The sequence below is a fragment of the Chiloscyllium plagiosum genome, unplaced genomic scaffold (genome assembly GCF_037043375.1).
Source record: "Chiloscyllium plagiosum isolate Xiang-an unplaced genomic scaffold, Cpla_swu_hap1 HiC_scaffold_11, whole genome shotgun sequence".
Taxonomy (NCBI): Eukaryota; Metazoa; Chordata; class Chondrichthyes; order Orectolobiformes; family Hemiscylliidae; genus Chiloscyllium; species Chiloscyllium plagiosum.
The window spans coordinates 80,963,781-81,226,239 of record NW_028270149.1 but is presented as its reverse complement, the minus strand read 5'-3'; the positions used below and the strand labels follow the sequence as shown (position 1 = coordinate 81,226,239).

At 43.1% G+C, this 262,459-nt stretch overlaps 1 protein-coding gene and 1 long non-coding RNA gene across 5 annotated transcripts; one reads left to right on the top strand and one right to left on the bottom strand.

The window, feature by feature from the left end:
* Window positions 1-129,381: 129,381 nt before the first annotated feature.
* Window positions 129,382-248,433, bottom strand: LOC122557087 (sodium- and chloride-dependent neutral and basic amino acid transporter B(0+)-like). Of its 4 annotated transcripts, none has more exons than XM_087992232.1 (16): window positions 248,401-248,433; window positions 239,732-239,791; window positions 203,942-204,095; window positions 192,491-192,622; window positions 187,223-187,390; window positions 177,781-177,919; window positions 171,591-171,723; window positions 170,672-170,812; window positions 165,003-165,231; window positions 148,622-148,747; window positions 144,577-144,695; window positions 144,152-144,251; window positions 143,289-143,398; window positions 141,948-142,118; window positions 138,465-138,572; window positions 129,382-130,961 (listed from the first exon to the last, which is right to left on the bottom strand). In XM_087992232.1, the coding sequence occupies exons 2-16, from the start codon at window positions 239,780-239,782 to the stop codon at window positions 130,908-130,910; spliced, it is 1,935 nt and encodes a 644-aa protein (XP_087848358.1). In that variant the 5' UTR covers window positions 239,783-239,791; window positions 248,401-248,433; the 3' UTR covers window positions 129,382-130,907. The 4 variants fall into 4 exon arrangements, 3 of the variants coding, with proteins under 3 accessions (XP_087848358.1, XP_087848359.1, XP_087848357.1); XR_015758697.1 differs by lacking the exons at window positions 239,732-239,791; window positions 248,401-248,433 and adding exons at window positions 134,011-134,137; window positions 225,159-225,316 and having other exon boundaries at window positions 129,383-130,961; XM_087992231.1 differs by lacking the exons at window positions 129,382-130,961; window positions 239,732-239,791; window positions 248,401-248,433 and adding exons at window positions 133,114-134,137; window positions 225,159-225,316.
* On the top strand, window positions 196,979-199,564 carry LOC148148853 (uncharacterized). Its single transcript, XR_015758699.1, has 3 exons — window positions 196,979-196,999; window positions 197,991-198,199; window positions 199,499-199,564. It is a non-coding gene; the product is annotated as an uncharacterized LOC148148853 (long non-coding RNA).
* Window positions 248,434-262,459: the final 14,026 nt, after the last annotated feature.

Here is a 262,459-nt window from a genome sequence, read left to right as displayed (position 1 = left end):
CCCCGTGTCTGTCTGGGTTTCCTCTGGGTGCTCTGGTTTCCTGCAACAATCCAAGCAAGCTAGATGAATTGGCCATGCTAAATTGCCCGTAGTGTTCAGGGATGTATAGGCTAGGTGCATGAGTCAGGGGTAAATATAGGATAAATGGGTAGGGGAATGGGTCTGGTTGGGTTACTCTTTAGAGATTCGATGTAGACTTGTTGGGCCAAAGGGCCTGTTTCCACACTGTATGGATGCTATGATTCTATGACTCACAGCTTTTGGCAGTGTTGGGTACTTGTTTCCCTGATAATAGGAATAACCAGTCAGGGAACTGCACAATGCCTTCTTGAAGTCTTTATTGCAGAAGTATGGCGTTAATGGTACATAGCAAGGTGATGCAAAGCACATTTGTCTGTGTTTTGCTCACATTCTTATACTTTATTTCTTCATTCTATGCTCTCCCTTTACCTAATCCTCAGCCTCCACTTACTCCGAGTACTTCTAACCCATCGCATTTTACATGTCCAATCACAAAATGTTTCTCTATGTCCCTGCGATTATCTGTTAAGTTAAGCATGACCAAAACTTACTCATCAACACAACTTGTTCTGACTGTGATTGCCAGATGTTTCCTTTACAGAGTACTCGATGTTTTGCTTGTCAACTGTACTGCTGGAGTTAGCAACCGAGAGAATTAAAAGTTCTCATAAAGTTATAGAGCACGGAAACAGACCCTTTGGTCCAACTCATCCATGCTAACCATGTTTCCCAAACTAAACTAGTTCCACTCGCCTGCATTTGGCCCTTTTGATTCCAATCACATCGTACATTATGAATCATTACCCATATGCAGCAGTCAGTATTCGCTTCTCCTGATCAGATGCTTCAAGATGTCGTAACTTAGGCGGGTTAAGGGCATGAGTAAAACAACATTTGATACATACATATAAAGCAAGAATAACAACAAGAAAGATGTTAATCTCCTGGAGGATAGATGTTTCAAGTGATCCTGACCAGTTGTAGCCCAATTCTACATGGTACTTGAAGGGAGTTGTTTAAGTTTGTCGACCTCCTTGTGAATATGAGCAGCTGAATTTATGATCTCTTCAGGATTGGCCAGAACGTAGGGAGAACACTCCTTTCCTAGGTGGGCACAGGTCCCTCCTTTCTCAGATAGTAGCCAATCCAGGGCCATCCGGTTTTGTAATGTTGTTCGAATAGCAACCATTTCTACATTACTCTTATCAAGGGCTTGGGAGGTTGATAGGAGCGTTCAAATGCTGAAAAACTGTACCTTGTCAATTCCCACTTACCTCTGGTGCCATTAATTTCCACCCAATATATCCCTTTCTCTGTGGAAGATGTGGCAGCCATGTGGGATTCGTTCTGGCGAGTGACCCATTCAGCCACTGCAGATACATTAAGAGGTATGTGTCTAAGGGGATGTCATCCTTTGAATGTATGGGAATATGAGAGCAAACCCAGCAGCTGGAGACATTCGTATGTCCAGGATAAACATAAGACATGAACAAAAATGTATTCACATTCAACTCGTGCCTGACAGTGCATGTTCATGTGACCCAAGAGATCAAGACAATTACGAGTCCCAAAAATAAAAACTTTGTTACGATGGGGCAGGAGTGTTAGCCCTTTTGACATGTGATGCATGAATCCAAGCCTTCCTGCCCTGCATATTCATGGCTGAAGGTGTTAGGAGAAGAACTTGATACCGACCTTCCCACTTGGCACCCAACGGTTCTTTGTGTATTTTCTTAATGAAGACCCACTTGCCGGGAATGATGTCGTGAACACCTTTAGGGGAATCTCCTCAAGCTGCTGACACCTGTTGGGAAGCAAAATGAACAGAATCGGTTAGATCCTGAAATACTTTAACAATAAATCACTCAATAGTTGACAATCTGCTGTTCTAAGATCAATTGTACCAGGTAGAGACATGAGTCTACCAGTTACCACCTCGGAAGGGCTCATACCTGTGGTTTGATTAGGATCAGCTCAAATGCTACATCATACCAGAGACAGAGCTTGAGGCCAAGACAATCCTTCCTAATGATAGTTAGCCAAGTGTTGGTTCAGAATCCAATTTGTGCGTTCGACAAGTCGCAGTGACTGAGGGTGATTAGGCCAATGCAATTCCCACTTAATATTCAGCAGTCTCTACACTTCCTGGCACAATGTATCTGCAAATTGAGTCCCTTGGTCCAAATCTATACAACTTGGGAGTCCCCATCGGCGGATGGATTCCTTACAGAGGGCTGTAGTGGTATGATTGGGCGTGGCTTGCCGAGCGGGAGATGCTTTCACCCAGCTTGAAAATTTGTCAACAGTGACTCAAACCTCTGAATATCCTTGACATTTTGGTTGGGATATCTAAGAAGGGCCCGGCAGGTGCCGGAGGTCTCAATTGTGCAATCACTGTGGTTGGTCTAGGATTATTTTGGCATGTTGTGCAACGATCTGCCACAAATAGTGTATGTTTCTTGAATCCTGTTCCTCACTAACTCTTTTGGAGCCTTGCCATCATCTGTAGTGGAAACAAATGTCCCCACCAATAAATTTTCTGTGCCAGAAATGTCATTAGAATACGTGGTTTTACCGGTTTATTGGTCTCTCTGCCTTCAAACACCATCATCACACAATTTCAGTCCTACTTCAATCCATGCCCACTTTTCTTCCCATGAACACTGTCCCTTCATTGTCTTTAAGTCTTGTCTCTTGCTGACTAAAGTCTGCAATTTAGGTGTTACTGGCTCTTGTCAGCCACTACCTTCCGAGGCTGCCTTTCTAGCAGCTTCAAAAACAGCTAGAATTCCATGGGATTTCCTTTATTATGGACTTTACAGTCTAAAATGGAGACTTCTTGTGGTAATTGTACGGCATTTTGGAAATTATGAACTTCCCCCAATTCTAATTGGGGTTCCTGCAGCTGAGAGCACTTTGCTGTGCTGAAGTGCTTGTTGACAGACCTCCCTGGGCTATGACTTCATGCAGGCTAGTAACAGTCCAGCTGGCATTCTGTGTCCCATTCTCAACAAACAAAGATATGTCTATGAAGAGAACTCAGTCTGGATTCTGCAAGGGTTCCTTGGCCTCCCGAGCAGCTGCAGAATTTCCACACAATCATGTTCGCCTTCGACCTAATCAGTCTCTTCCCCTCCTCCTCCTCCCCACCCTTCCAACTCTCCCCCCCCACTCCCCCCCATTGGTTCTGCAGGGTTGGGAGCAAAATTGGACTGAACTGGCGCCAACAAGGTGGAGGTTGGGAGCTTCCAAGAGGGTGGGAAGCCTGATTCATAGACAACATGGCAAGGACTGTGTGAGGGCACTTCACAATCAGTTTTTGATCCAATGCAGGATGCTGTGGCTATTACTGCCTTGGAGGTACCTTCCATAGCTCTCAAACGGCTACCCCATCCCAGTGCCACTGGGTCCAACCGAGCGTACAGCTTTCATATAACTGACCTTTTCATGTACATGAAGAGTGAAAAGGTCTCCTGTTATTTGGGATACCCAAAGCTGAGGCTGTGCACACAGCAGATTTTAATTTTTGGAAGGCAGAATGCTGCTTTGGGGTCAGTCTCCTTGAATTCACTCTTTTCTTTCAGGAGATCATTCAGTGACTGAGCTAAATGTGCATAACTACCAATCCAGTTTCAATCGAAATTACAATGACCTAGAAAAGATCTGAATTCCCGAATAGTAGTGGGTATTTGGCTGTTCAAGTAACGGCTGTCCAGTCCTGCCTTATTTCATGTTTTCCTGCTGAAATCTTTTGTCCCAGGTATTCTACCTCTTCTTGGGCGAGTTGCACCTTCTTCAGGTTTGCCTTAAGGAGTACAAACGATCAAGGAGAATGCGTAAAGCTGCCCTAGGCTGTTCCTTAGTCTGGAATGCTATTTGAATATCATCCACATACTGAATCATCGTGGATGTTATCAGAGGCAATTCCCGCAAATGATCTTGCAAAGCCATGTGGAATACAGTAGGGCTACTGTGAAAGCTCTGCAGCAGATGCATCCAGATATACTGTCGTTGTTGGCTGGTAAAAGCAAACCATGGTTGTCCCTCACAGGCCAAAGGAATGGACCCAAATCCGTTGGCCATGTCTATCACTGAAAAATATTTGTATTCAGGCGAAAGAGAATTAAAAATGGCACAGGGATCTGCAACCAAGGGTGCTTTTTGGTCAATGCACTGGGTCACTCTCCTGTAATCTACTGTCAGATGTGAAGTTCAGTCTGGCTTTTTAACCAGCCAGACTGGACTGTTAGATGAACTATGGACTTCTACTGGTATACCTTGTTGCTCTAATCATTTGATTACAGGTAAAACATCAGCAATGGAAACAGAACTAATGGAGTATTGTTTAGTACATGATGGGAGAACTCCAGGAAAAGTGGATCATCTTTAAGAGGCTGCAGTCATTTTTGTCCATTGCCCAAATGGGATGATTCTGCCATTCGTCCTGTTTGAGATGTCGTATTGACCAAATAACATGGCCATTCTCAAAGTGTAACAGCAAATGTATTGAGTTAATACATCCATCGCTAATAAGGCCTGTGGTATGGGTCTAACCCATACAGATGTAAAAATCTTGTTGGCTTCAATCTTATTGGCAGAGGCTTAGTTTTCTCAAGTCTTAGTTCTTTCTCCCCTACTCCTACAGCAATTCTCCGCTATCCCTCCAAAGGTAAATCATGTCCATCAATTAAGGGTAAACATGTTCGTTCTGCACTAATGTCAAAAAGGCAGTCAACTTTCCTATCACCCACCCCATCAAAACATAGCAGCTATCCGAATGGTTCTCGATGGCCGTGAAAATAATGGGCTCAAAGATGGAGATGGGTTGCTCTAGTGTTTTGTTAATGAGTTCTTTTACCTGAAGTTCAGTACAGCGCTGGAGCTGTTCCAATAACATAAGATGCTCCTTCAAGGACAACTTCTCCCATCCAGACACTTCCTTATCCAGTTTGGGGGCCTGTTTTTGTCGGTATTTCCCTTTTCTGAGTTGCACCTTTTAGCCAAATCACCCTCTTTTCCACAACTGTAGCACTTCTCTGGGTTTTTCTCAGTGTTAGGAGCCTCTATGGTCTGCATGGCTCTGAGCTTCAATTCTATATTTGCCTGCAGACGATTAGCTTCCTCTATTACTTCACCAAAAGTGGGTGAGCTTTTATCCAAATCATGACATTGTACTTTTAACATCTTAGCTAGTTCAAGCTGTAAGGCTGCTCCAAAAGCAGCCTTTACTGGGACCAAACTTCCTCCTCTTTCTCTGGGTTGTTATTAGGAGCTAGACCAGGAAGCTTGATCCAGACATCAACAAATCTTTCTGCAAAGTTTTTAACATCTTCACTTCCATTCTGTTGGAATGCAGGTAATTTACTCCAAACAGTTTTAGATGGTCCAAATTCTTGCAGCCAACTGTGGATTGTCTGCCAACTGTCATTTAAAGTCTGTCCTTCCTGTCCCATGTGGTTGTTAACCCTGGAGTACAATGTTTGTCCCGCATTGTTCCCCATTATGGCAAACAAGATTAGAACTCCATCCATAGAATCTCAGGTAGATATTTTCTTGAATTTTTCTAACCCTTTCCATGTTTTCATACCTCCCTTCTTCAGGTGTGGTAATTCTTTGGGCCATCTTTCAACTAGTTTGTCTCATGGATTAAAATTGGATAAATTGATACCTTATCCCAAACCTCTCCCTCAATCTTAACTTTTCTTCCCTTCTGTCGTTTCCTCCATACAGGCCTCATAACAACAGGAGGTGCCTCTTATCTTCTGAACTGCTGGATGTGTCAGAACTTCCCTCAGGGCAGTGGGCACCACTGATAGTATGAATCTTATCTGGGCCATCACCTGGAGGCAAGGGTTTTGGATACAATGGGGCAATCAGGTAGGGAGGGGGTGATGTGCGTGACGTAGTTTTAGGTGTTCTAATTCCTTTTGAGTTTGTGAATGTGGTTCTCTGTGGTTTTTAATTCCTCTCAAACAGGTTTTATTTGCTCTCTTAGACTATGAATTTCTCTATCATAATTCAACTTTTCAATTATTTCTTGTCTCTATCTGAGTTGTTGTATTACACAGGGTGACCAGCAAATTTTCTTCTTATTTTTAGATGGGTAGTCTTTCTCCAGACCCATTTAATATCATCCAGGGACCAGTGTCCCATGGAGGTTCTATACTTTTGACAAATGTTAGTCAGAGTGGTAGAACGGTCAAATTGTTGTTCAATATGTTCCCTTAATTTCTACAAGACTTCATCCTCAACAATGTCAGGTGCTGCCTGCCCACCTTTAACTTTGGTAGGTTTTTCAAATTTAGACATTATCCCTGGATTTCGGGTTAGACTTGAACCAAAATAGACTCTCTAGGAGTCATAGACAAAGGCTCCCCTTTTTCTGTCCTATGTCTCAGATCGAAATTGTCCAGCAGTTTCAGATCGCGTCAGACAGGGAAAATCTCAGACCACCACTTCCCCCCTTTGGATGTTTATTACATGAGGAGTCCTTACCTCTCGGTGTCGATTAGACTGAAATGGTTTTCAAAACCTCTTCCCCTTTATCCTTTTGCGATCCTGCTGACTACGCCTAGTTGTTGGGTACTCATTTCCCCGATAGTGGGCGGCACGGTGGCAGTGGGCGGCACGGTGGCAGTGGGCGGCACGGTGATAGTGGGCGGCACGGTGGCACAGTGGTTAGCACTGCTGCCTCACAGCGCCTGAGACCCGGGTTCAATTCCCGCCTCAGGCGACTGACTGTGTGGAGTTTGCACGTTCTCCCCGTGTCTGCGTGGGTTTCCTCCGGGTGCTCCGGTTTCCTCCCACAGTCCAAAAGATGTGCAGGGTCAGGTGAATTGGCCATGCTAAATTGCCCGTAGTGTTAGGTAAGGGGTAAATGTAGGGGTATGGGTGGGTTTCGCTTCGGCGGGTCGGTGTGGACTTGTTGGGCCGAAGGGCCTGTTTCCACACTGTAATGTAATCTAATCTAATCTAGGAATAACCAGGCAGGGATCTACACAATGTTTTCTTGAAGTCCTTATTGCAGAAGCATGGTGTTAATGGTACATAGCAAGGTGACGCAAAGCAGTTCCATCTGTGTTTGCCTCATTCTTATACTTTATTTCTCCATTCTATGCTCTCTTGTTTACCCAATCCTTAGTGTCCACTTATCATCCCATTTACTTCTAACCAATCACATTTTACATGTCCAACCACAACACGTTTCTCATTATTCTGTGGTTATCTGTTAAGCAAGGCATGACCAAAACTTGCTCAACAACATAACTCGTTCCTACTGTAATTGCCAGATGTTTCCTTTATGGATAATTCACTTGCAACCAGTTTCATGCCTGCGGCTAATGTTTGAATTTCGATTGTCTCAACACAATAATGTCTTTCCTTTACCCTTCTCAGACTTACTCACATGAACTCTTCTGTATCCCACACAGGGGCTCCCCAATTTCAGAATGTTGGACTTACAAATGCGAGTAATTATGAACATAATCCTGTATTGATTTTCAAGTTTGAAGACCTGACATTTCTTACACTTATGAATGGCTGCTTCCCATTGTCCTGAATTGTGCCATGACATGTAAACAAATTGACTTGAGGGCTGCCTGTATATTCCCCTCTTACCACGTCTGTGCTTTTTGATATGCCATTAAATATCACAGTTGATCCCTTGACGCCACCAGATAGTTTGACACCCTTTGCATAAATATTGGCCCCAGTGCAGTTCAGACTATCCCAATGGTACAGCTGCACCTTTCCCTATTGCAAATGGCCCACAGATCAGAGTGCATTTCTCCCACACCAGTCTTTCAGCCGTATACTTGTCTTCCTCATTGGATGTAGCCTATGCTAATTTACAGGCGAGTTAGGTAATCATCCAAAGGGTATAATCTTCAAATTCTGTAATATGCTGTTACCTACATAGACCATTACCACTGGACCCTCCCCCTATCTTTGAAAATAGTTTTTCAACTCTGAGTAGATGTCCGAAACCCTGGTACAATAGCAGGCAAAATAGCCACCTCATACTGAAGATTTGTGCTCCAGAATTTGCCGCTCCCCTAGCCAAGCTGTTCCAGTACAGTTACACTGGCATCTAACCGACAATGTGGAAAATTGTCTGGAAATAAAATGCAGGACAAACCTAGCCCGTCCAGTTACTGCCCCATCAGTCTCCTCTTGATCATCAGTATAGTGATGGAAGGTGTCATCAACAGTATTACTAAACAGCACCTGCTCAGCAATAACCTGCTCAGTGACGCCCAGTTTGGGTTCCACCAGGGCCGCTCAGCTCCTGACCTCATTACAGCCTTGGTTTAAACATTGAAAAAAGAACTAAATTCCAGAGGTGAGGGGAGAGTGACAGCCCTTGATATCAAAATTGTAGCTAACTGAGTGTGGCATCAAGGAACAGAAGAAAAACTGGAATCAATGGGAATCTGGGGGCAAACCCTTAGGTGGTTAGAGTCAAACCTGACACATAGGAAGGTGGTCATGGTTGTTGGAAGTCAGTCATCTCAGCTCCAGGACACTTATGCAGGAGTTCCTCAGGGTAGTGCCCTAGGCCCAACCATCTTCAGCTGCTTCATCAATGACCATCCCTCCATCATAAGGTCAGAGGTGGGGATGTTCGATGATGATTGCACAATGTTGAGCACCATTTGCGACTCCTCAGATACTGAAGCAGTCCATGTTTAAATGTAAGAAGATCTCGACAATATCTAGGTTTGGGCTGACGAGTGGCAAGTAACATTGACCACCTCCACTAAAAGTCAGTCTAAATACCACCCCTTGACAGTCAATGGTGTTACCATCACCAAATCCCCCACTGTCAACATCCTGGGGGTTACCATTGACCAGAAACCTAACTGGACTTACCATATAAAAACATTGGCTACAACAGCAGGTCAAAGACGAGGGATACTGCGGTGAGTAACCCTGACTTCCCAAAGACTGTCCAACATCTACAAGACACAAGTCAGGAATGTGATGGAATACTCCCCACTTGCCTGGATGAGTGCAGCTCCAACAACACTGAAGAAGCTTGATACCTTCCAGGATAAAGCAGCCCACTGATTGGTATTACATTCACAACCATCCACTCCCTCCACCAACAATGCTCAGCATCAGCAGTTTTTATGATCTATAAGAAGCATTGCAGAAATTCACTGAAGATCCTCAGACAGCACCTTTCAAACCCACTATCTGTTTCATCTCAAAGAACAAGGGCAACACCACCACCTTCAAGTTCTCCTCCAAGTCATTCACCCTCCAGTTTTGGAAATATATTGCCATTCCTTCACTGTAACTGGTTCAAAATCCTGGAATTCCCTCCCTCAAGACATTGTGGGTCAACCCACAGCAGGTGGACTGCAGCAGATCAAGAAGGCTGCTCACCACCACCTTCTCAAGGACAACTTGGCATGGGCTATAAATGTTGGCCCAGCTAGCGACACCCATATACCACAAATGAATAAAAAGAAGTGTGATAACGAGAGTTCAGAGTTCCTGTTGGAGTAAAAGGTAAGGCTGGTAGGATTAGAGAACAATAGATGAATAAAGATATTGAGGTTCTAGTCAAGAAAAAAAGAATCATATGTCAGATAGAGACAACTGGTTTCAAATAAACCTCTTGAGCAATATAAAGAGGGTAGGGGCATTCTTAAGATGGAGATCAGGAAAGCAAAGAGCAGAAATGAGATAGCCTTGGCAAATAAGGTTAAGGATAATCCAAAGAGATTCCACAGGTTCATTGGGAGAGCTAGAAAGGGTCATGAAAAAGCTTTAGTGGGTAAGGTTAAGGATAATCCTAAAGCATTCTACACTTATGTGAGGAACAAGAGGATGGCCAGAGTGAGGTTCAAGCCGATCAGGGACAGTGGAGGGAACGTGTGTCTGGAGGGGAGGTCCTTATTGAATACTTTGCTTCAGTAGTCACTACTGGGAGGGAACTTGATGTTTCAGAGGGCAGCATGAAACAGACTGATATGCTAGAATAGGTTGATGTTAGGAAGGAGGATGTGCAGAAAATTTTGAAAAACATAAGGATAGATAAATCCCTTGGTACAGACAGGATAATTCTTTGGTTACGACAGTAAGTGAGGGAAGAGATTGCTGCACCATTGCTGATGATTTGCCACTGGAAGTGTAGCAGGTGATTAGAGGGTGGAAAATACTTGTTCGAGAAAGGGGAAAAGGATAATTCTGGGAACTACAGATCCGTCAGTCTTATGACAGTGGTGGGCAAATGCTGGAGAAGGCTCTGAGAGAGAGGATTTATGATTATTTGGAAAACCGTAGTTTGATTAGAGATAGTCAGCATGGCTTTGTGAGGGGCAGGTCATGTTTCACAAGCCATATTGAATTCTTTGAGGATGTGATAAAACACATTGATGAAGGTAGAGCAGTGGATGTGGTATACATGAATTTTAGCAAGGTGTTTGATAATGTTCCACACAGTAGGCTCATTCAGAAAGTAAGGTGGCATGGGATACAGGGAAATCTGGCTGTCTGGATAGAGAAATGGCTGGTCCATAGAAGACAGAGAGTGTGGTGGTAGATGGTAAGTATTTAGCCTGGAGCTTGGTAACCAATGGTGTTCTGCAGGGACCTGTTCTGGGACTCCTGCTCTTTGTGATTTTTATAAATGACTCGGATGATATGAAAATTGGTAGAGTTGTGGATAGTGTGGAGGGTTGTTGTAGGTTGCAATGGAACATTGATAGGATGCAGAACTGGGCTGATAAGTGGCAGATGGAGTTCAACCTGGAAAAGTGTGAAGTGATTCACTTTGGAAAGTCAAATTTGAATGCAGATTACAGGGTAAACAATAGGATTCTTGCCAGTGTGGAGGAACAGATGGCATAGTGGCTTAGTGGTTCGCACTATTGCCTCACAGTGCCAAGGACATGGGTTTGATTTCAGCCTCAGGCAACTGTCTGTGTGGAGTTTGCACATTTTCCCTGTGTCTGCATGGGTTTCCTCTGGTGCTCTGGTTTCCTCCCACAATCTAAAGATGTACAGGTTTGGTGAATCGGCCATGCTAAATTGCCCATTGTGTTCAGGGATGGAGGTTAGGTGCATTAGTCAAAGGTAAATATAGGATTATAGTGTTGGGGAATGGACCTGGGTGGGTCTTTCGAGATTCGATGTGGACTTATTGGGCCGAAGAGCCTGTTTCCACACTATAGGGATTCCATATAATAGAAAAAAGATCTTGGGGTCCATGTCCATAGATTTCTCAAAGTTGCCACCCAAGTTGATAGGGTTGTTAAGAAGGTTCATGCTGTTTTGACTTTCAATTGATTTCAACCACCTGATGAAGGAGCATCACTCCGAAAGCTAGTGCTTCCAATTAAACCTGTTGCACTCCAACCTGGTGTTGTATGATTTTTAACTTTGGCTTTCAATAACAGGGAGGTTGAGTTCAAGAGCAACGGGGTTAAGCTGCAGCTCTACAGAGCCCTGGTTAGACCACACTTGGAATATTGTATTCAGTTCTGGTCACCTCATTATAAGAAAGATGTGGAAACTTTAGAGAGGGCGCAGAGGAGACTTACCAGGATGCTGCCTGGACTGGAGGGTATGTGTTATGTAGAAAGGTTGAGGAAGCTAGGGCTTTTCTCATTGGAGTGAAGAAGGATGAGAGGTAACTTGATAGAGGTGTACAAGATGTTGAGAGGCATAAATAGGTTGGATAGTCAGAGACTTTTTTTTCCCATGGTGGAAACATCTATCAGGTGGAGGCATAATTTTAAGGCAATTGGAGCAAGGTTTATGGAAGATGTCAGAGATAGGTTTTTTACACCGAGACTGGTGGCTGTGTGGAATGTACTGCCAGCAATGGTAGTAGAGCCAGATACATTAGGGACATTAGGCACAACATCAGAGAACATAGAACATTACAGCGCAGTACAGGCCCTTTGGCCCTCGATGTTGCGCTGACCTGGGGCCTGTGCTGTAGTGTTCTTTGTACTATGATACCTGGTCAGTCTGGACATGTTGGAGCAAAGGAGAAAGTGAAGACTGCAGATACTGGAGAGTCAGAGTTGAAATGTTTGGCTCTGGAAAATAACACCATCCAAGGAGCAGGAGAGTCAACGTTTCGGGCATAAGCCTTTCATCAGGAAACTACACGTTTTGAGTTGGAGCCAAGGGTTTGTTTCCACGCTGTGTGACTCTCTGACTGCGTGACTCTTATCACTTACTACACAGCAGATATCTGTCGAAAGAGTGGCATCACTTGTACCCATACCATCTTTAAAAGGCCACTGTGCTCCCATGTGAGGTTTGCAAATCTGCACCAGACCTTACAGGCAACACTGTAGCATAACAGCTCCAAATCCGTGATGGTCATGGCACATCACTGGAGTGCACATTCAACCCCATTCTCTCAGCCCCCTCACTGTCTAACTAGTGGGCCACACCGTTCATCCCATCGGAGTAACCAATACTCTTACCCTCAGTGGCCTGATTCCTCAATTGCTGCTTAGTTTTGCATTTCTTGTCATTGTCCAGTAAGGGAACACCACATATAGGTCAGCAATTGGACAATTCCAAATATGACCTTTCATTGTCAGACTGTAAATGAGAACACAAACGAAATGAATACAGGCTGCTGTGCATACATATGAAATGAATCAAATGCAGGCATCTTGACATTGACAGTTCTCCATGGTGGGCTGTACTGAGCTGTCATCCATAAACTGGGTGTCAAGTCAGGCCCTGTCTGTTTTGTAGTCCTCACTGTTGTTGAGTCCTGTAATCCTTTGCGAGTGTTTGCTCCAGCTCAATGTCCTCATCCTTCTCCTCAGAAAACTGCTTCTGCTCCCGCAACTCCTCAGCATCTATCACATCGCCTCCATGTTTGTTCCAATTGTCCAAGATGGTGCAGCACACTCCAACTGAACTGGGACCATCTCTCAGACTGCTCCAAGCTATGGCAGCCCTATTCCTAAGAGCCTTTTCAGTTCAGGGAGTTATTAACGCTGGTGTGGAGGCCAGTTTCTGCTTCATCTTAACAAAGGCGGCCTCCTGCTCAGGTCCCCAGTCAATCTCCTCTGAGCTAGCCTGCAACACCACTCTCCCCCAACCACCCCTCCACCACCTTGGTAAGGCCTTGCAGGCGTCTGGCTAATTTCCTGCAATTTTTGTTTACAAAGTTCCTGCAATAGTTATATAGTCCAATAATTGTCTTCTTCCTTTAACAGTAGCTGTTTCTTTTTATTTCTGGTGTGATATTACAACTACATTGCGTTACTTGTGCTTCCAGGAGGATCCAGAATAAGATAGGTGAGTCTGCAGCATAGATTGGTACCTGGGACTTTAATGATGTGGCCATCTCGGACACATGGACAGAGCAGGGTCAGGAATGGATGTTACAGGTCCCCAGGTGTAAATCTTTCATTAAGATCAGGGAAGGTGGTAAAAGAGGGGGAGGTGTGGCTTTGTTAGTCAAGGACAGAAGGAACGTTTGACTTGGAATCATCTACTGAGGTGGTATAGGCTGAGGTTAGAAACAGGAGAGGAGAGTTCACACTGCTTGGAGTTTTTTATAGGCCTCAGCAACGTTCCAGGGATAGGGAGGAGAGGATTGGCAAAATGATTCTGGGTAGGAGTGAAAGGAACAGGGTGGTCATTATGTGGGACTTTAACTTCCTCAAAATTGACTGGAAATGCTATAATTCTAGTATGTCAGATGGATCAGTTTTGTCCAATGTGTGCATGAGGATTTCCTGACAAAGTGTGTCAAAGGGATGATAAGAGGGGAGGCCACACTGGATCTGGCCTGGTTCATTACTTGGTAATGAACCAGGTCAGGTGTTTGATTTAGTGGTAGGTGAGCACTTTGGAGAGACTGACCATAATTTGGTTACATTTGGTTTAGCGATGGAAAGCGATAGGTACATGCCACAGGGCAAGAATTATAGATGGGGGAAGGGCGATTGTAACATGATTAGGCAAGACTTGGGGGGCATAGAATGGGTAGCAAAATGCAAGGGATGGGGAACAATCGAAATGTGGAGGTGGTTTAAAGAACAGATATTGTGTGTCTTTGATGTGTATGTCCCTGTCACGCATGGAGGAAGTGATAAAGTAAGGGAACCATGGTTTACTAAAGAAATTGTATCTCTTGTTAAGCAGAAGAGGGAGGCTTATGTGAAGTTGAGACGGATGGCTCAGATGAGGCGATGAATAATTACAGATTAGCTCGGAAGGCTTTAAAGAGTGAGTTAAGAAGAACAAGGAGGGGGATGTGAGCAGTCATAATCAGGTAGAATAAAGGAGAACCCTAAAGCTTTCGAGAGGTATGTGAAGAATAAAAGGATGACTAGGATAGGAATAGAGCCAGTCAAAGACAGAAGTGGGAAGTTATGTGTGGATTCTGCGGAGATCGGAGAGGTGCTTCACTCAAGAAAAGGAGAATACTGTCAAGGAGAAGACTGAGATATGAGCTCTTGGACTAGAAAGGATTGAGGTTCGTAAGGAGGAGATATTATCAATTCTAGAAGGTGTGAAAGTAGGTAAGGCCCCTGGTCCAGAGTGAATTTGTCTGAGGATTCTCTGGGAAACTAGGGAGGAAATGGCAGAGCCTTTGGCCTTGATCTTTGAGTCATCATTGTCTACAGGTGTGGTACCAGAGGACTGGAGGGTTACAAATGTTGTGCCCTTGTTCAAGATGGGTAGTAGAGATGACCCAGTTAATTATAGAACAGTGAGCCTTACATCTATTGCAGGAAAAGTTTTGGAAAGGATTATAAGAGATAGGATTTATAATCATCTAGCAAGCAACAATTTGATTGGAGATGGTCAACATGGTTTCATCAAGGGCAGGTCATGGCAGTTTTTTGAGAAGGTGACCAAACATGTGGATGAGGGTAGGGCAGTTGATGTGGTGTACATGGACTTCAGTAAAGCCTTTGATAAAGTCCCACATGGTGGGCATTTGGAGAAAATGAAGAAGCATGGGATTGAGGGTGATTCAGCAGTTTGGATTAGAAACTGGCTTTCTGTAAGAAGACAACAATTGGTGGTTGATGGAAAATATTCAGCCTAGGGTCCGGTTACTAGTGATGTGCCACAAGGATCTGTTTTGGGACCACTGCTGTTTCTCATTTTCATAAAAGACTTGGACGCAGGCATAGGTGGATAGGTTAATAAGTTTGCAGATGATACCAAAGTTGATGCAGTGGACAGTGTGGAAGAATGTTGCAGATTGCAGGGAGAACTTGGATAAACTGCAGAATTGGGCTGAGAGGTGGCAAATGGAGTTCAATGTGGATAAATGTGAAGTGATTCACTTTGGGAAGAATAACAAGAAGGCAGAATACTGGGTCAATGGAAAGATTCTTGGTAGTGTGGATGTCCAGAGGGATCTTGGTGTCCATATACATAGACCCCTGAAAGTTACCACCCAGGTTGATAGTGCTATTAAGAAGGCATATGGTGTGTTAGGTTTTATTGGTAGAGGAATAGAGTTCCAGAGCCAGAATGTCATGCTGCAACTATACAAAACATTAGTGTGGCCTCACTTGGAATATTGTGTACAGTTCTGGATGTCCCATTACAGGAAGGATGTGGAAGCATTGGAAAAGGTGCAGAGGAGATTTACCAGGATGTTGCCTGGTCTGGAGGGAAGGTCTTATGAGAAAAAAGCTGAAGGACTTGGGCATGTTCTCATTGGAAAGAAGAAGGTTAAGAGGGGATTTCATAGAGGCATACAAGATGATCAGAGGGATAGGGTGGACAGTGAGAGTCTTTTTCCTAGGATGGTGATGACGGCTTGTATGAGGGGGCATAGCTGCAATTTGAAGGGTGATGGATTTAAGACAGATGTCAGAGGAAGTTTCTTCACTCAGAGAGTGGTAAAGGCATAGCATGCCCCGCCTGTCAATGTAGTTAGTTCAAAGTTTGTGCGAAGATTTGTAGCTCAGGTGCTCGTTGTTGTGGTTCTGTTTGCCGAGCTGGAAGTTTTTGTTGCAAACGTTTCGTCCCCTGGCTAGGCGACATCATCAATGCTTGGGAGCCTCCTGCGAAGCGCTTCTTTGATGTTTCCTCCGGTGTTTATAGTGGTCTGTCCCTGCCGCTTCCGGTTGTCAGTTTCAGCTGTCTGCTGTAGTGGTTGGTATATTGGGTCCAGGTCGATGTGTTTGTTGATGGAGTTTGTGGATGAATGCCATGCCTCTAGGGACTCATAGCAGAGGCAGTTATGCCAAGGTTAGAACAAACAGTCCTACCACAAATTCAACCCAAACTCTGGGTCAGATATGTCGATGACACGTTTGTAATCATTAAAAACACGGAAATAGAAAAAACACACCGGATCATCAACGCCACACTCACAGGAATCCGATTCACGAGAGAAGAAGAAAAGGATAGCCAACTGCCATTCCTAGACGTGATGGTACAGAGAACACCGAACGGAGAATTCACGACAAGGGTATACAGGAAAGCCACACACACAGACCAAGTCCTAAACTATGAAAGTAACCACCCCAACACACACAAACGAAACTGCATCAGGACACTATTCAAAAGGGCCACAACACACTGCAGTACACCAGAACTGCAAAAAGAAGAAGAGGAACACCTATACAAGGTATTCGCCAAAAACGGATACCCACGCAACTTCATCAACAGATGCCTAAGAGAAAGACCACTGAACGAGGACATACCACAACCAAAAGGACTAACCACACTACCATACATCAGGAGCATCTCAGAACTGACAGCCAGACTACTGCGACCCCTAGGACTCATAACGGCACACAAACCAACAGCCACGCTCAGACAACAACTCACCAGAACGAAGGACCCGATACCCAACATGAGCAAAACTAATGTAGTGTACAAAATACCATGCAAGGACTGCACAAAACACTATATAGGACAAACAGGAAGACAGCTAACAATCCGCATACATGAACATCAACTAGCCACGAAACGACACGACCAGCTATCCTTAGTAGCCACACACGCAGACAACAAGCAACATTAATTCGACTGGGACAACACTACTATCATAGGGCAAGCCAGACAGAGAACAGCCAGGGAATTCCTAGAGGCATGCCATTCATCCACAAACTCCATCAACAAACACATCGACCTGGACCCAATATACCAACCACTACAGCGGACAGCTGAAACTGACAACCGGAAGCGGCAGGGACAGACCACTATAAACACCGGAGGAAACATCAAAGAAGCGCTTCGCAGGAGGCTCCCAAGCACTGATGATGTCGCCTAGCCAGGGGACGAAACGTTTGCAACAAAAACTTCCAGCTCGGCGAACAGTAGTTAGCTCAGCCACATTAGGGGCATTTAAACAGTCCTTGGATAAGCACATGGATGATGATGAGATAGTGTAAGGGGATGGACTTAGATTAGTTCATAGGTCAGCGTAACATCGAGTGCCAAAGGACCTGTTTTGCGCTGTATTGTTCTATGTTCTATGTTCCATCCATTGCCATTGACAACTGGCTGGAGATTACTCTGTGCCTGTTTAAATCCTTGTCTCTGCATACCTTTGTCAGAATGACAAGTCTTTATATTTCTTATTGGGAGAATTCTTGGGAAGTGATCACCTTCATTGGACACAAAACACACTCCCCTTGTTTGTGACCCACCAGCTCCCTGTCAGTATGTGTTCCCTGTAATAGCTGCTGCTAGTTTCTTAATATTCGCTGGGTGATTTGCTGCTCTTTTGCCCAATTGAGAACTCTCTTAATTTGTTTGTTTTTTTTCATCCTCCAGTTCTCTATCCACAGACTGTTTCACCCAATAGCAGTAAAATGATATTTGCATGAATTTCTAAAGAAAGCATTCTCCATTCCATGTCAAGCAGAATCGATTAATTAGTATTGATCAACTACGAAAGAGAGGGGGTATAACTCATGCCCATAATTAAATCACACGTCGCTCCTTCTCCTGCAAAAAACAGTTACACTTTAAGAGGGAAAAAAAATCTCCTCTGTTAAATTTGCCTTTTCTAATTCGTCTGTCAGCTCTCAGATTTTAGGACCTGCTGTCAGAATTTGGTTCAAAACAAATTGCTTTTCCAGGATTCCAAATTTCCTATCATTTGCAATTTCCCACAAAGTATTTTTACAATAAGGAAACCTTATCATCCAGAGTTCGAGATTCACTCACTTGTTAAAACAATATTTGGAAGTTCATTTCTGGCGAGTAAATGAAATTCCAAACATGGGGACATTTTAATTTCAGAAATTACCATCTCCAAACACAACACAGAGCCAATTCTAAACAGTAAATTTTTACCCCAAGCCTTACAAACCAACCTTTTAAATCAATATTTTGTTGCAGACTTCTGCTTCACACAACCACTGATAGGTTCTTAAACAGACATTACACGAAACGTACTTGTCCCATACTTACACAGACACAGCACACCTTTAAATCACCATACATTCCCGAAATGCAAACTAACTTCAATGCATCCCCAAATCTCAAACCTTAAAGAATGAAAACACAAAGATTGCACAAGACAACATTTCGCAACCAACAAACCAAGGTGCATTCAAAACAGACCACAATGAGTTAACCCTCCTACAAGGTTCAGTGAACCAGAGCAGTGAGTCAGTCTTCACCCTGCTCTCTCTCTCTCTCTCTGTTACTTATGAACACTGCAATATTTCAGTCTGTTTCTGTGCTTTTTCCGTTCTTTGACCCAGCCACCAATCTTTTTGCTCTGCCTTGGACCCCTCACCATTTCAATCATGTACTGCTGTGTTTTTAATCATGTTTTTATTGCAGGCTGGACTTTTCTAGACCCCAGCCCATTGTCCACAGTCTTTCCCTGCCATTTTTCTGAATTTTGTGCCTGCAGCACGCTCTTTCTCACGTTGTTTCATGCTCTCTCGTGCTGGGTACCCGCTTCCTCTATGTCTGTGATCCTGACTCCTCCCACTCGCTCCAGTTTAGAAGTTTGTTTTGTGCTCTGGCTTCAGATGTCCCCCACCAAGTGCCACATTAGCTAAAAGTTTGGTAAATAAACATACTCACCCAAATCATGGCCCAAGGTGCACAGGCTCCAGGCAGAACACCCTGCTTGCAGCGCCAATCTGTCAGTGCTTTTTCCTCCAACTGGGACTGAAGACTCAGAAGACAGGCAGGCTTCTGGAAAGTGGAAGATTTTTATTCAAATAGAAACTGGTTAATGCAAGGAGAGGGCCAAAGGATCTACCCTGAATCTGGTCTTGACATGAGAAATCAATTTTTTCCATTAATCTTTGGCTGAGATTGGAAAATAGATCAATGATACATCCTGATTTTAGTATAAAAAGCAGTATTTTTTGTATATGTTCTGTTAATAATCACTTATAAGCTGATCACTATGTTCCTCCCTCTTACTTTGTATCCCCAATCCTATGAGACACCTAATCAATGATGGGCATTCCTGTGGACAGCACCAGGTTCCTATGATCTCACGATGTTCAGCAGACTCTGTAGTCTCGATCTTTCTATGCATCCTATTCATTCGCATTCCCATGTTACTCAGCTGGACTCTTTCGGATCTGTCTCAGGCAGGCTTAACTCTAAGGATAGCTCGAATTCGGTCACTCATTGTTTTCTATGAGCTGCATTTATCAAATTCAGTTAGTCCTCTTATGTTTCCCATCATCCTAATCATATGTGAAAATACAGAAGACAGCTAGTTTTAACTAATTGCTATAAGATTTGTAAGATTAATTTCTCTTGTAAAGTTAGTTATGGGTTGTGAGCAATCTATTTTGTTCAGGGCATAAAATAAGTCATTTGCTAAAGCCAGTGAACTTCACATGTCGTTCTAAATGCTTTCCCTTTAATACTTTTATGAAACATTGGTTATATGTATCTATTTTATATTGAAAACTGCCCCTATGATTCTGAAGAATCTTGAACTAGAACCTATTGCTTAATATTGAAAGTAATTAATTTCAAAGAAATGTTTACTGCAAAATAAATTGAGCTGTTGTTCTGGTAGCTGCTTAGGGGGTTAATAGGTTGTATCTTGCAACTGTGCTTATTCATTTATAGGGAGAATTGCCCTTTCATTTAATGTGGCTTTTGTTACTCATTTATTACCTTAGGTCATATCAGAATTGTTTCGAATGGGAACAAGCTGGGTCCTTTTAACTGTCCTTGGGTGGCTTGGTCATAGAGTGGCAAGGTGGCTCAGTGGTTAGCACTGCTGCCTCATAGCACCATGGTCAAAGGTTTGATTCCAGCCTTGGGCAACTGTTTGTGTGGAGTTTGCACATTCTCCCCATGTCTGTATGGATTCTCTCTGGGTGCTCTGGTTTCCTCCCACAGTCCAAAGAAATGCAAGTTAAGTGAATTGGCCATGCTAAATTGCCCATAGTGTTAGGTGCATTAGTCAGAGGGAAATGGGTCTGGGTGGGTTACTCTTCAGAGGGTCATTGTGACTTGTTGGATCAAAGGACCTGTTTCCACACTGTAGGGAATCTAATCTAATATTTTATGTGTGCTAGCAGGCTGTTTTGCTCAGTTTCTGTCTGCCATTCTGTTTTAAATCCTGCTATTTGATTTTACTTTCTACTTATCAGCCATTTTGTGTTAACAGACATGGGCCACTCTATTCTGGCCAGGTAACACCATCAAGTGGGAGTGGAACAAATCACAGCAACAAACTATGCACAGGAACAAGCAACAGCAATAAGCAAGTTGTACAAATTAAAAACTATTTTGACCCTGAGAAAACCATCCAGCTGGTCCAGGGCACCAGGCTGCTTAGTTTTGGTGCAGTTAGTATGCAGAAGGTGAAGGTAAGTCACCTGTCAATCACCATCATGTCTAGGAGATCACTAATGTTTGTAAAGCTTGATTGTTCACAAGAAAAGCACTCTGGATCTCACTGAACATCTTACATGCTTCTCTATTTATGTGGATGTAGGTTTGAAGTAATAATAGACCATTAATAAACCTATTCAAGAACCCACTTACAAAATCACACACTTATATGGAGCATTGGAAACTCAAACAATTAGACCAGGAGTTCCATGACAAAAATTTGAAAGGGAAATATGAGATTACATTTGATGACATTGTGCCAAAAACAGCCCCACTATTGGCTGCTGAACAGCCTCACTAAATTAACTGGCATCAAAGAGGCAAAACACCAAAACAGGTGTTTGGGTTTTTTTTCAAAATCATCCCTAGAATGTGGGCATTGTTGGTGAGACCAGTATTGCCTATCAGTAATTGCTGTTGAGGAGGTGGTGGAGAATTATCTCTTTGAGCCTTTGCAGTTCCTGATCTGGAGGCAGACTGACAATGCTATTTGGGAGGAGTTCCAGGGTTTTGACCCAGCGACATAAATCGAACAGTTACTTATTTCCAAGTCAGGATGCTGAGTGTCTTGGAGGGTAACTTGCAGGTGGTAGCATTCACACGTACCTGCTGTCTTCCCAATGGAAGTGGACATGGGTTTCAACCATGCTGTCCAAGGTGAATTTCTGCAGTGCATCTTGTCGATAGTACACACTGCTATTACTAAGTGTTGAGGGGAGAGGGAGTGAATGTTTGTGGATGTGGTGCAAATCAAGTGGTTACTTTGTCCTGGATGTTGTCAAACCGCTTGAATGTTTTTGGAGCTACACCAGTTGAGACAAGAGCAGTGTGCTCCATCACACCCCACTTACTCATGATGTATTGCAGCTCGGAATGGGACTACTTGGCCCCACCGTTTTGCCGCTCATTACTTTGGCGCTGAGCTGTTTTGGCGCCAATTCAGAATAAAAAAAAGTCTTGTAGAGCCCATAAGAAATTCGTTTTTGTTGCATTGTAAGAAATAAATCTAATTCTTTTGTATTCATTATTTTTAACCTATTCATTATAAAAACGAACTTCTACGTTTTGCTACATTTCTCAAACACTTATAGATAACGGTCGTGTGAAAATTTTGGTTTGTCTCTCTTGCTTAGAATGTTTTCAGCCATTTCTGGTATGGGCTCTACAAGAAAATAGAAAGAAAATTGTATTACAGCTTTCCAATGTGAAGATAGATGGGCTGAAGTATCATCAAGGCAGTAGATGACTATTAACAATTGTTAAATGAGAAAATGATTACAAAACGAGATTTCAATCTACAGCGGGTCATTACAGCTTTGACTATCAACTCTTGCTAGTTGAGAAAACTACATCGGGTCGTTAGTCATCCTCTCTTCTTTAACCAAACAAGACGTTTTTTTTATTCTGAATTGGTGCCAAAACAGCTCAGTGTCAAAGTAATGAGCGCCAAAACAGTTTAGAGCTAAAACGGCCGGGTCAACTGATCGGCACCAAAAGGGCGGCGCCAAAACGTACCCGACCCATTGCAGCTATGTAATCGTAACATTGAGAGAGGGAGGTGTTCACATGACAAACCATGTGCTGCAGAATCTTAGCAAGATTCAAAATGAGTTCATAGTTCCAACATCATCTAATCTCATGTAGGTTGGCACCTGCATTGTCATTCTCCAAGCAATTTCACAATATGTTGTAGAAATAAAACTGGAAGGTCATCAGCAAACAATCCAAACAGAGAGCTTTCAAAAAAAGCAATGTTCCCAGATGTTGATCATCAATGAAGAGGATGCCTTCCATCATGTTCGGTGGCACTATTATCATACTAAATGGGATTGACTTCAAACCACTTCAGCAACTCAAAACTGGGTATGCATAAAACATTGAGGGCCATCAGCAGCAGCAGAAACATAAACAGAAAGTACTGGAGAAACTCAGCAGATGTGGCAGCATCTGTGGAGTAAAAAGCAGTGTTAAACATTTTGAGTCCAGCCATCCTTTGTCAGAACAGAAGCAGCAGAATTCTATTTAAACGCATCGGCAATTTCATAGCACTGCATATCATTTACTCTGTCATTAATATCAAGCCAAGAGTCAACCCAGGTTCATTGGAAAGTGCAGTGGGGCATACCAGGAACAGCACCAGCCATACCTAAAAATAATGTGTCAACCTGGTGAAGCTAGCAAAGACTTTTACAGCAAAGTGATCAGAGCTGAGCAAACCCACATCCAACGGATCAGATCTAAACTCTGCAGTCCTGCTACATACAGTTGTGAACAATGGTCGATAGATTAACAACAGGAGGAGGATACTGCAAAAATATTCCTATCGCCAACAATGGAGGAGCCCAGCACATCAAGGAAAGACACAGAACTGGAGTATTTGCATCCATCTTCAGTTAGAAATCATAAGTAGAGAATTCATCATGCCCTTTGCCTGAGGTCCCGTGCAGCAGAGGTGCCAAGTAACTCCAAGTGACGTCAAGAAATAGCTGTAGACATTGGCTAATGTAAAGGTTATGGGCCCTGGCAATAATCCAGGGAGACTGAGATTCTGAATTTGCTGCAGCCCTAGCTAAGCAATTCTGGTACAGCCATAACAAGGCATTTTTCTGCCATTGTGGAAATTTGTTCAGATCTCTCCTGTCCACATAAAGCAAAACAAAACCAACCCAGCGAACTACCAGCCCATCAGTCTACGTTTGATCATCAGCAAAGTAATCAAAAGTTGCTATCAAGTGGCAGTTTCTCAGCAATAACTCACTCACTGACACCCAGTTCAGGTTTCTGCCAAGGTCACTTATCTCCTGACTTCATTACAGATTTTTCCAAGCATGGACAAAAGACCCAAACTCTAGTGTTGTGGTGAGAGTGACTGCCTTATCATCAAGACCCCACTTAACTGTGTATGCGATCAATAAGCTGCACAAAAACTGGTGCCACTGTGAATATGGAGGAGATGCTTCCCAGCTCTAGCAGCAAAAAACATAGTTGTGGTTGTTAGAGGTCAATCATCTCATTTGTGCAACATTCACACAGGAGTTCCTCAGGTTTGTGTCCAAGGCAGAATGGTTTTTAGCTGTTCACATTGAACATAGAACAGTACAGCACAGGAACAGGCCCTTCAGCCCACAATGTTGTCCTGGACATGATGCCAAATTAAACCATTCCCTTCTGCCTGCTTTCCATTCCTTGAATATTCATATGCTTATCTAAAAGTCCAGAAATGCCCCTATTGTATCTGCCTCCACCACCATCCCTGACAGCACACTTCAGACTCCTACCACTCTCTGTGAAAAAAGACTTGCCCCTCACATCTCCTTTGAACTTTCCCCATCTCACATTAAATGCATGCCCCCTACTATTAGACATTTCAACTCAGGGTTGTTGGTCAGAATCTTTTTCCCAATCTATCAAGTTTCCCCTTAGCCTCTGCCGCTCCAGAGGAAACAACCTGAACTTTTCTAGCCTCTCCTTATAGCTCATGCCCTCAATTCTAGGCAGCATCCTGGTAAACCTCTACTGCACCTTCTCCTAAGCCTCCGCATCTTTCTTGTAATGTGGCGACCAGGACTGAACTGAATACTTAAAGTGTGGCCTTATAAAGCTGCAACATGACCTCCCGACTCTTGTACCCAGTTCTCCGATCAATAAAGGCAAGCATGTCATACACATGTTTCATCAATGACCTCGCCTCTAGCATAAGATCAAAAGTGCTGCTGTTTACGGATGATTGCACAATGTTCAGCCCCATTCATGACTCCTCAGAAACTGTACCAGTCTGTATCCATATGCAGCAAGACCTGGACAGCATCTTGTACATGACATATACTGCCATCACTGTGTAATGGCAAAGGGAGAAAATGGTGAAAGTGCTTAATGTGGTGCCTGTCAAGTTGGCTGCTTTGTCCTGGATGGTATTGAGCTTGTTCTCTGTTTCTGGAATTGCACTCGTCCAGGAAAGGAGTTTATTGTATCCAGTTTCTCCACCTGTTTCTTGATTTGAAGATATCATGATGTTTCTTGATTGTGTCTTAGGTGAAGGCCGATTTGGATCACCTACATGACACTTCTGGCTGAAGAGGGTTGCTCAATGAGGCTTAAATATTCTATGAATAACAGCAACCTGGAATGTAGTTCTGAACGTTTTAACCACAGTTTTACAATAACGAGAATTGTACACTCTGTTTTGATGCATCTGCAATGCTAAGTATATAACCTATGACCTTCCCATTTCATAAACCACATATCTGCTTTTTGTCTGTTTCTGTGGCCCTCTTGCTCCTGATTTCTCTCTCTGTTTCGTTGTTGTTGTTCCTGGAACAGGACTCCATGACGAACAGAACACCTTGCAGAAACCCTGGATTCGGGCTTGAGACCCCAATTTAACAGAAGCTGAACTCTATTTAAGTAATTTCCTTTTATTACTTTTGTAAATTGTAACTCAAAATGCTGCTGGATTGTGGCAACAAAACACTTTTCACTGTCCCTTCAAGATATATGTTAACCTCTCTTCAAACGAAAGCAAAATGTTTTGAACTCAGATTAGATTTCTGCCAAACATCTTCGAGACTGATGGTTATCTTTTACAAAACAAATTGTTCAGTGTCTTTTCAGAACTGTAAAACAAGCTTCTGATAAAAATATTGCCAAAAACAGCATCTTTAATTTAAAGTATAAATCATTGTGATGTCCCACTTTCTGGGTGCATGGTTGTAAATTGAAAATAATATACTGCACAATGACAGTCACATGTAATATTTCTAAACACATGGAACAATACCCAAAACAAAGGCTAAAGTTATTTTTGGTTTCGTCCATAGAATGTACAGACCTTCAAATAAAATTATACAACCTTTTACAAGTTCACATAAAATGAACTGGCTTCCTTTCCTTTCGCAGTTTGTGCTGTTGTCTGAACATATTGTTACTTTTCTCATAAGGGCATTTTTCTTTCATTGATGGTTGTAAATGTTGACTCCAAGGCTCGTCCCTAATTATTCTTGAGTTGAATGGTTTGCCGGGCCATTTCAGAGGCAGCTGAGTCAACTGTATTGTTGTTGCCATGGATTTGGAATCTCATGAAGATGACAAATTTTGTTTCCTTTAAGACATGAGTGAACCAAATAGGTTCTTGCAACAATTTGTGCTTGCCATATCGTGATTATTGCAGTCAATGGTTCGATATTCCAGATATAATCATTTAAATTCCACCAGCTGTCAGAGATTTTAACCTGCTGATCCAGAGCATTTCTGTGGTACGTGAGAGTAATTGTTCAATGACATTGTTCCTACATCAACATCTCCCCACTTATAGAAGGGACCATTGTGTTGCAGTGGCTCACAACCCAAAAAGCTTTAGTGATTCGAGGGTAACAAGTCGTAACCTGTGCCCAATGACCCACTTCTTAGACTGGACCATCGCTGCCCATTCTGACATATGCCCACCTCCCCTTGAGGCATTTTTTTCCTGTTATATAATGGCATAAATTTCAGTCCAGGCTGGTATAGTACCGATAAGGAGTTACATGGCAACATGACATGTGAAAGTCTGGCATAAAAAAAGTTCTCGCTTGCAGGCATTTTCACAGTGAGTCAAGTTACAAGAGGGATGTGGTACAAAATAGGATGATATAGTAGGGTCCGGGAGCAGAGTTTATTAACAGTGACATCTCCATGGTCTCCCCAGTGGGGCTGTTTCGAGAACCAGGGAGAGCATCAAGAAGATATAATGTACTGGCATGGGGAGGGGGGAGGGGTTTGGGGCAGGAGAACGGTTGGAGGAAAATGAGCTGAGTTCTCTGTCATCAGTTGGTGTTCTCTAGATGCTAATTATAACTGAAAAATGGCTTGGACAATGCCCAGGGTGCTGGGCATTAGGATATTGAAGGGACAAATATATGAATCAGGCTTTTCCTAACTGCAGCTACATTTCATTTGCAGTAATTTCATTGTCCATTTGCAATGTGTGCAGTGTGAATGTGTTTAATGTGCAAATGCTGGTCAAAAGGTGATTTGCACCAAGCCATTGGTGCTGGCTGATTGAACTTTGACATCTTATTGATACAGAAGTTAACAGCAATGATGTGAAAAAAGGCAAACACTGGACAAAGATTACTCAGTACTTGTGAAACCTGCAAGAAGGTTGTGGGAGGCAGAAACAATTGTTTCATTATCAGTCTGGTAAATTTAGTGATGATCTGTACCGAATGCATTGATGACTTTCATTGTTGATGTGGATCTGGAATGGGAAAGGGACGAAGCACTGAAGGGACATCTGTTTTGTTGTGATGTGTTGGTCACTCAGCTGGGGCTGAAACTGCATCAAGTTGGTATCGATGCTGGGGCTGAAACTGCTGGAGATATGGCATTACCATGGTGCAGGGTACCTTACTGTCTGGAGGAGTGTTTAAGCCCTCATCTGAAGGTAATAGCACATTAACTTTCCCAGAGTTCAGAACCTCTTTTGCTCTGTTTCCAACATTAGAGGTTTCCACGGGGGCATCCTGCACATAGCTGACGATGGGATGTTGTTCCCTGTGCCCTCCTCCCGAAGAAGAGAAAGGTGGATGCAGGTGTCGCAAGATTTATGACAGGCCCAGGAACAACAGCACAGCCCAATCAAGGCTGAGAGAACCCCAGTTCAGGGAGAGGTCAATAGCAAAATGCTCCTCAGGATGTACGGTGTCTGAAGGAGGCCCAGAGATTTTCTGGTCCTGATCCATTTCCTGGGGTTGACTGAGGTGCAGTGTCAATCATTTCCAGAGACAATGTGATGACACAGAACCAACTGCTGGAGCGAGACCTGAGGGCGGTTCCAGGAAATGTGATAGACACTTGGAACATTGATGTGACTGGCTCCTGCCAGGGAGTGGTGGGGTACCCTGTGTGAGACCTCAGTCCGTGCACCGACAAATCTACCAGGACAGTGACCAATCCCATCCATTCAAGCTCACTCCCATTTAATTTGCTCCCCCCTTGATACGGTCAGTGCTGCAGCCTGGGCTGCATAAACCTAGCTGGCATCTCCCAAATGCAGGGTACCATTGACTGGCCAGACATAGCACTGAGAGGGCAGTATCACAAAACTGTGGAATTCATCAATGGGAAGGGGTTCCATTCCATTAATGTTCAGGTGATCTATGATCAGTGTAATCATTTCCTGGAGACAAGTGCCCATGACACTGGCAACAACACAAACCATTCAGAGGCTCAACCTGTACCCCTGTTGTGTTTAAAAGCCTACGAATGTTACCAGATTGGTTACTGGGGGAGAAGAGTTACCCATTAGGACAAGGTTGACACCATTAGTCAATGGTGGAAACCATTGACTAATGTGAGGCACAGATATAATGCTGCCCAAGCTTCAAGCAGGGCTGTAATAGAGCAAACTAAGAGGCTCCTGAAGATGTGGTTCTGCTGCTTGGACTGCTCTGGGGGGTTGCCACCAGTATAGTCTGGACAGTGTGTGCCACATCATCCTGATATGTTGTATTCTGCACAATGGGAGCAGACAATGAGTGCTAGATGCTGAGGAACGAGGCAAATGGGAGCAGCATTCTGAGGAGGATGGTGTCCATGAAGTGGAGGTGCTGGTGTTTGACTCGGGTGGACAATGTCAAAAGTCACATGACATCAGGTTATAGTCCAAAGATTTATTTGAAATCACAAACTTTCAGAGCACTGCCCCTTTATCAGATGAAGTGACTTCCTTGATGAAGAGACCTACACTCCCAAAGCTTGTGAGTTCAAATAAACCTGTTGGATTATAATCTGGTGTTGCATGACTTCTGATGGTGTGGAGAATGGTGGGGACATTGAAAAAAAGGAAACTCCATAAGCATGGCAGAGTTCAGTTGAGTTGACTTGTTAAGACGTTATTGGTATGATCCTTTCATTGGCAGAGCTAAAGAAATTGTAACACAGGATGAACTTTATCAGCGTAAAGTTATGCCCTTTGGAATGAAAAATACACTGGCAATATTTCAGCAATTGTCCAACAAAATAATTAAAGGGCTTGTAAATTATTCTGTTTACATCAACCAACTTGGCATTTTTAATCAAAACTGGAAAGAACATTTACACCATTTTATTGAATCATTTTGATCAAGTTCACAAGGCCAATTTGGTTCTAAATTTAGCTTGGAATGAATTTGCCAAGGCAAAGGCATCTTTTTAGGACAAGGCTAAATCGCCCCTAAGGAACAAAAGTATTGTCCTTTTTTTGATATTTTGATGCTTAAGACGATGTGTGAAGTTTTAGGTTTTGCTCCCATGAGTGCATTCTATCGGACGTTTGTTCTGAAACTCAGCACTGTTGTTATACCCTTAACAAACCTGTTGAACAAAAAGCCAAATAATTTGAATGGATGTAAGATCTTTTGTAAATTTGAAAATAGTGCTGTCAACTGCACTAGTTTTATGACTTTTATATGACTTATTCAAAACTATTCAAACGAGCTGTTACAGAGCAACAGGAAGAGGCCATTTAACCCCTTTAGTCTGCTCCTCTTGGTGTTCCGTTGTGGATGGCAACTCCATCAGTGCTACACTGGGGAGATAAAATGAAATAATGAAAGGTGACCACTGTGTGAAATACTCATGAAGGAACATGTACACATTTTCTGTACCCAGTCATGTCTTTCTCTGATAGGCTCAATCCTTTCCTTAGTTATCTTCATGCTCTTAATGTACTGCTAAACATCTTTGGATTTTCCTTCATATTTCATAACTTCCCTTTGATGTCCTATTTTTTGTTTTCACTTCAGCCCTGTACATTCCTGAAATAACTGCACAGAAGCTGGTATCCTGTCTCCAAGTCACCCTGACATGTTGATAGGGCTTTTGCCCGAAACGTCGATTTCAAAGCTCCTTGGATGCTGCCTGAACTGCTGTGCTCTTCCAGCACCACTAATCCAGATGTCGATAAAGATGGCCCTGAGCTTGCAGTTACCTGCCACCTCAACACCCCACCACGCTGCCAGGCCAACATTTCACTCTGAGGCGTGCTGCAGTGTTCTAGTGAGTCTCAACGTAAGCTGGAGGAACGTGGTATCTTCAGAACTCAATGTTGAGTTTAACACGTTGAGAATATGATCACGCCCCCTCCATGTCGTTATGGCCGCACACTGATACAGACACACACACACATACACTGTTAGATACATAGACAGACAGACACACTCTCTTGTATGGGTTATTATACTAAATAACACTATGATGATACTAAACCTTTATTCTCTAGAATTTAGAAGGTGGTTGGCTATCTGATTGAGGCCTTCAAGATATGACATGAAAAGATAGGATAAAGAAAAAGTGTTTTCACTGGTTAGAGATTCTAGAACTATGGTGTACAACTGAGAAATAGGGCCAGACCATTCAGGAGAGATGTTAGGAAGCACTTCTCCACACAAAGGGTGATAGATGTTTGGAACTCTGTTCCACAAAGGGCAGTGGATGCTGGATCAGTTGTTAGTTTTAAGTCTGAGGTAGATACATTTGTTAAAAAAAGGCATAAAGGAATATGGGTCAAAGGTAGTTGTATAGAATCAGGACATAGATTTACCATAATCTCATTGAATGGTGTACCAGGCTTGAGGGGTTAAATGGCCTACTCCTGACCCTGTGCTCTGATGTTCTTTCTGTAGGTTGAGGTTGTTTCCAAACTACTAACCAATTGCTGCTAATTAGAGAACAACACAATGTTTCCAAACTGGGAGAAATCTGAAATAAATCAAATAGTGCTCAAGTAACTTAGCATTTTCATACAATGCTTTGATACTGAAGGGAGGTGCAAAAGAGACGAGTGCTGTGCTGCTGACAAATGATAATGAGAAGTGGGTTCCAAAGTGGAATAATTTGGGACTTGAAATCTTAACTCTGCACAACTCTCCACTGACAGAGACTAGCTGAGTACCTCCAGCACTTTTTGTTTTTCATTTAATTACTAAACATGAGAAAAATTAGTCATACAAAATCATCCATGTAGAATAGAAATAAGAGCTGAGGTGAAAAGAAAAAAGATTATTCGAATTAGTCTCTGAATTGTTCATGAAGAGCAGCTGCTGGAGCTTTTTTGAGTTGACTAGATTAGATTCCCTCCAATGTGGAAACAGGCCATTTGACCCAACAGGTTCACACCGACGCTCCAAAGAGTAATCCACCCAGACCTACTTCCCTCTGACTAATGCACCTAACACTATGGGCAATTTAGCATGGCCAATTCACCTGACCTGCATGTTTTTGGATTGTAGGAGGCAACCAGAGTACCTGGAAGAAACCTGCGCAGACACAGGGAGAATGTGTAAACTCCACACCTACAGTTACCCAAGGTTGGAATCAAACCCAGGTCCCTTGTACTGTGAGGTAGCAGTGCTAACCACTGAGCCACTGTGCCAATAATACCACTAGACCATCTTCTTCCTATTTGTACCTGTACCATTAACATTGGCAGATCAATAGTCAATTTTTGAGATTCTTGCATTAGAAAGCTGATATTGCCTTGTCTTGATTCAACTTTCAACTCTTGAGCAGTAATAAGAGTGAGAGATCGCATGATTTCTTTACCTCTGGCAGAGAGGCACTTATTGGCTGTTCTTAAGCTATGACTTCCACAGAATGCCAGAGACCCTCCAATCTATTGCAGTCAAATGTTAACATACAAAACATTGTTAAAACTTTAATTTTTAACACCTTTATGTACATTCTTTGAAGGGCATACCACAAAAATGCCTGAAAGAGGATGCTCCCTTCCAAGAACAGGAAGGATAGTTAGCCATCTCACTATTTCAAGTCTGTCTCTGAAGTTTTTTTTAACATCCTCAGGTGTTAGTCCATTAATATGACAATGAACTTTGCCAGCCATCACTGAACATACACCTGCAGTTAGGTTGTCTTGCTAGCAGCCCTCTTTTAAAAAGCACATTTTGGGATTAAAGGTTATTATCATCTGTAACAGTTTGAGATTCTGAACCTTTGTTGTAACATAGTCCTGAAACAGTTGCCATAACATAATTACAGTTTGATAATGGAAGTTCTCAAACTGATGCAATTAAGCTGCAAAAGAAATATTTAGCAATGTATTGAATAATGAACACTGAAAAAAAAACTCAGAGGCTGATTAAACTGTGTTACACACTTTAAGGGACTCAGCATGATTCATTTACTGGTGAAAGCTGAAACAATTTTCACCCATGTTTGGCCAAGTGCAAACATTAAATGTTTTGAAACAAAAGTGTTCTCCTCGAAGTTTGCCTTAAACTCCTGAGCAAGTGAAAGAGTTATTGTCGTTGTCCAAAAATGGATCAGAGGGAATTGGTTTTAACTGTTTTTTTTTGTAGAATGAGCATCAAACATGCAGAGGACAGTGTATTATCAAAACAGGGCAGTGAACTTATGTGAAGCTTCAAGCAATGCTAGTCATTTGAAAATTTCTGTTGCTGTGAATTGCAGAGTCTCTGCACAGGGTTCAGAAAGTTTCCAAATTACTAACAAATTGCTGCTAGATAGTGAAGACATTGTTTCTGTTATAAGGAAAGGTTTTGCTTTTGACATGAGATTGTTTAGTCTGAAAAAGTTTAATATTTGTTTTGTTTATTGTTTCTCTCTCAGGCTGCTACCAGTGACATATGGCTGAAGTTGAAGTGAGGTAACTGGTCCTCAAAGATGGACCACTTGCTCTCAATGATTGGCTCTGCTGTGAGAATAGGCAATGTCAGGAGATTCCCTGAGCTGGCTTACAGAAATTGAGAAGATACTGTGCAGAAATGCAGAATACAGGGTACAGAAAGGCAGAAATACATTATTAGATTTATAAAGATATTAAATTCGATGTTTTGTACTTGTAAACCTTACAAGGTTTGAGTGTCGTTGGGAAAATGGGAGCAAATTGGGAACAATGAATTCAATTTTGCAGCTTTAAATTGTTATATTTATCAAATACTTTGGTGAAATATGGATGATATGGCATTAAGTATAATAAAGTACAACAATGCAACAAAGTGACAATAAGAAGTGGTATGAATGAACATTTGTTATGAAGACAGTGAAAGGCAACCAATTGTGTGGAACCAAAGACATCTTTAAATCGGACCAGATAAATCTGCCTGTGATCTTTTCAACTGATGACATTAGGAAACCAGTTGGCTTCTTAAAATCCTCCATCATCTCTTACCGTTTTTATTTTCAATTCAAAACTTTCCAAATGTATTAACTTCAATTTTGCCATTTGTCTTGATGGGATTTGACCCTACAAGCTATTGATACCTACCCCAGTGCCAGGATGACTGCACTTAATCAACATCTCCCAGATTCCCTTACCTGGTTTACAAAATTGGAGGAGATTCTGTTTACCACTATGCGACTGACAATGAGTAACTTCAGTTACGTGAAGAGGTTGGAAAAGTTTGAATAGGTTCCATTGTAAATAATCTGAAGGCAGGCTGAAGAGAAATGATTCCATTCAAAATGTTGGTGTGATTTGGAACACACAATCTTAAAAGGAAGCTGATTTCATGAATAATTTTAAAAACGAAGTGGGAAAGTACATGTGATTCAGATACATGCAGACCCACAAACAAAGAGCGGGAATGTCTGATGAAGCATGACTGTTCTTTCAAAAATAAATCACTGACACAATTGGCCAAATGGCTTCCCTTGATGGTGATAATTTCAATGGTTTTGAATTTTTGACAAGCTGAAAAGCAGGAAATGAAGTGAATATTCCATTAATCCTTTCTAAATGGGAAAGACAGTGAGTGTGATCTGCAATAATTGCAATATGACCTTTGATGTAATCCCTCAGTGTGACCTGTTGCTTTCATCTTTGACCTTGAATGATCTCAGGGACCCCTTTTTCTATTTGTCCATGGGATATGGATGTCCATGGCTCAGCCAGCAATTATTGCCCATCCTTATTGGTCAGAGGACAATTAAGAGTCAACAGCATTGTGGGTCTGGACTCACATGTGGGTCACACTAATAGGGATCGAAGAGTTTCTTCACTAAAGGGCATTCGTCAGCCAAATTTATTTTTAATGATAACCAGCATGGTTGCCACTGGGCTGGCTTTTTACTGAATTTAAATTTATTCATCTGCCATGTAGGAGTTCAAATCCATGCTTCTCAAATATTGAGCTGGGTTTCTTGATTACTAGTCCATTGACCTTACCCTTATGGCCTTCATTACTGAGATAGCTTATTATTACTATAATAAGATCATCAAATAAACTCCTCTGTTGCTGAACCTCTAATCTATTGTTACTAGTTTTGGCCAATCCCTCATTTTCTACCCTTTATACTCTGTGTACAAACTGATGTAAGACGTGTTAACTCACCAATTCTGGGATCACTGATATACATCAGTTATATAATGCCTAATTTTTAAATTCTGATACTATATCCAAATCCCACCATGGTTTCACTCCGCCTAACCTCCACAATTCCATGCCACCCCTCAACTCCCTGGGAATTGTGCACTCTTCTAGCATTGGTCTTTTAAGTGTCCCCGATTGTAATCACGCTTCTTTCAGTGCTGTGCACTAAGCCACCTGCACAGAGTTCGGAATTTCCTCCTTAAACTGCATCTCCACTTCCCATTTCCTATTACCTCTTTTCATTTCACATTATCCTGTATCAAATATTGAGATCTTCAGAACTTTTCACCAATTAACTATTGAGCTGGCTAAGACATTGACATTGGTCCCTGTGATAAACTCTATCACTCATTAACAATAGTCTGAGGGTGAACCTCAGGAACTTTGGTATAATATTTTACACTAAAATGAGAGTCCTATTATATCCTATCATATCCCTGCACCATCAATAAGACAAGTGTTTTCCCATCTGTGTAACATCACCAGATTTTGTTTTGACTCAACCTCTCTTCGCTAAAACTCCTATGTGATTGTTACTTATAGATTAGACTAGATTCGATTAGATTAGATTCCCTACAGTGTGGAAACAGGCCTTTTGGCCCTACCAATCCACACCAACCCTCTGGAGAGTAATCCACCCATACCCATTTCCCTCTGACTAACGCACCTAGCACTATGGACAATTTAGCATGGCCAATTCACCTGACCTGCACATCTTTGGACTGTGGCAGACCAACAGTTGACATTTATCCTTGGTCATCCTGTACCCTGCTCAAACGTGAATTAAGTAAAACCACTACAGCCCATGCCCTCACTCACATAAAATCATTATCTGCTTCCTGTGTGTTCTTGGTCACCTCCATTAATTGATACCTCAGTAACACCTCAACTTTAAATTTCTCATTGTTGTTTCCAAATTTCTCCATGGTCTTTTCCCTCTCTATCTCTGTAGCATCCTCTTGCTATACAAATCTTTTGATCCCTTTATTCCTCTTATTTTATCCATTTGAACATCACCCATTTAAACATCTCCATCATTGGTATACCTGCCTTTACCTGTCTATACCCGACACTCTGGGATTCTATCCCTAAATGTTGTTATCTAACTCTCTTGAACACATTTCCTTCCCTCTTTGACATTTACCTTTAATAATGATCTCTTCTACTAATCTTTCAGGTCAGCTGTCCTTGTCTGACCTTAAATGGGCACAGTGTCAAGATTTGTTTAATGTTGTTTTTTGTTAGTAATTTTGGAACTTTCTAATGGGTGATTGAACACAATAATTAATAATCACTTCAACACATGTGACTAACTTATTTTTTTTGAATCAACCTGTTCAGAAATGTTATTACACATCTCTGGAGCAGGTGAGACTTGAACCCAGATGTCCTGGTTCTTGGGTAGGGATACTACCATTTGAACCATAAGAGCTCTAATTAAGGAAAGCAAACATGGATTCTTTTAATTGGAAAATTGCATAAAAGTAAATGTTTGGAGGTTCCTAATGTGAGACAGGATGGGTGTGCTGCATATAAACGTTCAAAATGTATTTGATAATGGGCATATTCCTGATGAAGGGCTTATACCCAAAACATTGCCTCTCTTGTTCCTCAGATGCTGCCTGACCTGCTGTGCTTTTCCAGTGCCATACTTTTTCGACTATGAAATTAACTAAGCAACTTTAAACAAAGAAGATGTGATTTTCTTTTCCTTTGGTCCAGAGGAAGCTAAAACATCAGGTGACCCAGAGACTAGTAATAAAACTGCTCTTCCTGATATACTGTACATCAATAGTATGGACTTGGGTGTGGAGGACACAATTTTAAAAATTTGCACAAAGTTGACCAAGGTGTGCGGAGGATGATGGTAGATGTCAGGAGGGGATTTAAGGTTGATGAAGTGGGCAGACATATTCGAGATGAAATTTAATCTAAGCAAGTGGCAAGTGCCTCATTTTACTCTGATTCTGTCTTTGGTTTGGTGTCAAATCCTGAAGGTCCTTAAAATCTTTGGAACTGTATTTTCTTTGTATGTAGGACATAGGAACATAACAGCAGGAGTCGGTCATTTAGTCCATCAAGTCTATTTGACCATTCAATGAGATCATGGCTGATTTGTAGTCTAACTCCATACATGCTCCTTGAAAGTGGAGTCACAGATAGATAGGATCGTGAAAAAGGTGTTTGGTATTCTTTCCTTTATTGGTCAGAGTATTGAGTACAGGAGTTGGGAGGTCAAATTGCGGCTGTGCAGGACATTGGTTAGGCCACTGTTGGAATATTGTGAGCAATTCTAGTCTCCTTCCTATCGGAAAGATGTTGCAAAACTTGAAAGGGTTCAGAAAAGATTTACAAGGATGTTACCAGGGTCGGAGGTTGAAAGGTGACCTTACAGAGGTTTATAAAATCATGAGGGGCATGGATAGGATAAATAGACAAAATCTTTTCCCTGGGATGGGGGAGTCTAGAACTAGAGGGCATTGATTTAGGATGAGAGGGGAAAGATATAAAAGAGATCCAAAGGGACAACTTTTTCACTCACAGGGTGGTACGTGTATGGAATGAGCTGCTAGAGGAAGTGGTGGAGGCTCGTACAAGTGCAACATTTAAAAGATATCTGGATGGGTATATGAATAGGAAGGATTTGGTGAGATATGGGCCAGGTGCTGGTAGGTGGGACTAGATTAGGTTGGGAAATCTGGTCAGCATGGATGAGTTGGACCGAAGGGTCTGCTATACATCTCTATGACTCTATGTACCATAAACCTTAATAGCTTTGCTTAACAAAAAAATGTTTCTATCTCACATTTAAAATTAACAACTAATCAAATTCCAAACATCTACCACCTTTTGTGTATAGAAACATTTCCTCACATCTCTTCTGAGTGGTCTTTCTGTAATAATCCCTCGTTCTAGAATCCCCAATGAGTGGAAATAGTTTATCTTTATCTACCTTGTTTCTTCCTATTAATATCAATTCTCTGATCTATCAAATGGATCTAAAAGCTTTTCTTTATCTGGTCGAAAGGTTGGTGAATATTGTGTATTGGCTGATTGTTGAAATTGTTGATAACATTCTTGATCTGGATAATCATCAGGCTTATGATCTTCTTGTATTGCACTTGCTTGATTGACATTTTTGTTGATTAAAGTTGATGCCGAATCTTTGTCATTGTCAAGATTGTTGCTGTAATACAAAAACTGAAAGTTGTTGATGTTTCTGCTGTTTTAAATGCTCTCTGCAATGTAAAGTTCAATTTTCTTTTAGTATTCTGGCACCTTCACTGAAATTAACGAAGATATTCCTTTTCGGAGATGGCTGAAAGGTTTCCAAAGATCTGGAGGAAAAACATTGTCAAAATACCTTCACTTAATAAGAGTCTAATGCTGTATCAAACATGGCTGCCATAATATTGTTCACACTGATTTCTCACAACAAATTTGACACAATGCAATTTGATTTGCATTCCTTTTCTTCGTCCAATATTTCATACTTAAATGAATAAAATCATTAAAACATATTAATTGCTGAATAAAACTTTACATTTGTCATTCAAACAATCATAATCATGAAAATTTCATGAACTTCTCTGACAGAGCTCTGACATTTCAAACTGCAATTTTGTTATCCCTTCTTTTCAGAGAAATCACTTTTGTTGTCTGATATTCAGCTTTTTCTCGTAAGAAAAGATGGAGGATGGGAGAAAATTGTGACTGTAAGAGTTCCTCCTTTTTTCAGTGCTGGAGCAGATTTCCTTGAATTCTTATCGCAGTAATTGCTGTTTTATAAGCTGTTGCATTGTTTTGGAACTTTGTGGAAAAGAAGATCAAAACAAAGATACTTTTAAAATGGGAGGAATTGAGAGAGCAGGGGCAACATTGAAGCTGAAAGAGGGAGCAGTCAACCTGAACAACTGTCTGCCTCTGCAGTTTAGTTTCTAATATCTCTGGACATTAGAGTTTGGTCTGAAAAAACTAAAGAAACACTGAAATTCACAGCTGACCTTGAAGGAAACTCTGGAGAACTGCTCACAGCAGGGGAACAGCCAAGTATTTCTTTTAAAGACTAACCCTACTGTTTTTCTTTGTAAATTTACAATAGTTTGTTTATATGTTTATTGAGATCTGTCTCTTGATTAAACTTACTTAAAATATAAAACATAGGTACCAAGTTACCGTGGAGCAGTGTTTTCAGAGCACTGAGACTGCTATTTTCTGGGTCTGTAGTTTGTTAAGGTGCAAAAATGGTCTTTGGTAGAGTGATGTGCTCTTCCTGTCAGATGTGGGAGATTAGGGAGAATTTTAATGTTACTGATGATTATGTTTGCAGGAAGTGTATTTGGTTGCAAAACCTATTGGATCACGTGAATAGATCAGAGAGGCAGTTAAAGGCAATGAGAAATTTACAGGAGCAAGGGGGTGTGAGAGATGGCAGTTTTCAGGAAGATAGAAAACCCCCAGATACAGTCAGGTAGACAGGTAATCTCCAGGAAAGGTAGGAGCGGGTAGACAGGTAATGAGAGATCTCCTATGGCTATCTCCATCTCAAACAAGTATGCTGTTTTGGAAAATGTAGGGAGTGATGGACTCTCAGGGGAATGTGCACTGACAGCCAGGATTCTGATATCGAAACTGGCTATAATGTAATGAGGGGTATGTCAGATTCCAAGCGATCGATTGTGACAGGGGACTCTCTAGTCAGAGTCACAGACAGGCATTTCTGCAGCTGCCAATGAGAAATCAGAATGGAGTGTTCCATCACTGGGGTCATGGTCAAGGATATCTCTGAGAAGGTGCAGAATATTCTTAAAGGGAACAGGGACCAGCAGAACATCATTGTCTACACTGGTACAAATGACATAGGAAGAAAAATGGACAATGTTCTGAGGAGGGAATATAGGAAATTAGGCAGGAGGTTAAAAAGTAGGACCTCGAGGATAGTAATATCTGGATTACTTCCAGTGCCACATGCTAGTGAGAATTGGAATAGGAGGATGGAGCAGATGATTGTGTGCCTGAGGAGCTGATGCAGAGGAGGATTCACATTTTTGAATGATTGGAATCTCTTCTAGGGGAGAATTGACCAGCTTAAGAAGGACGGATTGCACCTGAATTAAAAGGGGATGAATATACTGGTGGGAAGATTTGCGAGAGGTACATGGGAAGATTTAAGTTAGTGAGGGGGTAGGACGCAGGGAGATAGCAAGGAAAGAGGTGAGTGAGGCTGATACAGTTGGGAAAAGGACCAAGTCAAACAGTCAAGGCAGGCTGGAACAAAGTAGAGAACGTGGTGGGACTGCATTTATTTCAATGTGAGAGGCATGTCAGGTAAGGCAGATGAACTCAGGGTTTGGTTGGGAACATGGGACTGGGATATTATACCTATTACAGAGCCATAGCTCAGGGATGGACAGGACTGGCAGTTCAATGTTCCAGGGTACAGATGATATGGGAAGGATAGATGGGGAGCAACAGAGGAGGGGAGTGGCATTTTTGGTTCAGGAGAACATTACGGCTGTACTTAGGGAGGATATTCCAGGGAGTACGTCCAGTGAAGTTATTTGGGTAGAACTGAGAAATAAGAAAGGATGATCACCTTATTTGGATTGTACATCCCAGTAGTCAGCAGGAAATTGAGAAACAAATTTGTAAGGAGATCTCCATCATCTATTATAGGGTGGCAGTGGTATGGGATTGTAACTTTCCTAACAAAGACCGGGATTGCCATTGTGTTACGGGCTTGGATGGAGAGAAATTTGTTAAGTGTGTACAATAAATTTTTCTGATTCAGTTTGTGGATGTACTGACTATAGAGGGTGCAAAACATGACCTTCTATTGGGAAATAAGGCAGGGCAGGTGATTGAAGTGTCAGTGGGGAAGCACTTTGGGGCCAGGAACCATAATTCTATTAGTGTTAAAATACCGATTGAAAAAGATGGGCCTCATCTAAAAGTTAAAATTCTAAATCGGAGGAAGACAAATTTTGATGGTATTAGGCAAGAACTTTCAAAAGTTGATAGGGGGCGGGTATTCACAGATGAAGAGATGGCTAGAAAATGGAAAGCCTTCAAACATGAAATTACGAGAATTCAGAGACACTATGTTCCTGTTAGGGTGAAGGCTAAGGCTGGTGGGTGTAGGGAATGTTGGATGATGAGAGAAATTGAGAAAAAGGTGGACGCTTATGTCAGGTACAGAAAGCAGGGATTGAGTGAATCCCCAGAAGGGTACAAGGGCAATAGGCATATACTCAAGAGGCAAATCAGAAGGGCAAAAAAGGGACATGAAATAGCTTGTGGTAGGTAGGGAAATACCTCAGTATCTTTCTAGGAGTTAGAAATGGGGAACTCAAAATGGGCCTCTTCAATGGCAATAATTTCAATGCTACCAGTGTCACTGTAGAACTAAATTGCATTCCCTGCAGTTCCCATCCATTTATAATGGCTGAAGGCCATCTTGGTGAGGTCATTAGTAAAGGAATGATGAGTGTGTTAAAATTGCGTGAGGGATGAAGGTTCAAGTGAGGGTAAATTTAACATTTTAAATACAAAACATAAAATAATATTGCAGAATAGTGATGTGGGTGACAAAGTGTGACAGAGAGGGCCAAAGAGGACAATGTAAGAGTGTATCAACAAATGGGGTAAGAATGTGGAAAACAGCAAACAAAGTATAGAGTTATAGACTATTTTGGTGAATGTTGAAAGCAGTAATACCGAGCTCGATGAATAGATGAGATGAGATGAATATTAACTTCACCAGCTTCAAAATCTCTCAACTCCTAGCCTTATCCCATCTCTATCACCTCCCCCTGCTCCTCGCCTTCATGACCTACCTAACCTGTCCATCTTCCTACTCACCTATCCGCTCCACCCTTCCTACTGACTGATCACGATAACTCCCTACCTGCATCCACCTAATCACTATGGTATATACCCTTCCTCCAGCCCCACCCCTGTCTTTCTATTTACTTCTGAGCATCAAACAACCCCACCCCCCCCCCCCACCCAACCACTACCACCACCACCACCCACCAAGTCCTGAACAAAGGTTTCAGCACACATCATTGACTTTCCTGCTCCTCGGTTGCTGTCTGACATGCTGAGCCTTTCCAGGTTCACATCTATTGACTCTGGCTTCCAGTATCTGCAGTCTCTACTGTCTGCAATGGATGAGTATGATTTAGTAACTATTACAAAGGCACGGCTGGAAGGTAATCAAGGCTGGGAAGTGAATTTAAAGCTCACTTCACATTTTTGAAGGATAGGCAGAAAGAGTACAGAAATGTGATAGCTCTGTGAAATAGTGAGCTCAATGCAACTGTGAGGGTCTGAGACAAGATCATTTCTCAAGACATAGGATCAGGCTGGGTAGAGATAAGAAGTAGTGAGAAAATTAAGTCTTTAGGGGAATAATTTTTGGTTTTAATAAGAAATAATGCGGACTTGTAAGACATCATGCAATATTAATGAGTAAACTTGATCTTCATAGAGATTGGGCAAAACAAATTGCCAATGTTGACGAGGAGTTCATGGACGAAAGCATCCAAGGAACAGGAGAATCGACGTTTTGGGCATAAGCCCTTCTTCAGCCCTTCTTCCTGAAGAAGGGCTAATGCCCGAATCATTGATTCTCCTGTTCCTTGGATGCTGCCTGACCTGCTGCGCTTTTCCAGCAACACATTTTCAGCTCTGATCTCCAGCATCTGCAGTCCTCACTTTCTCCTCTCCAAGGAGTTCATGGAGTGTGTTTAAGACAGTTTCTTAGGACACTACATTGTGGAAGCAACTGCCCACAGGATAATTTTAGATCTGGTAATTTGCAACAAAATCTGATTGAGATATGATCCCATTGTAAATGATCGTAGAAGGAAGAGTGATCTTTACACCTGAGACTAATAGGTTGAAGGGAGAGATGAGAGCCTTAAACTTAAAAAAAAAAGATCATTCAGACTGATGGAGGACAAGTTTGGCCCAAAGTGGACTGGGAAATAAAGGGTAGGAGGTATTTCAGCAAAGATATTCCATTGAGAAATAGCGACTTTTAAATAAAGGTAATTCATCTGTAACTAACTAAGATAGGTAAGAGAGGAAACACAGCCTTTAAACTCAGTCAGTATTGATGGTGGGAAGGGCCTTCATTGCATTGCACTGAGGCTCACAGCTATAGGGCTGAGTCATGTGTTTTACTTGGTTCTGTGTTAGGCACATAATGCAGTGAAAGCATACTCTCAGCACGAAAACCCTTCAGGCTATAGAACAATGCAAAAGGCAGCAATGATACACACCACAAATGATTGTTCACATTTGACAACTTCATCCTTGGACTGGGACTCTGTTCATACATCTCCCATAGACATTTTACACTTTAAATGTTACAAAAGCAAACTTAAACTGTACAATCGAAAAGATGAATAAAAATAGCTGATACAGAAAGACTAGTATAATGTGCTGTAATACTTGTTGCAGTTCCTCCAGTTTGATAAAAGATGACCATGAGCAGCCTGTGTAAGATAATAAGATGTGTATCTAGCTCCCAAGCTTGTTCATTGAGCTAAGGAGCCATACAAAGCAATAGTTAGGACACTGCAATAGGAGGAAATGCTGCCAATGCTGGAATTCTGAAATAAATACAGTTATTGATGGAAAAACTGAGCAGGTCAACATTGTTTTGTGTAGACAGAGCTACTCTGCAATTACACATGAAAGAAGTGCAACTATCACTGTATTCCAACAGATGAAAGGCTTAACAGACAACCAATTTTTCAATGTATAATTTCAGTTACATCACACTAAATTTTTGCTATAAATTCTGTGTTAGGATTGAGCCCTCCACTATCACCTGATGAAGGAGCATCGCTCCGAAAGCTAGTGTGTTTCCAATTAAACCTGTTGGACTATAACCTGGTGTTGTGTGATTTTTAACTCGGAAAGGTAACTGAGAGGAGCTGGGGCATTGCGGCAGAACATGAACTGATCAGGAAAGGCACAACTTAAAGTGGGTTAGAAAATTGCACAGCGGTTCTTATGACAGGATTATGCAATCAGTTAAAGGAAACAATATTGATCAGAACAGGTCAGAGAACAAGAGGGGAATGAGGGACCTTCAGACACATAGACAGGCAAGCAGCAGAGGGATACAGACCGTGTGTAGGAAGACAGGATTAGTTTAGAATGGCACCATGGTCAGCATGGATATGGTGGACTGAAGGGCCTGTTCCTGTGCTGCTCTGTTCTACACTTTGCCATGTCTTGCCAGAAACAGTGACATCACAAATCAAATCCAAGCATTAAAAAAGGGAATGGGATAAATATCAGACAGGGTGGAAATCGGAGACTTGCACGGGAAAGGGCACCTTAGATTGGATTTCTTTTTTACTTCTTACCAAGGGTTGGCACAAATCCAAAGGCTGAAAGATGAATTACTTAGTCGGAATTTATGCTTCCAATTGAGTCAACTCCAATTATTCATTTTAATTCAGGCACTTAACAAATTGTATCCAAGGATATTTGACCATATTCATCAATTCCATTCTGAATTTAGTCTGAGTCAGCGTATAAATAAAGGTGTTTGTACAGCAGCTGAAAAGCTGAAGCATAAATCCAACTTCTTCAAAAATACTTGCAGGGCTATTGAAACCATTTGGTGTTTCAAGAGATATAAACCGACTAATCAGAAAATGTAAAACAAACATTATCCACAACAATAGAAAGGTGCCTGAAACAGCCAGGAGTAAAATGATGGATTTTCTTCGGCTCTCCATCTCTGGATCAGCGTGTTTCTCGTTGTTACTATCACCCCGAAGCCTCCTGCGAACTTTACCAGCCACTAAAATGTGTTTGATGGTCAGAGAATTGAGCAGAAGAACCAACAGAAGTGGAAGACATGGGGTTAAGATCGAATCCAGCCACTCAAACACCTGCCATCCGAGATCAAAAGCATAGTTTGGACGTATAGCACAAAACCATGGCACATTATTATACGTGTCTACAGATGTGTAGACAAAGTACACAGGAATATTTTTTGCACAGAACAGAGTGCATGCAACTGTTATAACTGTAGCTGCGGTTTTCCCTGTACAGTATCTTAATCTCAGTTCCTGGAAACTAATGGCCACGAAGCGATCAAAGGTGAAAGCGACTGTTAACCAGAGAGAGCTGTCAGTAGATATATACAGTAGAACAGTTTTGAGCCTACACACAACAGTTATATCCAGGAAGCAATATGGAAAATAAATGTTATTAATTTGAGTCAATATCACATCAAAGATTACCACCATTATATCCGCTGCTGCCATGGCAATCATATAATAAGTGATACAGTTGGAGAGACCACAGCTCCCTCGAGACAGGATGATAATGGCCACCAGGTTGACTAGTGGGAAAGAGAAACAAAGGGATTTAATGATCAGGCTTACTGCTGGCTGGTTGATGTGACAGTGCTGCTGCATCAGACATTGAATTACATTGTGCAATCCTCACCCACCATGCACAACAAGTGTTTGCAGAAACAATAATGATTGATGTTCTTCTTTCTCTCTGTCTTCCTTAAATAGCCCTGACAATGCTAATCAACATCTCAACAGGAAAGAAGGAAGTGTACCTTAAGGAAAATGAACCTCAGACACAGTCTCAAGCAGCTGATCTAAGGCTTGTTTGGGAGGGAGAAATTTCAGAGTGTGTTAAAGAGGTCAGAAAGCTCAACCTTACTGATACAGATGAACAGAAAGACTGCAAACCCAACACGATTTGGTCAGTAACACACAATGGGAGGCATTGGATAAAAGTACAACATAACTTTTCAAATCTAGCCACTGTTTTAACATCATGAACAAAGCAGAAAATGCACACAAGATTCACAAACAGCAAGGAGATCATGTACTGTGTCCCAGTAAGGTTTTGAGTGGGGAATAAAGATTAGCAAAGGCAATGGATGGAATTGCTGCACTATTCTTCAGAATAGGACTCGAGGATCTTTGTAAAGCTCCTGAGAGGGCAGACAGTGCTTCAGTTTGACATCTTATCTGAAAGACAGTGCCTCAGGCAGGGCAGCTTTCTGTCAGGTTTGTGCTGGGAGGGCCAGCCTGCATGAAATGTTGATGGGGATTCGAACCTGCAACCTTTTGGCTCAGAGCACGGCGTGTGCTATCTGAGTCCCAGCTTGACATCTTCAGTGTAATATCCTTCATATGGAAAGAGGAACTGAAGATCACAAGAAACTAGAGCAAGTTCCAAGATGAAACAGCAACATGCATGATGTAAATCCGGAAGGAAGGAGCTGAAGTTCTGGAAAGTCACAGCAGTTCGGTTAACACCTGAAGACAACAGAGACACACATTTTTCTGTGGAAAAGCCTATCACACATTTACTAACAAAGCTTTCCTATTTACCAGGTACACCAACAGCCGCAAGAACTGGGTAGTAAATGTCTTCGATCTGCAAAATGATCGGCCGTCTCATTTTATTTTGAGGAAGGATGTCAACCTCAGCCACAGGCACTGACTCCGTCTGAAATAATAATCCAAATGCTGCAGAAATCTCCTTCTTATCCCTGAAGAACTCTCCCTTAACACTCCCATCACCTTCCCAGTGAGACTATTAGTTCTCGTTGCTGAAACGAACACATTTAGTCAGGCATGTTGAATGCTCATTAGTTTGCTGGCAGAATGCTCATGGGTGAAACAATTTTGTTCTTAACTTCTAATTGTTGATCTAAGGTGTTTTGACCAAACCTGCTATTTATTGTCCATCTCTCTTTGTCCAGCAGTCCTGGAGAAGTAGACCACCTTCTGTGTTCTTTGAATATAACCGAGTTGCTTGTAAATCAACAATGTTAACCACACTGTCGTGGGACTAGAATCACACCCAATTTGACCTCAAAATATAAAAAAGCTGTTCGATACTCTCATCGCAGGTAAAATGTCCGTTTATTAAGCAGGTCGGTTGTTCACCATCTCAGCTGGTTTTATCTCATCGTTGATGTTGAGTCAAATCTTGATTTGCTGACCTGGTTGTGAATGTTGTCCATCAATTTCCTACTCAAGCATTTAGCTGTGCAGCACACTTATCTGACTATGGTCATTGCTTGGTGCGGTGAAAATGGTAGTTGCTAATTCATCAGCCAAAACCTGAGTGTAGCCCCTGTTTTACTGCCCGCAGGTGCAGACTGTCCTGGATTGCAAAAATAGCAGTTTACCTGGTCATGATAAAATGGCTGTTCCTGGGGAGGTTTGTCGTGTGCACATGTTCAATGCTATGTTATTCAGGATGGTGACTACACACAAAGAGTTTTCATTGGCTGTGAGAACCTTCAGACATCTGTTCGTTGTGAAAATCACATCATTGCAAGTCTTGGTTTCTAATTTCTCAACCTGACCTGATGACAGGGTTTACATTCTCTGCACGTTCTCTAGTGTGTCTCTGTCTTTTTATAATAAACAGATTGAAACTTTGTGCTAGTGTGGGATGGATTAAGGGAATTTCTATGATGTTCATCTGATGACGACACGGAAAACTGGAGAGGCATGCAAGGCAGTGCAGGACTCTCCTGTGGCTATTTCCCTCTCTAACAAGTATACTATTTTAGATACCGTTGTAAGGGATAGCCTCTTAGGGCAGCATAATAACAGCAGCTCGGCTTGTGGCACCATAACAGGCTCTGCTGTAGACCAGGTTGGGCTAAGTCCAAGGCAAGTGTTTATAGTTGGGCACTCGTTAGTCAGAGGCATAGTCAGTAGCCATAATCGAAACACCAGGATGGTGTGTTGCCTCCTTTGTGCTTGGGTCAAGCACACGCCTCTGAGTAGTTGCATGAGGTTATTGAGGGGGAGGATGACCAACCAGAGGTCATTGTACACATTGGTATCACTGAGATAGGTAGAAAAAGGGATAGGATCCTGAAGAGGAGTTAGGCAGAAAGTTACAATGCAGGATTGCAAGTGTAGTAACGTCTGGACTACTTCCAGTGCTATGTGTTAGTGAGAGTAGGAATCAGAGGATTTGGTAGATGAATGTGTGTGGCTTGAGAGCTGGTGCAGGGGGCAGGGATTCTGATTCTTCGATTATTGGGATCTCTTTTAGGGCAGAGGTGACCTGTACAAGGCGACAGGTTGCACTTGAACTGGAGGGAGACCAATATCTTGGCAGGAAGATTGCTGGAGCCACTTGGGAGAGTTTAAACTAGTCTGGCAGGAGGATAGGATCCAAAGTAGTGCAGAGATGAAAGAGAAAGTTAAGGACAGTACAGAGGTTAATGAGAGCAAGTTAAGTAGTAATGGCAATGTTGGTAATCCCAGTGCTGATAATAGACAGGGCAGGCAAGCCCATGGCATGAAGCAAGGGAAGACTGGGTTAAACTGCATTTATTTCAATGCAAGAGGTCTGACAGGAAGGACAAATTAACTCAGGGCATGGATCAGTAAATGGAACTGGGATATTATAGCTATTACAGGAACATGGCTGTATGTGGGACATGATCGACAGCTCAATGTTCTGGGGTACAGATGCTATCGGAAGGATAGACAGGGAGGCAAGAGAGGAGGGGGGGTTGTGTTTTTGATTAGGGAGCACATCACGGCAGTACTGAGAGGTAATTCTTGAGGGTTTACTCACTGAAGCTATAAGGGTGCAACTGAAAAATAAAAAGGAGATCACTTTAATAGAATTGGCGCCCAAATTGTGAGTAGGAGATTGAAGAGCAAATATGTCAGGAGATCGCAGTTAGCTGCAAAAATAATAGGGTTTTAATACTAAGGGGTTTTAAGTTTCCTACCATCAACTGGAACTATCGTAATGTCAAGGGATTGGATGGAGAGAAATTTGTTTAGTGTGTTCAGGAAGAATTTCTCATGCCCGACTAGAGAAGGGGCAAAACTTGACCTCCTCTTGGGAAATAAGGCAGGGCAAGTGACAGAAATGTTAGCAGTGGAGCAATTTGGGGCCAGTGATCACAATGCCATCAGTTTTAAAATAACTATGGAAAAAGATAGGTCTGGTCCACAAGTTAAAGTTCTAAACTGGGGCAAAACCAATTTTGATGGTCTGAGACAGGAACTTTCAAAAGTTGATTGTCTGCAAACAGCCACTTCCAAAGGGATGCCTGATAAGAGGGAAGCTTTCAAAAGTAAATTAATGAGGATTCAGAGCCAGCATGTTCCTGTTAGAGTGGAGGGCAAGATTGGCAGGTGCAGGGATTCCTGGATGATTCAAGTCATTGAGGTTCTAGTCTACATAAAGGAGGCATGTGACATGTGAAGGCAGCTGGGGTCAAGTGAATCCCTTGAGGAGTATGGAGGGTATTGGAGTATACTTAAGAGAGAAATCAGGAGTACTAAAAGGGAATGTGAGATGGCTTTGGCAGATAAGATAAAGGGAAATCTAAAGAAATTCTACACATTCTGGATGTAGGTTTATTCGCGGAGCTGGAAGGTTCATTTTCAGACATTTCGTCACCATACTAGGTAACATCTAAACGTGAGCCTCTGGACGAAGCATTGCTGATGATTCATGCTTTCTATGTATATGTTTGGGTTTCTTTGGGTTCGTGATGTTATCTCCACGGAAATGACTGCCAGACTATGCAGACCTCTTGGCATCACGGCAGCCCACAAACCCACCACACACTAAACAGCATCTAATGAACTTGAAAGACCCTATACAGACAAAAAGCAAAACTAATGTCATTGACAAAGTACCGTGCAAGGACTGTAACAAACACTACATTGGGCAAACAGGCAGAACACTAGCCACCAGGATACATAAACATCAACTCGCCACAAAACGATAAAACCCTCTCTCACTAATATTCTTACATACAGATGAAGAAGGACACCACTTTAACTGGGATTACACATCCATCCGAGGACAAGCTAAACAGAGACATGCACGAGAATTCCTAGAAATATGGCATTCCAATTGGAACTCTATCAACAAACATATTAACTTGGACCCGATTTACCACCCCCTGAGAAAAACAGCAAATGACATCACCGTAGGAAATAACATCACCACAGGAAATGGCATCACCAACCCAAAGAAACTCAAACATATAAATAGAAAGCAGGAATCATTAGCAATGCTTCATCAGGAGACTCACTGAAGATGTTACCTAGTATGGTAACGAAACGTCTGAAAATGAACCTTCCAGCTAAGTGAGCAGACCTACATCCAGAGCCTTAACCTGAGCTACAAATCTTCTCAAAACCTGCTAGATTCTACAAGTATACAAAGGGCAAGGAATAATTAGGGAGAGAATAGGGACTCTTAAAGATCAACAAGTGTGGAATCATGAGGGATGGGTGAGATTCTAAATTAATATTTCTCATTAGTATTTCTGGTCGAAGAAAGTATGGATGTTAGGAAATTTGCGGAAAAAAATAGTGATGTCTTGAAGAGTGTCCACATTACAGCAGAGGAGGTGTTTAACCACATTAAAGTAGATAAATGTTCAGGACCTGATGAAGTGTATCCCAGTACTTTGTTGGAGGCTAGGGAGGAAATTATTGGGCCCAAAGCAGAGATATTTCTATCATCAACATCCATGGGTGAACTGCCTGAAGATGTCTTGAAGAGTGTCCACATTACAGCAGAGGAGGTGTAGGAAAGCTTAACCACATTAAAGTAGATAAATGTTCAGGACCTGATGAAGTGTATCCCAGTACTTTGTTGGAGGCTAGGGAGGAAATTATTGGGCCCAAAGCAGAGATATTTCTATCATCAACATCCATGGGTGAACTGCCTGAAGATTGGAGGGTGGCTAATGTTTTCCATTATTTAAGAAAGGTTGCAAGGAAATTCCTGAGAAAATTGCAAGGAAATTCCTGAGAAGTGTAGACTGGTGAGCTGAACCTCTGTGGTGAGTAAGATATTTGAGGGAATTCTGTGAGACAGGATCCACAGCATTTGGAGAAGCAAGGACTCATTTAGAATGGTCAGCATGGCTCTGTGCATTGGAAATCATGTCTCATGAATTTGATTTGAGTTTTTTGAAGGGATGGCCAGAACGTAGATGGGCAGTGTTGTGGATGTTGTTCATGTGGACTTTAGACAAGGTATTGCATGTTAGGTTGTTGAGTAAGATTAAATCTCATTGGATACAGGGAGCGCTGGCCAATTGGATACAAACTTGGCTTGACGGTAGAAGATGGAGGATGATGGTAAAGTGTTGTCTTTTAGATTGGAGGCCTGTGATCAGTGGTGTGCCACAGTGGTTGGTGCTGGGTCCATTGTTATTTGTCATTTCTATAAATGGTTTGGATGAGAATCTAGCAGATACGGTTTGCGGATGACATCAGGACTTATGGTACAGCAGACAGTGAAGGTTATCCCGGAATGCAGCAAGATCTTAATCAACTGGATTAGTGAGCTGAGGAAGGGGAGATGGAGTTTCATTTAGATAAATGCAAAGTGTTGCATTTTGGCAAGACAAACCAGGGCAGGACTTACACAGTCAATGATAGGGCCCTGAGGAATGTTACAGAACAAAGAGATTGAGGGAAATAGGTGCATATCTCCTTGAAAATGGAGACACAGGTAGACAGGGCAGTGAAGAAGGCTTTCGGCATGCTTGCTTTCATCAGTCAGAGCACTGAGTGTAGGAGTTGGGATGTCTTGTTGCAGTTGTACATGAAAATGGTGAGGCCACATTTGGAGTACTGTGTGCAGTTCTGGTTGTCCTACTATGGAAGAGATATTATTAAACTAGAAAATGTGAACAAAAGATTTTTTAGGATGCTACTTGGACTGCAAGTATGAGTTATAAGGAGAGGTTGGATAGGTTGGGACTTCTTTCTCTTGAGTGTAGGAGACTGAGAGGTGACCTTATAAAATCAGATAGATAGCCGACAGCTTTTCCCCATGGTAAGGGAGTTTAAAACTAGAGGGCATTGGTTTAAGGTGAGAGGGAAGAGATACAGTGGGGCAATCTTTCCCCACAGGATGATGAGAGTCTAGAATGGGCTGCCAGAGATAATAGTGGAAGTGAGTACAATTTTGTCAATTAAGAAAGAAACATTCAGACAGGTACATGGATGGGATTGTTATAGAAGGATATGGATCAAATGCAAGCAAATGGGACCAGTTTAAATTGAGAAAACTGTGTGGCATGGACAAGTTGGGCTGAAGGATCTGTTTCCATTCTATTGACCTCTATGATTTCATCAGGAAATGATGAAGAGCTCGTGCTCGAAATGTCGACTCTCCTACTCCTTAGATGTTGCCTGACTGGTTGAGCTTTTCCAGCACCACATATTTCGACTCTGATCTCCAGCATCTGCAGCTCTCACTTTCTCCATGGGTCTCTCAGATGATGAGACCAGTGAGTAAGTTCATGATTAGAAACAAAAAAATGTTCCTGGTGGAAGAAATGTTTGTATCTCCTTAGTTAAAAATACCCCAATGATGTAAATCCCCAATGACAGAAAAATGTGGGACAGTCTAGTTTTCTGAGCTATCGTCTCAGTATAAGGGATTGCTCAAGTACTCTCAGATGGTCATGAATCTCTTTATTTTTATAACCAGAGAGTGTGGATTTTCTAAGTCATTGAATATATTTGATGTTAAGGTAGGTTTTTGAACTCTGGAAAGACAAGGAATAATAAAGAGTTGGGAAGAAATTGGGCTTAATGGAGTCAAAAATTGGATCAGCCATGATTTTAGCCCTAAGGCACTCCAGCTTGGTGTGCTCCTAGTTCTTATCTCCTTGTGTTCTTGTCTGACAATCCTTGCTAATACTTTCTTTTTTTTAGCCTTTTATCAATTTGGTTTGAAGCGATGAACTGGGAATTAAGAACTGGAAATGACTTATGGACGATATGACAGCTGGCTGGTGCTATAAGGAAAGAAAAGTGAGAATTGCAGATGCAGGAGAGTCAGAGTTGAAAAATGTGACGTGGGATTTTCAAGGAGGCCCAGGACTTGCATGTCCTTGGTGGAGCGGAAGGGGGAGTTGAAGTGATCAGCCATGGGATGGTGGGGTTGTTGGATGCATGTGTCCCAGAGTTGTTCCCCGAAAAGTTCCACGAGTTGGTGTCCTGTCTCCCCAGTGTAGAGGAGACCACATTGGGAGCAATGGACACAATAGATGAGAGTGGGTGTGTGTGCAGGAAAATCTCTGTTGGATGTGAAACACCCTTGAGACCTTGGATGGAGGTGAGGGGGGGGATACAGATTTTACAAATGGAAATGTTGCCATATTTCAAAGGGGTTGGAGTATAAGAGTAGGGAAACCTTACTGCAACTGTACAATGTGCTAATGAGAACCACATCTGGAGTACTGTGAGTAGTTTTGGTCCCTTATTTAAGGAAAGATATCATTTCATTGAAGGCAATTCAAGAAAGGATGATACGGGGGTATTGTCTTATAAGCAAAGGCAAAACAGGGTGGACTCTACTCACTGGAATTTAGAAGACTGAGAGGTGAGCTTATTGAAAGAGACAGGATTCTTAAGGAGCTTGACAGGGCAAATGCTGAGAGGATGCTTTCTTTCATGACAAAGTCTCGGACTGGAGGGGATAGTCTCAGAATAAAATGGCACCAATTTAAGACAGACCAGAAAGAATTTCTTCTCTCAGAGGATTTTAAGTCCTTGGAACTCCTTGCCATAGAGAGCAGTGGGGGCAGAATCTTTGTCTATATTTAAGGCTGCGATAGATAGATCCTTGATCAGTCAAGGAATCAAGAGTTATGGAATAGGTCAGGAAAGTGGATGTAAGAGTGTTGGATTAGCCATGATGCTATCAAGTGACTCAGCAAGCTCAAGGGACCAACCGGCCTACTCTTGGTCCTATTTCTTATGGCTTAAGGTCTTTAATCTAGTGCTAGTTGCTGATACACCCTGCAATGCAGGTTTGTACTCCCTCTGCATTTGGCAAGTGGATCGGAATGGCCATTAGGGATAGGTAAATATCGAATGTCAATGTCTGTGGATGAGGGATGCAAGCAGCCAGTGGATAATATCCTGAGATGCTATTGTGTGGTGAGCATCATGGAGGCTCTGTACAGCCAACGGTGAGCAGGTCCCCACCCTAATTTCCGTGATGAGCATTTGTCGCTCCCAGTTGTGAATGGTCGGATAGGCAGCTGCATTTGAATGAAGTGAGCTGTGTAATTAATAAGGTTGTGAACAATCAACAATCCCCCTTCATAACCAATTAGCACCCCCTAGTGAGAATCTCCCCTCAATGGCTGGAACATGGTTAGAAGATGCAGCAACATAGAGTTAGGCCTCACCAGACACCTTGGATCATTCTGCTACCTTTCTCACCATAGCTCATACTGTTCAGGCCTCAGCACAATTCCCAAACAATTGAGCATTTGTGGCTAATGTGGCATCGGAAGGGAAAGTAGAAAAAAATTGAAAGCTGAAGTATTATATCCAGAGTGATCAGCAAAATGGAAAAAGAGGTTAGCTCCAATCTTAAATTTTCAGTAGAGAGAATTGATATTTCCTCAGACGATCAAGAACTAAAGTCAGCTTGTGTGGGGGCTAAGGAAAAACAAATGGCAGGAAGTATTTCTTGGAGTTATAGACCCAATGACAGAAGTTGTGTTGTCGGGAAGAGTGTAAAGAAAGAACTTAGAGATAGATGTCATAAGGTTCATGAACTAATCATGTTGGAATATAATCTTCAGACAGATGAGATAAACCTAATATTAAGTAATAAATAATTACAGAGAATATATGCAGACTAGTTTTCTAAATGGTATGTCAAAGAATAAAGTAAGGAACAGGCGATTTGATTTGAGTATTAGACGGTTCTAGTGAAGTCTGAATTTTATGTCTACATAAACTATCTAGAATTAAGGTCCATTTGACTGAAGCCGATTAGGAAATTGCATTAAAGTATATGATAGACAAGCAATGGCAAAAATTAAGAAAATGAGAACATAGCATTCCTTTCAGGCATAAACACCTCACAGAAAACATGGTCATATCAGAACATAGAACAGTACAGCACAGAATCGGCCCTTCAGTCCACGATGTTGTGCCGACCATTGATCCTCATGTAAGGTAAACCTAATGTACAAACCCTCAAATTTCTGTGACCATATGCACGTCTATCAGTCTCTTAAATATCCCCAATGACCTCGCTTCCACAACTGCTGCTGGCAACCCATTCCATGCTCTCACAATTCTCTAAGTAAAGAACCTGCCTCTGACGTCTCCTCTATACTTTCCGCCAAACAGCTTAAAACTATAACCCCTCGTGTTAACAATTTCTGCCCTGGGAAAAAGTCTCTGGCTATCAACTCTATCTATGCCTCTCATTATCTTGTACACCTCTATCCTTTTTGTGAGGATCCTGCTCTCACCTCTGCTGTACTGGTCCTCCCTGAGATAGCACAGGGTAACCCAGGCATCAATCCTGGCCCATGTTGTATTAGTGATCTCTGTCATGTCCTCCAGTCCTGATAATCCTTCCTCTGTTTGGAATCTCCTCCTATCCACACAATGCTCTCTGTCGCTGTCAGGTTCTCCAATCCCTAATACCCTAATCCCTAAACTTCTCCAGTAGATACTAAATTCCTTCATCACTGTAAACTCCGACAGTCCTGTCTATCCCTGTAAGGTCCTCCTACCAACACCACCTTCCATGCCAATGTATTTGTCTCAAACCTATCCATCTGTCCCCACCTGGGTAAACTTCTCCAGCTCCTACAACCCTTCCTTATCTGTGAAAAATCTGTAACCTCTTTATCCTTCTCCAATTCTTCAATCTTAATCTATTTAAACGTCACACTCTTCCCCCTCTCCCCGGTCATCCTGCCTGACCACAGGAACCATGTTCAGTTTGTGCAACCCTCCCCATCTGTGTAACTGTTTCCAACCCAGCAACCTGGCATTCTCCATTGCCTTCCTATCTATGTAGCCTCCAGAACCTAGAAGACGCCTTACATCTGTAGACATCTTCAGTCACTACAACCTTCCATATATTTCGAGGCATGTACAATACTCTTCTCCCTGAAAAACACCCCCTGTTTATGCCTCTTTGTCTGCCTGTTTCTCCCTATATCCATCCCTATCCCTATCTCCAGAATCTAATCCAGCTCCCTCTATCTCTGTAAATTCCTCCAATCCCCAAACACCTTTGTCCCGCTGACATTCTTGACCAGATGTAACTCTGTTTAACTCTAACATCCTCGAGCCCCTCTAAGCCTCCCTATCTCTGCAACCTCTACCCACCTGTTCACCACCCCCCGCCCCTCCACTACTGAGGAATGAATCCCTGCATTCGCCATAAGGCAGATGGAATGACAGTGAACAGATATGATGGAACTGTCATTCGAGAGATGTAGCTGCAGAAGACCATCGCCGGGAAGGGAATAATTGAAGGGTTGTTGGGGTCAATGCAGGATGGACAAAAAGCCAACAAGTTGTGAAGAAAGGATGAGGTTAATGCATTAATGAGACAGTCATGTGGATCTGAAGATCAAAATTTGGAGACTTATTTGAGTGGAGCTGAGAAACTGCAAGCAGCAACAATTGTTAGCAGGAATTCTTTTATAGGGACCAGACAGTGATGGTAATGTCAATATGGTTACAGTCAAGACACTGAATATACTTGTAGCAAGGGCAGTACAGTAACTGTGTGCGACAGTGGTTTCCATCCCGACTGGATAACTAATGGGTATCAGAGCTGTAATGGATAGAATCCTGGATTGTACACAAGATGGTTTTCTATAACATCATATCAAGGAGCCATCAACAAAGTTGTCTATTGCAGATCAAATGCTGTGTAATAATCAATATCTAATAATCCCATTATAAAAGAGTTTTGTGAGCAGAGACCCATAATTTAAAATATAGATACAGTGTTTGAGTTCAGACCATGAGGCGTAGGAGCGGAATGAGACCATTTGGCCCATTGAGTATGCTCTGCCCTTCAATCAGGTCATTGCTGATCTGAGGATACTCAACTCTACTTTCCTGCCTTTTCCACAAAACCCCTGTTTCCCTGATTAATTAAAACCTGACCATCTCTACTGTCAATGTTCTTAATGACCCAGGCTCGACAACCCCCTGCAGTCAGGAATTCCCACAGAGTCACTATTGCTAACAAGAATCCAAGACTTTACTGTATCAAATTCAAAGGTTTATAATGTATCTTTCAACGTGTGAAACCCAGTCTTGTCAACTCTGTGGCCCAAATAGATCACTTGGGGTGTCTGGAACACACATTTTTCCCTTCTAAGGTGTATGCCCGCCTGGGTGAAACATCGAAGGTTAATGTCCAAGTGCTCCTTATTTGTCTTCCCTATTGTTAGTACATGATCTAGATAAATTGTGACCTGAGTAGACCTTATAAAATATTCTCTGTCGTCCGCTGTAAAATTGCAGACTGATGATACCCCAAATGAGAGTCTGGTGTATCAGGACAAATCTTTATGGGTATTAATTGAGGCATACGTCTGGGAATCCTCATCTAACCACAATTGTAGGTGCACATGGTTCATGTCCAGCTTTGTGAAGGAATGCCCCCCGTCCGCAACCCCCCACCTCCCCACTACCACCACCGCTAGCTTTGTTAATAAATCCTTTATGTGAAGGATTGTGTATGTATTCATCTGCAAAAATCAGTTTACCATTTGTTTAAAATCCCCATAAATGTGAACAGACCTGTCCAGCATTACAATCAGCACAACCGGTGCTGTCCATTCTGCAAACTGGACTGATTTGATGCTTTGTTCGCTTTCCAGCATTTTAATTTCAGCCTCTACTTTTGCCATATATTAAATGGCACTGGGTAGGCCTTGTAGAATCATGGAATTGCTTCCTGGTCAACATGTAAGGTGACTTTTTCTCCTCTGATAGTCCTGAGAACTTCCTGCAAACCTTCCAGGCATTTAATTAGGGCTTCACTCATGCAGCCATTTTCTAAATTAAAAACATTGAACCAAGCTAGGCGAATCTTTCTTAACTGATTTAGCCCCATCTAGCTTGGGCCTGAGGTTTTTACCACAATCAGTGGTAACTAACCAGCTGCTTCTCATGAGAGACTAGAACCGAAGTTGTACCCTTAATCTGAAAAGGTTCCCCAGTACAGGTTGTCAGTCTGGCCGAGGTCTTACGCAAACTTAAGGGTTGGAATTCAGACTGAATTTTGTTAGAATTATTCTATGATTGCTGAATCACTGTTATCAACCTTTATTAGAACTGGGTAACCATTTAACCATTCATTTTGATTGGTTTTGATTTGGATGTTCTGAAACAATTTAATTGCTCAAAACCAAATGTAAGTGGATTTTCCAGGGTGTGTCGTCTCCTGGATACCAGCCAATGAGTTCTTTTACTCAATTTAGGCCTAGTGAGACTCCTTTACTTTCTGGAGTTCATATACCAGCATGGTTTGCCAGCCTGGATCCAGAAGAAAATTTTAACTATTTGCCTGAGGCTTGGCTTTGTTTGGGGATTTGCTAACCAAGAGTCCCTCTGTCTAAAGTGAGTGAGGTTATGCAATTACCTTCACTCAAGTGGTGTTCCCCAAGCTCAGTCAGCCTGGCGAGAGTGTCCATTTCCATCAGAATACCCTGCAACTCATATGTTCCCTTTGCTGCATTTTCCAATGTTAAAGCCAATTGTAGTGCCTGTTTGAAGTCCTACTGCATGGTTACATCATTAATTTCACATATAAAATGGTCTCTCTGAATCGCATTAAGGGTTGAACCATAGTCACATGCCTCTGTCAGTCATCTTAACCTAGCAAAACCCCAATATAGACTCCCCTGGTTCTCAAATTGCCAAATAAAATCAATAGCATCTCAGAATTAGAGATGACTTGGAAATATTCCTTAACTGATTCCTTCAACTCTTGAAAGCTTTTGGTACCTGGTGCCTCAGGGAAAGTTGGACTTCTAATAATCAAAAGATCTGCAGGTCCACAAGCTATCAGGAAAATTACTCATTGCTTTTTATCTGCCTCAATGTCAGATGCCCGAAAAACATACTGCGTTCTTTCCACGTACCAGGCTCAATTTTTGACAACAGAAGCGAAAAAGTCAAGCTTCCCAAATCATGGCCAGAAATGCTTACCCCAAGTCAAAGATGACTGTTGCAAACAAATTTCTTTAGGAACATTTTTTCCCTTGTTACTATTGAAATAACTCAATAGAAGCCAGTATCCTGTCACCTGTTATTTACAAGTGGAAAGTTCTTGGCAGTAATCTAGCTCCCTCAGAACTAGCTCTCAGTGTGAACAGGATGTTTGATATTCCTGTTTATATCTGTCAGCCAAGGCTCTCTGACTGCAGCAGATTAACAGCCCTAATCAGGGAACTCATATTCCACAGCCAGAATCTAGTTAGAAACTGACTGTTTCCATCCAGCTTCACTTGGTAGTCTGTGTCCTTTATATGTAGTGAAGTAAAAAGATTTTCCTTTACAAATTCTGACAATATTTCTTGAATTGTCAGTATGGATTGTGAGATCTCTTCATCCTTCAGGTCGATACATAATTTTAGCTTTCCAGTTTGTTTCACTGTTACCCATTCTGTAGTAGGTGTCACTTTCTGGATGCTTCCTTGTCTTCCAGCTTTTCTACCTCAGCTTTCAAGCTGGACCAGAGGGCAGCTGGAATTTACTTTGGCAGATGCTGAATTGGTCTAGCAGCTACTTCAAGATGTCATTCTCCAGGAAGACATCCTAATCCTGTCAACACACCATTGTACTCCTTGTGGAATGCATTCCTCATCAGTGGTCTAACAGCCACAATATGTTGCAAATTGTTTTTGTAATATGAAGGTTATCAGTAAAGCTTTGGATTTGCGGTGGTTGAGCGGAGTGGCTTTATTTCCTGCCATCAGTGACCTGGAACTCAATGTCTTCAAGTTACATTTGTCTCTCAGAGTAAACTATCCTCTTGGCACAGGTATGGTATCATCAGATTTACTTTCTCCAAAGCTTCATTTGTGGAACACCATATTGCACCACTTTACACAAATCTTTGAAGATCAAATGTTGCATCAGTATCTATCTGACATTTTATCTTGATCCGATGTTCTTATTCCGCATTCCTCATTCAGTCACAATTTACCGAACGTTAGTGAATCTAACTGTTGTCTGGTGCAGAATGATTTGTTAGAATCTTCAGCCGATATCTCTTTTCGCCATTTGGACTTGCTTCATTGTGTTTCCTTTGGAGCACACTGGTTGGGTGCAAAATGATTCTGTTTTGTCTTCTGCAGTATTTTCATCCTGCGCTCTGTCTGTGATTGTTCAGCCCTTTCGGCCTGATGTATCTATCAGCACAATGCAAGACCTGAACTGTTCTACCATGACTTTGCTCGAACTGCTAATTTTCAACCTTAGCACCTTTGCACATGCCAATCATTTTCCTGAGAGTAAGCTTCTTCTCTTCCAGTAGGATCACAGTCTCTGGAAAAAATGCACACGTCCTGTGTCTGTTTATATCACTCTGTTCACTTCTATTCAGCTGCCATGGGATGCCAATAGTGAGTAATTGCTCTTATTATTGCTGCACAAGTTGCCTCAAGATTACCTTTTCACATTCTGCCTTTTATCCAAGGAAGCTGGAATTCTTGCTGAACATTTCTCAGTTCATGCATTTGTATACTGTCATGTATAAATACCAAAACTGGTTTCTGAATGGTTTTCATTGTTGTGGACTGGAAACTACACCAGTCTAAATTGTTGTGTGTGGGTATTTAAGCATCTGAAAAAGGTTACTATTAAGACTCAGGAACATTTGATATTATTTGATTTATTATTCTCACATGTATCTAGGTATAGGGAAATATTTTGTTTTGCATGCAGTACAGGAAGATCATACCATACAAAATGTATAAGGATAATGAAACAGAGCAAGGAATATAATGTTACAGAGAACATTGTTAGTTACTTTGACAGTCTTAGAATTGAGGTTTAAAAGAGCAGAATGTTTGCAAGATATGTAAGAATAAGATCTGCTGTCGAGACCTCGTAAGAGTTGTCATGCTTCGGCACCATATTGTGTCTTAATGGTCTGGACACAAAACAAACACAAAAATGCTTGAGAAACTCAGCAGGTCAGTCATGATAATGTCATGATGTGGAGATGCTGGTGTTGGACTGGGGTGGACAAAGTCAGAAGTCACCTGACACCAGGTGATAGTCCAACAGGTTTATTTAAAATCACAAGCTTTTGGAGTGCTGCTCCTTCACCACCTGATGGCGTAACGTCTTTTGATGATGATGTCACATGGAATTGAGAGCAGCTCAAAAGGAGTAAGATTATTTCCTCAAGATTTGTCTGTCATAATAATGTAACCTGTAAGTAGTTGCAATAAATCATACCTTAAACATTATAGACTCTTCTCGTTAGACCAAGAAGTGCTTTCCCTCTACCATACTAGACCAAGCAGGTCCTAGAGTTTCCCAAACCTTCATCGTGAGGAGTAGCTCATATGGGGCAGTGAGCTGCCATTGGCAAACAACACAAAGAAACTATTTATAGAGACATAGTTCAGCACATCTACTTCCCTCATCTTATCACATAAGAGCTATTTATCCACTGTGCTACAGTTATTATGAAGACAAAAACACAATCTATATTGATATAGATAAAATAAATAACTAATCCATCTCACTAATGTACAAGATCATTTAATAATGGAAGTGAGTTGAAGAAAAACCAGTCGACAAATTACACTGTTAAATAAAAAGAAAATACAATAATAATCTGGGTGGATTTTTAAGTACCTGGTATTAATTGGAAAGATAGATAATGATGACATGGAATCGAGTTCCTACAATGTGGTCAGGACCCCTTAATATAATCCAACATGTAAAAAGATCAACAAGGGGGTGTTAGGGGTGGGGTGGGGGAGGGATTGCCTTGAAATCTGAAAGCAGGGAATGAACCAAACCAGCTCAGAGGAGTAAAAAGTGGGTAACATCTAGGTAATAATGTAATTGGCTTTAATTGTAAGCTCCATTGGTTTGTGATTAGAGAGACACAATAGCATGGATCCCATTGGTTACCATAAAGGATTCTCCTTCTCAACCTCTCCCTCACCTGAGACATGGTGACCCTCAGGCTAAATCACCACCAGTCATTTCTCTCTAATGAGAGAGCATCCCTGGCTAGGAACATGGTAAGAAGGTGATACATGTGATGAATACAAAGTCAATCATTCGGAGAAAATCGTTGTTGAAGGTTGAGAATACAAAATTATAACATTGAAAAACAACATTGTAAAATAACAACAGAAACATATCTAACCAGATTCAACAGAGTGCAGGAAAATTTATTCCAGTAAAAGGAATGAATGAAATAAACACTAGTTAGACTCCTTGAATAAATCAAGACATGAAATAATATTTTTAAAAGAGATAAATGACTTATCAGCAGAGGAATGCAGAATAACAGTATACAAAGAGATTTGGAGAAAATGAAAATCTAATGGAAGGCAACAGGAACTATAAAATTCAATTGTCAAGGAAAATAAATCAAAATAAATAAAATGTTTTACACTTCTGCGTTGATTAAATGGGAAGCTTGTGATTAGAATGGAACCACCAGGTGACAGGCAGGCTAATACCACAGAAAACAATGGAGGGAAGGCAGAAATATTCAGTAATTATTTTGTTATTTTTCCCTTGGAGAGAACAGGTAGAGGTGACACTGAATCATGAGATAAGCAATGAGAAAAGTTAAATTAAAATTTGGGATATATTGAATAAATTAAATAAAATTAAAACGAACGGAGGCCCTGTTCCATGGTTATGTCCGTGTATTTTTAAAGAATCCGAGGAAGTGATAGCAGAGGCATTACCACACACATATTAATAACTGGTTAGAACAAAAAAGGTACAGTGGCTGAGGAATGGCAGAAAACTAATTTTATCCCTATATTTGAGGAGGGAGAGAGAACATGTCCAGAAAATTATCAACCTGTCAGCTTGATATATTTAGGAGGAAAGTCACAGAATTATCAATAAATGAGAGATAGAAGAACATCCGGAAATAAAAAGACAACATTAAATAACTTTGATAATATGCCCCATAATAAGCAAATTAATTATGTCAAGGAATGTGGAAATGGGGATAAATGGAAGAATTGATTGGCTGGCTGGCTTTAAAACTGAAAACAGAGTGGGGACAAAGGGATGTTATTTAGTCTGGTAGAATGTAGAAATTAATGCTCTATCATGATCTGCTGTCGTGCTGTTCACAATTTACATGAGTTATTTAGACAAATTTATAAATTTGTACCTGACATCAAATTGACGTGAGTTGCAACAATTTACAGCAGGATATTAATAAACTTGCTGATTGAACAGCTAATTGGTGAATGAAGTTAAGCATGAATAAATATGTTCTGATACATGTAGCTGGCAAGATCAGGGGAGCCACTTATTACTGAGAAAGTACAAGCTCAAGGAAGGATAAGGAACAAAAGTACTGAATAGGTTTTAATGGAGTGGACACAGAGGCAATCTTATTTTGGGATGAAGAGTGTATTAGAGCCCTCAATATCGGTGATCACCACAAATTCAATCACAATTTCCGAAGAAATGTCTGCACCCAGAGTGGTAAGAATGAGGAAATTGTTACCACAGGAAGTTGAGGCAAGAATTACAGATGTATTTAAGAGATGTATTTCCACACTGTAGGGATGCTATCCTACTCTATTCAGATGACAATACAACCAGATGAGGAGAAGAGACGATAAGGTTACAATGGTAGATTAGAGATAAAAGGTGGATGGAGGTTTATTTGGGAGAACAGTCTTAACATGCACTTGTTGAGCCAAATGGCCTGATCTGTGCCATGTTTTCTATGTAATCCTATATAATCATTTTGAAGGAAATAAGTTAGCCATCCACTATGCTAACCACACACTATGCTAACCCTGAAGAAGGGCTTATGCCCGAAACGTCGATTCTCCTGTTCCCTGGATGCTGCCTGACCTGCTGCGCTTTTCCAGCAACACATTTCCAACTCTGATCTCCAGCATCTGCAGACCTCACTTTCTCCTCTATCGAGACAAACTTGCAGTGCACTTTGCAAACTGCTGCACACTGCAATTATGTGGATGAGCAGCCAGCAAGATGTTGAGCTGCTGTTTGTCCCAACACAGGTGGGCACAGACAACACAGTGCAGTGCAATTCCTTGGCTAAAGACTGGCATTAGTATGGCAATGTTTTGCATTTCAATTTGATGAAAAGACAACTCAGAAGAGGTATAAACAGAATGTCAATTTCCCAAGGCACATTTTGTCCTCCAACTCAAGATGCATTTAAAACCCAAAGTTTATCGAATTCCTCACTTGAGAAACATCAAAGATCATTATTTTCTACAAAGCTTCTAATGTTTTAAAACCAATGTTTATTATAAAAAGTCCTGTGACTCAGTAATAATATTCTTGCTGCATGTTTCTATTCAGTATTTCTGCTGGGCAACACAGTGAAGATGGTCACTGAAACAATTGGCTATTTTCCCACTGACAGATCAACAGAATGAAATATGAATAATATCCTCAACAGATGTGAACATTGTACCTTTGGGAATCCTGCTGCATTTATCATCTGCTCCCCATCAACTGAAGCAGTCTGACCATGGTAGGGGTGATTGGAAGGAAGCAAACAAGTAATACAGACTGTAGGCAGGGATGCAGGAGTAGGAAAGATTTGTGATTGATCCTTGTATTACCATATTTATACCCACACCTTAAAGAAGGAACATAAATTTAAATTGAAACTGCAATAAATTCCTTCACATAATTTCAACTTGTAGACAACCAACCTTGTCTCATTGCCAGTCACCATTGTAATTTCTGCAGTTTGAATCATAGAATCCCAACAGCGTGGAAACAGGCCATTCAGCCCATCGAGTCCACATCAACCCTCTGAAGAGCATCCTACTCAGACCTGCCCCATTCCTGTAATCCTGCATCTCCCATGGTTGAGCCATCTAGCCTGCACACTATGGGGCAATTTAGCATGGTCAATCTATTTACCCTGCTCATCTTTGGACTGTGGGAGGAAACCAGAGCAAACCACACAGACACAAGGAGAATGTGCAAACTCCACACAGACAGTCATCTGAGTGCCGAATCGAACTCGGCTCCCTGGTGCTATGAGGCAACAGTGCTAGCCACTGAGTCACTGTGTTGCCCAGTTATTGCATTTCCTTAATTATCTGGAATTATATCACACTTGAGAATTAGCTGCACTTGAATTTCAAACAGTTTAGTGTGAAGATATATGTTTCTAATTGTAGAAATGTATAAATATCAAATCCCACTGACTTTCTGGGATGTGTGATAACACTTGTTTGGTTAAAAAAAAATTAAAAACCCTTGTGTGTATCAACGTCAGATGCCATATCTTCATTACATTTGCTTATAATCCTGAAAATGTTATTGGCTGAGAATGGGATTTTCAGGGACCTTTGAAGACATCACTGTATCAGTTCCATATTTTACAAGGATATGATAAGCGGAGATTATATATGCGTGGATATGAGAAACTGCAATAAGATAAATCAAGACCCAAAAGAATGAGGCCTAATTTTGGCCATGACAGAGAACACCTTTGTTGTTGCAAAAATACCAGATGTTGGTGGGAATTCAAAGTGCTATTTCTGATACTGGTGTTTCTGTTTTTTGCTCTGTATTTTACGGTGGGCAGTTCATGCTTGTATGGCTCCTCAAGGCAGCTGGCCATTTGAATGACCAGTTAACAGCAGGTTGGTTTTCAGTGCTTTTTTTTTGGATGCCAAGTACCATTTTGGAAGTCTGAAGTACCCCCCTGGAAACAGTCTCAGCCTTGGGGATGGGAGTCTAGGGTTCTTTTCTGGTGGCAAATGTATAATATCCTTTGGGTTTGACATCATAATGCTCTTTGGGAGTGTTAACGATGGAAATAATGTGCAGAACAGGTAAACAGACTGTGCAACTGTTGGACTTGTCTGGACCTGTCAAGGACTGTTGCAAAGTGTCAAGAAGTGTCAATAAATGTTGAATAATGTCAACTGAAGAAGTGTCAATATTGCCCATGAGTACCCACCTGTCAAGAAGCATCAACAAGATCAGATGTGTTTTAATGAATGAAATTGTAATCTCACTATAGAACTCTAAGTAATAAAACTATGTTTCCCTCTGATATGGTATTGGTGTCAGATATCAGATACCAGATGTCAGAACTCTGTCAAAATCACAGTTGCTGTTAGTGTCAATGCCTCTGGTTCAATCCAGGGACCTAATGGAGATATGTGTGGTATCTCAGAATCAGTAATAATATCACCGCATTCAGGTGATGACTGATGTCAGGACAGTCGACTGAAACATTCATTATCCCACTGATCCAGATAGTTGTTCTGAGTGAATCAGAGATGTGGGGCTGGAGGTGTATACATGGTTCCATCAGGTGTGATAGATTGCATACATGGGGCCTGAAAAGCTCAGGACAATGAGCATGGAACTGATCTGCAACCACCTCCAATAGGTCGCACAGGGTATGTGTCCCTAAAGCGCAAAATCTCCACCCCTTGCAACATCCCTTTCAAGTTTCACAACACCTTTCATACAGCAGAGAGACCAGAATTGCATGCCGTATTCCAAAGGTGGCCTAACCAATGTCTGGTACAGCTGCGACATAACCTCCCAACTCCTATACTCAATGCACTGACCAATAGAGGCAATCATACCAAATGTCGTCTTCACTACCCGATCTATCTGCAACTCCACTTTTAAGAAACTATGAACCAGCACCCCAAAGTCTATTTGTTCTGAAACACTCCCCAGTACCCTACCATTAAATATTTAAGTCCTGCTCTGATTTGCTTTCCAAATGCAGCACCGTACATTTATTTAAATTAAACTCCACCAGCCACTCCTCGGCCCATTAGCCCACCTGATCAAGATCCTGTTGTACTCTGAGGTAACCTTCTTCAATATCTGCGACCTCCAATTGCGATGTCATCTCCAAACTTACCAACTATACCTCTTATATTCACATCCAAATCATTTATATAAATGATGGAAAGCAGTGGACCCAGTACTGATTCTTGTGGCACAACGCTGATCACAGGCCTCTAGTTTGAAAAGCAAACCTCCACCATCATCCTCTGTCTTCTAGCCAGTTCTGTATGCAAAGCTAGTTCTCGTCGAATTCCATGTGATTTAACTGTGCTAACCAGTTTACAATTTTAAGGGAACACATACATTTAATTGTATAGAATAGCAAGCAACCTTGGTATTTATACTGAGATAACTCCACAGAGGTTGGCATCCTGTCACTAAGTTACCCTTTATTTACATGTGGAGAGACCTTGACACTGATCCAGTTCTCTTAGAGCCGGATTTCAGAATGAACTGGATGGTCAGATACATGGGGCAGCACAGTGGCTGAGCAGCTAGCACCGCAGCCTCTCCTTACCAGGGACTGAGTTTGATTCCTGCCTCGGGCAACTGTTTGCGTGGAGTTTGCATATTCTCTCCATGTCTGTGTGGGTTGCCACCAGGTGCTCTGCTTTCCTCCCACAATTCAAAGATGTGCAGGTCAGGTAAATTGGCCATACTAAATTGCCCATTGTGTTAGGTGCATTAGTCAGGGGAAAATATAGGGTGGGGGAATGGGTCTGTAGGGGGATGGTGTGGACTTGTTGGGCTGAAGGGCCTGTTTCAATACTGTAGGGGAATCTAATATATTTTTATCTGTGAGCCAGGTCTCCCAAATTGGACCAGAAAAACAGCCCCGCTCATGAAACTCATATTTTAAGACATTCACCTGGCTGGCCTTATTACAATCATTACATCCGCTCCACCGCTGAGTTTTTTTTTGAAGCCTCACGTGGGGCATTTTAGCACTGGGTTGGTTCCTCCAATTCTGCATCAGATATTGGCAGCATGTAACACACAGTAACTTGTCTCTTGTGCCCAGAGCATCTCAAGCAAAGATATTGAGGCAATGACATCAGCTGTGTCCATTTCAGATTCCAAGTTATCGTCAATGGTGGACGGAGAGGGAGAGTCCACGGCTCTTGGAACAGTCAGAAAGGCAGTCAAGGTGTCGGGCAAGTTTTGCTCCCACATCGTTTGCGAGTTTGCAGTTTTCATATAGCCCACGTGCCTGTTCAGGACCATTCCCACACCAAACATCAGCCCCAGAGGTAAACTGTCCCACTTGCTTCGAAGAGTTAAATATCTGGCATTGGTGTTTCTGATGCTGTTTCATCCTCCCCCTCCAGGTCTGGGAAGGTCAGATTTCATGGAGTCTTCTCCCCATTAGCAGCTCTGCTGGAGCTTTCCCTGTAATTGTACGAGGGGTGGTCGTATACTAAACAGGACAGTTTGGTATCTCATGAAGGTAAAGGCAGTTTCTTTAAGTCTACCTCCAAAGTTTGGACTGCTCTTTCTGCCAGACCATTGGATGATAGGTAGTGTGGAGCTGTTCTGAAATGTCGAATGCCATTTGACTTAAGGAAATATTCAAATTCCCAGAAGTGTTGCTCACAGATAACAGGCCATCATTTACCAGCAGGGAGTCTGCATATTACAAAAGATGCGCACAACTTTTCTATTGTCAACCACATATTTGACTAAGAACTCCATGCATGTCCAACTGTTTTGAGTGGGCATTGATAATGACAGAGAACATTGATCCCATGAAAGGACCTGCATAGTTGACATGCAATCAGGTCCAGGGTTTACCTGGCCACACCCACAAATGTGGGGGTGCTGCTGGAGATCATTTTTGTTGATTTAGTAGGTCAATTGGGGTGCCTAGAATACACATTTTCCCCTTCTAAAGGCATATACCCACCTGGGAGAAATGTCTAAAGACTATTTCCAAGTTCCCTAGGTGCTCGTTATTGGTCTTCCCTGTTATTAGCACGTCCTCTAGATAAATGCTGACCTGGGGTAGGCCTTGTAAAATGCACTCTATCGCCTGCTGAAAAGTTGCATTGGGTGATGATACCCCAAATGGCAGTCTAGTGTATCGGTACAAATCCTTATGTGTATTAAATTGTAGCATACTTCTAGGAATCGTCATCTGACTGCAATTGCAGGTACACATAGCTCATGTCCACTTTCATGAAGAACAGACCCCTGCCAGATTTGGACTGGTTTGATGATTCCTTTGAGGAGAAAGTGAGGTCTGCAGATGCTGGAGATCAGAGCTGGAAATGTGTTGCTGGAAAAGCGCAGCAGGTCAGGCAGCATCCAGGGAACAGGAGAATCGACGTTTCGGGCATAAGCATCCAGGGAACAGGAGAATCGACGTTTCGGGATTCCTGAAGAAGGGCTTATGCCCGAAACATCGATTCTCCTGTTCCCTGGATGCTGCCTGACCTGCTGCGCTTTTCCAGCAACACATTTCCAGTTGATGATTCCTTTGCTTTCCAGTCTCTTGCCTTCAACATCTGTTTTTGCATGTCAGGCAATTGGCACTAGGTGGGCCTTACAGAATCATGGAATTGCTTCCTGGTCATCATGCAAGGCAGCCTTGGCTCCTTTGGTGATCCCAGGCCACCCCTGAAAATCTTCCAGGTATTTAATTAGGACGTCACTCAGGCAGCCATTTTCTAATCAAAAAGTGTTTAACTAATCTAGGTGAATGTTTCTCAACCAAGTCTGCCCCATCAAGCTGGGGGTCAAGTCTTTTACAACAATCAGTGGTAACTGAACTAGTGCTTCTCACAAGAGACTGGAAATTAAGTTGCCCCCCTTCATCTATAAAAGGTTTTCTGGTATATGTTCTCAGTCTAGCCAAGGTCTTGCGCAAGCTTAAGAATTTGAGGCCAAAGTGAGTTTTATTAAAGATTCTGCATTCACTGAAACAGCCATGCCAATATCAGCCTTCATTAGCAACAGGTGACTATTAACCAGACCCTTACTTTGATTGGTTCCGAGTTGGATGTTGCTAAGCAGTTTAACTATTCCAAACCAGATGTAGGTAGACTTTCCAGGGTATGCACTCTCTTCGATACCAACCTATGAATTCTCTTATTCTAGTTAGGTCCAGTAGGACTCGTTTGCCGTCTTGAGTCTGCATAATGGCACCAATAACCATGGCTTGCCAGTATGCAGATCCTGAAGAAACTTTTAACCATTTGGCTGAAGCTTAGATTTCCTTTGAGCTGATCTGCAGTCCCTCTGTTCAGAATATGTGCTGAGTGAGGCTATGCAATGGCCTTCACTCAAGTCGTGTTCCCAAAGCTCAGTCAGACTGGTGAGGGTGTCCACTTCCAGCAGAATACCCTGCAAGTCATATGCTCCACTTGCCACATTTTCCAATTATGCCTATTTAAAACCCATTTGGGCTTCAGCTGAGCCATGCTTTTAAATGATTACATCATTAGTCACACTCTCATTGCCATTGAAATGATTCCACAGAGGTTGGTAGCCTATCACAAAGTCATCCTTCAGAGCCGGCTCTCAGTGAACAGAAGCTCAAACTCCTGTTTGTTTTTCTGTAACTTCTTTTGTAATTGTTTAATAAAATAAAAAGAAAGTTAACATTTACAGCCATATACAACAGCAATTTTACAAGGGAGAGGAGCAACAAAGCCAGGCCCAAAACCCTACCGTTCAACCAGTTTACAGGGAATGGAGGACAAACCACAAATCCCAGTTTCAAACATGAAAAGACAGCAACAATGACAAATATATAGACAATCCTGTTACATAAAAACAGTGCATACAATACACATCCAGCAAGCTCCCATCCCTCCCACCTTCTGGCCACTCTAAGGCAGCTCGCTCCTACACACCTTCCGGCTCTCTGTCCACCCCATGCCCCTTCCAGTTCTCGATCTGCCCTGACACACCTTTCAACCACCTCTAGGACAGCCCAGCCCAATACCCGCCCAGGGTGACAGCGCTGAGGACAGCTACCTGCCTTCTGGCTCTCGGTCTGCACCTATGTACCATTGGGTTGTCACCCACCCTGATGCACCATCCAGCCAGTGGGCTATCCTGGCATACCTTCCGGCCACCTCTAGGACAGCCCGTCCCAATTACCACATCTCTGGACAAAAGCGCTCAGAACATCCTACCCACCATCTGGCTCTCGGGGCGACTGGCATCAGGGTGGCCTACCCACCCTCGGGCTTTCAGGACAGCCTACCAACCTTCAGGTGCACAGGATGGCCTACCCACCCTCCGGCTCGCGGGATGACAGCTTTCAGGACGACCCATGAGCCTCCCAGCTCACAGTAAGACCTGCCAGACCCAGGGACACAAGACAGTGCAGGTAATAGACCCAACAAACAACAATGCAGTTAATTACTGAAAAAAAAGTGTTCTTTCTGGTACACAGTCCAAATATAGTCTTCAAAATATAGAGTCCATTCCGAGGAATGGAGTCCACTCTAGTTTATGATGTGCGTTGTCCAAAATGGCATCCACACCAAACTGCAGAGTCCACCACTAAAATACAGGGTCCCCAACTGAGGAGGGAGTCCACTCCTGAAGGCAGGAAATGCACAGCACACAGGTGTTCAGTCTCCATGGAGTCCTGGCCCAGCCTTGGGAAACCAGGCCCACTCACAGGAACACAGTACAGGTGCAGTTAACTCACAGGGGTTTGGTCCACTCCTGAAGGAAAGGTCTTCTCCCAAACTTCAGGATACAGCAAGGTGCTCACCTCCCAGCACACACACAGGTGTTCAATCTTCAGAGGCCCAGTCCCAGGGCTAGGCCTCCCCACAGGAACAGCTCCTCTGGTAAAATGTATGTCTTCCACAAGGGCTCAGTCCAAACACCAAAAAAAGTGAAGACACATACAAAAAAACAAAGAAATCTAGAGTCCATGGGCTAAGTCCTCCACAAAATTAACATTTCTTATTTTTTGAGAAAAGGACAAAGAGTAACACACAGGCTGTAACCAGCCAGTGAAATAGCAATCCCCTAGTGAGAACTGAGTTACACCTGAAACACATTATGTGCATCAGAAGTTTAACAATCAGCCCTCACTAAAAGGAAAGCCAGTTAACAAACTGGCTAAATAATTCAGTTAGTTCAGGAATCAGGTTTTCTCCCTCTAGAAAAAAGGAAGTAGAAACTAACTGTAACACCAGCCAGCATAGAGTCAGTCTCCTAAACTGAGAAGGCCTCTGAAAGTCCTGTTTATTTTTTTTTAAAACCCCACACTACCACCGAAGAAACTCCTGTTTATAGCTTATTTTTTTCCCAGCACCCAAATCTCCAGTTGTTTTTCTTTTTTTAAAAAATAATTTAACCCCCACACTACCACCTAAGTGCGGTAGTGCTTATTTTATCCCCAGCACCCATGGTATGTGTGTGCAGGTGTCGTTCTGAATTTTTTTTCTCTTTTTTTACTTTTTTTTTCTTCTTTTTTTATATTAACTCCCACACTACCACCTAAGTGCGGTGGTGCTTATTTTTTTCCCCAGCACCCATGGTGTATGTGTGCGTGCAGGTGTCATTCTGAATTTATTTTTTTTACCTTGAAACTTTCAATTTATTGCCTTAGCAACTACACAGCTGACACTCAGAAAACCGTAGATATGTCACAATGCAGTTTCACCATATTAAGTGACCATTGTCAACAGGTAACATTTTAAGCACTTCCAGTAAGAAAAATGAAATTTACATACAGTAGAAAAAGTCACGTTCATTTTAGTAAGATCTGATACTGATGCAATAACTAAAAATGTACCAAATCTCTGTTTATTTTTTTTTTACAACAAACAAAGTTACATTTACAGCTGCAAACAAGAGACAGCAATTTTACAAGGGTGAGGAGCAGCAAAGCCAGGCCCCAAACCCTACCATTCAAACAGTTTACAGGAACATGAGGACAAACCTCAAATCCCAGTTTCACATAAAGATATAAAAGAGACAACAGCAATGACAGTTGTACATTACACAGTACTGTTACATACAAAAGTGCAGACAATACGGACCCAGCAAGCCCCCGCCCTCCCACCTTCCGACCACTCTAAGGCAGCCCACCCCTACCCACCTTCCAGTTCTCGGTCCACCCCATGCCCCTTCCAGTTTCGTTCTGAATTTATTTTTTTTCTGGTTTTTTTTCTTGTTTTTTTTCCCCATTTTTAAAATTTTAACCTCCACACTACCACCTAAGTGCGGTAGTGCTTGTTATTTCCCCAGCACCCATGGTGTGTGTGTGCAGGTGTGAGACACAGTGAAAGACAAAGTGCACAGACCTTTATTCAAATTCCACCACCAGGAAGAAAGGAAAACACCCGGGTGGCCAGTGACAAACACTGCCCTTCACATCAAAGGGCAGTGCTGTGTGATCAAAACAGTGAAGGGGAGGGTAGGGACTAAATCAAAATAGAGTTGGAGGGAGAAATGATGCACTCCACTCCCTGTGGCGCCCACCTCTCCCTGAACAACTCCAGGGCGTTGGTTGACACCGCCTGCTCCTTCTCCAAGGACACCCGGGCCCTAACGTAACCGCGGAAGAGGGGCAGGCAGTCGGCCCTAACGACCTCCTCCACGGCCCGCTGCCTGGACCTGTTGATGGCCAGTTTGGCCAGGCCCAGGAGCAGACCCACGAGGAGGTCTTCAGACCTGCCCTCCCTCCTCCGTACCAGGTGCCCAAAGATCAGGAGCGTGGGACTGAAGTGCAGCCAAAAACAGAGAAGAAGGTTTTTCAGAAAATCAAAAAAGGGAGTGCAAACACCCACACCCAATATATACATGGTCCACGGACTCCACAGAACAAGCAGTTGGGCTGGGAGTCCGTGAACCACCGCAACCTGCGGTTGCAGGGGACTGCTACGTGCAACACCCTCCACCCCAGATCCCCGAGAGAAAGGGGGAGGACTCCCGCATAGAGAGCCTTCCACTGGGGATCCTTACCGCCCGGTGGCAAATGGGCACGCCAAGGCGTGTGCGGACGGTGGATGAGGGAAAAGAGGTGGACGGTGTGCAGCAGCAGTCTATTTTTTTTCCTTTCTTTTTTTTTTCTATTCCACCACATGAAAGATAGGAAAACACCCGGGTGGCCAGTGACAAACACTGCCCTTCACATCAAAGGGAATCTCCAGATTATATATATATTTTTTTTACCCCCACACTACCACCTAAGTGCGGTAGTGCTTATTTTTCCCCCCAGCACCCATGGTGTGTGTGTGCAGGTGTGAGACACAGTGGAAGACACAAAGTGCACCAATCTTTATTCAATTTCCACCACCAGGAAGATAGGAAAACACCCGGGAGGGCAGTGACAAACACTGCCCTTCACATCAAGGGACAGTGCTGTGTGATCAAAACAGTGAAGGGGAGGGTAGGGACTAAATCAAAATAGAATTGGAGGGAGAAATGATGCACTCCACTCCCTGCGGCGCCCACCTCTCCCTGAACAACTCCAGGGTGTTGGTCGACACCGCGTGCTCCTTCTCCAAGGACACCCGGGCTCTAACATAACCGCGGAAGAGGGGCAGGCAGTCGGCCCTAACGACCCCCTCCACGGCCCGCTGCCTGGACCTGTTGATGGCCAGTTTGGCCAGGCCCAGGAGCAGACCCACGAGGAGGTCTTCAGACCTGCCCTCCTTCCTCCGTACCGGGTGCCCAAAGATCAGGAGCGTGGGACTGAAGTGCAGCCAAAAACAGAGGAGAAGGTTTTTAAGAAAATCAAAAAGGGAGTGCAAACGCCCACACCCCATATACACGTGGTCCACGGACTCCACAGCGCCACAGAACAAGCAGTTGGGCTGGGAGTCCGTGAACCACCGTAATCTGCGGTTGCAGGGGACTGCTGCGTGCAGCACCCTCCACCCCAGATCCCCGAGAGAAAGGGGGAGGACTCCCGCGTAGAGAGCCCTCCACTGGGGATCCCCACCGCCCGGTGGCAAATGGGCACGCCAAGGCGTGTCCGGACGGTGGATGAGGGAGAAGAGGTGGACGGTGTGCAGCAGCAGTCGATACAGGGCTTTCCTTTTTACGTCCCTAAACGAGACAAAATTAAAATTTCAGAGGCGGCTCAGGTTGTGGGGCACAGGCTCCCGCGGGAAGTATGGGACCTTGGGGCCAATGTGAAATTCCGGCCGGGCTGGGGTGAGCGCGGACGGGATCCCACCACACACCTGAGCGTCCTCCAACTGGTGCACTACGTCGGGTCCGAGCACCGCCGTTTTAAGGCGTCGGATGGCGGTGGCCACGTACTGGACGTCTACCGCTGCCCTGCCTGCTATGTCCTGCGGCAGCGTCCAGCCCAGGCACCCAGCACGTCCCCGACCCTGGTCACCCTCGCCGCCACGGCCCTCCCTCCGACAGCCACTCGAACCCGCGAGTACGGAGGTGCGGATTCCTGAGCAACGGCTCCCTGACGACAGCCGCTACTCCAGCCTGAGGGTAGGCGCGACGCGTTTCGACCATGTTCCAGACAGTGATCAGGTCCTGGTAAAAGACAGGCAGTGTCTTGAGGGCGACCTCCAAACTGTCACAGTCGACGAACAGGAGCTGCGTGTCGTAGTTGAGGTTACGCACCTGGCGGAAAAAAATACGGTCGCCAGGGCGCACCACCTAGGAGGAGGCTCGACGTAAAGGTATCGCCGCAAGGTCTGAAGGCGGAAGGTCGCGACCTGGGTGCGGACGCACACCAGCGACTGACCGCCCTCCTCAATAGGGAGACTCAGAACCTGCGCGGCGACCCAGTGCATCTTTTTGTCCCAGAAGAAATCGACCAACGTTCTCTGGATGTCAGCGACAAAGCCAGGAGGAGGGACCAAAGTGACCAGCCGGTACCACAGCATGGCGGCCACCAGCTGGTTTATGACCAGCACTCGACTCCTCTAAGATAGCACTCGGAGCAGTCCTGTCCAGCGGCCTAGGCGAGCCGAGACTTTGGCCTCCAGCTCCTGCCAGTTGGCCGGCCAGGATTCCTCAGCCGGGCTGAGGTAGACCCCCAGGTAGAGGAGATGGGTGGTACTCCAGCTGAACCCCCGTAACTCCTCCGGCAGAGAGTCCACCCGCCACGGGCCGACCAGTAGTCCGGAACATTTGGCCCAGTTGATCCTGGCGGAAGACGCCGCCGAGTACACGGCCTGGCACTCGCGCATCCTCCCCAGGTCAGCCGGGTCGGTGAAAGTGAGGAGCACGTCGTCGGCGTAGGCCGAGAGGACCACCCCCGTGCCCGCGCCGCGCAGAACCAGCCCCGACAACCTCCTCCGCAAGAGGCGCAGGAAAGGCTCCACGCACAGGGAATACAGCTGGCCGGACAGGGGGCAGCCTTGACGCACTCCTCTCCCGAAGCGAAGGGGCGCCGTCAGGGACCCGTTAACTTTAACCAGACACTCTGCGGCGGCGTACAAAAGTCGGATCCGGGCGACGAACTGCGCCCCGAACCCGAATGCCCGCAGAGTCCCGAGCAGGTACTCGTGATCGACCCTGTCGAACGCCTTCTCCTGGTCGAGAGACAGGAAGGCGCTCGGCAGACCAGCCCGTCGACAGAAATGGATCAGGTCCCGGACCAGGTGGACGTTATCGTGTATCCTCCGGCCCGGGACCGTGTAGGACTGGTCCGGGTGGATCATGTGGGCCAGCACGGAGGCCAGGCGAGAAGACAACACCCTGGCGAAGATTTTGTAATCCGTGCCGAGGAGGGAGACCGGACGCCAGTTCTTTAAGGAACGAAGGTCCCCCTTCTTTGGCAGCAGGACGATGACCGCCCTGCGCCAAGAAAGGGGCAGCTGTCCGGCATTTAAACACTCCCCCAGGACCTGTGCGTAGTCGCTCCCCAGGACGTCCCAGAACGCCCTGAAGAACTCCACAGTCAGCCCGTCCAGCCCCGGGGTTTTGCCCCTCGAGAGCCGGTCGAGGGCGCCGGTCAGCTCCTCCAAAGTGACGGGAGCGTCGAGCCTTCCGGCGTCCTCCGGGCCGAGCTGCGGCAGGTCCTCCCACAGAACTCTGCGAGCATCCTCGCTGGACGGATCCGGAGAGAACAGGGCTGTGTAATAGTTTCGGACGTGGGCCCTGACGCCCTCCGGATCCGAGACGAGGGACCCGTCGTCGGCCAGCAGCACAAGGAGCTGCTGACGGGTGCCACGCCTTTTTTCCAGCGAGTAGAAGAAGGGGGAGCCGCGGTCCAGGTCCTGGAGGAGCTGGATCCGCGACCTCACGTACGCGCCCCGAGCCCCGACGAGCTGCAGGTCCCGGAGCGCGGCCTTCTTCTCTTCGTACACCCCGCGCAGGGCCGGGTCCGCGTCGGGCTGACCGAGGCGTGACTCCAGGTCGAGCAACTCCCTCTCCAACTCCCCGATCCTGGATTTCCGCCTCTTCGTCGACCCCCTCGCGTACTCCTGACAGAAGACGCGGACGTGAGCCTTGCCCACGTCCCACCATAGCCTCAGGGAGGGGAAGCTTCCCCGCTTCCTTCTCCAGCCGGCCCAGAAGCGACGAAACGAGTCCCGGAACCGCTCGTCCTCCAGCAGCAGGTTGTTAAAGTGCCAGTACGCGGAGCCGAGCCTGGCGCCGAACGGAAGGAGTTCCGCCCACACCAGGTGGTGGTCCGTGCACGACACCTGCCGCATGGAGGCCTTCGGGAAACAGGAGGCGTACGCCCGCGAAACGTACAGGCGGTCGATTCTGGACACTCCGACCCCAGGCCTCACGAAGGTGAAGGCGATGGAGTCGGGATGGAGATTCCGCCAGACGTCCACCAGGTCGAAGGACTTGACCAAGTCCCCCAACCTCTTCCCTGACGCGCGGTCAGTGCGGGCACCGCCGTGGTCCCTGCCCTCGAGGACGCAATTAAAATCTCCCCCGAGGACGACGCACTGGCCCTCGTCGATGGAAGCGAGATGAGCGGACACTTCTTGGAAGAAGCTCGCTTGCCTCGGCCCGGCCGGGGGAGCGTAGACGTTCACCAAGTGAAGCACCGCGCCCCCCAGCCGAACCGTCAGGTGAAGCAAACGGCCTGGCACTGGCTCCCTGACCCCCAAGATCTCCGGCTGAAAATGCGGGGCCAACAGGATAGCCACCCCGCCAGATCTGCGGGTGAGGTGACTCATGTAGACCCCCCCTCGCCACTCCAGGAGCCAGGTGGCTTCGTCTCCCGGGGTAGTGTGGGTTTCTTGCAGGAAGCACACCGCATACCTCCCGTCCCGAAGGACCGAGAGGGTCTGGAATCTGCGCTGCGACTCCCTGCTGCCGTTGATGTTGAGGCTGGCTATAGTTGTCTCCATGTCGGAAGCGTTGTGCAACCACCACCAGTACAATTAACAAACCCGTGTATATATTTACAGGGAGGACGAGGGAGGGGCACTGAAGTCCCTCGCCCTCACCAGGAGTGCTCCCAGGAAGTTCCTGACTCGCTTTCGCTCATTGACATCGAGCCCAGGCGCCTGGCGGGCAGCGAGGGCCGACCAGTAAACTTTCTCAAAAGAGCTCCAGCGGTCGAGCGCCAGTTGGGCTCTATCCCGGCGACTCCGAGTTTCCTCGACAAATTCCCGGAGTTCCTCGAGGGGGATGAGGGAGAGATCGGTGGGGGGCACCCGGGACTCAAAAAAGTCACTGCAGACGGAGTCCGCGTCGTCCCCGGTGTCCGCCACCGATCCCGAACCCTCCTCCGGGAGGTCGCCCTCGGTCACCGACCCCTCCCCCACCGAGAGGATGGGGGCTGGTCCGGCGCCGCCAACCGGCCTCAAACCCCCGGCGACCCCACCCCCAGGGTCACCGGCGGTACCTTCCTCGACGCACCCCTTCCCGGAACGCCCCGAGTTCGGGTCGTCGGGCGGCAGAGGCTCGGGGCCCCGCTCCTCTCCCGACACCGGGACGCCTGGCTCCTCGGGGAAAAGGTCATCCCCCAGGAAAAGGTCATCCCCCAGGGCCAAGGCCCCCGGAAAAACAGTCTGGGAGGGAGGAGCGAGGATAACACCCTCCTCCCCTCCACCGCTCGACGACCCAGCAGAGGGTCCTCCGTCGTCGCCCGCACCACGGCCCTCGTGGTCATCGAGGTCCTCCCCAGGGGCCGGAGGAGTCAAGGCAGCAGGAGGCCCTGCTGTAGCCCCCAGGGGTTTGGGCGAGTCGGGCCGCGGTGCGGGACAGTCGAGGGGCACCGTTGGCTCGTCCCCCGGAGAGGGGCAGCGCCGCCGGCGCGCTGCAGGAGAGTCCCTCCCCTCCAAGGGCCGGTGCCTCTTCCCCAGAGAGACCGGGGGGGATTTCTGGGCCTTCCCCTCCCCGCCCGCCTCGGTGGTCATGGGGCCCGGGGTCCCTCCCCCCAGCCTTTCCCGGAATACGAATGGCTGGGGGAAGACAGGGGGCGTGGCCAGGGTGGGGAGGGCCAGCCGTGTCACTTCCTTCCCCACCCCCGGTTTATCAGGTGAGGGTGGGCGGGGCAGGGGCCTAGTTCCCTCTCCGGGGCCCGGAGACACGGCCGTTGCAGGAGGCGGAACAGCGGTGGCCTCCCCCAGGTTAGTGCCAGGGCGTGGCTGGGTTGGGCAGGGCTCGGGCTCGGGGGCCCCCGGGCCAGGTGTTAAAGCCCGAGGGGTTTCTCCATCGGGGTGGGGAGTGGGTGTAGTGTCATTGGGGTCAGGGTCAGGTACAGGTTCGGGGGTTTGAGGGTCAGGGGTCCCGCGCCGGGGCGACGCTGGCACGGCCGCAGGGGCATTGTCGTGCCGGGGCGGGGTAGGTCGTGGGCTAGGTTCCGGGGAAGGGGATAGGGTGGTCTCCCCATGGGCGGGCTTGACGCGTCGCGTCTTTCTCTGCGCCTTCTGGCCTGCCGGACGCTCACCCCCCTCCCTGCCAGAGGCTGGAGCATTGGGAGCCTCTGGCTTAGCCTCCGGTGCCGGGGCCTGTGGTGTTGACTTCGGGGGAGGGGGAGTGGGTGCGGCGGCACCACCGTCAGCCATTGGTGTGGGCTGGGCGGCTTTCTGGGCGGGGCAGTTTTTTCGTATGTGCCCTACCTCGCGGCACAGGTGGCACCGCACGCCGTCCGCCGTCCAGAAGGCGCGATAGGCCGCGCCCTCATGGAGGACAGTAAATGAGCCCTCGGTGACCTCCTCCCGGGCCAGGCAAATGAACACCTGGCGCCGGAAGGAGTAAACGTGTCGGAGGGCAGGGTCCTTCAGACCGAGCAGGAGCGGCTGGACACCCGACCGGATCTCCCCCAGGGTGTTGAGGTGGGGGAGGAGGAGCTCGCTGGCAATGAAGGGCGGGACGTTAGAGATCACGACCCTCTGGGCCGTAACCTCCAGAGGGTCGACGGGCAAATGTGTCCCGCCCACAGCGAGCCCCCTCTCCACGGCCAGGTGGACCGCCTGCTCGGTCCTCAGGAAAAATACGGCCTTCCCGTACATGCGGGCCGCAGCGACGATGGCCAGTGGGCCGACCACACTAGCCATGGCCTTGCTGCAGGCCTCGATGGTCATGTTGGGGTGGGGATAGGCCTTGACCCCCAGGCGTTTGGTCAGGTGCCTGAAGGGGGTCGACGTCGCAGCCGGGGTTGTGGGAGCCGGGCCCAAGGCAGCGGCTACCCCGGCGTAGGTGCGGCTGGGCCCGGCGACTTTGGGGCTCGCCATATTCTGCCGCTTTGTACTTCGGCCCCAGGCAGCGGTGGAGGTGGGCCCCTGGTAGCAGCAGTGGTGGAGGGGCCCGAGGCGAGTCGCCAGAGGCAAGTCCCAGGCAGCGACAGCGGTGGCAGAAGCGGACCTCGGGCGAGTCCAAGGTAAGCCCTCGGTCGCAGTGGTGGGGGCAGACCTGTTGGGGAGAGTCCCCGAGGCAAGTCCCAGGCAGTAGTGGTGGAGATGGGCCCAAGGCGAGTCCCAGGCAGCAGCGGTGGAGGCAGGCCTCTGGCGAGTCCTGGGAAGTCCCCTCGGTTGCAGTGGTGGGGGCAGACCTGTTGGAGAGAGTCCCCAAGGCAAGTCCCAGGCAGCCCCAAGCCGAGTCCCAGGCAGCAGTTGCGGAGGCAGGCCTCAGACCACAGCAGCAGCGGTGGAGGTCCCGCGAGGGGCCCCAAGGCAAGTCCCAGACTGTATTGGAGGCAGGCCCCAAGCAGCAACAGCCGAGACAGGTCCGGGCAGAGCCCCAGAGACCTGCGGTGGCGAGGCCTAGGCCGCAGCTCCAAGACCAGGAGCCAGACCAAAAAGGCTCCCACCTCCTGCCTTTCTCCTTCTTCTTCTCCTTCTCCTTCTCCTTCTCCTTCTTCTTCTTCTTCTTCTTCTTCTTCTTCTTCTTCTTCTTCTCCTCCTTTCTCCCTTCCTGTGTGAGGCAATAGCAGAGGAGAGTCCCAGCACACAGACAGTCACTCACTCCCGCCGGCGCGCTGCAGGAGAGTCCCTCCCCTCCGAGGGCCGGTGCCTCTTCCCCAGAGAGACCAGGGGGGATTTATGGGCCTTCCCCTCCGCGCCCGCCTCGGTGGTCACGGGGTCCGGGGTCCCTCCCCCCAGCCTTTCCAGGAATACGAATGGCTGGGGGAAGACAGGGGGCGTGGCCAGGGTGGGGAGGGCCAGCCGTGTCACTTCCTGCCCCGCCCCAGGTTTATCAGGTGAGGGCAGGCGGGGCAGGGGCCCGGTTCCACCTCCGGGGCCCGGAGACATGGCCGCTGCAGGAGGCGGAGCAGCGGTGGTTCCCCCCAGGTTGGTGCCAGGGCGTGGCTGGGTTGGGCAGGGCTCGGGCTCGGGCTCGGGCTCGGGCTCGGGCTCAGGGGCCCCCGGGCCAGGTGTCACGGCGCCAAGGTCGGGCGTCAAAGCCCGAGGGGTTTCTCCATCGGGGTGGGGAGTGGGTGTGGTGTCAGTGGGGTCAGGGTCAGGGTCAGGTAAGGGTTCGGGAGTGTGGGGGTCAGGGGTCCCACGCCGGGGCGACGCTGGCACGGCCGCAGGGGCATTGTCGTGCCAGGGCAGGGCAGGTCGTGGGCTAGGTGTCGGGGAAGGGGATAGGGTGGTCTCCCCGTGGGCGGGCCTGACGCGCCGCGTCTTTTTCTGCGCCTTCTGGCCAGCCGGACGCTCACCCCCCTCCCTGCCAGAGGCTGGAACGTTGCAAGCCTCTGGCTTAGCCTTCGGTGCCGGGGCCTGTGGTGTTGACTTTGGGGGAGGGGGAGTGGGTGCGGCGGCACCACCATCAGCGCGGGCTGGGCAGCCTTCTGGGTGGGGCAGTTTTTTCTACTGTGCCCCACCTCGCGGCACAGGTGGCACCGCACGCCGTCCGCCGTCCAGAAGGCGCGGTAGGCCACGCACTCATGGAGGACGGTGAAATTGCCCTCGGTGACCTCCTCCCGGGCCAGGCAAATGAATACCTGGCGCCAGAAGGAGTATATTTGTCGGAGGGCAGGGTCCTTCAGGCCGAGCAGGAGCGGCTGGACACCCGACCGGATTTCCCCCAGGGTGGTGAGGTGGGGGAGAAGGAGCTCGCTGGCAATGAAGGGCGGGACGTTAGAGATCACGACCCTCTGGGCCGTAACCTCCAGAGGGTCGACGGGCAGATGTGTCCCGCCCACAGCGAGCCCCCTCTCCATGGCCAGGTGGACCGCCTGCTCGGTCTTCAGGAAGAAGACGGCCTTCCCGTACATCCGGGCCGCAGCGACGATGGCCAGTGGGCCGACCACACTAGCCATGGCCTTGCTGCAGGCCTCGATGGTCATATTTGGGTGGGGATAGGCCTTGACCCCCAGGTGTTTGGTCAGGTGCCTGAAGGGGGTCGACGTCGCAGCCGGGGTTGGGACAGCCGAGCCCAAGGCAGCGGCTACCCCGGCGTAGGTGCGGCTGGGCCCCGCGACCTTCGGGCTCGCCATACTCTGCTGCCGAATGTTACGCCCCAGGCAGCAGCAACGACGGTGGAGACTGGCCTCGGACAACAGCAGCGGTGGAGGCAGGCCTCAGGCGAGTCTGCGGTAGGCCTTCGGTCGCAGTGTGGGGGCAGACCTGTTGGGGACAGTCCCCAAGGCAAGTCCCAGGCAGCCCCAAAATTGAGTCCCAGGCAGTAGTGGTGGAGGAGCCCAAGGAGTGTCTCAGGCAGCGGCAGCAGTGGAGGCAAGCCTCAGGCAAGTCCCAGGTAGGCCCTTGGTCGCAGCAGTAGTGGGGCAGACCTGTTTGGGGAGGGTCCCCAAGGCAAGTCCCAGGCAGCCCCAAAATTGAGTCCCAGGCAGCAGCAGTGGAGGTCCTGGGGAGGGGTCCAAGGCGAGTCCCAGGCAGCGGTGGTGGAGGCGGGCCTCAGACAACAGCAGCAGTGGAGGCAGGCCTCTGGCAAGTCCTGGGCAGGCCCTTGGTCGCAGTGGTGGGGGCAGACCTGTTGGGGAGAGTCCCCGAGGCAAGTCCCAGGCAGCCCCAAAATTGAGTCCAAGGCAGCGGCAGTGGAGGTGGGCCTCTAGTAACAGCAGCAGTGGTGGAGGTCCTGGGAGGGCCCCAAGGCAAGTCCCAGGCAGCAGCAGTGAGGTAGGCCCCAAGCAGCAACAGCTGAGGCAAGTCTGGGCGGGGTCCCAGAGACCAGCAGTGGGAGTGCTGGTCTCTCCTTCTCCTTCTCCTTTCTTCCTCTCTCTGTAGGGCAGCTGGTCTAGGGATAGTCGCCTTCAAGGAGAGTCCTTACACATACTCACAATAGGAAAACACCCGTTGGCCAGTGACAAACACTGCCCTTCAAATCAAAGGGCAATGCTGTGTGATCAAAACAGTGAAGGGGAGGGTAGGGACTAAATCAAAATAGAATTGGAGGGAGAAATAATGCACTCCACTCCCTGCGGTGCCCACCTCTCCCTGAACAACTCCAGGGTGTTGGTCGTTCTGAATTTATTTATTTATTTATTTTTTCCTCCGACCTAATTCCGTGTTTTTTTCTTTTTTTTTAATTTTAACCCCCACACTACCACCTAAGTGCGGTAGTGCTTATTTTATCCCCAGAACCCATGGTGTGTGTGTGCAGGTGTGAGACACAGTGAAAGACAAAGTGCACGAATCTTTATTCAATTTCCACCACCAGGAAGATAGGAAAACACCCGGGTGGCCAGTGACAAGCACTGCCCTTCACATCAAGGGACAGTGCTGTGTGATCGAAAATAGTGAAGGGGAGGGTAGGGACTAAATCAAAATAGAATTGGAGGGAGAAATAATGCACTCCACTCCCTGCGGCGCCCACCTCTCCCTGAACAACTCCAGGGTGTTGGTCGTTCTGAATTTATTTTTTATTTATTTTTTTCTCTTTTATCAAAGGGCAGTGCTGTGTGATCAAAACAGTGAAGGGGAGGGTAGGGAGTGAGTGTGTTTATTTATTTATTTATTTTTTATATTTAACCCCCACACTACCGCCTAAGTGCGGTAGTGCTTATTTTATCCCCAGCACCCATGGTGTGTGTGTGTGCAGGTGTGAGACACAGTGGAAGACAAAGTGCACGAATCTTTATTCAATTTCCACCACCAGGAAGATAGGAAAACACCCGGGTGGCCAGTGACAAACATTGCCCTTCACATCAAAGGGCTGTGCTGTGTGATCAAAACAGTGAAGGGGAGGGTAGGGACTAAATCAAAATAGAATTGGAGGGAGAAATAATGCACTCCACTCCCTGCGGCGCCCACCTCTCCCTGAACAACTCCAGGGTGTTGGTCGTTCTGAATTTTTTTTTTTTCTTTTTTTTTGTTTTCTTCCCACACTACCGCCTAAGTGCAGTAGTGCTTATTTTATCCCCAGCACCCGTGGTGTGTGTGTGCAGGTGTGAGACACAGTGAAGGACACAAAGTGCACCAATCTTTATTCAATTTCCACCACCAGGAAGATAGGAAAACACCCGGGTGGCCAGTGACAAGCACTGCCCTTCACATCAAAGGGCAGTGCTGTGTGATCAATACAGTGAAGGGGAGGGTAGGGACAAAATCAAAATAGAATTGGAGGGAGAAATGATGCACTCCACTCCCTGCGGCGCCCACCTCTCCCTGAACAACTTCAGGGTGTTGGTCGTTCTGAATTTATTTATTTATTTATTTATTTTAAATTTTTTATTTTAACCCCCACACTACCACCTAAGTGCGGTAGTGCTTATTTTATCCCCAGCACCCATGGTGTGTGTGTGCAGGTGTGAGACACAGTGAGAGACACAAGGTGCACGAATCTTTATTCAAATTCCACCACCAGGAAGATAGGAAAACACCCGAGTGACCAGTGACAAACACTGCCCTTCTCAAAGGGCAGTGCTGTGTGATCAAAACAGTGAAGGGGAGGGTAGGGACTAAATCAAAATAGAGTTGGAGGGAGAAATGATGCACTCCACTCCCTGCGGCGTCCACCTCTCCCTGAACAACTCCAGAGTGTTGGTCGTTCTGAATATATATATATTTTTTTTCTTTGCTTCTATATTTTTTTTTAAATGTCCCATTTATTTATTTATTTTTTTTCTTTTTTAGCCCCCACACTACCACCTAAGTGCGGTAGTGCTTATTTTATCCCCAGCACCCATGGTGTGTGTGTGCCGGTGTGAGACACAGTGGAAGACACAAAGTGCACGAATCTTTATTCAAATTCCACCACCAGGAAGATAGGAAAACACCCGGGTGGCCAGTGACAAGCACTGCCCTTCACATCAAAGGGCAGTGCTGTGTGATCAAAAACAGTGAGGGGGAGGGTAGGGACTAAATCAAAATAGAGTTGGAGGGAGAAATGATGCACTCCACTCCCTGCGGCGCCCACCTCTCCCTGAACAACTCCAGGGTGTTGGTCGTTCTGAATTTATTTTTTTTTAAGGAAATCAAAAAGGGAGTGCAAACGCCCACACCCAATATACACGTGGTCCACGGACTCCACAGCACCACAGAACAAGCAGTTGGGCTGGGAGTCCGTGAACCACCGCAATCTGCGGTTGCAGGGGACTGCTGCGTGCAACACCCTTCACCCCAGATCCCCGCATCTCCTGTTTATATTTTTTCTTTTTTTCCTTTTTTGTTCTTTTAACCCCCACACTACCACCTAAGTGCGGTAGTGCTTATTTTTTCCCCCAGCACCCATGGTGTGTGTGTGCAGGTGTGAGACACAGTGAAAGACAAAGTGCACGAATCTTTATTCAATTTCCACCACCAGGAAGATAGGAAAACACCCGGGGGGCCAGTGACAAGCACTGCCCTTCACATCAAGGGACAGTGCTGTGTGATCGAAAACAGTGAAGGGGAGGGTAGGGACTAAATCAAAATAGAATTGGAGGGAGAAATGATGCACTCCACTCCCTGCGGCGCCCACCTCTCCCTGAACAACTCCAGGGTGTTGGTCGTTCTGAATTTATTTTTTTTTATTTTAACCCCCACACTACCACCTAAGTGCGGTAGTGCTTATTTTTTTCCCCAGCACCCATGGTGTGTGTGTGCAGGTGTGAGACACAGTGAAAGACACAAAGTGCACGAATCTTTATTCAAATTCCACCACCAGGAAGAAAGGAAAACACCCGGGTGGCCAGTGACAAACACTGCCCTTCACATCAAAGGGCAGTACTGTGTGATCAAAACAGTGAAGGGGAGGGTAGGGACTAAATCAAAATAGAGTTGGAGGGAGAAATGATGCACTCCACTCCCTGCGGCACCCACCTCTCCCTGAACAACTCCAGAGTGTTGGTCGTTCTGAATTTATTTATTTATTTTTTCTTTTCTTTTCTTTTTTTTCCTTTATTTTTTCCTTTAACCCCCACACTACCACCTAACTGCGGTAGTGCTTATTATTTTTTTTTCCCCAGCACCCATGGTGTGTGTGTGCATGTGTGAGACACAGTGGAAGACACAAAGTGCACGAATCTTTATTCAATTTCCACCACCAGGAAGATAGGAAAACACCCGGGTGGCCAGTGACAAACACTGCCCTTCACATCAAAAGGCAGTGCTGTGTGATCAAAACATTGAAGGGGAGGGTAGGGACTAAATCAAAATAGAGTTGGAGGGAGAAATGATGCACTCCACTCCCTGCGGCGTCCACCTCTCCCTGAACAACTCCAGAGTGTTGGTCGTTCTGAATTTATTTATTTTTTTTTTCTTTGCTTCTATATTTTTTTTTAAATGTCCCATTTATTTATTTATTTATTTTCTTTTTTAGCCCCCACACTACCACCTAAGTGCGGTAGTGCTTATTTTATCCCCAGCACCCATGGTGTGTGTGTGCCGGTGTGAGACACAGTGGAAGACACAAAGTGCACGAATCTTTATTCAAATTCCACCACCAGGAAGATAGGAAAACACCCGGGTGGCCAGTGACAAGCACTGCCCTTCACATCAAAGGGCAGTGCTGTGTGATCAAAAACAGTGAGGGGGAGGGTAGGGACTAAATCAAAATAGAGTTGGAGGGAGAAATGATGCACTCCACTCCCTGCGGCGCCCACCTCTCCCTGAACAACTCCAGGGTGTTGGTCGTTCTGAATTTATTTTTTTTCTTTCTTTTTTTTTCTTCATTTTTTTCTTTTAACCCCCACACTACCGCCTAAGTGCGGTAGTGCTTATTTTATCCCCAGCACCCATGGTGTGTGTGTGCAGGTGTGAGACACAGTGAAAGACACAAAGTGCACCAATCTTTATTCAATTTCCACCACCAGGAAGATAGGAAAACACCCGGGTGGCCAGTGACAAGCACTGCCCTTCACATCAAAGGGCAGTGCTGTGTGATCAAAACAGTGAAGGGGAGGGTAGGGACTAAATCAAAATAGAATTGGAGGGAGAAATGATGCACTCCACTCCCTGCGGCGCCCACCTCTCCCTGAACAACTCCAGGGTGTTGGTCGTTCTGAATTTATTTATTTATTTTTTCCTCCGACCTAATTCCGTGTTTTTTTCTTTTTTTTTAATTTTAACCCCCACACTACCACCTAAGTGCGGTAGTGCTTATTTTATCCCCAGAACCCATGGTGTGTGTGTGCAGGTGTGAGACACAGTGAAAGACAAAGTGCACAAATCTTTATTCAATTTCCACCACCAGGAAGATAGGAAAACACCCGGGTGGCCAGTGACAAGCACTGCCCTTCACATCAAGGGACAGTGCTGTGTGATCGAAAACAGTGAAGGGGAGGGTAGGGACTAAATCAAAATAGAATTGGAGGGAGAAATAATGCACTCCACTCCCTGCGGCACCCACCTCTCCCTGAACAACTCCAGGGTGTTGGTCGTTCTGAATTTATTTTTTATTTTTTTCTCTCTTTTATCAAAGGGCAGTGCTGTGTGATCAAAACAGTGAAGGGGAGGGTAGGGAGTGAGTGTGTTTATTTTTTTTTATTTTTTATTTTTTAAATTTAACCCCCACACTACCGCCTAAGTGCGGTAGTGCTTATTTTATCCCCAGCACCCATGGTGTGTGTGTGTGCAGGTGTGAGACACAGTGGAAGACAAAGTGCACGAATCTTTATTCAATTTCCACCACCAGGAAGATAGGAAAACACCCGGGTGGCCAGTGACAAACATTGCCCTTCACATCAAAGGGCTGTGCTGTGTGATCAAAACAGTGAAGGGGAGGGTAGGGACTAAATCAAAATAGAATTGGAGGGAGAAATAATGCACTCCACTCCCTGCGGCGCCCACCTCTCCCTGAACAACTCCAGGGTGTTGGTCGTTCTGAATTTATTTATTTTTTTTTTTACCGAGCTAGTACTTTAACCAACTAAGCCAGAACATCATGTTGACACTCCTGTTTATTTTATTTTTTTTTCTCTTTTCGTTTTTTTTTTCTGTGAGACACAGTGAAATCTTCTGGTTATATAATTTAACCCCCACACTACCACCTAAGTGCGGTAGTGCTTATTTTATCCCCAGAACCCATGGTGTATGTGTGCAGGTGTGAGACACAGTGAAAGACACAAAGTGCACGAATTTTTATTTAATTTCCACCACCAGGAAGATAGGAAAACACCCGGGTGGCCAGTGACAAACACTGCCCTTCACATCAAGGGACAGTGCTGTGTGATCAAAACAGTGAAGGGGAGGGTAGGGACTAAATCAAAATAGAGTTGGAGGGAGAAATGATGCACTCCACTCCCTGCGGTGCCCACCTCTCCCTGAACAACTCCAGGGTGTTGGTCGTTCTGAATTTATTTTTTTAGCTGGTCTAGGGATAGTCACCTTCAAGGAGAGTCCTTGCGCAAACACCCAAGTGGCCTGTGACAAGCAGTGCCCTTCCCATCAAAGGGCAATGCTGTGTGAATCCCTAGTTATTATTTTTTTTTCTTTTTTCTTTCTTTTTTCTTTTTTTCTCTTTTAACCCCCACACTACCACCTAAGTGCGGTAGTGCTTATTTTATCCCCAGAACCCATGGTGTGTGTGTGCAGGTGTGAGACACAGTGGAAGACACAAAGTGCACGAATTTTTATTCAATTTCCACCACCAGGAAGATAGGAAAACACCCGGGTGGCCAGTGACAAACACTGCCCTTCACAGCAAGGGACAGTGCTGTGTGATCAAAACAGTGAAGGGGAGGGTAGGGACTAAATCAAAATAGAGTTGGAGGGAGAAATGATGCACTCCACTCCCTGCGGCGCCCACCTCTCCCTGAACAACTCCAGGGTGTTGGTCGTTCTGAATTTATTTTTCTTTTTTTTTGTTATATTTTTTTTTCCTGGTTATAATTTTTTTTGTTTTTTTTTTTTAAATTTAACCCCCACACTACCACCTATGTGCGGTAGTGCTTATTTTATCCCCAGCACCCATGGTGTGTGTGTGCAGGTGTGAGACACAGTGAAAGACACAAAGTGCACCAATCTTTATTCAATTTCCACCACCAGGAAGATAGGAAAACACCCGGGTGGCCAGTGACAAACACTGCCCTTCGCATCAAAGGGCAGTGCTGTGTGATCAAAACAGTGAAGGGGTGGGTAGGGACTAAATCAAAATAGAGTTGGAGGGAGAAATGATGCACTCCACTCCCTGCGGCGCCCACCTCTCCCTGAACAACTCCAGGGTGTTGGTCGTTCTGAATTTATTTATTTTTTTTTCTTTTTTCTTTTTTTTTTGTGCTTATTTTATCCCCAGCACCCATGGTGTGTGTGTGCAGGTGTGAGACACAGTGAAAGACACAAAGTGCACCAATCTTTATTCAATTTCCACCACCAGGAAGATAGGAAAACACCCGGGTGGCCAGTGACAAACACTGCCCTTCGCATCAAAGGGCAGTGCTGTGTGATCAAAACAGTGAAGGGGTGGGTAGGGACTAAATCAAAATAGAGTTGGAGGGAGAAATGATGCACTCCACTCCCTGCGGCGCCCACCTCTCCCTGAACAACTCCAGGGTGTTGGTCGTTCTGAATTTATTTTGGCTAGGGCTAATTAATAGCCATGTTGGCCTATCTGTTTGTTCAGATCCAATCAGGTAATAAGAAAACGAGGCACAGCATTGCTTAATCAGATCGTGGTGTTACGTATTTGAACTGGCATCGTACTCTATTACAAAGTTGTCATCACAAGGATCCCCAGGATGATGTTTTTTAGGTATGTATAGTCTGTATACACTATGCCACACAATTGTGAAAGAAGTTGACCATGCTATATCTGGTCTTTTTATTCTTAGAAGAATGCAACTTGCTTGTACATTTTACAGAATGGTCACCTTTATGTCAAAAATTCTCATACTATCCATATATTTAATTCCTAATTCCTTCAAATATGGTGTTAAGATGAGCATACAATATAGGAGTACAGTAGCCAGTTTTGCTTAAATCTACTCCACAATTTAGTGAGATCAGAGTTGACCTGATAATCTTCAACTCCACTTTCCTATCTTTTCCCCATAACCTTTGTTTGCCTTACTTATTAAACATCCTTCTGTCTCAGCCTTAAATATATGAAATGACACTACCTTGCCCACCTCTGCACTAAAGAATTCAAAAGATTCTATCCTTAGAAAAACTTCCTCCATGTCTCTGTTTTAAATGTGTACCCACTTATTATGAGATAATGTCCTCTGGTCTCAGACTGACCAACAGGGCAAACATCTCTGCATCAACCCTATCAAGTCCTCTCAGAACCTTATGATTCTATAAGATCATCTCTAATTCTTCTAAACTCTGTGATAATACTGTCTTTTCGGGTTGTGTTCTGTCCTGTTTCTCTTGCAGAGCGGTATTGTCACAGTGGTAATGACATGTCTTGACCCTAACACACCCCACCAGACCTTGTTATCATGTAGTCTGTTATTATACACAGCCCATAGTTAGCCATTAACACTTTCAATTAACAGCTATTCACCCTTCCAGCTAAATCGTTATCCATCCCCTTGTCTGTTCAACTGTTCTTCTGTCGTTGGGGTCTATCCCCACCTATCATTTTCTCTTTACTCGCTCCCTCACCCTACCTTCTACAAATAAACTGCCATTTTCCGAACTACCATCAGTTCTGAGGAAGGGTCACTCAATCCAAAATATTAATTTTGATTTCTCTTCACAGATGTCACCAGATGTGCTGAGCTTTGCCAGCAATTTCAGTTTCTGTTTTTAATTTACGTTGCCTACAGTTCTTTTAATTTTATACCATAAATTGTTGGTTCTGCACCTTCCAAGCTCACACAGTATTGTTTTGATGTAAGTTTGGATCAAATACACTCTTAACTGAAATACTTTTGCTCAGAAGGATTTTTGATGAGTCCCTATGGCAATATAAACATTGGGGGAGAAGGTGGCCTAGCCGTAGTAATGTCAGAGGGCTCGTCATTGAGACCTCCAGGGTGATATTCTGAGGGCTGGACTTCAATTAAAACCCGGACTAAAACTCTGGCCTAACGATGACTTAATCACTGTTATTGTCATTTTAAAAAATAACCCTGGTTCACTAATGCCCTTTACAGATGGAAATCTGTCATCTTTACCGGTAGCCTACCTGTAATTCCAGGACTACAGCACTGTGGTTGATTCTTAAAAGACCTTCGGGCAATTGGGAATGGACAATAAACACTGGCCTAGCTGGCAATGTCCACGTCCCATTGAAAAATATTTCAAAAATCTGAATGGTAAAATTCACTGAGGTTTTCTGTTTAACTCTGGAATCAACTCTGGTTGAAGAATCTCTTTCGTGGGCCAGATTTTCAATTAGGTTCGGGAACCCAATACCTGGATAAATTCTGCTCCTTTCCCTCTGCTTGAGTTATGTCAACATTGCAATGTAAGTTTTAAAATTAAATGGCCTGATTAGTCAGAAGATGGACTTGGCACCTACTTAGAGACAGTGAGTGTCTTGAGATGGAGGGAGCTGCCTGCCTGCCACAGGGGATAATAAAGCCTGGCTGGGATTTATTGAGTAAGTTTTGAAAAGACAAAAATGTATTGGAAGCCTCGAGAGTTTCTTATGGAAAGCCCCAAAAACCTGATTGATTGATCTAATTGGTATTAGTAAGATATTTAGTTGCCATCTTTCTTACTGGGGAAGTATTTTCATTTTACAAAATGACCCATATAATGGGGGACTATAGCAACAATTCACTCTTCCAACTGCAGTCAGAACAGTACATTAAAAGTGTAATTGCATCATGGCTGGCATTTAGTGAGCTATGATATAATTTAGACCAAAACATATACTTTTAACAAATATCCAGTAAGGAAAATGGTTAACCATGACTAATAAAAGAAATTAATGATTGCATTAAATCAAAGGAAGAACTGTATAAAGTATCCAAAATAGTTTGTAAGCCTATGAATTGAAACATTTTGGAATTCAGCAAATGACGAACGACGGAAATATTAAGGATGGGAGAATAGAACATGAGAGTACACTAGCGAGAGGCATAAAATTGGGCCGTAAAAACATCTCTAGGTATGTAAAAATAATAAAAAAAGCAATTTCAAAAGGGTGCTCATTACAAGAAAAGCCAGGAGAATTTTTTAAAAAGGGGATAAGGACAGAGCAGCAAAAATAAACCATACTTTGATCTATCTCAGCAGGAGAAATTGAAAATATCCCAGAAAAATTAAGAATCTATGGACTAATACAAATTAGAAATTCAATTTCAAAAATGTCAATATTGGCAAACAAAAGTCTGAGAAAATTTAATACAATTTAAAGTAGATAAATCTTCTGAACATGAGCTGCATTTGGGTGGCACAGTGGTAGTGCTGCTTTCTCAGTGTCAGGGACCTAGGTTCAATTAAACTCTCAGGTGATTGTGTGGAGATTGCACATTCTCCCCGTGGGTTTCCTTTGGGTACTCGGCTTCCCTCCCAGAGTCCAAAGATGTGCAGGTTAAGTGAATTGGCCATGGTAAATTGTCCAGGAATGTGCAGAAGAAACCCATGCAGACATGAGGAGAATATGCAAACTCCACATAGACAGTGGCCTGATGGTGGAATCGAACCTGAGTCCCTGGTGCTGTGAGGCAGCAATGCTAACCACTGAGCCACTTTGCTCCCCTAAATGTACAAGTGCTTTGAAATACCAGCAATTCTCAGTCACACATGCATCAGCTTAGACATTCATAAACATTTTTCATCTTTGTTGGGTCAAAATTTCATAGTTCCCCATATTCTCCACAAGAGAATAGAAGGAATTGGAGCAAGCACAGACTATTCAGCCCCTAAACTAGTCCAGCATTCAGGGACCCCTTCGCCCACCTCCAACACACTGCATCCACCTGGACACCCCGCGCTGGCCTATTATCTGCCCTCGACCTCTTCATTTCCAACTGCCGCCGGGATATTAACCGCCTCAACCTGTCGACCCCCTCCCCCACTCCAACCTTTCACCCTCACAACGCGCAGCCCTCCAATCCCTCTGCTCTAATCCCAACCTCACCATCAAGCCAGCGGATAATGGGGGCGCAGTGGTAGTCTGGCGCACTGACCTCTACACCGCTGAAGCCAAACGCCAACTCGAGGACACCTCTTTCTACTGCCCCCTCGACCATGACCCCACCCCTCATCACCAAACCATCATCTCCCAGACCATTCAGAACCTCATCACCTCAGGAGATCTCCCACCCACAGCTTCCAAGCCGCACTGCCCGGTTCTACCTCCTTCCCAAGATCCACAAGCCTGACCACACTGGCCGACCTATTGTCTCAGCATGCTCCTGCCCCACTGAACTCATCTCTCCCTACCTCGACACTGTCCTATCCCCCCTAGTCCAGGAACTCCCCACATACGTTCGAGACACCACCCACGCCCTCCACCTACTCCAAGACTTCCGTTTCCCCGGCCCCCAACGCTTCATCTTCACCATGGATATCCAATCCCTCTACACCTCCATCCGCCATGACCAGGGCCTCCAAACCCTCCGTTTTTTCCTCTCCAGACGTTCCCAACAGTACCCTTCCACCGACTCTCTCATTCGTTTGGCCGAACTGGTCCTCACCCTTAACAATTTCTCCTTTGAATCCTCCCACTTCCTCCAGACCAAAGGGGTAGCCATGGGCACATGTATGGGCTCCAGCTATGTTTGTCTCTTTCTTGGCTACGTAGAACAGTTGATCTTCCGTAATTACACCAGCACCACTCCCCACCTCTTCCTCCGCTACATTGATGACTGCATTGGCGCCACCTCGTGCTCCCACGAGGAGGTTGAGCAATTTCATCAACTTCACCAACACATTCCACCCTGACCTTAAATTTACCTGAACCATCTCTGACACCTCCCTCCCCTTCCTGGACCTCTCCATCTCCATTAGTGATGACTGACTTGACACTGACATTTTTTACAAACCCACCGACTCCCACAGCTGCCTGGATTACACCTCTTCCCATCCTATCTCTTGCAAAAATGCCATCCCGTATTCCCAATTCCTCCGCCTCCGCCGTATCTGCTCCCAGGAGGACGAGTTCCACCATGGAACACACCAGATGGCCTCCTTCTTTTGAGACTGCAATTTCCCTTCCCACGTGGTTAAAGATGCCCTCCAAAGCATCTCGTCCACATCCCGCACCTCTGCCCTCAGACCCCACCCCTCCAACCGTAACAAAGACAGAACGCCCCTGGTGCTCACATTCCACCCTACAAACCTTCGCATAAACCAAATCATCCGCCGACATTTCCGCCACCTCCAAAAAGACCCCACCACCAGGAATATATTTCCCTCCCCACCCCTTTCTGCCTTCCGCAAAGACCGTTCCCTCCGTGACCACCTGGTCAGGTCCACACCCCCCTACGACCCACCCTCCCATCCTGGCACTTTCCCCTGCCACCGCAGGAACTGTAAAACCTGTGCCCACACCTCCTCCCTCACCTCTATCCAAGGCCCTAAAGGAGCCTTCCACATCCATCAAAGTTTTACCTGCACATCCACCAATATCATTTATTGTATCCGTTGCTCCTGATGCGGTCTCCTCTACATTGGGGAGACTGGGCGCTTCCTGGCAGAGCGCTTTAGGGAACATCTCCGAGACACCCGCACCAATCAACCAAACCGCCCCGTGGCCCAACATTTCAACTCCCCCTCCCACTCTGCCGAGGACATGGAGGTCCTGGGCCTCCTTCACCGCCGCTCCCTCACCACCAGACGCCTGGAGGAAGAACGCCTCATCTTCCGCCTCGGAACACTTCAACCCCAGGGCATCAATGTAGACTTCAACAGCTTCCTCATTTCCCCTTCCCCCACCTCATCCTAGTTTCAAACTTCCAGCTCCGCACTGTCCCCTTGACTTGTCCGGACTTGTCCGACCTGCCTTGCTCCTTTTCCACCTATCTACTCCACCCTCTCCTCCCTGACCTATCACCTTTATCTCCTCCCCCACTCACACCCATTGTACTCAATGCTACTCTCTCCCCACCCCCACCCTCCCCTAGCTTATCTCTCCACGCTTCAGGCTCTCTGCCTTTATTACTGATGAAGGGCTTTTTCCCAAAACGTCGATTTTGCTGCTCGTTGGATGCTGCCTGAATTGCTGTGCTCTTCCAGCACCACTGATCCATAGTCCAGCATTCAGTATGATTATGGCTCATCTTCTACCCTAACATCCAAGTGGAAAACAAATTGTAAAGATTTATCCTCTTCTGAATGAAGACATTTCTTCCTCATTTTAGACATAAGTGGCTTGCTAATCTTTAATTGTAGGACACTCGTGGGAATTAGTTTGGTGAACCTGTTTTGCACTCCCTCGACAGCAAGTATATCTTTAGGTAGGTAAGGAGATGAAAACTACGCACAATTCTCAAGTATATAATTTCACCAAGATTCTATGCAGTTGCAGTAGGACACCTTTACATCTTTACTAAAATTCTTTTGTAATGAAAATGTTCTTAATTGCTTGCAGTCCCTACATGTTAAATTTCAGTGTCTGGTGAACAAAGAAAACCAATTCTTTTGAAGTTCAACGCTTCCCAATCTTTTACTGTTGAAGAAGTATGCTGTATTTCTGTTTTTCCAACAAAAGTACATAGTATCACACTTCTCCACACTGTATTCCATCTAACAATTCTTTGCCCACTCAAATAGCCTCTCCAAAACCAAAAAACATCTTTGTACTTTGCTCATAACTCACACTTACATTCAAATAAAATACTGGAAATCTTATAAGATGGAATGCTGCAGAAACTCAGCAGGTCTGGCAGCATCTGTGCAGTGAGAAATGGAGTCAACGGTTTGAATTTCGTATGATACTTCTTCCAACCTGAGAATGATCCATTTGTACCCACTTTCTGTTTTCTGCCTGTTAACCTGTTCTTAATCCGTGAATACATACCTCTTTAAATTGCCTGGAAATTGTGTGGCACAAACAATATTTGTCACTCATCAAGCATTTCTTCGACATTGTTCAGGTCTTGCTGCATGTGGGTTTGGATTGCTTTCTGTCTGGAGGCGTTAAGAATGGAATTGAACTCTGTACTGGCATCAGTGAAAGCAAGAAATGGAGAATGATGACAGAAACTCTATAATCAACCAAATCCCTTTGTACTTAACCTTTTAGCTATTCCTATACCAATGGTACTCACAAAACACTTGTTTCCTTCTACTCTGTAGTATTTTCTGGTTATTCATAATGAGTTTATCAGTCACAGATATAACTATTTTCTGATGGGCTCTGCCTTCTTTGGTGGGTTATACTGGTTTCTTGGAGACGACTAACCTCCTATTTAGTATTTTCCATGGATTTCATCAGGGATTTAGTTCATTGTGATGGCCAAGAGGTGATGCAAAATGGTGCCAATGGCATGGAATCAATTTCTATCGTCTGTCTATGGAGGTCCTGCTTCACTGGATGTGCTGCACCTGTAGCAGTGCACAAAAGGTAAGTAAACAAATGCTCTCTCTCTCTCTCTCGCTCTCGCTCTCATAGAGAAAGAAGTGTGTGGTCTGTTGTGACCATGGATTAATGATGAATTTTATACCTCCTCCTGTCTCCTCTTGTATCATGACCCCACCATGGAACATCAGGCCATTTCATCAACTATAGTCACTAACCTGTTTCATTTGGTTTCATGTAGTTCATGAACATTGGAACACAGCACTATTTTTCTGTGATATGCCACTCAGCAGTTCACTTATCTTCCTAATGCCACCTTCCTGCTCTTTTCTACCTTCAGTCACGTTCACACTCATAGCTCTGAAGGATTAGATGTCTGATTTCAGGAACAGACATTCATTTTTTAACCCTCATCCTGCTTTTCTTCGTAATACACTGGCATTTTCTTGTTAGCCAAAAGCTAGAGTGCTCTTTCCAGCAGTTTCTTGTGAAGTTGAACACCAAAGTTAAGGTATCCCTCTTTTCACTAAGGTTAGAATCTGAGTGTTCAGATCATTGGTGGGAACCAGCATATTCTCAATTACTCATTCTCCAATGTTGAATATTCTGTACTCAGCAAAGATGAGTGCCCTCTGCATCTCCACCTTAATGAATTTCAGGCAAGACATGATGATGAACACTTCTTCCATCATCTTTGCGTCCGTGCCCATTTCTTTGGCCAAGAGTCCTCTCCCTATCCCAAGGACCACTTTGCCCATCTTCAACACTCTCCCTCCATCTGGACCCCTCCCTCTGGCCTTCTGCCTTTACTTGACCTGTTCATTGAGAATTGTCAATGTGACACTGCTCACTCAATTTCTCTGCCCCCTTCACAGATTTAAACCTGCTTCTCCCCAAACTGACTATACTCCATGCACTCAGATCCAACCCTGACTTTGTTATTAAGCCTGCTGATCAGGGTGGTGCTGTTATAGTCGGGGATACTGATCTCTACATTGCAGAGGCTGAGTGCCAGCTCTCAGATACCTCCTCCTATCTCCCCCTAGACTAATGACCCAATCATGGAACATTAGGCCATTGTATCAACTATGGTCAGTGACTCCATTTCATTTGATGATTTCTCTCCCACCCACTGCCTCCAAGCTGACAATAATCCAACCCCGCACAGCTTGCTTCTACCTCCTTCTGAAAATCCACAAACAGAACTGCACAGGCAGACCCATTGTTTCGGCCTGCTCCTACCAGACAGAAGCCAATTCTTCCTACCTTGATTTAGTCTTTTCTCCCCTGGTCCATACCCGGTGCACTTAACATTCGTGATTCTTCTGATGCATCAAACAAGGAAGCAGAGAGACACCATCACTCGTTTTGTCCTGTCTTCAGGGCAACTTGTTTACTGTTGCAGTTCAGCTTGTACAGGGTGGCCCACTAATGAACAGGTTAAACCAGAGAAGGGGTCACTTGGCATTTTAAGGATAAGGAAACTGAACCCTGTCACCAAATGATCGATCTTTCCCTCCCATTTTAGGAACAAGGGTCTGTCCATCCCAGCACAAATTGGAAACATGAGTTTTTCCTGGAATGAATTCTTCTTGGGTGAAGAAGGTAACATGGAATTTGAAACTCAAACAGATCAATCATGACCGTATTGATGGTGGAGCAGGCTTGAGCGGCTGAATGGCCTATTTCTGTTGTTGTTCACATGTTTCTGTTACAAACATTTCAGTTTCATATTTTACAAGTCCTTAGAGACGTTGACAGGTCATGACACCATAGTAGAGGAAGTTGTTCAAGTTGGGAGAGGAAATGTGATTAACCTCAAGACTACTGCCTGTATCACTTACAAATTGACACAGGATAAATAAAACAATGGAGTTAAATGTGTGGCTTAGATTGGTGTGGGAGGTAAAGGGTTCAGTTCATGGGACACGAGAATAGTACGTGATCGAAGGAAAATATTCCATTGGGGTGGACAGGCCTCAGTTGACCCATACTTGAATCAGTGCCCTGGCTAATGGAGCAACGAGGGCTGTGGAGGAGTCTTTGGGGCTTTACTCTGAGTGGAGGTGCTGAGGGTCCAGGAGAGAGAACAATAAGATGACAAAGGAAAATGAATATGTGGCTTTATAAGGCGACCCCTTGGATAATGATACTTGGAGTGAACAGGAAGCGACTTTGAGAACATACAATCAGCAGGAAATTAAGTCAAAAGATGAGGAGGTGCAGACGGTGTAAATTCAAACTTGTTGTTCAATATTCGCTCATTCATTTATGTCTGGGCATCTATTACATTGCTGTTCTCTCTTAGCTATTGATAATTGAATCTGATTTTCAAAAATGAGCCGGCAGAATTTACCTGCAGTGTTCTACATGTGATCTCACGTGGGTCAAATACTTTCTAGATTTAAACATGATCAGCCTTTCTGTACATCTTAACCGTCTGTCTCCAGATTTAACTGCTGGGGCACATTGGGGGTATTTTCACAAATCCCATTAATACAATGATCTTTCTCAGTATCTCAAAGTTCAGCAATATAACTTTGATATCCACGACAAATTAGGCAGGAAAATAGTTTCTTCAGACACAATGAGAGGTGCACCAAAGCCAAATGAGACTGTGACTGTTTTGCTAAACTGACAAAACATTACATTAGAAAATATAGTCAATATCAATACAATGAGTATTGGACAACAAAACTGCCATCACTTCAATAAAAACAGATAACTGATGGCATTTTGGAAAGTTATTATCGAAGTCTGGCTTGATGTGAATACAAGAGTTGCCAGATACACTTCCAGGGTTTTAGCCATACAGAGATGAAATAGAAGTTTCTTAAGAGGCATGACTTTCAAAGATAAACAGATGCTTATAGCTGAAGCTCTTTACCAAGCTATATTGCCACATTATACCAGGGGCATATGGGCATAGAGTGAAAAAAAGCATCTGTACAGCTCACTCTGTAATGGTCATGGATCAACAGGAACACTGAGATGTCAGTGAGAATGTGTCAAAGTCACCCACCATATCAACAGAAAGAACCTCTCTACCCTCATAAGATTCCATTGTAGTCTTGATTGAAGTTTATAACATGTATTTCCCATTAATAGTGACATTTTTCACTCAGTCACTGACTAATTTTCTAATTTTCCAACTACCAGACATTGCAATGATAACTCAACTATACCAATAGCAGTTGCCATGTTTACAAAGTGTATTCCATTCAGTGATAACAAATGTGTCTGCTGAGAAATCTTATAACATAATAAGCAGAATTGTGGTCATGTTTCCCAGTCCTAGTGTGAGATTGGAATGTCTGAGAGCGAACTCAGAATCACAGCAACATGTCAATATGACAAGATCACTGCACAACATTAAACAACTGCAAAAGGAAAGGACCAGAGCACAAGCTCTTGCTGTATTACTTCATCCCATGAATTTGATCAACTTTTAAGAGTTATGAGTACATGTGATAGCAGCTTAAATCACTATTAAACAACCTACCTGTGTCACACATAGAAGGCCAAGCAGATAAAATAACGAACAAATGCCAGCTGTCAGAAGAAGGCGCTTTGATCGGAGCAATGTAGGGAACTGGTCCTGCAGGGCTGTCATAACTGTTTCTGATGAAGAAAATGTCAAATGAAGTGATTAATTAATAACTTGCACAATGACAGGACAAAACATCACTGGACACACCAAAGCCCTGGGAGTTTGGAGTAAAAGGTTTCTGCATCCATTTCTCTAGCCCTGAGTCATGTATTTTTTTCCCCAGTTGTGTTCCTGGTGCTCTAATGCAGAGGATAACTGCATCATCATTATCCTCCGATATCACGTAGGGTGTTTCAACATGAGTGAGTTTCAACATTAGTAAGTGAGTTTGCTGACCATCCTGTTCCCTGTGAGGCAGATAAATAAAAGTCTCCATCTCTTTAACAGCAGTATTTGTCTCAATTAAATGTGCAGGGATAAATTCTAGGCATGAGGGCAAAGAAAAGAGATGGAACATGAACATCAAAATTAAAACCACAATAACAGAGATCAACGCGATTGCATTGTGAAATTGTTCAGATGTTGTATGATTTTCTTTCCCCTGAATTTTACTTCAAAGCAGTTGCTCATCATTAAAACAAAGAGATTGATTCTTCTTTCAGACAACGAGGAAACAATTACTACAAAGAAACATTATGCGTTTATCAACTAACATCATCAACAGCACTTTTTTGCTCAATTCGGTCATTATTCCTTCAAAAGAAATCAGTTGTTTAAATGATGCAATGGCATTTTTACCTAAACCTCCAAACTCTGTGTCAACTCCCAGAGTGAACAGCATGAAGAAAAATAAAACAGACCATAATGGTGCCCACGGCAACTATGCAAGGGCCTCTGGGTAGGCAATGAAGACCAAACCAAAACCTGAACAGTGAATAGAATTGATAAAGTACAATTAATGTTGGGGTTAACTAGTTATTGACTTAAAATCCACTTAATTTATTATTTCTTAATTTTCAACATTTGCAAAATTGTTCATTTCACCAGACTGCAATGATGTGCTGAGAAATGTTTACAATATAAATCATTATAATTACATCATATAACCAATCACTCTCAGTTAAGAATTTACAATATTTGGAAGCAGTAAACACTGAGTTCAGAGTGACGTTTATATTCAAGGCAAAAGAAAATCTCTCCAATAAGTTGTTGAGACTGGCATTTTAAAGCAGGGCATAATGTTGGAGAATCAGGAATGAGAGAGAAATAATTGAACAGATAATTTAGTGCCGTGCGTTTCGTAAATTGTTAGGGGTTGCAAAGTGTAGATGCACAAACGGACCTGGGTAACTTTGTCGCTAAGTGACCAATGACAAACGTGTCTGGACAGCAAGCTATTAGGAAGCCTCATGGAATGTCAGCCTTTACAGCAAGAGAATTTGAGTCCAGGAACAGTGAAGTCTTGCTTCAATTGTCTCGGAGCTTGGTTACAGTTGAAAAGAGTGGCGCTGGAAAAAGCACAGCAGGTCAGGCAGCATCCGAAGAGCAAGAGAGTCAACATTTCAGTTAAAAGCCCTTCATCGTGAATATGGATGAGGAAGGGGACTGAGAGATAAACAAAGGGTGGGAGTGCGGCTGGTGGGAAGGTGATAGATGAATGCACATAGAGATAATTATGATAGTTTGTTGGGAAGGGTGGTGTGGTAGGTGGGACGGAAGATAGGCAGGTAGGACAGGACAAGATGGCAGTACCAAGGTGGAAGGTTGGATCTGGGATGGCGGGCCAGGGTGGGGAGATTTGGAATCTGGTGAAGTCAATGTTGATGCCACGTGGTTGGAGGATCCCAAGGCGGAAGATGATGTGTCCTTCCTCCAGTTGGCAGGTCGCTTTGATTTGGTGGTGGAGGGGGGCTAGGATTTGCATGTCCTCAGGAGAGTGGGAAGGGGGAATTGAAGTGTTTGGCCACAGGGAGGTGAGGTTGTTTGATGCATGTGAACCAGAAATTTTCCCCGAACCACTCCGTGCGTTGGCGCTCAGTTTCCCCAATGTAAAGGAGACCACATCCAGAGCAATGGATGAGGTAAGTGAGGTTTGAGGGTGTGCAGTAAAATCTCTGCCGGATTTGAAATGATTCTTCATGGCCTTGGACGAAGGTGTGGTGGAGGTGTGGGTGCACTTTTTTCACATGAAACATCTTTGCAGCAAAAGACTGAAGATGACCCAGGGAGATCTATCGCCAGAGGAAGACAGACACTGAAAACAACAGCAACCGTCTGGTTTTGAAATTAAGTTGATGCAGTTTTAATATGGGTTTTTATGGGAACAGTATATAGTTATACAGTGTGACGTAGATAACAAACATTTACGAGAAAGGAGGATTAGAGTTGTAAATAGGTGTTGTTTAATGTTCATTTTTAGAGTTAAAGAATAAATTGATATTTTTTCTTCAAATAGTGAAATTTGGGAATTCTCTGTCTCTCATATTTTATCAGATTATGGGGCAAGGTGAGCTCTTCTGGCTGTTTGGTTTAATTAGCAGAAGGGTTCACCGCCGTGTCGTAACAAGAATAACAGGATAGCTGCAAAGAAGATGTTCCCTGTGCCTGCAGAATCTAAAACCAGGGAGCACAATTTAAAAATGAAAGTGGATGTCACTTTGGGCCAAGATGAGGAGAAATTAGTTTACTCAGGGGGTTGAAACATTCTCCACCTCAGAGGGCTGTGAAAGCTCAGTCTTTGAGTAGATTTAAGACAGAGATTGATATAATTTGAGGTGGGGGGAGGTGGAATGGAGTGGGTTGGGCGTTGCCTAGTGGTATTATCACTGACCTGTTAATACAGAGACCCAGAATATTCTGGGCACCTGGAATCAAATCCCACCATGACAGATGGTATAATTTCAATTCAATAAAAATCTGGGGGAATTAAGAGATTAACGATGACCATGAATCCATTGTCGATTAACATAAAAAAAACTATGTTTCTCTAACGTCCTTTAGGGAACGAAATTGCCAACCCAATCTGGCCTACATGTGACTCCAGACCTAAGCCAGACTTAACTGCCCTCAAGATAATTAGGGATTGGTAATAAATGCTGGCCTAGCGAATGACACTCTCATCTCATAAATATGTTTTGAAAAAAAGATTCCCAGTGTTATACAGGGGCAGGGAATGGAATGAGTAAAAGGCATTGATCATTCAGGATTATGGTCTACCCCTGTTCCTATGTTCCTGCCCAGGTAGAACCACTCAGTGCTCAGGCTATTGAAATAATCAGACTGGTGTATGAACTATTGTTCTGAGTAAACTTATAAAACATTACTGTCCTTACAGCACATTGAGCACCCAGCGGAAACCCACACAGACATAGGGAGAACATGCAAACTTCACACAGCCAGACAGTCACCTAAGGCTGGATTCAAACCCAGGTCCCTGATGGTGAAAGGGAGCAGTGCTAACCATTGAGCCACTGTGCATCCCTCGCCATTATTACTTACTTATTCCAGCATCATCAACAGATATAATTGGCATTGCACAGAATGTTTATATGAAACTGTTTTTTCACATGAAAAACTTTCTGGGAAATGTGCTTTCAACAATTTATAATTTGAGACCACAATACAGTACTTTAACTGATGTCATAAATGAACAAAATTGGTTCAGGTTATAAATATAAGTTGACATTGTGGAATTCACTCAAACTTTTCTTCAATAAAACATTAAACATGGCTCATATGAAATGTAATTCTAAGTTAAATAACAGATCTTATACTGGACTATAATGTTAATTTATTGCTTTGATATTGCCAATTCTGAGATTATTTCAAAAGCTCACTTTTAAGAGCGAAGGTTCAATCCCCAGGCATTCCATTGCATTATTCAGCTTCAATCCCTGTCCAGTATAAATCAAACATCATGGCAATGTGTTGCTCTTCAGAGCCTGGTTATCAGTTTGGATCTGAGGCTTGATTATTGTGTTGAGACACTAGAATGTCAGAGAACACATTAAATCTGTCTGACCCTTAATACTTAGAACAGTTCGAGTTTACCTGACTGCGCAATCTCTGAAACAGGCTTATCTTGTACATGAGCCATGTGTCCAAGGATGGAGAAGATGACAAATCCAGCAAACACACTCGTAGCACAATTAACCATGCAGACAACGATGGTATCTTTGTAGCAGTCGTTATGGAACTTGTTATAGGATGACAATGCTACTAAATGTTGCAGCATATTTCCGGATCTGGTAAATAGAAAATAGAATTAGTATCTGGAGGGAAATGAAACACAAACTTATTTAGAGGATAAAATGATGTTAACCTTGAAAATAATATGAGGACACATGTGCTTAATCCATGGTGAACTGACCAAAGTAGCTCGCTCTGGATTAACAGCATCTCTGTTAAACGGGATGGTCATCATTACTTTTCATCACTTACTGCCAAATTTCCTCTGGGATGTCTGATATATTCTTCCATCAGCCATGGGTTTCAGTGACTGACTCAGTTTCCCGAAGGCATTCAACAAAGTGTCACACGAAAGCCTGCTGCCTAAGATAAAGGTATGCCCCATGGATCAGTGTTGAGACTCCAATTCTCTACAATTTAAATGGATAATTTGTAGTTGTGGACCAAGTACAGTGTTTTAAATTTCTCAAATGGCGCTAAAATGAATGGCAGAGCAAAGTGAGAAGAGGACGTTTAAAGTCTGCAGAGGGATATAGATAGTTTAAGTGAGTGGCAAGGGTCTGGCAGATGGAGTACAATGTTAACAAGTGTGAGGTCATCCATTTTGGTCAGAATAACAAGAAAATGAACTATTATTAAATGGTGAAAAATTGCAGTATGCTGCAGAGCAGAGGGACCTGGATGTCCTTGTGAATGAATCACAAGTAGTTGGTTTGCAGTTGCAGCATTTAATTAAGAAGGCAAGTGGTTTATGGTCCTTCATTGCTGGAGGGATGGAATTTAAAAGCAGGGAGGTTATGCTGCAGTTGTACAGGGTGCTGGTGAGGCCACACCTAGAGTACTGTGTACACTTTTGGTCTCCTTACTTGAGAAAGGATTTACTGGCACTGAATGGGGGTGCAGAGGAGGTTCACTGGGTTGATTCTGGACTTGAGAGGGTTGGCTTATGAGGAGAGATTGAGTAGACTAGGACTATACTCATTGGAATTTAGAAGAATGAGGGGGGAATCTTATAGAAACATAAAATTATGAAGGAACAGATAAAGTAGAAGCAGAGAGATTGTTTTAACTGGTAGGTGAAATGAGAAGAAGGAGGTATAGCTTCAAAGTAAGGGGGTGCAGATTTAAGACTGAGTTGAGATGGATCTTCTTCACCCAAAGTGTTGTGAATCTGTGAAATTCCCTGCCCAGCAAAATGGTTGAGGCTAGCTCATTGAATGTTTTTAAGGCAAAGATAGATAGATTATTGAACAGTGAAGGAGTTATGGGTATGGTCAGTGGCCGGAGCATAAATGGAGCTGAGCCCATGAAGAGATCAGCCGTGATCTTATTGAATGGTGGGGTAGGCTCGATGTGCCAGATGGCCTACTCTTGCTCCTATTTCTTATATTCTTAGATCATTATTTGCAGCATTCGCACTGTCACCATCATAGAACACCTTTCAGCACAAATAATGATACATCTTAAAGTTGTAGCTATATCACAGCACTCAAAGTGGTTTAATGTCAACAGGTACCATGCAATAGTTGTTACTGGCCACTGTAAAACTACATTGTAATCTGCAGACTCAAGTAGAAAGTGGATAAATAATATAAATGGAAATTAAATCCAGTTACTGTCAGAAAATTTGAGGAAGTAATATTGTTCACTATTTTCTGTTCATAAACACTGCTGTGTTTTTGGACAGAATACAAAATCCCAACCGCTGTTATCCAGTCTATATTAGTCAACTGTCAGCTTCCTAAAATGGTATCTCCCAGTCTGTCTATTTGTATTCACTGTGGGCAGTGAAATCTCTATCCTTATGCAGTAAACTCAGAAATCTGTTTCACGCAATATTACATTGAATAACCTTTTAATGATGTGTAAGTGTTTATTTACTATCAGTCACAATCTCTGGAAGTTAAACTAACTACTGGAAGAATGGGTTCACAGTATTGAAGTCACCTACTCAAACTTACACTTTCATTTTCTGCCTCAGTTAAGTTCAAAATACTACAATCTGACTGGTTAAGGATATAATCAGTGACTTTCCAATGTTCACTCCAGATGTAGATTCTAAATTTCAGATGTTGTCTCATTTACCCCTCCCACTTCCAGATACTTGCAGCACCAAATCTCACTGACACGGAATGGATAAGGACAAGGCTCATCCAGAGTGGCCCTTTCTATTGCCCTGTTACACCAAAATGTGGGTCAATATTGGCTTCATATGTCAATGAGGCATTTCACCTGAAACTCTTAGACCTGAATCAGTTCCAAGATTTCAGAAAGAAGGAGGCACGGAGGAGGAATTCTGTTGCATCCCATTCCTTGTCACCATTCCTCATCAAGTTCCATCCTCTCTTCCATCACAGACCATGACTGACCCTCTTTCCTGCTAATGGCAGGATGATACAGACCTTAAACTGATTCTTTTGAATTAATCACAAGCTCAATTAAAACTTTGCAATAACTAAATCTGGTTTACTGACATTTAGTGAAGGACTCATCAGTAAGGCACTGATGAGTGCCTTGACTAACCCAAAAAGAGTAAAAATATAATAAAGACTCAATCATTCGTATTGCTGTATTTATTTCAGCATCAGCCAGTCTGGAGAAGTTTGACTGGCTTCCGATGTAGAATTCAATTCTTTTAGAAGCTCCCTCCAGGGTAACCCCTCGGATCAGGAGTATGGTCAGAACCATAGAAGGGAATGTTGCAGTGAAATAAACCACCCGAGCACGGAGAGAACCTTGTTAGATTTTCGTGTATTACTGGTACAACAGAAGAAAATAAAATCTCAAAGCAGTACGAGGCCATTTGGCCCCACCATGCAATAAGATTCTGGCTGATCAGGTGCTAACCATACATTTCCTTTCCTGCCTGATCGCCCAACACACTCCCTCTCCATAACCTTGAATTGTCTTGACAAATTTAAAAACTCTGCCTTGCATATATTCAATGACCCAGACTCTACTACTTTCTGAGAAGAGCATTTGAAAGTTTATCCGAAGCAACAGATTCCTCTTCACTCTACCTTACTTGGAGATGCCTGATTTCGAAATGATGCTCCCTGTTCTAGATTCTCCCATGAGGAGAAAAAGCCTATCAAGATCATTCAGAATTTTTGAAGGTTATTTCTCAGTCTCCTAAATTTCTCTTAGCATAGTCCCAAACTGCTCAAACATGTGTTTTACAAGATAAACCTTTTATTTGACGAATTAGCACAGAGAGGTTGACAGAACTGTCTCAAAAACAAAAGCTGCTGTACCTTTGTAGTAAGACTGACCTACTTTTATACTCCATTCTCCTTGCAATAAAGACAACATTATCCAACTAAATGGCAAACTAACAGGATTCTCATCAGTGTGTCAAGGGTAGCACAAGACAACCAGGAGAGGAATAATGACATGGAGGATACACACAGGGATCACATTTTCATGTGGTTTGATAGGGTTTGCACCTTGAGCTAGTGCTTTGCAAGACCTTGTTATAAACGTGCTCATTTAAAACGTGTTAAACCCATTGACATAATAATAGAAACACCAAAATAAAGCTAATCAAACAAAATTAATTACATTTTATTTATTTGAGGAACAAACGGATGAATACGCATGTACAATCAATCAGTTATTACTGAGCAGACTTTGACAATGTACCAGAACTAGCTGCAGACCGAGCTAAACTATTCCACTACAACGTGGAAAATTGTTCAGGTATGCCGCATCTTCAGAAAGCAGAACAAATCCAACCTGACCGAGTAATGCCCCATCAATACATTCTCTACCATCTGTGAAGTGATGGAGAGGATAGTTGACATTCTATCAACTGCTTCTTACTCATTAGCTACTCAATTCAGGCTCCTCCATGCTCATTGAGCTCTTGACCTTGGTCCAAGCATGGTTACAAGAGCCAAACTTTGGAGGTGAGGTGAGAGAGACTGCCCTCGACAGCACAGCAGCACTTGACTGAGTGTGGCCACAATGAGTCCTAGTAAAATTGAAGGGAATGGAAATCGACAGCAGGGTGGGGAACGGAGGGGTGAGAACTCTCCACTGGCTGGAGTCAGACCAAGCAAAAAGGAAACTGGTTGTGGTGACTCGTGACTGAGTAACTCATCCCCAGGACATCTCTGTTGGAGTTGCTCACGATCAGGTTCGTAGCCCAGCCACCTTCAGCTGCTTTATTAAATGTTTTTACTCCATCATAAAGTCAGAAATGGGAATGTTTGCTGAAGATTGCACAAAGTTCAATACCATTCCCAACTCCTAGGATAGTGAAGCAGTCCATGCCCATATTCAGTAAGAATTGGTAACATTTAAGCTTGAGCTCAGCAAACTTCACAGCATACAAGTACCAGGTAATGACCATAGAATTCCTACAGTGTGGAAACAGGCCGTTTGGCCCTTCAATTCCATACCAACCTTCCAAAGAGCATCCCAGCCAGACTCACCACCACTCCTTACCCTTTACCAGTAATCCTGCATTTCCCATGGATAACCCACCTAGCCAGATCATCCCTGGACAGTATGGACAATTTAGGGTGGCTAATCCACCCAACCTGCAGATCTATGACTGTGGGAGGAAACACACGCAGACATGGGGAGAATGTGCAAACTCCACACAGACAGTTCCCCAGTGATGGAATCAAACTTGGGTCCCTGGTGCTGTGAGGTAGCAGTGCTAAACACTGAGCCACTGATGCTGACCATCTCCAATGAATGGGAATCCAGCCATCTTCCTGTGGCATTCAGTCATCCTCGGGGTTACCATTGATGAGAAACCTCAATGGACCATCCATATAAATATTGTGGCTACAAGAGCCAGTTAGAGGTCAGATAGAGGTGGGAAACTCTGTGGTGAATGAGTCTTTTCCTATCCTCCCAAAGTCTAACCATCATCTATAAGACACAGGTCAACACCGTGATGGAATACTTGCCTTAATAAATGTGCCCCTCAACACTCATTAACCTCTCCACTGTCCATGACCGAACAAGCCTCTCAGTTGGTGTTATGTATTTAATTAGTTGAGCTTAGGAGAGATACTGAGCTATTTGCAGGTTTACACAACTCCCAGTTTGTTAACATAATCAAACAACTATATACAGCTTTCCAGAGATATGGCTAACTCAGTGGAAGCTATGCAGCTTCTTCTTATATGTCTCTATTATGTGATCTTTTACATCATCTCGATGGGAAATGCTGTTTGAGACAATAAACCTTTTAAAAAGTTGGACATTTTTCCCATCCTCCATCTTAAATACTTATTTCCTCTATCACTTGTGCAATGTGGCAGCTATGTATACCACTCACCGAGTTCCATAGACAGCACTTTCCAAATCTATGATGTCTACCATCAAGGAGGACAAAGGCAGCAAATACATGGGAACAACATCACTTGCAATTTACCCTGCAAGGCCCTCAGCATCCCGATTTGGAAATATATCACTGTTGTTTTAGTGTCGCTGGGTCAAAATCCTGGAACTCCCTCCCTAACATTACTGAGGGTGTCCCGACACCAATTCGACTACAGCAGTTCAAGGAGACAGCTCAAGGGTAAATATTAATGACCAGCAAAAGATTGTATAGCCAACAATGCCCATATGGCTTGTAATGATATAATAGAGATCCTTACAGTTACTTAAGCGAAACACTGCAGATGCTGGATATTGGGAAATAAAATCAAAACGAAGTATTGGAGGTTCTCAGCAAGTTAACTAATACTTGCAGAGAGAGAGAGAAACAGAGTTAACATTTCAGGTCATTGACCTGTCAAAAGAACTGAAGGAAAATAGAACAGAGAGTAGGATATGGCCATTTTTGGGAACCCATGTTCTCAGTAAAAGTTAATGACATCAGAAGTGCCGGTGTGAAAAGTTGCAACATCAGATCAATGTGACAGAGACAGAAGCAGGATGTGAGGAACATAGACAAAGGCAGCTGTGAGAGTTGTTGCTTTCAAGTGAACTTTAGAAAGCCTAGCTCCATAAATCACAGAGGGTGCAAAAGAGAAGAGAAGATTCAGAGTTGGACCAGGTTGGGAAGGTAGAAATTGGATACAAAATGAATGCAGCTTTTCAGGTCATGCTGAGAGGAAGAGGTGACACTGAAACAGTTGTCAACGTACTGGGAAAGTAATGAAGCAGTTACCAAGGTAACAGGTACATAACTCCAGGAAACAGTAACAGTGTTCAGAGATCACCTGACCATTAATGGAATAGACACCAATTCCACAATGTTGTGATATGGCCCTCTTACAGCCACATGTGCGCAGTCAATGACACCTTGTTTCTTGCGAATATCTGAACTCTATTCCCGAATCCTATTGCCTGGGTGACAACACAAGCCTCATTGTTGGGGCACAGATGGCATTACTCATTGTCCTGATGTATTTGTGGGTGCATGACCTAAAGATACCATACAGGGCCCCTATTGCTCCTTAGAAGTAGCTAGTTGTCACAAACTACGTACATAACTGGGCTAAGGAGGTTCTTAGCTGTGAGCACAGTCAGTGGAGGAATACCCTGCAGATGAGGGCTGCACACATTCCTCTACACAGTGAGAGATGTCTCACACCCTGGGGAGACAATGGCTTAGTGATATTATCCCTGCAATATTAGAGACCAAGGTAATGTTCTGGGAATGTAGGTTCAAATCCTACCACAGCAGATAGTGGAATTTAAAGTTAACAAAAATCTGGAATTTAGAACATAATGATGACCATGAATCCATTGTCAATTGTTTGAAAAAAATTCATCTCATTCACTAATGCCCTTTAGGGAAGGAAATCTGCCATCCTTGCCTGGTCTTGATATACATGTGACTCCAGACACACAGCAATAAGGTTGGCTCTTAATTACCCTCTGAGCCTCACCTCATCCCATGATGGTCACAAAGTGTTGGTAAATACTAGCTGCCAATGTTTGTGGGTGAGGGCCCATGGATTGTGGTGTTTGATGATGAGCAACATGGAAGCTGTGCACAGTCAGTAGTGACCTGAAGTTGCCAGGTACTCACTCTGGCTTCTAGCCCAAGAATTCACAACATCTTGGTTGCTTGGCGTGTATGGTAAGATAGGAGACGGGATATTAATCAGCAATTTGTGTCATCAATAAGGCACTAAACAAGTTACAGTACCCCTTACTGCCTAGTTAGAAACACACCTCAACATTCAACAAATTCATAAAAGATCAGCGAGTTGTTCCTGATGGAGATGGACCATGTCAGAATTCTGCCTTAAATCTCACCGTAGGCCACGTGGCTCACACCCCGAACAGAGTCTACCCACAGTAACTGCGACAAGGCTAGCAACATATTTCTGCAACTTTAGTAACTACTGGAGGTGAGGTGGGTAACTTTATGCTGGAATGTCAGATATGTTGTGGTATCCTCTTACAGGATGAGGCTAGATGAGCTGTTGAGCATTATATTGTTTTCTCCCCATGATTATTCCTCATCACCTGGGAGATAAACCAGCCCCTTCACAAATGATTTATAAATTCTAATTTCTTTGTTTCAGAAATTCAAACTTAGTCACTAATTATAACTGTATTCATCACAATCATTTACCTTCCCTGATGATTTAATTCCCTTCGATAACGCTGCCCCAACTATCAGTCGGACCAGAAGCAGACAGAGGGCTAAATACCAGACTATCTCCCCAGTCTCATCTATTGAACTGGAACGGTGTAAAACCACTTTACTGAAGGAAATGAAAATATAGACAGCATCTGTGTTAGGATAAAATTCATCGCCCATTTTAACGATTAGATACAAAGCACCGAAGTAAATATATGTAGATTTGAACATCATAAAGTTTGCCTGTGGTTTTTAAAAATTGTTCCTAAGAGGTTAGAGGAGAGTTGATCTTCTCTCTGATCTATCTCACTCTTCCTATTGCCTTTCAACACAGATCTTTGTTTTAACAGTGAGTGCTAATGTTGTTGACCAGAGGGGATTTGATTTGAAGGAGTTTGTGACAGAGTTTCACTGACTGCCTCACTTTGCACTGTTAAAACTATTTGATTTAATCACTATGTCTCCCAGTGAACTTCGTTCCTTCATTTTGTTCAATATGGTATCTACTTCCAGACAGTTAATCTAAATGCAATTCCCAGGCCTATATGTTAAATACAAGACAATATCACAATTAAAAGCAGAGAAAGGGACATTGATCGTTGATAATTTCAAACATTAAATGCTTAGGAATTCTGGTGGTGAATATTTTCCTTGATGAATAAGTTTTTTCAATTAAATCTTTTGTGATATAAATGTTGTCAAAAGCAGGGTTTTGAAACCAGAGGGCTGTTAACTAGCAAAAGGTCCCTGCCAATGATGCTATTTTGTGACAGGTTTGTGATGTAAGTAGCCTCTCTATCAAACTCAAACAGCTTCCATTTCATTAAACAGGACATTGCTGAAGAAGGGCCTGTGCCCGAAGCGTCGAATCTCCTGTTCCCTGGATGCTGCCTGACCTGCTGTGCTGTTCCAGCAATAAAGTTTCAACCTTAAACAGGACATTCACTAAATAACCATCGAAAGAGGAATTACAGCTGTGCAGGTTATCGGTGTGGCTATGTGCAGCAATGTACTTACTCCCAGTATTGCTCACTCGGGCCCTGGTGAGGAATAGAGATTTCTGATCCATTTGGACAACTTTCATTGTTTGTCTGCAGCCATGTTGTATTAACGATTTCAAAACATCCATCATTCAGAGTGAGATTGCAGAATGGGTCTGGAAATTTTTTTTGATTAGATTACATTACAGTGTGGAAACAGGCCCTTCGGCCCAACAAGTCCACATCGACCTGCCGAAGCGCAACCCACCCATACCCCTACATTTACCCCTTACCTAACACTACGGGCAATTTAGCATAGCCAATTCACCTGACCTGCACAGCTTTGGACTGTGGGAGGAAACCAGAGCACCCGGAGGAAACCCATGCAGACACGGGGAGAACGTGCAAACTCCACACAGTCAGTCACCTGAGGCGGGAATTGAACCCGGGTCTCTGGCGCTGTGAGGCAGCAGTGCTAACCACTGTGCTACCGTGCCGCCCACGATGTGGAATGTGGAATGTGTTTCAATATTACATTTAAATTTTGCATTCCATTTCAGTATAACCAGGGTCACTGTTTCACTCTGACTGAATCAGTTAATCATTTTGATTACAAGGGTAAGGTCATGCATAGATTGGAACACAGAGGTACAGTCCGTGCACTCACTCTCAGCACAGTCCAGCTCTGGTGTTCAATCTGCTTGTTCTCTTGTTTGACAAAGTCTGTCATATGAGGAATCATAAAATCAAATTAAAATTTTACAGTATAAAAAGTTTCATCAAAAATATTCGGTAGTAGTTATTGTAGAAGACTTTAAGGATTATAATGAGCTGGATTTGCCAGGGAAGGGGAGTCTCACACACCTGGCTTCACCACTCCTCTTTCTGTCAGAATAAATGAATGGAGATCCACATTTCTGAGCGGGAGATTCAACTCAGGACTCTCTCAGAAATATGGAGGCACATTTTCACTCTGACAGTTCTTTCACAGCACAGAGCCTACCTGAGGAAGGCAAAACATGACCTTTTTCACAGCAGGCAGCTGCTGTCTTCTGACACTTTAAGGTTCCTGACAGCCACTTTAACAGCTGCGGTCAAACAGTAAGTTCAAAAGGTAAATGTGTGTTAGGGTGCAGGGAAGGGGAGGTGCTAGACTGATAGAAGGAGGGTGGCAGCTAAATGGGTGATAGAAGGAGGGTGCCATGTGGATTGGAGCAGGGTGCCAGAATGCCAGGTGGATACGGTGACAACTGAGTAGAGGTAGGGTGTCAAGTGGGTAAGGAACGATGGTGCAGGATAGCAACAATCCTGCTAAATAATATAGTCTTTAAGGGAGGTTGGGGTTGGTGCGAGAACTTGTGGAGAGGGAAGGGGGCAGTCTTGGGGGTCAGTTCCAGCAGCAGTGACATTGGGGAAAAGGGAATGGTGGGGGAGGGGATATGGGAGATCCAACAGTAACAGTGAGCGGGAGGATGGGGCCAAGTTTGACATCATCAAAGTTCAGGGGTGGTGTCAGGTCTCCAGAGGAAGTTGTGGTGGGGGCTGTGGGAGGGGTGCAGGTTCTCTGGTCAGGATCTGGATACTGTAAGGGGCCTAGGAGAGATATTGATCAGATTATGTGAGGTAAGTATGTGATATGTTTCATTAGTTGCTCAGGCATTGAACTGTGTATGTAATAATCTATCTTTTGCTGAGGAACTATTTAACATAGTTTCATCAGTCATGTCACCATCTGTTTAAATCTTGACTTCTTCATGTGGACGCACTGGTTACAAAGGCCAAATAGCTTCATCCTCAGTCAGTTGAGGAAATTCGGCACGATGGCGAATACCCTTGCCAACTTTTATACGTGTTCCATCGAGAGCATTCTGTCTGGATGTATCACTACCTGGTATGGCAACTGTACCATTCAAGATTAGAGACAGTTACAGAGAGTGGTAAACTCAGCCTGGACAATCACAAAGATCAACCTCTCATCTACAGAATCCATCTACCAGGCCGCTGTCAAGGATAGGCCGCCAGCATTTTTAAAGATCAATCCCATCCTGGCAATGTTCTTCTACAACCTCTACCATCGGGGAGAAGGTACAGAAGTCTGAACACACGCACCAGCTGGTTTCAAAACAGTTTCTACCCAACTGTTAGAATACTGAATGGACTCACAAATACTTAACATTCAGCTGTACCCGTGTTTTTATTTTTGCCGCTGTTTACATATTATTTACTTATCTATGTTACTTCACTCTGTGATCTGCCTGTATTGCTCGTAAGACAAAGCGTTTCACTGAGCCTTGGTACACGTGACAATAAATTTAATTCTCTGATTCTTGAGCCTTTGGCCAATTGGAACAGTTTCTGTCTAGCTGTTCTGTCCAAACCCCTCATAATTTTGAACAGCTTTGCCAAATCTCCTCTCAACATTTTCATCTTGAAAGAGAACTGTCACAGCTTTGTCAATCTATCTAGGCGTCTGAACCTCAATCCCTGGAAACATTCCCATCAGCCTTTACAGGACCCTCTCCTGTGCAGTGCAGTGCCCAGGACTGGACACAATAATCCAGCTGAAACTGAGGCAGTCTTTAAAAAAAAATTCACCATAACCAATACGGTCAAGGTGATCCCTGACTGTATTGTACAGACTGTGACTGTGGGTGATGTGTGACATTGAGTGATGGATGATTAAAATGACAAGAATTATTAGCAATCTCTGATGTAAATATAGGAAAGGAAACAGACTTCATATATGGGGCTTTCACCTCCCCTGTTGTCTATAAAGCCTGCAATTGCATCTCCTTTATTTCCCACACCTCCGCCCTCGAACCCCACTTGCCCCAACTGGAACAAGGATAGAATCCCCTGGTTCTCACATTCCACCTACAAATCTCCAAATTCAGCATATCATCCTCTGTCATTTTCACCACCTACAGTCAGACACCACCACCAAAAATATATTTCCCTTCTCACCCCTACCTGTGTTTTGCAGGGACCGTTCCCTCCATGACTCCCTCGTTAGGTCCACACTACTCAACAAACCCCTCTCCACACCTGGCACCTTCACCAGCCGGCATAAGAGGTGCAAAAACTGCACCAACATCTCCCCTCTCACCTCCTTCCAAGGTCCCAAAGGAGCATTCCAAATCTGGCAGAGATTTACTTGCATATCCTGGAACCCCATTTACTGCAGCCATTGTTCTCAATGTGATCTACTCTACATCGAAGATACCGACCGCAAACTTGTGAAAATGTTCAGGGAACACCTCTGGCCTGTATGCACCTTCAAACCCAACCTTCCTGTAGCCATCGATTTCAAATCCCCCTCCCACTCCCCAGATGACTTGTCCGTTCTGGGTCTCCTCCACCGTTAAACAAGGCCAGCCCAAAACTGGAGGAGGAACACCTCATCTTCCGCCTCAGAAGCCTACAACCACACAGCCTCAACATTGAATTCACCATTTTCTACATCTCCCCTCTCCCCACCACATCTTAGATTCAAACTCTCTGACTCAGCTCCACCCTCTTGACCTGACCTACCTGTCCGTCTTCCTTCTCACCGATCCACTCCACACTTCCCACTGACTTATCACAATCACCTCCTACCTTCACCCACTTATTGCCATCCCAACTATCTTTCCCCTAGCCCCACCTCCACCATTTATTTCTCAGCACCCTTCCCTCTCCCTAGTCCTGATGAAAGGTTCAGCCCAAAACATTGACTCTCTTGCTCCTCAGATGCTGCCTGACCTGCTGCGCTTTTTCCAGGGCCACATTTTATCGACTCTGACTTCTTCAGTACCTGCAGTCCTCACTATCTCCCAACTCCATATATAGTCAGGGAGCACCCACAGTCACAGTCTGTGCAAAAGGAAATTTTGTTTCAAATCTGTTTCAGAAATGTTCAATGTCCTCTACTTCAAAAATTTTAAATGGACTCATCTCAAGATTTCAGACTTACTCTTGCCAATTCAAACAGAAGTAATCCTTGATAACAATGTTAGATTTTCGGAGTGAAACAGTGTCAGTGTGGGAGGTGAGATGAAAGTGAAAGAAACAAGGCTTTTAAATAACAATAAAAACTGAGTATGTCATAGAGTCAGATGGTATAAGAAATATATATGAGATAGTAGATGTTTGGAAAAAACCCAGAAGAGGAGAAAAAGTTGAGAAAATGATACCTGCACAAAACACAGAGATAGGGAAGAGAATCAATGTGAGTCACAGTGCTGGGATGTTAGAGAGATACAGACAATGAACTTAGTCAGAAAGAACACAAGACAGACTTATTGACAAGGTGAAAGAATAAAAGACATATGAACAACTTTATCAAAGACTGACAAATTCTGATGTTTCACTATTTATTTCTGACTGACTGTCCTGCTATTCCAGTGACTCAGAGCCATGATTCCTGCTGCTGCTTTCTATCCGAGTCTTTCTGCTGTATGGTCACAATGAGGATGGTCACTGAAACTATTGTCCATCTCTCTCCCTCACTCAGACTGACAGAATGAACAATGAACAGTCAGTGTGTACAAGCCCCCAACAGAAGTGAACAACGTACCTTTGGGGGTCCTGCTGCATGTTTCCTCTAATCCCCACCAACTGATGCAATCTGCCCATGGCAGGGGTGATTGAAAGGAAGCAAACAGGCAGGACAGAGTGGAGCCAATGATATTGGCAATTGGAATCAGAAGGACCATAGAATCCCCACACCTGAAAACAGATGAAAGAACAGAAGATTAGATTGTGAGCTATTGATTTGAAATAAAGTATTTGACATGGGTTTGACTGGTCATTCAATCAAATTGGATTTTCTTTCAGTGGGCACAGTACAGAGCAGGGAGACTGCCCTGGTTGACCACACCTTTCAGGACATGTCTGTTGTGTTTGGTCGGTATTGGCTGCTTCAACATTCAATGTCCAACAGTAGAGACTTTAAAGGCTCTTTGTATTAAACAGGAAATGTTGATTAATTTAGAATTCTATGTCTTGGTTACAAGAATGATGATCCCTGTCTTCATCTTTAGATTCCTTCTCACTAACTCTTTGGGACATCATCATCATTGTGGCTGGTGATAATCACACATTCCCAGTCTTGGTAATAAATACCATCTTCAGCACTTTGTAATGTGCACGGCAGATCAGAGTGCAGACATTACATCAGCAAGTCCAATTTAAACATCGACCAGAAAGGAAGATTTTACAATATTTGTGTAAGAAGTTGACATTGACTTATTGCATGACTTATTTAAGATTTTTATGACTATTTTGAAAAATAAACATTAACCTTGGAATATTGGTACAACTTTCCACACTCCAATAGGTCTGAGGCTGGCAAACTGGCCTAGAGAACATTCCAAGAAAAACATTGGAATCCCAACAAGTGCCAGAATGAGAGCGTAGGGAATAAGAAATACACCTGGAAAATAGTAGAAAGTGTGGATAAAATCATAAATTCAAGCTGAAACTCCACATTTCCACTGTGTAGGCTGGGTTAAAATTAATCCTGAAATCTCTATGAATGCATGTTTTGTCTGTCTGTCTGCGTATCTAGGAGAAAGTGAGGACTGCAGATGCTGGAGATCAGAGCTTAAAAATATGTTGCTGGAAAAGCGCAGCAGGTCAGACAGCATCAAAGGAACAGGAGAATCGACGTTTCGGGCATAAGCCCTTCTTCAGGAATGATGAGGGTGTGCCAAGTAGGCTAAGATAAAAGGTAGGGAGGAGGGACTTGGGGAAGGGGCGTTGGGAATACAATAGGTGGAAGGAGGTTAAGGTGAGGGTGATAGGCCGGAGAGGGGGTGGGGACGGAGAGGTCAGGAAGAAGATTGCAGGTCAAGAAGGCAGTGCTGAGTCTGAGAGTTGGGACTGAGAAAAGGTGGGGGGAGGGGAAATGAGAAAGCTGGAGAAATCTGCATATCTAGCAATCTACTGAGATGGTTGACTTTCAGCTGCAATTTTAATTTTCTACAACATACACGAAGTTGTACTCAAATGGCCACTTTGTGAATTTCTAACGTTAATCAAATATCTTGCCCTGTCTCTTTATATAATCATGTCATGACATTATTTTACATATCGGCCCTTGGTCTCCATCAATCCAATGGTGTGGGTTGTGAAGAGCCCTGATTCGAGCAGGTTTGATGATAATGTACAAGCCTGAACCCAGGGCCTGGCTGAGGAGCCTGCTATTCTGAGGATTTCACACAATGCGCAGTTAATATATCTGATCTGGATGGTTCATACATTCCACATAATATCACTTGAAAATATAAATTAATAAATGAACTATTTATTTTGGTTTATAAATAGCATTGAATTGATGCATCGCGTGGCTAATTCTGAAGTATCACCTTGACATATCTCTCACATCAGAAGAAAAATTTGGCAAATTTGTTGGCTGTGGGATTGAATTCACTTCACATTAATTGTTTAACCCTGTATTATTTACTGTATTATTTTTAGTGCAATAAACATTTGCTATTTCCTGAATATCAACATTCTGTACAAATCGATGAATTGACCCATTTAGCTCTGCCTGCTCACTCTCCAATATTTTAAATTTGTCTACAGTACCTCCTCCATTTCTATAAGCCAGGTAAGGGAACCTCCAGATTTTGCCCAGACCTACAGCGTAACCAATCATTGAGATCAAGTAGTCAGTCTTCAAAGACCAGTTACCCCGCTCCACATTCTCATCACCCACAGCACCATGTTCATTGGTAGTATCTTGGGAGAAAGAATGGAAATGGCAAGCTCAGAAATTAGTCTTTCTCCAAACGAGATCTCAAGCGAGATGTACTGTCACCACTCCTCACAACTATAGGAAAACTGTGTTGTTCTCCAATTTGCAGCAATGTCTTGCAGATTATAAACAGCCAGAAGTTCACAGAGAGTGTACAGTTCACGACAACCAAAATCTACAAATCAGCAGTATCTCTCATTGTCTAAAACAGGTTTTATAGTTTTGTTGAAATACATACCATGTCGTCTGGATGGTTTGTCTGAATATCATTCTGTGAGAATCCAGATAAAGGCAGTTCCTTCTGGTCCATTTTCAGACATCAATGAATTATTCTTGCACTTGCACAAGAATTGGATGCAAACATTGAGGACACTGTTGTTTTCCAAAAGTCCTTGAACTTCTCATTAATTAATGACTCTTGCCCAGTCAGAAAACAGCCTCTCACAGTGTTTCACAAGGGGTATAACCATGTTTTAAGATACCTGAGAATCTCTGCTTAGTTAATCATTCAATTTCCACACTGGATTCCTGCAATCGAAAAAACTGCGTCACAATGATAACATCATGAGCAAGGGTATAAAGGTCTCAAACTCCACTTTAACTGGGATTATTTGAAGCATGATGTGCAGATGCAAGTGTCTTAACTGCTTGTAACCAAGTAACTCAGCTGAGACACTGAAGTCTCTGTGACTGTATACCAGGAACTGTAATAAATGCCGAATACATTCTCCAATTTAATTTACCCATGCCTGGTTCTTATGTTACAAGAGCTAATATAAGCATGACATCATCAGATACAAACAGCAAGGGCCCAATTAAGTGATCAATCATGATGGCAGCACAATGGTAATGAGCACTCACTGTTAAGAAATTATCCTCGTTCTCAGTGGTGGACACTTGGAAACGTCATTAAAGATCAGGCAGACCTGGACTTCAAAGCATTTGATAAACTGACAGCACCAGTTTGTGCAAGTTTAGGTCTGCAAATGAAACAACAAATAGGTGGAAAATATCAGTTCTGCAAAGTTCTCTCTTTTAAGAAAAAAAAACCAACTACTTACTTTCTGATCTAAAGAGTCAAATGCATCTTCCTGCAATAAAAACATAGAATCCCTACAGTGTGGTAACAGGCCCTTCTGCCCACACCGATCCTCAGAAAAGCATCCCTCCCCCTATCCCTGGAACCCTCCATTTCCCATGGCTAACCCACCTAGCCTGTACATCCCTGTACATTATGGAAAATTTAGCATGGCTAGCCCACCTAGCTTGCACATCCCTGTACATTATGGACAATTTAGCATGGCTAACCCACCTAACCGGCACATCCCTGTATATTATGGACAATTTAGCATGGCCAATCCACCTAGCCTGCACATCCCTGTACATTCTGGACAATTTAACATGGCTAACACACCTAGCCTGCACATCCCTGTACATTATGGACAATTTAGCATGGCCAATTTAGCATCGGCACATCTATGGACTGGGGAGGAAACTGGAGCACCCAGGGGAAACCCACACAGACACAGACAGAACCTGCAAACTCCACACAGGCTGTCGCCCAAGGCTGGAATCAATCCTGGGTGATCTGTGAGGCTAAAAGCTAAAAGAAACAAAGTCTTCTCTCAGCTTAAGTGCAGTGTCTTCCTAAATAAACTGAAATCTTCAAAAACACTAAAATAGCATATTGCACCAGGTTATCATGAAACTGTTATACCGGAAACATGTGGAGATTGAGTAAACAAGATGGACAGCATGTGAGGTTGTGTACTGGCCAGGAAATTTCAGCAACTTGTGAACAGAGTCAGAGACAGAGTCAGAGATGTACAGCATGGAAACAGACCCTTCGGTCCAACTTGCCCATGCTGACCAGATATCCCAACCCAATCTTGTCCCACCTGCCAGCTCCCGGCCCATATCCCTCCAACCCTTCCTATTCATATACTCATCCAGATGCCTTTTAAATGTTGCAATCAGACTAGTAACCGCCATTTCCTCCGGCAGGTCATTCCTTACACTGCATTTCAGTAACAAAAACAAACCAAGCTATTACATTTTTCAAAAGGAAATTAGGTAAAAAAGTGAAAAGGAACAATGAGAACACAAAGAAAGTTCAATTTGGATAGTTAAAAGCTGTTTATAAAGCAACAGTGGAACAGCTAACTGAGGTGGGTGAGTGATGTCCTCCTCCAATTTGTATAAACTTTATTGCTTTGGTAAATATATTGAAAATTGAAAATTTTCAACTAATTTTTGTAATACATTTTCAGGAATAGAATAAACAGAAAATTTTCTGTAAGCTTTTCCAAATGTTGGGGTGATTTCCTCTGAACTTAAATGTAACTTTTGGCTCATTTAAAGCAGTCCCATTCTCCACTAACACGATGAGCAGAGAATTGATACACAGGTAGTTTGGACATTTATCCAATTATTCACCAAGCGTAGTTTATTATCTTCTATTGTAATTCCAATCCATAAAAGAGAATGATTTAAAAATGTTATTCTTACCTAAAGGGGCAAACAGATTGCCAATGTGAACAGCATGAGGAAAATAAAATGGACCATAAAGGTGCCCACAGCAACTGTGCAGCAATCTCAGGATACACAATGAAAGCCAAACCAAAGCCTGAATTATGGGTACATGTGATATGGTAAAACTAACTGTGCTGTAAGGAGAGGATAAATGTCCCTCTATTTTAACCAGGAGACCACTCTCAAAGCATTCACTATTGTGAAATTTTTCCTTTATGAATCCATCCTGGGTCACCATTAAATAATATTGTCAATTCAATGCCAGATTTGTGCTATGGAGATGGCCATAAATGTATTGATACAAAATATTATTTACATTTTTTAAAAATTTGGGCAAGTTTATAAATGAAACATCAGTGAAGATGGCTAGTGATAGGATACAAGCCCAAGGAATATCTGCAGCAAGGACACAGGCTGGTTCCAAGACTGCCACAACCTGACATGCAAGGCCATCATGGAAGCTAGCATTATGGAAACATGTAAAGACTAATAGGTTGGAGAAGTGAGCAATCTTTTATTTTCCTGCTGTGTAAAATGTTCCGTCTGTAAGGAAGGTTGTGAGGTACCATGACTAAATGCTGGGCAATGTACTGAATAGTATAAAAGTGGAACAGTTTCCCTTCAAACTTTATAATGCTCCTGTGAAACTGGTAACTCCTATCACTATACTGGAAGCCTAGAGAGCCAGGGCTATCACACTGAGCTTAAGAACTAAATTGCACAAATTGCTTGTATTGATGTAATTTGAATATCAGATCATACTGTCATTTATCAATGTTATTTCAAACTATTTATGAACCATTCCTGAAGAAGGGCTCATGCCCGAAACGTCGATTCTCCTGCTCCTTGGATGCTGCCTGACCTGCTGTGCTTTTCCAGCAACACATTTTCAGCTCTGATCTCCAGCATCTGCAGTCCTCACTTTCTCCTCAAACTATTTATGCCTGAAGATTCAATGGCTATTGTTGCTTTACTAACAAATCCTCATTGCAACCCTGATCAAAAAACTTCAGTTAACCTGAGACCTGCACAATACCCACCACCAAACCACCCCAGCCCACAACTCAAAACATTTTGAGTCCTAAATCATATCCTCTTAGTCGGACTTTCACTTAACTTAGCGAAATTGTCTTCTAAGTTGTCACAATATTTAATGGAACTCCAATAGCACTTGTTGGGGTCCTGAAGCTGTTTCTCCTCTCTCAGCTAAAAGCTGGGAGTTCTCTTCCTGCTGCTAGAATTGCATGAGACAATCTATTTGATTGAATTCGCCTTTGCCAACGATATGTTTATGGGACGTTACTATATTGGCACAGTTACTGTTTAGTAGTGAATTAATCTATTATTCTGTGAAATTTTCCAATAGTGTTAATTTATTCAAATTACTTATTTCCTTTGTTGTATTTACGACACATCTGGATAGCAGTAACAGGATAGGTCAGAGTCAGCATGGATTTATGAAAGGGAAATCATGCTTGACTAATCATCTGGAATTTTTTGTGGATGTAACTCTGAAGATGGACAAGGGAGATCCAGTAGATGTAGTGTACCTGGACTTTCAGAAGACCTTTGATAAAGTCCCACATAGGAGGTTAGTGAGCAAAATTAGGGCGCATGGTATTGGGGGCAAAATACTGACTTGGATAGAAAATTGGTTGGCTGACAGGAAACAAAGAGTCGTGATAAATGGCTCCATTTCGGAATGGCAGGCAGTGACCAGTTGGGTACCGCAGGGATCAGTGCTGGGACCGCAGCTTTTTACAATATACATTAATGATATAGATGATGGTACTAAAAGTAATATTAGCAAATTTGCTGATGATACAAAGCTGGGTGGCAGGGTGAAATGTGAGGAGGATGTTAGATTACAGGGTGACCTGGACAGGCTAGGTGAGTGGACAGATGCATGGCAGATGCAGTTTAATGTGGATAAATGTGTGGTTATCCACTTTGGTGGCAAGAACAGGAAGGCAGATTACTACCTAAATGGAGTCAAGTTAGGTAAAGGGGCAGTACAACGAGATCTAGGTGTTCTTGTACATCAGTCAATGAAAGCAAGCATGCAGGTACAGCAGGCAGCGAAGAAAGCTAATAGCATGCTGGCCTTCATAACAAGAGGAATTGAGTATAGAAGCAAAGAGGTTCTTCTGCAGCTGTACAGGGCCCTGGTGAGACCGTACCTGGATTATTGTGTGCAGTTTTGGTCTCCAAATTGGTTATGGTGAATATTTTTTAAAGACTGCCTCAGTTTCAGCTGGATTATTGTATCCAGTCCTGGGCACTGCACTGCACAGGAGAGGGTCCCGAAAAGGGCGGCACGGTGGCACAGTGGTTAGCACTGCTGCCTCACAGCGCCAGAGACCTGGGTTCAATTACCACCTCAGGTGACTGACTGTGTGGAGTTTGCACGTTCTCCCCGTGTCTGCGTGGGTTTCCTCCGGGTGCTCCGGTTTCCTCCCACAGAGCAAAGATGTGCAGGTCAGGTGAATTGGCCATGCTAAATTGCCCGTAGTGTTAGGTAAGGGGTACATGTAGAGGTATGGATGGGTTGCGCTTCGGCGGGGCGGAGTGGACTTGTTGGGCTGAAGGGCCTGTTTCCACACTGTAATGTAATCTAATCTAATCTAAATTTGAGGAAAGACATTCTGGCTATTGAGGGAGTGCAGCGTAGGTTCACGAGGTCAATTCCCAGAATGGTGGGACTATCTTATGTTGAAAGATTGGAGTGACTGGGCTTTATACCCTTGAGTTTAGAAGGCTGAGAGGAGATCTGATTGAGATGTTTAAGATTATTAAAGGATTGGACAGTCTGGAGGCAGGAAGCGTGTTTCCACTGATGGGTGAGTCCCGAACCAGAGGACACAGTTTAAAAATAAGGGATAGGTAGGCCATTTAGAACAGAGTTGAGGAGAAACTTCTTCACCCAGAGAGTGGTGAGTGTGTGGAATGCTCTGCCCCAGAAGGCTGTGGAGGCCAAGTCTCTGGATACCTTCAAGAAAGAGTTGGATAGAGCTCTTAAGGATAGTGGAATCAAGGGTTATGGGGATAAGGCAGGAATAGGATACCGATTGAGGATGATCAGGCATGACCATAATGAATGGTGGTGCTGGCTCGAAGGGCAGAATAGCCTACTCCTGCACCTATTGTCTATTTTAATGATAATGTATGAATAAAGTGTGCTTTGCTTCAAGACTGGTAGTTTGACCCATTAAATTGCATCTAGAACACAACACTTGCCTTTAAAATAAGAAAAAGTCAAGGTCGAGGCTATTTTCTTAATATTTTGAGAGGGTTTGGTCTGGCTCATAATAAATTGAAGGTTCCTGTCAGGATCAAAATCTCTAATTGGATTCAGCATAATTGGATTCAGGATAATTGGATTCAAAAGCAATGGTGAGTGTTGGCGTTTTAATTTCAGGTGTTGCATTTGATTGATTTAAATACGGGTTGCTTCGTATAGTAATGACTCTTTCAGTTACTAAGAGTATCCTGCGGGTGGAAGAAGTCACTTCAGGAGTTTTACAGAAAGTGATCAAGGCAATGGGCAAACAACCTAGAACTTGGGTTGCCTGAGTCTGTGAGGAAAGGGAAAAAAGTGTGGCAATCGCACAGCACTTACAGTTGCCAGGAATACCACTGAAATGGCGAAATTCAATTGAAAATGAAGCAGCTTGAGTTACAGGCAAAACAAAAAGAAAGAGAAAAGGAAATAAAACACTTTTGAATTATGATTAAAAGCAGAACAAAAAGAAAAAGCAAGGAAAGCCCGAGCAATGAAAGGGACAAACAGAGAGAAGAAATAGAGAAAGAGAGAAAGAGAGAGTTTTTGAACTTCAGAGGTTGGAACTGAAAATTCAAAGTCGACTTAAAATGGTGGAGGTAGAATTGAAAGGTAGGAGTTGTGAAGAGGACAGTGATGGAGAGCAATCCCATTGTAGCCAAAGGCCCAGTGGGGATCTGTTTAAATATGTCCAAGTGATGTCTAAATTTGACGATAAGGATGTAGAAGCCTTTTACATTTCATTTGCGAAAGTGTTTCAACATTTGAAATGGCCGGTGACCATGTGGGTATTATTGATCTAAACACAGTTGGTAGGTACAGCCAATGAGGTATTTGAATCACTATCAGAGAAGGCACCTGGGGAGTACAATGAGGTGAAAAAAGCCATCTTAAATGCATACGAGCTAGTACCAGAAGCATAAAGACAACGTTTTAGGAATCGAGGGAAGAAACTTGGCCAAACGTTCAGAGTTTGAAAGGACCAAAAAAAGCAATTTTGATAAGTATATAAGGGCATTGAAAAAAATCAAACATATGACGTGCTTCAAGAGACAATAATTTTGGAGGAGTTCAAAAATTCACTTCCTGATGTAGTAAGAACTCATGTTGAAAAGCAGGGAGTTAAGACTGGCAGATTAGCAACAAAAATGGCAGAAGATTATCAGGAAATTCAAAAATCAAAGTTTGGCTTCCAATATCAATTTCAATGTGAGGGATATAAATTAGGGAATAGAGAAATCATCAGGTGGTAAGGAAAAACAGATAACATTGAAGAAAGTAAAGATAGTTTACCAGAAGGTAAAAAGGAAATCCATGAGGGGGAAAGAGAAGTAAAAAAGTTCAGGAGTTTTCACTGGAATGAAGTCGGCCACATGAAGTCGTAGTGTTGCTTGTTTAGAAAAAGCACTGAGAAGACAGACGTGGGAAAACAGGATAAACGATTGAGTTTTGTTGAAGTGGTAAAGGAAAGCACAGTGGAAACTAATAAGATGCAAATAATTTACAAGCTGATCAGGAGTTGGTTGTGAAGAAAGTGCCAGATCTCTTTAAAGAATTTATTTGCATGCTAAGGTTTAACTTATGTATGCTAGCAGGAACAGGAAAGGAAATTCAGATTTTAAGAGATATGGGAGCAAGTCAATCTTTGATGGTGAGAGTTGAGGAGATATGTACTTCAGAAGGAATACTGCCAGAAACGCTAGTAATATATGGAATTCATGGTGAGAAGAGAGTGTTCCATTCTCCACGTGCTCCGGTTTCCTCCCAATGTCCAAAGATGTGCAAGTTAGGTGAACTGGCCATGCTAAATTTCCCACAGTGTTCAGAGATGTGTACGTTAGGTGCATTAGTTAGGGGACATGTAGAATAATAGGGTAAGGAATCAGTCTGGGTGGGTTACTCTTTCGAGGGTTGATGTGGACTCGTTGGGCCAAATGGCCTGTTTCCACACTGTGGGGATTCTAGGATTATATAAAGTGAGGGTGGAGAATGTGGTGAGAAGTGGTGAAGTGATGATGGGAGCAATAAAGAAATTCTCAGTTCCAGAGATACAGCTTATCCCTGGTAATCATCTAGCTGGATCACAGGTGGATGTGATGCCTACTGTGGTTGAAAAGCCAGTGGAAAATCAGGCAAATAAGGTGTTACATGAAGTATAACCTGGGATTTCTCCGAACTTTGATGTCAAGGTCACAAAGCTGCAAGTGGAAACAGGAGGAGGAATCAAAGAGTAAAGATAAGGAAGTGGAAGTTCAAACATCAGAAATTATATTTGATCAAATGGTTGAGAAAAAAACAAAAATATGTGGAGGTCAAAATGGATATTTTAAATTCAGACAAATTAGCTGAATTATGACAGCAAGATTAAAAACTAAAACAGTTGCATCAAAAAGTATATACAGAAGAAAAATGAGTTTATCCCAGAATATTATTATCATAAAAATGAAGTTTTGATGAGGAAATAGAGATGATAACAAATCCAGGCTGATAAAAATGGCAGAAGCTCATCAAGTTCTATTACAGGAGGGTTATAGAAAGGAGATGTTGCAGGTAGCACATAAATTGCCAGGAGGGAGGCATTTGGGGGTAAGGAAAACTCAAGCCAAAATACAAAAACATTCTTATTGGCCTGGACTGTATTTGAATGTGGTGGATTTTTGCTAGACATGTCATATATGTCGCAAAACTTTGGACAGTGATAAAACCAACATCCTTATTACTCATTTCCCTATTTGTGAAACATTTTACATGAGTTTTAATTGATTGCTTATGGTCCCTACGTAAATGAAATATGGAAATCAGTATTTGTTGACCATAATGGATGTGTATACGAGATTTCCAAAAGCCATTCCATTATGCAGTATCATGGCGAACAGAATTGTGGAAGGGTTACTCTTTTTTTTACTAGACACAGACTACCCACAGAAATACAATCGAATGAAGGGTCAAATTTTACATCAAAATTATTCAAGGAAGTTATGTATAACTTTGGAACAAAACAACTCAAGTCCACTGCGAACCATCCAGAATGACAGAGAACATTAGAACTGTGGCATCAAACTTTAGAGACCATGTTGAGGGCTGAGAGTGAAGACTATCCAGAGGATTAGGATAAAGGAATTCGATTTGCACTGTTTTGCAAATAGGAATGCACCAAATGAAACTACCAAATTCTGGTCTTTTGAGTTAGATTTTTGGCATGAAGTGAGAGGATTACTGAAATTAGTTAAGGAGAAATTGGTGAGTCAGAGTTCAGAGATCACACATGTCGACTTTATGTGTCAACTTTTATGGGAAGGTTAAATTGAGTGAATGAGTTGGTGAGACAGCATTTTAAAGTAGCACAGCATGTGATGAAACAGGAAGCAGACAAAAAAATCAACAAGTCGCAATTTTGCCAGCAGAGATAATATGTTGGTGTTACACCCAGTAGTAGGTGAACGTTTAAAGGCAACGTTTAGTCAGCCTTATCAAATCAAAAGGAAATATAGAGTCAAGTGAATTATTTAATAAGAACACTAGGTCACAAGAAATCTCATGCTGTGTATCATGAGAATATGCTCAAAAGATATTTTGATAGGCAAGAAAAGCAAAACGAGAATGTGTTACTGGTTACAACACAGAGTGAAGAACCAAGTTCAGAGGACTCTGAATTGGACATTCCTCAAATTATTTTGGGCAACAAGGAAGTTCTCAAAAACTGGAATAAATTAATGAGTTACCTTCCAGAGGAAAACTGAAATGAAAGAGTTATTATAATCACATCGCAAGATATGTGGGAATAAGCTAGGAAGTACTAACCTGATAATGCATGATGTAGATACAGGAAATGCTCTTCCAATAAAGCAAAACCTTTATGGACCTAATCCTCAAAGGTTGGCACAGATGCAAAAAGAGACTGAATGCATGCTCAAATACAACATAATTGAAGTGAGTTGCAATGAATGGAGCTCACCAAGAATAATGGTCCCAAAACTATGTGTAGACTATCACAAAGACAATGCAGTTACAAAATCTGATTCATATCCTATTCCATGTTTGGAATTCTGTATTTGAGAAGGTGGGACAAGCAATTTACATTTCTATTCTGAAATAGTGAAAGAATCTCAGTGTTCATGAATGGACTGTACCAGTTTAAAGTATGCCATTTAGTATGAAAATGGAACCAGCCACATTTCAAAGATTAATTGAAACACTAATAAAGTAATTTTGGGATTATCCAATTATTACCCTTCAATGTTCTGGTGATTTTGAGTCATGCTTGGGAAGTACATTTGGAGCATCTATCGGAATTGCTCAATCAACTTCAGGAGGCAGACTTGGTGATAAACATGGCTAAGAATATGTTCACAAAAGCTCAAGTCATGTTCCTGTGCCATGTCAATGTATGTAAACAAATGGACATGTGGGATGTGAAAACAAAAGTTATTGGGGAATTTTCCATACGAAGAGGCAAGTATCAGACTAGCTGAGTTTCTACAGCAATTTCTGCTCCAAAGAATTCAGATTGAGAAATAAATAATGAGTCAGATTTAGTTAGCTGCCAAATGAGGTGTGAACAGTTATTTAATAATGGTCATAGTACTCAAGTTCAATGATAAGGTCAAACATGAAACAGCTATGAAAATTCTCAACTGAGGAAGGGCTGATTTTAATAGAATGAGATAGATACTGCAAAGTAAGAAAAGGAAAATTCAATGGATGCTGGAAATCTGAACTAAAAAACAGAAAATGTAAGAAATATTTAACAAATCTGGCAGAGTCTCTGAGACAGCAACAGAATTAATAGCAGCTATTTGTTGTCACAATTATATTTTTATCCTGTATCTATGTGCTGCCGTACAAAGGTCCACACTGGAGAAATATGCAGTGTATCTTCAATCCATCTGAATCCCGAACACAGAACCATTGGGAGGAACCAAGTTATTCCCCTTTTTTACAGCACTAGCTGCCATATTCTAGTAAGTGAAGGGTTTAAATGTCCCAAAGCCTCATTGAAAAGCTACAGAGAGAAAAGAAGTGTATAAGGTGAGTAGGTAGAATGGTAGGTAAATGAGTGTGTGGGATAGGGGGAGGTAAGTGGGTAAGAAAATATACTGCAAAGTTCAAGAAGACAGTGAGTCTAGCTGTGTCAAGAGTCAGGAATCCCATCAGAGTTTTAACACAATATGCTGAGTAGAGGTGGATCATTACACAGAGACTTAAGGATCAGTGCAGCAGAATATTACTTGTAATACACAACGTTGTTTTTCTCACTTGATACATGCCTGAAAAAGGTACTTGAGCCCTTTGCCAGTGTGAAGCAACATTAGCAGCATTACAATATAAGCAACAATAAATCACAACAAGTAGTTCATCTGGGTGCTACTGAATGCTGACAGATGCATAACGAGATGGTTCCAAGCATTGATATTGTTCAAGTTAGTAACCCAACATATTGCAAGAATCACTGACGATTGATATCTGCTGATCTGTCATCGCTGAACAATATATTTGAAATTGAAGCCCTTTCTGAGATGCTGTGCTCTGTTGTCCTCTGTGCTCTCCACAGTCTCCAAAAGAAATCACAACTGACACCATCTGAAACTGTGAAGTCATCTACCAGTCACCAATTGGTCATTTTGAAGTCAGCATCAGCTTCCATCTTGTCACAAAGGTTAGTTATTTTCGTAGTGCCTATTAGTGATTATACATATGTGTTAAATTGCAGACACTATGTCTTTATGATTGAGACGTCATCACAGTGCTAGTGTGGAGTAATGGTGGATAGCATAAGTATTGGTGAGCAGGTTAGATTGCTATCTGGTTCATTTAATGCAATCTGTTTCTGCCATTTAATTGTACTCTCAGTGTTTTTCTCTTCCCTGTATTTTGGATTTCATGACAATACCTCCTCCTTTTCTGTAAGCCAGATATGGGAATCTCCGGACATTGCCCACACCAACTGCAGAACCGATCACTGACAGTCTTCAAGGACCAGTTACCTCGCTCTCCACATTCTCATCACTTTCCTCATAGGATCAATGGTGGCAATCTGGAGAAAAGAGAAGTGATGGCTGATTTAAAAAATTGTTGGATAAACTCAGCAGGTCTGGCAGCATGTGTGGAGAGAAAGTGGAATTAATGTTTCAAATCCAGTGACCCTTCTTCAGAACTGATCGTACCGAGGAACAAACTGTATAAATGCTGATGACAGGGGAGTAAGCTGACCGAGTCCGGAGGGACAGAAAGAAAGTTAGATAAAGGAAGGGTTGATAGTATGGCAGGGAAGGTAAAACACGCTAATGATGGGGCCCATGAGAAAGTGAAAATGGGTCGACTTGGCAGAAAGCAGTCATTTCTTCACCGGGCCTAAGGTAAATAAAGGACATTAGTAGCTCAGTTGGCTGGATGGCTGGTTTGCAATGCAAAGTGATGTCAGCAGCATGCATTCAATTGAGGTTATTATATTGGACTCTCTTTCTCAATCTCTCCCCTCGCCTTAGGTTTGATGACCTTCAGCTTTAACCACCACCAGCATCTCTCTCTAACAACTGGGCAGTCTTATGGCCTGGTAGGACGATGGTGATTTGACATGAAAAAGGTGAAATCTTTGAACTTGATAATGATCCGGAAGGCTGTGAGTTTCCCAAGCAGAAAATGAGATGCTGGTCTTCCAGCTTGTACATAGTCTTGCTGGAGCACAGCAGCAAGCCTGAGACAGAGATCTTGGCCAGGGAACATGGTAGTGTGTTGAACTGGCAGGCAACTAGAAGCTCAGGGTTACTTTACAGAGTGTAGATGTTGCTTGAGGTGGTGACGCACTCTGTGACTTGTCTCCCCCAGTACAGAGGAGATCACATTGTGAACAACGAATACAACAGACTAGATTGAGTGAAGTGTGGGAAATGGGTCAAACATGGCTAAGTGCCCTATTAACTCCAGCTGCATTAGAGAAAAAGGGTGAACATTTCTGAGGTGCCCCTGCATCAAGGTGCCAGCATCAGAATCGGTGGACCAAAGATGGAGTAACTGAGAGAGTGGGATGGAGTCCTTACAGGAAGGAGGGTGTGAGGATGAATAGTCCAGGTAAAGGTGTGAGCCAATGGGTTTGGAATGGATGATGGCTGATTTGACTTTCTCCACCTGGAAACAAAGCAAATGTTATGTTTCCACTCACAGAATAAACAATGTAACAGTTCCCCATTTGCCAGAATCAGTTTGTAAAGTGAACCCTCAAGAAGCTCTGCAATTCGCAACAACTAATACCCCCAAATTAACCGTACCTCACAGGGCTTTACTTGAAGCCACTGATTAATGTTTTGAAAAATACTCAGCATGTGCTTTGGAGCATGTGTTTGAAGATAAGTCTGTGAGAACCCAGATAAAACCAATTCTCTACTGAACCTTTTGGTCACTGCTGAAAGATTCTTCTGTTACAGAGGGTATGCTTAAAGAAGACAGTGTTACAGTACTATGGTTAAATAAGTGACAGAATTCTGAAGTGCAGTGCAAAGTACAGTAACTCTTCCACATTTGAAGTATCTGCAGCTCTGCTTACACAGGTTATGAGGTCTGCAGATGCTGGAGATCAGAGTTGAGTGCGTGTTGCTGGAAAAGCACAGCAGGTCAGGCAGCATCTGAGGAGCAGGAAATTTGACGTTTTGGGACAGAGCCCTTCATCAGGAGAAGGGCTTCCTGATGAAGGGCTCTGGCCCAGAACATCAATTTTTCTGCTCCTTGGATGCTACCTGACCTGTTGTGCTTTTCCAGCAAAACTCTTACACAGGTTATGAGTTTATCTAAGATCCCAGAATATTTAAACTTTTCGTGGATTCAGTATTCCAATTGGCCGCTGTGTACATCATTGTCTGAGCATTCAGTATCAAAGTGCATTTACAGTTTTGACTGCAGATCAATTTTTAAAGGGGACAGTACATTACAGCTGTACATATCAGAAAACAAGGCAAAGCCAAACCCTCCATGCATTCACTAAAATATGATGTGAAGGAGCCAGTGTTGGACTGGGGTGGACAAAGTTAAATATCACACAACATCAGGTTATAGTCCTACACGTTTATTTGGAAGCACTAGCTTTCAAAGCACTGCTTCTTCAATAGGTTCCTGATAAATGAACAGCTCTCCGAAAGCTAGTGCTTCCAAATAAACCTGTTGGACTGTAATGTGGTGTTGTGTGACTTTTAACTTTGTTCACTAAAATAATGGAAGTTGCTCCTGAAACTGATAAACAATCTCCTAGACAATTTGAGTTCCTTACAACTACTGCAGATAGACTTTTTCTGCTCTATTTATATAGTAATTATAGTCTGAATTTTAACTTTTTGACTGTTTCCTGTCTGTGATGCCAATAGTAAATTGAGAATCTGGAAGTGTTAGTAATTTACTTTTTCACAGCATTTTGACCTCAACATTGTATCTGCATCAATCTTCTGAGTTTCCTGACTCACTGCTGTGAAGTGATATGATAACGACTGTATCAGTCTGTTTCAGCTCCATTGGTTAATGGAGCTCTATGTGGATCAAAATTGAAAAATTACAGATAAGTTTTGACATAATCTTGACTTGCACAGATGGAGGCTCAGTGTACCATGGTAGCAGTGTACCATGATGTGTCCAGACGCTAAGCTATAGATTCTTTCATGGTATGTGGGCATAACTGTCAAGACCAGCAATTGTTGTTCATCCCTGTTGCCCTTGAAGTGAGTGCTTGGCTAGAAAAGTTTGGAGCTGGTTATGAACTAATCAACTACATGGTTGGAGAACTGGGCTCATACATAGGACAGACTCAGTAAAGACAGCAAATTATTTTCCTGAAGAACATTAGTGAGTCAAATGTGTTTTTGTAACAATCGACAATAGTCACTGAGACTAACTCGGTATGTGAGATCTATCAATTAAACTTATCTGATGGTAGGATGTGAATCCCAGAGGATTAGCCAGTTCTCTGTATTACTATTCTAATGTCATTACCACTATCTCCCCTTAACTTACTCTCTTTTATTCATTTCCTTCATCATTGAATACTGTTAAACCAGATTTTACTTTACAAAATGAACAGTAAAATTACTCCTGATTTTACTTACAAAGGCCACCGCCCATCTCACACTTGCTCCATTTCCCATTTCATGAACTGATGCTTCCTCTGTGGTGTTCATCCTTGAATTTTCTAAAAACTCACCCCTCTCATGCAGCTTTTCAACCCCTGGTCAGCTTGAGGTTAAAAATAGAGAAATAAAAAGGGTGCAGGCACATGGGGAGGTAAAATAAAAGCATTTCCTTTACCTCTCACCAAACTCTCAGAGTTTCTATTCTGCGTCATTCCATTAACTACCCTTACTCGATTGGATTTCAGATCAATCTCTTATCAAGCAGTTAAGCAAACCAGTTAAGTCACAAACTCAGAGTGGCACAGCTTGGAAACAGATCCTCGGGTCCAACCAGTCCATTACTTAATTGGCTGATCTCACTTGGCATGCAGCAGTGGCGTTAACTGACATTATTAGTCCTGCCTTGGTTGAATGGAAGAGCAGATTCAATGGGCTGAATGGCCTAATTCTGCTTCCCATATCTTATGGTCTTATTGCCATCTCTAAGAGATTTCAGATTTAAACCATTACCTTTAAGTTCTAAATTCCAGGTAAGCTTTGCGCTTTGCGCCACAACACCAGTCTGTGGTAAACAGCACTGACTCACATTGAGCTACTGTCTGTCATTGAAATATGATGTCTTGGAATCCTTGCTTCATCTTCTAAATTTTGCTTCATCTCCTGCATGCCCTTCCAGATTGCCACAGGAGTTGGTGCTCAGGTCGATGAAGGAGGTCACTCACACTGAGGAAACAGCATCACAGGACTCCTGCACACCATCCACCACCTCAGAAACACACAGCTCAGTGAGACCAACAAGGAAAGGTGTTGGCTTATGATCTGGTGAGTCATGCATCACAAGTGAGCAAGAGGGTGTGTTGGACATAAAGACAGTAGTGGGAGTCCGTATTAGATGGTCTGGGCCTTTCCAGCCTCTACACAGTCAGTGTAGATGCCAGAGACTGACTTGAAGTTCTGTCAACTTTTCTGGCAGCACTTTTCACTACCAGAGAGATTGAAAGAGTTCATCCCTGGATTGACTGGTATAATGTCTCAGGCATTAACACTGATGGATAGAGAGTTAACCTGCAATGGAACATCCAACAGGTAACTGAGAATATACTGGCTTTCACTAATGATCTGAGTACTCAGACTGCCACCTTGGAGAAATGAGAGAAACCTTAATTTTGACACTGAATGTCACAACAAAATGCAGCAAATATCCTTGAGTCTCGTTGAGGAGAGTGACACAGCTTGGACCGTGCATTTGTCACCTATCGCTGGCTTCCACCAGGTGCATGATGCCAAACATAACATTGAGAGGGCCCCATCACCCAACCTGCAGAGTTCACCAACCCAGAGTCCATCAAGGTCCAGCTCCGTTGTGACCACAGCTGCCAGATCCTGGAGGTGCAAGCTAGATAACATGGAACCGCCATGATGTACACATACCAGAGAACTCACAGGTTCCTGGTTCATTCCTCAGGTAATGCAGTGATGGATGCTGGGAAAGAAGGCTGACCACTTCCAACCATGGCTCTGGGCATCTTTATTCAACCGTCACACTGATGCACAATGGAGATACAAAGCTGGTCATTCTTCTACCAGGGCCGAGTGGAACAGACAATAGGCCTCCCCATGCTAAGGTTTTCATGATTGGAAGACTCTGGTGGAGAACTGCAGGATAGCCCAGAAAGGGTTGGATGCTGCATCATTGTGGTATATGATACCTTTCACAACTGCAGGTCACAAAGTGGGGATTGTCCTGGATACAACAGAGCCTACAGAGCAACTTTCTGGTGGTTAAATTGACAATCAGGACCATCCAAGAGACAATAACAGAGCTATGCCCCATCAAGCCCAAAGGGCCAGACAGAACCTGACCAAAACTTACTTCCAGGAATAATGAGCTGGGCTTGGACATCCTCGCAATGTATAACTTCCTCTAGGCTATATAATAGACAGCTCCTGGGATTGGCCCACAGGAGTGGCATGGTGGCTCAGTGGTTAACACTGCTGCCTCACAGCACCAGGGATCTGGGTTCCATTTCAACCTTAGGTGATAGCCCTGTGTGGAGTTTGCATGTTGTGCCTGTGTCTGCATTGGTTTCCTCAGGATACGCTGGTTTCCTCCAACAGTCCAGAGATGTTAGGAGGTTAGGCCATGCTAAACTGTCCTGTAGTGTCCAGGGATGTATGGGCTAGGGTGGATTAGCCATGGGAAATGTTGCATTACAGGGATAGGCTTGGCTCTGGATGGGATGCTGTTTGGAAGATAAGTTTGGGCTGAATGGTCTCTTTCTGCACTGGAGAGATTCTCTGATGTGGACTTGGTTATTTCTGCAGTCCTTGAATTTTTCTGTTGCTGAATATCCAACTGACCGTGTGTGGTTTCTTCAAAGGACCCTACTTTAAAGTATCTGTACATTACAGATCCATCTCACCGTTCAGGAGAAAGCAGCAGGCAGTGATGAGGGGGCATGAACATCACAAGATACTGAGGTTGGGTGGATTTTAAGGTTTCAGTCAGCAAATGGCCTCTATGTGTCTCTCAGTCCCTCATGCTGGTTACAATTCTGATGAAGGGTGACCAGACTGGAAATGTTAAATCTGTTTTCTCCCCATAGATGCTGCCAAACCTAATGAGTCTCTTCAGCATTTTCTGTTTTTGTCTCATGATAAGGCAGCATGTTGGGAATAATTCGGAGGCCCACCTTCTTTTTAACCTTCAATATTACGATTCGATGTTACAGAATTCATGTAGTCTGCTCAATTAAGCATCTGAAAGAACAGCATTTAACCAGTGAAAGGCAGGGCTTTGTGCATGGCTCACTGTGTCCGAGGAGAGAGTGGAGATGTGAACTGCCCGTTATCCATCTCCCAGCCTTGGGTGGCAGTGCATTCTCTCAAAAAGCTGAAAGATCATCCAAAGCATTGCCTGCAAAGATCCCATCCTCTCAGTCACAAGGGGCATGTAAGTGTGGGTGATCTGTGCAGGGTGGGTCCTACCATCATCACTGCACATTGCTCAAAACCTCAGTGTTGTCCAAATTAAAGTCAACCTTGGCTGCAGTCAGCAAAGATCCATGAAGTCTGAGACTACCACTCGGATGAGGAAGGGGGAGCTGCTTGTAAACGATGAGCATTGCTGGGCCATTCCAACCTTTGTCATCCTTAGGATGTCTGACCTCTCAAATGGGTATGAATTAACCAGATCCAACAACAACAATGACACCAGAGCAGACATTTTAAGAGAGTGTGAATGAACATTTATTTATAACAGCGCAGAAGTACTTTCAAGGATGTGTCACCAGTAGCATCAAAGTGCACTTAGTCAGATATTTCTTTCCTTGGGTCACCATGCTGAATCCTCCTGAAGCTACAGAGGAAGGTAGCAATTCTCCCAGTCAGATATTTGATTTGCTGATGAATAGGAAGCTGGACAGATTTGGGGCAAGAGCAGATGATCTCACAATTGAAGACACAGTCAGGGTCACACAGCTCTTTGTGGTGTCCAACAGCTTCAACACGAGTGAGCAGGCAGCATCATGATAGAACATCTAAGTGGGGTAAGTCTACCAGGATATACTGGAAGGAGATAGATTCAAAGAGCTGATTTCAAACATGATTCACTTCAGAGAGAGAGAAAGAAAGAGCCATCAGCAGTTAACTTGAAAAGAATTGATGTCCACACAATATTGGAGTCTGAAAGAGTGAGCTCCACAAGGAGTTTAGATCACAGTAAGCAGAAAACAAATTGTCAGTTTAATACAGTTTTTTTTAATATTCATTTGTAGTGATGGGTGTCACTGGCTGGCCAGCATGTATTGCCTGTTCCTAGATGCCTTTGAGAAGATGGTGATGAGCTGCCTTCTTGATCCGCTGAAGTCCACCTGCTGGGTATTGATCCACAATGCCCTCAGGGAGGGAATTCCAAGATTTTGACCCAGTGACATAGAAAATATATTTCCAAGTCAGGATGGTGAGTGAACTCGAAGATGGTGGTGTTCCCACATGTCTGCTGCCCTTGCCCTTCTAAATGGTAATGGTTGTGGGTTTGGAAGATGCTGTCTGAGGATCTTTGGTGAATCCTGCAGTGTGTCTTGTATCTAATACACACTGCCGCTCCTGAGCCTTGGTGGTGGAGCGAGTGGATGCTTCTGAGTGTAGTGTTGTTTCACAGGAATAGATCGAGAACCCAAGGTTGAGTTAGAGCCAAATGAACAAAACTGAGAAGAAGACGCAGTCAGCTGGACAGAACCCAAACAGATTTAACCAGAAAACTAAAGATGGACAGCAGACTAAAAAAGTGAAACCGTATTTGGGATCCCCACTGAAACAACAATGGGAAGTACATTAGAATAGTGGTTGATTTTAGGACAATTGTTTACCCACTGAAAATAAATTTTTACTCTAAAATTTCACATTTAGGGTGTCGCTAGAAGCTGTACCCCATAAGAAGTGTCTCTTGAATCAGGCCTTTTCCTGTATCTTTCCCCTCTGTGTTGTTCCAAGTACGGACCCCAATCAGGGGCTGGTGCACAAGCTGCAGATATCTTCTGTGAAGGAAAAAGCAAAATGTTACATTTCTCCCGGATTTTAACCAGGTGCGTAGCCTCTAACTGGGGGAATTGGAAACAAAATCCTGCTTCTTATGAATTAATCCTGATTTTAATGTAATGAGGAAATCACATTTGGAAGTCCAAGTGGTCCCATTGTTTCAGTGCTGGGCTTTGTCATGATGGTTTAATTCATCCCTGCTCCAGGATTCCTGACCAGTCCCGCAGTCCTAGTGACAGCTTCTACCTGTTCATGAAATGCTCTATATTTAAAAGAAGTTTTAAAAGTGTGGTGCTGGAAAAGCACAGCAGGCCAGGCAGCGTCCGAGGAGCAGGAGAACCGACGATTCAGGCATAAGCCCTTCTTCAGGAATGAGGCTGGTGTGCCAAGTGGGCTGAGATAAAAGGTAAGGGGTGGGGAGGCTGGGAGAGGCACTGGGAATATGATAGGTGGAAGGAGGTGAGGGTGATAGGCCGGAGAGGGGGTGGGGGTGGAGAGGTTGGGAAGAAGATTGCAGGTCAAGAGGGCGTGAAGTTGGAGAAATCTACATTTATCACCTGCACCTCCACACACATCATTTACTGTATCCGCTGCACCCGATGTGGTCTCCTCTACATTGGGGAGACAGGCCGCCTACTTGCGGAACGTTTCAGGGAACATCTCTGGGACACCCGCACCAACCAATCAACCGCCCCATGGCTGAACGCTTTAACTCCCCCTCCCACTCCGCCAAGGACATGCAGGTCCTAGGCCTCCTCCATCGCCAGAGCCAGACCCTGGCCACACGACGCCTGGAGGAAGAGCGCCTTATCTTCCGCCTAGGAACCCTCCAACCACACGGGATGAATGCAGATTTCTCCAGCTTCCTCATTTCCCCTCCCCCCACCTTATCTCAGTCCCAACCCCTGGATTCAGCACCGCCCTCTTGACCTGCAATCTTCTTCCCAACGTCTCTGCTCCCACCACCTCTCCGGCCTATCAGCCTCACCTCCTTCCACCTATCATATTCCCAGCGCACCCCCCCCCTTTTATCTCAGCCCGCTTGGCACACCAGCCTCATTCCTGAAGAAGGACTTTTACCAAAAGCGTCAATTCTCCTGCTCCTCGGATGCTGCCTGGCCTGCTGCGCTTTTCCAGCACCACATTTTTCAACTCTGATCTCCAGCATCCTCACTTTCTCCTATATTTAAAAGGACCCAAGCAGCAGTTGGAATGGCTGTGTCCTAGTTTCCTTGGGAAAACGGAAGAATGATGGCATAAAGATATGAGAAGGCTGCCTTCAAACCCCAGTCCCAACCCTCAATCCCACCCCTTTCTGACTCATTTCCCAACATTCGAGGTGATGGGGGCTAGAAGGGAGGGATTGCTCCCCATGGAGAGAGCAAGGGGCCAGCTGCCTTGTTGTGGCTGGAGTTTGCAGAAGCAGTGAGCAGCAGTAGGACACTCCTGAGCACATGGAGACAGCCCCCAGGTGGTTTAAACTCCTAGAAAGGACAGGAAAAGTAAAGCACAAAGCACCTACAGGTGATAGTCCCAACTTTCTGTCTACGTCAGTGCTCCCCCGCACAGCACAGTCAGAACAAATTCCTCTGCACCTCCACTCTTACAGTCTCGTCTGAACATTGTTGCAATGGGGAGGGAAAGTTCATTAAATATATAAAATGTAGTTTGTAAAACAATATCTCAGCAAACCAGTTGGGAAACAGCTTGCACTGAATCTAAGACTTTGTGATCAGAAGAATTTAACTGTAACATTGTGGGACAGGAGCTTTAATGGAGGAATGACTGCAGTATCTTGAATTTCTCTATTTCATATTGTCAGCACTTTACTAGAGGACAGGAGTCTTAAATCCAAACAAATGGAAGATAACAGTAGGTCAAAGGAGCCGTACAAATTGATCTGTTGCGAAGAAGGCTGGTAGGCCGAAGGCCTCAGAGGATGCTAAGTCAGACAATTGGGAGTAAGAGATTGGTCGGGAAGGTAACCAGCAAGACATATGAAAATGACTGAAGTTTTTCTCTGGATATGACAAACAGGGAATAATTTTTGAAAGTTAACATAGGCACATTATGGACAGAGTCGAGATTAGAGTGGTGCTGGAAAAGCACAGCAGGTCATCTGGCAAAGTTCGGGCAAAAGCCCTTCATCAAGATGAGGAGATGCCTGATGAAGAGCTTTTACCCGAAATGTCGATTTTCCTGCTCCTCAGATGCTCCCTGCCTTGCTGTGCTTTTCCAGCACCACTCTAATCTTGACTCTGATCTCCAGCATCTGCCGTATTCACTTTTGCATTACAGACAGAGACAAGTGTTACAATGGGCCATGAGGAAACCTCAAAGAGCTTAAACAAATATTTTGCATACTTTAACACAATAGAAAATATAAGAAATGCTTCTGGACATGATGAGGAACCAAGGGTTAAACTTTGCCACGAATATATGTGTATCTCAATGCTGGGCTAAACTCAGATACAAAAAAGGAGGCAGCTATCCTGCTCCGGGTGCTCGCCTTGGTGAGATGTACAGCCATTCAACTTCATGCTTGACTTTGGTGGGTACAGTGTACAGTATGAGAAAACAAGACCATAGGCACTTCTCCCCAACAGTGAAGGACAATTGTTTCCATACAGTTTAAGGATAGCTACACCACAAACATGGCATAAGGTCAGGAGGCAGGATCTCCATGAATAATCAGAATGGGTACAGATTTGTTTGAGCCTTTGCTATTGGTTTCATTCTGTGCCATGCTCTGGTTGTCTAATCAATCTAACTGACGTATTCCTCCAACCCCAGAAATAAATAACTCATTTAAATTCTCAGGCAGTATGAAGGTCTTGTGTTACCTGAATGAAAGCAACAACGTGGGTTGGTCACACCTTGCTTGTTTTCAGCCCATTACAATATTATCCCGCTCAATTTGCATGCATTGACAATATTTAAATAATGGAATGAATATAGATTCAGCACACAAAAGCGTAACATAAATAGTTGTTTATTTATTTTCTCAAATTTTCTGCTGACTTGCTGAAGGAGCAGTGTAAATTGGGAGACTAATCCATAAGAACAGAAGAACCAGGAATGGATTATTCAGCTCCTGAAGCCTGCTCCATCATTTAATATGATCATGGCTGATCTCATCTCTGTCTCAACTCCACTTTCCTGCCCACTCCCCATCAACTTTAATACTCAATACCTCAGCATCCACCACACACTGAATTCCACAGATTTATGACTCTTTAACAAAAGTAATTTCTCCTCATCTCTGTTGTAAATCATCTAATCCTTATCCTGAAACTATGAACCCTCATTAGATTGCCCCACATGAGGAAATATCTCTGTAAACCTCACTGAAATTTATCAACATGTTTCTTTACCTGCCACAAGGTGGAGCCCTCAGCTTGGACAACTCTCACTACGGCCACAATAGGGATCCACATTATACAGACGATGGTCATACACCAGCCCACTGCTATTGCCCAGACAGGGTATTCAACAGGTCCATATTTTGGTGAGGTAAACGTTGTCAAGGACCAGAACAAGAGAACCTGTTTAGAATGATTGCACAGAACAAAATCATAAGCTAAATGAGATTGATTCTCTCACCTTGATTGTTGAACAATACTGAAAATAAAACATTATAAAATTACATAAGAACATACAACTCAAAAATGGGCCATTCAGCCCAACAGATCGATGCCCAGGAGAGTGTTTAAGTTCCAAGCAATCTCCCACTTCTTTCATTTAACTATCTGTATAAGTTTTCATCCTTTCTCGCTCATGTAACAATCTGGCTTCCCTTTAAATGTTTGCTATTTGCCTGAACAGCTCCTCATGTTAGCACATTGCACATTCTATTTGTTCCTTGATTAAAGAGTTTTATCCTGAATTTTTTCCTTGCTTTATAAATGACTCATGTATTTGTGCCCCCTGTGGGTACACCACACATCCTAAGCTGTCTAAGACTGTAGAAAATACAATTGATCTCCAAGATATCACACCGCTTAGAAATGCAGCATTTTGCTTATGAACTCCCCCTTGCCATTTGGACTGCCTCTTACTACACAATGCCCTGGTTAACAACTTGGCTATTCAGCAAATAATCTTTATCCCATCATCACAGGTAGCAAGTACTTGTTGGATAGCATTCCTATCTGTGGAAGCTCCTTGACTACCTCTATCGTAACTTCCCTCTATTGTACTCAGTAACACATTCCACTCCCTGATTCTCTGCTTTCCTCTGAGTTGTGACTGACTCTGGAGAAAACTGACTATTCCTCATAATGCCTCACACAGAGGAGTGTCCATACTACTGAAGTGGACAGCCACAGTAAAGATATGTTACTGAGGTATGGAAATGTAGGAAGCCTTGTTGTCTACGAATTTCTGCTGAAAATGTGTTTCTGGAAAAGCGCAGCAGGTCAGGCAGCATCCAAGGAACAGGAGAATCGACGTTTCGGGCATAAGCCCTACTTCAGGGCTTATGCCCGAAACGGCGATTCTCCTGTTCCTTGGATGCTGCCTGACCTGCTGCGCTTTTCCAGCAACACATTTTCAGCTCGGATTCCCAGCATCTGCAGTCCTCACTTTCTCGAACGTCTACGAATTTCAACCAACCACAGTTCCAAACCTCTGCCAATGCTAAAGTTTCTAATTGACATTTATTTGATATTTTAATCAGTCATAATTTATTTAGTAATAATGTAACATCTCCTTACCACCATCAAACACGGGGTGATAAGAAACCAACAAACTCTCCACCAGAGCCAGAAAAGCCAATTCCTTTCCCCAATCATCATCTCAATGTCCTTGATGAATCGGTTTGTCCCTGTGAACAAGGAAGCAGAGAGACACCATCACTCGCTCTGTCCTGTCTTCAGGGTGGCTTGTTTACTGTTGAAGTTTATCTTGTACAGGGTGTCACTGATGAACAGGTTAAACCAGAGAAGAGATTGCTCAGGATTTCAAACCAGGGGAGTAACTTGTTCCCTGTCACCAACCCAATTATCGTGAAAATAAAATGTTTGTATACACCCTGAAGAAGTCTCTCTAAGAAAGGCTCATGGTTCTGATCTGTACAGAGATGGACTGACACCGTTATCAGAATGGGTGAGCTCTAAAGGGAGTCCTGCGCAGAGATGAAGGAAGGAAATTGGATTTAAGTAGATCACAAGAAACATCACAAATACAAAAGCCGTTTTGTTTTCTCATCTGCCTTGATGATTGGGAGGAACTGAATGAGTTCTATAGTAAGCAGCAGTTAAACTTGGGATGAACATGTTTGAACAGTTTCCCTATCAGGCACAGACAAAAAAACTCACCCCAACAACAACCAGCTGTAACATAGCAAAACGAAGAGTTGAAGTGTGGTCAGTGCAGGAAGCTTTGGAACTACTAAAGGACAGATCTTTGATAATTGAAGTGAGTGCACTTTTAATCCCATTGTTTTCCCATACGAAGAACTATCCAAATCATATCATTCAATTCATTTGTCTTGTGTCTTCTGAAGAACAATGAAGACCTGTGTGTTGGCAATTTTATCTGAATTATTTTGTATTGTTTCAGTTCTTTCCCAACTTACCATACAGCCAGCTTACACCCATGAGTTCCAGCAGTGTTATTATAATGGGGACCCATCCAATACAGAAATGATCAATTAAATGCATCCAGTAAATTCCAGCCTGAAATTACAATAAGACATGAGCTCTTCAGCAAACACAGCAGGTCTCATACATAAAATAGGTGATTCTTGTGATATAAAAGTTGTGTGCTTCTATTCAGGTACAATCTGAGCTTGACTGGGATCTCAGGCTCTGTATTTAGTAACAGGAGATGTGGCAGAGTCACTCAGTCCCACAGTATCATTGCACATTATCACACAAAGGGTAACATAACTGCTATCAAAATCACAGTCTTTCTTTATTTCTAAATAATTTGAAGTTTTTGGCTTCCTAGTTATATCTAGCAATACATGAAAACTCAGAACAAATTATAAGAGCAACTTACCTGTGTTACAGTCACAAGGCCAAACAAATAAAACAACATGCAAATGCCAATTGTCAGACAAAAGCGCTTCGATCGCAGATATTTGGGAAACCTGTCCAGCAGAATGGTTATGACTTTTTCTGGGAAAATGAAAATTGTTATATGCGATCAGTAATTAATTAATAACTTATACAGTCCCACAGAAACCCAACCTGGAGGTACCAAAGCTCAGAAGATCGCAGGGGCAGATGGAGTCACATTCCATTTTATTATCAGTCTACTGTCAATTATTGGAGAGATTCTAAGGCTGTCAATCCTTTACAGCAGTCAAACCTGAATATTATCACAAGCCTCATTTGTGTTAAACATATTTTCACCAAGAACAGAGATTTGACAAAGTAGGATCTGAGTTCCATGAGAAACAATTGAAACCTGGACAAATATGACCTGAGTAGGGGAGAGAACATAAATTTCTAATGGGTAAATCATGTCTAACAAAACTGATTTGAACATTTTGCAAGAATTAACATGATAGATAAAAGAGTACAGATGGACTTCCAGAGACATTTAACTGAATATGCTCAAGATTCCACTCAGAGAAATGTAAGTACATTTCAGGAGGTATATCTCTGACACACATCAAAAATTGATTAGCAAGAATAACAGATAAGTACTGCAGCTGGTTTGATGTGACTTCATGTTTTCAACAAATATCTCACACTGGGTTTTGCATTTTTCACCAGTGACCGAAGTGAATAAATGCAAAGCCATATATTAAAGCTTGCTGACAACATTAAGTTAGGTAGCACAGTAAGTGGTGCTGAAAATTGCAAGGAGTCATTATTAGATTAAGTGAATGGGATTGAGCTCAATGAGGCAAGTTTCAATCATCGCCTTTGGACTCAAGATGTATTCATCCCAGTAATCTTTAAATGATGAGGTAAGTAAGAAATATAGACGAGAAGCAAGGTTCAAGAGTGCAGACAAAAAAAAAATCATAAAAACATAACAGACAGGTACAAAAAAAAATCTGCAAGTTTAATCAAATCTTATCTTTTATCTCAATGGGTTCAAATAGAAAGCAGTAAATGCTATGTTACAGTTTGACCACAACTGGAGTTTTGGGTACAATTCTGTATTCTGCTCCTCTGGAAGGATTATATTAAACTTGAAGGAAGTCCAGCGAAACTTCACCGGATTTAGATCAGGGAAAAAATAAATTTTATCAGAAAATTTCAAAACTAGATTGATAGACTGTATTAGACAAGGATATTATTCCTATACTCCTGTACAAGAGTAGTGGAAGATGAGGATAGTTGGGATAGGATTAAAGAGAGAATTGGGAAAGAGCAATGTGGGAATGAGACTGAGTGTGACTGTGTGGGAGGAATCCTGAGAGGGAGTAGTGAGGAGGTTTCAGATCATGGATGGACAACTGAGGGCGGCACGTTGGCACAGGGCGGCACGGTGGCACAGGGCGGCACGGTGGCACAGGGGTTAGCACTGCTGCCTCACAGCACCAGAGACCCGGGTTCAATTCCTGCCTCAGGCGACTGACTGTGTGGAGTTTGCACATCCTCCCCGTGTCTGCGTGGGTTTCCTCCGGGTGCTCCGGTTTCCTCCCACAGTCCAAAGATGTGCAGGTCAGGTGAATTGGCCATGCTAAATTGTCCGTAGTGTTAGGTAAAGGGGTAAATGTAGGGGTATGGGTGGGTTGCGCTTCGGCGGGTCGGTGTGGACTTGTTGGGCCGAAGGGCCTGTTTCCACACTGTAAGTAATCTAATCTAATCTGTTACATGCTATTCCTGCCACTGTAGGATCTTCAGGACACTATATTTTGTCTTGGGTGATTACGTGTGTATAGAGTGTCTCCTGGTGCTCCATTTCAGGATTGCTTAGGATTTCTGGGTCTGTGTGAAAACTGGAGTCACTGTGGATGGTCAGGCAGGATGAGAGGTATCTGGGTCATACTTTACAGAAGGTAATCATCCCATAGGCACTGAGGGGTCAGTATAAAAATCTGATACCATCGAGATGAGCAAGAAGAGACAGAAAATTCACAAGTCCTTGAGGAATGTGCCACTCCCAAACAAATGTTCCTTGAGAGACTGCTGGGAGTGCACTATGCATGGTACACTGAGAGTCTAGACTGTTGAAACTTTATTGCTGGAACAGCACAGCAGGTCAGGCAGCATCCAGGGAACAGGAGATTCGACGTTTCGGGCACAGGCCCTTCTTCAGGCCTGTGCCCGAAACGTCGAATCTCCTGTTCCCTGGATGCTGCCTGACCTGCTGTGCTGTTCCAGCAATAAAGTTTCAACTTTGATCTCCAGCATCTGCAGACCTCACTTTCTCCTCTGAGAGTCTAGACTCCCATACAAGGACTAATTAATTTGTTGACCCATTTGGGGAAATGTTTGTCAGTTATAGGATGTTAGAACAAACGTTTTTACTTGTGATCTCTGTTGCCATTGGTTCAATGCTATTTGTACAAGGTAAAGTTATGAAAAATTTCAATATGTTAGTAGTCTGGTTTTTCAAATTGTAGCATGATATTTTATGAAACGTATGAATGCATGTTTGTGAGCAGCTCCACACATGCGATTGTTTCTGTGGAATTCATTGTTTCTATTCAGAATGTGAGCTGAATGTGTGGGCATGGAAATGCAATGAATAAGAAGAGTATATGAGGGTCCATGGCGTATGGGTATGGCTGATGTGTTGATATATAGTGTTTGCAGGGTCACTAGAATGGAGTGGGTGGTTTGATTTGGCATGGATGGTATGAAGGGACATGGTGGGATTAATTTCAAATAGACGACTGGGGCCGTGGGTTCAGACATGAGTTGGCATTGAATTGTCATGGTGCAGTTGGAAAGGAGAGGAGTGAGCCCAAAGGGCTGAAAGTACAATCAAACAACAGGATGTATCCTGAAGACCCAAGGCTAATCTTTTAAAAGGGTCTATCACAACACAGGGCAGACCACATGGCCACCTCCAATCTGTACCTGGACACAACAGACCTGAATTCACCTCACACCAATCCATCCCAGGATGGAAACAATGTAATTCTGGGTACTTCACACTGAGGTGAATGTGCCATGGTGGGAGATTTCCTGAAGAGAGCGATGTATCTTGTTAAAAAACAATCTATGCCATTATATGGTCCAAAAGGAAATTGAGTAAAGATGGGAAAAGGATAAATAAGAAAGTGGGCGGCACGGTGGCACAGTGGTTAGCACTGCTGCCTCACAGCGCCAGAGACCCGGGTTCAATACCCGCCTCTGGCGACTGACTGTGTGGAGTTTGCACGTTCTCCCCGTGTCTGCGTGGGTTTCCTCCGGGTGCTCCGGTTTCCTCCCACAGTCACAAAGATGTGCAGGTCAGGTGAATTGGCCATGCTAAATTGCCCGTAGTGTTAGGTAAGGGGTAAATGTAAATGTAGGGGTAGGGGTATGGGTGGGTTGCGCTTCGGCGGGGCGGTGTGGACTTGTTGGGCCGAAGGGCCTGTTTCCACATTGTAAGTAATCTAATCTAATCTAATATATGGAAAGCATTCAGAAAATTCAATTTGGATAACTAATAGCTGTTTATAAAGGAACAGTGGATCAGCTAACCTTGGTGGTTTTAGTGACCTCCTACAATTTGTATGAACTTTATTGTTTTGGTAAACATATTCAAAAAGTTTTTGCAACAAATTTTCAAATTTACAAAAAAAAAGGTATTATTATGTGAGCTTTTCTAAATGTTGGGGTGATTTTCTCCGAATTTTAACGTAGCTGTTAGCTCATTTAAAGCAGCTCCATTCTCCATTACAATGTTGAGCAGAGAATTGAAACATATCTATGTCTTGTAAATGTAGAGAAAGAGGGGAATGGGTCTGGCTGGGTTACTCTTCGGAGGGTCAGTGTGGACTTGCTGGGCCGAAGGGCCTGTTCCCACACTGTAGGGATTCTAAGTCTAAGTCTATATCTACAAGGACATTGAATATTCATCAAGAGGAGTTTATCAAATTCTTTTGTGATTCAAAGGCAGAAAGAGAATGATTAAAAAATGTCGTTCTTACCTAAAACTGCAAACAGACTGTCGATTGCCAATGTGACCAGCATGAGGAAAAATAAAATGGACCATAAAGGTGCCCACGGCAGCTGTACAGCAATCTCTGGATACGCAATGAAAGCCAAACCAAAACCTAAATGGTGGATACATGTGATATGGTAAAAGTAATTGTGCTGCAAGGAAAGAATAAAGGTCCCTCTACTTCAACCAACAATGTACCAGGAAACCATTCTCTAAAGAGTGACCATTGTGACAGTTTCCCTTTATTAATTCACCTTGGGACACCCTTGAGTAATATCATCAATTCAGTGCCAGATTTGAGTTGTAGAGATATCTCCAAAATGTTAGCTTCAAAGTGTGCATGTTTCAGGCCATGGAGTGGCAGATACAGTTTAATTTAAATAAATATGAAGTGCTGCATTTAGGAAAGGCAAATCAGGGCAGGATTTATACACTTACTGGCAAGGTCCTGGGGAGTATTGCTGAACAAAAAGACCTTGGAATGGAAGTTCATAGTTCCTTGAAAGTGGAGTTATAGGTAGATAGGATAGTGAAAAAGGCATTTGATATGCTTGCCTTTATTGAATATCGGAGTTGGGAGGTCATTGATCAGGCCATTTTTGGATTACTGCATTCAGTTCTGGTCTCCCTGCTATAGGAAGGATGTTGTGAAACTTGAAAAACTTTCAGAAAACAGTTACAAGGATTTTGTGAGGGTTGGAGGGTTTGAGCAAGGGTTGGGGGTGGTGGGGGGTGCCGGGAAAGAGGCTGAATAGGCCGGGGCTATTTTCCCTGGAGTGTCAGAGGTTGAGGGATGAACTTATAGAGGTTTATAAACTCATGAGGAGCATGGATAGTTTGACCAGCCATCATCTTTTCCCCAAGGTGAGGGAGTCCAGAACTAGAAGGTATAGGTTTAAGGTGAGAGGGGAAAGATTTACAAGGGACCCATGGGGTTATAACACAGAGGATGATGTGTGTAAGGACTGAGCTGCTACAGGAAGTAGTGGAGGCTGGCACAATTACAACATTTAAAAGGCAATGGGATGTGTATATGAATAGGAAAGGTTTTGAGGGATGTTGGCGAAATGCTGGCAATTGGGCAAATGGATTAATTTCGGATATCTGGTCAGCATGGATGAGTTGCACCAAAGTGTCCATTTCCATGCTGCACAGCTCTATGACTGTCGATGACTTTATTGTGATCAAAACAAATTGAGACTAATTCTGAACTGAACAATTTTTTGTGAGCAATACTAAATTCTTGGACTCAATTTTAAAGGCAGCTGAAGCATACTCAGATCACCCACCATTTCTGTTCATTGTGTAGCAGCCAGCTCATTTATGTGGTGCAGTATTACTCTCGATCACATTGGACAGTCAGCATTATCTACCCTGTCCATCAACAGTTACCCTGTTTGGAAGTGTTTAATTCTACTTAGAGACAGACCCGCTCCTCAATGGTCAGGTTTATTATTACTGCACAAAGTGATGTTTGAAAAGACCATGACCTCTGCATTAGTTCCCAGTAATAGTTTAACATTCCACAGAAAGTACAGGAGTTTAAAAAATACATGGAATGTCTTGATGCATTGGAGACAAAATGCCTAGCCAGAAAGGTGACTGAAATATACTGAGAAAGCAGTGGGAGAATCAGTACTTGGATTAATTCCCAGATATGGCTCCAAAAATATGGATCTTGTACAGGAAGATCTGACACAAATGTCCTAAGTGAGTCTACCTCCAAACAACATCTTAAAAATGTTGACTCATCAATTCCTCAAGTCCACACTCTTGCCAACCAGTTACACTTAACCCTGATTAAGACTCAATGATAAAATCCATATATTTTACTCTTTTAGTCTCATCTTGTTAGAAATCTTGCAGCTGACCAACTAATTTGGAGTTATTCAGACTGCTGAACAAAATGCCTTACAAGTAAACTCCTGAAGCTCTTCCTTAAAGCGTAGCCAGTTCTCCAAGTTAAAGACAGGTTGGTCCAACACAACTTATTTTCCTTTCAAATTTCATGACTATCCTATAAGTACCCCAGAGATTACAACAGCTCATTCCATTATTACAGCCCATGCTTTGACTTTTTATAGCTTCAGGGATTATATACACACCCAGTAACTCTCTAATAAACTCATTCGTGATACATTTTCATCCCTCACCGGTTTTTTAAAATCACCTCCATTCAGTAAATGACCATTACTCAGTTGAGGCACCTTCTAAAATCACTTGATTGTGACCAAAGCTGTCACTTTAGTGGTGTGTTGTTGTCAAACTTTGAAAACTCATGGTAACTTCACACAACATCCATGTAAATCAATGCCACAGTCTTCAAGAACAGAGGAAAGAGGGAATGATATTTAAGAACTTCTGCGCATTAGTCTCCACTTAATGAATAAACATGTCACCAATGTCTTGAATGGTTACAACACACAAGGAAGACACACAGTCTGCCATATCTGGAAGAGCAATCCATCTTGGTCATACTTCCTTGCCATTTACCCATCACATGGAAATTATTGCTCTTCAGGTAATGAGCCAATTCTCTTTTAAAAGCCGTGGTTGAATCTTTCTCTCAAGCAATACCTTCCAGATTCTAAACACTCGCTGTATAGATACCTTTTCCTCAAGCCACCACTGCTTCTTTTGCCAATTGCAGTGAATTGGTGACCTCTGGTTCTTCATCCTGATACCAATAAGAACAATTTCTCACTATCCATTCTCTCCAGACCCCTCATGACTTGGAATATACTGATTAAGTATTCGGTTAATCTTCTCTTCCCCAAAGAGAGCAGGCTGGGTTTCTCCAATCGATCCATGTTACTCAAGTTCCTTCTCCCTGGAATCAATTCCTGTGAATTTTATTGGTATGCTCTCTAATGCCTTCACATCTTCCAATAATGCTTCCTAAAGTCTTTCCAAATGACCAGTTGCGACCATAGCAGTTTTCCATTCAGAAAACACAGATCCTATTTACTTTTTTGCAACCACTATCTCAGCCTGCTCTTCCAGCTTCAAAATTATGCATATTTACCATTCAGGTCCCTCTGGTTTTGAGATGGTCGTTGCCTGGCACCTGTTTGGTGTAAATGTTAGTTAAACATATCAGGCCAAGCCTGAATAGAATCAAGGTCACACTACATATGGGATTGGGACGGAGGAGTCACAAATAATGGTGAAATTCTGTGATCAACAGTAGACATCTCCACTTCTGCCCTTCGATGGAGGGAAGGTCACAGATGAAGCATCTGTGAAGATGGCTCGTGTTACGAATTTCTGCAGCTAGGTCACATGCTGGTTCCAAGACTGCCACAACCTTACGTGCAAGGCCATCATGGAAGCTAGCATTATGGAAACATGTAAAGACTAATAGATTGGAGAAGTGAGCAACCTTTTATTTTCCTGCTGTATAAAATGTTCCATCTGTAATGAAGTTGGTGAGGTACCATGACTATATGCTGGGCAACGTACTGTATAGTATAAAAGAGGTACAATTTCCCTACAAACTTTATCATGCTCCTGTGAAACGTGTAACTCCTATCACCATAATGGAAGCCTAGAAAGCCAGAGCTATCACACTGAGCTGAAGAACTAAAATTGCACAAATTGCTTTTATTGATGTAATTTGAATATCAGATCATACTGTCATTTATCAATGTTGTTTCAAACCATTTATGCCTGAAGATTCAATGACTGTTGTTGCTTTACTAACAAATCCTCATTGCAACCCTGACCAAAAAACGTCAGTTAACCCAAGACCTGCACAATACCCACCTACAAACCACCCCAGCCCACAACTCAAAACATTTTGAGTCCTAAAGGATAGCCCCTCAGTTGGACTTTTACTTAACTAAATTAGCGAAATTTTCTCGTAAGACACCACAATATTTAATGGAACTCCAAACCTCTTCAGGACCAATCTCCTCTAATTTGTGAAAGTCAGTTTAGTTCATTCTGCAGTTATAATCTAATCAGATCCAGACTGTGCCAACAGAATAGAGAGGTTGTGGTTTGGTGAAATATGAACATGTGTAAAAGGTGCCGGAGTCATCCATTCTGCCTCATGACCCATCGCTGCCATTAAAAAAGATCATGCCTGACCTGCCTGTTACTTCAATCCACATTCCTGCACAAACCAGATAACCCTTTCACCCACTGCTTAACAAAAATCTATTGAACTTGACCTTAGAAAGTATGCAAAGATATTATCTCTACCACGTATTCATGGAGAGTTCCAAAGACTCTCAATCCTCTGTGAGAGCGACAAAAAAACCCCACATATTTTAAATGGGCACACCTTATTTCTGAGACAGAGATCTAATTTCTTCCATGAAGACCCATCGAGACGTTAAATGGTCAGACCAGCATATACAAGCCTAGCCTGTCCAATTGGTTTCATACACATTCCCGGTATTAGACTGATAAGATTACTCTACACTGTTTCTAATGCATTTACCTCCTCCTTAAATAAGTTGCCTGTACACAGGCAATATCACTAATGCTCTGCATAACTGAACTATAATCTTCTTCCTTTCGTATTTAATACCCCCCACAATAAACTATAACATTCTATTAGCTTTGACAATTACCTGCTAAGTCTGCATATTAGCTATTTTTGTGATTCATGCAGTAGGACCTCTGCATTTTCGAGCTCAGAACGCCTTCACCAATTGGATGAGATTTTTCTTGGCATTTTTCCTGCCAAAATGGACAATCTTATATGTTCCTACATTTGTCACATCTTTGTCAACTTACTGATCCCATCTTTATCTTTCTGTAGCCTCCTTATGTCCCGTTCTCAATTCATTTTCCTACCTATTATAACAATACAATGGATTGAAGAGGTGTATTTTGTTCTGTTTTTAAATGAAGAAAGATTGAGACAGCGATACCGAACAGTTTGCTCAAAGCTAATAAAATGAACAGCTTGTGAGGTTGTGGGTTTTTTTCATGTTGGAACAACAGAAACAGCCTGAATGGGTGGGGTCAAGCTCCCAGAGAACCAGGATTTTTAGTTTTAGTTTCTCAGGGGCAGTTGCTGGGCTCTTGAACCTAGATATGGAAACTGTTTTGTCTCTCGCTGTCAAAGATAAAATCTGGTGGGGTGGGGGTGTTCTCTTCCTGCTGCTACAATTGCATTAAAGTCTATTATTTACTGAATTTACCATTTCCAAGGGTATCTTTGTGGGATCTTACTACATGGGAACAGTTTCTGTTTAGTAATAAAATAATCTCTTATTCTGTTAAGTTTTCCAACAGAGTTATCCCAATTTCTTCTTTCATTTGTTATCTTTTAACTATAGCTAAAATAAAGTCTGTTTTGCTTCAAGACTCATAGTTTGACCATTCAAATTGTATTTGAAACTCAATGCCTGGTATTTTTGCCTTTAAAATAAGAAAATTAACAGAGTGAAGGCTATCTTTGTAATATTTTTACAGGGTTTGGTCTGGTCCAGAACAAATTGGATCTCTTGTCTGGATCAAAATCTCTAATGGTGTTGACAATTATTGGACTCAAAGACAGTTTTTTAAATTCAGTTAGTTTAAATAGGGTGTGCCTTGTGTAATGATGGCTCTTTCAGTCACCAAGAGTTTCCGGATGGTGGAAGAGGTTACTTTGGGAGTTTTACAGAAAAGCAGCAAGGCAAAGCTTTTGAAATAGCCACAAAAAGCTGTAAATGGGATCGTCTGTGTCTGTGAGGAAAGGGCAAACTTTTGAACTTCAGAGGTTGGAACTGAAATGGCAGAGGTAGAGATGAAAGACAGGAGTATTGATGAGTGATGGAGAACAACCCCATCTTACCTAAAGGCCCAGTGAAGACCTGTTTAAATATGTCCGAATATTGCCTAAATTTGCCGAGAAGGAAGTGGAAGCCTTTTTCATTTCATTTGAAAAAGTCGTTAAACATTTGAAATGGCCAGTGACCATGTGGGTATTGTTGATCCAAACAAAGTCAGAAGGTAGAACCAGTGAGGTATTTGCATCACTATCAAAGGAGAGTATAAGGTGGTGAAAAAAACCATCTTAAGTGAATATGAGCTAGGACCAGAAGCCTACAGGCAGCATTTTAGGAATCTAAGGAGAGAACCTGGTCAAACGTTCATAGAGTTTGAAAGGATCAGACAAAGCAAACTTTGATCAGTGGGTAAGAGCATCGAAAATAGATTAAGTATATGGCTCGCTTTGAGAGATGATTATTTTGGAGGAGATCAAAACTTTACTTCCTGAAGTAGTGAGAACTCATGTCGAAAAGCAGAGAGTTGAGACTGGCAGCTTAGTAGCAGAAATGGCAGAGGATTATGAGGTGGTTCATAAATCAAAGTTTGGCTTCCAACATCAATTTCAATCTGCGAGGGAAAAAAATTGGGGAAAAGAGACATCCTCATGTAGTAAAGGAAAAGACGACCATAAAGATAGTGCAGTTTTTTTACCACAGGGTAAAATGAAAACCCATGAGGGTGGGAAAAGAGAATAATAAAAGTTCAGAAGTTTTCATTGTAATGAAGTAGGCCACATGAAATCACAAATCAAATATGAAGGTAGGCTAGCCAGTAATATTAGAAATGATAGTAAAAGTTTCTTTCAACACATAAGAAACAAACGACAGGCAAGAGTAGACATTGGGCCACTTCAAACTGATGCTGGAAGCCTAGTGATGGGAGATAAAGAAATAGCAGGAGAACTTAATAAGTACTTTGCATCAGTCTTCACAGTGGAAGACATGAGTAATATCCCAACAATTAAAGGGAGTCAGGGGGCTGAGTTGAGTATGGTTGCCATTAAAAACAGAAAGTGCTGGAAAAGCTAAAAGGTCTTAAAATTGATAAATCTCCTGGCCCCAATGGGCTACATTCTAGAGTTCTGAGGGAGGTGGCTGAGGAAATAGCGGAGGCGCTAGTTGAGATCTTTCAAAAGTCACTAGAGTCAGGGAAAGTCCTGGATGATTGGAAGATCGCTGTTGTAACCCCCTTGTTCAAGAAAGAATCAAGACAAAAGATGGAAAATTATAGGCCAATTAGCCTAACCTCGGTTGTTGGTAAAATTCTAGAATCCATCATTAAGGATGAGGTTTCTAAATTCTTGGAAGAGCAGGGTCGGATTAGAACAAGTCAACATGGATTTAGTAAGGGGAAATCGTGCCTGACAAACCTGTTGGAGTTCTTTGAAGAGGTGACAAGTAGGTCAGACCGGGGAAACCCAGTGGATGTGGTCTACCTAGACTTCCAAAAGGCCTTTGATAAGGTGCCACACGGGAGGCTGCTGAGCAAGGTGAGGGGCCCATGGTGTTCGAGGTGAGCTATTGGTATGGATTGAGGATTGGCTGCCTGACAGAAGGCAGAGAGTTGGGATAAAAGGTTCTTTTTCAGAATGGCAGCTGGTGACAAGCGGTGTCCCGCAGGGTTCAATGTTGGGGCCGCAGCTGTTCACATTATATATTAATGATCTGGATGAAGGGACTGGGGGTATTCTAGCGAAGTTTGCCGATGATACAAAGTTAGGTGGACAGGCAGGTAGTACTGAGGAAGTGGGGAGGCTGCAGAAGGATCTAGACAGTTTGGAAGAGTGGTCCAGGAAATGGCTGATGGAATTCAATGTGAGCAAATGCGAGGTCTTGCACTTTGGAAAAAAGAATACAAGCATGGACTACTTTTTAAACGGTGATAAAATTCGTAAAGCCAAAGTACAGAGGGATCTGGGAGTGCTAGTCAAGGATTCTCTAAAGGTAAACATGCAGGTTGAGTCCGTGATTAAGAAAGCGAATGCAATGTTGTCATTTATCTCAAGAGGGTTGGAATATAAAAGCACTGTTGTGCTACTGAGACTTTATAAAGCTCTGGTTAGGCCCCATTTGGAGTACTGTGTCCAGTTTTGGTCCCCACACCTCAGGAAGGACATACTGGTACTGGAGCGTGTCCAGCAGAGATTCACACGGATGATCCCTGGAATGGTAGGTCTAACATATGAGGAACGCCTAAGGATCCTGGGATTGTATTCATTGGAGTTTATGGGCGGCACGGTGGCACAGTGGTTAGCACTGCTGCCTCACAGCGCCAGAGACCCGGGTTCAATTCCCGCCTCAGGCGACTAACTGTGTGGAGTTTGCACGTTCTCCCCGTGTCTGCGTGGGTTTCCTCCGGGTGCTCCGGTTTCCTCCCACAGTCCAAAGATGTGCAGGTCAGGTGAATTGGCTATGCTAAATTGCCCGTAGTGTTAGATAAGGGGTAAACGTATGGGTGGGTTGCGCTTCGGCGGGTCGGTGTGGACTTGTTGGGCCAAAGGGCCTGTTTCCACACTGTAAGTAATCTAATCTAATCAAGGGGAGATCTAATAGAAACTTACAAGATAATACATGGCTTGGAGAGGGTGGACGCTAGGAAATTGTTTCCGTTAAGCGCGGAGACTAGGACCCGTGGACACAGCCTTAGAAGTAGAGGGGGTAAATTCAGAACAGAAATGCGGAGACATTTCTTCAGCCAAAGAGTGGTGGGCCTGTGGAATTCATTGCCGCAGAGTGCAGTTGAGGCTGGGATGCTAAATGTCTTCAAGGCAGAAATTGATAAATTATTGATGTCACAAGTAATTAAGGGCTATGGGGAGAATGCGGGTAAGTGGAGTTGAAATGCCCATCAGCCATGATTGAATGGCTGAGTGGACTCGATGGGCCGAATGGTCTTACTTCCGCTCCTTTGTCTTATGGTCTTATGGAATTACCAGGAGATGGTCATTTGTGGGTAAGAAAAACTTAAGCCAAAAAACATTTTATTGGCCTGGACTGTCTTTGGATGTGGTTGACTTTTGCGAGACATATCATATATGTCAGGTAATTGGAAAACCTTAGGCAGAGATTAAACTAGCACCCTTATTACCCATTCCCTCTCTAAAGAAACACCACACACTGGACAAATGAATGACAGTGAGAAGAGGGATGGTTAATACAGGACTGAAGGTGTTACACCTCAACGCATGCAGTATAAGGAACAAGGTAAGTGAGCTTTAGGCGCATATCGAAAAAGCAGGTATGACAGGATGGGTGTCACAGAGACCTGGCTGCAAGGTGATCAGGATTGGGAGATTCAAGGATATACATCCTATTAAAAAGATAGGCAGGTGGACAGAGGGAGTTGGCTTGCCTTATTAGCAAGAAATAAAATTAAATCAACCATTAAGAAACCAAGTCAGGTCAGATGATGTAGAATCTGCGTGGGTAGAATTGAGGAATCACAAAGGTAAAAAAAAAAATGTTGGAGTTATGTACAGGTCTCCAAACAGTAGTAAAGAGCTGGTGTGCAAGGTACACCAGGAAATAGAAAAGATGTCTAGGAGAGACAAAGTTACAGTGATCATAAGGGTTTTCAATACGCAGCTGGACTGGGAAAACCAGGTTGGTTGTGGATTGACAGAAAAGGAATTTGTGGAATGTCTACGAGATGGCTTTCTGGAGCAGCCTGTGGTGGAGCCCATTAAGGAACAGGCAATACTGGACTTAGTGTTGTGCAATGAGGGAGACTTTTCATAGAATCCCTACAGTGTGGAAACAGGCCATTTGGCTCAACAAATTCACGACAACCTTCTGAAGAGTAACCCATCCAGACCTATTCCTCTATATTTCCCCTGATTAATTCACCTATCTTACAGATCCCTGAACACGATGGGCAATTTAGCACGGCCAATTCACCTAACCTGCACATCTTTGGACTGTGGGAGGAAACCGGAGCACCCGGAGGAAACCATGCAGACACAGGGAAAATGTGCAAACTCCACAAAGACAATTGCCCAAGGCTGGAATCGAGCCTGGATCCCTGGCACTGTGAGGCAGCGATGTTAATCACAGAGCCACCATCCCACCCCCATAATAAAGCTTAAGGTGAAGAATCCTTAGGAGGCAGTGATCATAATTTGATTGAATTTAATCCGCAAATTGCGAGGGACACGATAGAACTAGAGGTAATGGTATTATAGCCCAATAAAGGCAGCTACAGAAGTTTGAGGGAGGAGCTGGGGAGAATTGACTGGGAGAGGAGCCCAGCAGGAAGACAGTGGAACAGTGATGGCAGGAGTTTCTGGGAGTAATTCAGGAAACACAAGAGAGAGATTCATCCCTCGGATAAGGAAGCACAGTACAGGGAGCATGAGGCAACCATGGCAGACGAGGGAAGTCAGAGAAAGCATATAGTATGGCAAAGGACAGTGGGAAACCAGGGGATTGGGGAGCTTACAAAAACCAACAGAGGGCAACAACAAAAAAAGAAATAAGGAGGGAGAAGATTAAATGAGGGTAAGCTAGCCAGTAATATAAAGGAAGACTGTGAGAGTTTCTTTAGATATCTAAAGGGCAAAAGAGCTGGAAAATGACACTGGAGAGAAGCAGTGGGGAACAAGGAAATGACTGAAGAATTGAATAGCTACTTCACATCAGTCTTCACAGTGGAAGACACAAATAATTTCCCAAAACTTCAAGAGAGTGAGGGAGCACAGCTGGGAATGGTGGCTGTCACCAAGGAGAAGGTGCTCGAAAAACTGAATGGTCTGAAGGTGGATAAATCACCTGGACCAGATGGACAACACCCCACAGTTCTAAAAGAGATAGCTGAAGAGATAGCAGAGGCGTTAGTGAGGTTCTTTCAGAAATCACTAGAATCAGGGAGGGTCCCAGAGGACTGGAAAATCACTAATGTGAGACCCCTGTTTAAAAAGGGAGTAAGACAAAAGGCAGAAAATTACAGATCGATTCACCGAACCGTGATTGTGGGTAAGATCGTGCAATCCATTGTGAAGGACAAGATTTCTGAATACTTGAAAGTGTATGGTAAAATAGGGAAACTCAGCACAGCTTCATCAAGGGGAAGTCATGCCTGACAAATTCTTTGAGGATGTAACAAGAATGTCGTACCAAGCAGAGCTACCTACCTGTATTTCAAGAAGGCCTTTGACAAGATGCTACACACGAGGCTACTGAGTAAGATAAGGGCCCATGGTGTTAGAGACAAGGTATAAAAGCATAGCCATCTGGCAGGAAGCAGAGTAGGTCCTTCTCAGGATGGCAGCCAGTAACAAAGTGGTGTTCGGCAAGGCACATTGTTGGGACCATGACATTTCACTTTATACATCAACAATCTCAGTGAAGGATCTTAGGGCAGTCTGGCTAAGTTTGCAGATGATACAAAGATAGGTAGAAGGATGGGTAGCATTGAGGAATGGGGCGGCTGCAGAAGGATTTGGACAGGTTCGGACAGTGGGCAAAGAAGTGGAAGATGAAGCACAACTTGGGAGAGTGGGAGGTCATGCACTTTGTGGGAAGAACAGAGACATGGACTATTTTCTAAATGGGGAGAAAATTCAGAAGTCTGAAGTGCCAAGAGACTTGGAAATTCTAGTTCAGGATTCTCTCAAGGTACACTTGCAGGTTGAGTCAGTAGTTAGGAAGGCAAATGCAATGATGGCATTTACTTTGAGAGGACTTGAATATAAAAGCAGGGGCATACTTTGGAGGCTCTATAAGGCTTTGGTGGGACCACATTTGGAGTATTGTGTGCAGGTTTGGGCCCCATATCTCAAGGAGGATGTACTGGTCCTGGAGCATGTTTAGAGGAGGTTCACGATAAAGGTCCTAGGAATGAAAAGCTTAACATATTTGAGAAATCTTTTGAGTACCCTGAGTCTATCTGCAATGGAGTTTAGAAGGATAAGGTGGGTATCTAATTGAAACTTACAGAATATTGAAAGGCCTGGACTGAGTAGATGTTGGGAAGCTGTTTCCATTGATGGGAGAGACTAGGACCTGAGGCCAAGCCTTTTAGAATGGGCATAAGGAGAAACCTCTTCAGCCAGAGAGTGGTGAATCTACAGAATTGATTGGTACAAAAGGCTGTGGAAGCCAGGTCATTGAGTATACTTAAAACTGAGATAGATAGTTTCTTAGGTATCAAGGGTAACAGGCAGAAAGCAGAAGAATGAGGTCGAGAAACCTTTGGCGGAGCAGACTCGATGGGCTGATTGGCCTAATTTCTGCTCCTATATCTTATGGAAAAACATTTTACAAGAGTTTTAATTGATTGCTTACGGCCTTGACTTAAACGAAATATGGGAATCAGTATTGGTTGACCATAATGAATGTGACTGTTAGATTTACAAAAGCCATTCCATTACGCAGTATCACGGCTAAAACGATTGCTGAACAATTCCTCAATGTTTTTTTTTAAAACGAGATATGTACTATCCACAGAAATGCAATCAAATCAAGGGTCAAACTTTATACCAAATTAGTCAGGGAAATTTTGGTTAGCTTTCGAACAAAACAATTCAAATCCACTGCGCCCCATCCAGAATCACAGGGAGCATTAGAACAGCAGCAAACTTTGAAGACCCTGTTGAAGACTGAGAGTCAAGACTATCCAAAGGATTGGGATAAAGGAATTCCATTTGTACTTTTTTGAAAATAGGAATGCACTAAATGAATCAACCAAATTCTGTCCATTTGAGTTCTTTGGGGCATGAGGTGAGATGATCACTGAAACTGATTAAAGAGAAGCTGGTGAGTTAGAGTTCAGAGACCCCATATTTGGACTATGTGTCAAATTAAATATAGTGGGTGAGTTGGGTAGAGTGCATTTTAAAAGTATCACAGCAAAAATCAACAAGTCAGAATTTGGCCAATATAAAGTGTGTGTAACTTCTAGTGACAGGTGAACCTTTAAAGGGTCTTATCAAATCAAAAAGAAATTGAGTAGGGTGAATTATTTAATAAGAACGTTAGACAGAAAGCAGCCTCAGAGTGTGTCATGTGAATGTGCTCAAAAGGTATTTTGATAGGGAAGGAAAGCAAAGGGAGAATGTGTTACTGGTTACAACAGAGTGAAGAACCAAGTTCAGAGGATTCTGAATTGGACATTTATCAAAAATTGATATGAATTATTGAATTATCTGCCAGAGGAAAATCGAAAGAGTTATTACAATCACATGTTGGAATAAGCTGGGAAGTACTAATCTGATTAGGTATGACGTAGATATAGGAAATGCTATTTCAGTTAGCAATATCCTGATATACTTGATCCTCTAAAGTTGGAACAGGTGCAAAAAGAGACCGAATGCATGATCAAAGGTAATATAATCGAAATGAGTTGCTGAGAATGGAGGTCACCAATAATAATGGTGCCAAAACCAGATAGTACCTTCAACTATGTGTAGACTACCACAAAGTCAATGCAGTTACAAAATCTGATTCATATCCTATTCCACATTTGGAAGACTGTATTGAGAAGGTGGAACAAGCAACTTGAAATGCAGGAAACAAGAAATGCAGAACATTTCAGCAGACAGAGGAATGTCAGAAGGCATTTGACAGCCTGAAAGCTGTATTGACCACTGCCCCAATGTTAGGCACATCTAATTATACAAAGCTATTCAAAATGGCTTTCAATGTGAGTGATGAGAGTGTCAGTTCTGTACTCTTGCAAGACAACGAGAAGAAGATGGAAACACGTATTGGGTTTTTTTCTTCCAGAAAATTGAATAATTATCAGAAACGTTCCACAATTGAGAAGAAGACCTCGAGTCTGGTGTTGGCGTTGCAACATTTCAACATTTATATCGCCAGTAATCTGAGACAACTGTATATACCATTACATTTTTTGGAAAAAATTAAGGACAAAAATACCAGATTATTTAGATAGAACTAATTGCAGCCATTCAAGTTGAAAATTGTACACATGGCAGGACAAGAGAATGTAATTGCCAATGTATTGTCAGGACTTTGATGAAGAAAGATGGAGGATTCAGTGGCAGGGAAACAGAATGAGATGGACTGTACTGGTGCATAATTGCATTCTTAGAGTCAATGCAACATATACACTTTGTGGTGTACTAATTGCAGAAGGCTAAAAGGTTTTTAAAAGTGAAGCCATCTTCATAATTGATGGTTCATTCTGTTAAAGGGTGAGGTTGTGACGATCTTATAGCTTTAAGAGATGTATTTTGACTTTTTTTTCCATGAAGAAAGGTTGAGACAGAGACGTCAAGCAGTCTGCTCAAAGCCAATAAAGTTAACAGCTTGTGAGGTCGTGGATTTTTTTTTCAAAGTTGAGGCAGCTTGAATGGGTAGGTTCAAGCTTCCACAGAACCAGGAATCTTGTTTTAATTTTTTTAGTAGCAGTTGCTTTTGGTCTTGACGGTGGATTTGGAAGTTGCTTTTCTTCTATCTGTTCCAGGTTCTCTTCCTGCTGCTAGAATTACATGTGAGACAACCTATCTTACTGAATTCGCTGTTGCCAAGGGTGTGTTAATGGATATTGTTATATCAGAACAGTTACTGTTTAGTAGTTAAATAAACTATTATTCTGTTATCTTTCCCAATAGAGTAAAGTTATTCTGATTTCATCTTTTGTTTGTTGCATTTTAACTGCAGTGTATGAATAAAGTGTGTTTACTTTCAAGACTGGTTGTTTAATCAATCAAACTGCATCCAGGATGCAAGGTCTGGTCCTTGCCTTTGAAGTAAGAAAACGTTAGCGGAAAGGCTATCTTCTTCAGATTTTGAGGGAGTTTAGTCTGCTCCACAAATTCTCTTGGTGTTGTCAACAATTTTAGCAACCATGCTCTGTATCTCTTCATCCCAGTCATTTGTATAAATTGTAAACAGTTGTGGTCCCAGCACTGATTCTCATGGAAGACCACTTGCCAACCTTAAAATGAGCTCTCTGCTGCCTGTCAGCCAACCAATTTTCTATCCATGCCAATATCTTCTACATAACAAGCTTTTAATTAGCACCATACTTTTAATGGGACATTAACAAATGCCTTCTAGAGGTAAGAACATCCTGGGGTTACTCTTTATCAGCAATACTTAACCCTTCCTTAAAGGGCTCCAATAAATTTGTCAAACTTAATTTATTTTTCACCAAACCATGTTGAGTCTTCCTCAAAATCTGCAATTTACCTCAAATGCCTCAATATAATCTATTTAATCACAACTTAGTGGGCGGCACGGTGGCGCAGTGGTTAGCACTGCTGCCTCACAGCGCCAGAGACCCGGGTTCAATTCCCGCCTCAGGCGACTGACTGTGTGGAGTTTGCACATTCTCCCCGTGTCTGCGTGGGTTTCTCCGGGTTTCCTCCGGGTGCTCCGGTTTCCTCCAACAGTCACAAAAGATGTGCGGGTCAGGTGAATTGGCCATGCTAAAATTGCCCGTAGTGTTAGGTTAAAGGGGTAAATGTAGGGGTATGGGTGGGTTGCGCTTCGGCGGGTCGGTGTGGACTTGTTGGGCCGAAGGGCCTGTTTCCACACTAAGTAATCTAATCTAAAAAAACTTTAGCATTTTCTCTATGATACATGTCAAGTTAATTGACCTGTATATTCTTCCTTTCTTTGCCCAACCTCCAAGGTCCATTGACCACCCTCCAAGCTCGTGGTATCTTTCATGAATCGGGGGAGTTTTGGAAAATTAAAGCAAATGCATCAATTATGTCACCAGCCATTTCTTTTAAGAGGCGAGGATAGTCAAACAGGACTCAGATATTTGTCAGACCACACTCCAACAACTTGCACATTATCACTTCTCTGGTAATTGGGGTTTTCCGGAGTTCCTCCCTCCTTTCCATTCCCTGGATTCATTGCTACTTCTAGAGTGTTACTTGTACCCTTTATGATGAAGATTGATGCAATATATCTGTTCAGTTCATCTTCCATCTCTTTATTTTCCAGGTTCCATACGACTAATGCTCATCGTTAACATTTCTTTTTTGAATATTTATAAAAATGCTTGTTAACTCTCTTTATATTTCTGGCGACCTTACTTTACAACTCTAATTCTTCCTTCTGAATTATTTGTTTGTCATTCTGTATTGTTTGTTACATTCTGCCGAGTTTGTACCATCTGTCTTTCCACAGTAACATATTGTTTTTAACCTTTCTATTTAACCATGAATGTTGGGTCTGTCCCTTGGAATTTTAATTTATCTTTAGAATAAAAATCTTCTATATATTGTGAAAATCTGACTAAATAGCTTCCTCTGCATTTCCATTAAACTACGCTTCAATCTAATTTGCCAATTTAATTTAGACAGCTCTGTTTTCCTGACCTCATAATTGCTCTCATTTAAGTTTACTAAAATATTTTGCACTCACTTCTCCTACTCCAAGTTGCATGTAAAATGCTAGCTTGGAGCAGCTTCACCATAATATTGGGCATTAATCTTTTCTTGTTGCACAATACCAGGTCTGGTACAGCTTGCTCTTTTGTTGGCTTCTGAACTTGCTGTTCTAAGAAACTATCCTGAAATCATTCCATGAATTCCTCAACCAGGCTACCTTTGCCCATCAGGTTTATCACAAGTTTGGAAATATTTTAACAGAAGACAGCAAAGTGGACACTGCACTTACCTGATTGGGCAACCTCAGAAACAGGCTTCCCTTGAATATGAGCCATATGTCCAAGGATAGAGAAGATGACAAATCCGGCAAATACACTTGTACCACAATTAACAACACAGACAACAATGGCGTCTTGGTAACAGTTGTTGTGGAATTTGTTGTAGGATGACAGTGCTATTAAAGTACCAGAACCCACTGACAAAGAAAAGAAAATTTGTATTGCTGCATCTTTCCAGACCTATAAAATAGCAGGAAAAAGTCATCACCATCAGGAAATCACACTGAAGTTTTTTGTATACATACAATTGCATTTACCACAAGAAACCTGCAGTGTGTTTGGCTCCCAATTTAATGGCGGGACTAAATGAATTAACTTTCCACTGATAATTGCTATCTCTGATAAACAGTATATTGTATCCCTGTCTTCTACTCACTGCCAAATTCCTTCCAGGAGCTTTGATGCTTTTCCCCTTTAAGTCATGTTTTCAATTGAATGGCTTGACTCTTTCCTGGTTGCACTGACACCCAGTGACCTCTATTCTTTTATTCAAAACAGCATCCAAGGAGTCATTTTTAACTACCAAAATAGAGGCTTTTAACTAAAGAGAAGAAAGTTTGTCTAAATTAAAATTTAGGTCTGAAGATTGGTTGAATTCTTGTCACAATTCTGCTTTTCCAGTTAAATAATATTGTGGTTAAAGACATGATTTGGAGATGCCGGTGTTGGACTGGGGTGTACAAAGTTAAAACTCACGCAACACCAGGTTATAGCCAACAGGTTTAATTGGAAGCATACTAGCTTTCGGAGCGATGCTCCTTCATCAGGTGATTGTGGAGGGCTCGATCGTAACACAGAATTTATAGCAAAAATTTGCAGTGTGATGTAACTGAAATTATACATTGAAAAATTGATTGTCTGTTAAGCCTTTCAACTGTTAGAATACAGTGATAGTTTCACTTCTGTCATGTGTAAATCACAAAACCCTTTTTTTTAAAGTTGCATTCTCGGGTTAGCTGTTAACAATGGTGATAGCTAGACAATGTGTTGAAGGTGTTAGCCCCCTGTGTTCTCTGTCTATGACCTGATGTTTAGATTGATTCTAATCTAAAAAGTGAGATAACAGAGTTTTACATAAATTCATGCAGTTTTTGAGCTCAAAGTTCTACATGAATGTATGCAGTTTTTGAGCAAAGTGCAATGTAACTCTGCAAGTACAAATTCACCACACAAAATATGTGTGTGCATGTGGGTCTTTGTCTGTTTGTGTGTGTGTCTGTCTGTCTGGGGTGGGGGTTGTGAGTGTGATAAAGTGTGTGTGTGTGCAGTGAGTGCAGAGTGTTTTAAGTCTGTGAGGGGATACATGTGTGGGAGTGTGTGTGTCTATAAGGGTGTGTGTGGGTGTCTGTGTGTGCGTCCGTGTGTACCTGTGTCTGTGTGTATGTGAGAGTGTGTGTGTGTGTGGGAATATGTGTGTGTATGTGTGGGAATATGTGTGTGTGTGTGGGAATGTGTGTGTGTGTGTGTGTGAATGTGTGTGTGTGTGGGAATATGTGTGTATGTGTGAATATGTGTGTGTGTTGTGTGTGTGTCCACTTCCAGGTGTCCGTCACGTTCCCCACACCTCCACTCCTTGCCTTTAAACAACCGCCAAACCTCAAACAGATCATTGTTCGTAGCAAACTGCCCGGCTCTCAGGACAACTCCTTACAATCCTGTCACGGTGGACGCTGCAAGACGTATCAGATTGTGGACATAGATACCACTATTACGCGTGGGAATACCTCCCACCTTGTACATGGCAGGTACTCATGTGACTCAGCCAACGTGGTCTATCTTATACGTTGCAGGCAAGGATGCCCGGAGGCATGGTACATTGGGGAAACCGAGCAAAGGCTACGACAATGGATGAATGGGCACTGCACAACAATCAACAGACAGGAAGGTTCCCTCCTGGTTGAGGAACACTTCAGTGGTCCAGGACATTCAGCCTCGGACCTTCGGGTGACCATCCTCCAAGGTGGACTTCGGGACAGGCAGCAGAGGAAAGTAGCCGAGCAGAAGCTGATAGCTGAGTTCGGTACCCATAGGGAGTGCCTCAACCGGGACCTTGGGTTCATGTCACATTACAGGTGATAACCATTGTACTACACACACACACAGATATTCCTACACACACACACACGGACACAGGTACACACAGACGCGCACACAGACACCCACACACACACACGGACACAGGTACACACAGACGCGCACACAGACACCCACACACACACACGGACACAGGTACACACAGACGCGCACACAGACACCCACACACACCCTTATAGACACACACACTCCCAGACTTAAAACACTCTGCACTCACTACACACACACTTTCTCACACTCACAACCCCCACCCCAGACAGACACACACACACAGACAGACAAAGACCTACATGCACACACATATTTTGTGTGGTGAATTTGTACTTGCAGAGTTACATTGCACTTTGCTCAAAAACTGCATACATTCATGTAGAACTCTGAGCTCAAAAACTGCATGAATTTATGTAAAACTCTGTTATCTCACTTTTTAGATTAGAATCAATCTAAACATCAGGTCATAGACAGAGAACACAGGGGGCTAACACCTTCAACATATTGTCTAGCTATCACCATTGTTAACAGCTAACCCGAGAATGCAACTTTAAAAAATAGGTTTTTGTGATTTACACATGACAGAAGTGAAACTATCACTGTATTCTAACAGATGAAAGGCTTAACAGACAATCGATTTTTCAATGTATAATTTCAGTTACATCACACTGCAAATTTTTGCTATAAATTCTGTGTTACGATCGAGTCCTCCACAATCACCTGATGAAGGAGCGTTGATCCGAAAGCTAGTGAGCTTCCAATTAAACCTGTTGGACTATAACCTGGTGTTGTGTGATTTTTAACTTTGACTCAAACATGTTTACATTAGTCTGACATTTCACTGCAAAGTTTATTGATGAATTGATTGTAAGATGTGAAAAAAGAATCAGTCACAAGAAAGGAATAAAGCGGCCGTTTCATGATATTCCATCCCATCCTGTACAATTTTTAAAAGTCTAGTTATATTCCATTTTATGATAACAAAGAACTGCAGACACAGGAAATTTGAAACTAAAACAGAAATTGCTGCAGAAACTCAGCAGGTTTGGCATCAAGGGAAAGAAAGTAGAGTTAACGTTTCGGGTCGAGTGACCTTCCTTCAGACCTAATTCCCTTTCACTCTGTTCCACCCTACATTGTGTCTTCCTTTCTCTACCATTCTTCTACAACTTGTTGAGGTTAAGATGTCAAAAGTTGTGTCAAATTTAGCAAAATCCCAAAGTGAAGCACCTGGATATTGCTCAAATTAGAGATAATATTTTAACTGCCAAGGGACAGCATAGATTTGACTGTAGTCATTTAGTTCAATCTTCAAATATTGACAGATTGTTTGAAACCCGACATGATCCTGTGTCTTCCAGCTTTGACCAGATTATGTCAGGTGTCCATAGGACCATGAGATATAGGAGCAGAATTAGGCCATTTGGCCCAATTAATCTGCTCAACTACTTGAATGTAATTGATAAGCTCCTGAACATACTTCTCCTGTGTCTACTCTGTAAAGCTTGATCCCCTCACTAATCAAGAATCTAACTCAATCTGCCTGAAAGACATTCAATTACTTGGCCTCCACAGGTGTAGTAATAACTTCCAACAGATGAACCAACGCCTGGCTGAATAAACTCCTTCTCATCTCAATTTTCAAGGGTCATCCTTTCACTATGAGGAAACATCTCTACATCCACTCTATCCAGGTCTTTCAGTATTCCATAAGTTTCAATGAAGTACTCCTCATCTTTCTCAACTTCATCGATACTGACCCAGAGTCCTCTACCACTCCTCATATGTCAAGCCCTTCATCCCCAGGATCATTCTTGTGAACCACTCATGTGAAATAAGCCATTAATGTGTTGGATCTTTAGTATGATTATATCAATAACCAATCAACCAAAATTTAAACCCAGCACTGTGGCACTAATAGCTCATGCACAGATTTGCCAGTCAATAAAATGAGACCACTGTGGAGATTGCTCACCAAAAGAAGCTGTCAAGTTTGAAATCTTTCTTCTCTGTCTGTGAGAGAGTGATGTACTCCGAGGACTGCGCCTGAGAGCCAAGTTCCACAGCAGATTTTAATTAGAACATAGAAAAATACAGCGCAGTACAGGCCCTTTGGCCCTTGATGTTGCGCCGATCCAAGCCCACCTAACCTACACTAGCCCACTATCCTCCATATGCCTATCCAATGCCCGTTTAAATGCCCATAAAGAGGGAGAGTCCATCACTGCTACTGGCAGGGCATTCCATGAACTCACGACTCACTGAGTAAAGAATCTACCCCTAACATCTGTCCTATACCTACCACCCCTTAATTTAAAGCTATGCCCCCTCGTAATAGCTGACTCCATACGTGGAAAAAGGTTCTCATGGTCAACCCTATCTAAACCCCTAATCATCTTGTACACCTCTATCAAGTCACCCCTAAACGTTCTTTTCTCCAATGAAAAAACAGCCCCAAGTGCCTCAGCCTTTCCTCATACGATCTTCCTACCATACCACGCAACATCCTGGTAAACCTCCTCTGCACCCATTCCAGTGCCTCCACATCCTTCCTATAGTATGGCGACCAGAACTGCACACAATACTCCAGATGCGGCCGCACCAGAGTCTTATACAACTGCAACATGACCTCAGGGCTCCGGAACTCAATTCCTCTACCAATAAAAGCCAGTATGCCATATGCCTTCTTCACCGCACTATTTACCTGGGTGGCAACTTTCAGAGATCTGTGTACATGGACACCAAGATCCCTCTGCTCATCCATACTACCAAGTATCCGACCATTAGTCCAGTACCCCGTCTTTTTGTTACTCTTACCAAAGTGAATCACCTCACACTTACCTACATTGAACTCCATTTGCCACCTTTCTGCCCAGCTCTGCAACTTATCTATATTCCGCTATAACCTGACACATCCTTCCTCACTGTCAACAACTCCATCGACTTTCGTATCATCCGCAAACTTGCTCACCCAACCTTCTAGCCCCTCCTCCAGGTCATTTATAAAAATGACAAACACCAATGGTCCCAAAACAGATCCTTGCAGAACACCGCTAGTAACTGCACTCCAAGATGAACCTTTACCATCAACTACTACCCTCTGGTCTTCTTCCAGCCAGCCAATTCCTAATCCAAACCTCCAACTCACCCTCAATGCCATACCTCCGTATTTTTTGCAGTAGCCTACCATGGGGAACCTGATCAAACGCCTTACTAAAATCCATATACACCACATCTACCGCTTTACCCTCGTCTACTTCCTAAGTCACCTTCTCAAAGAATTCAATAAGGTTTGTGAGGCACGACCTGCCCTTCACAAAACAATTCTTTTGGATATAATTTCAGTCATCTCAAATCCAGACATGGTGGAATTTGAATTTTAAAATAAAACCATAGATTAAGTACAAGATCCACAGCAAGAGTTTGACTGACCAGAAGTACATCTCTCAATGTGTGTAATGCTATAATTGTCAATTATGTCACTTTGAGACTGATGAGGCAACTGAAATTCTATGGATTATTCTGGTGTACGTACATGACCCTCTGCCAGTTTGGAGAAGTCTGATTGGATTCCAATGTAGAATTCAATTCCTTTAGAGGCTCCCTCCAGGGTAAGCCCTCGGATCAGGAGTACGGTCAGAATCACATAAGGTAATGTCGCAGTGAAATAAACCACCTGAGCACGAAGAATAAGTTGTTAGGTATTCCCATATTCCCCATTTAAAGCATTCAACTTAACTGAACATTAAGGCACTAGGATTTTAATCAATGCAGAATTGAAATCACACATTATTTTTCTAAGTTACTATATGTACACTAATGTAAAGTTATATGTTGAAAGGTAAGATTTTAATTCAAAGACAAGGAGTTTGCTGTCACAGGAGAGAGATTTTGGAGAGATTGTAATCCATTCTGGCCTATAAACTTGCTATGTCAGAGACTGTTCCCGCCAATCCAACCACCAACAGTAATGCAAGGGGATAAAAATAGCTTGTAAGCAAACACAAGAAGCTGAACACATATCTTCAGAGGTGTGCTGTTCTATATTGCTGTCCAGTAAGTTTACATCACAGCATGTTTGATTTCATGTCTGAAGTGGGTGGCAAATACAAAGAATTTGTCCTTTTGGGCTAAAGGTCAGGGTTCAATACATACATGAGGTAAATAAAATTCCCCAGAGTCCCTGTACCAGTGACTGAAACCCTTAAAATGAAGGACACATTGCAGGGGGAATTACTGCTGTTCTTTCCCTCAGAAGAAAGATTTTCAGGTCGTCCTCAGGCCTGAAGTGCCAAATAACTTTTATGAATCTCCCACTCTCCAAAGAGACACTGTTAATATCACTGGGAGATAAACCAGCTACTTCACAAATAACTTGCAAGCTCGAGTTGTATTGTTACAGAAATCTGTATTTTGACAGTTGTTTTAATTCTGCTCATCACTAAATTGTTTACCTTTCCTGAAGATTTGATTCCTTTTGATAACGCTGCCCCAACTATTAGCCAGGCCAGAAGCAGACAGAGGGCTAAATACCAGACTATCTCCCCAGTCTTATCCACTGAACTTGTACGGCGTAAAACCACTTTACTGAACAAAATAACAATAGAAAACAGTTTAATGTCAAATTTCTTTGCACAGAGAACCTTCATAATGTTAACAGGTTTTGTCTCGGTATTTTTCAATTATCCTTTTGAAAGATATTATTACACATGTTTGGAGCAGATGGGAAATGAACTCAGACCTGCTGGCTCAGTTGAAGGGACATTACCACCATATCACATGGGATCTTCAAGATTTTGTTTACACTGTGAGCATTGATGAAATTTCTCAGATTGTAAATTGATTTAAAGACATACATAAGAAATGATTCATTGACTGCTTTACCATGCACAGGAACAAAGGGAGGTTATTTAACCCCTTCATTGAATTCCTGACTATAGATATGAATACAGGAACAGAGGAAGGCTATTTAACCCCTTGAGCCTGTCCTACCATTAAATGAGTTTGTGACTGATCTGGGACCAGACTTCCACCACCTCAGCTTCGTCCTTACTCCTTAATGAAAGAGATACAAGCCAGAGATGAACAAGGAAATCTAGCAACTCATGGAGACACATGCTGAATGCAAAACTTAACCCCAGCAACCTCTACAGCTACACAACGTTCTTTTTAAACGTTGGAGAAAAATAGCAACTAACATGCGAAAATGTATGGGGAGGATTACATCCTCATGACTGATAACTTTGTCCAACCAATTATTGTTTGGCGAATTGGTAATACGATGAGTGCAACCATCACTGAAACAATTCCTACCATTGTCAGTTTATTTGGCATATCAAAGTGGATATGATCTAACAATGGATCGCAGATCTTCGCCAAACCAATCTAAGACATATGTGTCAAAGGAGGAGTGATTCATATCCCCTTATCAGCCTACTTTCCAGGGTTCAGAAAAAAAACTTACAAGGATGTTGCTAGGTTTGGAGGATTTGAGCTATCTGGAGAGGTTGGATAGGCTGAGGCTGTTTTCCCTGGAGCGTCGTAGGTTGAGAGGTGACCTTATAGAGGTTTATAAAATCATGAAGGGCATGGCTAGGATAAATAGACAAAGTCTCTTCCCTGGGGTTGGGGGTGGAGTGGGGGGGGGGGGGGGGGGGGGGAGTCCAGAACTAGATGGCATAAGTTTAGAGTGAGAGGGGAAAGATATAAAAGAGACCCAAGGGGCAACTTTATCATGCGGAGGCTGGTAAGTGTATGGAATGGGCTGCCAAAGGAAGTGGTGGAGGCTGGTACAATTGCAACATTTAAAAGGCATCTGGATGGGTATATGAATAGGAAGGGTTTGGAGGATATGGGCCGGGTGGGACTAGATTGGGTTGGGATCTCTCGTCAGCATGGACAAGTTGGACTGAAGTGTCTGTTTCAGTGCTGTACATTTCTATGACTCTATAAATGTTTCTATATTTCTATAATTATTAAATGGACAATAGGTACCTGTATAAAGCAGTTCAGTACATCTGTTTGTGATTTCTTGTCTTTGAAAAAAGGGTAATGCGATGTTGTATCTCAACATCAATGTGTGATATACCATTACGGAACATGGTCATGATGCCAGCAATATATCATGGCATGTGATGGAATGGTATAAAGTTCTCAGTCTCTGTCTTACTGAGTTCTGTCCTCTTGCAGCATGATGCTGAGAAACACACAAGCTCAGTAATTCAAATGTACTGTAGAGTCCAAACGCACAATTGTCAGTGACTGTAGTGTAAGTGTGTAAATATGAGGTGCTATACTAAGTCGATTGAATTCATTAGTACTACATAGCCACGTCTCATCCTTACGTTCTAGGAGTGAATAACTGTCATAGTGTGATAGTTGCAGATCACTAGCATGTCACGCCGTATCAAGTCAAGGCCAGAAAGAGAAAATACCCAAGGAACTAATAATAAAAAGGAATTTAAGCTAATTAATCTCAGCAGTGAAAAAGTATTGGAAGAAACTAAGTGATGAAATACCAAAAGATCTCCAGCACCTAAGGGAGTACATCCTATCTGAAAAGAGGTATCGAGAGAGATAATGGACCAATGAGTGAATATTTTGCAGAATCCCCTGTGGTTTAGAATGGTATCAGGGAATTACAAATTAGCAAGTGTACCATTACATTCCAAGAAAAACAGGAAAGAGAAAATAAAAACTGACCAACCAGACAGCTAACATCAATGGATGGAAAAATGGTTTAATGTATTATCAAGAAAAACTTAACCCATTACAAACATATCATACGATACATAGTTACTAAATGAAAATGATATTCAATTAACTTACTAGTTGCTTTTTTGGTTGTAAATAATGAAGAATCACTCTGTATGGTTCCCTTGGATTTTCCAAAGTATTCAGTTGTGCCACAGAAAAGATTAGTGTACAAGTAAAATGTTCATGGAGTTAACGGGGGCACATCAGCATGATTTTAAAAGGCAGATCATACTTCACTAACTTAATTGATAATTTTTAATGTAATAATGGATAATGTTGAAGGAAATCCAATGTATGTTATATATTCGATTTTAAAAATACATTTGACATATCTAAAAAACTGGTTCACAAAACTAATGCTTATGGAATTGGAGGACGAGTGTCCAACTGTGTTTAAAACACGGTTTAAGTGTTGAATACAGTGAATTATGGGGATTGTTTACTGTGATAGTGAAGGATAATATACAAGGATCAGATTGCGAAAGAAACCAGACTTCAAGAATTGGTGAGCACTGACAATGTTACAAATTGGCTCCAACTTCAGACCATCAGACCATAAAACTTGGAGTGGATGTAAGGCCATTCGGCCCATCGAGTCCACTCCGCCATTTAGTCATGGCTGATGAGCATTTCAACTCCATTTACCCGCACTCTCCCTGTTGCCCTTAATTCCTTGCGAGATCAAGAATTTATCAATCTCTGCCTTGAAGACATTTAACGTCCCAGCTTCCACTGTGCTCCGTGGTAATGAATTCCACCACTCTCTGGCTGAAGAAATGTTTTTTTAAATTGGCTGTATTATATACTGAATAGATTTATTCCAATAAGAACAGGTTCCTTTTTTGTGCTAACATCTCTCAAAGTATTTTGCATACCATGAATACCTGAGGACTGTGTTATAGATAAACTTGCAATGGTTTTGTACAAATTGAGATCCCAAACAATAATAAGCAGCAGCATTTTCATAGTGCTTTTCATGGCTTTAAGACTTTGCAAAGTGTTGGTCAATGAAGGAAACATTAGGGAAGTCTAATTAGATAATATAGTGGAAAAAAAAACAAATAAGCAAACAATTAATTTAAGGGAGTCTATGGCAAAGGAGCATAATGTGAAAATTAGAGCCAGAGCCTTCAGGAGTGAAATTAAGAAACATTTCCACAAGACGGCTGGAAGAAGTTTAGAACTCAAACATACAAATAAGAATTGATGCTTGATTAAAAGCAGTGCTGGATAAATTGTTAAATTTAAATCTATCAAATCTAAGATATAGTAAAAAGGATAATAACTGCCCGGTTAAAATCCTCCAACTTCAAGCATATCCAATGAAAATGTGTCAGCTGTGACTTCACCAGTGTGGACAGGTTATGGTAATGCTTTTCTCTGATGCAGGGTTCATCAGTTATTTTTGAACGAAGCTTTAGTTTCTAACTTTTCCCAATGCATTATACCAATTTAAATACTGCTGTGCTAACAATACTCATGCTTACAGTGGGTGTGGTGTCTTTATGTTTAATGGAGGGATGATAATTATTGAGGATTCTTCAAATTCTGCTTCTGAGTTAGGTCTCAGTTCCATACTTATCAACACGAGTACAGAAGATAATGTTACTACCTGACTGCATCACCTATCAGAAGTATGAGTGAGAATGGAAAAGGAGCCCCTGAAAATCAAAAAAAAGAACCTAAACATCAAAGTGGAGTGTTCAAAATCTAAAAGGAGCTCTTGAAAGAAAGATATTTTACCTCTGTGAAATGTTCATGCAGGCCAAATGGACAGGTGGATGGCAAACCGGATTTCATCCAAAGACATGTGAGGTGATGCTTTTTGGCAGAAGTGATGAGTCGAGGCAATGCAGATTTAATGGCATTGTTTGAAAGAGTACACATGATTAGAAGTTGTTGGCAGTTCTTTTATATTGATCATTGAAGGCAGCAAGATATTGGAATGTAAATGTGGAGAATTGATAAACACAGACAGAAAGCAGAGAGCAATGTTTTTAAATTGGCAGGTTTGCCAATAACAAACAGAAAGGTCAAAGAAATGTGTCAGTGTAGCTCAATTCCCTGAGGACCATAGGGCATTAAGATATTCATACTATTCCCTAGTTCATCAGACTATAGCCATGTATTCCTTATGTCTGTCCTGATCCTCCTGGGCCATCACAACATCCTCTCTTCCAGCTACCTCCTCAAATAAAACTCACATTCTTTCATCTCTTCACCTCTGAGACATTACCCTTTGGTAGAGTCAGGTTGTGGAGAACATGCAAACAACTATGATGCCAGATACTCAGTTGATAGTCTACAGCATTGTACTTGATCAGTTGAGGCATCTGCCTCAGTAGCCCTATTGTGATGGTTTTGTGCCTTTAAGAGAGATGTATTCTCTGTTGTTTCTCTTGCAGAGAGCTGTTGCCACAGTGGACAGTTTGTCTGCAGCAGGCAGACAGTTGATAAATAGTTTGGCAATATCCCTCAGGTGTTGTTTTTTCATGAGACAAAAGAAGCATGAGCAGTGGAGTCAGGGTTCACACAGACCCAGGAAAGTTTTAGTTTTTCTTTTAGTTTGTGAGATGGTTTCTTCTGCTGCTGAGCTAACAGCTTGCCTTCTCTGCTGTTAGAGTCTTAGATGAGAGGCTTCCTTTTAAAATTAAAATGAGGCAGATATTGGATGCTTCCTATATTGGAACAGTTGATAATTCGTACTTAAGTAAAACATTATCTTGTTAAGTATTTCAAAAGAGTTAAAGTTATGCCAATTCTTTTTGTATTTTAATTGCATCATAAGGATAATGTTGGTTTTGATTAAAGCCTAGTGGGCGACCAATCAAATCAAATTTGGAACATGGCACCTTATACTAGCCTGGAAATAAATATTAAAGATAAGGTCGAGCCTATCTCCTACTAAAGCTTAGCAGGGTCTGGTCTCGTCTATAATACTGTGGTCTGCTTTAGAATGACCCCTGTGGAAGCACACACATAGGTCCACATCAGTCTGTGGATCCTCATACGTGTCTATTGTATAAACTAATGCTCTGAAAGAGTTAATGTTTGAGTTAGACAGATCTCTACTCAGACTGCTAATGTCCCACAACTCTGGGTTGGGAATCAATTGGAGTCTGAACTGGTCTCCTGATGGAGACACACATGTCTTTGCTACCTCTGGCGGATAATAAGTTAAAATGCATTCAGGGTTAGTGTAACCTGTACGTAGTTACTGTTTGTCATAAAATACACTGTGTAATCTAAGGCAAGTGCTGAGACTTATTTGTGATCCATCATACTCATAACTTGCTGGTGAGATAGCTAAAGCAGCACCTGGATGTGGAGAAATTCTTTGTTGAAGGTTAATTAAACAGCGAGAATGTGGCTTTTTCCCTCTCAACCGATCAAGTTCTCCCATCTACCAATCTTGTGGGCTGATTTGGTTTGAAGGAGTTCCTGACGGTGCTTCATTGACAGCCTGACATTGCACTGTTAAAACTACCTGGGTTAGTCACTGTGTCTACCAGTGAATTCAGCTCCTTCATATCATTAAACATTGTATTACTCCCAATTTCCCTAATTCACTGACCAGGACGATGGGTTAAACATAATACTGTATTCAATTGATAATACAGAGAAAGGGAGATCAGTCTTGAAACCCGAATATAAAAGAAAATAAATATGTTTGATAAGGTCTAAAATCATGTGAAAGGAAAGCTGCGGTGTTAGAAACCAGGGAAATACAAACTAAAGCAGGAGCCCCTGTTAATATACAAGAGAATAATGTAAATCTCTACCGCAATCAAACAACTTCTCTCTCATTTACCAACTAACTATCCCAGAAGGTGTTGCTGGCCCAGCTATGCAGGTCATAGGTGTAGCTCTCTGCAACAATGTACTTACTCCCAGTATTGCTCACTTGGACCCTGGTGAGGAATGGAGATTCCTGATCCATTTGGACAAGATTCATTATTTGTCTGCAGCCATGTTGTATTAACGATTTCAAAATATCCATTGTCCAGAGAGAAATTGCAGAGTGGATCTGGAAAATATGGAATATGTTTGTAAGGGATAATTTACTTATTATTCTTAGGATGTACAGATTATTAGGAGGGCAGGCATTAACTGCTAATCTTAATTGTGGAGGTCATTAGGCCTCTTTAGATGTCAGTTAATGGATAACCACATTTGATAAGATAAAATAGTTTACCATAGACCAGTCTGCCTGTGAGGTATTTGAGGTATTAGAGTCATAGAGATGTACAGCATGGAAACAGATCCTTCGGTCCAACCCATCCATGCCAAACAGATATCCCAACCCAATCTAGTCGCACCTGCCAGCACCCGGCCCATATCCCTCCAAACCCTACCTACTCATATACCCATCCAAATGACGCTTAAATGTTGTAATTGAACCAGCCTCCACCACTTCCTCTGGCAGCTCATTCCATACACGTACCACCCTCTGCATCAAAAAGTTGCCCCTTCGTTCCCTTTTATATCTTTCCCCACTCACCCTAAACCCATGCCCTCTAGTTCTGGACTCCCCCACCCCAGGGAAAAGACTTTGTCCATTCATCCTATCCATGCCCCTCAATTTTGTAAACCTCTGTCAGGTTGCCCCTCAGACTCCGACACTCCAGGAAAAACAGCCCCAGCCTGTTCAGCCTCTCCCTGTAGCTCAAATCCTCCAACCTTGGCAACATCCTTGTAAATCTTTTATGAACCCTTTCAAGTTTCACAACATCTTTCCAATAGGAAGGAGACCAGAAATGCATGCAATATTCCAACAGTGGCCTAACCAATGTCCTGTACAGCCACCTGCCATAGTGTTAAGGGTTTAGATGGAGAGGAATTTAAGTGTGGACAAGAAAATTTTCTGATTCAGGATGTGGATGTACCTACTAGAGAAGGTGCAAAACTTGACCTACTCTTGGGAAATAAGGCAGGGCAGGTGACTGAGGTGTCAGTGGGGGAGCACTTTGGGGCCAGCGACCATAATTCCAATAGATTTTAAATAGTGATGGAAAAGGATAGACCAGATCTAAAAGTTGAAGTTCTAAATTGGAGAAAGGCCAATTTTGACGGTATGAGGCAAGAACTTTCAAAAACTAATTGGGAGCAGATGTTCACAGGTAAAGGGAAGGTTGCAAAATGGGAAGCCTTCAGAAATGAGATAATTAGAATCCAGAGAAAGTATATTCCTGTCAGGGTGAAAGGAAAGCCTGGTAGGTATAGGGAATGCTGGATGACTGAAGAAATTGAGGGTTTGGTTAAGAAAAAGAAGGAAGCATATGTCAGGTGTAGACAGGATAGATCGAGTGAATCCTTAGAGTCTAAAGGCAGTAGGAGTGCCACAAGAATCGATGATGGGCCCTCTATTTTTTGTCATTTACATAAACGATTTGCATGCGAGCATAAGAGGTCCAGTTAGTAAGTTTGCAGATGACACCAAATTTGGAGGTGTCGTGGACAGCGAAGAGGATTACCTCAGATTACAACAGGATCTTGATCAGATGGGCCAATGGGCCGAGAAGTGGCAGATGGAGTTTAATTCAGATAAATGCGAGGTGCTGCATTTTGGAAAATCAAATCTTAGCAGGACTTCTACACAACATGAACCACCCACCTTTCCCCCTCCCCACCTCCCCCAAACCCCTGTACTCAATACTCTGACAAATAAAAAAAAGCAGACCAAACGCCTTTTTCACTATCCCATCCACCTGTGACTCCACTCTCAAGGAGCTATGAACCTGGACTCCAAGGTCTCTTTGTTCAGCAACACTCTCCAGGACTTTACCATTGTGTAGAAGTCCTGCTAAGATTTGATTTTCCAAAATGCAGCACCTCGCATTTATCTGAATTAAACTCTATCTGCCACTTCTCGGCCCATTGGCCCATCTGATCAAGATCCTGTTGTCATCTGAGGTAATCCTCTTCGCTGTCCACGACACCTCCAAATTTGGTGTCATCTGCAAACTTACTAACTGGACCTCTTATGCTCGCATGCAAATCGTTTATGTAAATGACAAAAAATAGAGGGCCCATCATCGATTCTTGTGGCACTCCTACTGCCTTTAGACTCTAAGGATTCACTCGATCTATCCTGTCTACACCTGACATATGCTTCCTTCTTTTTCTTAACCAAACCCTCAATTTCTTCAGTCATCCAGCATTCCCTATACCTACCAGGCTTTCCTTTCACCCTGACAGGAATATACTTTCTCTGGATTCTAATTATCTCATTTCTGAAGGCTTCCCATTTTGCAACCTTCCCTTTACCTGTGAACATCTGCTCCCAATTAGCTTTTGAAAGTTCTTGCCTCATACCGTCAAAATTGGCCTTTCTCCAATTTAGAACTTCAACTTTTAGATCTGGTCTATCCTTTTCCATCACTATTTAAAATCTATTGGAATTATGGTCGCTGGCCCCAAAGTGCTCCCCCACTGACACCTCAGTCACCTGCCCTGCCTTATTTCCCAAGAGTAGGTCAAGTTTTGCACCTTCTCTAGTAGGTACATCCACATCCTGAATCAGAAAATTTTCTTGTCCACACTTAAATTCCTCTCCATCTAAACCCTTAACACTATGGCAGTCCCAGTCTATGTTTGGAAAGTTAAAATCCCCTACCATAACCACCTTATTATTCTTACAGATAGCTGAGATCGCCTTACAAGTTTGTTTCTTAATTTTCCTCTGTCTATTAAGGGGTCTATAATACAATCACAACAAGGTGATCATCCCTTTCTTATTTCTCAGTTCCACCCAAATAATTTCCCTTGATGTATTTCCAGGAATATTTTCCCTCAGCATAGCTGTAATGCTATCTCTGATCAAAAACACCACACCCCTCCTCTATTGCCTCTTTCTATCCATCCTGTAGCATTTGTATCCTGGAACATTAAGCTGCCAGTCTTGCCCATCCCTGAGCCATGTTTCTGTAATTGCTATGATATCCCAGTCCCACGTTCCTAACCATGCCCTGAGTTCATCTGCCTTCCTTGTTAGGCCCCTTGCATTGAAATAAATGCCGTTTAATTTATTAATCCTATCTTGTCCCTGCCTACCCTGACTGTTTGACTTGCTTCTGTTCTCAACTGTACCAGTCTCAGATTGATCCCTTTCCTCACTATCTCCCTGGATTCCAACCCCAACCCCGCCTCCGCCCCACCCCACCACAAACTTACCAGTTAAACTCCTCCCGAACAGCTCTAGGAAATCTCCCTGCCAGTATATTAGTTCCCTTTCAATTTCGGTGCAATCTGTCCTTCTTGTACAGGTCACTTCTACCCCAAAAGAGATTCCAATGGTCCAAAAAATGTGAATCCTTCGTCCGTACACCAGCTCCTCAACCATGCATTCATCTGCTCTATCCTCCTATTCCTGCCCTCATTAGCTTGTAGCACCGGGAGTAATCAGAATACCAGAATCTTGGCTGTTCGTGCTACACTCCCCTGAGAATCCATCACCCCCTACATTTTCCAAAACAGCATACTTGTTTTAAATGGGTATAGCCACAGAAGGCTCCTACACTAGCTGCCTACCTCGCTTGCCTTTCGTGGAGTTAACCTATCTGTGTGACTGTACCAGAGACTTTCTCCGCTTCCTATAACTGCCATCCATTACATACTGTTGCTGTTGCAAGGTCCTCATTGCTTCTGTCTCTCCAACCGATCCATTCGATCTGATAAGATTTGCAACAAACAGCATTTATTGCAGATATAATCAGTAGTAACCTTTAAACACTCTTTAAACTCTCACATCTGACAAGAAGCGCATATCACTCTACCAAAGGCCATTTTTGCTCCTTCACAATCTACAGACCCAGAAAATAACACCGTCTTATTCCTCTCCAAAACGCTGTCATATGTTAAATTTATAGTTATGGCTTATATTTTAAGTTTAATTAAGAGACATATCTCAAAAAACATATGATCAAGAAAGAACCAACTTGACTTACTAATGCAGACTTTCTGTAGGTCACACTTAAAAACAATACACTTATCTGCTTCTGTGCTATGAACTTTGCCCAAACAGTTCCTCCAAGATCAGTTGTGAATTTCACTGTTTGCTAATTTTCCCAGCGATACATGAATTCAAACAGCAAAGGCAGTAACTGTGCAAGTTCACTGCTCTGTCAGTTTCTTTCTCTCTCTCTCCTGCACTGACCTCACCATGTGCTTCCTTTGTCTGTACTTCTCCTTTTTAAATCTGTTGTTGTTTTGACTTTTTTTTCCCAAAGTTCCAAAACAATGCAACAGCATATAAAACAGTAATTGCTGTTCCTGGAATTCTATTGTCAATAATCCAATAGCTTCTCAGTCACTTTCAGTGATGTCAACATTTTTATTTCCAGTTTTTTGTTCAAATTCTTATATTTCAATTTCTAGTGGTATAATCAGGGTCATTGTTTCACTCTGTCTGAATCAGTCTAATCTCTTTGCATGGGCAAGGTTACAGACAGATCAGAACACAGAGGTATAGTCTGAACGCTCCACTCACACAGCAGCCCAGCTCAGGGGGTCACTCTGTTTGTAATGGTCGATTTCATGGATTTTGAACTGCTTGTCACCGGTAATATTGCATTCAGTTATTAAGCATGACTTCAATAACTGTTGATCTATCACAGAAGATCTCAGAATTGACAAGAACATGGACAAGAGTATATCACAGGACTTCAATGTATTTCCAATGAGGACTCAGTGCTGAAGAACTTACACAGAAAGAGAGATTATTGAATGAAGCTCTGAGCACACATGATCAGTGTGCACAAACCTCATTGGCATCACATCATCCCATGAACAGCAACTACAGTTTTGCCATTTTCATTCTGTTTCTTCCTCTATTTGATAAATCTTGTTTCCTCTACTGTCTGGTTCTTGAGATAGAACTTGAACCAGACACTGATTGGACAATGAGAGCAGACGGACTGACTTGGAGGTGGAAGGTTTCAGAAAAATCAAAAGCAGCAACAGAAATGCAAGGCTTTGACATAGAGCAGTGTTTTGGAATGAAATGAAATGTGTGCATTTGGAAAGAACAGGAAATGAAAGAGCATTAGTGACTAATGTGGTGCCAGAAAAAAGTAGGAAGAGGTGCTTGCTAAAAGCATGTATTCAAATACAAGAAGCATTTAGGATAACTTAGATCAAGGAGTATAAATCAAATTTATATACAACCTAATAACAAATAATGTTACCAATATCATTAGTTCAGAAAACATTTATCAGGAGAGGTCTTTTCCTAGGATGGGTGAGTCCAAAACTAGGGCGCATAGTTTTAATGTAAGGAGAAAGATTTCAAAATAAGGGGCAATCACGGATGAATGAACTGCCAGAGGAAGTGGTGCATGCAGGTCAGTTACAACATTTAAAAGACAGTTGGGTAAGCACATGAATAGGAAAGGTTTGGAGGGATCTCGGCCAAACATAGGCAAGCGGAAGCATATTAGTTTGGGAACGTTGTTGGTACGGACCGAAGGGTCTGTTTGGGAACGTTGTTGGTACGGTCCGTTGTCGGACCGAAGGGTCTGTTTTCATGCTGTATGACTCTATAACTCTTAATTGCATCAATACCATAGTAAGAACAAAACTCTGGGATAAGGACAATCGAGAAAAATAATCAGACCACTGAGCAGACAGCATAAATCTCATCGGTATCACATGATTCCATAAACAGCAATTACAGTTTTACAAATTTTCATCTATTTCTTCTCCCTGTTTGGTAAACCTCTTTTCTTCTTCTACTTTCTGATTCACAGGATAGAACATGAACCAGACACGAGTTGTGTTGGACGATGGCAGCAGGACAGAATAGGAGATTCAGAAAATACAAAGGTACTAAAGGAAGTGCCAAGACATTGAAATGCAGCAGTGTTTTGAATGAAACTGAAATGTTTGTATTTGGAAAAGATTGGAAAAGACAGGGCATTAGTGACAAATGTGGTGTCCGAAAGAAGTAGGAAGAAGTTTTTGATAAAAGCACCAGTTCAGGGCAGTGCAGGTGACTGAGGTGTCAGTGGGGGAGCACTTTGGGGCCAGCAACCATAATTCTAATTGTTTTAAAATAGTGATGGAAAAGGATAGACCAGATCTAAAAGTTGAAGTTCTAAATTGGAGAAAGGCCAATTTTGACGGTATTAGGCAAGAACTTTCAAAAGCTGATTGGAGGCAGATGTTCGCAGGTAAAGGGATGGCTGGAAAATGGGAAGCCTTCAGAAACGAGATAACAAGAATCCAGAGAAAGTATATTCCTGTCAGGGTGAAAGGGAAGGCTGGTAGGTATAGGGAATGCTGGATGACTAAAGAAATTGAGGGTTTGGTTAAGAAAAAGAAGGAAGCATATGTCAGGTGTAGACAGGATAGATCAAGTGAATCCTTAGGAAAGTATAAAGGAAGAAGAAGGAGTATACTTAAGAGGGAAATCAGGAGGGCAAAACGGGGACATGAGATAGCTTTGGCAAATAGAATTAAGGAGAAACCAAAGGGTTTTTACAAATATATTGTGGACAAGAGGGTAACTAAGGAGAAAATAGGGCCCCTGAAATATCAGCAAGGCGGACTTTGTGTGGAGCCACAGAAAATGGGGGAGATACTAAATGAATATTTTGCATCAGTATTTACTGTGGTAAAGGATATGGAAGACATAGACCTTACGGAAATAGATGGTGACATCATGCAAAATGTCCAGATTACAGAGGTACAGTTAGTAAGTTTGCAGATGACACCAAAATTGGAAGTGTAGTGGACAGCAAAGAGGGTTACCTCAGATTACAACAGGATCTGGACCAGATGGGCCAATGGGCTGAGAAGCTGCAGGTGGACTTTAATTCAGATAAATGCGAGGTGCTGCATTTTGGGAAAGCAAATCTTAGCAGGACTTCTACACTTAATGGTAGGGTGCTAGGGAGTGTTGCTGAACAAAGAGACCTTGGAGTGCAGGTTCATAGCTATTTGAAAGTGGAGTCGCAGGTAAATTGGTTAGTGAAGAAGGCATTTGCTATGCTTTCCTTTATTGGTCAGAGTATTGAGTTCAGGAGTTGGGAGGAGAAAGTGAGGACTGCAGATGCTGGAGTACCAGAGTTAAAAAATGTGGTGCTGGAAAAACACAGCAGGCCAGGCAGCATCCGAGGATGCATGGAGTTGGGAAGTCATGTTGCGGCTGTACAGGACATTGGTTAGGCCACTGTTGGAATATTGCGTGCAATTCTGGTCTCCTTCCTATCGGAAAGATGTTGTGAAACTTGAAAGGTTTCAGCAAAGATTTACAAGGATGTTGCCAGTATTGGAGGATTTGAGCTACAGGGAGAGGCTGAACAGGCTGGGACTGTTTTCCCTGGAGCATCACAGGCTGAGGGGCAACCTTATAGAGGTTTACAAAATTATGAGGGGCATGGATACGATAAATAGACAAAGTGTTTTTCCTGGGGTTGGACAGTCCAGAACTACAGGGCATAGGTTTAGGGTGAGAGGGGAAAGATATAAGAGACCGAAGGGGCAACTTTTTCACGCAGAGGGTGGTACATGTATGGAATGAACTACCAGAGAGTGTGGTGGAGGTTGGTACAATTACAACATTTAAGAGGCATTTGGATGGGTATGAGTCTGGGTGGGATACTCTTCAGAGGGTTGGTGTGGGCCTGTTGGGCCGAAGGGCCTGTTTCCACGCTGTAGGGAATCTATTCAGTATGTCCAAGAATCAACTAGGAGGCAAGTTTGGATCAAGTATTCTGTATGAGAAAGGGCTAATTAACACCCTGATAGTAAAAAAAAGTCTCTCAGGAAGACTGACTGACTGACTGTCATATGAAGTAGTTGAACAACGAAATGCTTTCACACTCAGTGATGTCAAATCTCGGGCCTTGTATCTAAATAGCGGACAGGTAGACTACGATAGACTGGGAAGCTCAATTAAAAGTTAAGATGGTAAGCAAGCAGGACCAGAATTTCAGGACAACCTGTGATGAATATAAATTAATGCAAAATCTGCACTGAATATAAATTCTTTTAAGGCAAAAACACTGCACAGAAAATTTAGTCCAACTGTGGTGAAAAAGACATATAAAGACAACATTCAATGCAAGTTAAAATCTTATAATGTTGCCCTAAAAAGGTAGTGAGCTGAGTTTGGGGTATTGTCGACTTCAGTAAAGGATAAGGAAAAATAACTGAAAATGAGAGTCAGCTAGCAAGACAGACATGAAAATAGATTTTAAATGTTTCTGTGGGGATATAAATCTGAAGCAATTAGATGAAATAAAAATGTGCCTATCGGATGCAGAGAAGTGAAACAGAGAATGTGAGGCGGGGAGAGAGGTTGGGGATAGATTCTGGTAAGACTTGACTCTGCTGGTATTCTGCAGCTTTGCTACCTAGATTAGAAAATGCCTCAGGAACTAATCGTTAAATGGTGTATGCAGAATCTTTGTTCTTCCACTGACCCAACAGGGCATGGAAGAAAATGAGGACTACAGATGCTGGAGAGTCACAGTCAAAATGTGTGGTGCTGGAAAAGCACAACAGGTTAGGCAGCATCCGAGGAGCATGAGAGTCAATGTTTCGGACATAAGCCCCACTCCAAATGAAGGGAATTTGGCTTTTCCAACCCCATACGTTTTGACTCCAATAGGGCATAGCCAGCCAATCATGTGTTGCCCGTGACTATCATAGCTGGACAGTGCCATCACAGAGCAGTGTCCATCAGAAGGAGCAGGCCAGCCTTGTATTCAAGAGCAAAAAATGCCGTCTTCATATGAGGGGAACAAATATCAGACCAACAACACTTATACATCTCTTGTACAGCTCTCACTCTCCCCTGCTGAATTGCAGAATTTCAATTGGCAAATGATCTATTCCTGCGTCATAAAGCCCATGTGATCCTGGCAACCATATTGATGAGCAGGCAGCAAGAGGCTTGCATCTCAATGCAACTGGGCACAGACAAGTTGTGTAATACAATTCTCTGCCTGAAGACTGCTGTCAGAACATTATTAGTCAGCAATTTTAACATAATGAAGTTAATGGAAAAGTTGAAATTCAGTTCAGAATTCAGACAATTTACAATTGCCTGTTCTGATATAATGTATATTTATAGTGCAAAGTGTACTAAATTCCCTGTAACAGAAATTATTATTTTCATTAACGCTGATCCTGTATTCAAAAAAGAAGTTATCATTGATTATCCTTGGAAGTCCAGTGACTCATTCATAGTATCCTTGCTATTGACATCTATGCAAGATGTTCTGCTGTATGGCCACAAAACTATTGTCCATTTCTCTCACTCATTCAGATTGATAGAATGAGCAATCAGTGTCTTTACTTGCCCCAACAGAATTGAGCACTGTACCTTTGGGAGTCCTGCTGCATGTTTCATCTGCTCCCCACCAACTGAAGCACTCTGCCCACGGCAATGTTGATTGGAAGGATGCAAACAGGTAGTACAGACTGTAGGCGAGGATGCAGGTATATGAAATGCAGTCAAATGCTGCAAATACAATGAAATTTATGCCCGCACCTTGAAATTGAACAAGAAGCATGAGATTAGATTTGAAACTGCTTTGAAATTAATTAGAGTCATTGAGGCATAGAGCCCTACAGCACAGAGACAGGACCTTTGGCCCAAACTGCTCCATGCTGACCAAAATGACCATCTACAAAATGCCCTGCTTTCACTGCAACAAACACTACATCAGACAGATGTGGGCAGGAAACTAGTCACAGGATACACGAGCACCAAGTAGCCATCAAAAGACATGACCAACTATCACTAGTATCCTTACAAACAGATGAAAAGGGACACCAGTTCAACCGGGACAATGCATCCATCCTGGGACAGGCTAAACAAAGACATCCATGGGAATTCCGAGAGGCCTGGCATTCAAACCGAAACTCCATCAGCAAATACATCGATTTGACCCCATTTACCAAGCACTTGGCCCATATCCTTCTCATCCTTTCCTATCCATGTATTTGTCCAAATACCTTTTAAGTATTGTTAATATATCCACTTCCACTGGCAGACCATTCCGTATGCATACCACCCTCTGTATAAAAAAGTCGCTCCAGTTTTATTCCCTTTTATTCTTTCCCCTCTAACCTTAAACTGATGCACTTTGGTCCTCGATTCCCCAACCCTGGGGAAAAGACTGAGTGCATTCACCCTATCGAGGTCTCCCACCATCTTATACACCTCTATAAGATCTTCCCTCAGTCTCCTACACTCTAAAGAAAAAGTCCTAGCTTGTCCAACCTCTCCCTATAACTCAGACCATTGAGTCCAAGCAACATCCTTGTAAATTTCTAAAGCACTCTTTCCAGTTTAATAACATCTTTCCAAGAACAAGGTGACCAAGACTGAACACAAAGCTCCAAGCATGGCCTCACCAATGCCCTGCATATCTACAATATAACTTCCCAATTTCTATACTCAATGCCCTGACTGATGAAGGCCAGTGTGCCAAAAGCTTTTTTCACTGCCCTATCTACCTGTGACTCCACTTTCCGTGAACTGTGAACCCCTGAACTCCAAGATCCCTCTGTTCCACTACACTCCTTACGGACTTAGCATTCACCATGAAACTCCTACTTTAATTTGACTTTCCAAAATGCATGACCTCATTTATCTATATTAAACTCCACCTGCCATTTCTTGCCCCCACTTGTCCAGCTGATCAAAGTCCTGCTGAAATTTATGATAACATTCCTCACTGTCCATTATACCACCTATTTTAGTGTCATGGGCAAAGTTACTAATCAAGCTTTGTACATTCTCGTCCAAATCATTGATATAGATAACAAACAGCACCAACCTCTGAAGCACTGCACTAGTCATAGGCCTCCAGTCCGACGGGCATACTCCCACTATTACCCCCTGCTTCCTACCAACAAACCAATTGTGTATCCAATTTGCGAACTCCCACCGGATTACATGCAATCTAACCTTCCAGAGCAGCCTATCATGTGGAAGCTTATCAAAGGCCTTACTGAAGTCCATATCGACTATGTCTACCGCCCTGCCCTCATCAACCTTCCTGGTCACTTCATCAAAGAGTTCTAACAAATTTGTGATGCATGATCTGACAATGCCATGCTGACTATTCCTAAACAAACCCGGTCTTTCCAAATGCATGTACACCTTATCCCTTAGAATGTTCTCTAGCAACTTACCTACCACACATATTAGGCTTACTGGTGTATAGTTCCCAGGCTTTTCTTAACATCCCTTCTTGAACAAGGGCGCTTCATTCCTTCACATAGAATTAGCCGGTAGACAAGTCAACTTTGGAGCAGGAAAATCGACGTTTTGGGCAAAAGCCCTTCATCAGGACTGAAGGCAGGGAGACTGCAGGGTGGAGAGATAAATGAGAGGGGGGTGGGGCTGGGGAGAAGGCAGCAAAGAGTACCTGGGGGTTGCAGTGAGAGAGAGACTCACTGAGATTCTTGTCAAGAGAGGAGGGGAACTTCTTCAAGGTAGGCATCCTTGCAAGATGATTCGCAGTAAGGTTAAAATCAACTATGCAAAAGTGAGGACTGCACACAGAGTCATTGAGATGTCCAGCATGGAAACAGACCCTTCGGTCCCAGATATCCCAACCCAATCTAGTCCCACCTGTCAGCACCTGGCCCATATCCCTCCAAACCCTTCTTATTCATTTACCCATCCAAATGCCTCTTAAATGTTGCAATTGTACCAGCCTCCACCACTCCCTCTGGCAGCTCATTCCATACATGTATCACCCTTGTGAAAAAGATGCCCCTTACCTTAGGTCTCTTTTATATATCTTTCCCCTCTCACCCTAAACCTATGCCCTCTAATTCTGGACTCCCCGAACCCAGGGAAAAGACTTTGCCTATTTATCCTATCATGCCCCTGATGATTTTGTAAACCTCTACAAGGTCGCCCCTCAGCTTTCAACGCTCCAGGGAAAACAGTCCCAGCCTGTTCAGCCTCTCCCTATAGCTCAAATCCTCCAACCCTGGCAACATCCTTGTAAATCTTTTCTGAACCCTTTCAACTTTCACAACATCTTTCCGATAGGAAGGAGACCAGAATTGCATGCAATATTCCAACAGTGGCCTAACCAATGTCCTGTACAGCCGCAACATGACTTCCCAACTCCTGTTCTTAATACTCTGACCAATAAAAGAAAGCATGCCAAACTTCACTATCCTATCTACTTGCGACTCCACTTTCAAGGAGTTATGAACCTGCACTCCAAGGTTTCTTTGTTCAGCAACACTCCCTAGGAACTTACCATTAAATGTATAAATTTGCTCAGATTTGCTTTCCCAAAATGCAGCACCTCGCATTTATCTGAATTAAACTCCATCTGCCACTTCTCGGCCCATTGGCCAATTTGGTCAAGATCCTGTTGTAATCTGAGGTATCCATCTTTGCTGTCCACTACACCTCCAATTTTGGTGTCATCTGCAAACTTACTAACTATATCTCTTATGCTCGCATCCAAATCATTTATGTAAATGACAAAAAGTAGAGGATCCAGCACCGATCCTTATGGCACTCCACTAGTCACAGGCCTCCAGTCTGAAAAACAACCCTCCACCACCACCTTCTGTCTTCTACCTTTGAGCCAGTTCTGTATCCAAATGGTTAGTTTTCCCTGTATTCCATGAGATCTAACCTTGCTAATCAGGCTCCCATGGTGAACCTTGTCGAACGCCTTACTGAAGTCCATATAGATCACATCTAGCACTCTGCCCTCATCAATTCTCTTTGTTACTTCTCCAAAAACTCAATCAAGTTTGTAAGACAAGATTTCTCACACATAAAGCCATGTTGACTATCCCTAATCAGTCCTTGCCTTTCCAAATACATGTACATCCTGTAAAGCCCGGTGATATTGCTGCTGAAGTGTTAATCCAGAGACCAAGATAATGAAACTAAACGAGTGAGAAACATAAAAGCAGACTGTAAAAGTTCTTATATACGTGTAAAAAGGAAAAGAGTAGCAAAAGCAAATGTGAATCCATTAGAAACAGACACAATTTCAGCCCACTTCAAAAATAATGATTGGATTTGGAAGAGTCCAATGGATGTAGGAAAGGAAAATCATTTGTGACAAATGTGTGGAAATTTAAGGATCTAAATAATATATTAAGAAAGAACAAGTTGATATTGTTGGTTTAGGTTTTCAGAATGTTTTCAAAAAGGTTCCACACTGCAGGGTCGTGTAAAACATTAGAGCTCATGGGAGTTGGGGGAGGGATATATTAGAATGGATTGAGAACTGATTAATGGACATGAAAGAGTGTAAGAACAACTGATTCAATTTTAAATTGGTAAGCTTCAACTAGTGTGGTTTCACAGGGGTCAGTGTTTAGGCCCCAGCTATTCATAATCTATTGGAATGATTTGAAGTAAAACAAAATACTGCAGATGCTGGGAATCTGAAACAAACAGACAGAACACTCTAGAAACTCAGCAGACCTGACAGAATCCATGCAAAATGAAAGAGTTAACATTTTGAATTCAATGATTCTTCTTCAGTCAGGGTTAAATATCATATTTCCAAATTTGCAGGTGTGGTTTAGAAGCATGAAAGGTGATCTAATGCCATCATAAAAAGTTCTTGCAGAGACTGCCATGGTAGATGCAGGAAGGAGTTTTCTGATATTAGAATAAAAGGTGGGTCATTTTGGATTGTGATGTTTTGGAATTTCATCAATCAATCAATCGAAATAGGGGCGGTGAATATTTAGAAATCTTTGCCCCAAATGACAACGTAAACACAATAGTTGAGCTTGCCTAAGGCTGAAACTGATTGATGTCAATATATCAAGGGACATGGAATTATTGCAGGAAACTGTTCTTGTACTTAAATCTCATTGCAAGGCTATCTGTTTGAAAATAGTACACAAACATTCTTACATTATGAACGTGGAGCAGCAAACAAAGGTCTTTCACCAGTTTGGATAACAAGGGGGTTTCCCTGATCCATTAAAATCTCAAGATAATTATACTGGAAAGTGTCTTCACTAATTCACTCACTCAAGTTTCAGAGGTTATTGCAGATGCCAGCAGTATCACCCATAATATCATGTTTATAAATAGGTTTTGTCAAATTCAGGAGTCAACAATCTGATCTCTCTAGCAGTTCCACTCGGTCTAATTCAATGAAAGACATCAAGTCATACAGTATTACAGCATAGGAAGATGCTCTTCAACCTATTGTATCTGTACCAGTTATCAAGAACTGATCTACTCTAATCCCATTTCCCAGCACTTAGCCTTCTATTCTTTGGTGTTTCAAGTGATCATCGATATAGTTTTTAAATGTTGTATCAGTTCCTGTCGCTACCACCGTTTCAGAAAATGAATTTGAAACAGTGAAAGGGTATATTCCACTCTCTGTTTTGATTGCAAACAATATCTCTTGAAGGGGACCTGACACCAACATCTGGTGAAGGAAATATAGCAAGTATATTCATGAGTATAAAACACAATTGCTGAAAATGTGTTGCTGGAAAAGAGCAGCAGGTCAGGCAGCATCTAAGGAGCAGGAGAATCGACGTTTCGGGCATGAGCCCTTCTTCAGGAAAACACAATTGCTCATTTAAACTCTCGCCAAATCAAGATTGTTCAGTGAACACTAACCCTGTAACATGGGCACAGCTTTCCACACTGCATCTGGTCCAAGGCTGGCAAACTGCCCAAAGGAAGTTTCTAAGAAAAACATTGGCATTCCAGCGACTGCCAGCATCAGAATGTAGGGTATAAGGAAAGCACCTGCAAAATATAGAAAAAGGGTAAGTAAAATATTAATGTCACCAGGTTTCACAACTAATAGTTCATTTCGTATTAACACAGGAATGAAATGTTGTTGACAGAAGAGTGTGGCTGCTGATTGTAGATTGTACGCAGGATCTGAATACAAAAAAGTTACAATCAACATTCAGGGATCTACAAAACAGTGTTGCTCCTAAAACCTTAGGTCAGCCACACCAGCTGATTTCTCCAGCATTCTCTATTTGTTTCACACTGCCAACATGCGCAGTATTTTGCTTTTATTTACCTTCGCTAATTGTATTTGGCAGCTTCAAACTGACTGTCAGAAGGAAAATGTGCCAATCCAACAGTCAAGAGGTTGGGAAGGGCCTCATTATTGGGTTGGAGCTTGGAGTGAAAGTACAACCAGTGCTGCCCAATAATACTTCTTACATTGATTCCATTTCCCTCAAGAGAGCTGTTTCTGTCATGCTTATGGACCAGGGAAAAGAATCGTGAATGTAGCAAAACAGTGTGACACCATAAGACAAGGCTACCTGTAAGGAGGGTAATCTTTGCAGGACTGTCAGAGAGATTCTCCAAGTTTGGGGTGATACACCACATTCTCCATTTCATCCAGGCCTTTGGAGAGCCACAATGTTACCTCTGGGAGAAAGTGAGGACTGCAGATGCTGGAGATCAGAGCTTAAAAATGTATTTCTGGAAAAGTGAAGCAGGTCAGGCAGCATCAAAGGAGTAGGAGAATCAACGTTTTGGGCATAAGCCCTTCTTCAGGAATGTTACCTCTGTATACCATTTCCAGTCTTGGAAAGAGAAACGGACAGAAACTGGAAAGAGGAGATAGGGACGAGGTGACATTGACCTCATCTACATGGATACAGTGAGATTGTGAGGCTATTCTTCAATGAACACAGATTTCCCCACCTTAACACACATCAATCATTCACCAGTATCACACTCATTTCAAACTCTTCCACCAGGAAGTCCCTGCACCAAATTAATCAATGAATAAAAACCACCAACCAAACACTTTCAAAAGCATGCTTTACACCACTGAACTCTTCACCCTCTTGTGCAAGCCTTTACTGCCTAGCTTTCAGATATTGCCTCCCAGCCTAACGTTACATTCCTGCACAAGTGACGAAAGCTTGACTGGTGCAAACTGCTGAGTCTCACAAGAAGAAACTACAGATGGCCATGCATGGTATCTTCAAACGTCTACACGATTTGAGGGTCTGACTTCAGACTGAAGTGGTACAATGGCTCGGTGGTTAGCGTAGAGTCATTGAGTCATACAGTTTAGAAATAGATGCTGCAGTCCAACTCGTCTATGCTGACCAGACATCCCAATCTGATCTAGTCCCATTAACCAGCAGGCCCATATCCCTCTAAACCCTTCCTCTTCATGGATCTGATATACAAGTTGCCTTTCAAATGTTGTAATTGTATCAGCCTCCACCACTTCCTCTGGCAGCTCATTCCATACACACACCATCCTGTGTGTGAAAACATTGCCCCTTGATTCCCTGTTAAATTTTTCCCCACTACCTTTAAACCTATGACCTTTAGTTATAGACATCCCCATCCTTCGAAAATGGCCTCAGTCTCCTTTACATTGCTCTCTCAGTGCATACTCACTGACGTCAGTACTGACAGATAGGGTACTACTCCTGTGTAGCTTATATTGTTTTCTCAGCTCACAAGCCTCCATGGGTTGCATTGCTTGTTAGTGTAGAGAAGGGAGGTGGGCATCTTGTCACAGTAGGGAGTACTGCACAGCCAAAAGGATGCAAATGTGCCACAGTATGCTATGTAGTGTTCTATATACACCCTATCCATGCTCCTCATGATTTTAGAAACCATTCTAAGGTCACCACACAGCTCCTATAATCTAGGGAAAAATGCCCCAGCCTATTCATGATTTGGAGGAGCCGGTGTTGGACCTGGGTAGACAAAGTTAAAAGTCACACAACACCAGGTCATAGTCCAACAGGTTTATTTGGAATCACTACCTTTCACAGTGCTGCTTCTTCATCAGATGGCTGTGAAACTGGACCAAGAGACACAGAATTTCTAGCAAAAGATTACAGTGATACAATGATGATATATTGAACAAACCTAGATTGTTAAGTTTTTCATCTTTTAGAATGGGTTTGCTGGTTTTGGTTCTTTAATATGTAAATCCCAGAACTTCTTTTCAGTCACATTTTCCAGATGACTTAAGGTTTTATAACAAAAGGTGACATCTCAGTTCAGACAATGCCTTAAAAGGTCTGTATACCAGTCTTGAGTCAGACTGGCTCTATTTCCAAAGTGGAATTTTTTCAAACATTACATGGATTGACTGCCTGCATTGACTGCCAGAGTGTCGACACAGATACCACCATTACACAAGGGGACACCACCCACCATGTACACGTCAGGCACTCATGTAACTCAGCCTACATTGTCTATCTTAAATGTTGCAGGCAAGGATGCCCCAAGGCATGGTAGATTGGCAAGGTAAAGCCGACACTACGACAATGGACGAATGGACACCGCACAACAATCACCAGGCAGGGGCATTCCCTCCAAGTCAGGGAACACTTCAGTGGTCAGGGACATACGGCCTCAGACCTTCGGGTGACCATCCTCTAAGATGGACTTCGGGACAGGCAACAATGTAAAGTGGTTGAGCAGAGGCTCATAGCCAAGTTCGGTACCCATGAGGATGACCTCAACAGGGACCTTGGGTTCATGTCACACTACAGGTGACCCCACTGCACTATACATTCTCTCTCTCACGCACACACACACTCGTATATACACTCACACTTACACAGACCACCTCTCATACACAAGCTCTCTCTCATACACACAGGCATACATCCCCCCACACTCATACCCACACACGCTACTTCTCACAGGCTTATACCCCATCACACTCACACATTACCAAGTTTACACACACGCAAACACACACCCTTCTCATGTGCACTCACACACACGCGCACACACACACTCTCTCTCCTGTATGCGCACACATATAAGTTATTGGGTTGAATTTGAATTTGCAGAATTATATTTGCAGACACATTCTATTTTGCTCAAAAATGCAGAACTGGCAAGCAGTCATTGCAGGCAGTCAATCCGTGTATTTTTTTTAAATTTCATTTTGGAAATAGAACCAGTCTGAGCCAAGATTGGGATACAGACCAACTCACACCTTTTAAGCAATACCTGAGCTGAGATGTCACCTTTTGTTATAAAAGCTCGTTATTTGAAGAATGTGACTTAAAAGAAGTTCTGGGATTTGCATAATAAAGAACTGAAAACTGCAAACCCATTCTAAAAGATGAAAGACTCAATCTAAGTTTGTTCAATGTATCATTGCATCATTGTAATCTTTTGTTGTAAATTCTGCCACTTATGGTCCCGCTTCACACTCACCTGATGAAGAAACAGCACTTCGAAAGCTAGTGCTTCCAAATAAACCTGTTGGACTATAACGTGGTGTTGTGTGATTGTTAACTTTGTCCAGCCTATTCAGCCTCTCCCAATTGATCAAATCCTCCAGTCCCCGGACATTTCTGCATCCTCTCAAATTTAACAAATGACTTTCCGATAGAATGGTGACCAGAATTGGATTTAGTGCAGCATTACGTAAGAGGTCTCACCAATGTCCAGATGAGTTTATCCTGATGATCAACAATGATCATCATTAGACTACACTAAGTAGCCTGACCGATGTCTTGGAGAGTCATTAAAGTACATCCTAACTCCTATATTCAATGTGCTGACCAATGAGGGTAAGTGTACCAAACGCCTCTTTCACAATCCTGTCTACCTGCGACTCTACTTTGAAGGAACTGTGAACCTGCATCCCTCTGTCTCTGCTCGGCAGCACTCTGCAGGGCCCTACCATGAACTATATAAGTGCTGCCCTGTTTGCCCTCTCCAGTTTTCTTCCATTTGCCCACAAGCCTGTATCTTGTTGACTTTGCTCTGAGCAATGTGTACAATCGCTACTTCACAACGGTAAGCAACCTCCGTCTTTGCCACCGGGCACTCTCACCATCTGTTCCCTCATTCTTACTCCCTCCTGTACATAACGTCAAAATCACCATTTTCCTTCGCCTTTCAGTCCTCAACAAGTTAGTCCAGACTCTGCACCTGAACCCTTTGACACCACTCGCAGGACTTTACCCTGTTTGGACTACATTACGCATGCTGTCGTTGGACATCCCGCGCTTGCGCAGAACTGTCCAGCAGCTTGGTTGTCTGCGACGCCTCATGGGAGTTGTAGTTCTGACGTGCGTCGCGCTCCGCAGCAGCTGGTGTCCAACGGCCAGGAGTTCGAATTGGAGCGCGCGAGAGCCCACGAACGACAGTCACGTGGTACGGCTTGTGTTGTTGGAGTGCATCTGTAAATACCGGTGGGAAGGGGGCGATGGTTTATACACTCCCTCAATCAACATCCTCCTCATTATATAAACTACCCCGAACCTGTCCGTCAACTACTCCCAGTGATGGCTCTCCCATAGTCAAATCTGGCCGTGACTGCCCTACCCCCATTGGAAAGTTACAGAGATAGCGGCTGAAATCCTTCTGCCTATCAACTATTCACACCGGGATTCCCAGTTTAGAGAGCGGCAACATCCGGGCTGTTCACACTGTGGGGAGGTTACAGCTTCTCCCCACGTCTGCATGAGTTCCCGCTGGGTGCTCTGGTTTCCTCCTGAAAGAAATGGGGAAGTGTGTTGTTTTCGCAAAAAAAGTAGTGATAATAAGCTTAAGTATAGTGCTGATAAATGGAGTGTGAAGGGCAGCTGCAGGCAATGATTAAATCAGCAAGCACGAGGGAAATGTATAATTGGGTACTAACTTTAGTGCATAATTATTCTAGTAAATAATTTCTTTCATCATGATAGTTTAAATAATTTAATCTCAGCAAAATAACTAAGATAGCTGAAACACATAAACTAGGCAAGAAAAGACACATTGTTAAAATTCAGGGATGGAATGTACTTATGAACAATGGAAGATGTTATAAGCAAACAGATAAAGTGAAAGGAACATCAAGATCCAAGTTTAACAAAATCTTCCTTATGTCAGCATTTACAGAGGGAAGGGTCGCCAACTTGGAGAGAGGGGGGGGGAATAATAAGAGCGGATCGCAAGTTAGTTAGAGAATAAAGTTGATTGGGTAATGTAGAAGTCAGAAGAGGTGACCTCACTCAGCTCAAAAGTATAACTGTGTACTAGTTTGAATGTTCATTGCTCATTTGCTTCTGCATTCGATGCCCTTTCTTGCAAGATCATAGAATAAATTGTCTTGATTCCAGTTTTGGTGGTCTTGTCTAAATTTTATTAAATTTGTTTCTAACAGATTTGGGGGCTCGTCTGGGATCCCAAGCTCTGGTCGCGTGGCATTTTTGGGAAAATGGAGAAGGTGCACCTCACTGATTTCAGTGGTCTTTAGTTTCCCTCCTTGCCACGGCGGCTTGGGCGAACGTGATCCGGACTGAGAGACCCTGGAAACAAGACGGGCAGACGCGGCGGATTCGGTCGGGTGACTCTTGTGTGCACAAGACCCGGGTAAGAAAGGTCTTAAAAGATTTATCTGGGCGACCGGGGTAGGCAGCAGTATTTGCTGCCAGTTGGATATATCCGGGGTTCCGGGCGACCGGGGTAGTTGCTGCCAGGTGGATATATCTGGGAGATCGGCAGCAGTATTTGCTGCCAGGTGGATGTATCCAGGTATCCGTGCGACCGTGGTAGGCAGCGGTAGTTGCTGCCAGGTGGATATATCCGGGTGACTGGCAGTGGTAGTTGCTGCCAGGTGGATATATCTGGGAAACCGGGGTTCCGGGCGACCAGGGTAGGCAGCGGTAGTTGCTGCCAGGTGGATGTATCCGGGTATCCGGTCGGCCGGGGTAGGCAGCGATAGTTGCTGCCAGGTGGATATATCCGGGTATTGCCACGGGACGGGGAGCGCTGAAACGACCAGTTAACTCTGTGCACAGACCAAGGTAAAGAAAATGGACCTATTAAGTATTGCCTTGGTGTTCAGGGACATACGAGAAGTACAGGGAATTGGCAACATATAAAATAAAGTATTTAATTGGCTAGATTAATCTGATGAATAAGGTGCCTACCTGATTCGACTACCCAGCCTTAGACCGGTTGTTAAGAGGGGAAATCCCCCACGCGAAGGTCAGGACCCTGAAGTGGGTGTGGAAGAAGGTGACACTGGACCTCAATAAGGTTAACTAAATTACATAAAGAAACAGCCGAGTATTAAAATGGGAAATAAGAATAGTTGTTTAATTGTCGAAGGAGACATCAGAGGGACGTCTGAGGACCACATCCCAACGGACAGTCCTTTAGGAAAAATGTTAAGAGATTGGAAGTACAATCCTCGGACGCGAGGAAAGGATAAAAAACAAATGGTAAAATGTCAATGAAAAACAGCCTTACAGTCAGGAGGAATCAGATTATGCTTCGTGTCAGAAGGGCTAGTAGCTGAAGGGCTACTGAGGGTACACTTTGTAACTAACTTATAGCCAGACATCCAGAAAAATATTCAAAAGCTAGAGGAGTCGTTGTGGGAAGCTCAAAGTGTCTGTGAGATATGGTGTCTGTGTGTGTGAGAGAGAGAGAGAGAGAGAGAGAGAGAAAAGCTATACAGCTAACAGAAAGTTTAACCCTTTGTGATTTGGTTTGAATGCACATTTGTTTGTTGGTGATTGAATGTGTGTGCTTTGTTCCCTGGAGCTTGAGATCTAGAACTGTTTTGAATCTGATTTCTATTATGGAAATTTTAACATGATTTCTTTTAAGGTTAAGGATTTTACAGATTATGAAATAAAATGTTAACTCTTGCTCTTTTTACAGGTCATGACTGCCTTACTCTTTTATTCTTACATAAAAGCGATTTATGGAGGTCAGTTGAAGTCTCAGTTCAACATTAGATTGTAATAAATCAAAAAAAATCCTATGGTTAAAATCGGTGACCTTGGATTCGACCATTATTCATGCATTAGAAGTTTTTTTTTTTAAACTTGAATAGACAAACCCTTTTTAAGGCACCTCTGGTTATTTCACGACCTATAGCATTGTAATTGAGCAATGACTGGTCAGGACTACTTAAGAAAACTAATTTTGGATTTAAATCAAGGGACTAAAACCAGGTAATTATAGTGGATTTCAAAGTTGGGAACTGTATGCATTTTACATTTTAAATATTAAACACTGAATAAATGAATTTATAATATATAAATATATATTTACAAGTAAGATTCCAAAATGTATAGTTAGGAACAGGCTTTAAAGTTAGACAAGCATAAATTGATAAATTGTATTTGAGATTACAGGGAGCAAGAAATATTGCAACATTTCTTTTTTTTAAAAAAAACAAGGTCTAAACAAAACATTGGGTGATGAGGAATGGCCATGAGGTGGCCCTAAAGCTGTTAAGTTGGTTAAATCGGCTCAGCAATTGATCTGGCAACGTAACATGAGAAGCAGAAACAGAGGGCAAAAATAATGATAGCCACGGTTGATGAGGTAATAAAGAAAAGGACAAACCAAAAGGAGAAGGAAACCGGAATGGTGCGGGCAGCATGTTGAAAATAAAGGGAGGAGAAAGGATCGGGGAGGAGATTTTAAGGGGTCTGGTAAATAGGAACAAGGATCAAAGTGGAAATCCCCACAGGCGGGATGTTATTACTGTGGAAAGACAGGTTACTTTAAGAGAGAGTGTCCAGATCCGAAAAAGGAAGTAAAGGCAGTGCCGTTTATGAACCTTGATGATAAATAGGGGATTCCTGCCCCCGGGGACCCACCAGGAACCCTTGATAAATTTAAAGGTGGGACATTACAAAGAGGACGTAGTTTTCCTAGTCGATATGGGGGCAGCAAAGTCATCCTTACATTTTAAGCCCAAGGGAGTGGGAATGAAAAAGTTAATTGGATTATGGCAACAGTTTTGTGATGAGAGGCACGAAGAATTAGTTTTGCGCTCATGACGAGATATTGCCACCAAATTGGGGATTAAATTAACTGCAAATGGTGCTATGGAATCTGTTGAGGTTCTTAAAAATGAATGTGCTCGAGCAAAACAATTACAGAAACAGAATGAGAAGTCACAAGTGACTGGTAAACAAACAGAACCGCACGATTACAGTTGTTAAAATGTTTTAGTCACTTGTTGCATTTCCACCCTGAATTATATAATATATATAATTAATAATTAATATTTATAATCAATTGTGTTAGCCTGAATCAATATTAATTGGCAGGATTCCTTCACACATTCTCAGTGACCTGTCATATTGATTCATGGTTAATTTAAAACATGACTGCATTAATTCATTGTTAATTAAAGAATGGAAAGCTACATAACTGGCCAGAGTGTGTGCAGGCATTGGCAGCAACAGCCTTATTGGCAGAGGAGAGTCGGAAACTTACTTTTGGGGGATCCTTAAGAGTCAGCACCCCACATCAGGTATGGACCATACTAAATCAGAAAGCAGGACGATGGCTCACAGACTCTAGGATCTTGAAATATGAGACAATCTTAATAGAGTAGAATGACCTAGTCACAGACAGTTGCTTGAATCCAGCTGCATTTCTGTGGCGGGGAGAGGGGGTGACCCTTGGCAATCCAGAACATGACTGCCTTGATATTACTGAATATCAGACTAAAGTGCGAATGGACTTAAGAGAAGTACCGTTGCATGTGGGAGCTCAGTTGTTTATCGACGGGTCCTTCCGGATGATTAAGGATAAAAGACATGATGGATATGCTGTAATAGACGGGATAGAGGGAAGCATTATCGAGGCTGAAAGACTGCCTAACAGCTGGTCAGGCCAAACTTGTGAACTCTATGCCATAGAAAGAGCTCTCAGAACCTTAGAAAACAAAAAAAAGGAAACGGTATGTACAGACTCCAAATATGCGTTTGGAGTGGTACATACTTTCGGAAAAATTTGGCAAGAAAGAGGACTGATAAATAGCAGAGGAAAAGAACTAGCTCATAAGGAATTGATGAAACAAGTGCTGGAATCCCTGTTACTCCCGAGAGAAATAGTGATAGATCATATAAACGGACATCAGAAGGGGAATGAACCGGAAGTAAGAAGAAATAGACTGGCCGATGAGGTAGCTAAAGAAGCGGTAGCTGAATCCACAAGGAGCAGTGATATACTCCCTAATACCTACAATTCCAGATCTTCAGGGTGCCCCGTTGTTTACTGCAAAGGAGGAAAAGGGACTAAAAGATTTAGGAGCTTCAAAGACAGCAGATGGGCATTGGATGTCACCCGAGCTGGGAGGGACCATTCCTAACACTCCTGACTACTGAGACAGCTATCCGGACTGCTGAGAAAGGGTGGCGTCATCACACTCGCGTTAAAGGTCCTGTGAACGCCCCATCGATGGAGTGTCACGCTTATCCTACAGACAACTCTCTGAAAGTTAAGCTGAGAAAGAAGAAATGAACTGAGACAAAAGACTCTTTTTAACGTTTGATGATATATATTGTTATTGATTGTAAGGGCTGCACGGACTCATCTCTCCCTGGCACCTAAAAGCTTAAGACAGATAGACAGGATGGTAGGCAGGGGTCAGGGATGGGCGGGTACTGGTATAGTATTGTAACGTTAATAGTATTAACTGTTCAAGGAGGCGGGAAAAATCACTTCACTTCACTATGCCAAAATTATGCTGAACAAAAGGGACTTGCCGACTGTTGGGCCTGTGCAGAGGTCCCACACCATGGCAAATCTGGGATGCCCACCTCGGTAATACCACTCACCAAAAGAGAAGTATATGATGTACAACAATTTGACTCGGGCTCAAATGATACAAAGTGGAGATCTGACAGGGGTGAATATAACTTTGCGGGATGGTTCCCTAGACCAGCCCCGAAAACTCAGAGTGCTATCGATGGCCTTAGAGTTTCCCCACCGAAAGGAGCAGTAAATACCACCTGTTTCTGTAATCAGAATGACGCCGCATCCTTCCAATTAGGAAAATCATCGTGTGTCTACACCAGCCAAGCCACTGCCACGATTGTTCCCCTTATATTAAACGGAACATATTGGGTATGCGGCCTGAAGGCCTATCCATTTATTCCCGGGGAAAAATACATTCACGTAACCGTATGTATAGGAATGATGAAACACTGCCTCAAAGTCAGAAAGGCTGGAGTGGCTGCTGTTACCTCACTTATATAGTTTCTCACCTCAGATTAGAAAAACATGAGCACAACCTGAGAAAGGAGGGGGGACTAAGACGTAAGGCCCGAGAGGTCTCTGAAGGAGACCGTCTGTTGTGGACACTATTCCAAACTACGGCGCTACAAGGGCAGGGGTAGAAATACAGAAACTGGCGGCTGCCCTTGAAAAGTTAATGAAACCGTCAACGTAATGGGAGAAACTCCGTCTCAAATATCGGCCATAACCACCAAAATGATTGCCACAAGACTCATTATGTTGCCATAATCCAATTAACTTTTTCGTTCCCACTCCCTTGGGCTTAAAATTTAAGGATGACCTTGCTGCCCCCATATCGACTAGGAAAACCACGTCCTCTTTGTAAGGTCCACATCTGCAGACCAAGTGGATAGGCCACGGGAAACGCAGGGATACAGGAATAAACAGTGCAGACATGATGGATCGAATGGCCTCTATCTGCACTGTCAGAATTCTCTGATTCTTTGTGAGATGCATAATTTGACATGAGCAGCAGTCATATGGAAGATCATTAATTGAATAGCAGTGTTAAGTGCATAAACACTATCATCTCAATAGGAAACAGCACTTTCATCCACAACGTAGGTTCTCAGCTATCCTCCCAAATTTACTGAACTGCTTTTAAACACAAAAGAGCACAAATCAATTAAAGTTCCTAAGAAGGTCACTGGTGCAAAAATGTTTCAAATTGAAACCCTTTCTGAGATGCTGTCCTCAGTTCTCCTTTGTGCTCTTCACAGTCTCCAAAGGAAGTCACAATTGATATCACCTGAAATACTGAAGTAATCTACCAGTCACAATTTGCATGTCCTGAAGTCAGCAGCACTTCCGTCTTGTCAAAAAGGTCAGTTATTTTTGTACTGCCTGTTTGTGATTGTGTGTTTTTGTTAAATTGCAGACATACTGTTTTTATAATTGAAAGTTGTTCACTGTGCTAGTGTGGACTAAGGATGGATGGTATAAACTGTTGGTGACTGCAAATTAAAATGCCCTCTCGTCCATTGAATGTTATTTGTCACACCATTTAATTGTTGTCTTTGTACTTTTCTCTCCCCTGTATTTTGGATTTCATGACAATACCTCCTCCATTTCTGTAAGCCAGGTACGGGAATCTCCATACATTGCCCAAACCCACAGCAGAACCGATCACTGAGAGCAAGTAGTCAGTCTTCGAGGACCAGTTACCTCGCTCTACATTCTCGTCACCTTCATGCACACGTTCACTGGTGGCAGCCTGGGAAAAACAGACGAAATAGCTGATTAAAAACAGAAATTGTTGGAAAAACTCAGCAGGTCTTGGCAGCATGTATGTGGAGAAGCAGAATTGATGTTTTGAGTCCAGTGACCTTCTTGAATTGACCTACTTGTTGAACTTCCTTCCCACCTACCCGTCCAACCTGTCACTATCACCCTCCACCTTCATCTATCTATCGTATTCCCAGCTACCTTCCCCCAGCCCCATTACCCCCAAACCCCTCACACTCCTGATGAACAGGCTATGCTCAAAATGTCGACTCTCTTGCTCCTCGGATGCTGCCTGACCAGCTATGTTTTTCTAGCACCACACTTTTTGACTCTGATCTCTAGCATCTGCAGTTCTCACTTTCTCGCTTCGAGGGTGTGTAGTTCAGGTAATGGTGTGAGCCATTGGGTTTGTAGTGGATGGTGGCTGATTTAGCTTTGTCCACCTGTAACCCAAGCAAAATATGCAGTTTCTACCCAGTGGAGTTAGTGTATTTGATCCCCATTTGCCAGCAATCAGTTTGTAAACTGAACCCTCAAAGAAGTTTTGTCATTCACTATAACTAAAATCTCCAAATCATCCATATCTGTTTTACTTGAGGTTACTGGTTAATGTTCTGTTAACTACTTACCATGTCCTCTGGAGCATGTGTTTGATGGTAAGTCTGAGAACCCAGATAAAGTAAATTCTCTTGATGAACCCTCTGGTGGGATTGTAATATAGGTTCCCCAATAGTAAGAGAGAAATTGAGAAACAAATATATATCGGGAGATCTCAGATATGTGTAAGCATAATAAAGTTTATAGTAACTGGGGATTTTAATTTTTCAGCCATTGACTGAGACTACCATAATGTTAAAGATTTGGATAGTGAAGAATTTGTCAAATATGTTCACGAATATTTTCTTTATCAATATGTGAATGCTCCTACTAGAGAAGGAGCAAAACTAAACCTTTTGAGAAATAAGGCAGGGCAGGTGAGTGAAGTAAAAATGGAGGAACATTTTGGGTTTAGCAATCATAATTCTATTAGTTTCAAAATGGTTATGGAAAAGGATAAGCCTTCCATAAAAGTTCAAATTTTTAATTGAAGTAAGGCAAATTTTAATGGTATGAGACAAAAACGTTCAAAAAAATTGATTGGAATAGACTGCTTGCAGTAAAAAGAAGTCAGGGAGGTGTTCAAGAATGTGATGACGAAAGTTCAGAGATATTTTGTTCCTGTTAAAGTGAAGGGTAAGGCTGGTAAGATTAGAAACAATGGATGAATAAAAATGTTGAGGTTCTAGTTAAGAATAAAAGATAATCTTCTTTTAGACATAAACAACTTGGTTCAATTGAATCTCCTAAATCAATGTCAAGAGTGTAGGGATATCCCTAAGATTCCTGGCTAGAAATTTTTACACGCTGGTTATGAACTAGTCAGTCACATTGTTGTAAATCTCGAGTCATATATAGGACAGACTCAGTAAAGACAGCAAATTACCTTCCCTGAAGAACATTAGTGAGCCAGATATGTTTTTGTAACAATCAATGGTCACTGAGACTAACTTGGTAAGCGAGATCTATCAATTGAGCTTATCTAATGGAAGGATTTGAATTCCAGAGAATTAGCCAGTTCTGTGTATTACTAGTCTAATGTCATTACCACTATCTCCCCTTAAATTACTCTCTTTTGTTTACTTTCTCTAGTTTAAAGAACATTACTGTATACCAGGGACCTTACCAATTCCTTAAACATTGAACAGTCTTAAACTATAAACCAGATTTTGCTTTACACAATGAACAGTATAATTACTCATCTAATTTTACTTACCAAGGCCCCTGCTCATCTCATACTTGCTCCATTTCCCATTTCATAAACTAATGCTTTCCCTATGGTGTTCAGCCTTGAGTGCTTTAAAAACTCACCCATCTTATGCAGTTTTTCAATCCCTTGTCAGCTTGAGGTTGAAGATAGAGAAATATAAAGGGTGAGGCATGGGGTGTAGTAGGGGGTAACATAAAAGCATCTCCTTCACCTCTCAGGAAACTCAGTGTTTCTATTTTTCTTTCTTTATTTCATGAGACACAGTGAAAGACACAAGGTATACAAATCTTTATTCAATTTGCACCACCAGGAAGAAAGGAAACACCCAACTGGCCAGTGATAAGCAGTGCCCTTCTTAGAGGACAATGCTGTGTGATCAAACAGTGAAGGGGATGGTAGGGATTAAATAAATATAGAGTTGGAAGGGGAAATAATACACTCCACTCCCTGTGGTGCCCACCTCTCCCTGAACAGCTCAAGGATGTTGGTGGACACCATGTGCTCCTTCTCCAGAGAAACCCAGGCTCTGACATAACTGTGGAAGACAGGAAGGCAATCAGCCCTTACGACCCCCTCCACAGCCCGCTGACTGGACCGGGTTATGGCCAGTTTGGCCAGGCTCAGGAGCAGACCCACGAGGAGGTCTTCAGACCTGCCCTCCCTCCTCCGTACTGGGTGCCCAAACGTCAGGAGCGTGGGACTGAAGTGCAACCAAAAGCAGAGGACGGGGTTTTAAAGAAAATCAAAAAGGGAGTGCAAATGCCCACACCCAATTTATACATGGTCCACGGACTCCACAGCACCACAGAACAAGCATTTGGGCCGGGAGTCCGTGAACCACTGCAATCTGCAGTTTCAGGGGAGTGCTGCATGCAGCACCCTTCACTCCAGATCCCTGAGAGAATGGGGGAGGACTCCCGCATAGAGAGTCCTCCACTGGGGATCCCCACTGCCTAACTCAGTGTTTCTGCTCTGCATTAGAGCATTCCATTCCATTAACTTGTCTTATTTATTCTATTGGGGTTCAGATCAGTCTCTTATTAAGCACTTATGCAAACCAGTTAAGTCAGAGTCATACAGAATGGAAACAGACCAGTCTATTACTTAATTGGCTAGTCTCATTTGCTGTGCAGCAGTGGTCTTAATTTGGTTGACTTGCCCTGCCATGATTGAATGGAAGAGTAGATTCAATGGGCTGAATGGCCTGATACTGCTAATATATCTTATGGTCTAATGGCCATATCTAAGAGATTAAAAATGCTAACTTTAAGTAAAGTGCCAAATTGCACACAAGTTTTGCACTTTGTGCCACAGCACCAGTTAGTGGCAAACAGTACTCACTCGTATTGAGTTACTTTCAAAAGTCATTGAAATATGATGTCTCGGAATCCTTGTTGCTTCTCCTAATTCTTGCATCATCTCCTGGACAACGTTCCAGCCTGCCACAGGAGTTGGTGCTCTGGTCTATGAAGATTTTTGAAAGGAGGTCACTCACTCTGAGGAAACAGACAGGAGACCGGCTGCAGGAAAAGAGAAAGGGGGACACAAGCTGCTGACACACTATAGAAAAATACTGAATGCATTAGGAAGAAGTAGTTTATGAACTAAATTTGCCTGATTCCAAGTACTGGTCTGAGCCAGTTGAAACCATTTTGTACTAACCAAATTCTGCTCAAAGCAAGGAAAATGAAGTAATGCAAAAGCCTATTTGACAAGGAGTAATGGGCCAGGGCTGTTAAGGTATAGGCATGCGATATATGAATGAGCCTGAGCCAATGGAGAAGAGATAGACATTTTGAAAGAGATAAGGAAAAGAATAAGAAGATGACTCTTGGCTGTGGAGTCAGGGAGAACCTCAGAGATCGGCCATTGCAGAAGTAAAGTGCCGACATCAAGAACACGATGATGACATTGAGAGAGAGAGAGAGTGAGGGATCAGAGTGCCTGGTCAGCGTCTGTCCTCAGCAGCATCAGCAGCTATTCTGCTCGGGTATTACCTTTTGTATACTGTGACTAGTTAGAGAGTGCCAGAGTAGCCGAGAGGGTGTACAATTAGGTTATAGCTTTTGCTTTCTGCCAACAAATGTATAAGGTACACACATGTATTGTCGAAGACAGTAATATAGTGACTTGTGAGTTACAAGAGAATTGACTTGTGTCCCATTTGTACAAGCCAGTAACGGGAGCCCACATTTGCCAGGCTCCAACATGTTTTGTCATCCCTGTATGGGCAAGAGGGTAAGTCTCTCCACTGAGTCAGTGGAAGACTCAAGTCAAACCAAATTGGCAAGAAGAGGAGCTTGGGTTTTGAGGGAACATCTCTCAGCTGAGTTAACGGGAGACTTGAATCAGACCGAACAGGAGGTTGGGGTTAATTCGTAGCTACTAATATATGATCAATCAGGAAGGAGTGGACTGCCCTGATTGGATGGGACTCCTTCAGGAATATGTAATAGGAAGTGGCTGCAGTACAAAGAGTATGCAGGTCACCCTAGAAAACCCGCTGCGGAAGGTTGCCCAAATGAAGATCTCAGACAAGAAATTTAAAACTGTACAGAAGGCAGTAGCGATCTATTGGAGGGTTTTGAGAAGATTTGTAGCTCAGGTTGAGGTTGTGGATGTAGATTTGCTCACTGAGCTGGAAGGTTTATTTCCAGACTTTTTGTCACCCTAATAGGTAACATCTTCAGTAGGCCTCAGACAAAGCACTGTACATGATTTCTGCTTTCTATTAATATGTTTGGGTTTCTTTGGGTTGGTGTTGTCATTTCCTGTGGTGGTGATATTTCCTGTGGTAATGTAATTTCCTGTTCTTTTTCTCAGGGAGTGGTAGATGGGGTCTAACTCTATGTTTTTGATGATGGCATTCTGACCGGATCTCTATGCTTCTAGGAATTCTCTTGCGTGTCTCTGTTTGGCTTGTCCTAGGATGGATGTGTTGTCCCAGTCGAAGTGGTGTCCTTCCTTATCTGTATGTAAGGATACTAGTGAGAGAGGGTCATGTTGTTTTGTGGCTAGTTGGTGTTCATATCCTGGTGGCTAGAGTTTTGCCTGTTTGTCCAATGTAGTGTTTCTTACAGTTCTTATGTGGTATTTTGTAAATGACATTAGTTTTTCTTGGTGTCTGTATCGGGTATTTCAAGTTCATTAGCTGCAGTTTTAGTGTGCTGGCGAGTTTGTGGGTTACCATGATCCCAAGGGGTATCATGTGTAGTCTGGCAGTCATTTCCGAGATGTCTTTGATGTAGGGGACTCATATATCACTCCACGTGTAGTGTCTCCCACCCGTGCCCCTACTCTAACCAAAAAAAAAGACTTTATGGTGTGTTGATATGGGTCAGGCTTTTCTATTTCTTCTGTACTGTGTGATTGGTTAAAATTTACTTTGGTTTGTTGTTATTTAACTACTAGATAGTTATTTGAAAAAGACCATAGCAGAGAAGTGTTAGAAATGATTTAACTCCTAAGTTTATATACAGTAATTCATTAAGTTGAGATGGCTTGGCAGGTGATGTACTGTAGCTGTATGAATTGGGAGCTGCCTGATCCCATCATGTACGGCAGTGACCACATCTGCAGCAAGTGTTGGTTGCCGCAAGAACTCCGGCTCAGAGTTGATGATCTGGAATCTGAGCTTCAAACACTGTGGCACATCTGAGAGGGGCAGATTTACCTGGATGCTTTGTTTCAGGAGGCAGTCACACCTAGTAGATAAAGTAATTTAAATTCAGTCAGTGGTCAGTGTCAACAGGATGTGATTGGAAGTGAGGCAAGTAGGAGGATCCTGAGTTCAGGAAAGGAGGACTCTCAGCTTTTGACCTTATCCAACAGACACGAAATTCTTGCTCCCTGTATGGATGAGGAAAAGGGCTGCGGGGAGGATGACCATGGCACCATGGCGTAGAAGGCCATTCAAGAGGGGGGAGAAAAAAGATAAGTGGTAGTTATAGGGGATTCTATAATTAGGGAGACAGATAGTATCCTTTGAAAGCCAGATGATGTGTTGCCTACCTGGTTCCAGGGTCCAGGACATCTCTGACTGGCTTGCAAGCATATTGAAGCGGGAGGAGGAGGATCCAATTGTTGTGGTCCATGTTGGGACTAACAACATTAAGCATGCTAGGATGGAGGACCTGTTTGGAGATTATCAAGCACTAGGATCGAAATTAAGGAACAGGTGCTCAAGGGTCATAATCTCTGGATTACTGCCCGAGGCACATGCAAATTGGCTGAGGGATAAGAAAATTAGGGAAGTAAATACATGCCTAAGGGAGTGGTGTGAGAAAAAGAGGTTCCATTTCATGGGGTATTAGCATCAGTTTTGAAACCTGAGGGATCTGTACCAATGGGAGGGTCCCTACTTGTTCCAGCAAAAAAAGATAAATAGGGTCATCACTAGGACTTTTAAACTAGTGAGGTCGGGGGGGGGGGGGGGGGGGGGGAAGGGAAAGGGAGTATGATGGTAAATATAAAGGTAAACAGCAGGTTAGCACATGTGCCATCGAGAGGCCACCAAATAATATCAAATTGGGGCAGGCAATAAACAAAGTAATAAGTAATGCCTGTAAAAATGGTACTGCAATTATCAAGGGGGATTTTAATTGACATATAGATTGGTCAAACCAGCTCAGTGAGTGTAGCCTTGAGGACGAGTTCGTTGAGTGTATCTGCAATTGTTTTCTGGAACAGTATGTAATGAAACAGACGAAGAGAGCAAGCTATCCTAGATCTGGTCCTGTGTATTGAGACAGGAATAATTAATGACCTCATAGTTAGGGATCTTCTTGGAAGGAGTGATCATAGTATGGTTTAATTTAAAATACAGATGGAGTGTGTGAAGATCAAATCCAATGGCAGGATCCTCTACCTGAACAAGGGGGACTATAATAGAAGAGGGAGGACTTGGCTAAAGTAGACTGGAAACAAAGATTTTATGGTGGCACAGTTGATGAGTAGTGGAGGACTTTGAAAGAATTTTAAAAAGTGCTCAGCAAAAATGTATTCTAGTGAAAAGGAAGGACTGTAAGAAAAGGGGTAATCTGCCATGGGTGTCTTCGGAAATAAGGGAGGCTATCCAGTTGAAAGAGAAGTCATACAAAGTGGCCAAAGACAGCATGAAAAAAGAAGATTGGGAAAACTTTAAAGGTCAACAGAAAGCCACAGAAAGAGCCATAAAGAAAAGTAAGTTTGAAGATGAGAAAAAACTAGCACAGAATATAGAGACAGTTAGCAAAAGTTTCTATGAATGTATAAAATGAAAGAGTGGTTAAAGTAAACTTTGGTCCCTTAGAGGATGAGAATGGGGCATTTAGTTATGGGAGGTGATGAAATGGCAGAGGCATGAACAGATATTTTGTATCGGTCTTCATAGTAGAGGACACTAATAATATGTCAATAATTGACAAAGTGATGAATGCATGCGAGGGGGTGGAAAGAATCATTATTACAGAAGAGGTAGTGTTGGGCAAGCTAATGGAGTTAAGGATAGGTAAGTCTCCTGGCTCAGATGGAATGCATCCCAAGGTACTAAAAAGAGATGGTGGGAGAAAATACCAGGTGCACTGGCGGTAATATTCCAAAATTCGCTGGACTCTGGAGCAGTCCCAGCAGATTGGAAAACAGAAAATGTGACGCCACTGTTTAAAAAGGAAGATAGACAAAAGATGGGGAATTATAGACCGGTTAGCTTAACCTCTAGTGGGGAAGATGCTTGAGTCTATTAGTAAGGAAGAAATAGCAGAGCATCTCGACAGAACTTGTCCCATTGAACAGACACAGCATGGAATCATGAAGGGCAGGTCATGCTTGACAAATCCTTTGGAATTCTGTGAAGACATTACGAGCAAGGTGGACAATGGGGACCCACTGGATGTGGTGTACCTAGATTTACAAAAGGCCTTCGACAAGGTGCCGCATAAGAGGCTGCCGCATAAGATAAGGTAATAGAGGTAAAGTATTTAGCATGGATAGAGGATTGGTTGACTAACAGGAAGCAAAGCATGGGGATAAATGAGTGCTATTCTGGCTGGCAATCAGTGACCAGTGGTGTGCCTCAGGGATCAGTGTTGGGACTGCAATTATTTACAATTTATATAGATGGTTTGGAGTTGGGGACCATGTTTAGGGTGTCAGATTTGCAGATTATACTAAGATGAGTTGCAGAGCAAAATGTGCAGAGGATTGTGAAACTTTGCAGAGGAACATAGATACATTGAGTGAGTGGGTAAAGATCTGGCAGATGGAATTTTAATAAATGTGATGTCATACATTTTGGTAGAAGTAACAGTAAAAAGAATTATTACTTGAGTGGTAAAAAGTTGCAGCATGCTGCTATGCAGAGGGAGCTGGGTGTCCTTGTGCATGTATCACAAGGTTGGTCTGCAGGTCCTCCAGATATTAAGAAGGCAAATGGAATTTTGTCTTTCATTGCTAAAGGGATTGCATTTAAGAGCAGGGAGGTTATGTTGTACAACCTGTACAAGGTGCTAATGAGGCCACACCTGGAGTACTGCGTGCAGTTTTGGTTTCCTTACTTGAGGAAGGATGTAATGGCACTGGAAGGGATGCAGAGGAGGTTGATTCTGGAGTTGGGGTGGGGGTTGGCTTATGAGGGGAGACTGAGTAGATTGGGATTGTATTCATTGGAATTCAGGAGAATGAGGAGGGGATCTTATAGAAACATGTAAAATTATGAAGGGAATAGATAAGATAGAAGTAGAGAGCATGCTTCCACTGGCAGGTGAAGTGAGGACTAGAGGGCATAGCCTCAAGATTAGAGGGAGCGGGTTTAGGACTGAATTCAGATGGAACTCCTTCACCCAGAGGGTTGTTAATCTATGGAATTCCTTGCCCAGTGAAGTAGTTGATGCTAGTTCAGTAAATGTTTTTGAAGCTAAGTTAGGTTTTTTTGAACAATAAAGGAATTAAGGGATGTGGAAAGAGCAAGGCTAAGTGGATCTGAGTCCACAAAAAGATCAGCTGTGATCTTATTGAATGGTGGAGCAGGCTCAAAGTGTCTGATGGCCTACTCCTGCTCCTAGTTATTATGTTCTTATGTTATGAGGTGCTAACAAAGTGCCATCAAAGGAAAGGTGATCACCCCACCATGTTCACGGCACACCTTTGGGCAGTGTTTCAGGGTTTCTATGGCACATAGGAAGCATCTGGAACCGCTTAGGAACCGATGGGCTGAGAACTCTGGTATTGAAGAGTCAAGGAGGGTGTTAGAACAGTTTGATTTCATTGATAATATGCATACAGAGGTCTGGGTGATCAGGAAGATGGTTAGAGCATGGGAAAAGGAAAACAAAATTACACAAGGCCTCTTGGGTTAGGATGATGTCCGTCAAAGATCAGGCAACAGCCTGGAGAAATGAAGGGGATGGCCCTGCTCAGAAGGAAGACACTGGGAAGAAGAAGATATACAGGTAGAGGAACCATCTCAGGAACAGGTCACGTTCAAAGCAGGGCGTCCAAGTGCTGTAACTGTGGCCAAGATGGACATTTCACCAAAAAAATGCCCGAACCAGAGACATGAGAATGCAGGCTGGATGGGAGGCCAGCCCCTACCCATGGAAGGACTGAACAGACCCAACCTTCAATGTGATATGGTGGAGATATTACCATCTCTTCGGGATGTACTCAGAACTTTAGTGATGGTCGCAGGTCTCTCAGTCATGGGTGTGTGATGTGCGGTGGGATAAAACAGGGAGACCCATAGTGAATAGTAGGATCGGAGATCACCCTTTTAGGTTCCTTTGGGACACTGGGGGATCCCGAAACACTGTTCATATTACCCATATCAATGATGCAGATTGGAAAATTCAAAGTAAAATCATTCTAAGTGGATTTATGGGGCATTCACAATTGGGACATGTGAAGGTACTGTTGGAAGTCAGTGTGGGAGGAGTAGTATTAAAGCATTCAGTAGTGCTTATTAAATTATCTCAAGAACAAAAACATGTTTTAGGGAGCAACTATGTGGTCAAAGTGGAACTCTGTTTTGATCCCGTTAATTGCATGATTTGCCAGTAGTGTAAACTGCGCACTCATCCCCGTGGGGTTTTTCAGGATAGGATATGCACGGTCAGGGAAATGTCGATAAAACCAGGGGAGATGAGTGACAGTTATGAAGTGCAACGAATCATTGTATGGCACTCAGCAGTATTTGCCCGACAAATAAATGACTGCGGGAGAATGGCCAAGAGTGTGTTTATATAGGGTCCAGACACCGAAGCAGTGTGGTTTTCTGAAACAGGCAGAAGAAGAGGTAGGGAAAGTGATACAGAGTTTGCTGCAACAAAGGATACTGAGACCTGTAGCTTCCACTAACAACTCACGTATTTGTCCGATAACGAAACCAGACAGTAGCTGGCAAATAGTGATAGACAACCAAACATTGAACAAGGCCACCCCGTTTACAGCCTCCACCATAGCAACTAACCCAGAGATCGTAGTCAAGCAAAATGGGTCACTGTTTTGGACGGAACTAATGTGTTTTGGTCAATTCCACTGGAGAAAGAGTACCAATATAAATCTGCATTTACTTTCCAAGACCAGCAATATCCATTGACTGCCCTGCCACAGTGATTTCCTAATTCCCCGTCCATATTTCAACAAGGTCTAAGGGAAGGTAAAAGATTCTCAAGACATTAATGTTTAGTGTAGACAACTTGCTTCTACAAACCGAAACTGAAAAGGAACACTATCAGCTGCTAATTGAATTACTGCAATTGTTGCATGAGTTGGGCCTGAAAGTGAACCCTAAGAAAGCGCAGGTATGAAGCAGGACATTACTTATCTGGGAATGATTCTGTCATCGGGGAAAAGAGAAATGGATGAGACGATCAGCAGATTCCCTGTTCTGTGGGATGTCAAAGGGTTGAGATCCTTCCAAGGCTTAGTGGGGTCTTGCAGAGACCACATTGACCACAAAACCAGCCCCGCTATTTAGTTATTAAAATAGATTGTGGCGTGCGAGTGGAAAATGGAACACAGACAAGCCATTGCAGCTCTAAAGCAAGCACTATCTGCCATGCCTGTTCTGAAAATCCCAAATCCAACTGAGCTGTTTTCATTGGAGGTCGCCACCACAGGTACCACCCTTTTCACAGGTTCTGTTACAGGAGACGCAAAGGAAGTTAAGATCGGTAGCAGACAACTCACACATACTGTCACTGGTCGAGCAGAGTACACAGTATGTGAAAAATTTGTTGGCTGTTTCTGGGCAGTGCAGCATTTTATCTACATAGTACGACTGAACCCACTTACAATTATTAACAGAACATACCTCAGCACAGCGACTATTAGACAGAAGGATTAACGATGGTTCAGTTAGCTGAAACAGAATCGCTCGATGGACACTGTTGCTACAGGAAAGGAATATCACCTCTGAAAGGGGTAAAAACCATCACTATGTTAGCAGACAACTTCACACACCAGGGACGAAAACACAAGTGTCAATTGACAGCAGTAAATGATCCCAAGGGCCCATTTGTATCAAAACAATTGGAGGGGGTAAGACGGGGCCTGAAAACAGAGAGGCAAAAGAGATAATCCATCAACGGACCAAACACACTAAAATAATTAGAACTCTTCCTGATAAAGCAAAGGAGTTGTTGCAGGACCCCGGGTTGTGGGACAGTTTCTGGAATAGGGGATCCAATGTTCAAATACATCTGTGGATCAGAATTCTGTCACATGTTGCTGTGGTAGTGAGTCTATGTGCATTAATAGTTGTCATACCCAATGTATGTCAGCTTAGGAGGTAGACAAATGAAATTGTGCAGAGATTGAAGGTTGCGGCTGTAATGAAACAGAAGGAATATTATGAAAACACTGACTTAAGTTATATACACATTATTTCTTCATACTTGTATTGCATGTTCTCTTCATATTATTATATTTTTCTTTAGTGTTCTGTTTATGTTATTTTCTCTATTTTGCTATAACAATATTACACAACACATACAACACATTCTTTGTGGGATACTGACAATTCCAGGAGTGGTCCACAGAAAGAGACACAAAATGATCCTAAAATAAGTTGCTTTGGATAAAAAGGGGAGAGATGTTAGCCAGTGGCTGCAGGAAAAGAGAGAGAGGGATACAAGCTGCCTACACATTGCAGAATTACTGGTGTGTAGGAAGAAGCGGCTTGTGAACTAAAATGGCCTGAGTCCAGGAAATGGTGTGAAGTTGAAACTGGTTTATACTAGCTAAGTTCTCTGGAAAGATGAAGTAATGCCAAAGGAAGATAAAGTAATGCAAAAATCTTAATTGGACAAGCTGCCCAAGTCGTGGGCCAGAGCCAATAAGGTAAAGGCATATGATAAGCCTGAGGCATATGATAAGCCTGAGCCAATGGTGCAGAGACAGACATTTCGAAAGGAAAGAAATAAGAAGACGACTCTTGGATGTGGAGCCAGTAAAAACTGCAGAGACTGACCATCACAGCAGTGAACCCTATGTCAAAAACACGGTGCCAACATTGACAGAGAGGCGGGGAAAGAAGCACCTGGCCAGCTTCAGCCCTTGTCATCATCAGCAGCTATCCTGCTTGGGTATTAGCTTTTATATTTTGTGACTACTCAAGGAGTATCAGAGGACCCTAGTGAGTTACAAACAAGTTCTAGCTTTTGGTTTATGCTAACAGGTGTTTCAGCTATACACACTTATTGTCTAACAACATTAATAAAGTGACTTGTGAGTTATGAGAGAATTGACTCTTGTCCTCTCTGTACAAGCCAATAACTGGAGCTGGTGATCACTGGGCTCCAACATGCAGCAGAGGACTTATACACACCATCCACCACCTCAAATACACACAGCTCAGTGAGACCAACAAGGAAAGGTGTTGGCTTATGATCTAATGAGTCACACATCACAAATGAGCAAGAAGGGGTGTTGGACAGAGGGACAGTAGTGAAGGGTCCCCATGAGAGGGTCCAGGCCTCTCCAGGTTCTGCTCATCAGTGTAGATGTAGAGACTCATTCGAAGTTTTGACAACCTTTCTGGCTGCACTGTACACCACCAGAGAGATTGAAAGGGTTCATCTCTGAAATGATTGGCGTGATGTCTCAGGCCTTACTGGTTTAATCTGCATGGAGCATCCAAGACAACAGGTAACTGAGGGTACAAAACAGAAATTACTGGAAATGCTCAGCGGGTCAGGCAGCATCTATGGAGAGAAATCAGAGTTAGCCAGGGAACAAGGTGGTGTGTTAAAGTGGCACGCAACTCAAGGTCATTTTTGCAGGGAGAATGTAGACGTTCTGCAAAGCTTCCGCCCAGTCTACACTTTGTTTCCTCATATAGAGGAGACTGTTTTTGAGCAGCAAATGCAGTAGACTAGATTGTGAGAGGTGCAAGTGCTGCTTTGTCTGGAAGATATGTTTGGGCCCTTGGATACTGGAGGGACAAGGTAAATGGGCAGATGTTACACCTTCGACTGTTGCAGGGGAAGGTGCCATGGGGCTGTGGGAGGGTGTTGGGTGAGAAGGAAGAATGGACCTGGAGGAAATGATCCCTGCAGAAGGTAGACAAGGGGAGGGAATATGTGTCTGATAGTGGCATCTCACTGAGGGTGGCAGAAATGGCACTGATGATCTTCTGATGGGATGGTAGGTAAGGATAAGGGGAACCTTATTGCTCATGTGGGAAACAAGAGTGGGGGTGAGGGAGGAAGTGCAGGAGATGGGTCGGATCCATTTGAGGGCCCTGTCGACAATGGTGTTGGGGAATCCTTGGTTCAGCAAGAAGGTAGACATTTCTAAGGGTCCCTTGTCGAAGTTGGCCTCATTAGAACATAGGCGATGGAGATAGAGGAAATGTGAGAATGGAATATAGATTTTACAGGAAACAAAGTGCAAGGATGTATATTGTGAGTGACTGTAGGAGTAAGTGGGCTTATAGTGGATAGTAGTGGCTAGTGAATCCCTGGAAATAGAAACAGAGATGTCGAGGAAGGGAACCATAAGACCATAAGAAATCTGAGTTGCGGTAAGGCCATTCAGCCCATTGAGTCCACTCCGCCATTCAATCATGGCTGATGGGCATTTCAACACCACTTACCCACACTCTCCCTGCATCCCTTAATTCCTTGTGAGATTAAGAATTTATCAATCTCTGCCTTGAAGACATTTAACGTCCCGGCCTCCACTGCGCTGCATGGCAATGAATTCCAGAGGCCCACGACTCTCTGGCTGAAGAAATGTCTCCTTATTTCTGTTCTAAATTGACCCCCCTCTAATTTTAAGGTTACACCCATGGGTCCTAGTTTAACCACCTTTTGGAAATAATTTCCCAGAGTCCACCCTTTCCAAGCCATGAAGTAAGTTTTTATTAGATCTCCCCTCAATCTTCTGAACTCTAATGAATACAATCCCATGAACCTCAGCCGTTCATCGTGTAATAGGCCTACCATTCCAGGGATCATCCATGTGAATCTCTACTGGAAACACTCCAGTGCCAGTATGTCCTTCCTGAGGTGTGGGGCCCAAAACTGGACACAGTGTTCCAAATGGGGCTGAACTAGGGCTTTATAAAGTCTCAGTAGCATATCACTGCTTTTACATTCCAACCCTCTTGAGATAAATGACAACATTACATTTGCTTTCTTAATCACAGACTCAACCTGCAAAACAACCTTTAGAGAATCCTGTACTAGGACTCCGAGATCCCTTTGTACTTTGGCTTTATGAATTTTCTCACCGTTCAGAAAATAGTCCATGCCTATGTTTTTTTTCCAAAGTGCAAAGTCTCGCATTTGCTCACATTGAATTTCATCAGCCATTTCTTGGACCACTCTCCTAAACTGTCTAAATCTTTCTGCAGTCTCCCCACCTCCTCAGAACTACCTGCCTGTCCACCTAACTTCGCATCATTGGCATACCTGGCCAGAATACCCCCAGTCCCTTCATCTCGATCATTAATATGTAATGTGAACAGCTGCAGCCCCAACACTGAACCCTGCGGGACACCACTTGTCACCAGCTGCCATTCCAAAAAATAACCTTTTATCCCAACTCTCTGCCTTCTGTCAGACAGCCAATCCTCAAACCATGCCAGTAGCTCACCTCAAACACCATGGGCCCTCACCTTATTCAGCAGCCTCCTGTGAGGTACCTTATCAAAGGCCTTTTGGAAGTCTAGGCAGATAACATCCACTGGGTTTCCCTTGTCTAATCTACTTATTATCTCTTCAAAGAATTCTAAGAGGTTTGTCAGGCACGACCTCCCCTTACTAAATGCATGATCACTTGTTCTAATCCGACCCTGCACTTCCAAGAATTTAGAAATCTCATCCTTAACGATGGTTTCTCGAATTTTACCCACAATCGAGGTTAGGCAAATCGGCCTATAATTTTCCATCTTTTGTCTTGATCTTTTCTTGAACAAGGGGGTTACAACAGCAATTTTCCAATCGTTTGGGACTTTCCCTGACTCCAGTGATTTTTGAAAGAGGAGTTAGGTGAATTTGGAGGGATGAGTTAGAGGTGGACCGGATGAAAGTGAGCGTGGGGTGGAAATTGGAAGCAAAATCAATAAATCATTTCGGTTCTGGCTGAGAAAGGGAAGCAGCACTAATGACATCGTTGATATATTGGAGAAAATGTGATGAGTGGGGGCCAGAATAGGACTGGAACAAGGAATGTTCCACTTACCCCATCCAGGAAGAAGCAGAGAGCCCTGAGACCATCCTGATGGGGAATAGACGTGTACAGGGATTGCATGTCCATGGTGAATAGGAGGCGGCTGGAGCTTGCAAATTGGATATTCCAAAAGTGGCTTGAAGCATTAGAGGAATCGCAAATGTTAAGTGCACAGGGACCGGATCAGGGGAGAAAAGACCAAATCAAGGTAGGAAGAAATGAATTCCTGGTAGGAGCAGGCAGAAACAATGGATCTGCTTGTGCAGTTCTGTTTGTGGATTTCCAGAAGGAGGTAGAAGCAAGCTGTGTGGGGTTGGATTACTGTCAGCTTGGAGGTGTGGGGCGGGGGGGTGGGTGGTGATCACCAAATGAAATGAGGTTACTGACCATATTTGATACAATTGCCTGATGGTCCATGGTGGGGTCATTAGTCCAGAGGGAGACAGGAGGAGGCATCTGAGAACTGGCACTCAGCCTCTGCAATGTAGAGACCAGTATCCCCGACTACAACAGCACCGCCCTGATCAGCAGGCTTAATAAAAAAGGTCAGGGTTGGATCTGAGTGCAGGGAGTGCAGTCAGTTCAGGGAGAGACAGGTTTTAATAGGTGAAGGGGGCAGAGAAATTGAGGTGAGCAATGTCACATCGACAATTCTCAACGAACAGGTCAAGTACAGGCAGAATGCCAGAGGGACGGGTCCAGATGGAGGGAGAGTGTTGGAGATGGGCAAAGGGGTCCTTGGGATGGGGAGAGGACTCCTGCCCAAAGAAATGGGCACAGAGGCAAAGATGATGAAAGAAGGATTCAACAACATGAAATTTATTAAGGTGGAGACGCAGAGGGGACTCATCTTTGCTGAGTACAGAATAGTCAATGTTGGAGAGTGGGTCATTGAGAATATACTGGTTCCCTCCAATGATCTGAACACTCAGATTCTAAACTTGGAGAAATGAGGGATACCTTAACATTAGTGTTCAACATCACAAGAAACATCACATCTCTAGCTCTCGGCTAACAAGGAAATGCCAATGGATTACCAAGAAAAGCAGGATGAAGGTTAAAAAACGGATGTCTGCTCCTGAGATCAGACCTCTAATCCTTCAGAGCTATGAGTGTGAACGTGACTGAAGGTAGAAAAGAGTAGGAAGGTGGCATCAGGAAGTTAGTGAACTGCTGAGTGGCATATCACAAAAAGATAGTGCTGAGTTCCAATGTTCATGACCTACATGAAACCAAGTGTAATGAGGTTAGTGACCATAGTTGATGCAATGGCCTGATGTTCCGTGATGGGTCATGATCCAAGGAGGGATGGGAGGAGGTATAAAATTCATCATCATTAATCCATGGTCACAATAGACCACACATATCTTTCTCTATTAGAGAGAGAGAGATCATTTTGTTACTAAAATCTTGAGTGCTGCCTCAAGTGCAGCTCATCCAGTGAAGCAGGACCTCCATAAATGGACGATAGGAATTGATTCCATGCCATTGGCACCATTTCACATCACCTCCTGGCCATCTCAGTGAACCAAACCCCTGATGAAATCCATGGAAGATACGAAATAGGAGGTTAGTTGTCTTCAGGCAATCAATGTAACCCACTAAAGGAATCAGAGCCTATCAGAAAATCATTATATCCGTGACTGATAAACTCATTGTGGATAACCAGAAAATATTACAGATTAGAAGGAAACAAGTACTTAGTGGGTACCGTTGGTGCAGGAATAGCTAAAAGATGAAATACAAAGGGATTTGGTTCATTATTGAATTTCTGTCATCATTCTCCTTCTGAAAATGTTGATTCAATTTCCTGTTCTCACTGATGCTAGCACAGAGTTCACACTCCATTCTTAACACCTCCAAACAGAAAGCAATCCAAACCCACATGCAGCAAGAACTGGACAATGTCAAAGAAATACTTGATGGGTAACAAATGTTGTTTGTGCCAAACAATTTCCAGGCAATTCATGTGATGATGCTGCGGCTTAGAAACAGAATGGGGGACAGGTGTCGAGCAGATTGAGAAAATAAACCACTTGTGAAGCCTTGGTTTTGTTTTAAATTTGAAATAATAGAGGCAGCCTGAATGGGTGTGGTTGAACTCCCACAGAACCAGGATTTTTAGTTTAGATTTCAGCAGTTGCTGTTGGGATCTTGAAGAAGTGAAAGCTATTTTCTCCCTCTCATGGTTACAGCCAAAAGCTTGGATTGTCTTTATGCTATGGGAGTTGCATATGAGACAATCTGTTTTATGAATTTGCTTTTTGCCAAGGGTGTGTTTATGGGATGCTACTGTATTGGAACAGTTAATTAGGAATAGTTACTGTATCAGCTGTTTCTATTCTGGTAAGTCTTCCAATACAGTTCAGTTATTCAATTCCTTCTTTATTTTAACTATAGTGTATGAATACAATGTGTTTTGCTTTAAATCTGATAGTTTGACCAATTGAATGGCATCCAGAATGCATCATTTTACATTTAACTTTAAAATCACAAAACATTCGGGTTTAGACTATCTTCTGAATATTTTGAGGGGGTTTGGTCTGGTCCATAACAATGAGCACTCCAAGTCCAAAATAATCATCTTCACTTTGCATACAGCAGTATTACAGTTGGTGAGTCCCTGTGATCAACACACTGATCAAAACTTGCAGCTGGATATTCTGCTACGTGGTTCATCTGCTGACTCCTCAGTTTTTCTTGACTACCTGCAAGGCACAATTCAGGAATGTATGGGGGAAACGTCAAGTACCTGAGTGGATATAGTGTTGAAGTAACTTGACAGTGTCCAGGCCTAAACAGTTTCCCTAAGCTGCTAAACATGCACTCCCTGGGATGCAGTGCAGAAGCTGAGTGAGGTTTCAGCAATCAAACCACAATCTTTATCACCAAAATCATAGAATCCCTACAATGTGGAAGGACGTCATTTGGGTCATTGAGTCCAAATCAATCTTTTGAAGAACAGCCCACCCAAACCCTTCCCATCCCTGTTACCCTGCATTTCCCGTGGCTAATCCACCTAACCTGCACATCTTTGGACTGTGGGAGAAAGTCTTCTTAATTGCTTGCAGTCACAATGTGTTAAATTTCAGTGTCTGGTGAACCAAGGAAACCAATTCTTTGAAGTTCAACACTTCCCAATCTTTTACTGTTAAAGAAGTATGCTGTATTTCTGTTTTTCCAACCCAAGTACATTGTATCATATTTCTCCACACTGTATTCCATCTGACAATTCTTTGCCCACTCAGATAGCCTCTCCAAAGCCAAAAAGCATCTTTGCACTTTCCTCATAACTCACATTTACACTCAAATAAAAGCATTAACTGTGGATACTGGAAATCTTATAAGATAGAATGCTGAGGAAACTCAGCCTGGATGGGACCATTCACCGCCACCGATTAGCCACTGCCCTTTCAGTGCTGAGGACAAATCGCCACTGCAAGTGTTTGTAGCTCATTTTTATGTATAAACCAATAAAATGATATTTCACCTCTTTTTTTATCAATATGTACGATGTTGTTGTATAAATAAAGGGGACTGAGAAGTTTGAAAGAACAGGCGGGAGGTAAAACAATCACTACATATATATATTTCCGGTGGGGAATAGTCTCCAGAGGTCAAACGACCCCAGTGGAGAAACGTTGGTGGCGAACCGTCAGTGGCTAATCGGCGGCAGCGAATCGTCACCAACCCAACTCAGCAAGTCTGGCAGCATCTGTGCAGTGAGAAATGGAGTCAACCGTTTGAGTTTGATATGACACTTCTTCCAATTAAGAATGATACATTTGTACCTACTTTCTGTTTTCTGCCCGTTAACCAGTTCTTAAACAGTGAATACATACTTCTTTAGATCCATATGTTGTTTTTGTTTCCTCACGTTGTGTGTGGAACCTTGTCAAAAGCTAAATATGCAAGATCCATTGGTCCTCTCCACCTAACCACACCCCTTCCCCTTCCCCATCCCACCCAGAGAAAATCTACTAAGTTACGTCCTCAAAAAATTAAAACAGTTTTTAAACATGATCCCTTTTTTCATAAATTTCCATGAGTGTTTACATTAACAGGTCTGTAGTTCTTTGTTTTTGGACCTTGCTTTTGTAAATAGTGAAGTTGCATTGTTAACTTTTAATCTGTAGTTACTATTCCAAAGGACATAGAATTTTTAATTGTGACCACAAATGCATTCATTATCGCTATATCCACCTTTTCGATCATTCTGAGTTCATCACAGGATCCCCACAGTCTGGAATCTAGTCATTCAGCCCATCAAGTCCGCATCAACCCTCCAAAGAGGATCCCAACCTGAACCACTCCTTTATCCTATTCCCATATGGCTTCCTATGGCTAATGCATTAGCCTGCACATCTCTGAACGATTTAGCACAGCCAATCCACTTAACCTGTACATCTTTGGACTGTGGGAGGAAAGCCGAGTAACTGAAGGAAACCCACGCAGACATGGGGAGAATGTGCAATCTCCACACACATAATCAGCTGTGAGTGGAATTGAACCTAGGTCCCTGGCACTGTGAGGTAGCAGTGCTACCACTGTGCCACCCAAATGTAACTCATGTTCAGAAGATTTACTTACTTTAAATTGGATTAAATTTTCTCATACTTTTGTTTGCCAATATTGACATTTTTGAAACCGAATTTCTAATTGTATTAGTCCATAGATTCTTATTTTTTTCTGGGATATTTTCAGTTTCTTCTATGGGGATAAATGCAAAATATTGGTTTAGTTTTGCTGCAGTATCCTTACCCTCTTTTTTAAAGCTGAAAAATGTGTGGCTGGAAAAGCTTATGCCCAAAACGTCGATTCTCCTGCTCCTTGGATGCTGCCTGACCTACTGTGCTTTTCCAGCAACATGTTTTTCAGCTCTGATCTCCAGCATCTGCAGTCCTCACTTTCTCCTTGCCTCTTTTTTAAAATTCTGTTTTTTCTTGAAATGGGCACCCTTTTGATATTGTTTTTGTTTTATTTTTACATCCCTGTAGAAGCTTTTATACTCCAACTTTATATCTCTAGCTAGTGTACTCTCATCTTCTATTCTCCCATTCTTAGTATTTCTGTCATTCATCATTTGCTGAATTCCAAAATGTTTCCAATTCATAGGCTTACAAACTATTTTGGATACTTCATACAGTCCTTCCTTTGATTTAATACAATCATTAACTTCTTTTATTAGTCATGGTTACCCATTTTCCTTACTGGATATTTGTTAAAAGTATATATTTTTGGTCTAGACTATATTGTAGCGCGCTAAATGTCAGCCATTGTTTAATGGCTGAATGTGGAGGGCAGCTACATGACTCTTTCCATGACACTTCAGCAGTGTTCCAATTCTGACCTGAACAAATGGTCAATATAAATAATGGAGTTAAAACAAATGCATCCCATCCACCCACCCAGCCAAGCTGGTCTGTAAATCTGCAAGTCAGATGGAAATAGAGTGGCTCAGTTAAAGATTTCACTGATGACTACACTGCTCCAATCCCTCGGTTCCTAATAAGCCATTAGCACCCCCTCTACTAAACCCCACAGATGGAAAAGCACAAGCAGAATCCCAAAAGCATATAGAGTTTCACGTACATTTACAGCCTTGCGTTGCTCAAATATCACAGTGCCCTCAGGAGGGTGTTTTTGCTGTTCATTCGGAGATAAAGCCAATTCGTTCTTGTCCATTCTTGACTACACTTTAAGCATTCGTCTTGTGAAGCTTTTGTGTAAACCTTTCTGACGTGAATTGCTAACAGCATTGGGTAACAATTTCATCTCAGAACCAGGGCTGAGAGCAGTACAAGGTCCAATGACCTGCAGTTGGTGGTCAGTTTATTAAAAGGAAAATAGTCCTGTTTACACATGTTATTAGATGCAAGGTCCCAGGTGATTTCTACCGTCAATCCAAACATTCCAGATCAGCTATTAGTTATAACTGTTTCCAAACAGTCAGTTTTAAAGTGACAGGTATTTCTTTTTCTTGTTCATTTGTGCAAGTGTGCATCACTGGCAAGTCCAGAATTTATTGACCAACTCTAATTGTCTTGGGGAGAGGTGATGGTGAACTGTGTTCTTGAAACACTGAACTCCTCAGGGTGCAGAGACACACACATGATGCTGTTGGGACAGGAATCCTAGGATTTGACCCCGTGACGGTGAGGAACACGAATATAACGAATCCAGTTCAACCTGGATAAATGCGAGGTGATGCATTTTGGAAGGTCGAATTTGAAAGCTGAGTACAGGATTAAGGATAGGATTCTTGGTAGTGTGGAGGAACAGAAGGATCTTGGGGTGCAGGTACATAGATCCCTTAAAATGGCCACCCAAGTGGACATGGTTGTTAAGAAAGCATATGGTGTTTTGGCTTTCATTAACAGGGGGATTGAGTTTAAGAGTCGTGAGATCTTGTTGCAGCTCTATAAAACTTTGGTTAGACCGCACTTGGAATACTGCGTCAAGTTCTGGTCGCCCTATTATAAGAAAGATGTGGATGCTTTGGAGCGGGTTCAGAGGAGGTTTACCAGGATGCTGTCTGAATTGGAGGGCTTATCTAATAAGGTTGACTGAGCTCAGACTTTTTTCATTGGAGAAAAGGAGGAGAAGAGGGGACCTAATTCAGGTATACAAAGTAATGAGAGGCATAGATAGAGTCGATAGCCAGAGACTATTTCCCAGGGCAGAAATGACTAACATGAGGGGTCATAGTTTTAAGCTGGTTGGAGGAAAGTATAGAGGGGATGTCAGAGGCGGGTTCTTTACACAAAGTGTTGTGAGAGCATGGAATGCGTTGCCAGCAGCAGTTGTGGAGGCAGGGTCATTGGGGACATTTAAGAGACTCCTCGACATATATATGGTCACAGAAATTTGAGGGTGCATACATGAGGATCAGTGGTCGGCACAACATCGTGGGCTGAAAGGCCTGTTCTGTGCTGTACTATTCTATGTTCTATAATTCCAAGTCAGGATGGTGTGCGGCTTGGAGTGGAATTTTCAGATGGTGCTGTTCTCATGCACCTGCTCACCTTTTCCTCCTCGACGTTTGAGCTTGTTGGATTGAAAGGTGAGGAGAAGAAGCCTTGGAGAGTTACTGCAGAGTATCTTATTTGGAATTCACACTGCTGTTACTGTGCATTGCTGGTGAAGGTACCGAATGCTAAAGATGGTAGCTGACAGGCCAATCAAGTGAGCTGTTTTGTCCTGGGTGATATTGATCTTTTTTAGGGCTGTACTCATCCAGTTAAGTGCAGTGTTTTTTAATTCACTTCTGACTGGTGGACAGACAGGAAGGAGAGTTACTTGCAGTAGAATTGCTAGATTTTGACCTGCTCTTGCAACCTTATTATTTATACAACTGGTTCAGTTCATTTTCTGGTCAAAGTGAAATCTGAGAAGTTTGAGAGTGAGGGATTCAGCAAAGATTGTGCAATTTGTCAAGGGCGGTGGTTACATTCTCTCTTGTTGGAGATCACCAGCACCTGGCACTTGAATGACAGAAATGTTACTTGCCACTTATCAGCCTGAAGCTGTATGCTGTCTTGGTCCCTCTACGTTTGCACAAAGATTGTTGCAGTATTGGAGATGTCACAAATAGTGCTGAACATTGTGGAATCATCATTGAATATCCCAAACTCTGGATTTAGGATGGAGTGAAGATTGTTGATGAAGCAGCTGAAGGTGGTTGGTTGTGAGATCCACAGATGTAACATATTGTTTCAACACAGACTGCCCAAAGATCATGAAGCAGAGATTCTTTCTTTCCCTGACATCAGGTCATTACAAAGTGAAAAGAAAATTAAGGGAAACTATTGACAAGTATTTACATGGAAAGAGCCGATACATTTCATCAGGCTAAGGAAATCATTTGCCTGTCTGCTCTACCTTCCAATCGGCCTTCCCTCCACCAAGGATACCCTTATTTCCTGAGAGAGTCCACACTACTATCCCAGCTACCCTCCCTCACCATTGCCAACTACTGATGGAGGTCCTAATGAACTGCTCAGCTTCCTTGCGTCGTGCCCTTCACCATTGGTGCATCAGCCTGCTGATGGTCTCATTACAGAGTCATAGCACACTTTCTGCTTTTCTGTACCTAAGATACATAAAGACATAGAAAAAGAGCAGGAGTTGGTTATTCAGAGCTTTAAGACTGCTTCACCATTCATGGTTGATCTGATTTTAACCCCAAATCTACATTCCAAGCTATCCAGATAACATCTCATCCCTTGCTAAACAAGAATCTTTGTACACCTGCTTTTAAAAAAAGAAATAAGGAATTGTGCTTTCAACACCTTCAAAAACTTGCCTCATTTCTTTTTAAATGGGCAACCCTTAACCATTAAGCAGTAGCATCTACTTCTCGATTCTCCTATAAATGGAGCTCTGTCTCTATATCTATCTTATTAAGTTCCCTCAGGGCCTTATTCTTCCATCAAGTCGCTTCTTATTCCTCGACACTCCAACAGATATAAGTTCAGTTTTACCAACCATTTGCCATAAGGCAATCCACTCAATCTAGAAATTAGTTTAATTTACCTTTTCTAAACTGCTTCCAATACAATTGTATATACTTTCTTAAATAAATTACTTAAACTGTTCACAATACTCCACGTGATTTTATCCTCCCAATCTACTCATCCTTTCTGCCCACTATACTTCCTACTCATTCAATGGAAGCACCTTACTACACCTCCTACCTCTATATCATTACTAACCGCCTCCATCATACTCCCTCTTTTTGAAGATCGGCATTGGAGTGGTGAGTACTAGAGGGCTATACAGGAAATTGGCTGGATGGCTGGTTTCTGAAGCAAAGTGATGCCAACAGCATGGGTTCAATTCCCACACCAGCTGAAGTTACCATGAAGGGCAGTGCAGTGGCTCAGAGATTAGTATTGTTGCCTCACAGTGCTCGGGACCCGGGTTTTATTCCGACCCTCGGGTGACTGGGTGGAGTTTGCACACTCTCTCTATGTCTGCATGGGTTTCGTTTGGGTGCTGTGGTTTCCTCCTACACTCCAAAGACTTGTAGTTTTGGGTGAAGTGGCCATGCTAAATTGTCCCCTAGTGTCCAGGGATGTGCAGGCTAGGTGGGTTAACCATGGGAAACGTGGAGTTACAGGGAAAGAGTAGTGAAGTGTTTCTGGGTGTGCTGCTCTTTGGAGGGTCAGTGTGGACTTGATGAGCCAAATGGACTGCTTCCATGCTTGAGGAATATAATGATTCTCCTTCTCAACCCCGCCCCTCAACTGAGGCATAGTCACCCTCAGGTTAAGTCATCACCAGAGAGCAGCCCAATGGTCTGATGCGACTATGGCCACTTTACCTTTACTATTAGTCTTCTCAACCCACGAGAAAGCTTCCCAAATTATCTTCATGCTAGGTTCAAACTTCTGCTCCCTCCCAGTGTTTTTAGATGAGATTTATCTCTATTTAATGTTTAATATATATATAGGTATATGGGAAGAAGTTAAGGTGAACTTATATTAAAGTTATCTGCATCTTAGGATAATGTTTAAAAAGTTAAGAAAAAAAATGAAGCCATCTTTCCATCATGATGGTTCATTTTTTTCTTAAGGGGGGAGATGTTATGAAGATGTGGGTGTACTGTATCTTTCAGTGAATTAAAAGCTGGTAGAGCTACCTGACAACACCAAGTGTTCTCAATAAGATACAATGTAACAGGTGCTCCAGCTACTGGGGTAGCTAGGGTAACTAGTTGCCTAGAAAGGACAAAAAAGATTTGAATTAGGCCAATCAGTTTAAATTATACCTCGAAAAATGCTAAACTCCAATCCAGTTTGAATTTAGTACATTGACAATCTTAAAAGCCAATGACACAATCCCAAGCTTTGGGGAAGGAGGGGGGTGTATAAGACCAGGGGAAATTGAACAGTTGGGAGGAGAACTGCCCAGCTACCAGCATGTGAAAAGACTGCCTGAAAGATAGCTCTCTTAAAAGTACATTTATAATTCAATAACCTGTGAAACAGAATCCCTAAGAAGAAGACACGGGAAGATCCAAATAGAAGAATTAAATTCCACCTGGTTTTGAGAGAAGACGTTTTGTTTTGTAAATTTTGATGGTATCAGGCAAGAACTTTCAAAAGCTGATTGGGGGCAGATGTTCGCAGGTAAGGGGATTGCTGGAAAATGAGAAGCCTTCAGAATGAGATAACAAGAGTCAGGAGACAGTATATTCCGGTTAGGGTGAAAGGAAAGGCTGGTTGGTGTAGGGAATGCTGGATGACTAAAGAAATTGAGGGTTTGATTAAGAAAAAGAAGGAAACATATGTCAACTATAGACAGGATAGATCGAGTGAATCCTGAAAAGAGTATAAAGGCAGTAGCAGTATACTTAAGAGGGAAATCAGAAGGGCAAAAAGGGGACTTGAGATACCTTTGCAAAATAGAGTTAAGGAGATTCCAAAGGGTTTTTACAAATACATTAAGAACAAAAGGGTAACTAGTGAACGAATGGGGTCCCTCAAAGATCGGCAAGGCAGCCTTTGAGTGGAGCCACAGGAGATGGGGGAGACACTAAGCGAGTATTTTGCATCAGTATTTACTGTGGAAAAGGACATGGAAGATATAGAATGTAGGGAAATAGATGGTGACATCTTGAAAAGTGTCCATATCACAGAGGAGGCAGTGCTGGATGTTTGGAAACGCATAGAAGTGGATAAATCCCCAGTACCTGATCAGGTGTACCCTCAAACTCTGTGGGAAGCTAGGGAAGTGATTGCTGGGCATCTCGCTGAGATATTTGCATCATCAATAGTCACAGGTGAGGTGCTGGAAGACTGGAGGTTGGCTAATGTGGCGCCACTATTTAAGAAAGGTGGTAAGAGCAAGCCAGGGACCGGTGACCCTGATGTCGATCATGAGCATGTTATTGGAGAGAATCCTGAGGGACAGGATGCATATGTATTTGGAAAGGCAAGGATTGATTAGGGATAGTCAACATGGCTTTGTGCGTGGGAAATCATGTCTCACGAACTTGACTGAGGTTTTTGAAGAAGTAACAAAGAGGATTGATGAGGGCAGAGTGGGAGACATGATCTGTATGAACTTCAAAAGGCATTCGACAAGGTTCCCCATGGGAGACTAGTTAGCAAGGTTAGATCTCATGGAATACATGGAGAACTAGCCATTTGGATACAGAACTGTCTTGGGGGTAGAAGACAGAGGGAGGTGGGGGAGGGTTGATTTTCAGACTGGAAGCCTGTGACCAGTGGAGTGTCGCAAGGATCAGTGCTGGCTGCACTACTTTTAATAATTTATATAAATGATTTGGATGTGAGCCTAAGAGGTATAGTTAGTAAGTTTGCAGGTGACACCAAAATCGGAGGTGTAGTGGACAGTGAAGAAAGTTACTTCAGATTACAACAGGATCTTGAACAAATGGGCCAATGGGCTGAGGATTGGCTGATGGAGTTTAATTTAGATAAATGGGAGGTGCTGCATTTTGGGAAAGCAAAACTCTGCAGGACTAATACAATTAATAGTAAGGTCTTAGGAAGTGTTGCTGAACAAAGAGACCTTGGAGTGCGGGTTCATAGCTCCTTGAAAATAGGTCACAGGCAGCTATGATAGTGAAGAAGGCATTTGGTATGTTTTCCTTTATTGGTCAGATTACTTAGTGCAGGAGTTGGGAGGTCCTGTGCAGGACATTGGTTAGGCCACTTTTGGAATATTGTGCAATTCTGCAATTCTGCTCTTCTTCCTCTTGGAAGGATGTTGTGAAACTTGAAAGGGTTCAGAAAAGACTTACAAGGATGTTGCTGGGGTTGGAGGATTTGAGCTATAGGGAAAGGCTGAATAGGCTGGGACTGCTTTCCCTGGAGCATCGGAGGCTGAGGGGTGACCTTATTGAGGTTTATAAAATCATGAGGAGCAAAGATAAGGTGAATGACAAGAGTCGTTTTCCTTGGGTGTGTGGGTTCAAACTTCGGGTGCATATTTCTAAGATGAGAGGAGAAAGATTTAAGAAGATATGGGGGTTACGTTTTTACACAGAGGGTTGTTTGTGTATGGAATGAACTGCCAGAGAAAGTAATTGTAAGCAGGTACAGTTACAACATTTAACAAGCATTTGGATAATTTTATGAATAGGAAAAGTTTGGAGGGTTGTGGGCCAAGCATAAGCAGGTGGGACTAGTTTACCGAGCTGGGAATTTCTGTTGCAGACGTTTCGTCTCCTGTTGTCCAAGCCAAACAGAGAACAGCCAGGGAATTCCTAGAGGCATGGCACTCATCCACAGATTCAATCAATAAGCACATTGACCTGGACCCAATATACCGGCCACTGCAGCGGACAGCTGGAACAGACAACTGGAAGCGGCAGATACAAATCACTATAAATGCCGGATGTTAAGGACTTGGACGGGGAGGAATTTAAGTATTTAGAAAAATACTTTCTCAATCAAAATGTGGATGAGCCTACTAAAGAAAGGGCAAAACTCGACCTTGTCTTGGGAAATAAGGCAGGGAAAATGACTGGGGTGTTAGTGGGGGAGCACTTTGACCATAATTTGATTAGTTTTTAAATTATTATTGAAAAGGCTAGGCCTGATCCACCAGTTGAAGTTCTAACTGAAGCAAGGCCAATTTTGATGGTTTTAGACAGGAACTTTCAAAAGTTATTTAGGGGGTGCTGTTCTTAGGTAAAAGGATGTCTGGCAAGTGGGAGGCTTTTAAAAGTGACATAACATGAGTTCAGGGCCAGCATGTTCCTGTCAATGTGAAGAGCAAGGCTGGCTGGAGTAGGGAACACAGGATGACTGGAGAAATTGACGCTCTGGTCAACAAAATTATGTAGTCGTATGTCAGGTATAGACAACTGGCATTAAGTGAATCCCTTAGGTGTTGTAGGAATACACTTAAGAGGGACATCTGGGGGCAAAAAGGGGGACATGATACACCTTTGGTCAATAGGGTAAAGAAGGATACAAATAGATTCTACAAGTACACTAAGAGAGATAAGAGTAACTGTGGAGAGAATAGGACCCCTTAAAGATCAATGAGACCATCTTTGTGTGGAACCACAAGAGATGGATGGGATCCTAAATGGATAGTTCATGTCAATATTCATTGTGGAGAAAGAAGGAGACTAGGAATTTGGGGAAATAAATAGTGATGTCTTGAAAAGGGGAAGTGCTGGATATCTTAAGATGCCAAAAGGTCAATAAATCCCTTGGACCTGATCATGTGTATCCCAGGACATTGTGGGAAGTAAGGGAAGAAGTTGCAGGTCATCTTGTAGAGTAATTTGTATCATCGACAACCATGGGTGAGGTGCTAGAAGACTGAAGGTGGGCTAATGTTCGGTCATTTAAGAAAGGTGATAAGGAAAAGCCAGGGAACTATAGACCAGTGAGCCTGATATCAGTGATGGGTAAGTTGTTGGAGGGAATTCTGAGGGTCAGGATTTACATGCGTTTGGAAATACAAGAACTGATGAGGGATAGTCAGCCTAAAATTGTGCAGAGGAAATTATTCCTGAAGAAGGGTTTATGCCCGAAACATCGATTCTCATGCTCCTTGGATGCTGCCTGACCTGCTCTGCTTTTACAGCAACACATTTTTCAGCACAGGAAATCATGGCTCACTAACTTTATTGAGTCTTTTTGCAGGGGTGGCCAAGCAGATAGATGAAGGCAGAGCGGTAGATGTTGTCTACGTGGACTTTTGCAAGACCTTTGATAAGGTTCCACATGGTAGACTGGCAAGTAAAGTCATCTCACATGAGATCCAAGGAGAGCCAGCCAACTGGATTAAAAAAAAAATGGCTGGATGGTAGGAGACAGAGGTGGTGGTGTAGGGTTGTTGTTGAGACTGGAAACATATTGCTAATGGTGTGCCACAAGGATCGATGGTGGGTCCAGTGCATTTTGTCATTTATATAAACGATTTGGAGGAGAATATAGGATGTATGGTTAGTAAGTTTCGAACGACACCAAAACAGTGGACAGTGAAAAAGGTTATCTAGGTGTACAATGGGATCTTGATCAGTTGGATCTATAAGCTGAGGAATGGCAGATGAAGTTTAATTTAGATAAATTTGAGGTGTTGCATTTTGATAAGAGAAACTAGGGCAGGATTTACACAATTAATGGTCAGACTTTGGGGACTGTTGTTGAATAGAGAGACCTCGAGGTGCAGGGACATAGTTCCTTGAAAGTGGCATCACAGGTAGACAGGGTGGTGAAGAAGGCGTTTCGCACACTTGTCTTCATTGGTCAGAGCATTGAGAACAGAAGTTGAAATGTCATGTTACGGCTGTATAAGACGTTGGTGAGGTTGCATTTGGAATACTGTGTACAACTCTTGTCACCCTGCTGTGGGAAAGATGTTATTAAACAGGAAAGGGTACAAAAAAGATTTACAAGGATGCTACTCGAACTGGAGAGTTTGAGTTACAAAGAGAGGCTGGATAGGCTGGGACATTGTTTTCCCTGGAGTGTCAGGGGCTGAGTGGACATTATGACCTTATGGACATTTTTAAAATCATGAGGGGCATAGATAAAGTGAATAGCCAAGGTCTTTTCCTCAGAGTGGAGGAGTCCACAACTAGAAGGCGTAGGCTTCAGGTGACAGGGGAAAGATTTAAAAGTGACCTGAGGGGCAACTTTTTCACACAGAGGGTGGTGTGTGTATGGATGGGCTGCCGGAGGAAGTGGTAAAGGCGAGTACAATTACAATGTTTAAAACACATTTAGACAGGTACATCGATAAGAAAGGTTTACAGAGATGTTGGCTAAAGGCAGGTATATGGGATGAGTTCAGTTTCGGAAACATGGTCGGCATGGGCAACTTGGGCTGAAGGGCCTGTTTCTGTGCTGTATGCCTCTATGACTCTATCTCTGAGCAAATTTGTTTGTCCCACAGGATTGGTGTCCTCAATTCTACCTTCCTGCCCATCTCTAACAGCGTTGACACAATTGCCAATTGAAAATCAAAGAGCCTTAAATGACTTCAGTAACTCAACCCCCACTTTTTTCTGAGGATGAGAGTTTCATAGGATAATAACCCATGGAGAGATAAAACAAACTCTTCTGTCTGGAATCTTAGAAACAAGACTTATTATTCATTACTTTGTGTCCCCTAACTTAGTCTATACCACAAGAGGAAACATCTCTCAAGATCCACCTAATCAAGTTCCTTCAAGACCTATAAAAAAGTCACTACTTATTCTGAACTCCAGTATGTAAAGGCCTAACCTGTTCAATGTTTCTTCATGAGATAAACCCTCTTCCCTGAAACGTGTCAAGTGAACCTTCTCTGAACTGCTTCTATAACATTAATATCTTTTTCAGATAAGGAGGTCAAAACTGAACACAGTACACCAGATGTGATCTTACCAAGGCCCGGTACAACTGCAGTAAAATTCTCTACATTTCTGTTCCAATTCCCCTCAAGTAAACAACATTTCTTTTTGCCTTCATAATCTTTTCCTGAACCTGTGTAATTAATATTTTGTGATTCATGATGCCAGGATACCCAGATCCCTCTGTACTGCAGAGTTTCACAGCCTCTCCACATATAAATAGGGAGTAGTTGGTTAGCTCAGTTGCCGAATGGCTGGCTTGCGATGCAGAGTGATGCCAACAGTGTGGCTTCAATTCCTGCACAGGTCAAGGTACCATGAAGAACTCTCCTTCTCAACATCTCCCTTCACGTGAGTCTTGGTGGCCCTCAGGTTAAACACTAACGAGAGAGCAGCCCTTTGATCTGGTAAGATTGTAATGATTTTACTTTTACATATAAATGGGATTTCACTTTTCTCCTCTTCCTGTCAAGCTCACACTTTCCCAACTTATACTCCATTTGCTCCATTTTTGCCCACTCAGTTAATCTATCTATGACGTTTTGTAAAGAATTGTTATCCTCTAGACAACTTATTTTTTGACCTTACATCATTAGCAAATTTAGCAACAAGATGTTTGATCCCCTCATTGAAGTCTTTGGTATAGAGTTTAATTATTTGAGTCCTCAGCACTGATCCTTGTGGCACTCCCATTAGAGTTTGCCAACCCAACTTTTGCTCAGCTAACCAATTCTTTATCCATCTTAATGTATTAACACTTCGCTCATTGGTTCCTATTTTGTGTAGTAGCCTTTGATTTGGCACCTTGTCAAAAACCTTGTGGAACTCCACATGCACCATATCTACAAGTTCTCCTTTATTCACTTTGCTTGTTACTTGCTGAATGAGCTGTCATAACACGTTAAAATGATTTCACTTTTACAAAGCCATGTTGACTTTAATGGATTCCAAAATTTTCCATATGAGAAACGTTAGGCCCAAAATGTCCTGCTTTCTGGATCCCTTCAAATTAGAACACGGATGTTATTTGCTAACTTCCAATCACTTTGTATCTTTGAAAATTTAAGAAGTTTTGGGACATTACAAACAGTGTCTTTGCTGCCTCTATAGTTTGGAAAGACTGTAGGATATAGGTTATGAGATCCTTGGGGCTTTTGTTATTCATTTACAGGATGTGGAATCATTGGCTATTTATTGCCCATCTCTAATTGATCAGAAGGAAGTTAAGACACAACCACATTACTTTCAGTCTGGTGTTACATATAGGCCAGACGCCTGGTATGGATGGTCGATTTCTTTCTTAAAGGGTCATTTATGAACCTTATGTGTATTTATGATTATCAACAGTGGTAATACAGTCACCATGAGGTGACATTTTAATTCCAGAACTTTTATTGTACTTAAGTTTTGCCATGGCGAGATTCATTGTCTCATACAGCCTGGAAACAGACTCTTTGAACCAACTCATCCATGCCGACCAAGGTTCCCAAACTAAACTAAAACCATTTGCCAGCGTTTGGTCCATATACCTTTAGACCTTTCCCTTCATGTACCTGTCCAAATGTATTTTAAACGTTAAGACAGCAACTACCATTTTCTCTGGCAGTTCATACTATATACGCACAACCATTTGTGTGAAAAAGCTGCCCCTCAGGTTCCTTTTAAATCTTTCCCCTCCCATCTAAAACCTACGCCCTCTAGTTTGAACTGACCTACACTCGGGAAAAGTTATTTTTTATCCACATTATTAATGATTGGTAACATCCTTGTAAATCTGTTCTGCCCCCTTTCTAATTTAACAACATCCTTCCTATAGCAGGGTGACTGGAACCATATACCGTACTCCAAAGGCAGCCTCACCAATGTCCTATACAGACACAACATGATGTCCCAACTCCTATACTTAATGTTCTGAGCAATGAAGGCAAGTGTGCTAAATGCTTTCTTCACCATCCTGTCTACCTGTGATGCCACTTTCAAGGAACTATGTATTTCTACCCCGAGGTCTCTGTTCCACAGCCCTCTCCAGGGCCCTACCATTAACTATGTAAGTCCTGCCCTGGCTTGGCTTACCAAAATGCTACATCTCGTGATTACCTAAATTAAACTCCATCTGCCACTCCTCGGCCCATTGGACCAACTGATCAAGATCCCATTGTGCATTTAGATAACCTTCTTCACCGACCACTTTACCACCAACTTTGGTGTTATCTGCAAACCTACAAACTATGCTTTCTATATCCTCATCCAAATCACATATATATAAATGACAACCAACAGTGGACCCAGCACCAATCCTTTTTTGAACTCACATCTCCAAATAATATTCTATTTTTTTGGATTACTCATCCAATATTATTACCACTTTGCCATCATCTCACATACTTGTCCATCTTTAGATTTAATAGTTTTCCCAACATGTTTTCATGATGATCACACTTGTTTTTTTTTCCCCTCACTTTTGCCCTGATTTTCAAATATCTTTGGGAGGTTTTTGTGGGGTTTAACAGTGAAGACAGACCCAAAAACGCTATTCAGTGCCTCTACATATTAATTCCCTAGACTCCCCCTCCAGATGTCCAACATTGGTTAAAGATACTTGTTTCTTTACAAGCACTGCAAAAACTCTTACAATCTAATTTTATATTCGAGCTAACTTTCTCTTATATTTAATATCTTTGCCTTCACTAATTTTCAGTCATTCTTGATGAAGGGCTTATGCCTGAAACATCAATTCTCCTGCTCCTCGGGTGCTGCCTGACTTACTGTGATTTTCCAGTGCCACACTCTTCGACTCAAATTTTCAGTCAGTCCTTTGCATATTTTCTAAAATCTGTCCAATCATCTGACGTGCCTGTAATATTCAGAGAATTGTTTAACAATTCTTTCAATTTAATACTACTCTTAACTTACTTATTTAGCCAGACGGGTCAGAGTGCGGACATGGATACCACCATTACGCGTGGGGACACCTCCCACCATGTACGTGGCAGGTACTCATACGACTCAGCCAACGTTGTCTATCTCATACGCTGCAGGCAAGGATGCCCTGAGGCATGGTACATTGGTGAAACCGAGCAGAGGCTATGACAATGAATGAATGGGCACTGCCTAACAATCAACAGACTGGAGTGTTCCCTCCCAGTTGGAGAACACTTCAGTGGTCCAGGACATTCAACCTTGGACCTTCGGGTGACCATCCTTCAAGGCGGATTTCGGGACAGGCAGCAGTGAAAAGTGGCTGAGCAGAGGCTGATAGCTAAGTTCGGTACCCATAGGAGGGCCTCAACCGGAACCTTGGGTTCATGTCACACCAGAGGTGACCACCATTGCACTATACACACACACGCACTCCTATATACACACAGACACACCTATACACAGACACGCACACTCCCACAGTCACACATGCATCCTCTCACAGACACTTTACACTCACACACACATATACACTCTCTCTCACAGAAACTCACAACCCCCCACCCCAGACACACACACACACATGCGCGCACAAACCCACATGCACACATACACATATACATTTGTGGGGTGAATTTGTACTTGCAGAGTTACATTGTACTTTGCTCAAAAACTGCATGAATCCATGTAAGATTCTGTTAACTCACTTTTTAGATTAGGATCAGTCTAAACGTTATGGCACAGACAGCAAAACACCTTCAACATCTTAACATTTTATCTGGGCTGACACCAATTGTTATAGTTAACCTGAGAATGTAACTTTTTAAAAAGGTTTTGTGATTTACATATGAAAGAAATGAAACTATCATGGTCATTCTAACAGATGAGAGACTTAACAATCAAGGTATTTTTCAATGTATAATTTCAGTTACTTCACACTATAAACGTTTGCTATAAATTCTGTGTCTTACAATTGTGTACTCCACAACCACCTGACGAAGGAGCAGCGCTCTGAAAGCTAGTGCTTCCAATTAAACATGTTGGACTATAACCTGGTTTGTGTGATTTTTAACTTTGTACACCCCAGTCCAATACCAGCATCTCCAAATCATTATTTATCCATGTATTTCCCATGGCTAATCCACCTAGCCTGCACATCCCTGGGCACCACAGACAATTTAGCATGGCCAATCTGCCTAACCTGTGCATCTTTGGACTATGGGAGGGAACTGGTGCAGCCGGAGAATTTGCAACCTCTACTCAGACAGTTGCCCGAGGCTGGAAATGAATCTAGGTCCCTGGCACTATGAAGCAGCAGTGCTAACCACTGAGCCACCATGCTGCCCCTTAACTCCATCTTTTATGATTTTGCAAGCTCTGCCCTTGTCAATTGGTGTAATCTTGTGTTTACATGTTTTGTATTGTTTGGTCACAAGCTGAATCTTCAAGTTGTTACTTTGCTCTAATGCCCTATCATTTCCCTTTAGTTTACCACATCTCCCCTCACATACTGTTGCCCAACTATTTGTGTAAAACTCAGCACTCTCTCACTAGTGTTTGAGCCACACATTCATGTCTCTGTAATGGCTCTCTCTAATGGATTCACTGCCACAGAAGGCTGTGGAGGTCAGGTTATTGAATATATTTAAGATGGAGATAGATAGGTTATTGATTGTCAAGGGGATCAAGTGTTAAAGCGGGAGAATAGGGTTGAGAAAATTATCAGCCGTGATTGAAAGATGGATCAAACTCAACTGAATGAGCTAGTTTCTGCTCCGATGTCTCATGGTCTTGTGGCTCAGATCATTGGGGTGCTGCTTTCTGAGTTAGACCCTTCCAGTTCATACTCCCTATTCTGAATGCATTTCCTAATCCTATTTATGTCACTGGGGACCATGACAACTAGACCCACACTCACCTCAAGTCCCTCGGCAGCCCAGAGTTCTGAACCTTGGCACAGATCAGGCATCACAGGGTTCTGGATAGAAGCAAATTATGTCAGATGCTGGAATCTGGACCGAAAACAACATATACTGGAGATCACAGCCGTACAGTCAACATCCATGGAGAGAAAGCAAGCTAATGTTTCGAGTCTAGGTGATTCTTCATCAAAGCTGATGCGAAATGTGGAGGAGGGAGCATTTACACAATAATGATGGGTTGTTGGGGTTGGAGTGCTGGGGGGAGAAAGGATGTTGACAGTTCAGATTAAATTATTGGAATGTGAGAATGACAGAACCATGTTTTTTTTTTACAATTCATTTTGTGAGATGTGGGCTGGGGCAATATTTATTGCCCATCCCTGGTTGCCCTTGCGAAAGTGGTGGTAAGCTGCCTTCTTGAACCGCTGCAGTCCATCTGATATGGGTTGACCCACAAAACCATTAGGGAGGGAATTCCAGGATTTTGACGCAGTGACAATGAGGGAACAACAATATATTTCCAAGTCAGGATGACAAGCAGCTTGGAGGGGAATTTGAAGGTGGTGAGGTGCTGGTGTTCCCATATATCTGCTGCCTTTGCCCTTCTAGATGGAAGTGGTCATGGGTTTGGAATATGCTGTCTGAGGATCTTTGGAGAATTTCTGCAATGCATCTTGTAGATAGTACATTCTGCTGCTACTGAGCGTTGGTGGTGGAGGGAGTGGATGCTTGTGGATGTAATGCCAATCATGCGCGCTGCTTTGTCCTGGATGGTGTCAAGCTTCTTGAGTGTTGTTGGAGCTGCACTCATCCAGGCAAGTGGGGAGTACTCCATCACATTCCTGACTTGTGCCTTGTAGATGGTGGAGAAAGTGAGGTCTGCAGACGCTGGAGATCAAAGCTGAAACTTTATTGCTGGAACAGCACAGCAGGTCAGGCAGCATCTAGGGAACAGAAGATTCGACGTTTCGGGCACATGCCCTTCTTCAGGAATTGAATATATTTAAGATGGTGGACAGGCTTTGCGGAGTCAGGAGGTGAGTTGAGCACTGCAGTATTCCTAGCTTCTGACCTGCTCTTGTAGCTACTGTGTTAATGTGGAGAGTCCAGTTAAGTTTCTGGTCAATGATAGCCCCCAGGATGTTGATAGTTGGGAATTCAGTAATGTAATGCCATTGAATGCCAAAGGGAGGTAGTTAGATTGCTTCTTATTAGTGATGGTCATAGCCTGGCATTTGTATGGCACAAATGTTACTTGCCATTTGTAAGCCCAAGCTTGGATATAGGAGAAAGTGAGGTCTGCAGATGCTGGAGATCAAAGTTGAAACTTTATTGCTGGAACAGCACAGCAGGTCAGACAGCATCCAGGGAACAGGAGATTCGACGTTTCGGGCACAGGCCCTTCTTCAGGAATCATTCCTGAAGAAGGGCCTGTGCCCGAAACGTCGAATCTCCTGTTCCCTGGATGCTGCCTGACCTGCTGTGCTGTTCCAGCAATAAAGTTTCAAGCTTGGATATAGTCCAAATCTTGTTGCATTTGAACATGGACTGTTTCAGTGTCTGAGGGTCGCGAATACTGTTGAACATTGTAAAATCATTGGCAAATATCCCAGTCATGATCTTGTGATGGAGGGAAGGTCATTGATGAAGCAACTGAAGATGGTTGGGCCTAGGACACTGCCTTGAGGAACTCCTGCAGAGATGTCCTGGAGCTGAGATGACTGACCTCCAACAAACACAACCATTTTCCCCCTTTTACCCATTGATTCCAGTTTTTCTAGGGCTTCTTGATGCCAAACTCTGTCGAATGGAGATTGATGTCAAGGGCTGTCACTCTCACCTCACCTCTGGAATTCAGCTCTTTTTGTCCATACTTGGACCAAGACTGTAATGAGGTCCAGAGCTGAGTGGCCCTGGATGAACCCAAACTGGGAATCACTGAGCAAGTGCTGCTTGATAGAACTGTTGATGACACCTTCTATCACTTTACTAATGATCGAGACTTAGACTGATGGGGTGGTAATTGGCTGGGTTGGGTTGGTCCTGCTTTTTATGGACAGGATAAACCTGGGCAATTTTCCACATTGTCAGGAAGATACTGGTATTGTAACTGTACTGGAATGGCTTGGTTAGGGGAGTGCCAAGTTCTGGAGTACAAGTCTTCAGTACTATTGTCAGAATGTTGTGAGAACCCATAGCCTTTGTAGTAACCAGTGTCTTCAACCATTTCTTTGTTTTATGTGCAGTGAATCGAGTTGGCTGAAGACTACCTGTGATGCTGAGGACCATTGGAGGAGGCTGAGATGGATCATCCACTCAGCATTTCTGGCTAAAGATTGCTGTGAAAGCTTCAGCCTTATCTTTTGCACTGATGTGCTGTGCTCTTCCATCACTGAGGATATTTGTGGAACTTCCTCCACAACTCCAGTGAGTTGTTTAATCATCTACCACCATTTGCAACTGGATCTAGCAGGACTGCAGAGCTTAGACCTAATCCATTGGTTGTGGAATCACTTAGCTCTGTCTATTACTTGCTGCTTATGATGTTTGGCATTCAAGTAGTCCTGTTTGGTGGCTTCAGATGTGTCTAACTGCCAGAGTAGAAAGAACAGAAAACCCCAGGAGGGGGTGGGGAGGTGGTGGAGGGGACAGATGACCTTTATCTGCTCACCAAATCTCCTCGTGTTACGAGCAAGTCTTCCAGTATCGTATCAGGCAGTGACTGTGAATCCCATTGGGATCCCCTTCTCTTCTTCAAAGGCTCTTTTCTGTAGAGTCAGACTCTCACCTGCATGACAGAACAGATAGATGGAAGGCCAATGGTTACTGTGTTCCCACTGGCTATTCCGTGAGCACTGTGCCTCCTCATGTTTTCAGATCAATTCTCGTGCCCTCTGAGCAAAATCATCTCATCCTGTTGAGTGAGCACTCCTTCCTCATCATCAGTGAAGAAGTGGCCTCCGTGGTGTCTTGTGTGTAATCCATATTCTCTATTGGGGTCAGGCTGGACTGTATGCTGCACCTCCCTGTCTCATACTTTTATGATATGGTCCTCTCTTACAAATGAAAGACAATGACCACAAGTAGTTTCCCCTTGGAGTCAAGCACAGCGCCTGTGCCTGAGGCAGCACACAGTCCATACTGGGACACATGAATGCCTCAAGCAAGTTACCATTCTTGAGGCTATTCATGTTATCCTCCACACCCTCACTGGTTGAGCTTCACTCCTTTTTACTTTTCATTGCTGGCTACTGAATAATTGTGGATAGTCAGCTGATCCCTATCCAAACCCTCTTCAGTTCCCAATCCCAGGATGTTTATTGTGTTACTGAGCATCTGTTCCATTTAACAGAAGCAGGTCCTGGGCTTTAAAATCAGGATGTAACTCTGACAATATTGTTACTGAAGGAATATTCTCTGAACAGACTACTTCATTGACCCTCCTCTGGATCAGCTCTCATCAATCAAATCCTGGCTTGTAATCCATGACACCATGGTGGATTGTCCTCCCCTTGGGTCTGTCAACGGTGGAATCTGACGATTCCTTTTCTCTGTTTTTGCCGAGGTTCCAAGTTACGGTGTCAGCTTCCCAGTGCCAAACCAGGAAGGTGGATGGGGATGTCACACCCATTCTGTCAAACATAGCGTTTCTATTGAAGGAACTTGGACAAAGTTTGGAATGGCTTTGCTGGCTTTGGAGTTTGAGGCTGCTACCACCATAAGGAATGGGGAGAAGACCCAAGATGACTATGTTTCTCACTCCTTGCTGAATATCCTGTTGCAGGATCTGAGGAATGACAGTGTGGAATTTTCTCCCAACCACCAGAGGAATACGACAGTGTCTTTGAGCAAGGATGGAAATCGGCAGCAGCAGTGTGCTCTCACCAGTTACCAAGGAGATCCGGGATCTCAGAAGGGAGGGAGAAGTCAGTGGGACAACACATTCAGGTGCCAAGCTTCTCTCAACTAATCATATTCCCTGAGAAGTGATGCACAGAGTAGCACAAATTCCAGCTTCATCAATTCCCCTCTTGAAGTGCCTCACACGTCCATTGAATCACTCTCTTCCTCATCTCATTGTCTTCTCATGCCCATGCCTCCTTCAGTCCTCTCTATGCAAGTAGGGTACATGATTACACAGTGGTTAGCACTGCTGCCTCAACATCAAGGACCTGAGTTCGATTCCAGCATTGGTTGACTCCATTTGGAGTTTGCACTTCCTTTCAGTGCATGCATACGTTTCCTCCAGGTGCTCTGGTTTCCTCCCACAGTCCAAAGATTAGGTGGACGGGCCATGTTAAATTGCCCATAGTGTCCAAGGTTCTGCAGGTTTGGTGAGTCAGCTATGGGAAATATGGTGTGTAGCAGTTGTGGAGAGAAAGCAGAGTTACAACTTCGGGTGCAGTGACCATTCCTCAGAACTCTGGATGCGAAATATTAATTCCAGTTTCTTTCCACAGATACTGCCAGATTTGCTGAGCTTCTCCAGCAATTTCTGTCTTTGCTTCAGATTTCTAGCATCCACCATTCTGTTTGTTTTGTGCTGGGAAATAATAGTTGGAAATGAGATGCTTTTGCTGTTCATGTTGACTGTATTGGACAGTGAAAAGCCTCAGGATATTTTGTACAGTGGAAAATGACCCAGTGTGGATTCCAAGATGTATGGTGGGACAGCAACTAAACCTTTTAGATCTTTTGCTACTCTCGGCCGCCCCTCCTGAACCTCTCGTTTTTATAGAACATAGAACATAGAAGAATGCAGCGCAGTACAGGCCCTTTGGCCCTCGATGTTGCGCCGATCCAAGCCCACCTAACCTACACTAGCCCACTATCCTCCATATGCCTATCCAATGCCCGTTTAAATGCCCATAAAGAGGGAGAGTCCATCACTGCTACTGGCAGGGCATTCCATGAACTCACGACTCGCTGAGTAAAGAATCTACCCCTAACATCTGTCCTACACCTACCACCCCTTAATTTAAAGCTATGCCCCCTCGTAATAGCTGACTCCATACGTGGAAAAAGGTTCTCATGGTCAACCCTATCTAAACCCCTAATCATCTTGTACACCTCTATCAAGTCACCCCTAAACCTTCTTTTCTCCATTGAAAACAGCCCCAAGTGCCTCAGCCTTTCCTCATACGATCTTCCTACCATATCAGGCAACATCCTGGTAAACCTCCTCTGCACCCGTTCCAGTGCCTCCACATCCTTCCTATAGTATGGAGATCAAAACTGCACACTATGCTCCGGATGCGGCCGCACCAGAGTCTTATACAACTGCAACATGACCTCAGGGCTCCGGAACTCAATTCCTCTACCAATAAAAGCCAGTACGCCATATGCCTTCTTCACCGCACTATTTACCTGGGTGGCAACTTTCAGAGATCTGTGTACATGGACACCAAGATCCCTCTGCTCATCCACACTACCAAGTATCCGACCATTAGCCCAGTACCCCATCTTTTTGTTAGTGAATCACCTCACACTTACCTACATTGAACTCCATTTGCCACCTTTCTGCCCAGCTCTGCAACTTATCTATATCCCGCTGTAACCTGCCACGTCCTTCCTCACTGTCAACAACTCCACCGACTTTCGTATAATCCGCAAACTTGCTCACCCAACCTTCTAGCTCCTCCTCCAGGTCATTTATAAAAATGACAAACAGCAATAGTCCCAAAATAGATCCTTGCGGAACACCGCTAGTAACTGCACTCCAAGATGAACCTTTACCATCAACTACTACCCTCTGTCTTCTTCCCGCCAGCCAATTCCTAATTCAAACCTCCAACTCACCCTCAATGCCATACCTCCGTATTTTTTGCAGTAGCCTACCATGGAGAACCTTATCAAACGCCTTACTAAAATCCATATACACCACATCTACCGTTTTACCCTTGTCTCCCTCCTTAGTCACCTCCTCAAAGAATTCAATAAGGTTTGTGAGGCACGACCTGCCCTTCACAAAACCATGCTGACTATCCTTGATCACATTATTCCTATCCAGATGTTCATAAATCCTATCCCTTACAATTCTCTCTAAGACTTTGCCCACAACAGAAGTGACACTCACCGGCCTATAGTTACTAGGGTTATCCCTACTCCCCTTCTTGAACAAGGGAACCACATTTGCTAGCCTCCAGTCTTCTGGCACTATTCCTGTAGACAACGAGGACATAAAAATCAAGGCCAATGGCTCTGCAATCTCCTCCCTTGCTTCCCAGAGAATCCTAGGATAAACGCTATCAGGCCCAGGGGACTTATCTATTTTCACCCTTTCCAGAATTTCCAACACCTCTTCCCTACATACCTCAAAGCCGTCCATTCTAATTAATTGTGACTCAATATTCACATCAGCAACAATGTCCTGTTCCTGAGTGAATACTGACGAAAAGTATTCATTCAGTGTCTCCCCAATCTCTTCAGCCTCCACACGCAACTTCCCACTACTATTCTTGACTGGACCTATTCCTACCCTAGTCATTCTTTTATTCCTGACATACCTATAGAAAGCCTTAGGGTTTTCCCTAATCCTACCAACTAAGGACTTTTCATGTCCCCTCCTTGTTGCTCTTAATTCTCTCTTCAGATCCTTCCTGGCTACCTTATAATTCTCAATCGCCCCAATTGAACCTTCACGCTTCATCTTTACATAGGCTGCCCTCTTCCATTTAACAAGGGATTCCAATTCCTTATTAAACCACAGCTCCCTCACATGACCCTTTCCTCCCTGCCTGACAGGTACATATTTATCAATGACACTCAATAGTTGCTCCTTGAACAAACTCCACATATCAATTGTGCCCATGCCTTGAAGCCTACTTTTCCAAGCCAAGCATTCTAAGTCGTGCCTCACCGCATCATAATTTCCCTGCCCTCAGCTATAACTCTTGCCCTGCAGTGCACACTTATCCCTCTCCATCACTAGAGTAAAAGTCACTGAATTGTGGTCACTGTCCCCAAAGTGCTCACCTACCTCCAATTCTAACACCTGGCCTGGTTCGTTACCCAGAACCAAATCCAGTATGGCCTCACCTCTTGTTGGCTTGTCTACATATTGTGTCAGGAAACCCTCCTGCACACATTGGACAAACACCGACCCATCCAACGAACTCGAGCTATAGCTTTCCCAGTCAATATCTGGAAAGTTAAAGTCCCCCATAACAACTACCCTATTACTTTCAATCTCCTCCTGAATCATCTTCGCAATCCTTTCTTCTACGTCTCTAGGACTATTAGGAGGCCTGTAGAAAACTCCTAACAGGGTGACCTCACCTTTCCTATTCCTAACCTCAGCCCAAACTATCTCAGATGTCGAGTCTTCATCCATCGTCCTTTCCACCGCAGTAATACTATCTTTGACAAGCAATGCCACACCTCCCCCTCTTTTATCCCCACCTCTGACCCTACTAAAACATTTAAACCCTGGAACCTGCAACAGCCAATCCTGTCCCTGTTCTACCCATATCTCCGTAATAGCCACAACATCGAAATCCCAGGTACCAACCCACGCTGCAAGTTCACCTACCTTATTTCGTATACTTCTTGCATTGAAGTATACACACTTCAAGACACTTTCCTGTTTACAGGCACCCTCCTTTGAGATTGATACCATCACTCCAGGTCCTGCACCCTAACTCCAGGTCCTGCACCCTAAAGCTACAGTCTAGGTTCCCATGCCCCTGCAGAGTTAGTTTAAATCCCCCCCAAGAGCACTAGCAAACCTCCCCCCAAGGATGCTGGTGCCCCTCAGGTTCAGGTGTAGACCATCCTGTTTATAGAGGTCCCACCTTCCCCAGAAAGAACCCCAGTTATCCAGATACCGGAATCTCTCCCTCCTGCACCATCCCTGTAGCCACGCATTTAACTGTTCTCTCTCCCTATTCCTCGACTCTCTATCACGTGGCATGGGTAACAAACCAGAGACAACAACTCTGTTTGTTCTAACTCTGAGCTTCCAGCCTAGCTCCCTGAAAGCCTGCCTAACATCCTCAGCCCTCCTCCTACCTATGTCTTTGGTGCCAATGTGGACCATGACTTCGGGCTGCTCCCCCTCCCCCTTAAGGACCCGGAAAACATGATTAGAGACTTGCACCTGGAAGGCAACATACCAAACGTGAGTCTCTCTCGTCCCCACAGAACCGCCTCTCTGTGCCCCGAACTATCGAGTCCCCAATAACTATTGCTCTGCTCTTCTCCACCCTTCCCTTCTGAGCAACGGGGACAGGATCCGTGGCAGAGGTAAGTCCCCCCCCTCTCCACAAGTATCCAAAACGGTATACTTGTTCTTGAGGGGAACGGCCACAGGGGGTCCCTGCATTGGCTGCTTCCTCCCAGTCCCCCTCACTGTCACCCATCTGTCTGCAATCTTTGGAATTACTACTTCCCTAAAGCTCCGATCTATGACCCCCTTTGCCTCCCGAATGATCCTGAGTTCATCCAACTCCAGCTCCAGTTCCCTAACACGGTCTTGGAGGAGCTGGAGATGGGTGCACTTCCTGCAAGTGTAATCAGCAGGGACGGCCATGGCATCCCTCACCTCAAACATGTTGCAAGAGGAACATTGCACTGCCTTCACTGCCATCCCTCTAAAAGTAACCTTTTAAAAAAAAAACTAGGTCTAAAGAATAGAACAAGCAAAATGCAGCACTTACCTACTTACCACAATGGGTCTTATTATTAGGTTAGAGGAGGAGGGCGGGTGGGAGGCACTACCTCTGTAGTGCCTCGGGCTCCTCTCCTGCGCACTTTTATAGGAAAAAAACCTGCCCAGGTAAGCTTGCGCTACACCAGCTTCCGACTGCCCCTCTGGTCGTCGTCACTTCCCCGTGCGGCTCCCGCGCTTTCTGTGAAGAGAAAAAAAAAACACCGCTGCCCGCTACCGATAAGTAATTTTAAAACAAACTGTCTCACCTTAGCTGTAGCCTTCTGGGTTCGTTTAAACTCAGCTGCTGCTCGCACTCAAAATGACCGTTGGCGTCGAAGGGTGAGTATTTATACTCACTGCTTTCCTTCCCGGCTGCCCCTCTGGTCGTCGTCACTTCCCCCTGCGGCTCCCGCTCTTTCTGTGAAGAGAAAAAAAAACACCACTGCCCGCTACCGGTAAGTAATTTTAAAACAAACTGTCTCACCTTAGCTGTAGCCTTCCGGGTTCGTTTAAACTTAGCTGCTGCTCGCACTCAAAATGCAAAATGCCCCCTCGGGTCAGACATCTCAAGGGAGGGATTGTGTGAAAGAATGTAGAACATTGGCTCCAAGAAACTATTGCATTACACACAAGATTTGATTGAAAGCCAGTGTGGAGCTTGAGGGCTGGTGTATTCTCTGATATTCCAGTGAATATATTTGTATACTTTGGTAATTGCTAATTATCTGGTGTTGATCGATCCTTTACTTCATGTTGAAAAATCAAAGCAAAAGCTTTCTGTTCAATGCACAGATTGTATTCTCAGCTACAAAGAAGACCAGATAATAAATTCCCTGACAGACACATGCCTGTGTTGCACTCGAGCATCTCCTTTATGTCAGGTGAAATCTGAAGGTCTCAAATGAATTGGTCTGCTGGGAATATAACAATAGGATAATGGCTCAAACATTTATCTTGTACAAGTAAAGTTGCAATTTGAAGTCGCACTGTTCTGTCATTTATGGTATTTATTTCCACTGGAGTCATCTGAATTGAAATGTTCTGTGGTTTTAACTTTCAAATCAAAAATGTATGATGAATCCTAACGTGTGTGCAATGTATTTCAGCTTTCCCTTGCTATTTTCCAGGCGTGTTTCTAATTCCCTACACCCTGATGCTGGCTTTCATTGCCAATGTTTTATTTGGAATGTTCCTTTGGGCAGTTTGCCAGTCTCGGACCTGTTGCAATGTGGAAAGCTGTGCCCATGTTACAAGGTTAATGTTTATCCAGCACCGTGAGCTTGTTAAAGGTTTAAATATTGTGTTTAATTCATGTTAGTAAGTGGAGCCTGAGGCCAGCCTTGCTCGATATCCTTGATGCAATCTGATCTGGATTTGGTTTTGCAAAGACTGAGAAAGTGAACAGAGAGATGCAGCGAATGCAATGTTTTCTTCCCTCCCAGTTTAGTGAGCTATCAGAACAAGATCAGGGAAACCTGTTCCTCAGTCCCCAGCATTAGTAATGGCTGTGTGCTCCATTTCTTTTTGTAATAGAAGTGACTGCTCCTTGAAATTTTCGATGTTTTACTTAAATAAAACAGTGCTGCTGAAAACAATTTATATGTGTTAGAAATATTTTCCATTAGTGCAAAGTGGTGAAACAAATTCAAATTCGCTGATGAGAAATGTTAGTGGGAAAAGTTATCAAGTTAAATGTTTTGAGAGCAAGAAGGATACCTGGTATGCCACTTTGCATTTTAACAAATAAAATCAAATCTCACAGGTCATTGACACAGCAGTCCCTGAAGAACCAAGAAGGAAAATAACAGACCAAGATCCTGTCGCTGATTGCCAACTCTTCCATCACAAGTGCATATATGAGTACATTGGGTGAGGACTGGACCGTGTCCAGCTAGGATGTCCCTCCGGGTTAATGGTTAATGATGTTAATGGGTTAGGATCTTGGTTGTAAAAATTTAACTTGGACCAGCGACCAGTGGGTGTACAACACATTCTCCCCGTGTCTGCGTGGGTTTCCTCCGATTGCTCTGGTTTCCTCCCACAATCCAAAGATGTGTGGGTCATGTGAATTGGCCATACTAAATTGTCCATAGTGTTAGTTGCATTAGTCAGGGGGAAATGTGAGGAATGGGTCTGGGTGGGTTACTCTTCGGAGGGTTGGTGTGGACTTGTTAGGCCAAAGAGCCTGTTTCCATACTGTAGGTAATCTAATTTAATTTATACATAAAATTTAATCTGCCGGAAAAAAATTTGCTAGATTGGGTTCAAACTACAGGAAAATCAGATTAAGGACTAGAATGAATTTGCATCATTTAACTAATTCATTATTTGCTTTGAGATTCAGAAAGTAATAAGGAAATCAGTTTTTTTTCTTTTAATTCATTCATGGGATGTAGGTGTTGCTGGCTGGGCCTGCATTTATTGTCCATGCTGAATTGGTCAGAGGGCAGTTTAGAGTCAACCACATTGCTGTGGGTAGGGTTTCCCATGTAGATCAGGCCAGGGAAAGATGGCCATTTCCTCCCCTATAAGACATTCATGAATGAGATGGGTCTTTACAATTGATAATGGGTTCATAGTCACTCTGACTTTGGACTGAGATAAGGAGGAATTTCTTCACTCACAAGGTGATGAATCTTTGCAATTCTGTGCTTTAGAGGGCGACAGAGACTGAGTCGTTGAATACATTCAATACTGAAATTGTTAGAATTGTATGTTTAAAACATCATTGATATGGAAGTAGATCAGGCAAATTATGTTAAAATTGAAGATCAGCCATGATCTCGTTTCATGGAGCAGAACTGAGGGAATGAATGGTCTACTTGTGTTCCTGTTTTCTAAGTTGTCATATTCTTCATATGTTTTCCTAAGAAGTCTGATTTCTTACTAAGATATAAATGAAGCTTTCTTATTTTAAAATTAATAATTACAGATTTTATTCATTGTATTAAAGTGCTTGCCAATGTTCTTGATCTCGGAAATAATTTAAAAGCAACATGGAGATGCCCCAGGAATACTTCGAATAACTAATTGCAACTAAACACAGTTGGTTTTGCTGACTAGCGGAATACATTTACACTAAATCAATTCAATTGTAAATTGTTTCTAATCAGTATTCCTGCTTCTATTTCAAATTCAAAGTGTGGGAATTATGATGGTCCTGTTCAGTACCATTATAGACATACAGTGACATCATTGGTTGCACTCTGGACTATCTGTTTGCTTCCTTCCAATCTCCCCTGCTGTGGGCAGACTGCTTCAGTTGGTGGGGAGCAGATGAAACATGCAGCAGGACTCCCAGAGGTACAGTGCTCACTTCTATTGGGGAAAGTATAGACATCTAAGGCTGATGACTCCTTGCAACTGGTTGTACTGTAACATGAACGCGTGTCATCAAACATTAGAGGCTTTTACTATTCATCTACCCATTCACTGGGCTCCCAGCCAGGAACATATTTTGTTATTATTGATCTTTGACTGAAGAAAGTGATGCAACAGGATCTTTAGGCAGGAATAGCAAGCTGTCTGCACATTGAGGGACTTCTGACATGAGTTTCTGTCAGATCTGCTGCAGCAATTGTTCTGTGCAGTCTGAAGAAGCCAGCAAAGCTATCATTCAAAGTGCTCATAATGGACAAATCTTCTAGCCATTGCATTGTCAGATGTATGTGGGATGGTGATAAGGAATTGATGAATTGCCCATCATATTGTCAGTCTTTGCAATATCTCAGATTCTGAGCTGAGTGAGAAACGTCACTCGGTTCAATGATTCTTAGCCGAATACTTACCCAACAAGTTGGGCAGAGTAAACATGTTCCAATAGTTGACTCTGAGGGAAGGTGGCTCAGTGGTTATCACCACTGCCTCACTGCACCAGGGACTCAGATTTGATTCGAGCTTTGAGTAACCTTTTAGTCTGTGTGGAGTTTGTACATTCTCCGTGTGTCTGTGTGAGTTTCCTCTGTGCTCTGGTTTCCTTCCACAGTCCAAAGACATGCAGGTTAGGTGGATTGGCCATGCTAAACTGTCCAGAGTGTCCAGGGATGTGCAGACTAGGTGGGCTAGTCATGGGAAATGCAGGGTTATAAGGATAGAGTAGTGGGCATGGGTCTGGTTGGATGCTCTTTCGAGGCTGGTGTAGACCTAATGGGCCGAATTGCCTCTTTCAGCACTGTAGGGATTTTAATAATCTATGCTTCTAAATCAAACACAAGTGCTGGATCTCTTGAAATGCATAAAGGTGGATGAATCCCCAGGACCTGATCAGGTGTACCCGAGAACTCTGTGGGAAGCTAGAGAAATGATTGCTGGGCCTCTTGCTGAGATATTTGTATCATCAATAGTCACAGGTGAGGTGTCAGAAGACTGGAGGTTGGCTAACATGGTGCCACTGTTTAAGAAGAGTGGTAAGGACAAGCCTAGGAACTGCAGACCAATGAGTCTGACCTCGGTGGTGGGCAAGTTGTTGGAGGGAATCCTGAGGGACAGGATGCACATGTATTTAGAAAGGCAAGGACTGATTAGGAATTGTCAACATGGCTTTGAGCCTGGGAAATCATGTCTCACAAACTTGATTGATGAGGGCAGAGCGGTAGATGTGATCTATATGGACTTCAGTAAGGTGCTCAACAAGGTTCCCAATGGGAGACTGGTTATCAAAGTTAGAACTCATGGAATACAGGGAGAACTAGCCATTTGGATACCGAACTGGCTCAAAGGTAGAAGACACAGGGTGGTGGTGGAGGGTTGTTTTTCAGACTGGAGCCCTGTGACCACTGGAGTGCCACAAGGATCAGTGCTGGGTCCTCTACTTTTTATCATTTACATAAATGATTTGGATGCGAGCATAAGAGGTACAGTTAGTAAGTTTGCAGATGACACCAAAATTGGAGGTGTAGTTGACAGCGAAGAGGGTTACCTCAGATTACAACAGGATTTGGACCAGATGGACCAATGGGCTGAGAAGTGGCAGATGGAGTTTAATTCAGATAAATGCGAGGTGCTGCAGTTTGGGAAAGCGAATCTTAGCAGGACTTATACACTTAATGGTAAGGTCCGAGGGAGTGTTGCTGAACAAAGAGACCTTGGAGTGCAGGTTCATAACTCTTTGAAAGAGGAGTAGCAGGTAGATAGAATAGTGAAGGCGGTGTTTGGTATGCTTTCTTTTATTGGTCAGAGTATTGAATATAGGGGTTGGGAGGTCATGTTGCGGCTGTACAGGACATTGGTTAAGCCACTGTTGGAATATGGCATGCAATTCTGGTCTCCTTCCTATCAGAAGGATGTTGTGAAACTTGAAAGGGTTCAGAAAAGATTTACAAGGATGTTGCCAGGGTTGGAGGATCTGAGCTACAGGGAGAGGCTGAACAGAGGCTGGGGCTGTTTTCCCTGGAGGGTCAGAGGCTGAGGGGTGATCTTTAGAGGTTTACAAAATTATGAGGGGCATGGATAGGATAAATAGACAAAGTCTTTTCCCTGGGGTCAGGGGAGTCCAGAACTAGAGGACCTAGGTTTAGGGTGAGAGGGGAAAGATATAAAAGAGACCTAAGGGGCAACGTTTTCACGCAGAGGGTGGTACGTGTATGGAATGAGCTGCCAGAGGAAGTGGCGGAGGCTGGTGCAATTGCAACATTTAAGAGGCATTTGGATGGGTATATGAATAGGAAGGGTTTGGAGGGATATGGGCTGGGTGCTGGCAGGTGGGACTGGATTGGGTTTGGATATCTGGTCAGCATGGACGAGTTGGACTGAAGGTCTTTTTCCATGCTTTACATCTCTATGACTCTATGACAGGTATAACTACATTCCCAAACTACCCTGACTCATTGAGATGTGAGGCAAAAGTGAGGACTGCAGATGCTGGAGATTAGAGTTGAGAGTGTGGTGCTGGAAAAGCACAGCAGGTCAGGCAGCATTCAAGGAGCAGGAAAATCGACTGTCAATCTTAGCTGGAAATACTTGAACCAGGCAGATAAACTGATTATGGTATCATCAGGGGGAGTACTGCAGAGATTAGCAGTCTCCATGACCCTTTCCTCACTGGAAAAGTTACAATGTGTGGCTATATTCCATTTGGCAATGTAAAGGAGGGTCACATATGTCAGTTTAATATTCCATGCATTCCCTACAAGACCATTTTGCATGGTACCGACTTGAACAATTAGAGTCTACCTGCTTGATTAGCAGTTAACGGTTTCTGGTGTATCTCTATGCTACACATTGGCCAACCAAACAGTAATATTTTCTCATGTTGTATAAAAACGAAGTTCCCTAACCAACTTTGGTTTCTTGCATTACAGTCCTGATGCGAGCAAGACAAAAATCTTCAGATTTCAGTCTCTTTTAGATTCCGTATTTAATTTCTGTATCGCTGAGGTGAAACTTCTGTCAAGGAACAATGATACTTTGTTCCTTGTAGGGATTCCAAGATGCTGTTTTCTTTTCTCATATCCACTCTGTTCACAGATTTTGGAGTCAATTCCATTGTATTAAGGAGGGAAAGAACAACTAGGAAGGAGATGGGAAGAATGAGAAAATGGAATAGACAGGAAGGAAGAGAGAAAATGTGGAAAATATGAAAAGAAGGGGAAAGAGTGGGGGATCCAAATGGAACAAACATTGAAAGGATTTGACAAATCGGGGTGAGAGATGGGTGAGTGATCATGCGAACAGTGCATAGAAGTGTTGACACACATGGGAAGCAGAGCGGAAGGGAGGCCAGTGAGAAGATGTGGTGAAGAAACTGAAGTGGAGGAGAAGGATAAAACTCAGAAGCAAAGGCACATGATATTTCAAGAGTCAAAGCCACACAACTCTCAGCAGAAACTGGACGGCTTTGTTGCTGAGATTAGAGACTGGTGAACAGGATTGGAATACCAAACAACTGAATGTTTCAACATGATGGAAGAGAGCCACAAAGTCTCAGATCCATTACTGCACAAAATGTGATACATTTCAACAAAAAAAATGTCTTCATTAATTATTGAGTGTTAAATTAAAAAGAAATGAAACAGTTTGTGAATTACTGTTTTAAGTACAATTAGTTGACCATTTCAATTGTATCTACGTTTCGGTTTGGCTTTCATTGCCTACCCATAGGCCCATGCATAGTTGCCATGGGCACCTTTATGGGCCACGTTATTTTTCTTCATGCTGATCACTCTAGGACTCAGCAGTCAATTTGTAGCTGTAGGTAAGAACAATATTACTTTACTTCCTTTCCACTTTGATTAAAAGGGAGCTATTGCAGTCTAGCCCTTGAGTCTGCACAGGAACCCAATGCTGCACATATTACACAGGGTTAGTATTAGGACTAGGGGAGTTTGGCCCAGCTAAGGATGCTGCTTACAGCAAAATGGCACATTCCCAGGGAGTCACTGTCAACATTTATAAAAGGGACTTGTAATAAGCTTAATATAACCTCAACTGGGGTTATATCTATTTCAGACCCAGATTCTGAAGCTTCATATACAAGATTCACTGATATGGAAGGTGTCTCACTTCTCTCCTGGAGTATGCCAATTCAGTACGTACTTTACTGGCTGTTTGCACATTTACAAATAAGCTCAGAGGCAAAAACAGTTCTAGGCCGGTGGAAGAACCAAGATCTTGCATTTATCATAACTACTGGATATCGCAAGGCATTGAAATGCCTGTGAACTGTAATGTAGGAAACAGCATTGGTGTAATGTAGGAAATATGGTGGCTAACTCAAAAACTGCAAAACCCAGCAGCAATATGGAAAAAGACCAGATGATGTATTTTTTTTCATGTTGATTGACTTACATCTACCCTGTCCTCCTTCCAAAACATTCACCCAAACGGGCAAATGTGGACTCAATTTTGATATCACATCTGAGAATGGCATTTCCAAAAGTGCAGCCCTTCTGCAGTATTGTATTGAAGTAATTTTTGTCTTCCAGCCCTGTGTGAGAAACACTGGTTAGTGATTGTTGCTGACAGACTTATGGTGCAGTGGGTAATAAACCTATCGCTGTGCCACAGGCTCCAGATTTAAATGCCACATCGGGAGCTGATGGTATTTTTACCATTAATGTGCTTTGAAACTTTGTACATATTTGTCCACATAACACATACTACAGCGAAGACAGACAGGAGGCTGGAGGAGCACAGCAAGCCAGGCTGCATCAGGAGGTGGAGAGTCGACATTTCAGGTTGAGAACCTTCATCAGGATGGGGGAGGGGGAAGCAAGCTCAGAAATAAATAGAGGGAGGGGAGTGGGGCTGGGGGAAAGGTAGGCGGGATAGTGATAGGTGGATGCAGATAGGGGAGTATTGTGATAGGTCAGTGGGAAGGGTAGAGTGGATGGACAGAAGGAAGATGGACAGGCAAGGTCAGGTCAAGGAGACGGGGATGAGGTTGTCTCTAACCAAGTTTATACCAAACTTTCATTTTTTTGTCTATAACCAAGTTTATACCTAATTTTCATTTTTTTGTCTCTAAGTTTATATCTACTACCCCTTGGCTCCCTTTCTAGCCCTGCTTCCTCCCTTCCATTCTATTAACTTCTCTATCTCCCCACCCCCAACGTTACCCTATGTCCAGCCCTTACTCTCCTCCCCGTCTCCTTGATCTGATCTTGCCTATCCATCTTCCTTCCCACCTATCCACTCCACCCTTCCCACTGACCTATCACAATACTCCCCCTACCTGAATCCACCTATCCCTATCCCACATACCTTTCCCCACTCCCCTCCCTCTATTTATTTCCGAGATCCCTTTCCTCTCCCCCATCCTGATGAAGGGTCTCAACCTGAAATATCGATTTCTCCACCTCCTGATGCTGCCTGGCTTGCTGTGTTCCTCCAGCCTCCTGTTTGTCTACATTGATCCCAGCCTCTGCAGTTTTGTTTTGTCACATACCCCAGAGAAACAGGTTCTTGTTGAGACAGATGTCTTGAAATTCATTAACAATGCTATCTGTTTATAAGCCTACAATTCCAAAGTTACATACATGACCCAGATTTTGTACTTATGGATATTACTGTGGGTTATATGCACATAACTCATTGACTGAACACACTACCTTCACTACACTGACTTCATGACATAGTAGCTGAGGACGAAGTGGGTACCTTTATACTGAATAGCACATATCATGTAAATAGTTTAAAGTACATCTCTGTCAGGTCTGGAATTATGCCAGATTACATGGGCTGCACGGTGGCACAGTGGTTAGCACTGTTGCCTCACAGCGCCAGAGACCCGGGTTCAATTCCCACCTCAGGCGATTGACTGTGTGGAGTTTGCACATTCTCCCCTTGTCTGCGTGGGTTTCCTCCGGGTGCTCCGGTTTCCTCCCACAGTTCAAAGATGTGCAGGTCAGGTGAATTGGCCATGCTAAATTGCCCATAGTGTTAGGTAAGGAGTAAATGTAGGGGTATGGGTGGGTTATGCTTCGGCGGGTCGGTGTGGACTTGTTGGGCCGAAGGGCCTGTTTCCACACTGTAATGTAATCGAATCTAATCTAATCTACAACAGTCCTACCTGTTCTTTGGTCTGGGGAGTTATGGAGTTATTGGGTGAGAGGGAGGGGACATTTGTTCCCTGGGATCACAAAGTTGATTAATTATTTGACTGTGAATTTCACCAGAAGCTATTATAACCTCATTGCTGGACAGTTCCCTACATTTCTGTGATCAAAGCGTCTTTCTGTGACAGCTGGGGTATGCTTGGTGATGTATCTCCTCAGTGTACCATGTGTGACACAGGTATGTCATCTTTCAGAATTTTAGCTTTGATTTCACATGCAGCTATCATTAGATTGATGCCTTTCATGAAGTGAAGCCCTTGTATTTTTGTCCTCTTCTTTTCTCCACCCACTTCAATGTTATGAAGTGCTGTTAGAGGCTGATGATTCTTATTCAATACAGAGCCTGGGTAAAGAACTAAAACTCAACTCTAAGTGTCCTTAAAAAGATAGCAATGAGCTGAAACTTTGCAGTCCTCATGGTGGAGGTGCCTCCAGAGTGCTACAGATTGCCACAAAATTTCAGAATATTGATCCAGTAACAATGACGGAAGGGCAATATACTAAGAATATTTTAAAAAGAGCTGCATTGGGCCATTCAAACCCATCTATCCTGTTCTACTATTCAATAAAATTACGGATGATGTAATCATGGCCTGCTTTCAACTTTACGGCCTGCCCTTTGTAACTCTGGTGTTCTTTCAGTGTTATAATTCAACCTAATTTAGCCTTCGGTATACTCAGTGACTCAGGTTACACTACTTTCTGGGGATAGTTAATGCCAGAGGTTAATAGCCTTCAGGGGAGAAGAAATTTTCTTTTTATCCATTCGAAGAACGCCACTAGCTAGGCCAGCAATTATTGACCATCCCTAGTTGTCCTTGAGAAGGTGATGTTGAGCTACCTTCTTGAAATGCTGCAGCTGATGTATCTCCTCAGTGTCCCATGTGTGACACAGTATGCCATCTTTCGGTATTTTAGCTTTGATTTCACATGCAGCTATCATAGATTGATGCCTTTCATGAAGTGTAGAGTGACCCACAATGCTGTTAGGGACAGCATTCAAGTGTTTGATCAGCTGACACTGAAGAAACAGTGACATATTTCCAAGTCAGGATGGTTAATGGATTGGAGGACAATTTGCAGTTGGTGTTGTTTCCATCTACCTGCTGCCTTTGTCCTTGGGACTGGCTATGGGTTTGGAAGATGCTGTCTAAGGATCTTTGACAAGTTCTGCCATGCACCTTGTAGATGGTACACATTGCTACTACTGAGCATCACTGGTGGAGAGAGTGAAGATGTGGTACCAGTCAAGAGGACTGCACTGTCCTGGATGGTGTCAAGCTTCTTGAATGTTGTAAGAACTGCACTCTTCCAGAAGAGTGCAGAGTGTTCCATCACAATCCTGATTTATTGTCATTGTTGGTGGATAGGCTTTAGGGGAAGTGAAGCTGAGTTACTTGCAGCAAGATTGCTAATCTCTGACCTGTTATTGCAGTGACATTATTTAAGTTGCCAGTTCAATTCATTTTCTGGTCAATGGTAACCCCTGGGATATTGATAGTGGTGGATTTAATTATGGTAATGCCATTAAATATCGTGTAGTGGTGGTTAGATTCTCTGTTGTTGGAGATGGTCATTATCTGACATTTGTGTAGCACAAATACTAAATAGCCTGGATGTTGTCCAAATCTTGCTGCACTTGAACAGGGACTGTTTCAGTATCTGAGGAGTCACGACTGGTGCTGAATGTTATTCAATAATTGGTGAACATTCCCACTTCTGACTTTATCATGGAAGGAAGGTCATTGATAAAGCAGCTGAAGTTGGTTGGGTCTAGGACATTACCTCCAGGGAATCCTGCAGAGATGTCCTGGAGCTGAGATGAATGAGCTCCAGCATCTATAATCATCAACTTCTATGCCGTGGAGTGGCATGGTGGCTCAGTACTTAGCACTGCTGCCTCACAGCACCAAGGACTTGGGTTGGATTCCAGCCTCGGGCGACGGTCTGTGTGGAGTTTGCACATTCTCCTCATGTCTGCATGGGTTTCTGCCAGGTGCTCCGGTTTCCTCCCACAATCTAAAGATGTGCAGGTTAGGTGAGTTGGGCATGCTAAATTGCCCATAGTGTTCTGGAATCTGTGGTTAGGTGCATTAGTCAGGGGTAAATATATGGAATGGGAATGTGTCAGGGTGAGTTACTCTTCAGTGGCTTGGTGTGGACTTGTCGGGCCAAATGGGCTGTTTCCACACTGTAGTGATTCTGTGATATGACTCCAACCAGTGGAGAATTTACCCCCAATACTCATTGATTCCAGTTTTGTTTGAACTCCTTGATGCCACATTTGCTCAAAGGACTATCACTCTCACCAAACATCTAGAATTCAGCTCTTTGTCCATGTTTGAACCAAGGCTTGAACAATGGGGTCAACAGCTGAGTAGCCCTGGCAAAATCCAGACCTGGCGCCACTGAGCAGTTTATTGCTGAGCAGCTACTGCTTGATAGCACTATTCATAAAACCTTCCATCACTTTACAGATGATTGAGAGTAGACCGATGGGGCAGAAATTGGCTGGGTTGAATTTGTCCTGCTTTTCATGTACAGGACATATCTGGGCAGTTTTCCTCATTGTCGGGTAAATGTCAGTGTTGTAACTGTACTGGAAGAGCTTGGCTAGGGGAGCAGCAAGTTCTGAAGCACAAATCTTCACTATTTCCACTGGAATATTGCCAGAGCCCCTAGCCTTTGCAGTATCCGGTGACTTTAGTTGTGCAGTAAGCAGCATGATCAGTTTGAGTGAAGACTTCACCTGATTTCAAAGACATCTCGGTATTTGAATAGGAAGGGTTTGGAGAGATATGGGCCAAATGCTGGCAAATGGGACTAGTTCGGTTTAGGATATCTGGTCAGCTTGGACAAGTTGGACCGAAGGATCTGTTTCCGTGCTGTATATCTCTGTGATTCTGAGTGAGACAATGGCTGAGTGAGTTCACTGGGAATGTGAATCAAAGTGGGAATATAGTACAAAGGGGGACAGAGCAGCTTGAAGTAAGGTCTACTATGAGATTTAAAGCCTGAAGAGTGAGTGATTAATGGCAGAAAATAAAAGACACAGATCAAGAGGCCTACCTGTAGTAAGAGCAGAGGCAGAACACCGTAATAAAAGAATGGGGGAAAGCGAATTGGTGTGTCGGATTGATGATCATTTTTAGTCATTGGTAGTGTTGGGGAACAAAATAATGGCTGAGGAACTGAATAAGTACTTTAAGGTGGAAGACATGAGTAATATCCCAAAACTTCATTGGAGTTGGGGTAGCAGAGATGAGTACTGTGGCATCACCAAGGCGAAGGTACTAGAAAAATTGAAAGACCTGAAAGTGGATAAATTACTTGAGCCAGATGGGCTACACCCTAGAGCTCTGAAGGAGAGAGCTGAAGAGATAGTGGTGGCTTTAGGAGTAATCTTTCAGGTATCAGTGGAGTCAGGGAGGATCCTAGAGGACTGGAAAATTACTAATTAATTGCTAATCACCACCCCACGTCTCCTCCAGTTTAAGAAAGAGTAAGGCAAACAATGGGAAATTATAAGATAATTAGCTGATAAGCTGTACCTCAGTCATTGGTAAGATTTTGGAGTCCGTTTTGAATGTTGAGATTTCTGAATATTTAGAAGTGCATGGTAAAATAGGGCAAAGTTAGTATAGTTTCATCAAGGAAGGTCATGCCTTACGAATCTGCTTGAATACTTTGAGGAGGTCACAATCAGGTTACACTAAGGAGAGCCAATGGATATTATTTATCTGGACTTCCAGAAGCATTTGATAAGGTGCTGCGCATGCAGCTGCTGAGTCAGATAAGGGCCCATGGTGTTAGACACAAGCTGATAGCATGGATAGACGATTGGCTGTCTGGCAGAAGGCAGAGAGTGAGGATAAAATGGTCCTTCTCAGGCTGGAAGCCAGTGACTAGTGGCATTCCACAAGGGGCAGTGTTGGGACCATAATTTTTCACTTTTTGCATTAATGATCTGGATGAAGGAAGTGAGGGCATTCTGGCTACGTTTGCAGATGATACACAGATAGATGGAGGGGCAGGTAGTATTGAGGCAGGGACGCTGCAGAAAAATTTAGACAGGTTAGGAGAATGAGCAAAGAAATGGCAAATGAGATATAATGTGGAAAACTGTAAGGTCATGCGCTTTGGTACGAAGAATAGAGGCATGGACTACTTTTTAAATTGGAGAAAATCCAGAAGTCTGAAATGCAAAAGGACTTGGGAGTCCTAGTCCAGGTTTTTCTTGAGGTAAAGCTTGCAGGTTGAGTCAGTCGTTAGGAAGGCAAATGTAATGTTGTCATTCATCTCGAGAGGACTAGAATATAAAAGCAGGGATACACTCCTGAGGCTCTCTAAGACTCTAATCAGATCACATTTAGAATATTGTGAGCAAATTTGGGGCCCGTACCTCAGGAAGGATGTATCGGCCCTGGACCGAGTCCACAGGAGATTCATGAGAATGATCCCAGGAATGAAAAGCTTAACAGATGAGGAATGATTGAGGACCCTGGGTCTATAATCGATGG

What these genes read in the sequence shown, in the direction of transcription:
- LOC122557087 (XM_087992231.1), bottom strand. Translation starts at nt 225,251, where the DNA reads ATGGACAAGAACGAATTGGCTTTATCTCCGAATGAACAGCAAAAACAC. An exon ending in ATGCAGCAGGACTCCCAAAG is followed by an intron (nt 177,920 to 187,222) that starts GTACAGTGCTCA and finishes CATATTTTCCAG; the next exon opens with ATCCACTCTGCAATTTCTCT. An exon ending in CCAAACTGGCAGAGGGTCAT is followed by an intron (nt 165,232 to 170,671) that starts GTACGTACACCA and finishes GCTATTTTATAG; the next exon opens with GTCTGGAAAGATGCAGCAAT.